This window comes from Schistocerca piceifrons, chromosome 8, assembly GCF_021461385.2.
Source record: "Schistocerca piceifrons isolate TAMUIC-IGC-003096 chromosome 8, iqSchPice1.1, whole genome shotgun sequence".
NCBI lineage: Eukaryota > Metazoa > Arthropoda > Insecta > Orthoptera > Acrididae > Schistocerca > Schistocerca piceifrons.
The window spans coordinates 83,259,578-83,547,935 of NC_060145.1; positions in this window are offsets into that span (position 1 = coordinate 83,259,578).

Consider the following 288,358-nt stretch of genomic DNA (forward strand, 5'->3'; position numbering starts at 1 on the left):
GGTCATCAGTCCCCTAGAACTTAGAACTACTTAAACCTAACTAACCTAAGGACATGACACACAGCCACGCCCGAGGCAGGATTCGAACCCGCATTTCCAGACTGAAGCGCCTAGAACTGCTCGGCCACGCAGACCAGCCAGTCATGGGCACATTTACGATGACGATGCAGGAGCCCTTAGGGTTGTTAGCCGTCAACAATTCCAGCATCAAAATGTACAGGCGGAAAGTTACGACGATAGACACTGGTTTTTGTACTCCGTACAATTGGAGTTTCGTGGTGGCGGACATTATGCAACCCATATTATGAGCTGATTTTATGTTGCACTGTCTGTAGTCTAGGCAAATGCCTGCGTTATAAGCAGGACGTACTGTCACCGGATAAGGATAATTCAGAGAGATTCTGAGTACAACGTTATAGGAGTAATTAATATTGCGGGTAAACAGTCCACCCCGCATACGTCCGTGCAGCCAAGCAGTATTAAAGAACAATGGAAATGAAGTCCCATGCTTCTTTACAGAGCCTAGGGGAACGATTCGAGAGACCCGCACCGCCTTACAGGGCAAGGTCCTAATGGAGGTGGTTTGTCGTTGCCTTCCTCCGACCGTAATGGGGATGAATGATGATGATGAAGACGACACAACAACACCCAGTCATCTCGAGGCATGGAAAATGCCAGACCCCGCCGGGATTCGAACACGGGACCCCGTGCTCGGGAAGCGAGAACGGTACCGCGAGGCTACGAAGGGCGGACATTAAAGAACAACACAGTGCAGTAAATACGCACGAGTCCGGGCCCAGAGGTTTCCCGACGCATCCGTAGAATAGCTGAAGAACGATTACCTGAAGCTAAGGCGATATTTGAGGATATGCTCCATTCTGGTATTGTACGAAGGTCAGACAGCCCATGGTCATCCCCGCTACACCTAGTGCGCAAAACGGACGTCACATGGCACGGCGCCCCTGTGTCGATTACCGTTGGCCGAAATCTAGAACAGTGCCAGGTAAGTACCCGATACCTAAAATCCAAGAATTTACCTAGTCTTTGGCGGATGCAAAACTTTTCTCGGTGTTGGAGTGCCGAAAAGCTTATAACCAGAACCCAGTGGCACGTACCGATGTTGGAAGCACAACAGTTACTATACCTTTCAGCCTGCTTAAGTTTTTGTTTATTCCATTTGGCCTTAAAAACACAGCACAAACCTGGCAGAGATTCATTGACGAAGTGTGACAAGGCTTGCCATTATGCATCGCGTGTTTAGACGTCATATTAATACATTCAGCTAATGCGCGAGTTAATTACAAACACACCCACGAAGTGCAGCAGAGGTAGTGCAGCTATGGAGTGGTACTGAATGAAGGCAAGTGGTAACTTTCCCACGTCACAAAGTCTCGACCGATGTGATACGACCTATGCCTCAAAAGATTGCCACATAGCGTAATGTACCAAAGCCTACAGACCATAAGCAACTTACACGATAGGCATTGCAATTTTTACCGTCGTAATTTTTCGGCAACAGCTACCACCTAACTACCTCTAACGGACGCGCTTGGGGGGGGGGGGGGGGGAAGAAAGCCAAGGGCAAGATAATATTACATTGGACGCCAGAAATAAGTAACGCTTTCAGCCAGTTACATGTCGGCCTTGAAGAGGCAGTGTTGCTTACCCACCCTGTCCCAGGTGCTCCATTGAATATTGTGGTAGATTGCAGCCAGGCGCGATTGGAGAAGCTGTGTACCAAGAAATGAATGGATATTGGCGGCCTTCGATTTTTTTGTTTTCAACGAAGTTACAGCACAGACAGACAATATGGAGTGCTTACGATGGGGACTTAATAGCGATGTGTTAGAGTATGAGACACTTTCGCCGCTACATTGAAGCCCAACCAGTGCCAATTTTCACGGATCATAAACATACTGCGTCAAATTTCCACAAAATGAGCAACGAATGTTCGCCACGGCAGTTCCGAGCCATACAGTTCGTCAACCAGTTCACTACCGACTTACGATATACCGGGTGATCAAAAAGTCAGTTTAAATTTGAAAACTGAATAAATCGCGGAAAAATGTAGATAGAGAGGTACAAATTGACACACATGCTTGGAATGACATGGGGATTTATTAGAACAAAAAAAAGAATACAAAAGTTCAAAAAATGTCCAACAGATGGCGCTTCATCTGCTCAGAATAGCAATAATTAGCATAACAAAGTAAGACGAAGCAAAGATTATGTTCTTTACAGGAAGTGCTCAATATGTCCGTCATCATTCCTCAACAATAGCTGTAGTCGAGGAGTAATTTTGTGAACAGCACTTTAAAGCATGTCCGGAGTTATGGTGAGGCGTTGGCGTCGGCTGTTGTCTTTCAGAATCCCTAGAGATGTCGGTCGATCACGATACACTTGCGACTTCAGGTAACCCCAAAGCCAATAACCGCACCGACTGAGGTCTGGGGACCTGGGAGGCGAAGCATGATGAAAGTGGAGGCTCAGCACACGATCATCACCAAAACGACGCGCGCAAGAGATCTTTCACGCGTCTAGCAATACGGGGTGGAGCGCCTGGTTCTAATAAAACCCCATATCATTCCAAGCATGTGTGTCAATTTTTACCTCTCTATCTACATTATTCCGTGGTTCATTAAGTTTTCAAATTTCTACTGACTTTTTGATCACCCGGTATTATAGGTGCAGAGAACATAGTCGCCGTCTATTTTTCGCGAGTATGCAGCGCAGTCAGCATCTTAAATTACGATGAGCTCGCTACAGCACAAGAGATGGATCAAGAGCTGCAAGACTTACTAACAGGGCGGCACATTACGCAGCGATTCCGCAAAGTGTCTTTTGACATTGTCCACAGCTTAGCACACCCAGAGACCAACACCACTATCAAGTCGCTAACCGAGCGGCTTGTTTGGCCATCGATTTAAATGGATGCCAGGAATTGCAGTCTTTCATGCCTTTAATGATTTGGGTGAGCATAGATCAAAAAAGATTCCAGTAAGTGGAGTAACTCGTGTCTTCAGTGCCAGTATTTTAAGGTAGGACGACATGTTCATGCAGAGGTCGGACAGTTTGCAGGTTCGCCACCAACATTCTAAGTTCTAGGCGACTGATGACCTCAGAAGTTAAGTCGCATAGTGCTCAGAGCCACAACACTTGCCTCTTCATGAAAATGGTGCACTGCCTACCAGGTGCAAATTTCCGGGATGCAAGGGACGTTCACAAATAAAATGTGAAAAATGTAACGTACATTTTTGTTTGTCAAAGGAATAAAACTGTTTCCGTTCATTTCATGTCAATTAGAACCACATAATGAACATAATTCATGACTCATTTCATTTTTAATTAAAACTATGGTGGATATTGCAAGTATTTTGTGTGTAAATGATTTCAAATTTATGTGTAATGTTTAAATAAATTTGTTTTGTCAGCTATGATATCAGTGTTGATTGAGACCCCGTGTACACAAATGTGTACAAATTTTTTTTTTGAAAATGGTAACATATCTTTTTATAAATGTTGCTTCTAAAATCATTAGAAAATCATCCATGTCCATTACAGTATTTAAAAAAATTTCCTTCCTCCAGAAAAAATTCGGGTCTGAAAGGGTTAAGATTCTTCCTATGAATCTGTCTGGCATTTGCTTTTCCTACTTTTTTTTATGTAGTCTCTCTACTTAAGGTCCTGTGCTTAGTTACCTCTAGGTATTCGACGCTAGTTACTGTTTCCAGGAATTTGTCAGTAATAGCGTAATTGTGCAGTAGTGGATTTCATTTTGTATGGATGCGCAGTATGTTTCATTAATTTACTCTGAAGGCCAACTGCCAGAGCCTATACCATTCATTAACCCTTTGTCAATCATTCCGTTAACCCAGACTGTCGGCCGGCGTTGCTGCTTTCTTTTAGATAACAGCATATTCTGCGAACAGTCCTAACGCTTGGTGCTAGATCATTGATATACAGAATGTAAAAAGTAACTGTCCTGACACTTCCTTGGGGTACCCTGGATATTACCTTTAAATCTGTCTATTTTTTCTATTACTTTTTTTCGTTAAGAGCGAATTATTGATTTCTGTCTGCAAGGAAGGCTTGAATCCAATAGGAAATCTGGTCCGATGCTCTTTAAACGCGTGTTTTTTTCACTAAACTGCAGTGTGGGACGGTGTCAAATGTCTTCGTGTATTTAAGCAATGTTGCATGAACTTGAGCTCTATCGTCTACAGCACTGTGGATCTAATTGAGGAAGACAAAGAGCTGAGTTTCGCAAAGTCTCTGGTTTGAGGAATCGGTGTTAATATTTACAGAGGAGATTTTCGTTCTCCTAAAACGTTATAATTATTGAGGACAGGACATGTTCCATAATTCTATAACACACTGACGTTAACGATACAGGACTACAATTATATGCAACTGTCGTAGTACCCATCTTGAAAACGAGAATTACTACACTTTTTACTATTTGTTAGGTACCCTTCGCTAGTCCAGCGATCTATGACAAACGGCTGAAAGGGGGGAGTTAGTGTTTGGCATAATCTTTGTAGTGTCTTATAGGTATCTCATCTTGTCCTGATGACGTTCCACTAACAAGCGTCTGTAATTGCTTTTCAGTTCCGCGATCAGCTATCTCAGTATGTGCCATTTCAACGTTCGTGCCGTGACTGGAAGGAGGAAGCGTATTACGATCTTCCCCCGATGAAACCATTTCGGAAGACCGAATTTATATTTTGGCCTTCCCTCTGTTATCTTCTGTTTTGGTGCCGGTATGGTCACTGAGTGATTCCGAATCGCTTACGATCGAAATCTCTTAGCATTTTTAGTCCGTTCGGTTGACAAATCCTTTTTTTTCCCCGAAGTCAATGAACGATTCTCTCATCGCTTCCCACTCTCTCGTTTTCACTTCCATCATTTTCTATTCGTCAGCCAGGTTTTGACTTCTCTTAAATCTGTAATGAAGCTCTCTTTCTTTATGCAGCTGTTTTCTATGAGGGCTGTCAAACTACGGTGGGTTTTTCCCATCCCCTAATACTTTCCTCGGAACACATTTGCCTGTTGTACTGAACAATACTTTTGAATTTTTTTCCATTTGCTCTCCACATCTTCGTCCTCAATACTGGGTAATTGATGCTGAATAGTCAGAAACTCTTTGAACTATACCCTGTGACTCTTGCTAAGCAAAAATATTTGTCTTCCTTAACACTCCTTGTTTTACCGGCAGTCATAGTTCCTTTTTCAGCCTTACTATCTCTGATAGCTTCCTCTACGTTACCTGATTCTGTAAGCTCTGATTAGTTTGTTGCTATGAGGCAGGATTCGAACCTGCGACCGTAGCGGTCGCGCGGTTCCAGACTGTAGCGCCGGCGCCGTTTTGCAAAATGCTGCGTAAACAAAGAAAGCTTCATCACATATTTAAGACCATCCAAAACCTACCTGACAAACAAAAGCCCAGTGAAGCGAAAATGATGGTAAGAGAGCAAAGAGAGAAGCGTTCAGTGATTTTTTAAAGTAAAATTTTGTCAATTAGTCTGACTAATAACACTTAGAATGTTTTAAATTAGGTAAAAATCAATGAGCGACTCGAAATGACGTATTCCATCACTGAGGGACCATACTGGAACCGAAAAGCAAGATGACAGAGGCAAAGCTGAAGTATTGATATGGGTTCCGAAACAGTTTGACTCTCCTTTCGATCATCGCACGAAAGTCGAAATGGCCGATAGCAAGGTAAATGATCGCGGAACCAACTACATTTGCTCAGGATGGATAAAAACTGTGTCGTCATCGCTCCAAAAATAATTAAATGATTGCTAGTATTTTTTTGTTTGTGATCTAAGTTGTTGAGAAATGTAAAATATTGAACTAAGTCATTTGCAATGGGACTGAATTGCCATATAAATACGGCGCGTTCGTAGTTTCTCCACGTTCCTCTTCCTCCTGCTCAGAAAGTGCGCTGTGATGTTGGGAAACAGCTGCATATGTAGGGCCGAGGGACCTCGGACGCACTACCGCACCTGGACTGGTCCGTTAAATCACGCTATCTTAACAGGACACCAAAAAATGTCTGGGACTGTTAGGAACAGTGTGTAAAACCTAGCAGTAAACACCCCTACAGTTTGGTGCTCAAATTATAGGTAACTTGATTCATATGCATGTAGTATACCAAAAGAAACTTGTGGACACTATTGCCAGGTGAACTGAATTATCAAGGATATAGGCTGTTTTATAAATGTAATGACATAGTTTCATAGACTTTGCTGGTCTCTGTTCGTGCGTGAGAGGGTATTTAAAGTAGGCTGGGGTGGGAGTGAAAATTTGCATCGAGCAGAGAGGCGTGCCAGTGTAATCTGTGGCAGAGTGGCTTAGTGGCTAACGTACCTGCCTAGTGAGCAGGAAACATAGGCCCGATTCCTGGCCTCAGTACAAATTTTCACTCTCGCCGCTTCAGTCTACGTTACATAAAACAATGGCTGTGTTACACGAAATCCGAATGATTTCTATAGGGTGTATTTTCACTTTTACCCAGGGGTGATCTTAACATCGTACCCTTTATAGATATTTGGTCACTAGATGCGTGTAGACTTACATACGGAGGCTACCGCGCGGTAAATAGTCATCTTCTTCAAGTCTTCCATGTCTTCTTTCATCCATTTTACGATGTATACGATCGGTGATGGTAGCTGTAGGAACTGGAAGACGATGTAATAGGGCAGCAGTACGCGCAGAAAATCCCAATCGCCCTGCGAAAGCACGAAATGGAAATACAAGTGTTTTAATGTTGCGTATCTCCGCTTGGCGTACGTACATACTCAGAATGCAAGAGATATTACTGTTTCTTATTGAAGGTACCATCTGATCAGCTTCATTTGTAGTAGTCTGAGTGTGCTGATTAGCCATAACGTTATGAGTACTCCCCACCCTGAGACTGATGAAGTGTGGTAGTGCTGTGGGTACATGATGCAGTAAGGAAAGTATATAAGTGGAGCAGTGAACGAAGGGGGAGTCATTCAGTCGACGGTAGGAGCCGCAGATGGGGGTATTCACCGAAGTAAGCGACGCTGGCGAAGAGGAGACCGGTAAAGTGCGATGCTTGGGAGCGAGAGTCAAGGACACGGCAAAACTCCTTGACTGTTGGTCTGTCGATGTCGTGAGCATCTATGGAAAGTTGTTGAAGAACGATGAAAGTACAAGTAGGCATCAAGACGTTTGACGTGTATCGCTAACGCAGTTCATGGAAGTTAGAAGCCCCCAGGATAGGTAGCACTCTATGGTGAATCTGAGACACATTGCTAAACATGGGTTTCTGCTGCATACAACCACTACATTTTCCGATGACATCTTAAGCTGTTGCTTACTTTGCCAGAGATCAGTGTCGTTCTTGCACAATATTTAGACAATGTGGCTCGTTGTCTCCACGGGCCGCCACCTGAGACAGCTCGTCGAGTGCGACAGGTGGAGTATTTATAGCTACGCTCTTCTCCCTCCATCGCCGGTTCCAGGAGTTACGTTAGCAGCCGCTCCCACTGACAGAGTCCTTAGACATCCCTACTGCTAATGGGAGTGGCCCCAGACGCAACACGTGCAACAAACGATGTAGGGGGAAGAACGTATCTCTAGATACTCGACCCATTCCACTCGACGAGCTAGTTGTTTGATGATACACTCTGAGGTGTTCAGTAGGTCTAGTGTCCTGCTGAGCCCTCAAGAGCTGGAAGAATTTAACAGTAACAAAATGGTTCAAATGGCTCTGAGCACTATGGGACTTAACTACTGAGGTCATCAGTCCCCTAGAACTTAGAACTACTTAAACCTAACTAACCTAAGGACATCACACACATCCATGCCCGAGGCAGGATTCGAACCTGCGACCGTAGCGGTCACGTGGTTCCAAACTGACGCGCTTAGAACCGCACGGCCACACCGGCCGGCCCATGTATTATCGCCAGAGCTACAACAGCAGTAGTCAGTTCTGGCATAACACTAAAGGTGTTCATAGCAGCAGCTCTGGCCAGATTTCGGTGGTTTTCTCGTAATTTGGAGTCGTGAAATGCTGTTCCTCCCCTTCCCCCACCCTCACCCCCACCATCCCAAAGTCCTATCGCACATCCCATAATAAACGGGGTCAAATCATAACAAACTAAGAACAATAGCCTCAAAGGGTCTAACTCTCGCATCGGCCATCGATCTTACCTTCCATTTCAGGGTTGGTAAAAAAAAAAAAAAAAAAAAAAAAAATAGAAAAAAATAAAAGAGGAAGAAAATCTTGAAGAGCAATCTGACGTAGCACGTGATTATAACGTGTCAGTTGTGGCAATATAGTGCAAGTACAATGCTGATATGCAGCAGAATATCCAACTTGTCAAAGTGTCAACATATCGCTAGAAAAGTCTCAAGAACTGCAACAAGTTTTCCAATGTTGACACAACTACATCATCAGTACGAAGGTAGGAGTATTAACGTTTAAAGTATCATGAAATTGAAATCATTAGAGACAGAGCTTAAGCTCAGAATGTTTCGAAGATGGGGAAGGAAATCGGACGTTCCCTTTCAAAGAAACCATGCAGCATTTGCCTAAAGCGATTCAGGGAAATGACAGGTAACATGAATCTGTTTGACTGTGATCCTGCTGATTGCATGTCCAGTGTCTTAAATCACTGTGCCATATCGCTCAGAACGTCAGTCATGTTTGCAGTGGACATGGGTTCTCTGTGACTATACTACTGATCAATGGAAATATGTACCTGGTCGGATTAATCACGTTTGTTGTTGACCAGGTGGACAGTGGTGTCCAGATACAGTGTCATTCAGGGGAACGGCTACTTGAAACGCACACTGTAACATTGCCATATTGTGATATGGTAGACATTTACATGAGGTCCCATAGAACCTATGGGGTAACAGACGACCCCATGACAGTCGTGGACTACCTTAAGATATTGCGGACCAACCGTATTCCTTCGTTCTTGATGTCTTCTATGACAGCGACAGCATCTTCCAGCAGGATAACACTCCATGTCGCAAGATCAGAATGATGATACATTGGTTTGAGGAGTGACAGTGAACTAACCTAATTCCTTGGCCAAAATATTTGCCTATTGTGAAATCCATGCAACACTTCTGCGATCTCACCTCCACCAGCACACTCGCAGCCCACCGGCCTGTAAACTACGGGAATTGCTCAGCCTGTGCATAGTAATCAGGAAACACATACCTCCAGAAATCTACCAAGGACATGTCGACTCCATGCCATGCAGAATCGGTGATGTATTCTATCAGAAACGTGACCCATCAATATGTCAAACTGGTGGTCACAATGTTCCAGCTCATCAATGTAGGTTATACAGGCATTAAACACAATACATCCATATACACACTCTGATAGCCACCATACAGCGCACAGCAGAAGGTACTTATTACCAATATTATCATTAACATGTCCTCTTCCATCCTGGTACAGAGCCGGATAAAAATTACTGTCCGTATACTATGTAAGCCCCCTAATGTTTGTGATGTTATTCACAGGATACCTTCGTGAGATACTCGCACAATGGAGGGTCATGCAATCTTCTGCACAGATACCCGAAATTTTCCCAACACGTTTATATGACAAGGGTACTAGTAAAATTTTATCTATCACCTTAAAAAAAATAAAAAATAAACGAAAATCTGATCATGAAGCTTGCAGACGATGTTAATCCTTCTGCCAGAGATGGATGACTTGGCAGAGACATTAATTTAGGAACTCTCCATCTACATCTAGATTATACTCCACAAGCGACCGTACAGTGGGACGCGGAGGCTGAATTGCAGCACTACCTACTAGCCATTTCCCTGTCTGTTCCACTCGCAAATGGAGCGAGAGACGGACGACTACCTATATCCCCTCGTACGGGCTCTCAATTCTCTTATCTTCGCGGTCCTTGCGTGAAATATGCGATGACGCCAGTGGGGTCATTGTACAGTCAGTTTCATATACCAATTCTCTATATTTTCTCGAAAGAATTGCTCGAAAAAGACGACCTCTTCCCTCAAGGCGTTCCTATTTGAGCGTATGTATCGTAGCTACCGATATAAATCTAGCAGCTCGCTTCCGGTTTCTTTTCAATGTCTTTCTTTGATTCGACCTGCTTGTTGTGTTGTATATCACTTTGCACCATTACGACCAGGTTTTTAATCGACTTGATTGTGCTTTACAGCTAGCTGCTATTCATCGTACCAACTAGAAACTTTATCTCCTACAGTCAGTCAACGATGACACCTTCCCCAACACTAAGACTCCACCAGCAAATATGTGCAGGCTGCAGTCTTCTGGTGTGTGGGATCATTTATGTCGTACATTTCGTGGGGCACGTCTTGTGTCTGATGACTCTATGAGGGGAACTTCCGGCAAGAGAGTCACGTCATCGCCATGGTGGAACCCCCTGCCACTCAATGATTCCTCATTTGGAGGAAGAGGAAAAAGTCACCCTATGCTGTGTCGTGAAAATACAGTATTAGGCAAATTTTGACAGCCTATAGAGGCAGCGTGTGGACAGGTCGGTTGTCGAATCCAAACACGTTATCAAAAGGGAGGGTGCTGTAAAATTCCCCTTACGAACATCTAGGACATTAAGAGGAAACTGAGTAAATAATATTTTGCGTTGGAACCTACGTCCAGAAAGGTACCATCTCGGTGCTACAACCGTTTTAAAACACGTTGCTAACACGACTACTTTTACAAGTAATTTATTAAGAGTGACCCAGTACGTAACTTGTTTTACAGTTCCACTCATTAAGAAACAAAGAAACAAAAAGGAAACTTCGTCAGTTTTTGCGTACATTGTTCTTTACCGTTAAAATCAAACCATTTGTTTATCCTTTTTTTTCTTGGAGGGTTAGCATTCTGATCCGCTAAAAGTCAAGTTCGATGTGGCGATCACCATGTTCCGTGGACACATTGTACCTACGAATGATGATGTGGTACACTTGCTCTGCCACACCTGGTGTCTCTGCAGTGTGTCCCGCAGCGACCACAACTCATGCCACCAGATCTTCATCGGTCTCTACAGGAGTTGCATAGAACAAACTCTTCATTCGACCCTACGAGTAGAGGAAACAGTCTAATGCGATAACGTCTTAGGTAGTGGATAGCGATCTTGAAGTAGGCGACCAGCAGCTCTTCCATTGCCGTGAGCTTCTCCGTGAGAGGCATCATGTCAGTGTGTTCTGCAAAAGTGTACTCAACCATGTTGCTCCAACACCCACAGACACGTGAATGTGGTTCGAACTACGCCAGAGAGTTAGGATAGACGTCGAATGACAGCAACCGATCCCACGTAAGCGCCCCAAACAATAACTACACTGATGTGTACCTATCTAGCAAACATGTTTTCAATATGATGTAGCAGGGAAAAGATACTTTTTCAGATATGGATTCAAATTCTGAACAGTGAATGTACCAAATAAATTATGTCATTGTACGACACATAATTCAGGAGATATGACGTCATAAACATTCAGTTGCATGACAAACTCTACCATTACACGAGCTGTTTAAATTTATTGCTTGTTTACTACTCTCTCTCTTCACAACAGTTTTCGCAGACAGTATACATATGTCCGCAGCTCGTGGTCGTGCGGTAGCGTTCTCGCTTCCACGCGCCCGGGTTCCCGGGTTCGATTCCCGGCGGGGTCAGGGATTTTCTCTGCCTCGTGATGACTGGGTGTTGTGTGATGTCCTTAGGTTAGTTAGGTTTAAGTAGTTCTAAGTTCTAGGGGACTGGTGGCCATAGATGTTAAGTCCCATAGTGCTCAGAGCCATTTGAACCATTTGAACCAAGTATCCATATCTGACGCTGAACGTACCTTCAATTATATATTATTGTGTGCCACATAGTTCAGGAGATATGACATCGAATATAGATATGCGTGAGAAACTGCCACATCATGGATGAAGAATAATTTGTTTTTTCTTTACTAATAATTCCATTCAGAACACATTTTGCAGAGAGTAGCCACATACATACGAGTATGTATGTCACTGGATGTACCTACAAAATTATACCATTGAACAGCACATAGTTGAGGAGATAGATAATAAATTTTGATCTGCGTGAAAATAAAACTAGAGGGTGAAATTCGCTAGAGAGACAGGTGAGATGTGAAATATGTTACATATAGACGGAATATATTTGATCAAAGCCAAGGGTAGAAAGTTCGTCCTAGACCCCTGGAACGATTTCACCCAGATTTGGAACACACATTAGTTACAGTCTCGAAAGAAATAATGTGATGGTCAGATCTCTCTCCTCCCTATTGCGTTGTTTGCCGGCCGGAGTGGCCGAGCGGTTAAAGGCGCTACAGTCTGGAACCGCACGACCGCGACGGTCGCAGGTTCGAATCCTGCCTCGGGCATGGATGTGTGTGATGTCCTTAGGTTATTTAGGTTTAAGTGGTTCTAAGTTCTAGGGGACTTATGACCAAAGCAGTTGAGTGCCATAGTGCTCAGAGCCATTTGAACCATTTTGAACCCTATTGCGTTGAAGGAAATAACATGGGTAACATGGAAAGAGGAGGAGGTCAGAGGAGATTTGGGGGGGGGGGGGGGTGCAAAAGATCAGCACGTAGGGTCAGGAAGAGATAGAGATGGGGCAGGATGATACGGAACCAAAGGGGCTGGGGGTTGGAGGACTGAACGCCCTTTATTCTGCTAGGATTGTGCGTAACATGGAAACATCAAGTCAGCTGAACAACTGGAATCTCATCACGCCTATAAAAACTCAGAAAACGAAGTGGCATGTGTGACTATGTTCTGTGTAGAATGAGACAGGCACTGTCGCAGAGAAAAAAAATCACTCGGCTGGTCGGCTTCAAGCGACTCTTCGTTTTGAGATTTCGTCAGGTGATGAATCCGTATGACTCCGCTGTGCGCTTGCCCCTTTCTGTTGTGGTCATAATTATACAGCCAGTACACGTCCGTCGTAGTGATTCGGGGGTAAGGAATTGCTCAGGATTGACCTGACAGAGATAAACATTTCTGCTGCTGACTCACCTTTCGAAGTTGTGCTATACCTTTCATTGCTGCTAGCTTCATAATTTGAAAGAGTGTATTTCAATCAACATTTTCACAATATTTCCCTACATTTGCAGGTGGACGATAAATCAATCGTAAAAAATGTGTTTGGTGCAATAGACCCTAATACAAAACAAATTAAAAATACGAAATTATTATCAACACAGAAATACGTGTTCAGTGAACCTACGAAAGATGCTCAAAGATGTTTCCATGCTGTTCTAAGCAGAGTTTGCATCTTTTAAACACTAATTTACAAATTTTGTAGCAAATCCTCCAACGGTGCAGTATTTCACATTCTGACTAGATTCATTCTTTCAAATGCTCAACATTACAAATGTTGATGGAATAAAAATCAAACCACTGAAAAATGCGTGGCTGTGATATGTAGGGATGGTGGAGGCCTTTCAATTGTATCTCATCAGTCAATCAATCCGTCCAAGTTTTCGTTTAGAAAGTCTATCACTGTAACTCCGTAAAGCAGAGGTGCCCCTTCTGGTTGTCATATAAAATTTTCCTTTGCGGCTGCATATGTGAAAATGTAGATATACAGAGTTTTCTCGACAGTTGCTTTCACGTATCATTCGTGACTGGAACAGGGAGGTGGGGTAAAAGATACGCAGCCAGAAGTACTTTCTGCCATAACCTATAAAGTGGGTTTGGGAATGGACAGATCCACGTTTTACGTCAGCGGTGGGGGTGGGGGCAGTTCATACATCTTATCTTGCCCCTAGCCCCCTCCTCCATACATCTCATAGTCTCTTGCACATTCAACATAAAACTACTGCTACCACCACCACCACTACTACTACTGTTAATCCGTCCGAACAGGCCTAGAAAGGCCGAACGCTGCCGACCGACCGCCCTATCCCCCTTAGCCAGTAGACGTCACTGGATGCGGATACGCAGGGACATGTGATCGGCACACCGCTCTCCCCGCCGTTGTCAGATCTCGTGATCGGACTCTTCAAACAAGTAGTTCCTGAATTGGCCACAAGAGGGTTGACTGCACCCTGTAACTGAACACAGATGCCTAGTATATAAATAATTGATAAACAAAAACTAAGTAAAATGTTTTAACACGGTTATAATAATCTGTCAGCGTGAGTGGTTTAAAATATGCATGGAAGCTCGCAAGTAATGCTACAAGACAGAAAGTGACTGTCAGCACTATGAATTTAATCGCGTTCTGAAAATCATAAAGAAAACATTTTAGTAGCTATAATCTCTAGTGAAGAGACAACTAGTCTTTTATCCTTTGTTTTTTCAGTTCGCTTACCTGAACAATTAAGAAGATGTTAGTGATGTTCATCACCAGGGAAAGTGAACTCAAGACCACGTACCCGAGATACATCACTGGAAGGAAAGAAAGTCATGCAAAAATGTTCAAATGTGTGTGAAATCTTATGGGACTTATCTGCTAAGGTCATCAGTCCCTAAGCTTACACACTACTTAACCTAAAGTATCCTAATGACAAACGCACACACACCCAAGCCCGAGGGGGGTCTCGAACCTCCGCCGGGACAAGCAGCTCAGCCCATGACTGCAGCGCCCTAGACCGCTCGGCTAATGCCCCGCGGCAAAGCGCATGAAGTCATTCACAATATTTAGGTGTGTTAAGTCTGTTCAAGGTACGTCATGTAGCTATTATGGACGCAATCAGTCGATTAATACTACTAGTTCACATATTCTTATCGGTCGTTTGGGTATTGGTCTATCTGCTTTGCACTTTCGTCCATCGTCGGCTACCCTTTTACTTTTAACACGAAACACACTTGGGACATTCCAGGATCTACAAGAATAAGTGCCAGAAACTGTGAACAACTTTCGTGGATAGAAGTGCCAGTAATTTTAGAGTGAGGTTTAATAAGCATGTGGCATCTTCTCATCTTCAACAGGCAGAGGAATTAGCAATAGCAACCCATCTTATTCAAAGTGGACACACAGCTGACTCTACAGAATACACCCTAAAGCTCGTACACGTTCGAATAAAAATCCAAAAACTGACCATCCGAGAACATTTAGCAACCTTAGGGCATAAAATCACGGAAACAAGCCTCATACTCAACGACAAGACAGACGAGGAATGCCTTCAGAAAACTTTGGCCTAAAATATGCCACCCACATTGTGCTCTAGTTTCAACATGGTTTTTCTGTACCTTCAAAAATCAACTCACCAGAAAAATGCTCTAGAGATAATCCGTATCAATTTTCATTATGACTTATATGTCTCGTAGTAATATTAAAAATATACTCGTTTAGTATCTTCAGTGTTTTCGTAAGTCAGTTTGTTGACGACATATATGCACTGTAAATCAAACATGGTAACCAAAGAATTTAGTGGAATTTTATCATGAATTACCACCAAAGGAATTGTATCAGCGACTTACTTAGTTTGAAAATGGAAAAAAATATATCTTCCACATAAATATATCGAACGAAATATTGTAGGACTTTTGCAACGTCTTTATGGAGACTAGGACCATACGCCCGAGGAAAGCAAAGCAAACATCCTGGACAACTCTATCCTTAAAACATTTGTCATTGAAATCGAACTATCTTTCAGGTCAATCACTTACATCTGCACATGCATAGGACGTTGTCAACTGAAACAGCGAACGCTCTCGAAAACAGCTCGAAAAGATATGTAAGACTCACAGTACCCTCAAAACCTTTAAAAATCTATTCTTTTAATTCTTGCAAGGCCACCATGAACTTTTCAGAACTCGTGCCTTGTTTAACGCCAGTCAGCTTAGCGAACTGGACTGTCTTTGTCAGAATGTGTCCCTTCTACAACTAGATTTTCTTTTTAAATGCATCCCCATTAAATCAGAAGATTGCAATCCATTCCAGATGTTCTATTTTCGTTGCTACACTCCTTTTTCTGTCAGTAACAGCAAGTTTAAAATTGAAATATAGTTTCAAACATGCCCCTTGGCTTAAAAAACTTACTTTGCAGTAATATATGAAGTCCCCATACTCTTCTGTCATTTACACTGAAAACGGTTTGAAGGTGTAATGGGTGCAACTTCTGGATTTTGATTTTTGTGCCACTTATTTGTTGAAGTACTCCGTGCCTGCAAATTTAGCGCAAACAACTTATTGATGTACAAAATACAGAATTCCGGCCACCGATCGCTGTAAATTTCTTCTCTTTCATTGTCATCTAAATGTTTAAATTCTCTCTGCATGGTACTCTAATGTCGTTTGATAACAAATAAGCAGTACCCGTCACTTCTGCGAATTGAGAATTCTCATCTCTCTCTTCTGTCATTCCCATTCATTTTAGAGGATTGTGGTCATAGATCGCTAGACTGCCTCTTTTAGTGCAATCGGCCACTTAACGTGTGAACATCCTACATACCACGAACAAAATGCGAAGGGTAAACAGGACTGACGACAGGATTATGCCACATCCTGAGAATTATGCCGCCCGAAAAATGCCGCACCAAATGTCGCGCTGTTCCTGAGTACTTTCGAGAAGGGCCGAGCAAACCCGAGTGACGGGCCATGCCATGGCACGTCGGCAGCCTGCACACGAAGCACGCGGGAGGTTTGGGCAAGCCGTGGGCGGCCCTGCACTGTGGGTGTTAACTGTGTCGTGTGCTGTCGAAAGCTTGCAGCAGAGATAGGAAGATAGTGGAACAGGAGGGGAAAATTGCTGCTCTTCAGGCTGAGCTAGATCAGGCTAGGGGAGATCTGGTCAGGTTAAGGAGGGAGAAGGGCAAAGAGAGGTGGGAAGTGGCAACAGGTAACAGAAGGAATAGGCCTAGAGCTAAGTCTGACAGTTTTGTGGTGAATGTCAAAAATAGGCTTGACCTGTTGCTTCAGTTAGAAACTGATGAGCCTCAAGCAGAGGTAGGTGTAGACAGGACACAACAAACTTTCAATAGGAAATTGAAAAAGAATGTAGGAAAGTCATCGAAAGGGAAGAAAGTTTTGTTGTTAGGCAATTCTCATGCCAGAGGTGTAGGCCAACTTCTGCAGGAGGAATTAGGACCAGAATACCAGGTCACAAATTTTTTCAAACCAAGTGCTAGTCGGGATCAGCTGACAGAGGATTTAGGTTCACTCTGTAAAGGATTTACGAGGGAAGACACCGTAGTTATTGTGGGAGGGCCAGGGAACAGTATCGGCAGAGATCCTGGGTACAGTATAGAGTGTGACCTGGTAAAGATTGCGTCTGCATCAAGACACACCAATGTTGAATTTGTATCAGTCCTGAGACGCCATGACCGGCTGCATTTGAACTCTTCTGTTGGGAGAGATAATTTGGAGTTGGAACGGCTGCTTGGGCCGGGTGCAGGGGCTCATATTGGTGTGGTTCCTGTTGATTCTCCAGTAGGTGGGACTATACCAGGCACGGCCTACATCTCAACAGGAAAGGGAAGGGTAAACTGGCTGGGGTAATAGCAGGAAATTTAAGGGGGGAGGCACTGCCATGAATGGTAAAATACCAGTGGTTACAGGTGTTGGAGCAGCACCTTTTTTAGAATAGGTAAGACAGAAAGATGTCATGTTCTACGAGAGGTCAGGATTGAAACAAATCTTCAGTTTAGGAAAGAAATTAAACAGCACAATTCTAGCACATTGGATCACCAGTCACAGCTGTCAATTATAAATTTTCACCAATCACCAGAAATTTTGTCTCCACCAAGTTGTATCTCAGTCCTAGGTAATTGCATTGATGAATTAAAGTCACCGAACCCAGTTGACATAATCTGCCTCTCTGAACACCATGTGACCACTGGTATAGGAACTAGGCCTAAGCACAATGAGAAACTCAGACAGGAGAGTACTGCAAATGTTAGAATAAGGAAAGGTTCTCATAAAAGTATAATTAAAGATAATGTAAGTATATTTCATCAAAATATTGGGAGTTTAAAGAATAAAATATATGAGCTTCTGGTTTGTTTAGGAGATTTAGAAGCTGAGGATGAAATAGATATACTATGCCTGTCTGAGCATCACATTGTTACTGATATGGATAAGGTAAATGTAAGTGGATATAAGCTCTCTGCACATGTAATTAGAGAAAATATGGAGAAAGGAGGAGTTGCCATATATGTCAAAAGTTATCATTGTGCAAAAAGTATAGAAACAAAAAAGTTTTGTGTAGAGAAACATATAGAAGCATGTGCCTGTGAGCTTATATTAAATAAAGGCACATTGATAATTGTAACTGTATATAGGTCCACATCTGGAAATTTTCATCTATTTCTGAAAAATTTGGACTCCTTGTTGTGCTATCTGTCAGACAGGGAGAAGCAAATTATTATTTGTGGGGACTTCAATGTAGATTCTCTGAAAGAGGGTAATAGGAAAAATGACCTTGAAATATTACTCGGTTTTTTTAATTTGACACCCGTTATTGATTTTCCTACTTGGGTGGTAAAGGATAGCAGCTCACTGATAGATAACTTCTTTATAGACCAAGATACGTTTAAGCAGATAAATGCTCAGCCTGTTGAGAATGGTCTTTCTGATCATGGTGCACAGCTAGTTACAATATATGACATAGATCCATTCAACAGTACTTAACAGTCCTCCAAAGTAGTACGTTCAGTCAACGAATTAACAATTGCAAATTTCAGGGAAAGCCTACAGCAGTTAGACTGGGATGAGGTGTACCGTGAACCTGATGCCAATTTAAAATATAATTTATTTCATGACACTTTTGTAAATGCATTTGAAAACTGCTTCCCCAAGAAAATAGTTAAATATACTCAAAAGAAACCATGTAACAAACCATGGCTTACTAAGGGTATAAAAATATCTTGTAGCCAGAAAAGGGAAATGTATCTGACAGCAAGAAAGAGTAGTGACTCAGAAACTATCAAACATTATAAAAACTACTGTGCTATATTAAGAAAATTTATTAAAAAATCCAGAAGTATGTGTATCATGTCTGAAATCAGCAACTCTGATAATAAAATTAAAACAATTTGGAACATTATTAAAAGAGAAACAGGTCAACCAAGAGCACAGGAAGACAGTATTACCATCAAATTGAATGAAAACTTTACGAACAAAAAGTCAGAAGTTGAAAATATTTTTAATAATCATTTTCTAAATGTTGTGGATATAGTAGGATCCAGGTGTTCATTAGAAGATGCTAGGCTGTTAATGGAAGAGGCCATACCTATGCAATTTAATACAATTGAAATCTCACCCACTTCTCCCTCTGAAATTAGGGAAATAATAAACTTGCTTAAAAGCAAAAACTCAGATGGAATTGATGGCATTTCCAGCAAAATACTAAAAGCTTGTTCTCAACAGATAAGTAAGATTCTCAGCCACCTGTGTAATAGCTCTCTGGAACAGGCCATTTTCCTGATAGACTGAAATATGCTATTGTTATACCTTTCCATAAAAAAGGGGATAGATCTGATGTCAACAATTACCGTCCAATCTCCCTTCTAACAGCTTTATCCCAAATTTTTGAGAAAGTGATGTATTCAAGAGTAGCTTCACATATCTGTAAAAATGAAGTACTAACAAAATGTCAGTTTCGTTTCCAGAAAGGTTTTTCAACAGAAAATGGTGTATATGCTTTCACCAATTTAATTTTGAATGATCTGAATAACCGAACACCACCCATTGGGATTTTTTGTGATCTCTCAAAGGCTTTTGATTGTGTAAATCATGAAATTCTGGTAGACAAGCTCTAGTATTGTGGCATGAGTGGGACAGTGCACAAATGGTTTAATTCATACCTAACTGGTAGAGTGCAGAAAGTTGAAATAAGCAGTTCTCATAATATGCAAAGATCAGCACGTTCCTCAAACTGGGGAACTATCAAGAATGGGGTTCCACAAGGGTCGGTCTTGGTTCCTGTGTTGTTCTTAATATATATTAATGACTTGCCATTCTATATTCATGAAGAGGCAAAGTTAGTTCTCTTTGCTGATGATACAAGTATAGTAATTGCACCTGACAAACAAGAATTAACTGATGAAATTGTCAATAATGTATTTCAGAAAATTACTAAGTGGTTCCTTGTAAATGGACTGTCACTGAATTTTGATAAGACACAGTACATGCAGTTCCGTACAGTAAATGGTATGACACCATTAATAAATATAGACCTTAATCAGAAGCATATAGCTAAGGTAGAATATTCAAAATTTTTAGGTGTGTCCATTGATGAGAGATTAAATTGGAAGAAACACATTGATGATCTGCTGAAACGTTTGAGTTTAGCTACTTATGCAATAAGGGTCATTACAAATTTTGGTGATAAACATCTTAGTAAATTAGCTTACTACGCCTATTTTCACTCATTGCTTGCAAATGGCATCATATTTTGGGGTAATTCATCACTGAGGAATAAAGTATTTATTGCACAAAAGCGCGTAACCAGAATAATAGCTGGAGTCCACCCAAGATCATCCTGCAGACATTTATTTAAGGATATAGGGATATTTACAGTAGCTTCTCAGTATATATACTCTCTTATGAAATTTGTTATTAACAACCAAACCCAATTCAAAAGTAATAGCAGTTTGCATAACTACAATACTAGGAGAAAGGATGATCTTCACTATTCAAGATTAAATCTATCTTTGGCACAGAAAGGGGTGAATTATACTGCCACTAAAATCTTTGGTCACTTACCAAATAGTATCAAAAGTCCGACAGATAACCAACAAGTATTTAAGAAGAAATTAAAAGAATTTCTAAATGACAATTCCTTCTGCTCCATAGAGGAATTTTTAGATATAAATTAAGAAAAAAAAGAAAAACCAAACAATAAAATTATAAAAAAATTTAAAAATAAAAAACCAAAAAATAAAAAAGTTGTTATATTAACTTAATTATGTTGTTAAATTAACATACTTATTTCATGTATTGGAAAATTTGACTCGTTCCACATCATTACAAAATATCGTATTCATGATCCAGGGAACCAGTATTAATCTTGGGTAACATCATTGAGAACGATAAGAGACATCGCAACAAACCTATTAAAAGTGGTTATTTCGGTGCAATTAGCTGCGGTGTATTCTTAAACAATGAGTCACTGTGTAGTGTAAGTGTTTTACTCTCTGTGGTGCAGTAGTAATATTGGATACCTGTGCATTCTTGAAAGAAAGTGCAACAAGCAATACACTGGCGTATTTCGAATGCTAATCGATTCAGTGAATTGTCGGTTATACTGAGATCGATTTCAAAATAAAAAGAAAAAAACTACTATTCACCGTAGAATTCCATAAATTTAAGCATAGGTAAGAATGGCCACGACCTATGTTCATAATACACTATTACACTGAGATAAAAAAAAGCCACCACGAAGGAATTATCCGAATGGCACGGAAATTGCTAGATGTACAGACAAAAAAAAGATCACCACACTTACAGAAATATTTAATGGTTTATTCAAGAGACAGCGCTTTATAAATTGAGGGAGTCAATAACGCTTCGATCCTCCTCTGGCCTGTACGCAAGCAGTTATCCTGCTTGGCACGGACTCATAAGATTGTTGGATGCCCTACTGAGGGACATCGTGCCACATTTTGTCCAATTGGAGCGTTAAATCGTGTAAATCCTGAGCTGGTGGCAGGGCCCTGCCCGTAACATTCCAATCCCAAATTGGGAAAAGAGCCGGAGACCTTCTTGATCGAGGTAGGGTTTGACGATTACGAAGACAAGCAGTAGAAACTATCGTCGTAAACCTGTGGGCATGATGGGTGACCCATGGCGTAGAATATCGTCGATATGCCGCTATGGATGACAACCAAGGTGTCCTGCTATGAAGAGAACTGCCACCTGAGACATCATTCCTGCTTGTTGGTCATATGGTGGGTCACAGTCAAGTTAGTTTCCCACCACTATCTGAGGCCCCTCCTGGTAGATCTTCGCCCTGGAATCTAATTGCAGGAGTGGAGCTGCCTTCAGTGAAGAGTCTCGCGTCGAACTGAGCTCCGATTACCAGAGAAGTCGTGTCTGGAGACCGTGGACAGCGGTAGGTGACCAACCTACCTGTCACCCACAATATGGCGCGGAACCAAGAGTGATGCTCTGGGGTTTTACTTCTTTTCGTGGCAGGCCCTTATGGTTGTCACCCACTACACCGTTACAGCACAGCACGGTACGTCGACGATATTCTGTCCCCCGTTTTCATGCCCTTCGTGGGAAGCCATCCATGGCTTATGTTTCAGCAAGATAATGCCCGTCCCTTGGCTAGCACGATCGCTGAGTCTCTCCCCAATTCAGAACCTTTTTTCAAAGAAGCGTAGCGTTCCATTACTCATAAGATCGGCAGTAAATTGGTGCTAGGTGAGGAGCCAGATACTTCATGTAATCAATACTGAATCTGCAACGTAAACTGTCCAGTTCACTGCCTCTCCCTCTATCGTTTTCGCTTCGAAATGACTTACCTCAGTGCGTCACATTTACGCTCATTTGATTGTGATAATGAGCAGCTAATGTGTGATTCTTGGTAAATTTTGTTTTACGGGAAACAAGCCCTCGATCAACAGAGAGAAGATCAAATTTCATTTTTTAATGTACAGGTAGTTAGAACAGCGGACTTGTCTATAGGCCTCGAAGTATACAAATAGCCCACTAACTGTTTCAAGATTCCTTACCAAAAATTTTAGTTACAAGCTCATGGACCAGGATGAAAGAATTTGTCAGCCAGTTTGCTTTGAGGACGAGTCCGATCATTCAAGAACTGCTTCCAGAAGAAACGGCTGCTATGATAATGAGATTTATAGGACACTCGATCGCAGAGGATCTGGGGCTTCTACTGAAACACAACCAACTTAAGGTTAATGGTGACTCACAGCAGCAGATTATGCGCTGGTATCAGTGAACTAGCAAACTTGTCTCTGTAATAGTATGTTTTCAACAACATGCAGTCAGTACTGTTTGAGGATACAAGATCTCGGGCAGTTGTATGTTGATGGGTTGGTACAGACGCCGCTGACCACCCAAAATCCAACAACCTGAAGGAAGAATCCAAATCAGGTGAAATTTACAGCATGTGTTTGCGACGTCGAGAGAGACACATGACTGGCATTTCAACGCAGGCGCACATCACGGGCGACTGTAATGCGGCTTGCAAGTGCCATGTAAAGGAGGAACACACTGCCGTGTGGACGTACTGGGACTGTTCTTATGCGCGGTTGTTTTGCCTAAGAAGCCTTGTAGAACACAGCGAACGTCTTTCGAGCAGGTTTTGGGATTTGGCGTAGAATGACTGGTTGCCATAGGGATTGCGCTTACCCTTCAGAGAAATCTGTGACGGAACCAAGCAACGGTGATGCGGATCTGTAATCGCTGGGTGCAGGATGGTACGACGGACCCACGTTGCACTCACCTCGTTGTTATACTGTGCGCACGCCAGCGATGGACCTCTCTGCCACGCCACGAACCATATCACAAACAAATTCTTCCCGTAGAGCAACAAGCAGTGTCCGCGCCTACCACTGGACGTCGTTTGTAGCACAGTGGAATGTCGCCAGGCGTCTATTGCTGCATTTACCACAGGCGTTCGCGGCGACAACGGAGCACTGAGCGACAGACATGGACAACCGAGTGCTACGACGTTGTTTTTTTACCGGCGAATCCCGATTCTGCCTGCACCGCCACGATGGTCGGATTACAGTGTGGAGACATCGGGTCGAGATACTGTAGAACTGTTGCCTTATGCACCGCCACACTGGTCCTGCATCCGGTACCAGCCAGTGCTACGTTTTGCGACTGTTGGAGCCTGTTGTCCCGCATAACTTAGGAGCCTGTCGACGGTCCCGTTGGAATAAAAAATGCGCGACCACATGTGCTACGCTATGTTCAAGACTTCGTCTTCGCCCATCAGCTTGTATTTGTGCCTTGGTCTCGTGTGTTCTCCTGATCTCTCCCCTATCTAAAAACGTTAAGTCTATGATTGCGGATCTACTGGCCCGATATACACCACGCGCTGTTACAGCAGACCAACTTAGCCAATATGTGGAAGAAGCATGGACAGCTATACCCCAACAACCCATCCAGATCCTCTTAGTTTCAATGCTGAGGCGTGTAGCAGCGGTTATAGCAAGCAATGGCGGCAACACTCAATACTGATTTCACCATATTCCTCACTTCACATTGAGCTGTATTTTCAATCATGTGATCTTTGCACAACGAGTTATGTTACTGTGTAATCTTTGATCCTTCGTGGTGTTGCTTTTTGGGTGGCCACCAGAGTGCAAACAGTTCGGTTTGCTGAGCTCGTTTAACTTTACCCCCTGATGACGTCTGGGCATTAGGAGACGACAAGTTAATCGCAGAAAAGTACCTTATGATATGTGACGGGGAATTCCGGCCACGAAAACCCGCATTGTGTGTGTGCGAACTTTTTCTGCGGAGAAATCTCTGATGACGGGATATGGTAGTTGTGGCTTAATCATCGATGTACGTTTTGGAAAAGGATCACATTATTATACGATAACAAGAAGGCCACAGCATATAATAGCGAATACTTACGCGTCACAATCATCGTGGGGTCGATAGAGTCTGGCACGGGCAGGAAGACTGTATAGAGATCGTCCCCCTGGAATCAGGAAAGAAGACACTGCCGAGTGTGTATGCGTTATCGATAATAGAACAAAACACATGATGAGGCTGTTATGTGAATGACTCTAAGGTTTTATGTTACAATGAAGCGTTGGTAAATGCTTCCCTAATTTTTGCGGCATCGGATTATATTTAATATCATGGTTTTCTCGACTTACTTTGTAGTCATTTTCTGTAGTTTTCTGTAGGCCGTGTGGTATTCTATTTAGTTAGCCAGCTTGAGCTTACATGTACGTGGTAAGTCCGTGTTGATGTTTCAAACTTTCATGGATGTTGGAGAAGGGTGAATGTCTAAATTTGAGGTAAAGGACCCTGATCCGAAAACGACCAGGTCAGAACTTGCAATCGGAGATCGTCCTAATACTTATGAAAGCGGGAAACATGTACGGATACTGTTGTTACTATGATTGTAGATTAGAAAAAAATTCTGGTAATCATGGGCTGTAAGATACATTAAGAGCTATGAGAACTCCTTTATCTTCGATACAGTAAAACACATCTTTTCTAAACTACAGGATCTTTGGTTTCCATACTTTTGGAGGAGATATTATCGACCAAAGGAAGGAAAATACGTCCAGTACACGTGTGTTCCAAAACGCATACCTTAAGATCTGTGACCTCTTGTTCATCAACTAGCTGTGAAACTCCTCTTTGGTTTCCATATTTTTTTAGGGGAGATACGATGGACCAAAACAAGGAAAACCATGTCCAATAAATAAAAAACGGTCGCCAAAATCCATACCGTAAGAGCTACCCCCCCTGCGGGTTGGGGGGTTAGAACAGGCCCGCGGTATTCCTACCTGTCGTCAGAAGCGACTAAAAGGATTCTCAAACGTTTCAGCCTATATGTGATGGTCCCCTCTCGGGTTTGACCTCCATATTTCCAAATTCTTCCGAAGAGCGAGCCTATTGGGGAAGGGCGCCTTATATGGTGCATTGTGTCAATCGTGCACTGAGACCTTTAGCCAGCTTTCTCGTCGCATTGCCGTCCCGCTCGTTCCCCATCTCTTGGGCGAGGACACATTCCTGGGTGCGATTTCCACCATGCACTGTGCAGTGTTGCTTTTTGTGGAGATGACGACCATGGACTTCCTTGCACCTAATATCCAACACGGTAGCCAGTCCGTTGTGGTGAGGCCGCCATGTACCCTGTTGGTTGTACCCCCGGATAACACAGTTATCGCTCTGCTGATGCCTGCGCCGTTAACTCGCTACGTATGCCAAGGAGTAGATGCCTATCTCCCTGGGGCATCAGGACTCCCGGCAATGGCCATCCTGTCAGGTGGCCCTTGCTGAGGCTGGGTGGCGCCCGTGGGGAGGGCCCTTGTTCGGTGTGGGTGCGTCAGGGCGGACGACCCGCAATGAAGCGTGGTACATTATCTCTTGCTGGTGGCCAGCTACCAGCAGTCTCTAAGCATTATCGGGCTCAATTCAACACTCAGAAATATGATCCCAAATCTTTCCCCTCCCTGGCCGCACTGTGGAAGGAGCGTAAGGCTCAGGATGGCATTGACATTCGCCCCAGTTCCTAGTTTGTACGAGAGCTGATGGGGAGTCTTTAATATCTACGAAGCATCAGTTCTTCATAGAGAATTTAGAGGACAAGTTTGGGGAGGTGGAGGGCTTGTCCAAAATGCGCTCTGGGTCAGTATTGATAAAAAAACGGCATCCCAGTCACGAAGGTTACTTGCTTGTTACAGGTTGGGGGATGTTTCAGTTACCATCACACCCCTAAGAGTTTAAATATGGTCCAGGGTATTATTTTCCATAAGGACCTTCTTTTGGAGTCTGATGACGAGCTGCGCGCCGATTTAGAGCGTCGAGACGTTCATTTCGTCCTGCGCATTCATTGGGGTCTGAAGGATAATCAGATTGCTACCGGTGCCTTCATCTTGGCCTTCGAGGGTGAATACATTACCGGAGAAGGTCAAGGTGATGGTCTACCGCTGTGATGTCAAGCCCTATATCCCTCACCCGATATGGTGCTTTAAGCGCTGGAAGTTCGGCCATATGTCTTCCCACTGTACTTCCACCCTCACATGTCGAGATTGCGGACGCCCATCACATCCCAATACTCCATGTGCCCCGCCTCCCATCTGTGTCAACTGCAGAGAGCATCATTCACCTTGTTCGCCAGACTGCAGGATCTTACAGAAAGAGCGGAAAATCATGGCACATAAGACCCTGGACCGACTGACCTATACTGAGGCTAAGAGGAAATGTGAATGACTCCATCTCGTGCGTATGGCTTTTTCATATGCCGCCACTACGACCACTATGATAGCCCCATCAGTTCAGCGAACTCCACTCGGCTCACCAAGCCCCCTTGCCCATGGGGGGCACTAATCACCCTGTTGCTCCTGTGCCACCTGCTTCGGGAGCAACAGCCCCCCGCCCATCGGGGATGTCCGTCCCCGCCTCTAAGTCGGAGAAGCGTCCAACATCTTTGGCTCCTCTCACTCGCAAGGGGTCCCTTGGGTCCCTCCCTTCCCAGATTTCCACAAGTGGGAAGGATGACGCCCGGCAGTGGCAAAAGTGCCCACAAGCAGCTGGTCGTAGGGCTTCACGATCCTCCTCCGTTCTGGAGACTGAATCAGTGAAGCCCTCTGAGCCAGTGAAACGCAAGGAGCAGCGAGACAAGTCCAAGAAGAAGACCTCTAAGATGAAGGAACTTGCGGTGGCACCCACCCCACCGCAACCTGCAAGCTCTGCGTCTGAGGGCGAGGTAGAGATTCTGGCGTCTGCTGAGGACCTAGATCTCGCCGGACTGTCAGACGCAATGGATGTCACTCGTTCAGGTACTCAATCGGTGGCAGCAGGTGACCCAGCGGCGTAATCTACCTCCTCGGTCCCTTCACGCCTTTCTTGGCCATGGATAATGTCATCCTCCAGCGGAACTGCAGCGCGGTTTTTTCCACCATCTTGCTGAACTCCGACAACTTCTCAGCCTTCACCCTTTCCTCTGCATTGCTCTTCAGGAAACTTGGTTTCTGGCGATGCGAACCCCCTCCCTCCGTGGCTATCAGGGTTATTATAAGAACTGGGCATCTTATGAGAGGGTATCTGGTGGCATCTGCATCTACATCCTTCACTCCCTTTACAGTGAGTCTGTCCCTCTACAAAAACCTTTAGAGGCTGTCGCTGTTTGGGTGCCTCAGGCTATTACTGTCTGCAGTCTCTGTCTTCCACCGGATGGTGATGTTCCACAGCATGTCCTGGCTGTGCTGATAGCCCAATTGCCGCCAGCATTTCTGGTACTGGGTGACCAACGCCCATAACCCTCTGTGGTGTGGATCAGTGGCAACAGGCCGAGGCAGCATCGTTTAGCAAGCATTGGCACAGCTCGACCTTTCTCCTTTAAGTAATGGTGCTTCACACATTTCAGTGTGGTGCATGGCACATTTCAGTGTGACGCATGGCATATACTCAGCCATCGACCTTTCGATCTGCAGCCCTAGCCTATTACCATGTGTCCAATGGAGTGTGCATGACAATTTGTGCGGTAGTGACCACTTTCCGATCTTTCTGTCACTGCCACAGAATCACTCTTCTGGGCGCCACTGCAGATGGCAGTGAGTAAGGCTGACCGGGACTTGTTCACCTCCATTGCCACTATTGAGCCTCTTTCCAATGACGCCATTGATGCGGTGGTTGACTCAGTCACCACCGGCATCATTACTGCCACAGAATCTGCCATTCCCTGTTCTTCTGGGTCCCCTCGGTGGAGGACTGTGCCTAGGTGGTCGCCCGAGATCGCTGAGGCGATTAAAGATCGGAGGCGGGCACTCCAGCGTCACAAGCGGCATCCCTCATTGGAACACATCATCGCCTTTAAACGGCTCCATGCGCGAGCCCACAGCCTCATTTGCCAATGCAAGCAGGAGTGCTGGGAAAGGTATGTCTCCACCATTTGCCTCCGTACCTGTCCATCGCAGTCTTAGGCCAAGATCAGGCGACTCTATGGCTATCGGACCCCCGTCATCATACCTGCGCTTTCACAGAATGGAGCAGTCTGTACTGAAACTGACACAATTGCCAACCGCTTGGCGGAGCATTTTGCTCAGAGTTCCACTTCTGAAAATTACCCACTGGCCTTCCGCGGTCTGAAAGAGTGGTTGGAACGTCGGAGCCTTTCATTTCACATGCGTTACCCTGAATCATACCATGCTCCATTCAGTGAGTGGGAATTCCAAAGTGCCCTAGCTGCTTGCCCTGATGCGATTCCCAGGCCAGATCGCATCCACTGTCAGATGCTCAAACACCTCTCGGTGGACTGCCAGTGACGCTTCCTAGACCTTTTCAACTGTATATGGGTTGAGGGTGAGTTCCTATCGCAATGGCGGGAAAGCGTCGTAATCCCTGTGTTGAAACCTGGCAAGAATCCACTGGAGGTGGACAGCTACCGTCCTATTAGCCTCACCAAAGTTCTTTGCAAGTTGCTCGAATCCATGGTGAGCCGGAGGATGATTTGGATACTTGAGTCTCGGGGCCTTCTGGCTCCATCTCAGGGTGGGTTCCATAAGGACCGCTCTGACGCCGATAATCTATTGTGCCTGGAGTCTGCCATCCACACGGCCTTTGCCCACCATCAGCATTTGGTCGCCGTTTTTTTTTGACATGCGGCAGGCATATGATACGACATGGCGACATCACATCCTCTCTACGCTTCATGGTTGGGGTCTTCGGGATCCGCTCCCAATTTTTATACAAAATTTTCTGTCGCTTTGTTCCTTCCGTGTGCATGTTGCGGCCTCCCATAGTTCCTCTCGATTTCAGGAGTGTGGGATACCACAAGGATCTGTCTTAAGTGTCTGCTTCTTTTTGATTGCAATTAATGGGCTCGCTGCGGCGGTGGGAACGTCTGTCTAAGCTTCCTTGTATGCTGACGACTTCTTCCTATAGTGTAGCTCCACTGGCATTGTTGCTACTGAACAGCAGCTGCAGGGCGCTATCCTCAAGGCACAGTCTTGGGCTGTAGCGCATGGCTTCCAGTTTTCGACTGCGTTATTTATTTCTGCCAGTGTCGCACTGTCCACCCAGAGCCACGGCTTTATCTTGACTGTGAACCTCTTGCTGTGGTGGAGACGCATCAGTTTTTGGGATTGGTTTTCGATAACCAGTTGACTGGCTGCCTCATATTCGGCAGCTTAAACAAATCTGCTGGCAGCATCTTAATGCTCTTTGTTGCTTGAGTCACACCAGCTGGGGGTGCCGATCGGTCTACCCTTCTACAGCTGTACGAGGCGTTAATTCAGTCCCATCTAGATTATGGGAGCCTGGCTTACAGTTCGGCATCCCCTTCCGCATTGCAGTTGCTGGACCCTATCCTTCACAGTGGGATCCGACTCGCCACTGGAGCGTTCTGGACATATCCGCTCCTGCTCAGGTGAGTCCTTCGTTATCTGTAGTGACTCCTCGAGCGGTTTTCCAGCTATCCACCACTGTGTCCCTCACTCTCGTCTGGTGATGGCTACCAAGGGGTCCCTCCATACTCTTGCCCATTGCGGCTGCTCTGTGGTCTTTGTGTGGACCCCAGGTCATGAAGGCATTCCAGGAAATGAACGTGTTGACACGCTGGCCAAACAGGCTGTCGGTGCACCGGCCCTGGAGATTTGTCTTTTGGAGAGTGACCTTAGGTCAGTTTTGCGGCAGAAGATACTTCGCACCTGCGGTGAAGAATGGCGCGCCCTTCCTTCACCCAACAGACTTCGAGCCATCAAGGAGACACCGGTGCGTGATTCTCCTCCTTGCGGGTCTCTCGAAACGACACTGTTGTCCTCTGCCGGCTGCGCATTGGCCACACCTGGATGACGCTCAGCTATTTATTGCGCCGCGAGGACCCAACTTTATGTCTCTGCGGGTCAGCTTTGAATATGGTCCACATCTTGTTGAACTGCCCGATTTTAACTCCGTTCAGGCAGACGTTTGCTCTGCCTGATGCGTTTCCTGCACTTACACGCTACGATGGCAGATTTAGTTTTGAGTTTTATTCATGTAGTGGATTTTTATCGAACGATCTCAGTGTTTGTCCTTTCTTTTGTGTTGTGTCTGGCCTTTGGCCTACGATTTTAGACTGGGGTTTTTAGTGCATATCGTGGTGGTTTTCTATGATCAGCCAACCACTGCCCCACTTGGTGTGATTTTAATTCCTTTTTTCTGGTCTCTGTCTGTGTCTTTCTTGTCATGTGTCGTCTCTTGTCATCTCTATTGTTTGTTTTTATTCCTAGTGGGTGTTTAAAGTTCATGGAAAAAGGGACCAATGGCCCTAGCAGTCTGGTCCCTTCAATCCCACAAAGTAATCAACCTTAAGAGCTATGAACACTTCAATTGAAAGGGTGTGTTCCACAGAAGCGAAGATGAACAAGTTTTCGTAGCTCTTGATAGATGCACGTTTGAACCATTCTTTACTGGACTTTTTCCTGGTTTTATGCCCATACACCACCCTGAAAAGCACGGAACCCAAAGGGAATGCAATAGAAGAGAAGTGTTTGACAATATCGAAAATGAATAAGTGCTCATACCTTTTAAGGTATGCAATGTGAGGCGCATGTTTGCTAGACAATATTTCCTTCTTTTGGTCGTAAAACGACACCTGAAAGTAGCCTAGCCTATGAATTTAGCAACAACAGTACTGGGACATGTATTAAACTGTTGGGCTATCAGAAGGATTTTCCTTTTAATTTTGCACTCGCTCGTTTTTTATCTCAAAGTGATACGTTCACCCCTCTCCTTCATGTCTGAAACCTTGCACCATCATCACGAAATCCTTCTTTAAATCAGACGTGGTAAGAAATCCGTGAATCATTTACCCAAGAACCTCGCCGCGTAAATGTGTTCAGATGGCTCTGAGCAGTATGGGATTAAACTTCTGAGGTCATTAGTCCCCTAGAACTTAGAACTACTTAAACCTAACTAACCTAAGGACATCACACACATCCATGCCCGAGGCAGGATTCGAACCTGCGACCGCAGCGGTCGCTCGGCTCCAGACTGTAGCGCCTAGAACCGCACGGCCACTCCGGCCGGCTTGCTTTTATATTTTAGAGCAATAATTATATTAAAAAATTTAGCAGTGATACACAGTCCGTCCCGCAAGTAGCGTGATTGATGTGAAATAAAACACAAACGTTTATTTTTAGTTTATGCGAATTTTTGTTCAAAATAAGCTGCTTTTGAGTCAATACATAATTGGAAGCGCTGAGAAAATTGTTATGAACAGAGCTGACAATCAATCTTTCAAATTGTCTGGAGAACCGTGCTACTAACCTTCTGGATATCTGATATCGCGTCGAAACACTTTCCTTTCATTTCCATATTCGGTGTCGGAATTGATCAGAAGTCACTCGGAGGCAAATTAGAAGATACATTTTTGAGGCAAGAAATTCCATATGATCTTTCTGCGCGTCCTTGCATTGCCGTAGAAGAAATACCCTAATGATCCTTGGTCCGGTATTCATGTCGAACTCAAACAAACATCGCCGTTAAACGACTTAAATCAACCAAGTAGTTGTCTGCATTCACCATTTGACCTTTTTGAGCAAGTTCCTTGTGAATAATTAGTTTTGAACCAAAAAATTCAGTGAGCTGTTTCTTGATGCGTATTTTCTGCATACGCACTGTTTTCGATCTCGGACATTCTGGGTCTTTCCATTCTGACCTTCGGCGATTTGTCAGTGCTCATACTGAAAACTCTAGGTTTCATCACCTAGATGCAAGCCATAAAGTTTGGCTCCATAGCGGACGACCCTTTTTCATATTTCTGCAGTTTTCCCCTCTGCAATCCTTTCGGTCGTCAGTGAGTGACTGTTGCACAAAGCGACAACAGACGTTCTTTTTGCTCAAATTTTCAGTTAGAATGCGATGCACGGTTGTTTTACGAAATCATGTGCGCTCCTCAACTAACCTGGTACATGCTCAGCGGTCGTTTCGAAGAAATTCAGCCACTTTCTGAAATTTCCTTGAAGCGAACTGGCAATTATATTCCTGGACGAGAATCGTCTTCAATGCTCTTTTTACCATCACCGTACCTTGCGAACCACTTGAAAACATTGTCTTATAATTTATTGCTAGTTAGTTCATATACCCGGTCACAGACGGCATTCATAATTACGCGAATATAAAATAAATCACATCCCTTATGGTACTGACTGCATATATTTATTCGAGTAATGAATACCAGCTTTTACACAATTGGTTTTGAACGTAAGACGCATTTGCTGTTTATTTTACAACTCGAATGAAAAGTACTCCTATCGTAGCACAAAATAGTCGAACATGTTCTGGGCAGAGTTAGCGATATAAAGGAAGTAAACTATCTTTTCGACTTATCGGGCAGCTCCAAACACATTTAAACGAAAACATCTTGACACATTCGCGCTTATTGTCTTCTTCGTATTAGCACCCATGTCATTCTATGTAATGAATCGTGTCAAGTAAAGTAACATGATTAATGCAAGATGTCATGTCCCATAAGACGAGATGCCATCATGTCATCCAAATTGCATTTGTTGCGTCGTGTAATGTGTCAGAACAAGCCATTAAAGTTTAGAATGAATGCGTCCCCACCCTGGGACACTTCCTATCGTAGGTTTGTTACCGGTAGTTTCTATTAGCACGCAAGTATTACGGCGATGCCTCGTGAGCTCAACTGAGAATCCGTGGAGGGAAAAAATTTTTTTCGCGAGGCATTATTGGGGAAATTTGGATAACCGGCATTAGAGGCCGACTGCAGAAAGATTCTACTGTCGTCAACATCCATTTCGCGTAGGAATCCCGAAGATAAGATGCCAGAAATTAGCTCTAGTAAGTAGACTTTTAGACAGTCGCTTTTCCCTCGCTTTGTTTACCATTGGAACAGGAAAGGAAATATCTAGTAGTGGTACAAGGGACCGTCCGCTAAGCACTGTACAGTGGCCTTTGGAGTAAGTATGTAGATGTAGATATATGAGAATGATGTATGGAATAAAAAGTCTGCACTGCAAATTCCTGAGGAGATTATGGAAACCGTTTTCAGTCACAAGTATCCATGATGGCAGTGAAGTTTTTGGTAAACGTTACTAATTAAGGACGTAAGTAACTTACAGTTTCCAGAACTCCCAGTGCGATCATCAGCCAAAGCAACTCAGCTCTGACAGGTATTAGATATTTGGCGGAAAACTCATGAACTGACAAAGCTGAGTGTGCGGGCTCAGTGTCGTGATGCAAGAATGGTGAGTTGTTTCGCTACAAATGTTCGCTCTCTTTGCCGATTTCTTCACATAATCGTTGCGTAATACCTTTATAGTAGACGTGGCTCACTGTTTCAACTTGAGGCAAGAAATATAAAAGCACTCTTCTATTAATGCCGGAAAAAAACAAAGAACTTCACTTTGGCATTGGTTTACAAGTAATGCGCTTTGTTGGCCCGTGGGGTTTATTTTCCAATCCACTGTGATGAGTGCACTTTTGTGTCAGTGTAGTGGTCGTTAGCCCAGCTTTCGTTTTCCATTATTTGAGCAATGCGTTATTGTCATTTGCGTGTTCTGTCATCAAACAAGGAACAATTGGGTTGTATCCAGAATGAGATTTTCACTCTGCAGCGGAGTGTGCGCTGATATGAAACTTCCTGGCAGATTAAAACTGTGTGCCCGACCGAGACTCGAACTCGGGACCTTTGCCTTGTGAGTACCGGGTGTGAGTCGTGCTTCGGTAGCTCAAATGGTAGTAATGTATAATGTTAAATAATTTTCTGGTGACATTTTGTATTTAAAAATTATTGTGTGTATGAAATGTTCATGTTGATGTAAATTCGATAGTTTTAAGAAATGGTCACGCGGTGGAACAATGTAAAAAATAGGTAGTAAAAATAGGTGTATTGAATTTACAACAGTGAAGGACCATCTAGTCTCCAATAATGTGTTTCCTGATGTTCGCAACATCATAGTATTACTCCGGGTCTGTTTCGATTGCCAGATGGAGCTGTTTTCCAAAAAGGTATGTTATGGCACCAATTGAACACAGTTACGTAACAGTACAGTTAGGTTGCTATAAAATCCACATGCAAGGTTTGGTACGTAAGCCGAATAGGAATTGGGCAGATCGCAATCCAGTTCCTTCGGATATTTTTGGGGCGTGACAGTACGTGTATCTGTTTCTCTTCAGTATCAAATATCAGGTGGAAAGTGCTGTGGACAAGTGACAGCGAAAACGTTTCCTCGCGTGAGGTACGTGATCTACACTCAGGAAAGCAGAGACGTGAGTGTAGACAAGTACGTGTTGTGCTACAACATTACATAACGCCAGAAACCGTGGCCCATACGTCACAGCACGTCACATCACAGGGTTTCGAGAGCCAGTGTGACACTATTTTTTCATGTTTCATTTATATTTGTATGTAATTTTCTGCTTTAAAATTTTCGCATATTGCTGCTATATTTTCTGTATATGTAAAGTAAACTGTGCTGTACTGCAGACTGGAGTTCTTTGCATTGTATGTGAGTAATGTACATAAAATATTGTGTAAATTCTCTATTACGTTAAATAATTTTCTGGTGACATTTTGTATTTAAAAATTATTGTGTGTATGAAATGTTCATGTTGATGTAAATTCGATAGTTGTAAGAAATGGTCACGCGTAGGAACAATGTAAAAAATAGGTGTCATGTAAAAGCCAATGTGCTTTTGTTTGAAACGGAAGTGAGCTGGGGAGTGGAAAACGTGGCTAGGGCAAACTGGCGTGCTACCTGGAGCAAGCGCGGGAAGTAAGTCACACAGTCTGTAGGCAGCAGTGACTGAGGCAACTCCCTTGTGGAGCAGGAGAAGCTTTGCCTGCAGATTTGCACAAAAATGCCTCGGATGAAGGCTGCAGTCGGCTTACGGCATAGCTGCGAGCTGTTTGGCTACTGTATGTAAAACTGAACTACGCCAAGAAGAGAAATTGAGGCCGTACAGCAAGATACTTGCAGGCCGTATTGTGGGTAGCGTAGCCGTCATAACTGTTCGCCACACCCAAGCTTACGGCCACCAGGTAAGATTTTTTTTTATGTTTTACTTCTGTACAGCGTGACCCACTAATTTAAACTGTGTTTTATTAGTAAATAACCATTCTTGAACTTTAAAGAAACTGGTTTACCCTGTTAATTCATCCTAATCATACATCCATATAGGGTTCCTTCCTGGTGATTGATTAATCCGAGTATCCTGTTTTACAGACTTACGCAGTGCCAAGTTAATTTAAAGAGGTACCATTTAGATTGTTTTTGCGTAAAACAATTGTCTTAGTCGTCGCACTGAAAGGCGTAATGAGAATTATAGAGTAATAACACGTCCATGCTGTACTACATTACAGAGAAATAAAGTGAAACTATTCTTTAGAATGAGGAGACGAGGTACTGGCGGAAATAAAGCTGTGAGGACGGGGTGTGTGTCGTGCTTCGGTAGCTCAGTTGATAGAGCACTTGCCCGCGAAAGGCAGAGGTCCCGAGTTCGAGTCTCGGTCGGGCACACAGTTTTAATCTGCCAAGTTTCAATTGGGTTGTATCCTCTGGTACACTAGACCCTGTTTGGGCCGGTGTGGGGGGAGGGGGAGGAGGTGTAATGGTCACCGTCTTCAGTCGCTCGTATCCATGATGGCAATGAAGTTCTTGACAAACGTTACTTATTAAGGACGTAAAGAACTTACACTTTCTAGAACTGCCAGTGCGAGCATCAGGTAACGAATCGCAGCGTTGAGCTCCGCCATGTTTCTAGCTGCCTCTGCCGTCAGTTACCACGGAAACTAACGCACCAGCAATAGTTAAATAGACCATTGTTAAAGGGCTAACGTGTCCGTCTCTACTTTCCCTGTCCGAGTAACTATAACGGTGTTCCCCCTTTTTCCCGTGGGACGCACGAGATCTCTTCAGAAAATAGCCAAACGCTATTTTGTTTGGTCTGCTCACACTGATCTTTAATTTCGGTAATAAGAAGAAGTCGCAAGGACCCAGGTCTGTCGAGTAACGACGCTGCGGGAGGACAGTTATTAGATTTTTGGCACAAAGCTGGCGAACTGACAAAGCTGAGTGTTCGGGCTCAGTGTCATGGTGCAAGTATGGTGAGTTGTTTCGCCACAAATCTGGTCTCTCTTTGCTGATTTCTTTACATAATCGTTGCAAAATACCTTTATAGCACACGCGGCTCACTGTTTCACGTTGAGGCAAGAAATTGAAAAGTACACTATCATGAATGTCAAGAAAAACAATGAACATAACTTTTACGTTGGTTAGTAAGTGATGTGCTTTCTTGGCTCGTGGGGTTCATTTGCCAATCCACTGTGATGACTGGACATTAGTCTCAGTGTCGTGGCCGTTAACCTAGCTTTCGTTTTCCATAATTTGATCAATTCGTCATCGTCATTGGCGTGTTCTGTCATCAAACAAGGAAAAAAAAAATTCCTGCAATTCGACGCATGTTCAGTTTTTCCGTCAGAATTCCATGGCATCACCCAGCTGGGACGCCAACCTCTTCTGCAACTCCTGTGACAGCCAGGCGTCGATTAGCAGGCACCAGATGGATGATTTTACAAACCTGCGAGTCATCAGTGCACTGGAAGGCCTTCCTGGTCGAGTATGATGAGGACTTTTAAATCGTGAGAACCATGTCTTAACATTGCCAGCGACCCAGTGCATCATCTCTGTAAGCATGTTTAAAAATTTGAAACGTGTCTGTGAATGTTTTACCTAGTTACATGCAAAATGTTACGTTGCATCAATGCACCAGAAAATCGTACGTTTCAAAAATCGTTGCTAACGGTCGAACATGTGGCACTCAAATCGGAACATCATGAAAACTAAACGTTATATCAACACTCCGAAAACGCGAGGTTATAAAGAAGATAATGCACAGGGCACTGCAGCCAACGATGTATCACAAATAACCTCCATTGTAGCGTAATTTAATATGTTCGTATGCGTTCTAAACAGTCATTTTACTCGCCGGGTATTTGGTACCTAGCGAACTAGACCTTGGCGCACGTATGAGATTCCAGCTTAAATGTTCCACTTGCTCACACTGTACACTTCAAATGCATCCTAAACGGTGACTGGTCAGAGGTCAAATCTGTGCCCAGGTTATAAAGAAGATAATGCACAGGGCACTGGAGCCAACGATGTATCACAAAAATCCTCCATTGTAGTGTAATGTAAAATGTTCAGTTACGTTCTATCCAGTCGTTGTACTCGCCGTGTAGTTGGCACCTAGCGAACTAGACCTTGGCGCACGTATGAGATTCCAACTTGAATGTTCCACTTGCCCACACTGTACACTTCAAATTCATCCTAAACGGTGACTGGGCAGAGCTCAGATCTGTGGCCAGCTTGTTCACCCAGTCCGCCACAACGTGACTTCTCACTCGACTTCTTAGTATAGCGCCAAGCGGAAAGTTTTGTGGCGAAGATACGAGTCGACACTGAACAGAATTTCATTGCAACAATTCTCAATCTCACTGACATTATTGTTGTAACATCTAGGTATTATGAAACCACATCAGATCGAGTGTGGGTCGGTGTTCCAGGAAAATATCTCGCCTTTCTGGGTTTCCCTGTCATGAATATAAATTATAAATAACATTCAAGCGCCGGGTGTGTATCCACGGGTAGTGGTTACTAGGGAACGACAGAATACCGGAGGGAGAATCCACTTCAGGAATTTTCAGCAAAGCTTCGTAGATGTCGTGGCTTCTAGCCAGCACACGCCGCAGCTTCGCCGAAAGAATTTGAAATTGTCTTTAGTGGTGGGGCACCCAATGAAACGTTAAGTTCTACTGGCTAAACCACAAAATATCTCGTTGTGATCTTCCACGCTATGCTGGAATTTCCTAAACATGTTATTAATCGGAATTATATACAGTCATTTCAAGAACAGTAGCGGAACTCAATAATGAAAAAAAATAAATCTGTACTCCAGAGTCCTACTGCGGTAGGAGGGGGGGGGGGGGGGAGGGAGATGGGCGGGTTACTTTCCCCTGCTTGTCTCCCTCTCTACTCTCATTATGTGGTCACTGAAGTTTCAGTCACAATTATCTTTATTGGCGACGCAATTTTAAATTCAGAAATTGGCCGTACCTTTTTGTAACACTCTGTATACCAAACTTTCAGGAAACATTCCTCACACACAAAGAAAGAAAATATGTTATGTGGACACGTGTCCGGAAACGCTTACTTTCCATGTTAGAGCTCATTTTATTACTTCTCTTCAAATCACATTAATCATGGAATGGAAACACACAGCAACAGAACGTACCAGCGTGACTTCAAACACTTTGTTACAGGAAATGTTCAAAATGTCCTCCGTTAGCGAGGATACATGGATCCACCCTCCGTCGCATGGAATCCCTGATGCGCTGATGCAGCCCTGGAGAATGGCGTATTGTATCACAGCCGTCCACAATAAGAACACAAAGAGTCTCTACATTTGGTACCGCGGTTGCGTAGACAAGAGCTTTCAAATGCCCCCATAAATGAATGTCAAGAGGCTTGAGGTCAGGAGAGCGTGGAGGCCATGGAATTTGTCCGCCTCTACCAATCCATCGGTCACCGAATCTGTTGTTGAGAAGCGTACGAACACTTCGACTGACATGTGCAGGAGCTCCATCTCGCATGAACCACATGTTGTGTCGTACTTGCAAAGGCACATGTTCTAGCAGCACAGGTAGAGTATCCCGTATGAAATCATGACAACGTGCTCCATTGAGCGTAGGTGGAAGAACATGGGGCCCAATCAAGACATCACCAAAAATGCCTGCCCAGACGTTCACAGAAAATCTGCGTTGATGACGTGATTGCACAATTGCGTGCGGATTCTCGTCAGCCCACACATGTTGATTGTGAAAATGTACAATTTGATCACGTTGGAATGCAGCGTCATCCGTAAAGAGAACATTTGCACTGAAATGAGCATTGACACATTGTTGGATGAACCATTCGCAGAAGTGTGTACCCATGGAGGCCAATAGTGCCTGCACACGCTGTACATGGTACGGGAACAACTGGTTCTCCCGTAGCACTCTCCATACAGTGACGTGGTCAACGTTACCTTGTACAGCAGCAACTTCTCTGACACTGACTTTAGGGTTATCGTCCACTGCACGAAGAATTGCCTCGTCCATTGCAGGTGTCCTCGTCGTTCAGCGCTTCTCCAGTCGCGAGTCATAGGCTGGAATGTTCCGTGCTCCCTAAGACGCCGATCAATTGCTTCGAACGACTTCCTGTCGGGACACCTTCGTTCTGGAAATCCGTCTCGATACAACCGTACCACGTCACGGCTATTGCCCCGTGCTAATCCATACATCAAATGGGCATCTGCCAACTCCGCTTTTGTAAACATTGCACTGACTGCAAAACCACGTTCGTGATGAACACTAACCTGTTGATGCTACGTACTGATGTGCTTGATGCTAGTACTGTAGAGCAATGAGTCGCATGTCAACACAAGCACCGAAGTCAACATTACCTTCCTTCAATTGGGCCAACTGACGGTGAATCGGGCATGTACAGAACTTACTGACTAAACTAAAATGAGCTCTAACATGGGAATGAAGCGTTTCCGGACACATGTCCACATAACATCTTTTCTTTATTTGTGTATGAGGAATATTTCCTGAAAGCTTGGCCATACCTTTTTGTAACACCCTGTATAACCGACTTAGCCGGCAGCTGACGTAAAAATGATACTGTTTGTGAAAAGTTGAGTGTCTTGTTACGAAGTATGAACATAGAAAAAAGAATCACAGCCACCATGCTAATTTACATCTACTAATTACTACTTAAGGTGCTGGTCTTGTACGTATCGTCATTACCTGTGGACTGGCTAAAAAGTGTGTCTTTTGTAAGTTGTAAATCTTGTGCACAAATATGTAATTGCAATTTCAAAACCTTTTTAGGTTTACTGGACTTTCTACTTTAGTTACACATATTTTTCCACCGCAAATGTAAAATCTCAATACACAGATAAGACTTCAATTTAATAGTAATTACCACAGAAAAAAATTGATTAGCAGCTCTGGTGGTCAAATAGCTCGAAAAGCGAACAACTGATCTTTGTCTTCAAAGTTCGTTAAATCCTATTTAAATCTAAATGAACACACAAGACACTGGAATGAAGCGAAATTAATCGTTCATAACTGAATACAGTGCGATATAAACAGAAACATGGAGAGATACATAGGCCACCATTACAATCAGCGGAGTCATATAAAGAGGTTGATTTCACGAATTACCGGTGGGAAAATCCTTTACAACAACACAGTCTGCGAAAATAGCACGATAAACGTGTAATCCGAATCTTCATGAAATATTTGCTTCCCATGATCAGACATGCCAAGGACTTTGTAAATTATTTCCTACAGACCTCTTTCCTCTTTACTGCAGTTTTGAGGGCGAAATCAGAATAAAAACACGCATAACGCGCGAAACCGGGAGAGCTCGAAGCTCAGCCAAAGCTATCGAATCAAGGGACTATAACAAAGGTTTCAAATACGACAAATTTTTTCAATGATACCGTTACTACCATCAATCGAAAACTATTCCGGTTGGTGTTATCTTCTGACATCTACGTTTTTGCTTTAATGTTTTAGAGCAATAGTTATATTTAGAAAGTTAAGAAACATACAGTCTGTCCCGCATGAAACTTGACTTGTGTGAAATAAAATACAATACATTGCTTATTTTTAGTTTACGTGAATTTTTATTCAAAATAGGCTGCTTTTCAGTCAGTATGTAACTGGAAGCGTTGGTAAAATTTGTAAGTAGGCTGTTTAGGTTCTTATATTGGTAATGCCACCGCCACGTAGCGCTCTGTATGAAAATCACTGGCTGTGCTGTGTGCTGCCTGTGGTTGGGTGGCATTTTTGGAATTTGCTATTGTAGTGTTGGGCAGCTGGCTGTTAACAACGCGTAGCGTTGCGCAGTTGGAGGTGAGCCGCCAGCAGTGGTGGACGTGGGGAGTGAGATGGGGGAGTTTTGAGAGCGGGTGATCTGGACAGAGACAGTAAATTTGTAAGACTGAATGTCATGAACTGATATATATATATTATGGCTTTTGAACACTGTTAAGGTAAATACATTGTTAGTTCTTTATCAAAATCTTTCATTTGCTAACTATGCCTATCAGTAGTTAGTGCCTTCAGTAGTTTGAATCATTTATTCAGCTGGCAGTAGTGGCGCTCACTGTATTAGTTCGAGTAATGAAGATTTTTGTGAGGTAAGTGATTTGTGAAACGTATAGATTAATGTTAGTCAGGGCCACTCTTTTGTAAGGATTATTGAAAGATTGCGTTGCGTTAAAAATATTCTGTGTCAGTTTAAGCACAGTCATGTATAATTTTTCTAAGGGGAGGTTTCAAATTGTTCGAAACAGACCTGATAATTAATCTTTCACATTGTCTGCAGAACCATGATACTAGCCATTTAGATATTTGAAATTCTGTCAAAACGTTTTCCTTTCATCGCACATTTACTCTTGGAAATCAGAATTTACTCGGAGGCATATCAGACGATACATTTTTGAGCCGTAAAATCGCGTATGATCTTTCTATACGCAGGTGCATTGTCATGAAACAAATACCAATATCATCCTTGGTTCCGGTATTCATGTCGAACCCAAATAAACCTCGCCCATAAACGACTTAAATCACCCAAGTAATAGTCAGCACTCCCATTTGACCTTATGGAGGAAGTTCCCTATTGATCATCTGTTCTGAACCAAAGAAACATTATGATAATCTGGGATCTGAATGCTCGGATCGGTACTGATGGAAGTAGGTATGAGGAGGTGATGGGCCCTTTTGGATACTGAAGATGAAATGTTAAGGGTGAAGAAATTCTAAGTCTGTGCATAACGAATAATCTTTTAGTTAAGAATACGTTCTTCAAGAAAGGAGATTACTGTATATGGCTGGGATGGCAAATCTAAGATAGTTGTAGACTATATATTAACAGACAAATTAATTGGAGGAAAGGTAAGGGACACTGAAGTCATCCAAGTGAGCACTTGGATGATGACCACAGGTTACTAGTAGATGATCTAAATTAGAAGATGTAAGGTTTGAATGCTGTACAAAGAATACAAAAACTTAAGGTGTGGAAGTTAAAAGAAGAGGAAAATAAGAAAAGTTTCCAAAATGTAGTAGCAAAAGAATTGCCAAAAACTGAAGGGTGTAGTGTACAGGAAGCAAGTTCCTTACGAAGAATTAGTTTTGTACCACAGAATTCAGTGAGTAGTTTCTTGAGACGTATTTTCTGCGTACGCAGTGTTTTTGTTCTCCGAGGTTCTGGACCTTTCCATTCCGATCTTCCGTGATGTGTATTTGCTCGTATTGAAAAAAAACTAGGTTTTGTCACCCGGATGCAAGGCATGAAGTTTGGCTCGATAGCGGACGACCTTCTTTCATATCTCAGCAGTGTTCTAGTCTGCAATACTTTTGGTCGTCACTGAGTGAGTGTTGCAGAAAGCGACAAAAACGTTCTTTTTGCTCAAATTTTCAGTTAGAATGTGATGCACTGTTGTTTCACGAAATCGAGAGTTCTCTGAATTACGTAAAAATTTTCAAATGAACTCAGTTGCTAACTGCATCTGAGAAAGTTCGTTTTGGGCCTACCGTTGATTCTTATCTGCATCGGATAACACAGCTCAGCTCTGTCTTATGAAGTGTTAGAATATGAAGTGCTGAAATGCATGATCTTGAAATAAATCATTGCAGGGCCAGTTGCCGTAGTACTTACTTTTTGTGCTTTGGTAAATGATAATTTTGATATCTTTCGAGAAATGCAGCTAACTGCCCTCGAAATAGTGCCAGACATGACAGCGCAGTAATATTACGATCTGCATTCAAACTCTAATGATAAACTTAGTGAAATATTTGAATATGAATGAAACGATTATTCTAAGTGTGAGTGGTATTTCGATCTCTTTAACAACACAGAAGTGGAACACATTAACATCAAACTATGATCTCTCCTTGACATAGTCATGCTCATTGAAAACTGATTAAGTAGTAAATTAACTCTTCACTTTTCTTATAGCTTACTTTTAACTGAAAATGGGTTGTGGCAGATAGTAATTAATGTTCTATTTCTGAGATCGTCATTTTTATGTACATTTACCGAGTGGCACAATGTTTTTAGTGTTTGTGTGGCACTATGCTCAATGTGGTTATACATAAATCGTATAATGTTATAGGAATTTCGCGTTACAAACTTCTAGCACTTGTCGACTGGAGTGACTACACAATATTTTGCATAGGAACCCATGTCCGGAAATGTCGCCCAGCTGCGCTACAGAATGCAAAGTTACAGGCGCCAGTGCCTGTAAATGTGTATATATTCAGCGTGATTCCATGATGATGTTACAAACTTTCAAGGATGATGGGGACGGATAAATTTATCTATATGAGATAGAGGTCTCTTGTTCGGAACCGAACGAGACGAAAGTTAAAATCGGAAACTATTTTGATACCTCTGACAGTGAACTACATTTACTAGGACTGTTGTTTGTACGAATGTAGGGCGTGGAACTTCCAGAGTTGCTACAAGGGTTCAAAACTAGAAAAAAATGTCTAGTAAACACAGGCTCTAAAATGCTTACCTGAGGATCTATGAGCTGTTTTTAATCTTTTCTACTTTATTAAACAATTGGGATTTTTATATATAAAATCGGGTAGCGCTTGCAGCAAGTAAGAAGTCCTTTCTCGCTACCTTTTTCTGAATGTGCAGTCTGTCTATAAAACCATCTCATAAATCATCCTATATTCCTATTCTCACTAGGGAGTATATCAAATAAAATTCATTGCCTATTCAAAACGTCCGCCATTAAAGGTGCTCAGTCACCGCCGAATAATACACTCTCTTTGCAACTGACTCTTAACTCTGTCATCTTCTCCTCTACTACAACCTCTGGCAACAAATGAGTAACGTATCATTCATGAGTTTAGGCGGGTAACACTCATTTCACAACATTTCCCGCATACATGACGTCATTTTGACGTTGCGCGCAATATCGACGACAGCAGGAACTGCTAATCGACTTCTGTTAGTGTTCAGTATGCGCTACTCTCAAGATTTTATGCACACATATCGGGTATTAATGAGAACAAGTTATTCTTGGAATGATTTTTTATAATTATAGCTATAAGTAAACGTCAGTATGGCTTTATATAAGAAAGCTCTCTGAGGATTGAGTTGGTATTGTCAGTAGATTAAAATTAAACATGGAACATGTCCGTATAATAGCCTGCAGTTTGCCTTTTCAAGACAACAGTGCACTGAAAATTTATCTCAAACCCGTCTCTGTTATAATTAAATGTCAGTTAATAATGCATCAAGCACAGAAGCCGTAAAGAGAAATTAAGATAACCAAGATACTCGACAAATTTCACATGTTGAAGTGCTGGCTGAATATAACTGAATTCCACAGGTATATGAAGTGCAAATTACATAAAGTTATCAAGTACTCAGATCATATCATGGGAACACGCTTGAAATTGATTTTGAAAGTAAGGACATATGATAACAACAACAACTACTACTACTACTACTACTACTTTCAAAATAACCAATGTTACGTTATAAGTTCTTTGACATTTTTAAAAATTCTGTTCCTTAATTCACATTTAAAATCTGTTAAAGCAACACATCAACAAACAACAGTGAATGTGTCCTACAAGAAGAAGTTGCAATCAGTTCACACTGCGGATATGAATACTGACCTTTTTCCCCTTATTTTATAGCTTGTTTATTTTATTTTTAAAATTAGTTGTTTCATTAATGTAACAGTTTGAAGAATAGCTTCAGTGATTGAGTTTATATCAACTTTCGTATAACACTGTATTTCATTGTGTTTTAGTACAATGAAACACCTTCGAAATAAAAAAAAGTGGATAACTTCATGGGTTCTGCATTCGAAAGTTGTACATTTGCATCTCGATATCTACAATTTTTTCCATGGTAGTATTATTAACACTTTCTTATGGAAGCAATACAAGTACATTCTGCAATATTTGATGTTGTTTACATTCCTGTCTCATTAGAGACAGAAGGATGAAATAAATATGTAGCGATTTCCGAGTGTGTGGTTAGGCAGAAACCTTAGAATTATATATTAATTATTTATCAATTAAAGTAAATTTCAGATCACTCTTTCATAGTTAAATTTGTGTAATATTCATAATAATTTTTGTATACATATTCACAAAAGGAATGGAAACCATCAGAGTCAATCAATTCTAAATTAAAATTCTCAAGTGATTCTGACAGTAAATAGTTTCTGTTGAACTTTACAGTTTAATATTGAATATACTCTAACTTCTTTAATGAAACAAACAGGAGAATGACTAGTATTATCAATACCAAGAAATTTTAAAGTTTCAGTGATGGCTTCCACTTCATATAAAAATGTTTATAAGATAATATTTTTTAATTAGCCTACTATTATGTGTATTATCAAATCGCAACCATTTAAAATACAGTTTATCTCCTTTCTTTTTCAAAACTTCTTCAACAAGATATACATAGGGAAATTTTGTTTTCTCTAGTTCATACTCATAAAAATTTCCTTTCATTTCTTCACCATTTCAGTTTCTTAATTTAAATGTTTTTGGATTAGAATGAATAACAGATTCAATTTCAAACATTTCTGTTGACCACATAGCAATGTATTCTTTTTAGAATATTCCGGTAAGTTTACTTACTCTAACTTTACCACCTCTTTGAAATTTCTTTTTTCCATTAAATTGAATTGTTGTAGGTTGATATTTCTTTTCATTAACATCTGTTTCTTTCATTTTTATAGCTGAATGTTTTGTGTTGTTATATTCATCAACCAATTTCAAGACAAGATCAGTCTATTGATAATTTCCTTGTAAGTCAAATTTTTTCCACATCTTTTCTCTAGGTGTTCTGTTACATATTTCAATAACACATGCTTTTAATTTTCTAAAAGTTCAATAATGGTTTATTTCTTTTTTCCATCAGATCTTAAAAATCTTTATTATAAAATTCTTTACCATTGCCTGTTTATAATTTTTTTGGAATTAAATATGAGGCTAAATCCTTTTTTGAGAAATACTCTGAAAAAGCTTTTTCACTTTCCTTTAAACTGCCACTTGTTTCCATAGTGTCCATTTAGTAGATTCAAAATATCATTAAATTTATAATAATCTGAACACAGTTTTAAAACATAGATGCAAATGATCACAAATTACATAATAGAAGTTTTGTATTATTTCAGTATTGTAGTATAGATCATTTCTTTTCCAAATAGTTAACTAATTATCCATGCATATTTCCCAAATGAATCGAAAACAAGTAACATTTTTTTATAATAACAAATCCAAAGAGTACCAACATGAGCAGATATATCTAAATTTACTATCCCACGTTCTAAACCTTTTGCCCAGTAGGTAATTAATCAGTCATGAACAGACCTCTCATATATTTAATTTTTAATTCTTTTGCAAGTTTTTCTATATCAAAATTAGATAAAGGTTTATCATATTTTTTGGTTATTTTTTCAAATTTTTTTCAGCATCTACTTTCTTTCTTTTCATTGCTAAATTAGGTCTGTTTTTGTTCTTGTAATTTTTCATCAGCTTTTTTTCTTGTTTATTACTGCATTTGTGGTTCATGCAGAACCAGGAGCAAGTGAACCAATAGTATCAAGATTTGCAAATGCAGCTAACAGTAATGGAAGAAGTCCACCTACATGTTTTGTTAATCTGGCTCCGTATGTCTTTTTTCAATAGGTATTTGATAATAATTTTCACAACAGGAATACCTAATGTAATAAGTAAATTTCCACCAGTTTTTTAATCACTCTTTCTTTTTGTGCATCAGTACAAATTGATCTATACTATCCATGTAAATGTTTATTATTTAATTTGAATTGATTTTGATTTAGTGTTGTCACTTGGTAGCAAAGTATAATCAATATGAAAGTTATTCATTTATATAAATAAAAAATTTATAAGGAATATTAGTCTTACAATCCCCAAACATTATCAACAACATCTAAACCAATTCCTAATTTTCACTTTCGACAAATTATTTCTCTAACTAGGGTTTGTGACATAGTTGGCATTCGTTACATCATATACAAAAAAATCACACACACACACACACACACACACACACACACACACACACACACACATATATATATATATATATATATATATATATATATATTTAATTTATCAGCAAGCTTCTTACTCTCAGGGATGTTGTCTTTTCTTATCACTTTTACTTACATGCATAAGTAAATATGAAACGTGTTCTTGAAAGGCCTCAGTTATTCATGTACTAACTTTAGATTTTAAATGTGATGACTAAAATATCGTTGCCGTTAACTGAATTGAATGTAATTTTGTTAGTTTCTTTTTATTGATTGCAAAGCAAGGCTTGAGAGAATTTCGATTGTTGCCGTGGAGTGGCCAAGATAAAACTTACCGAACTCATGGAATCTGTATAGTTCAAAAACATGAACTTTAACTTAATTAATTATCTGTTGCAATTTAAAAAGGTTCTTATAACGAAATCTCTCGCATTTACAGTTACTGTTAACACTGAAAAACAAATTAATACTTCGGCGCGTAATGGCCGACCAGAGGCAGCATCGTTAGATGAGCTTCTCGCAGCGCAAATTACTGAAAAAAATGCTTATTAAAAATAATTAGCCACTGCGAGCATTTGAGGTGACAACTATTACAAAGAAATTCATTTTGTAATAATAATAACAAGTTTATTTTAGCAATAACTACGAATAACTTACATAAAATATGTGTAGCTGCTCAATATCTGCCTTCCGTATAGCGAAACAAAACAGTGTGTCTACCACAAAATACATCCTTCCTCCTCGGCCATCTCTTTCGATCCTTTTTTATTTTCATAGACATTAAATAAAGATGCTACTCTTAAATTATCGCTGCATATCAGTTGTTTCAAGAACATTAACTATATCTTTTAAACTAATTATATTCATCAAACATTTAATTATGGTTTACAACCGATAAAAATGTCAATATTTATGTGATGTACCATCACAGGTTGCTGCTATTTTTTCCCCTAATGAAGCATCACTAGCATACAGTCTTCCTTTTGCAGCTAACTGAAGTTCGTTATCAGGTTGATGTCTATTCTACATCTTAATGATCACGATGGGCATTGTCATGCTTTGTCTTATTTATTCCCAGATCACCACATGCTAGTCTTTCATCTGCTTCAGTCCCAGACCACACCAACTGTAGCCTGCTATATGTACTACAAATGGCAATTTACTAATTAATGTATTTACTATTTTTTTCCACAGCTTTCACTGTTCCAAAATGTATGTTGTGTATTATTTAAAATTCTTATAAAATGTGTTATACTTTTTGGTTTATTGACAATGAAGTCCTTGAATTTATTTGCCACCATTTTTGTTATTCCTGCTTTTTCACTGAAATCATTTTTGTTCTTAGCAATTTCTGCTTCATGAATAACTGTTAATCTGTCAACTAAATTATGAGCATGTTTTACCAATTTCCAAGCTGTATGTTGTAAATTATTCAAAAATCTTATATCTGAGGTATACTTTTGGATCGTTGATAAAGTCACAAATTTTATGTGTGAACATTTGCGTTATTTGAAATTTTTCTTTATGACAATTTTTATTTGCAGCTAATGCTTCACCATGGATAACTTTTAATCTATCAATGAACATCATTCATCCAAACATATTCGATGGGATTTCATAATATTTCTTTCTTAAACCTTTCCCTTTCTTTCAGGTGAACTTATTTCTGAATAATCTGAAGACTCTATAGTTGATCTTCTCAAGTTTAGGAAATATTTATCTACATTTTCTTTATCAGATATTTATATTTACATAATATACAGTATGCCATATATATATAGGTTATCATTCTGATCCACTAAAAGTCAAGTCCGGTGTGGCAATCACCAAGTTCTGTGCGCACATTATACCTACGAATGATGTTGTGGTACACACGCTCTGTCACACCTGGTGTCTCTGCAGTCTGTCCCGCAGAGACCACAAGTTGTGTAACCAGATTTTCATCTGTCTCTGCACCCTAAAGGAAAAAGTCCAATGCGGTGGAGTCGGACTTTGTGGATAACAATCTCGATATAAACGACCAGCAGGACTTCCATTACCGTGATGAGGATCATGTCTAAGTATTCTGCAAACGTGTACTCACCCATGTTGCCCTAAAACCCATAGAAACGTGAATGAGGCTCGAACTATGTCAGAGTTAGGATGGACGTCGACCGACAGGAGCCTATCCGACGTAAGCAGCTCAAACCATGACTACCCTGATGCATACCTACCTAGCAGACTTGTTTTCAAAATTATGTAGCAAGCCGAGATTCAATTTCTAAACAGTGAATGTACCAAATAAATTATATCATTGTACGACACATAATTCAGGAGATATGACGTCATAAACATTCAGATGCGTGATAAACTGCAGCATTATGCAAGGTGTTTCAATTTATTACTTTGTTTTTACTAACTCTCTACAAGACAGTTTTTGCATACAGTATCCACATCTGACACTGAATGTATTTACAAAAATATATCATCGTGTGCCACGTAGTTGAGGAGATGTGACATTGAATGTAGATATGCGAGAAAAACTACCTCACATGCATGAAGTTTCTATAAGTCTAATCAGAACACATTTTGACGACGGTAGCCGCATATCTATGTGTCACTCTATGTCCCCACAAAATTACACTGAAGCGCCAAAGAAACTGGTATAAATAGATATGCGTGAAAAACTACCTCACATGCATATACAATATGCAATATATGGTAGCACTGTAATAAACACTAATTTTTGTGTGACAGTGGTGGTATGTGTTCACTTAACATCAGTAGAAAACGATGTATACAAGTAATGTAAGAAATACCAATCATCGAGTGATAATACTTTTTAAGTACTCAATATTTGTAGTCTATCATGTACGGAACCACGCAAGAACACATATTGGCACCTGGTTGCACTTCAAGCACTCAAAATATTTAGGTTGCCATCTGTTGAAACCATGTCAGAGACGCTGAACATCCTGTGATCCTACTATATAAGCAGTAAATACAGGTAATCTCCATGTATGGAAACTACATAAGAAACAGTAATCTTAATGTGAGGGTAAACACCTAGAGAGGATGTTGTAATGCAAGTAAACCTGAAGTCACCATTTCCCGCCGTGTTTGTCGACATAAAGGAATCTGCTTGTTTCTGTATAAAATGCTATATTGAAACCTCGTAAATTGCATTTTTCAGAATCTGTAATGACGATGTAGAGTTTAAACCGATTTCGATAACTGCTGCTGCGGGCCCAACAGATAGTAAAAGCAAGAAATATGATTCAAATGAAGACAGTCATATGCCTAAAATTGCGTGGTACCTTATGACAGTTACTCAAAGCCTGGTAATTTTTTGTTTCCAAATCAGTATTACAAACATCAGAATGAAGGTTACTTATAGCGTCGAACCTATTACATTAGTTGAAATTTATTTCATATCGGCTGAAACCCAGAAAGAAATGAAATGCTGAAATGATTCGCCGAATAGCTGTATAATTTTGATAAAAGTTTACATCAGAAATTGTGCACAGAGGAACTGTAAGAATTTACTGTGGGCAGCAGCTCAGGAGATGATGTGAGTAGCTGCTGCAGTTGGTTGCGGCACTCGGCGTTCCATCCGTATTACGATGCCAGCTGCCACCATGCTACAGATGCCAGGGTGATGGTCACCAGCCTAAGACCTGAAACAGACTATCGACAGTGAGAGAATGTCGAATCAGCATCGAACGGTAATTACCGAATACACTGACAACTCATGCGTTAGAAGCATATTTGAATATAAGTGTAGCAAGTTGAGGGAGAAGTCCACAGTATTCATTTGTACTCGTAGCTGCTAAATTAGACACTGCACTCCAATTTGCTGTTGTCTCTTGGCCGAGAGATTAAAATATCTCTCTCTCTCTCTCTCTCTCTCTCTCTCTCTCTCTCTCTCTCTCTCTCTCTCTCCCCCCACCTCCTTCTACCATCCATCCATCCATACATCCTTGCATCCATTTCCCTAATATGACCGTCTGGTATTCAAACAGCTCATCCTGTTCTTCTTTTCTTTTGTGTGAAGAAGAGAGCGCAGAGTTAAGTGCATTTTTTTTATTCCGTGGAAGAGTAACTGATTTTGGGACTTGGATGCTTAGTCCTTGTTTTTGCTTAGAACTGTAAGCGTACTAAATAAATGTCTCGATGTATATGTGGGTCTGATTTCTGACCTACATAACAGGTGACGCCGAAAATAAGAACGGTTGAGTCGCAGTAACATTTTCAGGATCACATCCGTTAAACATGGAAAGCTCACTTAATTTTTTACAACCCATGGTGACGAGATCCGGCAGCTGCAACAAAAGACTGAAGTTTTCGAGCCGTCGACGCTGAGAAACTACACGTGTCGGTTCGTTCGTGTCCATTGCGCCGCGCCTACAGAGTCGGGCACTCCGTTTGCGCACAGAGCACAGAGTCGGACAAATGGTTTGCCATGTTGGAAAACAATTTCTCACAACAACGGATCACAAAATACCGTGAACAGTATACACTCGGATTAGCAATTTGGACCACCCCACGAAGTAGTTTCCGATGTGATTTTACTCCCACCTGATCAACAAGCATACCTCGCGCTAAAGACTTCGTTAATCTCTCACTGCACGAAATTACCAGAGGAGAGGCTTGCACAAGTGCTTTGCCAGGAAAAACGTGGGGACAGGAAGCTGCAGGATATTTGGAGACATTTGCGAGTGATAATGTACTGTAGCGTAATATCTAGTGAGTTGCTGCTACACAGCTGGGAGCTACAACTCCCGTCTCAAGTACATTTGACATTTATAGCTTATGAAGGACAAGCGTTGGATAAATTACTGCAAGTAACTGATAGAGCATATGCCACATTGGAGCCAGCTACTGTGAAATGCGTAGCAGCGACAAATATCGTCACAACAGAAGGTGACAGACACGCATCGCAGTTATCGGAGGAGCCGATGCCAAATTGTAAAATTTTATCGCAGTCATTTGAAAGTAACAGATCCCACCCAGATATCACTAACGGACGCGCATGTGGGGAACAATGCCGAGGGCAAGTGAATATTGCATTGGAGAACAGAAATTAGTATCGCTCTGAGCCAATTACAAGCCAGACTTGAAGAGACAGTGTTGCTTGTCCATCCTGTCCCAGGTGCACCATTGAATATTGTGGTAGACGGCAGCGATGTCGCGATTGGAGCAGCACAACACCAAGAAGTGAATGGATAGTGACAGCCTTTCAGTTATTTCGTTTTTAAAGAAGCTACGGCACAGACAGACAATATTGAATTGTTACGATAGGGAGTTCCTGGTGATATATGAGAGTGTGAGACATTTTCGCCCTACAATGGACCCAGACCAGTGACAATTTTCGCGGAACATAAACCTGTATGTCAGCCTTCCACTACATCAGCAACGAATGTTTGCCACTGCAATTCTGACACACACAGTTCGTCAGCCAGTTCACTACCGACTGAGGGCATATTAGCGGTGCAGAGAACATAGTCAGCCATTATTTTTCGCGAGTATGCAGCGCAGTATCTTAAATTACGACGACCTCGCTACAGCACGAGAGATGGATCAAGAGTTTCAAGACTTACTAATAGATCGGCGTACAGCATTGCGACTGGAACAAATCGAGGTGCCAGGGAACAAGATTAAACTATGCTGCGATGTATCACTACAGAGGCCACGGCCCTACATTACGCAGCGGTTCCGCAAAGTGTCTTTTGACAGCGTCCACAACTTAGCACACCCACAGGGAAACACCACTATCAAGTTGCTAACCGAGCGGCTTCTTTGGCCATCGATTAAAAAGGTTTCCAGGAGTTGGAGTAGCTCGTGCCTTCAATGGCAGCGTTTTAAAGTAGGGCGACATGCTCATGCAGAGGTCGGAAATTTTTCAGGTTCACCTCGACATAGTGCGTCCACTTCCACCCTCAGGGGCTATAAATACTTGCTCCCGGCAGAGGATAGATGCACAAGACGGGCAGATGCTATACCAGTGACAGATGTAGCAGCCGAGGCAATAGCAAAGGCATTTGTTGCACATTGGTTAAGACGTTTCGGATGCCCCCTAGAAGTTTCTCGCTAACAGGGCGGACGTTCATAATCTGTAAGAGACCTTCTCTCGATCCGTCATAAAGTTGATGTAAGACGGAATAATAAAATTCCTCGGTCCGACGGAGATACCTAGCAAACTCAGCGCCGTAACGCATTAACGCTTACCGGAACAAAAGTTTGACATGCCTTGAAGATAACAATACGATAACGGTCGTGTGAATGCAAACTGTGGGCCCAAACCTCTCGAAGACTGATAGCTGACCCCGAATGTAAATAAATATAACACTGTGCATACACGGGAGAAGAAACCCACCACAGAACGATTATCTTGTTCCCAGAATGAAATTTGCACTCTGTGTGGTGTCACTGCCAGACCCCACACTTGCTAGGTGGTAGCTTTTAAATCGGCCGCGGTCCGGTAGTATATGACGGACCTGCATGTCGCCACTGTCAGTAATTGCAGACCGAGCGCCGCCACACGGCAGGTCTAGAGAGACGTACTAGCACTCGCCCCAGTTGTACAGCCGACGCTGCTAGCGATGGTTCACTGAGAATTACGCTCTCAATTGCCAAGACGATAGTTAGCATAACCTTCAGCTAAGTCAATTGCTACGACCTAGCAAGGCGCCATTTATCCTTTGCTATGTGTCTAACGAAGCATGTACAGTAACAAGACCAATGTTCACCAATTGTGGATTAAAGTTAAGTATTGCAGCATCTACGTACTTTTCTTTATAGCATTCATTACGTATCCTGTTTCAGACGTCACGCCAGCCTGCGTGAGTTTAAGCGCGTGCCTTTCGGTTACCCGTCACTGTGGATTGGCTGTCTTGCTAGTCCACAACACTCTGCAGCGGGGTGTGCGCTCATATGAAACTTCCTGGCAGATTAAAACTGTGTGTGGCACACAGCATTAATTTGCCAGGAAGTTTCAACTGTCTTGTTGCAAACAAATTGGTGCATACAGTAATTACCGTAAAATATATTGGAGTAACTATGCGGAGGAAGTTAACGACATAAATCCAGCAGCATTATAGTAAAAGCCGATGGCTGAGTTACATTCGTTGGAAGAATTTTAGGGAAATGTTATTCATTCTCGAAACATGTTGCTTAAGAAACACATTCGCCGAAATCTTGAGCATAACTGATCACTCTGGGATACTTACCATGTGGGATTAATAGACGAGACAGACATATGCAGCCGGCCGGAGTGGCCGTGCGGTTCTAGGCGCTTCAGTCTGGAACTGCGCGATCGCTACGGTCGCAGGTTCGAATCCTGCCTCGGGCATGGATATGTGTGATGTCCTTAGTTTAGTTAGGTATAAGTAGATCTAAGTTCTAGGGGACTGATGACCACAGCCGTTAAGTCACATAGTGCTCAGAGCCATTTGAACCATTTGAGCCAGACATATGCAACAAGAGGGAAAACTGTGAAATAGTCTGCATCTGTCAGCATGTTGACAGTTTGTACCAGATAAAAACTGTGTCTTAATCGCTCAAAAAATAATTGAATGATGCCGAATATATGTTTTGTTTGTGATCTATGTTGTTGAGAAATGTAACATATTGAACCAAGTCATATGCAATGGAACTGCATTGCCATATAAACATGGCGCGTTCGCAGTTTCTTCTTGTTCCTCTTCGTCCTGTCCCGAATCTGCGATGTGATCTTGGCAAACAGCTGCACATGTAGGGTTGAGGAATCTGGGACATGGAACCGCACCTAGTCTGGTCCGTTAAACCACCGTATGGTAATGTGACACCAAAAATTGTCTGGGACTGTTGGAGACAGCGTGTAAATCCTAGCTGTCAACAACCCTACAATTTGGTAGGTCTGTGTCATCAATTTATAGGTAACTTGGTTGATGTTGTTGTAGTATACCAAACCAAACATGTGGACGCTCTTCCGATGCGAATGGAGGTCGTTATCGTGGATATAGGGTATGTTAAAATTGTAATGACACAATTTCAGAGACTTTACTGGTCTGTGTTCGTGTGTAAAGGGGTATTGAAAGTAGACTGGGGAGGGAGTGAGAATTTCCATCGAGCAGGGAGGCATGTCAGTGTTATCCGTGAAGTTGGGTGAACCACTGTGCCAAGGTAGTGTACTGGCTAACGTACCTGCCTAGTAAGTAGGATACCTGGGATCGATTCCCGGCTTTGGTACAAATTTTCACTCGCCGTTTCAGTCTACATATATAAAGTAATGGCTGTGTTACATGAAATACGCATGATTTCTCTTGGATGTGATTTCACTTTTATTCTGGTGTGCTTATAATATTTTATTTATTTATTGTTCCATGGGACCAAATTAAGGAGAAGTCTCCATGGTCATGGAACGAGTCAATACATGAAATTATAACACGATAGTAGAAACAGTTAAAATGAAATACAAGAAACGTATTCAGGCGTCAATAATTCGTAAGTTTAAATAGAGAAAATCAAAAATGTAACACTGGAATTTGCTTAATTTTTCAGCTCTTCCAGGAGCTCCTCGACAGAATAGAAGGTGTGAGCCATGAGGAAACTTTTCAGTTTAGACTTAAAAGCGTTTGGACTACTGCTAAGATTTTTGAGTTCTTGTGGTAGCTTATTGAAAATGGATGCAGCAGAATAGTGCACTGCTTTCTGCACAAGAGTCAAGGAAGTCCATTCCACATGCAGATTTGATTTCTGCCTAGTATTAACTGAGTGAAAGCTGCTAACTCTTGGGAATAAGCTAATATTGCTAACAACAAACGACATAAAAGAAAATATGTACCGTGAGGGCAATATCAGAATTCCCAGACTATTGAAGAGGGGTCGATGAGAGGTTCTCGAACTTACACCACATATAGCTCGAACAGCCCGTTTTTGAGCCAAAAATACCCCTTTTGAATCAGAAGAATTACCCCAAAAAATAATACCATATGACATAAGCGTATGAAAATATGGGAAATAGACTACTTTTCGTGTAGAACTGTCACTTTTTTCAGATACTGTTCTAACGGTAAATAAAGCAGCATTTAGTTTCTGAACAAGATTCTGAACATGGGCTTTCCACAACAGCTTACTATCTATCCGAACGCCTAGGATTTTGAACTGTTCCGTCTCGCTTATAATATGCCCATTCTGTCTGATCAAAGTATCAGTTCTTGTTGAATTGTGAGTTAGAAACTGAAAAAACTGAGTCTTACTGTGATTAGCTACAAATTATTTTCCACAAGCCACAAACTTATTTCATGAACTACACTATTGAATAATGTTTTAATATTACACACAAGATCCTTCACCACCAAGCTGGTGTCATCAGCAAACAGAAATATTTTTGAATCACCTGTAATACTAGAAGGCATATCATTTATATAAATAAGAAACAGCATTGGCCCCAGCACCAACCCTTGGGGAACGCCCCACTTAACAGTGCCCCATTGGGTCTGAACATCACTACTACTCTCAATATTGCGGAGAATTACCTTCTGCTTTCTGTTCTTGAATTAAGAGGCGAACCAATTGTAAGCTACTCCCCTTACTCCATAATGGTCCAACTTCTGCAGTAATATTTTGTGGTCAGCACAGTCAAAAGCCTTTGTTAAATCAAAAGAAAACACCTAGCGTTCGCAACCTTTTATTTAATCCGCCCAAAACCTCACAGAGAAAAGAGAATATAGCATTTTCAGTTGTTAAACAACTTCTAAAACCAAACTGTACGTCTGACAGCAAATTATGTGAATTTAAATGCTCCAGTAACCTTGTATATACAACCTTCTCGATAACTTTTGCAAACACCGATGGCCTATAATTGTCAGCATTATCCCTGTCTCCCTTTTTAGAAAGTGGCTTCACTACCGAGCACTTTAATCGGTCAGGAAACCGACCACTCCTAAAGGAAAAGTTACAGATATGGCTAAGTACTGGGCTAACATATATAGAACAATACTATACTGCTAGATACCCCGTCATATCCATGAGAGTTCTTGGGCTTTTGTGATTAAATTATTAACTCAATCTCCCTCTTGTCAGTATCATAGAGGAGCATTTCAGGTAACAGTCTCGGAACACTTTTTTCTACGAGCGCTGTATGATTCCCTGTTGGAACTAGGTTGCTATTTAGTTCACCTGCTATATTCAGAAAGTGATTATTAAATACTGTACATATATGCGACTTATCAGTAACACGGACATTCCCACTACGCACTGATTCTATATCCTCGACCTGTGTCTGCAGACCAGCCACTTCCTTTACGACTGACGATATGGTTTTAATTTTATCCTGAGACTTAGCTATTCTATCTGCATACCACATACTTTTTGCCTTCCTAATAACTTTTTTAAGCACCTTACAATACTGTTTGTAATGGGCTGCTGCATTTAGATTTTGACTGTTTCTAACGTTTTGATATAATTGCCACTTTGTTCTACAGGATGTTCTTATCCCTCTAGTCAGCCACCCAGGCTGCCTGTTTGTGCTAGTACCGTGTTTTGAACGTTCTAACGGAAAGCAACTTTCAAGGAGCACGAGAAAAGTCTTGAGGAAAGCATTATATTTATCATCTACTGTATCAGCACTATAAACATCTCGCCACTCTTTTTCCTTGATAAGGTTTACAATGGTCTCTACAGCAACTGGATCAGCTTTCCTAAAAAGTTGATAACTATATTTAACATGAGTTGCAGCACAAAAATCTTTTAGAGCTAAAACTTGTGCATCATGATCTGAAAGGCCATTCACTTTTTTGCTAACAGAATGCCCTTGTAGTAATGAGGAATGAACATAAACGTTGTCTATGGTTGTTCTACTGTTCCCTTGCACTCTCGTTGGAAAGAATACGGTTTGCATAAGATTATATGAATTAAGGAGGTCTACCAGCATCCTTTTCCTTGCACACTCACTTATACAATTAATATTGAAGTCACCACATATAACAAACTTTTTGCATTTCCTATAAAGTGAACCAAGAACCTCCTCTAGCTTTAGCAAAAGTGTTGTAAAATCGGAGTCTGGGGATCTATAAATAACAACAGTTTAACTCCATTAAATTTAACCACAGCTGCACAGCGTTCAAACACCTTTTCAGTGTAGTACTTTGAAACATCAATTGACTCAAATGGGATACCGTTTTTCACATACATGGCTACTCCCCCACACCGCAAAGAGCTCCTAGAAAAGCTGCCAGCCAACCTGTATCCTGGTAAAGGAAGCCTCTGAATTATCTCCTCATTTAAGAAGTGTTCAGATATACCAATAATTTCAGAGTCAACATCTATAAGCAGTTCACTAACTTTATCTCTAACACCTTGTATATTTTGATGAAATATACTAATTCCCTCATTACTCGGATACGTAAGCTTTATCGAAAGTGGTTTCTTTGTTAGAGAGACTTCCCTTAAGCAGGAATACTTATCAGCTGACTTCAATCCAAAAAAGGTGCAGCTCTAACACCCACTAGTACAGGAATTTTCCCATGAGTGATCCCACCACCCCCACCTATGCTGTCACCTATAAGCTTTGCCAACCTCCCCTTTCCATACCTGTTGAGGTAGAGGCCATGTCTAGTGAAACCCGTCCTGCTGATAAACTCCACCGACACCACTGAAATGTGACTCATGCCTTCTGTCATCAGCACACACCCAAGTCTCATGTTATCGCACACTTTATAGATATTGAGACACTAGAAGCTGGTAGACTTACCTACGGAGGCTATCGCGTGGATACTTTTTGCCGTCTTGAGATTTGCGATGTCTTCTTTCGCTTTTACGACGATGATTCGGATTGGAGCCGCTAGCTGCATGACCTGCGAGGCCATGAAGTAGGGCATCAATACGCGCAGTGTTTCCCAGTTGCCCTGCGGAAGCACGAAATGTAAACACAATTGTTTTAATGTTGAATATCACCGCTTGGCGTGCGTAAATACTCAGAATGCAAGAGATATTATTGTTGCACATTAAAGTTTCCACGTGGCCCATTTTATTTGAAGTAGTCTTAGCACGCTGATCAGCCAAAACATTATGACCACTCCCCAATGTGAGACTAAATGCCGTTTGGTAGTGCCTTGGGTCAGTGAACGAAGGGGGGAGTCATTCTAACGAGGATATGAGCAGCAAATGGGGACATCCGCTGACGTAAGCGAGGATATCGAAGGGCAAATTGGTATGGCATGTTGATTGTTTGCCGACCATTGAGGACAAGGCGCGTCTGCTTGATTTTCTGCGTGTCACTGACTTGAGCATCAATGGAAAGTTGTTGAAGAACGGTGAAACTACGAGTAGGCGACAAGGCGTCGCATGTGCACAGCTATCACAGATCATGGAGGTTGGAGGCTCGCGGGATAGACGCCACTCTACGGCGATTCTGAGTGACACTGCTGAACTTGCGTTTCTGCAGCATAGGACCTTACATTTTCTGGTGACATCTTGAGCTGTCGCCTATTTTCCTGCTTATCAGTGTCGTTATTGCCCAATATTTAGATAATGTAGCTCGTTATCTTCATCAGACGCCACTGGAGAGAGCTTGTAGACTGGAATCGGTCGAGTATTTACATCTACGCTTTTCCCGCAGCGCCCTTAGACATCCCTGCTGCTAATGGTAGCAAACCACAGACGAAACACTTTTTAACGGTACACTGTGAGGTGTTCAGTAGGTTCCGTGTCCTTCTGAGCCTTCAAGAGCTGCAAGAATTTAACAGTAAGGGAGTGTATTATCGCCAGAGCTACAATACAGCCAGACCTGGCATAATACTTCAGATGTTAACACCAGCAGCTCTGGCCATTGTTTTCGGAGGTTTTCACTTAACTGTAATGTGAATGCCAGAGCTCTCCCCAAAATGTCGTCTTCAAAATCTCTAATTAGATGTCATGTCATACCCACCACTCGATGGCGCTAGTCAAGGAATCTGCAGCCTACGCGGTCACAGAACCACCTGAGCCTCTGATTCAGGCCTTCCACTCGGCTCTGCACCAAAGGACCACAGTGGGTTCTGTGGGCGATGCTGCAGATGGTGAGCTCCGCCTTAATCTCGGAAGCAAGACTGGCAGCCTTTACCATTTTCGCGCCGCCTAAAACGAGTGAGAATCCCCTCTGATCCAAAGCGACACACGTCATTGGTACCGGCATGGGCCACCTGCAGTTGGCTGCACCCTGTACCCTTCATGGCTTCGAAGCACCCTTTCCACATCTGGAATGACTCCCTCGGTATGCTCACAGAGTGCACACTAGCTTCCTTTCTCTCCTTGGCAGCCATGTTCCTTAGGGGCTTCATTACTGCTTAATGTTGGAGCTCCCAACTATTAGAGAACCCACCCTATGTGAATGCCCAGACCTTGCAGGACGAGAAGCATCCTCTGGAACAGGGTGGACGACTGCATCCGGCTTAGAGACTTGCTCAGCCACAGATAACGCCAGAAACCTGCTCGTCTAACGAGCCGGGGAGACCCTACAATCAGACCACGGAAAGTTTTTGCTGCCAGCCAGACTTTGGAACGATCTCTCACTCTACCACGGGTAAGGGGTTAACCTTAGTGCTCGCAGTACCTGGTGTGGTCACAGCAGTGTACCGACTGCGGGCACGTGGGACGTGCTAGACATCGCTCGCATTCCCGCGTCCGACCCCCCCCCCCCTCCCCCCCCCCCCCACACGCACACAGTGATACCCCTTGCCTCGGCAGCGAAAGGTCGCCAACTCAGCTCCCATCTGTACACAGCAATGACAGTTTCTATCCATTACTGCAGTCGCTCCTGTTCGAACCTAGAAAAAATATGCAACAAACGAATGGTGTACTTGGCTTATTAGCAGCAAGAATTCGAAGTGCTCTCTCTCTGACGGTCTAACCGACACTGAGCTACACTAATCAAAACAAACAAAAGTCTATACCATACGAGGGGTCGATAAAAGCTGCGGTACTGTACGCTACGCTGTTATTACGAGGGTCGGTCAAAAAGTAATGCCTCCCATTTTTTTTCTACTTAAAGAAATTAAGTTAAGTGAAAAATTTGAATTTGGCGCCATTCCTCAAACCTTCTTCTGCAATCCACTGCAGTAGTAACTTTCTGTGTCAACAGGTGGCAGCACAGCAGAAGTTTGTAAGATGGCCGACATCGATGTTCGTTTGAGACAGCGTTGTGTGATTGAATTCTTGAATGCAGAAGGTGAAACGCCCATACGCATTCATGAAAGACTGAAGAAGGTGTATGGTGTTGTGACAGTGGATGTCAGCACTGTTAGACGATGGGTTCGTCGTTGTAAGGAAGCTGAAGGGCAAACACCGTTGACTGACGAAAAGCGGAGCGGCAGGCCGGTGAGTGCAGTGACTCCACACAACATTCAGCAAGTTGATGACATCATTCGTGGTGACCGTCGGGTGACTGCAGATGAAGTGTGTCGCATTATTTCTCTTAGTAAAGGCAGTGTGATCACGATTATTAAACAATTGGGGTACTCAAAAGTTTGTGCACGGTGGGTTCCAAGAATGTTAACCGATCAGAATAAAGAGGCAAGGAAAACAATAGCCTCCCAACACTTGCAGCGCTTCCGTTTGGAGGGAGATGAGTTTCTGAAAAAAATTGTGACCGGGGACGAAACATGGGTGCATTTTTTTGAACCCGAATCAAAGAGGCAGTCAATGGAGTGGCGTCACACAAGCTAGCCGAGGAAGAAAAAATTCAAAACTGTGCGATCGGCAGGGAAAGTTATGGCAACAGTTTTCTGGGATACAGAGGGTGTGATTCTGGTTGATTTTTTGGAGCAGGGATGCACAATAAATTCTGTTCAATACGTCACAACCCTCAACAAACTTAAAGCACGTCTTCAGCGAGTTCGCCCAACAAAATCAATGGCAGATGTTCTTCTTTTGCATGACAATGCAAGACCACACACCAGTCGTCACACCTCTGACGAGATTGTCAAAATTGGATGGGAAGTTTTGCCTCATCCCCCATACAGCCCTGACCTGGCACCATCAGACTTCCATCTGTTCGGGCCACTAAAAGAAGCTCATCGTGGGATTCATTTTGAAGATGAGGAGGCCGTCAAAACATCCGTGCGTCAATGGCTTAGGAAGCAGAGCTGTGATTTTTACCGTGCTGGGATACATGCCCTTGTTCAAAGATGGACCAAAACTGTAGAGATGGGCGGAGATTACATTGAAAAATGACAAAATGATCCTCAATGTTGTGGTTTTCAACCTATGTAATTGCATTTAAATTTCCTGACAATTAAACGTAGAAAAAAAAATAGGAGGCATTACTTTTTGACTGACCCTCGTAAAATAAAAGTAGGTTATGCCTAGTAAATACTCGAACACGCAAGAAATTTCGAAAATAATCTAGTAAATGCACAAGTATCTATACATGACGAACACCTGTTGGAAGCTCGTGAAAATATATAACAAGCGAATGGTGTCCTCTCACCTTATTAGCAGCAGCATCACGAGGTGCTCGGTCTCTGACTAGATTCATTACTTCAAATGCTCAGCATCACGAATCGTGACGGAATAAAAATCACTAACACTGATAAGTGAATGGCTGTCATATGTAGAGATGGTGCAGGCCTTTCATTGGTATCTCGTCTGTCAATCCGTTCGTCCAAGTTTTACTTCAGAAAGTTTCTCACTGTAACTGCATAAAGTGGGGTGCCCCATCTGGTAGCCATATGTACTTTTCCTCTGCCAGCTGCAGGTGTTCAAATGTAGACTCACGAAGGTTTCTCGACAGTTGTTCTCACGTATCATTCGTGACTGGAACACGGAAGTGGGCTGAAAGGTACGCTGCCGGAAGTACCGTCTGTCATAAACCGTAAGGTGGATTTGGGAAATCGCAGATCCAGCAGGTTTTGCTTCTCAGGGGAGTGAAGGGGGGCGGGGGTCACACATCTTTATTATCTTGTCCCTTCCCCCTCCGCAATACAGTTCATTCTCTCTTGTACATTCAATATACACTCCTGGAAATTGAAATAAGAACACCGTCAATTCATTGTCCCAGGAAGGGGAAACTTTATTGACACATTCCTGGGGTCAGATACATCACATGATCATACTGACAGAACCACAGGCACACAGACACAGGCAACAGAGCATGCACAATGTCGGCACTAGTACAGTGTATATCCACCTTTCGCAGCAATGCAGGCTGCTATTCTCCCATGGAGACGATCGTAGAGATGCTGGATGTAGTCCTGTGCAACGGCTTGCCATGCCATTTCCACCTGGCGCCTCAGTTGGACCAGCGTTCGTGCTGGACGTGTAGACCGCGTGAGACGACGCTTCATCCAGTCCCAAACATGCTCAATGGGGGACAGATCCGGAGATCTTACTGGCCAGGGTAGTTGACTTACACCTTCTAGAGCACGTTGGGTGGCACGGGATACATGCGGACGTGCATTGTCCTGTTGGAACAGCAAGTTCCCTTGCCGGTCTAGGAATGGTAGAACGATGGGTTCGATGACGGTTTGGATGTACCGTGCACTATTCAGTGTCCCCTCGACGATCACCAGTGGTGTACGGCCAGTGTAGGAGATCGCTCCCCACACCATGATGCCGGGTGTTGGCCCTGTGTGCCTCGGTCGTATGCAGTCCTGATTGTGGCGCTCACCTGCACGGCGCCAAACACGCATACGACCATCATTGGCACCAAGGCAGAAGCGACTCTCATCGCTGAAGACGACACGTCTCCATTCGTCCCTCCATTCACGCCTGTCGCGACACCACTGGAGGCGGGCTGCACGATGTTGGGGCGTGAGCGGAAGACGGCCTAACGGTGTGCGGGACCGTAGCCCAGCTTCATGGAGACGGTTGCGAATGGTCCTCGCCGATACCCCAGGAGCAACAGTGTCCCTAATTTGCTGGGAAGTGGCGGTGCGGTCCCCTACGGCACTGCGTAGGATCCTACGGTCTTGGCGTGCATCCGTGCGTCGCTGCGGTCCGGTCCCAGGTCGACGGGCACGTGCACCTTCCGCCGATCACTGGCGACAACATCGATGTACTGTGGAGACCTCACGCCCCACGTGTTGAGTAATTCGGCGGTACGTCCACCCGGCCTCCCGCATGCCCACTATACGCCCTCGCTCAAAGTCCGTCAACTGCACATACGGTTCACGTCCACGCTGTCGCGGCATGCTACCAGTGTTAAAGACTGCGATGGAGCTCCGTATGCCACGGCAAACTGGCTGACACTGACGGCGGCGGTGCACAAATGCTGCGCAGCTAGCGCCATTCGACGGCCAACACCGCGGTTCCTGGTGTGTCCGCTGTGCCGTGCGTGTGATCATTGCTTGTACAGCCCTCTCGCTGTGTCCGGAGCAAGTATGGTGGGTCTGACACACCGGTGTCAATGTGTTCTTTTTTCCATTTCCAGGAGTGTAAAACCACTACCATTACTACTACTACTACTACTAGTCTGTCCGAACAAGCTTTGAAGGCCCAATGCTGCCGACCGACCGCCCTATCATCCTCAGCCAATAGGCGTCACTGGATGCAGATGTGGAGGATATGTAGTCAGCACACCGCTCTCACCGGCGTTGTCAATTTTGGTAATCGGACTCCCCAATGAAGTAGCTCCTCAATTGGCCACAAAAGGGCGGAGTGTTTCCAGTAACGTAATACAGTTGCCTAGGATTTGAGTAATTGATAAACAAAAAATATGTAAAGTATTTTAACGCAGTCATAATGATGTATCACCGTCAGTGGTTCAAAAGAAATGTGGAAACCCGCAAGTAATACTACAAGACAGCAAGTGACTGTGAGCAATATGAAATTAATCGCGTTCTGAAAATGGTAAAGATAACATTTTAGTAGCTACAATCTATAGTGAAGAGACAACTTATCTTTTAAACTTTTTTTTCAGTTCATTTACCTTAATACTTGCGTAGGCGGCATGGCCGTCCATCACAAGGGAAAGTGCACTCGAGGTCCCGATCGCGAGACGCGCCACTGGAAGGAAAGAAAGTGCATAAACTCGTTTCTTTAGTGATACGTCATGTAGCCATCTATTATGGCCGCAATCGGTCGCTTAATAGTACTAATTCACATATTCTCATTGCTCGTTTAACTATTGGACTCTCTGCTTTGCGCTTTCGTCCCTCGCCCGGTGCCCTTTTATTCTTACTTTTAACACGAAACACTTCGGGAATTCTCCAGGGTATATAAGAATAAGTACCAGAAACTGTGAACATCTTTCGTGGATCGAAGTGCCAGGATTTTAGAATGAGGTTTAATAAGTATCTGGTAGATTCTCATCTTCAACAGCCAAAGAAGTTAGCAGTAGCTACCCACCTTATTCAGATTGGACACACAACTGACTCTACTGAATACACCCTAAAGCTCGTACACGTTCGAATGCGTAGTAATATTAAAAAAAAAAATATTTTAGTTTCTCCATTGTTTTTGTTACTTCGATTTGCTGTCGAAACATGTGCACTGAAAACCAAACATGCCAACCAATCAATTTAGCGTAATTTCATCATGGAAAAGGAATCATATCAGCGTGTAGCTACTCAATAACATTGTAGCTTTTTCGTTTACATTGTTGTTGTTGTTGTGGTCTTCAGTCCTGAGACTGGTTTGATGCAGCTCTCCATGCTACTCTATCCTGTGCAAGCTTTTTCATCTCCCAGTACCTACTGCAACCTACATCCTTCTGAATCTGCTTAGTGTATTCATCTCTTGGTCTCCCTCTACGATTTTTACCCTCCACGCTGCCCTCCAATACTAAATTGGTGATCCCTTGATGCCTCAGAACATGTCCTACCAACCGATCCCTTCTTCTGGTCAAGTTGTGCCACAAACTTCTCTTCTCCCCAATCCTATTCAATACTTCCTCATTAGTTATGTGATCTACCCATCTAATTTTCAGCATTCTTCTGTAGCACCACATTTCGAAAGCTTCTATTCTCTTCTTGTCCAAACTATTTATCGTCCATGTTTCACTTCCATAGATGGCTACACTCCATACGAATACTTTCAGAAATGACTTCCTGACACTTAAATCAATACTGAATGTTAACAAATTTCTCTTCTTCAGAAACGCTTTCCTTGCCATTGCCAGCCTACATTTTATATCCTCTCTACTTCGACCATCATCAGTTATTTTGCTCCCCAAATAGCAAAACTCCTTTAATACTATAAGTGCCTCATTTCCTAATCTAATTCCCTCAGCATCACCCGACTTAGACTACATTCCATTATCCTTGTTTTGCTTTTGTTGATGTTCATCTTATATCCTCCTTTCAAGACACTGTCCATTCCATTCAACTGCTCTTCCAAGTCCTTTGCTGTCTCTGACAGAATTACAATGTCATCGGCGAACCTCAAACTTTTTATTTCTTCTCCATGGATTTTAATGCCTACTCCGAATTTTTCTTTTTTTTCCTTCACTGCTTGCTCAATATACAGACTGAATAACATCGGCGATAGGCTACAACCCTGTCTCACTCCCCTCCCAACCACTGCTTCCCTTTCATGCCCCTCGACTCTTATAACTGCCATCTGGTTTCTGTACAAATTGTAAATAGCCTTTCGCTCCCTGTATTTTACCGCTGCCACCTTTAGAATTTGAAAGAGAGTATTCCAGTCAACATTGTCAAAAGCTTTCTCTATGTCTACAAATGCTAGAAACGTAGGTTTGCCTTTCCTTAATCTTTCTTCTAAGATAAGTCGTAAGGTCAGTATTGCCTCACGTGTTCCAGTGTTTCTACGGAATCCAAACTGATCTTCCCCGAGGTTGGCTTCTACTAGTTTTTCCATTCGTCTGTAAAGAATTCGTGTTAGTATTTTGCAGCTGTGACTTATTAAGCTGATAGTTCGGTAATTTTCACAGCTGTCAACACCTGCTTTCTTTGGGATTGGAATGATTATATTCTTCTTGAAGTCTTAGGGTATTTCGCCTGTCTCATACGTCTTCCTCACCAGATGATAGAGTTTTGTCAGGACTGGCTCTCCCACGGCCGTCAGTAGTTCCAATGGAATATTGTCTACTCCGGGGGCTTTGTTTCGACTCAGGTCTTTCAGTGCTCTGTCAAACTCTTCACGCAGTTTCATATCTCCCATTTCATCTTCATCTACATCCTCTTCCATTTCCATAATATTGTCCTCAAATACATCGCCCTTGTGTACACCCTCTATATACTCCTTCCACCTTTCTGCTTTCCCTTCTTTGCTTAGAACTGGGTTTCCATCTGAGCTCTTGATATTCATACAAGTCGTTCTCTTATCTCCAAAGGTCTCTTTAATTTTCCTGTAGGCGATATCTATCTTACCCCTAGTGAGATAGGCCTCTACATCCTTACATTTGTCCTCTAGCCATCCCTGCTTAGCCATTTTGCACTTCCTGTCGATCTCATTTTTGAGACGTTTGTATTCCTTTTTGCCTGTTTCACTTACTGCATTTTTATATTTTCTCCTTTCATCATTTAAATTCAATATTTCTTCTGTTACCCAAGGGTTTCTATTAGCCCTCGTCTTTTTACCTACTTGATCCTCTGCTGCCTTCACTACTTCATCCCTCAAAGCTACCCATTCTTCTTCTACTGTATTTATTTCCCCCATTCCTGTCAATTGCTCCCTTGTGCTCTCCCTGAATCTCTGTACAACCTCTGGTTCTTTTAGTTTATCCAGGTCCCATCTCCTTAAATTCCCACCTTTTTGCAGTTTCTTCAGTTTTAATCTACAGGTCATAACCAATAAATTGTGGTCAGAGTCCACATCTGCCCCTGGAAATGTCTTACAATTTAAAACCTGGTTCCTAAATCTCTGTCTTACCATTATATAATCTATCTGATACCTTTTAGTATCTCCAGGGTTCTTCCATGTGTACAACCGTCTTTCATGATTCTTAAACCAAGTGTTAGTTATGATTATGTTGTGCTCTGTGCAAAATTCTACAAGGCGGCTTCCTCTTTCATTTCTGTCCCCCAATCCATATTCACCAACTATGTTTCCTTCTCCCCCTTTTCCTACACTCGAATTCCAGTCACCCATGACTATTAAATTGTCGTCTCCCTTCACAATCTGAATAATTTCTTTTATTTCATCATACATTTCTTCAATTTCTTCGTCATCTGCAGAGCTAGTTGGCATATAAACTTGTACTACTGTAGTAGGTGTGGGCTTGGTATCTATCTTGGCCACAATAATGCGTTCACTATGCTGTTTGTAGTAGCTTACCCGCATTCCTATTTTCCTATTCATTATTAAACCTACTCCTGCATTACCCCTATTTGATTTTGTGTTTATAACCCTGTAGTCACCTGACCAGAAGCCTTGTTCCTCCTGCCACCGAACTTCACTAATTCCCACTATATCTAACTTCAACCTATCCATTTCCCTTTTTAAATTTTCTAACCCACCTGCCCGATTAAGGGATCTGACATTCCACGCTCCGATCCGTAGAACGCCAGTTTTCTTTCTCCTGATAACGACATCCTCTTGAGTAGTCCCCGCCCGGAGATCCGAATGGGGGACTACTTTACCTCCGGAATATTTTACCCAAGAGGACGCCATCATCATGTAATCATACAGTAAAGCTGCATGCCCTCGGAAAAAATTACGGGTGTAGTTTCCCCTTTCTTTCAGCCGTCCGCAGTACCGGCACGGCAAGGCCGTTTTGGTTATTGTTACAAGGCCAGATCAGTCAATCATCCAGACTGTTGCCCTTGCAACTACTGAAAAGGCTGCTGCCCCTCTTCAGGAACCACATGTTTGTCTGGCCTCTCAACAGATACCCCTCCGTTGTGGTTGCACCTACGGTACGGCTATCTGTATCGCTGAGGCACGCAAGCCTCCCCACCAACGGCAAGGTCCATGGTTCATGGGGGGGTTCGTTTACATACGGTTGTTTTATTTATACAGTAACATAATCTCCCTCCAGTGAGGTGCAGCGTTGATAGTGCGACCGGAATCCGACAGGGAACGGCATCGAATACCGGTCGGACCACGGTTATTTCGGTCTGCATTTTGACCTAGCCTCCACCACTCATCGATATCGAAATCGATTGTGTCTTATTAAAAGACTTGCACCAAGTCACCGACCCGTATGGTATTATTACTATATTCCTCAAGTGCGCCCATTTCACGAGGTGATAAAGAGAAGGCTCTTGTGGATCTTGGAAATCCTAATGATGGAGCAGTCTCCTCAAAACAAAAAACTAGAAGAAAGGGAATTCCAGCACTTGATGAAATTTTATTCCATAAATATACGAAACACATCTGTACGCAATAAATTAAAACCTATTCTGTGTTAACCTGGTGTAGCAGGCTGTTTGCAGTTGCAGTTATCCGCCTTTTGTTTATCAGCATCTGAGTAGCTCTTCAACTGAGACGTCACTGCAGACAATGAAGGGCCCACGAGGAATGCTGTCCCTGCAACTTGTGACGTCACACTAATCGGCTTGCTCGCTATACTTCGCAAGCGATCAGCTTCGTGCAGGGCCCATGGGAAAACAGTATGTCAATGAGAAGGTACCCACCCGAGACTTCGACTCGTGGTCCTCTCCTGGGGACGATAGCCACGCTGAGCGCGAGGAGAGGGAAGAGACGAAAACTGTGAACGTGACGCATTTAAATGGCAATGCCGTCGCACTGCATATGGCTTGGTGTTTTATTTCATATTTATCAACTACATATAACACAAACAAAACAAGTTTTCAGTTATTAAGTAATTTTGGGATGCTGTAGACATAATGTAATTTTTATCTGGTACAAATTGTCGGCATGTGCGTAGACACAGAAATTTCAGATTTTTGCACTCAAGTTGCGACGCAATCGTGACTTATTTACTTTGAAAATGCGAAATAATTTCTTTTACACAAATATATCGGAGTATTGGTGCACATTTGCAACGTCATTATTGAGAGTTGGAAAATCTGCCTGAAGAAACCAAAGTAGACATCCTGGGCAGTTTCATCATTATAAGATTTGTCATTGAAAATGTAGTTACCTTGCAGGTCAGTCAGTGATGTCTGCACATGCACAAGACGTTTTCAACTGAGACAGCAAACGGTCTCGAATACAGCTCGAAAAAGTACGTAAAACTGACTGTGTCCTCCAAACCTTTATAAAGCTATCCTTTTCGTTCTTGCAAGGCCACAGACATCGTGCTTTGTTCAATGCCAGTCAGCTTAGCAAACAGGATTGTCTTTGCCAGACTGTGTCCGTTCTACGACCAGATTTTCTTTTTAAATGCATCTCCATCAAATCAGAAACTAATTACTAACTCCTTTTTCCGTCAGTAATAGCGAGTTTAAAATCGGAAAGTAGTTCCCTTGGTTAAAAAAAAACTTACTTTGCAGTAATGTATTAAGTTCCCATACTTTTCTTTCATTTCCACTGAAAACTGTTTGAAATGTCTATTGTGTATGGGTGAGACTTAAGTAATATTACAATTTGTACCCCCTATTTGTTGAAGTGGTCCATGCCTGCAAATTTTGCATAAAGTTCCTCTTCATGTACAAATTAAGAATCCCACCCGCCGATCGTTGTAAATTTTTGCTCTTTCATTGTCATCTGCATGTGTAAATTCTCTTTGCATGGGGCTGTAATGTCGTTTCATAGCAAATAAGAAGTATACGGCGCTTATGTGAACTGAGAATTCTTCTCTCTTCTGTCATTCCCATTCATTTTAAAGGATTGTGGCGAGACATCCCCAGACTATCTCTTTTCGCGCAAACGGCCACTGACCCTGTGAACATCCTTCATGCCACGGACAAATAGCGAAGTGTAAATTGGGGTGACACTACGATTATGCCACATTGAGAGAATTATGTCGACTGAAAGATTCCGCACCGCAATGCTAAATCAAATGTCGCGCTGTTCCTGGGTACTTTCATGAAGCACCGAGCAAACCCCAATGATGGGCCAGGCCTAGGAACGCTGCACACGTGAAGTTGGTCGACCGCTGGTACAATCCTACCACTACTATTGTAATTTAGTATGCTTTTACCTAAATAACAGAAAAACCCTTTCTCTATGTTGCTCTTACAAAATTCAGATTAGTTTCCAATTAAAATACGCTATGGGAGGATAGTCCTGTTAATATAATAATAGCGAATACTTACCGTAGTAATCCCCCTCAATAATCCAGGGACCGTCTGTGTCTGCCATCGCCATGAGAACTGGATATATATCGTCGCCCTGGAATCAGGAAAGAAGACACTGCCGAGTCTATACGCTTTGTCGATAACAGAACTAAACACTTTATTGGGCTACTATGTGACTGATTTTGAGGTTTTTTTCTTACAAAAATCTGTTGAATAAATACTGCCAGAATATTTGAGGTATCGGATTTCTATGTAACATCAAGGTTTTCTCGGCTTACTCTGACGTCATCGTCTGTAGTTTTCTGTAGGCCGTGTGGTACTCTATTTACTTAGCTAGCTTGAGTTTACATATACGTTGTGAGTCCGTGATGATGTTTCAAACTTTCGTGGATGATAGAGAAGGGTGACTGTATTAATTTGAGGTAACGGACTCTGGTCCGGAAACGACTAGGTCAAATTTTACAAGCGGATATCGTTCTAATACTTCTGAAAGCGGAAAATATGTACCGGTAATGTTGCTGCTAAGACCGTAAGTTAGGAAACTTTCAGAGGATGCAGTACGCGCCAAAACACCAAAACAAGAAAAAGGTCTGGCGACCATGGGCTCTAAGATGCCCAAATACGGGCTCCGAAATTCATACCTTAAGAACTGCGGGCAGTTCTTCAAATGAAATGAGATGTTCCACAGTAGCGAAGATGAACAAGTTTTCATAGCTATTAAGATATGCACCAGAGAGCCCTTCTTTAGGGGACTCTTTTCGTTGTTTTTTGGCCCATACGCCACCTCCAAAAGTATGGAACACAAAGAGGTTGCAATTTAAGAGATGTGTTTCACAGTATTTATGATGAATAAGTGCTCATACCTTTTAAGGTATGCAATTTGAGGCGAAAGTTTGCTAGACAATACTTCCTTCTTTTGGTCGTAAAACGACACCTGAAAGTTGCCTAGCCTATAATTTTAGGAACAACAGTACTGAGACCTGTATAAACTGTTGGGCTAACAGAAATATTTTCCTTTTTAATTTTGCACTCACTCGTTTTTTATCTCCTTCATGCCTGAAACGTTTCACCATCCTCACGAAATCCTCCTTTAAATCAGACGTGGTAAGAAATCGTTGAATCATTTACACAGTTACTATGCCGCGTAAATCTGCAATTGGGAAACTATTACAAAACTTCAATACACCCTTTCTCAAACGTCAAATCTGCGATAATCTCAGAGCTGTTGAACGTAAACAAAATCAAAATGTCACTCCGGTTGGGGTTACTTTCTGACATTTGCCGTTTTTGATTTTATATTTTAGAGCAATAATTATGTTAAAAAAGTTAGCAATGATACAAAGTCCGTCCCGCAGGAAGCATGATTGGTGTGAAACAAAATACTAGACGTTTATTTTTAGTTTAGGTGAATTTTTGTTCAAAATAAGCTGCTTTTGAGTCAATACATAGTTGGAAGCGCTGGAGAAATTGTTCGGAACAGACTTGATAGTCATTCCTTCAAATTGTCTGGAGAAGCGTGCTACTAGCCTTCTGGATATCTGATATCGTGTCGAAGCGCTTTCCTTTGATTTCCATATTCGGTGTCGGAATTGATCAGAAGTCACTCGGAGGCAAATTAGAAGATACATTTTTAAGCCTAGAATCTCTTTTCTCGAGGCATTATTGCGGAAAGGAACCCCGAGGATAAGATGCCAGAAATTAGTGCTTTTAAGTAGGCTTTCAGACTGTCTTTTCTCCATTGCTGTGTTTGCGAGTGGAGTAGCAAAGGAAATATTTAGCAGTGGTACAGGGTACCCTGCACCACGCACTGTACAGTGGCCTGTGGTGTAAGTATGTAGATGTATGAGAATGCTGTATGGAATAAGGAGCCAGCACTGCAGGTTCAGAGCAGGTTATGGAAGCCGTGGAAACGCCAAACGCCGGTGTGTCTGTTTTGGGGGGCGGGGAAGGAGCGGGGGTGGAAGGAACGGGAGCGACGGTCATCGTATTAAGTCACAAGTATCGATGAGGCCGATGAAGTTTTTGACAAACTTTACGTTATTACTGTTTTACATCTACTAATTAAGGGCGTAAAGAACTTACAGTTTCTAAAAACGCCAGTGCGACCATCACATAACGCACAAATGCGCCGAGCTCCGCCATGTTACTGCCTGGCTCTGCTATCAGTTTCCAGGGAAACTAACGTACCAGAAGCAGTTAAACAGACCATTGTTAACTGGTCAAAGAGTGTTTCTCTGCTTTCCCTGCCGGATAACTACAACAGTGTACCTTCTCTTCCTGTGGGAAATACGCGGTCTGTTCAGAAACTAACTGAACTCTATTTTGTTAAGATTCATTATTAAATTTACTGATTACTGGTTATTGTCAGATGGAAACCCAGTTCTAAGCAAAGAAGGGAAAGCAGAAAGGTGGAAGGAGTATATAGAGGGTCTATACAATGGTGATGTACTTGAGGACAATATTATGGAAATGGAAGAGGATGTAGATAAAGATAAAATGGGAGATACGATACTGCGTGAAGAGTTTGACAGAGAAATGAAAGACCCGAGTCGAAACAAGGCCCCGGGAGTAGACAACATTCCACTAGAACTACTGACGGCCTTGGGAGAGCCAGTCCTGACAAAACTCTACCATCTGGGGAGCAAGATGTGTGAGACAGGCGAAATACTCTCAGACTTCAAGAAGAAGATAATAATTCCATCCCCAAAGAAGGCAGGTGCTGACAGATGTGAAAATTACCGAACAATCAGTTTAATAAGTCACGGATGCAAAATACTAACGCGAATTATTTACAGACGAATGGAAAAACTGGTGGAAGCCGACCTCGGGGAAGATCAGTTCGGATTCCGTAATAATAGTGGAACACGTGAGGCAATACTGACCCTACGACTTATCTTAGAAGCTAGATTAAGGAAAGGCAAACCTACATTTCTAGCATTTGTAGACTTGGAGAAAGCTTTTGAAAATGATGACTGGAATACTCTCTTTCAAATTCTGAAGTTGGCAGGGGTAAAATACAGGGAGCGAAAGGCTATTTACAATTTGTACAGAAAGCAGATGGCAGTTATAAGAGTCGAGGGGCATGAAAGGGAAGCAGTGGTTGGGAGGGGAGTGAGACAGGGTTGTAGCCTATCGCCGATGTTATTCAGTCTGTATATTGAGCAAGCAGTGAAGGAAAAAAAAGAAAAATTCGGAGTAGGTATTAAAATCCATGGAGAAGAAATAAAAAGTTTGAGGTTCGCCGATGACATTGTAATTCTGTCAGAGACAGCAAAGGACTTGGAAGAGCAGTTGAACGGAATGGACAGTGTCTTGAAAGGAGGATATAAGATGATCATCAACAAAAGCAAAACGAGGATGATGGAAGGTAGTCGAATTAAGTCGGGTGATGCTGAGGGAATTAGATTAGGAAATGAGACACTTAAAGTAGTAAAGGAGGTTTGCTATTTGGGGAGCAAAATAACTGATGATGGTCGAAGTAGAGAGAATATCAAATGTAGACTGGCAATGGCAAGGAAAGCGTTTCTGAAGAAGAGAAATTTGTTAAAACCGAGTATAGATTTAAGTGTCAGGAACTCGTTTCTGAAAGTATTTGTATGGAGTGTAGCCATGTATGGAAGTGAAACACGGACGATAACTAGTTTAGAGAAGAAGAGAATAGAAGCTTTCGAAATGTGGTGCTACAGGAGAATGCTGAAGATTAGATGGGTAGATCATATAACTAATGAGGAAGTATTGAATAGGATTGGGGAGACGAGAAGTTTGTGGCCCAACTTGAGGCATCAAGGGATCACCAATTTAGTATTGGAGGGCAGCGTGGAGGGTAAAAATCGGATAGGGATACCAAAAGATGAATACACTAAACAGATTCAGAAGGATGTAGGTTGCCGTAGGTATTGGGAGATGAAGATGCTTGTACAGGATAGAGTAGCATGGAGAGCTGCATCAAACCAGTCTCAGGACTGAAGACCACAACAACAACACTGGCTATTGTTACCTTCAAAGTAATTTCATCCCCTATTGACACACTTTCGCGAGCTAGGTTTCTATTTCGCTATGCGGTCCTGGATTGCTTCATTTGAGATGGTTAGGACAGTTACTAGATTTTTGCCACAAAACTGACGAACTGAGAAAGCTGAGTGCGCGGGCGTATTGTTGTGGAGCAAGATTGGTGAGTTGCTTCGCCACAAATCTGGTCTCTTTTTTCGGATTTCTTCACATAATCGTTGCTAAATACCGTTATATTACACGCAATTCACTGTTTCACCTTGAGGCAGGAAACTGAAATGCACACTTCCATTAATGTCGGGAAAAAACAGCGAGCATCACTTTGACATTGAATAGCGACAGACGTACTTTGTTGGGCTTGGGGTTCATTTGCCTATCCACTGTGATGATTTGACATTTGTCTCAGCCTCGCAGCCGTTAGTGCAGCGGAAGTCCTTCAGTTGACTGACAAGCACCATATCTAACATTGCGTGTGATCCAGAGCATAATCTATGTAAGCTTGTTAAGAAATATATAACTTGTCTGTGAAAGTTTTTACCCAGTTACATGCAAAATTTTACGTTACATCGTTACACCAGAAAATTACACATTCAAAAATCGCTACTATCGCTCACACACGTAGATCTGAAATGAGAATATCGTAAAAACACTCCAAGAGCGCGAGGTTATAAAAAAGATAATGCGCAGGGCACTGCAGCCAATGATGGATCACAAAAAACCTCTATTGTAGCGTAATTTAAAATGTTCAGTTATGTTATAAACAGTCGTTGTACTCGCCGTGTTGTTGGCAGCTAGCGAACTAGATTTTAGCGCACGTGTGAGATTCTAGTTTGAATGTTCCACTCGCTCACACTGTACACTTCAAATGCACCCTAAATGGTGGCTGGGCAGAGGTCACCCAGTCCGCTATAACATAACTTCTCACTCAACTTCTTATGGTGCCATGCGGGAATTCTTATGTTGAAGACTCAAGCCGACACTGAATAGAATCTCACTGCAACAATTCTCGATCTCTCTGAGATTATTGTAGGAACATCTGGCTCGGAACTCACCAAATCGAATGTGGGCATGTGTTCCAGGAAAATACCTCGCCTTTCTTGGTTTCCCTGTCTTGATTACAAATTATAGAGCTCGTCCATTATTCTTGGACTGGACTTACACTACTGTTATTATCAAATGACCCACTGTGTAATAAAACAGAGATGATATTTGTTGAAAGTACTGTTGAAGGTCACTTACGTCCCTTGAAAGAAAGACTGACGATGATACAATACTTTCTTTAGTCAAGTCATGGGGCATGGTTGAACCTATCCCTAGACATATTATAGCTCTCTTCGGCATATACAGATAGCCACATAAAGCGAAAAAATATTGATTGCGGACTTGGAAATCGTGAGGAACATACAAGAAATGCGATTGTTGACAGCCAATATTAAATGTCAGATATTTCCGAACACTTGGAAAAACTGAATGGTGTGAATATTTTGTACTATGACCCGGATTAAAACTTTTGTGTTAATGCCAGAAAATATGTATTACCCTTTCAGAGGACAGATTAATTTGCACAGAGGCATGGTTACAGCTGAAGCAAGACAAACGTTTAATTCCGGTGCTAGTACCACGATCTACAGCGGGAACATTAATAATATCCAAGCGCCGTGTCTGTATCCAACGGTAGTGGTTACTAGGGAACGACAGAATAACGGGGGGAGCATGTACTTCAGGAATTTTCAGCAAAGGTTCGGCGATGTCTTGCCTTGTAGCCAGCACACACTGCAGCTGCGCCGAAATAATTTGAATTTCCCGTGAGCGATGGACAGCCAATGAAACCTTAAGTTCTACTGCGACTGCTAAACCACAAAATATCTCGTTGTGATCGTACGCGTTGTGCTGGAATTTCCAAACATGTTTCTGTGCTCCAGAGTCCTACTGTGGCGGGGGGGGGGGGGGGGGGGGGGGGTGATGGGCGGGGTACTTTCCCCTGCTTGTCTCCCTCTCTACTCTCATTATGTGGTCACTGAAGTTTCAGTCCCAATTATCTTTATTGGCGACGCAATTTGAAATTCAGAAAGTGGTATATAACCGAATTAGCCGGCAGCTGTCGTAAAAAAAAATACTGTTTGTGAAAAGTTGAGTGTCTTGTTACAAAGTGTGGACATAGAAAAAAGAATCACAGCCACCATGCTAATTTACATCTACCAATTACTACTTAAGGTGCTGGTCTTGTACTTATATGTCATCACCTGTGGCCGGCCGAAGTGGCCGTGCGGTTAAAGGCGCTGCAGTCTGGAACCGCAAGACCACTACGGTCGCAGGTTCGAATCCTGCCTCGGGCATGGATGTTTGTGACGTCGTTAGGTTATTTTGGTTTAACTAGTTCTAAGTTCTAGGGGACTAATGACCTCAGCAGTTGAGTCCCATAATGCTCAGAGCCATTTGAACCATTTTTTTCATTACCTGTGGACTGGCTAAAAAGTGTGTCTTTCTTTTGGAAGTTGTAACTCTTGTGCACAAATATATAGTTGGAATTTCAAAACCTTTTTATGTTTATGTGATATGAGGCTTTCCCGGCGAATGTGCTGTATCCATGGTTCTCGGGTGTCCAACCGGATCCGATCGTCGAAGTTCCACGATATTTCGGCGAATAGTGTATTGGACTCTCTACTTTAGTTACACATATTTGGCAACGCAAATGTAAAATCTCAATAGACAGATAAGACTTCAATTTAATAGTAATTACCACAGAAATAAATTGATTAGCAGCTCTGGTGGTCAAATAGCTCGAAAGGCGAACAACTGATCTTTGTCTTCAAAGTTCGTTGAATCCTATTTAAATCTAAATGAACATACAAGACACTGGAATGAAGCGAAATTAATCGTTCATAGTTGAATACAGTGCGATATAAACAGAAACACGGAGAGATACATAGGCCACCATTACAATCACTGGAGTCATATAAAGAGGTTGATTTCACGAATTATCGGTGGGAAAATCCTTTACAACAACACAGTCTGCGAAAAAAGCACGATAAACGTGTAATCCGAATCTTCATGACATATTTGCTTCCCAAGATCATCAGACATGTCAAGGACTTTGTAAATTATTTCCTACAGACGTGTTTCCTCTTTACTGCAGTTTTGAAGGCGAAATCAGAATAAAAACACGCATAACGCGCGAAACCGGGAGAGCTCGAAGCTCAGCCAAAGCCAGCGAATCAAGAGACGATCACAAAGGTTTCAAACACGACAGATTTTTTCAGTGATACCGTTACTACCATCGATCGAAAACTGTTCCGGTTGGGGTTATTTTCTGACATCTACGTTTATGCTTTAATGCTTTAGAGCAATAATTATATTTAGAAAGTTAAGAAACATACACAGTCCGTCCTGCAAGAAACTTGACTTGTGTGAAATAAAATACCAGGCAGTGTATATTTTTAGTTTACGTGAATTTTTATTCAGAATAGGCTGAAATTCAATCAGTATGTAACTGGAAGCGTTGGTAAAATTATTCTAAACAGACCTGATAATCAATCTTTACATTGTCTGCAGAACTATGATACTAGCCATTTAGATATCTGAAAGTCTGTCAAAACGCTTTCCTTTCATCGCATATTTGCTCTTGGAAATCAGAAATTGCTCGGAGGCATATCAGACGATACATTTTTGAGCCGTAAAATCGCGTATGATCTTTCTATGCGCAGGTGCATTGTCATGAAACAAATACCAGTATCATCCTTGATTCCGGTATTCATGTCGAACCCAAATAAACCTCGCCCATAAACGACTTAAATTAACCAAGTAATAGTCAGCACTCCCATTTGATCTTATGGGGCAAATTCCTTATTGATAATCTGTTTTGAACCAAAGAAACATTATGATAATCTGGGATCTGAATGCTCGGATCGGTACTGATGGAAGTAGGTATGAGGAGGTGATGGGCCCTTTTGGATACTGAAGATGAAATGATAAGAGTGAAGAAATTCTAAGTCTATGCATAACGAATAATCTTTTAGTTAAGAATGCGTTCTTCAAGAAAGAAGATTACTGTATATGGCTGGGATGGCAAATCTAAGGTAGTTGTAGACTATATATTAACAGACAAATTAATTGGAGGAAAGGTAAGGGACACTAAAGTCATCCAAGTGAGCACTTGGATAATGACCATAGGTTACTAGTAGATGATCTAAATTAGAAGATGTAAAGTTTGAATGCTGTAGAAAGAATACCAAAACTTAAGGTGTGGAAGTTAAAAGAAGAGGAAAATAAGAAAAGTTTCCAAAATCTAGTAGCAAAAGAACTGCCAAAAACTGAAAGAGGTAGTGTACAGGAAGCAAGTTCCTTACGAAGAATTAGTTTTGTACCACAGAATTCAGTGGGTAGTTTCTTGAGACGTATTTTCTGCGTGCGCAGTGTTTTTGTTCTTCGAGGTTCTGGACCTTTCCATTCCGAACTTCCGTGATGTGTATTTGCTCGTATTGAAAAAACTAGGTTTTGTCACCCGGATGCAAGGCATGAAGTTCCGGCTCGATAGCGGACGACCTTCTTTCATATCTCAGCAGTGTTCTAGTCTGCAATACTTTTGGTCGTCACAGAGTGAGTGTTGCACAAAGCGACAAAAACGGTCTTTTTGCTCAAATTTTCAGTTAGAATGCGATGCATTCTCTGAATTACGTAAAAATTTGCAAATGAACTCAGTTGCTAACTGCATCTGAGAAAGTTCGTTTTGGGCCTACCGTTGATTCTTATCTGCATCGGATAACGCAGCTCAGCTCTGTCTTATGAAGTGTTAGAATATGAAGTGCTGAAATGCATGATCTTGAAATAAATCATTGCAGGGCCAATTGCCGTAGTATTTATTTTTTGTACTTTGGCAAATGATAATTTTGATATCTTTCGAGAAATGCAGCTAACTGCCCTCGAAATAGTGCCAGACATGACAGCGCAGTAATATTACGATCTGCATTCAAACTCTAATGATAAACTTAGTGAAATGTTTGAATATGAATGAAACGATTATTCTAAGTTGGAGTGGTATTTCGATCTCTTTGACAACACAGAAGTGGAACACATTTACATCAAACTATGATCTCTCCTTGTGATAGTCATACTCATTGAAAACTGATTAAGTAGTAAATTAACTGTTTACTTTTCTTATAGCTTACTTTTAACTGAAAATGGATTGTGGCGGATAATAATTAATGTTCTATTTCTGAGATCGTCATTTTTATGTACATTTACCAGGTGGCACAATGTTTTTAGTGTTTGTGTGGCACTATGCTCAATGTTGTTATACATAAATCATGTAAGGTAATACGCATTTCGCGTTAAAAACTTCTAGCACTTGTCGACTGGAGTGACTACACAGTATTTTGCATAGGAACCCATGTCCGGAAATGTCGCCCAGCTGCGCTACAGAATGCAAAGTTACAGGCACCGGCGCCTGTAAATGTGTGTATATTCAGCGTGATTCCATGATGATGTTACAAGGATCTACATCTACATCTACATTTATACTCCGCAAGCCACCCAACGGTGTGTGGCGGAGGGCACTTTACGTGCCACTGTCATTACCTCCCTTTCCTGTTCCAGTCGCGTATGGTTCGCGGGAAGAACGACTGTCTGAAAGCCTCCGTGCGCGCTCTAATCTCTCTAATTTTACATTCGTGATCTCCTCGGGAGGTATAAGTAGGGGGAAGCAATATATTCGATACCTCATCCAGAAACGCACCCTCTCGAAACCTGGCGAGCAAGCTACACCGCGATGCAGAGCGCCTCTCTTGCAGAGTCTGCCACTTGAGTTTATTAAACATCTCCGTAACGCTATCACGGTTACCAAATAACCCTGTGACGAAACGCGCCGCTCTTCTTTGGATCTTCTCTATCTCCTCCGTCAGACCGATCTGGTACGGATCCCACACTGATGAGCAATACTCAAGTATAGGTCGAACAAGTGTTTTGTAAGCCACCTCCTTTGTTGATGGACTACATTTTCTATGCACTCTCCCAATGAATCTCAACCTGGTACCCGCCTTACCAACAATTAATTTTATATGATCATTCCACTTCAAATCGTTCCGCACGCATACTCCCAGATATTTTACAGACGTAACTGCTACCAGTGTTTGTTCCGCTATCATATAATCATACAATAAAGGATCCTTCTTTCTATGTATTCGCAATACATTACATTTGTCTATGTTAAGGGTCAGTTGCCACTCCCTGCACCAAGTGCCTATCCGCTGCAGATCTTCCTGCATTTCGCAACAATTTTCTAATGCTGCAACTTCTCTGTATACTACAGCATCATCCGCGAAAAGCCGCATGGAACTTCCGACACTATCTACTAGGTCATTTATATATATTGTGAAAAGCAATGGTCCCATAACACTCCCCTGTGGCACGCCAGAGGTTACTTTAACGTCTGTAGACGTCTCTCCATTGATAACAACATGCTGTGTTCTGTTTGCTAAAAACTCTTCAATCCAGCCACACAGCTGGTCTGATATTCCGTAGGCTCTTACTTTGTTTATCAGGCGACAGTGCGGAACTGTATCGAACGCCTTCCGGAAGTCAAGAAAAATAGCATCTACCTGGGAGCCTGTATCTAATATTTTCTGGGTCTCATGAACAAATAAAGCGAGTTGGGTTTCACACGATCGCTGTTTCCGGAGTCCATGTTGATTCCTACATAGTAGATTCTGGGTTTCGAAAAACGACATGATACTCGAGCAAAAAACATGTTCTAAAATTCTACAACAGATCGACGTCAGAGATATAGGTCTATAGTTTTGCGCATCTGCTCGACGACCCTTCTTGAAGACTGGGACTATCTGTGCTCTTTTCCAATCATTTGGAACCCTCCGTTCCTCTAGAGACTTGCGGTACGCGGCTGTTAGAAGGGGGGCAAGTTCTTTCGCGTACTCTGTGTAGAATCGAATTGGTATCCCGTCAGGTCCAGTGGACTTTCCTCTATTGAGTGATTCCAGTTGCTTTTCTATTCCTTGGACACTTATTTCGATGTCAGCCATTTTTTCGTTTGTGCGAGGATTTAGAGAAGGAACTGCAGTGCGGTCTTCCTCTGTGAAACAGTTTTGGAAAAAGGTGTTTAGTATTTCAGCTTTACGCGTGTCATCCTCTGTTTCAATGCCATCATCATCCCGTAGTGTCTGGATATGCTGTTTCGAGCCACTTACTGATTTAACGTAAGACCAGAACTTCCTAGGATTTTCTGTCAAGTCGGTACATAGAATTTTACTTTCGAATTCACTGAACGCTTCACGCATAGCCCTCCTTACGCTAACTTTGACATCGTTTAGCTTCTGTTTGTCGGAGAGGTTTTGGCTGCGTTTAAACTTGGAGTGGAGCTCTCTTTGCTTTCGCAGTAGTTTCCTAACTTTGTTGTTGTACCACGGTGGGTTTTTCCCGTCCCTCACAGTTTTACTCGGCACGTACCTGTCTAAAACGCATTTTACGATTGCCTTGAACTTTTTCCATAAACACTCAACATTGTCAGTGTCGGAACAGAAATTTTCGTTTTGATCTGTTAGGTAGTTTGAAATCTGCCTTCTATTACTCTTGCTAAACAGATAAACCTTCCTCCCTTTTTTTATATTCCTATTAACTTCCATATTCAGGGATGCTGCAACGGCCATATGATCACTGATTCCCTGTTCTGTACATACAGAGTCGAAAAGTTCGGGTCTGTTTGTTATCAGTAGGTCCAAGATGTTATCTCCACGAGTCGGTTCTCTGTTTAATTGCTCGAGGTAATTTTCGGATAGTGCACTCAGTATAATGTCACTCGATGCTCTGTTTCTACCACCCGTCCTAAACATCTGAGTGTCCCAGTCTATATCTGGTAAATTGAAATCTCCACCTAAGACTATAACATGCTGAGAAAATTTATGTGAAATGTATTCCAAATTTTCTCTCAGTTGTTCTGCCACTAATGCTGCTGAGTCGGGAGGTCGGTAAAAGGAGCCAATTATTAACCTAGTTCGGTTGTTGAGTGTAACCTCCACCCATAATACACTCATGGAAATGGAAAAAAGAACACATTGACACCGGTGTGTCAGACCCACCATACTTGCTCCGGACACTGCGAGAGGGCTGTACAAGCAATGATCACACGCACGGCACAGCGGACACACCAGGAACCGCGGTGTTGGCCGTCGAATGGCGCTAGCTGCGCAGCATTTGTGCACCGCCGCCGTCAGTGTCAGCCAGTTTGCCGTGGCATACGGAGCTCCATCGCAGTCTTTAACACTGGTAGCATGCCGCGACAGCGTGGACGTGAACCGTATGTGCAGTTGACGGACTTTGAGCGAGGGCGTATAGTGGGCATGCGGGAGGCCGGGTGGACGTACCGCCGAATTGCTCAACACGTGGGGCGTGAGGTCTCCACAGTACGTCGATGTTGTCGTCAGTGGTCGGCGGAAGGTGCACGTGCCCGTCGACCTGGGACCGGACCGCAGCGACGCACGGATGCACGCCAAGACCGTAGGATCCTACGCAGTGCCGTAGGGGACCGCACCGCCACTTCCCAGCAAATTAGGGACACTGTTGCTCCTGGGGTATCAGCGAGGACCATTCGCAACCGTCTCCATGAAGGTGGGCTACGGTCCCGCACACCGTTAGGCCGTCTTCCGCTCACGCCCCAACATCGTGCAGCCCGCCTCCAGTGGTGTCGCGACAGGCGTGAATGGAGGGACGAATGGAGACGTGTCGTCTTCAGCGATGAGAGTCGCTTCTGCCTTGGTGCCAATGATGGTCGTATGCGTGTTTGGCGCCGTGCAGGTGAGCGCCACAATCAGGACTGCATACGACCGAGGCACAAAGGGCCAACACCCGGCATCATGGTGTGGGGAGCGATCTCCTACACTGGCCGTACACCACTGGTGATCGTCGAGGGGACACTGAATAGTGCACGGTACATCCAAACCGTCATCGAACCCATCGTTCTACCATTCCTAGACCGGCAAGGGAACTTGTTGTTCCAACAGGACAATGCACGTCCGCATATATCCCGTGCCACCCAACGTGCTCTAGAAGGTGTAAGTCAACTACCCTGGCCAGCAAGATCTCCGGATCTGTCCCCCATTGAGCATGTTTGGGACTGGATGAAGCGTCGTCTCACACGGTCTGCACGTCCAGCACGAACGCTGGTCCAACTGAGGCGCCAGGTGGAAATGGCATGGCAAGCCGTTCCACAGGACTTCATCCAGCATCTCTACGATCGTCTCCATGGGAGAATAGCAGCCTGCATTGCTGCGAAAGGTGGATATACACTGTACTAGTGCCGACATTGTGCATGCTCTGTTGCCTGTGTCTATGTGCCTGTGGTTCTGCCAGTGTGATCATGTGATGTATCTGACCCCAGGAATGTGTCAATAAAGTTTCCCCTTCCTGGGACAATGAATTCACGGTGTTCTTATTTCAATTTCCAGGAGTGTAATTCACAGGAACTATACACTTCTACTTCACTACAGGATAAACTACTACTAACAGCGACGAACACTCCACCACCGGTTGCATGCAATCTATCCTTTCTAAACACCGTCTGTACCTTTGTAAAAATTTCGGCAGAATTTATCTCTGGCTTAAGCCAGCTTTCTGTACCTATAACGATTTCAGCTTCGGTGGTTTCTATCAGTGCTTGAAGTTCTGGTACTTTACCAACGCAGCTTCGACAGTTGACAATTACAATACCGATTGCTGCTTGGTCCCCGCATGTCCTGACTTTGCCCCGCACCCGTTGAGGCTGTTGCCCTTTCTGTACTTGCCCAAGGCCATCTAATCTAAAAAACCGCCCAGCCCACGCCACACAACCCCTGCTACCCGTGTAGCCGCTTGTTGCGTGTAGTGGACTCCTGACCTATCCAGCGGAACCCGAAACCCCACCACCCTATGGCGCAAGTCGAGGAATCTGCAGCCCACACGGTCGCAGAACCGTCTCAGCCTCTGATTCAGACCCTCCACTCGGCTCTGTACCAAAGGTCTGCAGTCAGTCCTGTCGACGATGCTGCAGATGGTGAGCTCTGCTTTCATCCCGCTAGCGATACTGGCAGTCTTCACCAAATCAGATAGCCGCCGGAAGCCAGAGAGTATTTCCTCCGATCCATAGCGACACACATCATTGGTGCCGACATGAGCGACCACCTGCAGTTGGGTGCACCCTGTACCCTTCATGGCATCCGGAAGGACCCTTTCCACATCTGGAATGACTCCCCCCGGTATGCACACGGAGTGCACATTGGTTTTCTTCCCCTCTCTTGCTGCCATTTCCCTAAGGGGCCCCATTACGCGCCTGACGTTGGAGCTCCCAACTACCAGTAAGCCCACCCTCTGCGACTGCCCGGATCTTGCAGACTGAGGGGCAACCTCTGGAACAGGACAAGCAGCCATGTCAGGCCGAAGATCAGTATCAGCCTGAGACAGAGCCTGAAACCGGTTCATCAGACAAACTGGAGAGGCTTTCCGTTCAGCCCTCCGGAATGTCTTTCGCCCCCTGCCACACCTTGAGACGACCTCCCACTTTACCACAGGTGAGGGATCAGCCTCAATGCGGGCAGTATCCCGGGCAACCACAGTCGTAGTCCGATCTGGGGATGCGTGGGACGAGCTGGCCGTCCCCGACAAACCCCCATCCGGACCCCCACAGTGATGCCCATTGGCAACAGCCTCAAGCTGTGTGACCGAAGCCAACACTGCCTGAAGCTGGGAGCGAAGGGATGCCAACTCAGCCTGCATCCGAACACAGCAGTTGCAGTCCCTATCCATGCTAAAAACTGTTTTGCAAAGAACGTCTGAACTAATCTACAGAGAGCGCAAACAAATCAACAAAATTTAAACGGTTATTAAAATACAAGATTGCCTAGTAAATGCAGTAATGCTGCTACTTGCGCACTGCTGACACACTGCTCGGCGGCGGAAGGAGACTACGCGAATTTACACTATTCAGGTACTAAAACGCGATGCTACAACTCTCAAATACTATAATACGCCCGAAATTTATGAATTAAACAATGCAAGTACCAAAAACACGCAAAGAAATTAAGAATTAAACTATGTAACAAATGAGTGAGCTAGGAGTATACGACTTGCTGCTTATCCAATGGCGGCAGGGAGCACACTGACTGTGACCAACCGACACTGGCCGTTCAAAACAAAAACAGAAGACAAACGACTACGCGAATTTACACTATTCAGGTACTAAAACGCGATGCTACAACTCTCAAATACTATAATACGCCCGAAATTTATGAATTAAACAATGCAAGTACCAAAAACACGCAAAGAAATTAAGAATTAAACTATGTAACAAATGAGTGAGCTAGGGGTATACGACTTGCTGCTCAGCTGCTTATCCAACTTCGGCAGGGAGCACACTGACTGTGACCAACCGACACTGGCCGTTCAAAACAAAAACAGAAGACAAACGACTACGCGAATTTACACTATTCAGGTACTAAAACGCGATGCTACAACTCTCAAATACTATAATACGCCCGAAATTTATGAATTAAACAATGCAAGTACCAAAAACACGCAAAGAAATTAAGAATTAAACTGTGTAACAAATGAGTGAGCTAGGAGTATACGACTTGCTGCTCAGCTGCTTATCCAACGGCGGCAGGATGATGGGGGCGGATAAATTTATCTATATGAGATAGAGGTCTCTTGTTCGGAACCGAACGAGACGAAAGTTAAAATCGGAAACTATTCTGATAACTTTGACAGTGGACTTCATTTACTAGGACTATTGTTTGTACGAATGTAGGGTGTGGAACTTCCAGAGTTGCTACAAGGGTTCAAAACTAGAAAAAAATGTCTAGTAAACATGGGCTCTAAAATGCTTACCTGAGGATCTATGAGCTGTTTTTAATCTTTGCTACTCTGAAACACATGCCTTCTATTGAACAAGTGCTCATAGCGCCTCAGGTATGCATTTTGAGGCCATGTTCGATATTTCTTCTTGTTTTGGTCCATACTATCACCTCAAGAAAGATTCATGCCCTACATTTGTACCAACAACAACACCGCCAGTTGTATTCCTCTGTCACAGGTACCAGAATGATTTTCGCTTCTAACTTTCGACTCGTTCGTTTCCGGTACAGGAACTCGTACATCAAACTAATACATTCATCCCTTTTCCAGTATCCGTAAAAGTTCGTAACGTCAGTAAGGAATGACCCTGTACATAAAGGGTGATTTTTTTTCCACTGTGTACAAACGCCAGGGATTGATCGATGAGAGGATATGGAATAAATTATTCAATCTACATTGTTACAGAAACTGTGGTCTAACACACGCTGTACCATGCAGTCATAGTTAAGGATGCACTGAAAATTGTTTCTGCATCCGAACAGTGGCAAAGGCAGCATGACTACGCTGCTACAGTGTATCCACATCTGGAATGGCCTCTGCGTAAACGATACTATCAAGATGGACCCATAACCAGAAATCGAACGGTTTGAGATCCGGTGAACGAGCGGGCCATGCAACTGTTCCCCCTTCTCCCATCCATCGATCAGGGAAGACATGATTGAGATGCGTCCGGAAGTTAACGGCGAAGCGGACAGGAGCACCATCATGTAGCAGGCACATGTTATGTATTCGAATCATCAACAGGACTTCTTCCAGCAAGGGAAACAAAGTCAGGCGCAAGAAACTCCTCGAGTTCCGGCTTATTAAGCGACGTGTAAGGAAGACTGGTCCCAAAATACGGTCGCCAGTTATCCCGGTCCACACATTCTGGCTCCGTTGATGCTAATGATTCGCTGTCACCATTTCATTGGGGTTCTGCATACTGTCTCACAGATGACTGTTATAAAAGCTGAAAATACCACTCTGCGTAATGGTGGCGTGATCTGTGAATGGGATGGATGACACAAATCTAGGAATCGTTGTTGCCTGGTGAAAAGGCCAGTGACAAAGCTGCTCGCGAACTGGATAGTGTTTTGCTAGTTAGCCCTGCACATTCTGTAAGTGATAAGGGTAGTAATAATTGTGATGGAGAATGTTTCACACGGTCGTCTGGGACCTTGTGCTTGTGATCCACCGGCCTGGTACTGACACGGCATTATCTTTCCACAGTGTTAATCACATTTTCAGTCTACTATCCGAACACTTGGGGTACGTCCTTCATGATTTCATGCTTCCTGAAACGAACCTATCCCAGACTAACGACGAAACACCGTTGTAAACACTGAATAGTGTGGTTGTTGTCGGCGGGGATAGGTCTCCTGATACAAACTTGCTGTCCACTGCCCAGTGCCATTTGCCTTTTCGTATGTAAACACTACTTCAGCAAGCTCTCGATTCGAATACGGAATCATTGTGTATAACGCTGTATCACATCCACTACAAATTGAGTCAGCAAAAGAAGTTATTCGGACACAACATTATCTTTAACTATGGCAGGAGAGGGCGCTAGGGAATGACATATGAGGAACAGTACCACACTCTAGGAGGAAACCATGCATACTGGAACTGTGGCTGCACAGTACAGCACGTATTAGACCGCAGTCTCTGTAGGAATGTATGATTAAGTAAACGGCCTCTAACGTGGAAACCAGGCATTTCCGGACAATTTGTGTATGTACTGCTTATGCTCTACAGTATTTCTTCCTTAGAAGCCAACAACATTCCAACAAAAGTATGTGGGATTTTTGACGGCACGACCATCCCAAGAGTCTTTCACCAGCAATGGGAACAAAGAATAAAAAGCTTTTGTAAACTTCATTATAGGTGCATCTTGAGAACAGCCGCCTGAAGATGAACCTTTCTGCTCGAAACTGGTTACGGCGCTATTTGTATAAGTAAATAGCGTTATTCGTAGTGGCTGCTTGCTGCGGTTTTCTTTGAAAGCGTTACCCCACTTTTTACACACATCCACGGCCTCAAAACGTCAGTTCTCGACAAAATGCAGTAATTAAGGCTCTGAACTCGCGACCGATAATTCACCATGGGCGAACGAAAGTGGAATTTTTATATATACACTCGGGTAGCGCTTGCAGCAAGTAAGAAGTCCTTTCTTGCTACCTTTTCTAAATGTGCAGTCTGTCTATGAAACCATCTCATAAATCATTCTATATTCCTACTCTCACTAGGGAGTATATCAAATAAAATCGATTGTCTATTCAAAACGTCCGCCATTAAAGGTGCTCAGTCACCGACGAATAATACACTCTCTTTGCAACTGACTCTTAACTCTGTCATCTTCTCCTCTACTTTCAAGACTAGATCAGTCTATTGATAATTTCCCTGTAAGTCAAATTTTTTCCACATCTTTTCTCTAGGTGTTCTGTTACATATTTCAATAACACATGCTTTTAATTTTCTAAAAGTTCAGTAATGGTTTATTTCTTTTTTTTCATCAAATCTTAAAAATCTTTATTGTAAAATTCTTTACCATTGCCTGTTTGTAATTTTTTTTTTGGAATTAAATATGGGGTTAAATCTTTATTTTGAGAAATACTGCCGGCCAAAGTGGCCGTGCGGTTAGAGGCGCTGCAGTCTGGAACCGCAAGACCGCTATGGTCCCAGGTTCGAATCCTGCCTCGGGCATGGATGTTTGTGATGTCCTTAGGTTAGTTAGGTTTAACTAGTTCTAAGTTCTAGGGGACTAATGACCTCAGCAGTTGAGTCCCATAGTGCTCAGAGCCATTTGAACCATTTTTTGAGAAATACTCTGAAAAAGCTTTTTCACTTTCCTTTAAGCTGCCACTTGTTTCCAAACTGTCCATTTAGTAGATCCAAAATATCATTAAATTTATAATAATCTGAACAAAGTTTTAAAACATAGATATAAATGATCAAAAATTACACAATGGAAGTTTTGTATTATTTCAGTATTGCAGTATAGATCATTTCTTTTCCAAATAGTTAACTAGTTGTCCAGACATATTTTTCCCAAATGAACCGAAAACAAAGTACAATTTTTTTATAAATACAAATCCAAGGAGTACCAACATGAGCAGATATATCTAAATTTACTATCTCACGTTCTAAACCTTTCGCCCATTAGGTACTTCATCAATCATGAACAGACCTCTAAAATATTTAATTTTTAATTCTTTTGAAAGTTTTTCTATATCAAAATTAGATAAAGGTTTATCATATTTTTTGGTTATTTTTTCAAATTTTTTTCAGCATCTACTTTCTTTCTTTTCATTGCTAAATTAGGTCTGTTTTTGTTCTTGTAATTTTTCATCAGCTTTTTTTCTTGGTTATTACTGCATTTGTGGTTCATGCAGAACCAGGAGCAAGTGAACCAATACTATCTAGATATGCAGATGCAGCTAACAGTAATGGAAGAAGTCCACCTACGTGTTTTGTTAATCTGGAATCGTATTTCTTTTTTCAATAGGTATTTGATAATAATTTTCACAACAGGAATACCTAGTGTAATAAGTAAATTTCCACCAGTTTTTTAATCAGTCTTTCTTTTTGTGCATCAGTTACAAATTGATCAATGCTATTTGTGTAAATGTTTATTAATTAATTTTAATTGATTTTGATTTAGTGTTGCCACTTGGTAGCAAAGTATAGTCAATATGAAAGTTATTCATTTATATAAATAAAAAATTTATATATATATATATATATATATATACATATATATATATAATTTATCAGCATGCTGCTTTCTCTCACGGATATTGTCTTTTCTTTTCACTTTTACTTACGTGCTAAGTAAATATGAAACGGGTTCTGAAGGGCCTCAGTTATTCATGTACCAACTTTAGATTTTGAACGTGATGACTAAAATATCGTTGCCGTTAACTGAACTGAATGTAATTTTGTTAATTTCTATTTATTAATGACAAAGCAAGGCATGAGAGAAATTCGATTGTTGCCGTGGAGCGGCCAAGATAAAACTTACCGAACTCATGGAATCTGTATAGTTAAAAACATGAACTTTAACGTAAATTAATTACCTGTTGCAATTTAAAAAGGTTCTTATAACGAAATCTCTCGCATTTACAGTTACTGTTAACACTGAAAAATAAATTAAAACTTCGGCGCGTAATGGCCGACCAGAGGCAACATCGTTAGATGAGCTTCTCGCAGCGCAATTTACTGAAAAAATGCTTATTAAAAATAATTAGCCACTGCGAGCATTTGAGGTGACAACTATTACAAAGAAATTCAATTTGTAGTAATAATAACAAGTGTATTTTAGCAATAACTACGAATAACTTACATAAAATATGTGTAGCTGCTCAGTGGCTGCCTTCCGTATAGCGAAACAAAACAGTGTGTCTACCACAAAATACGTCCTTCCTCCTCGGCCATCTCTTTCGTTCCTTTTTTATTTTCATAGACATTAAATAAAGATGCTACTCTTAAATTATCGCTGCATATCAGTTGTTTCAAGAACATTAACTATATCTTTTAAACTAATTATATTCATCAAACATTTAATTATGGTTTACAACCGATAAAAATGTCAATATTTATGTGATGTACCGTCACAGGTTGCAGCTATTTTTTCCCCTAATGAAGCATCACTAGCATACATTCTTCCTTTTGCAGCTAACTGAAGTTCTTTATCAGGTTGATGTCTATTCTACATCTTAATGATCACGATGGGCATTGTCATGCTTTGTCTTATTTATTCCCAGATCACCACATGCTAGTCTTTCATCTGCTTCAGTCCCAGACCACACCAACTGTAACCTGCTGTATGTACTACAAATGGCAATTTACTAATTAACGTATTTACTATTTTTTTCCACAGCTTTCACTTTTCCAAAATGTATGTGGTGTATTATTTAGAATTCTTATAAAATGTGTTATACTTTTTGGTTTATTTACAATGAAGTCCTTGAATTTATTTGCCACCATTTTTGTTATTCCTGCTTTTTCACTGAAATCATTTTTGTTCTTAGCAATTTCTGCTTCATGAGTAACTATTAATCTGTCAACTAAATTATGAGCATATTTTAACAATTTCCAAGCTGTATGTTGTAAATTATTCAAAAATCTTATATCTAAGGTATACTTTTGGATCGTTGATAAAGTAAAAAATTTTATATGTGAACATTTGCGTTATTTGAAATTTTTCTTTATGACAATTTTTATTTGCAGCTAATGCTTCACCATGGATAACTTATAACCTATCAATGAACATCATTCGTCCAAACATATTCGATGGGATTTCAGAATATTTCTTTCTTAAACCTTTCCCTTTATTTCAGGTGAACTTATTTCTGAATAATCTGAAGACTCTATAGTTGATCTTCTCAAGTTTAGGAAATATTTATCGACGTTTTCTTTATCAGATATTTATACGTATTTACATAATATACAATATGCCATATATATATAGGTTAGCATTCTGATCCACTAAAAGTCGAGACCGGTGTGGCGATCACCAAGTTCTGTGCACACATTATACCTACGAATGATGTTGTGGTACACACGCTCTGTCACACCTGGTGTCTCTGCAGTCTGTCCCGCAGAGACCACAAGTTGTGTAACCAGATTTTCATCTGTCTCTGCACCCTAAAGGAAAAAGTCCAATGCGGTGGAGTCGGACTTTGTGGATAACGATCTCGATATAAACGACCAGCAGGACTTCCATTACCATGATGAGGATCATGTCAGAGTATTCTGCAAACGTGTACTCACCCATGTTGCCCTTAAACCCATAGACACGTGAATGAGGCTCGAACTATGTCAGAGAGTTTGGATGGACGTCGACCGACAGGAGCCTATCCGACGTAAGCAGCCCAAGCCATGACTGCCCTGATGCATACCTACCTAGCAGACTTGTTTTCAAAATTATGTAGCAAGCCCAGATTCAATTTCTAAACAGTGAATGTACCAAATAAGTTATATCATTGTACGACACATAATTCAGGAGATATGACGTCATAAACTTTCAGATGCATGGTAAACTGCAGCATTATGCAAGGTGTTTCAATTTATTACTTTGTTTTTACTAACTCTCTACAAAACAGTTTTTGCATACAGTATCCACATCTGACGCTGAATGTATTTACAAAAATATATCATCGTGTGCCACGTAGTTGAGGAGATGTGACATTGAGTGTAGATATGCGAGAAAAACTACCTGACATGCATGAAGTTTCTATAAGTCTAATAAGAACACATTTTGCCGACGGTAGCCGCATAGGTATGTGTGTCACTTGAAAAGGAACTAAAAAAATGTTGTAATTTCATCTCAAAGATTCAAGAAGAAAATTTTTGCGACTGTCATACCAGAGGAATACTCTAAAAAACTTTTTTATCATTGAGGGACAAAGGACTAATTTTCGAGATTCTTTTATTACTTCTAGTGTTAACTACCTTTTTATTCTGATGTGCTGGCGTATGAGACATACTGTATAGTTTCATGTCTATGTGTGTGTTAAATGAAGGTGTTAAATGATGAAAAATATGTTTATAATTTCTGTCAAGCTCAAGCCTAAATCCCATACCAATGGAGTACAAATTATTCTGTTAATTCGAATAGGCGAATTTTAGATGGAGGCGACGATCTTTACGACAGCGCTGCTCAACAATAGAGGTACGTGATTGTGCTCACTACTTTCCTTTGGTGTCCGCTAAGATTAATTTCGATGTGCCTTTGCCGAGACATTCAGAACCTGCAATCTTCCTTTTCGTACAAAAATAGGAGTCTGATTGAAAAAGAAATATTCTTAAATTTAAACAATTGCAATTCTTTTACCGAGGCCGCGGGGAATGATAGAAAGCACGTGCCTCTACCCTGATTGTACGTTCGCAATCTCCGAGTGTGTTACGACGTAATTATTTTACACAAAAAATTAAGATAGATCTTTCTCATCAGATCGCAACCACTCGTACGCGAATGTACGTACCCTCTGAATGTGTCTAGTCAGTCGTGCGCATTGCTCTAAAGCTTTTCTGTTAATCTGTGCATTGCATGTCCGCAATTAATTTTAGTTTATGTCGCAAATCGCACTTCACGCGAAGTAGTTATTACGCAAGTTTCAGGCTCCATTTAATGTCAAAAAAATTCCGAAGTATGGCTGACTAAGCAAACCGCTACATTAATTTCATATCTCTACAACTACAATAACAAAAAACAATAACAAAGAGGGTACGTTGCACACTCTATGTCCCCACAAAATTACACTGAAGCACCAAAGAAACTGGTATAGACAGATATGCGTGAAAAACTACCTCACATGCATATTCAATATGCCATATTTAGGAACACTGTATTAAACATTAATGTTTGGGTGACTGTGGTGGTATGTGTTCACTTAACATCAGTAGAAAACCATATATACAAGTAATGTAAGAAATACCAATCATCGAGAGATCATACTTTTTAAGTACTCAATATTTGTAGTCTTATCATGTATGGAACCACGTAAGAACACATATTGGCACCTGGTTGTACTTCAAGCACTCAAAATATTTGGGTTGCCATCTGTTGAAACCATGTCAGAGACGCTGATCATCCGGTGATCCTACTATATAAGCAGTAAATACAGGTAATCTCCATGTATGGAAACTACATAAGAAACAATAATCTTAATGTGAGGGTAAACACCTAGAAAGGATGTTGTCCTGCAAGTAAACCTGAAGTCACCATTTCCCGCCGTGTTTGTCGACATAAAGGAATCTGCTTGTTTCTGTATAAAATGCTATATTGAAACCTCTTGTAAATTGCATTTTTCAAAATCTGTAATGACGATGTTGGGTTTAAACCGATTTCGATAACTGCTGCTGCGGTCCCAACAGATAGTAAAAGCAAGAAATATGATTTAAATGAAGGCAGTCATATGCCTAAAGTTGCGTGGTGCCTTATGACAGTTACTCAAAGCCTGGTAATTTTTTGTTTCCAAATCAGTATTACAAACATCAGAATGAAGGTTACTTATAGTGTCGAACGTATTACATTAGTTGAAATTTATTTCATATCGGCTGAAACCCAGAAAGAAATGAAATGCTGAAATGATTCGCCGAATAGCTGTGTAGTTTTGATAAAAGTTTACATCAGAAATTGTGCACAGAGGAACTTTAACAATTTACTGTGATGAGGAGCTCAGGAGATGATGTGAGTAGCTGCTGCAGTTGGTTGCGGTATACTCGGCGTTCCATCCGATTTACGATGCCAGCTGCCACCATACTACAGATGCCAGGGTGATGGTCACCAGCCTAAGAACTGAAACAGACTATCGACAGTGAGTGAATGTCGAATCAGCATCGAACGGTAATTACCGAGTACACTGACAACTTACGCGTTAGAAGCATATTTGAATATAAGTATAGCAAGTTCAGGGAGAAGTCCACAGTATTCATTTGTAGCTGCTAAATTAGACTCTGGCCTGCTATTTGCTGTTGTTTCTTGGCTAAGAGATAAATCTCTCTCTCTCTCTCTCTCTCTCTCTCTCTCTCTCTTTCCGCACCTTCTTCTACCATCCATCCTTCCATCCATTTCTCTAAGATGAACGTCTGGTATTCATACAGCTTGTAACGTCTCTTAGCAAAAGACATGTTATATGTGGTAAAAAAGAAAAGGATAAAAGAATGAACTGGATGAGTGTAATTGCGTGTACAACGATTGTGTGAACTTTATGTAATAAAGAGAAAGTATTATGTGTCATGTTTTTTTCTTGTATAGAATTATGTACTGATTTTTTTTTTTTTTAGGTAATATCTGTGTCGGCAGTACTGAAACCGCCACAGACGATACTTATTAAAAATCAAACAAAGATGAGAATATATGACTACTACAAATAGTAAAGACCGAACATTAATTTCTCGGTCGTCTTGTTGTAGTTAAGTGAGTAGGAAGAGCCTGTGATGTTGCGTAGCGTTCTTTTGTCAAGATTGAGTGAGGGACGCCATTAGACATTGATTTGTAAAGGTGTGTAATAATTTAATCTGTTCAAATGTTTTGAATAGAGTTACTTAGTGAAAACTTGCATTATGATTTGTAATAAGCTTGCCCGGTATTTTATCCCGTCCCTTTAAAACATTTTCAGTTATTTAAATGTTATCCGTTGTGCAGAGCTGCGCTACGAACGAACGAGCCGCTGCCGTATTAAATGAAACCAATCATACTGTAAAGAAGCGGACAGGTTATAGTAAACTAAAATTATTTCTTTCAGCTTTCGGAATTGCAGAGCAGAGCAGCAGATTTTATGATGTGTTTTACAAGTTGACGCGGGCTGCTAATAATATATTATTAACAGTGCAAAAAGATAATTTACCTTCATAACACAAAAGAAATCTTGCTGTGCGTAGTTCTGGTCTGGCAAACCTTATAGCAAAAACAGCTTTTTCTATGATAATAGTCTCATGTTATCGTGTTAGTCGTGGTACTTATTGGTGTTTTACTGTTAACAAAAATCCACTGCAAAATTTTGATGTTGAACAATCATTGCATACTGTAACATCAGTATTGATAACGAAATAATTTTCATTGACCTTTTCAATAACTGTAAAGTAAGGAAGATATGTTGAACTTTATGGTGAGTTACAGTAACGAAAAAATTTTCCTTTAATAGAAAGCCTGATCCAGAATAATAAGAACATAATATATTTTGTTTTGTTGAAAATTAATGATCCAAAGAAAGTCATAGCACAGCATCACTAAAAGGCATTTTGGGGCTCTTTTCGTAGCAACATATTGTATCTCATATGTTAGTTGTTACGCGAGTAATAATACAACAAAGCAAAACGAGAGCCAGTGAAAAACTCATCCTGTTCTTTGCTTTTGTGGGAAGAAGAGAGCGCAGAGTTAAGTGCATTTTTTTTATTCCATGGAAGAGTAACTGATTTTGGGACTTGGATGCTTAGTCCTTGTTTTTGCTTAGAACTGTAAGCGTACGCATCCGTTAAACATGGAAAGCTCACTTAATTTTTTACAACCCATGGTGACGAGATCCGGCAGCTGCAACAAAAGACTGAAGTTTTCAAGCTGTCGACGCTGAGAAACTAAACGTGTCGGTTCGTTCGTGTCCATTGCGTCGCGCCTACAGAGTAGGGCACTCCGTTTGCGCACAGAGCACAGAGTCGGACAAATGGTTTGCCATCTTGGAAAACAATTTCTCACAACAACGGATCACAAAATACCGTGAACAGTATACGCTCGCAATTAGCAATTTGGACCACCCCACGAAGTAGTTTCCGATGTGATTTTACTCCCACCTGATCAACAAGCATACCTCGCGCTAAAGACTTCGTTAATCTCTCACTGCACGAAATTACCAGAGGAGAGGCTTGCACAAGTGCTTTGCCAAGACAAACGTGGTGACTTGAAGCTGCAGGATATTTGGAGACATTTGCGAGTGATAATGTACTGTAGCGTAATATCTAGTGAGTTGCTGCTACACAGCTGGGAGCTACAACTCCCGTCTCAAGTGCATCTGACATTTATAGCGTATGAAGGACAAGCGTTGGATAAATTACTGCAAGTAACTGATAGAGCATATGCCACGTTGGAGCCAGCTACTGTGAAATGCGTAGCAGCGACAAATAGCGTCACAACAGAAGGTGACAGACACGCATCGCAGTTATCGGAGGAGCCGATGCCAAATTGTAAAATTTTATCGCAGTCATTTGAAACTAACAAATTCCACCCAGATACCACTAACGGACGCGCATGTGGGGAACAATGCCAAGGGCGAGTGAATATTACATTGGACAACAGAAATTAGTAACGCTCTGAGCCAATTAAAAGCCAGACTTGAAGAGGCAGCGTTCCTTGTCCATCCTGTCCCAGGTGCACCATTGAATATTGTGGTAGACGGAAGCGATGTCGCGATTGGAGCAGCACAACACCAAGAAGTGAATGGACAGTGACAGCCTTTCAGTTTTTTTGTTTTTAAAGAAGCTACGGCACAGACAGACAATATTGAATTGTTAGGATAGGGAGTTACTGGTGATATATGAGAGTGTGAGACATTTTCGCCCTACATTGGAGCCAGACCAGTGACAATTTTCGCGGATCATAAACCTGTATGTCAGCCTTCCACTACATCAGCAACGAATGTTTGCCACTGCAATTCTTACACACACAGTTCGTCAGCCAGTTCACTACCGACTGAGGACATATTAGCGGTGCAGAGAACATAGTCAGCCATTATTTTTCGCGAGTATGCAGCGCAGTCAGTATCTTAAATGACGACGACCTCGCTATAGCACGAGAGATGGATCAAGAGTTTCAAGAGTTACTAATAGATCGGCGTACAGCATTGCGACTGGAACAAATCGAGGTGCCAGGAAGCAAGATCAAACTATGGTGCGATGTATCACTCTAGAGGCCACGGCCCTACATTACGCAGCGATTCCGCAAAGTGTCTTTTGACAGCGTCCACAACTTAGCACACCCAGAGGCAAACACTACTATCAAGTTGCTAACCGAGCGGCTTCTTTGGCCATCGATTAAAAAGGTTTCCAGGAATTGGAGTAGCTCGTGCCTTCAATGCCAGCGTTTTAAAGTAGGGCGACATGCTCATGCAGAGGTCGGAAAGTTTGCAGGTTCACCTCGACATAGTGCGTCCACTTCTTCCCTCAGGGGCTATAAATACTTGCTCCCGGCAGAGGATAGATGCACAAGACGGGCAGATGCTATACCAGTGACAGATGTAGCAGCCGAGGCAATAGCAAAGGCATTTGTTGCACATTGGTTAAGACGTTTCGGATGCCCCCTAGAAGTTTCTCGCTAACAGGGCGGACGTTCATAATCTGTAAGAGACCTTCTCTCGAACCGTCATAAAGTTGATGCAAGACGGAATAATAAAATTCCTCGGTCCGACGGAGATACCTAACAAACTCAGCGCCGTAACGCATTAACGCTTGCCGGAACAAAAGTTTGACATGCCTTGAACATAACAATACGATAACGGTCGCGTGAATGCTAACTGTGGGCCCAAACCTTTCGAAGAATGATAGCTGACCCCGAATGTAAATAAATGTAACCCTGCGCATACACGGGAGAAGAAACCCACCACAGAACGATTATCTTGTACCCAGGATGAAATTTGCACTCTACAGCGGATTGTGCGCTCATATGAAACTTCCTGGCAGATTAAAACTGTGTGTCGGACCGAGACACGAACTCGGGCTGGCACACAGTTTTAATCTGCCAGGAAGTTTCAATTATCTTGTTGTAAACAAATTAGTGCATACAGTAACTACCGTAATATATATTGGAGTAACTATGCGGAGGAAGTTAACGACATAACTCCAGCGGCATTGTAGGAAATTCCGATGCCTGAGTAACTTTCGTAGGAAGAATTTTAGGGAAATGTAATTCATTCTCGAAACATGTTGCTTAAGAAACACATTCGCCGAAATCTTGAGCATAACTGATCACTGTGGGATACTTACCACGTGGGATTAGTAGACGAGACAGACATATGCAGCCGGCCGGAGTGGCCGTTCGGTTCTAGGCGCTTCAGTCTGGAACTGCGCGATCGCTACGGTCGCAGGTTCGAATCGTGCCTCGGGCATGGATATGTGTGATGTCCTTAGTTTAGTTAGGTTTAAGTAGTTCTAAGTTCTAGAGGAATGATGACCACAGCCGTTAAGTCCCATAGTGCTCAGAGCCATTTGAACCATTTGAGCCAGACATATGCAACAAGAGGGAAAACTGTGAAATAGTCTGCATCTGTCAGCATGTTGACAGTTTGTACCAGATAAAAACTGTGTCTTAATCGCTCAAAAAATAATTGAATGATGTGGAATATATGTTTTGTTTGTGATCTATGTTGTTGAGAAATGTAACATATTGAACCAAGTCATATGCAATGGAACTGCATTGCCATATAAACATGGCGCGTTCGCAGTTTCTTCTTGTTCCTCTTCCTCCTGTCCCGAATGTGCGATGTGATTTTGGGAAACAGCTGCACATGTAGGGTTGAGGAATGTGGGACATATAACCGCACCTAGTCTGGTCCGTTAAACCACCCTATGTTAATTTGACACCAAAAATTGTCTGGGACTGTTGGAAACAGTGTGTAAATCCTAGCCGTCAACAACCCTACAATTTGGTAGGTCTGTGTCATCAATTTATAGGTATCTTGGTTGATGTTATTGTAGTATACCAAACGAAACATGTGGACGCTCTTCCGATGCGAATGGTGGTCGTTATCGAGGATATAGGGTATGTTAAAAATGAAATGACACAATTTCAGAGACTTTACTGGTCTGTGTTCGTGTGTAAAGGGGTATTGAAAGTAGACTGGGGAGGGAGTGGGAATTTCCATCGAGCAGGGAGGCATGTCAGTGTTAATCGTGCGGCTGGGTGAACCACTATGCCAAGGTAGTGTACTGGCTAACGTACCTGCCTAGTAAGTAGGATACCTGTGATCGATTCCCGGCTTTGGTACAAATTTTCACTCGCCGCTTCAGTCTACGTATATAAAGTAATGGCTGTGTTACATGAAATACGCATGATTTCTCTTGGATGTGATTTCACTTTTATTCTCGTTTGCTTATAATATCGCACACTTTATAGGTATTGAGACACGAGAAGAGTGTAGACTTACCTATGGAGGCCATCGTGTCGATACATCTTCCCTTCTTGAGATTTGCGATGTCTTCTTTCGCTTTTACGACGATGATTCGGATAGGAGCCGGTAGCTGCAGGACCAGCGAGGCCATGAAGTAGGGCATCAGTAAGTGCAGTTTTTCCCAGTTGGCCTGCGAAAGCACGAAATGGAAATACAATTGTTTTAATGTTGAATATCACCGCTTGGCGTACTTAAATACTCAGAATGCAAGAGATATTATTGTTGCACATTAAAGTTTCCACGTGGCCCATTTTATTTGAAGTAGTCTTAGCACGCTGATCAGCCGAAACATTATGACCACTCCCCAGCGTGAGACTAAATGCCGTCTGGTAGTCCTTTGTGTACCTGACGCAGTAAAGAAAGTACTTTAGTGGGTCAGTGAACGAAGGGGGAGTCATTCTAAAGAGGATATGAGCAGCAAATGGGGACATCCGCTGACGTAAGCGTCCTTATTGAAGGGCAGATTGGTGCTTGGGGCCGACCATTGAGGACAAGGCGCGTCTGCTTGATTTTCTGCGTGTCACTGACTTGAGCATCAATGGAAAGTTGTTGAAGAACGGTGAAACTACGAGTAGGCGACAAGGCGTCCCATGTGCACAGCTACCACAGAACATGGAAGTTGGAGGCTCGCAGGATAGACGCCACTCTACGGCGATTCTGAGAGACACTGCTGAACATGCGTTTCTGCAGCATAAGACCTTACATTTTCTGGTGACATCTTGAGCTGTCGCCTATTTTCCTGCTTATCAGTGTCGTTATTGCCCAATATTTAGATAATGTAGCTCGTTATCTTCATCAGACGCCACTGGAGAGAGCTTGTAGACTGGAATCGGTCGAGTATTTACAGCTACGCTTTTCCCGCAGCGCCCTTAGACATCCCTGCTGCTAATGGTAGCAAACCACAGACGAAACACTTTTTAACGGTACACTGTGAGGTGTTCAGTAGGTTCCGTGTCCTTCTGAGCCTTCAAGAGCTGCAAGAATTTAACAGTAAGGGAGTGTATTATCGCCAGAGCTACAATACAGCCAGACCTGGCATAATACTTTAGATGTTAACACCAGCAGCTCTGGCCATTGTTTTCGGAAGTTTTCACTTAACTGTAATGTGAATGCCAGAGCTCTCTCCAAAATGTCGTCTTCAAAATCTCTAATTAGGTGTCATGTCACCCCCCCCCCCCAGTCCAATCTCCCATCTCATAACAAATGGTGCCAAATGAGAACAAACTATGAACAACAGTACCAAGGAGTCTAACTCTCGCTCGGCCTTCCCTGCGACGGTAAAAAAGTGAAAAAAAGAAAAAGCCTGGAAGAGGAGTCTCAGGCAGCAATTGACGGTAACGTGTCAGTTCTCGAAATACCGTGCAAGTACGGCACTAATATCCGGTAGAATATCCAACATGTCAAACTGTGAACAAACCGCTAAGAAAGTCACAAGAATTACATCAAGTTTACCTATGTTGACACAACTATATCATCAATTACGAATGAAGGAATATTAGGGTTTAACGTCCCATCAAATAGAGGTCATTAGAGTCAGAGCACAAGCTCAGAATTATTTCAAAGTTGGGGAAGGAAATTGGACGTTCCCTTCCAAAGAAGCCATCCCAGCATTTTCCTAATGCGGTACGGGGAAGTGACGGGAAACCTAAATCTGGATGAGGGGTTTGAACTGTGGTCCTGCTCAATGCCAGTCCGGTGTCTTAACCACTGTGCCACCTCGGTCAGTAGATCAATCATGATTTCAGTGGGCATGGGATCACTGAGACTGAATCACTGATCAATGTAAACGTGTTACCTGGTCGGATTAATCACGTTTTTTGTTGACCAGATCGATGGTGGTGTCCAGATATGGTGCCATTCAGGGGAACGGCTGTAACACTGTAACATGGCCCTATTATGCTACGGTAGACATTACCATGAGGTCCCATGGAATCTATGGTAATAACTCAAGACTCCATGACTGAAGTGGACTACGTGAAGATATTTCGGACCAACCGTATTCCTTCATTCTTGATGTCTTCTCTGACAGTGACAGCATCTTCCAGCACGATAACTGTCCATGTCACAAGACCAGAATCATGACACATTGGTCTGAGGACATGATAGGAACTCAGGTAATTCCTTGGCCAAAATATTCGCCAATTGTCAAATCCATTCAACAGTTCAGCAATCCCACCTCCACCAGCACACACGCAATCCATCAGCCTGTAATGTACGGGAATTGCTCAGCTTGTGCGTAGGAATCTGGTATGACATACCTCCAGAAACCTACCAAGTACTTGTCAACTCCATGCGATGCACAATCGCTGATGTATTGCGTCAGAAACGTTAACGAGCAATAATTTATTTGGTACATTCACTGTTTGGAATTTGCATCCATGTCCGAAGACGTACCATTTCCATGCTACATAATTTTGAAAACATGTCTGCTAGGTAGGTAAGCATCAGAGTAGTCATGGTTTGGGCTGCTTGCGTCTGATAGACTCCTGTCGTTCGACGTCTATCCTAACTCTCTGACCTAGTTCGAGCCTTACTCACGTGTCTATGGGTGTTATGGCAAATGATTGAGTACACGTTTGCAGAATACTCCGACATGATTCTCATCGCGGTAATGGAAGTGCTGCTGGTCGTTTATATCGAGATCGTTATCCGCCAAGTCCGACTCCACCGCATTGGACTTTTTCCTTTAGGGTGCAGAGACAGATGAAGATCTGGGGCACGACTTGTGGTCGCTGCCGGACAGACTGCAGAGACACCAAGTGTGACAGAGCGTGTGTACCACAACATCATTCGTAGGTACAATGTGTATGACCATTTCACGAGTGTACTGTGAATATCAGGAATCCGGAAAAACTTCAAATTTCCGACGTCGCTGCGGCCGAAAAAGATAGTGGAAGAACGGGACCAACGTCAACTGAAGAGAAGTGTTCAACGTCAAAGAAGTGCAACCCCTCTACAAATTGCTGCAGATTTCAATGCTGGGCCATCAACAAGTGTCAGCTTGCAAACCCTTCAACGAATCATCATTGTTATGGGCTTTCGGACCCGAAGACCCACTCGTGTACCGTTGATGACTGCACGACACTAAGATTTACACCTCGCCTGGGGCCGTCGGCTCCGACATTCGACTGCTGATGACTGGAAACGTGTTGCCTGGTCGGACGAGTCTCGTTTCAAGTTGCAAAAAAATGGCTCTGAGCACTATGGGACTCAACATCTGAGGTCATCAGTCCCCTAGACTTAGAACTACTTAAACCTAAGGACATCACAAACATCCATGCCGAGGCAGGATTCGAACCTGCGACCGTAGCAGCAGTGCGGTTCCGGACTGGAGCGTTATTGAACCCATGGACCCTGCATGTCATCAATGGACTGTTCAAGCTGGTGGAGGCTCTGTAATGGTGTGGGGCGTGTGCAGTTGGAGTGATATCGGACCCCTGGTACGTCTAGATAAGACTCTAACAGGTGATACGTATGTAAGCATCTTGTCTGATCACGTGGATCCATTCATGTCCATTGCGCATTCCGACGAATTTGGGAATTCCAACAGGACAATACGACATCCCATACGTCCAGAATTGCTATAGAATGTTTCCAGAAACACTCTCCTGAGTTTAAAGACTTCCGCTGGTCAACAAACTCCCCAGATATGGAACATTATTGAGCATATCTGGGATGCCTTGAAACGCGCTGCTCAGGAGTGACATCCACCCGGTCGTACTGATATGGATTTATGGACAGTCTTGCAGGATTCATTGTGTCACTTGCCTCCAACACTACGTCAGACATTAGCTGATTCCATGGTATGTCGTGTTGTTGTACTACTGCGTGCTCGTGGGGGCCCTACACGATATTAGGCTGGTGTACCAGATAGTTTGGCTCTTTATGGTATATCATTGTACAGCACATAGTTCATCAGATACATCATAAAGCTTGAGCTCCGTGAAAATAAATCTTGAGTTTGATATTCGCTAGAGAAAGAGGTGAAATATGTGTACAAAGTCATGAGAAATTGTAACCTCCCCACCGTAATTTTATAAGAAAGAAATGACAATATTTAATAGAAATGCTAATGGGAGCCGAGTGTAACCTCCCCACCAAAATGTACTGACAATGGCAACAAAATGTGAAATTCCCAATCTGACTCAAATATAAATTCTTCACAAAATTTAAAGTCCGTTCAGTGACAAGAAAATACAATTGAACCGAAATATCGTTCTTTGGCCCTGTGCAAAACAATCAGAATTAAAGTCTTACCTCAGAATAAATGGATGTCACATTTCTGCTCTTGTTGTTGCGCACCGCTTGGAGGAACTGCATTGCAAATAATAATATTCTCTTTTTTTGTGATTTTACTAAAAATTTTCTTTTAAAGAAGTGAAGTGAAATGGGAAGTGCAACGAAATCTTTAGTTCAATAAAAATTAAATTTTTGAAAAAAAAATGCTTTTGAAATAAAAATTATTATTGGGGACTTGTTGGAGAATAGTTACAATAAATAAAATTTTTCATTATCTAATGATTATATTAATTAACAGTATACCTTATTCACCATCTTGACCAGTGTTGCCGACCGCTCTCCATGACGACTATTGGCGTACTGCACTGCACGACTACTACTAGAGTACTGCTCTCAACTAGACAGAGCTACAGACTCGCAACGACTCACTGACCGACTCGCAACGACTGACCGACTCGCAACGACTACTGACAGCCTGAGAACCGCTCGCAACACTCGCGCGGTCAAGCGCAAACTCTCTGGTCACAGATGCTACAATGCCTCGCCATCGCTGCTATGTTACATACGTGTTTCATAACCCTCCACTGGGGGGGCAAAAATTTGGCAGCGATGGTGAGTCATTTGGACTTGCCAAGCGCGGCAAAATTTTTAATTAACTAATAAACTTCTACAATTTACAGAATATTTAAATGTTGTGCACACGCACTAAGTACAAAATATATCAGACAAAGACAAAATGTGAGTACAAAACATAGTAGCAAATGAGAAAAATGTATATACAAATTATTTGACAGATAACAAAGTGCACAGGCACTGAAAAAATTCTTTAGCATATTTAGAACAAATAAACAGACTGGCAAAAAATAGTATGTTGACAAGTGACATAAGTGCACCTGCACTGCAGTTGAGAACATATCAGTAATTGATGAAATGTATGTACAATTAGTAACAAATGGCATAAGTGCATTCGCATTGAAGTATTGAATATACAGAATGAGTACAAATCATATTGAAAAATGAGAAAAGTGTACAGGCACTGAAGTTCAGTAGAAAACATATTAACACCTAACAGAAGTGCACATGCACTGTAGTTCAGAACATATCATAAAAATAAAAATGTATATACAATATAAAAGACAAGAGTGTACATATACTGTACTCCAGAACAAATCGAAAAAAATGTCTTTAGCATTTTCGCAATAAATAAATATAATGACAAAAAATCATGTCCAAAGTGCACACGCACTGGAGAAATGTCTTTAGCATTTTCACAACAAATAAACATAATGGCAAAAAAATCATGTCGACCAGTGCCACAAGTGTACTCGCACTGGAATTCAACAAATCGAAAAATGTATAACCTATGAACAAAAATGATGTTACCAAAAAAAATTTTTTTTTTTTTTCTTAATGTGACAAGAATCAGGATAGGAAAGGGAAGGATTGCATCATGGTTGTAGCACATTAGATTGCACACAGCTGCTCTGAAAGTCCATATCTTTCCACAGAAGTACAACACCAAGTGACACAACTTGAAGTTCTTTTCCCATCAGAATTTATCAGTGTAGCCAAGACACTGAACTGTCGTAGTAATGTTCCATGTTTTCATTTTGGCAGTACATTAGGTACACCAAACAGTGGGACCATAATAACGTCTTCATTGCTCACGGTGGTGGACAGCATGTCGTGTCAACACCACGCTCTTACAAGGCACACCAACGTAGAATTAGTGCAAAACCAAAGATAGTGCTCCATGATCACTAGGATAAACAGGACAAAATGGACATTGCAGTAATTCAGGGTAGTTAGCTTATGAGGTGAAGGACATCAAGTCACATAATATTGACAATTACAGTCTTCATGAGTAGTTTGTGGCATTCATAGCCTAGTTATTGAACATTTCTGTACCATGTATGTAGTATTACAGAAAAATGTTCATTAATTGTTTTACATAGAATCAGTAGCCTTCTTTTCCTGGTTACAAAGCATTATGAAATAATCGCATTCTTTTCAGTTACAGAGTGTAATTAAGAATCCTTAACCTTCTCCTAATTACAGTTAATTAATCATTTGTCGTTAATTAATCATTTGTCATTTCAATTGTAAGAATTATTAGTCTTCTTCTAATTACAAAGCATTATTAAACAGTACCATAGTTAATTAATTATGTGTCATTCCAATCTATTAAGAATCATTAGCTGGCATCATGGGTAATCGTATTACAATAAACAGTGGTAGTCCTTGGCCAGTGACAAAGTATATTTAGTATGACAGAATAATGTTCATCAGAAGTCTTAGTTGAAAAGGAGAGTCAATTATTGGCCTAGCATTAGCATAATACATTGAGTGATACAAATTATTGGCACTCATTGGCCATTAACCAAAACATGAAAACTCAACATGGGAAAAAAAGGGCTAATTAATGGCATAATTAATAACAATTCTTCAAGTGACATTAATTATTGGCACTCAGTGGCCAGCAAGTATTGAATAGAATCATCATTCAGTATTATTCAGATTATTACGAAGTCATTATTAAAAATCAGTTAATTACAGTCATAGCATTAATAATCACAGGCATTATAAGTAGTGTCATTACAATAAACAGTGTTTCTCCTTCAGTAGTATTCAGATCATTACAAAGTCATTATTAAAATCAGTTAATTAGTCATAGCATTAGTAATCATAGGCATTATAAGTAGTCTCATTACAATAAACAGTGGCAGTTATTAACTAGTGACAAAGCATTATTTTAAATATATACTTTTTTTTTGTCTCATTAAGAAGTCATTACTCAAGTGACATACTATTCAGAGCTAATCAGTATTATTCAGAATTTTCTCAAACTGGTATCACTATTTGGGACTGGTAATACATTTTTTTTTGTTAGCAATGCATTGCGTTGGGATCGTTAATTAATTGCTGAGGCATAACACTACTTGCTTTTGACCTATTGCTGCAAATGACAATAGGCAACGTCATTCGTCATGAGTCAGCTGTAGCAAGGTTATGTAACAAGGCAGTATATGTGATCACATTTATAAATGATAGACACAAATGGGTAAAAAATAAAAATGCAAGTACTAGAACAGGTATAATAACTAACAGGTTTAGTAAGTATCATGAAAAGCTTCTCCTGGAAGAAATACAAAAACGGATTATTGACCTGAAAGAAGAAACGCACACTATGCTGAAAAGTAGTGAACTTCGAATTAACAGGTAGTGAAATGTGTATAAATTGTGTTCCATAGCTGTCCTTTCCAAAACTTTCTGTCATCCTACTATGCAATGTAACACCTGCTGTCAAAGCAAACTGCAACAAATACTTAAATAACTACATAGCATAAATACATAACTTCAACATTATCCTCATCTGTAAAGAAAAAACTTCATTATCAATACCATCATAACTTCATTATCATCATCACCTGTAAAGAAAAACTTCATTATTCATAATACCATTTCCTTCGTCATTATTCATCAGTATTCATTATCATCTGCAAAAAATCACTTCATTACTCATTATATAACTATTCCTTATCTCTAACATATTTCATCACTAAAACTAAGATGTGTAGTTCAGTCTGACAGCCTGCATCAATCACCTTGTATTCTGAAAGAAAAAATTAGTTAAGACTGCTATTCTGTGATGAGTATTGTATATTCTTGTTAATGCTTGTTAATCCTGATCCATTTACTTTTCCTCATAAAGTTATTGCATCTCCTTTCGTTTATTCCGTAGGTGAAATTCCCATTTCTGTTGAATTTATTTCTTAGAATCATCATTCCTTTCTTGTTCACCATCTTGACCAGTGTTGCCGACCGCTCTCCATGACGACTATTGGCGTACTGCACTGCACGACTACTACTAGAGTACTGCTCTCAACTAGACAGAGCTACAGACTCGCAACGACTCACTGACCGACTCGCAACGACTGACCGACTCGCAACGACTACTGACAGCCTGAGAACCGCTCGCAACACTCGCGCGGTCAAGCGCAAACTCTCTGGTCACAGATGCTACAACGCCTCGCCATCGCTGCTATGTTACATACGTGTTTCAAAATGTATTAAATAATTGCGGAATATTTTTGGCCTGTATACGTTGGCAAAGCCTACGGTAGAGAAGTCATCCTAAACCCCTGGAACGATTTCAACCAGATTTGGTACACACATGAGTTACAGTGCGAAAATAAATACTGTGAGGGTAAGAACCACCAGCCCGCTGTTGTGTTTAAGGTGATAACATGGAATGAGAAGCTGGTCGTAGGAGATAGACGGATAGCAAGTAAAAGATGAGCAGGTAGTGGCAGGACAGATAGACATAGAGAGGAGCACCCCAGTGTGTGTGCGGTGGGAGGGGTGGGGGAGTTGGAGATGTGAACAGCAAGTACGCTGCTAGCACTGTGGATAAAGCTGAAACGGGAACTCGGCAGAACAACCTGAACAACCGGAAGCACATCACGCCGATAAAACCTGAGAGAAGGTTCAAAATGGCTCTGAGCACTATGGGACTTAACATCTGCGGTCATCAGTCCCCTAGAACTTACAACTACTTAAACCTAACTAACCTAAGGACATCACACACATCCATGCCCGAGGCAGGATTCGAACCTGCGACCGTAGCAGTCGCGCGGTTCCGGACTGAGCGCCTAGAACCTGAGAGAAGGAAGTAGGATGTGTAACTATGTTCTGTGTAGAATGAGACAGGAACTATTGTAGAGCAAAGACACCTGGTTTTACAGCTTCACGCGAAGCTTCATCTTGAGATATCTTCAGGTGATGAATCCGTATGACTCCGCTATGCGCTTCCCCCTTTCTGTTGCGGTCGTAACTATACAGCCAGCACTCGTGTATCTACATATATACATGTATCTACATATAGACATATATCTACATATGTACTCCCCTAGCCACCAAGCGGTGTGTGGCGATGGTGATTGGCAGGGGGCGGGGGGTAAATAATTTCTCAGATTTGGCCTGACAGACCCCCAACATTTCCGCCGCTCACGCGTGTTTTGAAGTTGTACATAACCTTATGGTCCTGCTATCTTCATAATTTGAAAGAGTGTTGTTGTTGTTCTGGTCTTCAGTCCTGAGACTGGTTTGATGCAGCTCTCCATGCTGCTCTATCCTGTGCAAGCTTCTTCATCTCCCAGTACCTACTGCAGCCTATATCCTTCTGAATCTGCTTAGTGTATTCATCTCTTGGTCTCCCTCTACGATTTTTACCGTCCACGCTGCCCTCCAGTACTAAATTGGTGATCCCTTGATACCGCAGAACATGTCCTACCAACCGATCCCTTCTTCTAGTCAAGTTGTGCCAGAAACTCCTCTTCTCCCCAATTCTATTCAACACCTTCTCATTAGTGATGTGATCTACCCATCTAATTTTCAACATTCTTCTGTAGCACCACATTTCGAAAGCTTCTATTCTCTTCTTGTCTAAACTGTTTAGCGTCCATGTATCACTTCCATACATGGCTACACTCCATACAAATACTTTCAGGAACGACTTCCTGACACTTAAATCTATCCTCGATGTTAACAAATTTCTGTTCTATGCTCCTGATAGCGACGTCCTCTTGAGTTGTCCCCACCTGGAGATCCGAATGGGAGATTATTTTACCTCCGGAATATTTTACCCAAGAGAAAGAGAGTACCTCTCTATACTTTTCGATGTCATCCGTCAGTCCCACCTGATGTGGATCCCACACTGCAGATCAATACTCCAGAATAGGCTGGACAAGCGTAGTGCAAGCAGTCTCTTTGGTATACATGTTACATGTTCTGCCAATGTATCGCAGTCTTTGATTTGCTCTACCCACAACATTATCTATGTGTTCGTTCCAATTTAGGTTATTTGTATTTGTAATCCCTAAGTATATAGTTGAATTTACAGCTTTCAGATGTATGTGACTTATCTCGTAATCGAAATTTAGCGGATTTCTTTTAATATTTATATGAATAACTTCACAATTATGTTTATTCAGGGTCAATTGCCACTTTTCGCAGCATACAGATATCGTATCTAAATCAGTTTGCAATTCGTTTTGGTCATCTGATGACTTTACAAGACGGCAAATGACAGCACCATCTGCAACCAATCTAATAGGGCTACTCAGATTGTCTTCTATGTCGTTCATATAGATAAGGAACAATGGAGGACCTATAACACTTCCTTGGGGAACGCCGGATATTACTTGTGTTTTACTCGATGGCTTTCCGTCTATTACTACGAACTTTGACATTCCTGACAGGAAATCACGAATCCAGTTGCACATCTGAGACGATATTCCATAGGCACCAGTTTGATTAAAAGACTCTTGTGATTAACTGTGTTGAAAGCCTTCTGGAAATCTAAAGATATGGAATCAGTTTGCATCCCCAGTCGATAGCGCTCATTACTTCATGAGTATAAAGAGCTAGTTGTGTTTCGCAAGAACGATATTTTCTGAATCCGTGCTATGTGTCAATAAATCGTTTTCTTCGAGGTACTTCATAATGTTCGAATACAGTATTTGTTCCAAAACTCTACTGCAAATCGATGTTAGTGATATAGGCTTGTAATTCAGCGGATTACTCCTACTTCCCTTTTTGGGTATTGGTGTGACTTGAGCAACTTTCCAGTCTTTAGGTACGGATCTTTCTGTTAGCGAGCGGTTGTGTATAATTGCTAAATATGTATCTATTGTATCACCATACTCTGAGAGGAACCTGACTGGTATACCATCTGGACCAGAAGACTTGCACTTATTAAGCGATTTAAGCTGCTTTGTTACACAGAAGATAACTACGTCTATCTTTCTTATCTTGGCAATGTTCTTGACTGGAATTCAGGAATACTTAATTCGTCCTCTTTGGTGAAGGAGTTTCGGAAAACCGTGTTTAATAACTCTGCTTTAGTGTCACTGTCATCAGTGACTCCACTGTTGTTATCGCGCAGTGAAGGTATCGGTTGAGTCTTGCCACTGGTGTACTTCATGTATGCCCAGAATCTCTTTGAGTTTTCTGCCAGATTTCGAGACAGAATTTCGTTGTGGAAATTATTAAAAGTATTTCGCATTGAAGTAGGTGCTATATTTCGAATTTCCGCAAAACTTTGCCAGTCTTGGGGATTTTCGTTCTTTTAAAACTGGCATGCTTTTTTCGCTGTTTCTACAACTGCGATCTAACCAGTTTTGTGTACCATGGAGGAGCAATACCATCACTTATTAATTTATGTAGTATATATCTCTAAACTGCTGCCGATACTATCTCTTTGAAATCATTCCACAACTTTTCTACGCTTACATGATCAGATCGGAAGGACGGAAGACTGTCTCTTAAAAAGGCGATAAGAGGATTTTATCAGCTTTTTTTAAATAGATGTGTTTTGCGTTTCTTTTTGATGGTTGTAGGTGTTACGGTATTCAGCCTAGCAGCAACTGCCTTGTGGCTGCTGATCCCTGTATTCGTCATGATACTCACTATTTGTCCAGGATTATTCGTCGCTAAGAGGTCAAGCATGCTTTCGCAAGCATTTATGCTTCTAGTGGGCTCATGAACTAATTGTTCAAAACAGTTTTCTGAGCAAGCATTCGGTACAATTTTGGATGACGTTTTTTGTCTTCCGCCGGCTTTAAACTTATAATTTTTTTCAGCATATCAAGGGTAGATTGAAGTCACCACCGACTATAATTGTATGAGTTGGTTACGTATTTGAAATGATTGTGGAGAGACGGGGAGGGGTCGGTAAAACGATCCAATTGATAGTTTAGTCCGATGTCGAGTATATCGTCTATCCACCCTATTTCAGGAACTAATTACTTCAATTTCACTACAAGGCAAACTACTTCTGATATCAATAAATACTCCACCATCAATTGAATTTAATATGTCCTTTCTGAACACTGTTAGATCGTTTGCAAAAATTTCGGCTGAACTTATTTCCTGCTTTAGCCATCTTTCTGTACCTATAAATACTTGAGTTTTAGTGCTTTCTTTAGGGATTAGAGCTCTGGTTCTTTCCAAACACAGCTACGACAATTTACAACTACAATACAGATCGTTTCTACAACTACCTTACTGTGTTTTACCTGCTCCCTTTTAGCCGGACGCCATTTCTATGGTTTCCTGAGACCATCTAACTTAAAAAAAAACATCCATTCCCTTCCACACAGCCCCCGCTACCCGTGTAGCCGCTTCCTGTGTTTAGTGGACTCCCGAGCTATTACGCAGAACCCGGAAACCCACCACCCGATGGCGCTAGTCAAGGAATCTGCAGCCTACACGGTCACAGAACCACCTGAGCCTCTGATTCAGGCTCTCCACTCGGCTCTGCACCAAAGGACCACAGTGGGTTCTGTGGGCGATGCTGCAGATGTTGAGCTCCGCCTTAATCTCGGAAGCAAGTCTGGCAGTCTTTACCATTTTCGCGCCGCCTAAAACGAGTGAGAATTCCCTCTGATCCAAAGCGACACACGTCATTGGTACCGGCACGGGGCCACCTGCAGTTGGCTGCACCCTGTACCCTTCATGGCTTCGGAAGCACCCTTTCCACATCCGGAATGACTCCCCCTGGTATGCACACAGAGTGCACACTAGCTTCCTTCCTGTTCTTGGCAGCCATGTTCCTTAGGGGCTTCATTACTGCTCAATGTTGGAGCTCCCAACTATTAGAGAACCCACCCTATGTGAATGTCCAGACTTGCAGGCCGAGAAGCATCCTCTGGAACAGGGTGGACGACTGCATCCGGCTTAGAGACTTGCTCAGCCACAGATAACGCCAGAAACCTGCTCGTCTAACGAGCCGGGGAGGCCCTACAATCAGACCACGGAAAGTTTTTGCTGCCAGCCAGACTTTGGAACGATCTCTCACTCTACCACGGGTAAGGGGTTAACCATAGTGCTCGCAGTACCTGGTGTGGTCATAGCAGTGTACCGATTGGTGGCACATGGGACGTGCTCGACATCGCTCGCATTCCCGCGTCCGACCCCCCCCCCCCCCCCCCCCCCCACACACACACACACACGCAGTGATGCCCCTTGCCTCGGCAGCAGCTTAAAGCTGTGAGACGGAAGCCGACGCAGCCTGGAGCTGTGAGCGAAAGGTCGCCAACTCAGCTCCCATCTGTACACAGCAATGACAGTTTCTATCCATTACTGCAGTCGCTCCTGTTCGAACCTAGAAAAAATATGCAACAAACGAATGGTGTACTTGGCTTATTAGCAGCAAGAATTCGAAGTGCTCTCTCTCTGACGGTCTAACCGACACTGAGCTACACTAACCAAAACAAACAAAAGTCTATACCATACAAGGGGTCGATAAAAGCTGCGGTGCTGTACGCTACGCTGTTATTAAAATAAAAGTAGAAGGTTATGCCTAGTAAACACTCGAACACGCAAGAAATTACAAAAATCATCTAGTAACTGCACAGGTATTTGTAAATGACGAACACCTGTTGAGAGCTCGTGAAAATCACTAACACTGATAAGTGAATGGCTGTCATATGTAGAGATGGTGCAGGCCTTTCATTGGTATCTCGTCTGTCAATCCGTTCGTCCAAATTTTAGTTCAGAAAGTTTCTCACAGAAACTCCATAAAGTGGGGTGCCCCATCTGGTAGCTATATGAACTTTTCCTCTGCCAGCTGCAGGTGTTCAAATGTAGACTCACGAAGGTTTCTCGACAGTTGTTCTCACGTATCATTCGTGACTGGAACAGGGGAGTGGGGTGAAAGGTACGCAGCCAGAAGTACCCTCAGTCATAAACCGCAAGGTGGATTTGGGAAATCGCAGATCCAGCAGGTTTTGCTTCTGAGGGGAGTGCAGGAGGGGGCGGGGGTCACAAATCTTTATTATCTTGTCCCTTCCCACTTCTCAATACTGTTCATTCTCACTTGCACATTCAACATAAAACCACTACCATTACTACTACTACTAGTCTATCCGAACAAGCCTTGAAGGCCCAATGCTGCCGACCGACCGCCCTATCATCCTCAGCCAATAGGCGTCACTGGATGCAGATGTGGAGGGACATGTAGTCAGCACACCGCTCTCACCGACGTTGTCAAGTTTGGTAATCGGACTCCCCAATGAAATAGCTCCTCAATTGGCCACAAAAGGGCGGAGTGTTTCCAGTAACTTAATACAGATGCCTAGGATCTGAGTAATTGATAAACAAAAAATATGTAAAGTATTTTAAAGCACTCATAATAATGTATCACCGTCAGTGGTTCAAAATAAATGTGGAAACTCGCAAGTAATGCTACAAGACAGAAAGTGACTGTGAGCAATATGAAATTAATCACGTTCTGAAAATGGTAAAGAAAACATTTTAGTAGCTACAATCTATAGTGAAGAGACAACTTATCTTTTAAACTTTTTTTTCAGTTCACTTACCTTAATACATGCGTGGGCGACATGGCCGTCCATCACCAGGGAAAGTGCACCCAAGGTCCCGATCGCGAGACGTGTCACTGGAAGGAAAGAAAGTGCATAAAGTCGTCCACAATATTTAGGCGTGTTACGTTTGTTCAGCGATACGTCATGTAGCCATCGGTCGCTTAATAGTACCAATTCACATATTCTTATTGCTCGTTTGACTATGGACACTATGCTTTGCGCTTTCGTCCCTCGCCTGGTGCCTTTTTATTCTTACTTTTAACACAAAACACTTCGGGGACACAACAGTGTATATAAGAAAAAGCGCCAGAAACTGTGAACATCTTTCGTGGATCGAAGTGCCAGGATTTTAGAATGAGGTTTAATAAGCATCTGGTAGCTTCTCATGTTCAAGAGCCAAAGAAATTAGCAGTAGCTACCCATCTTATTCAAATTGGACACACAACTGACTCTACTGAATACACCCTAAAGCTCGTACACGTTCGAATGCGGAGCCAAAAAATGGCCGTCCTAGAACATCTAGCAGCCTTAAGCACAAAGTCACGGAAGCACGCCTCATACTCAACGACAAGACACGCGAGGCTTACTTTCAAGAAATTTTGGCTTAAAACATACCAACAAACTTGAGCTCTAGTTTCATCTGTTCCTTCAAAAACAAACTCATAAGAAAAATGTTCTAAAGGTAATCTGTATCACTTTTCATTATAACTTATAATCTCTCATAGTAATATTAAAAATATAATATTTTAGTTTCTCCATTGTTTTCTTACTTCGATTTGCTGTCGAAACATATGCACTGAAAACCAAACATGCCAACCAATCAATTTAGGGTAATTTCATCATGGAAAAGGAATCATATCAGCGTGTAGCTACTCAATAACATTGTAGCTTCTTCGTTTACATACGGTTGTTTTATTTATACAGTAACATAATCTCCCTCCAGTGAGGTGCGGCGCTGATAGTGCGACCGGAATCCGACAGGAACGGCATCGAATACCGGTCGGACCACGGTTATTTCGGTCTGCATTTTGACCTAGCCTCCACCACTCATCGACATCGAAATCGATTGTGTCCTCCATTGTGTCTTATTAAAAGACTTGCACCAAGTCACCGACCCGTATGGTATTATTACTATATTCCTCAAGTACGCCCATTTGACGAGGTGATAAAGAGAAGGCTCTTGTGGATCTTGGAAATCCTAATGATGGAGCAGGCTACTCAAACCAAAAATCTAAAAGAAAGGGAATTCCAACACTTGATGAAATTTTATTCGATAAATATACGAAACACATCTGTATGCAATAAATTAAAACCTATTCTCTGTTAACCTGGTGTAGCACGCTGTTTGCAGTTGCAGTTATTCGCCTTTTGTTTATCAGCATCTGGGTAGCTCTTGAACTGAGACGTCACTGCAGACAATGAAGGGCCCACGAGGAATGCTGTCCCTGCAACTTGTGACGTCACACTAATCGGCTTGCTCGCTATACTTCGCAAGCGACCAGCTTCGTGCAGGGCCCATGGGAAAACAGTATGTCAATGAGAAGGTACCCACCCGAGACTTCGACTCGTGGTCCTCTCCTGGGGACGATAGCCACACTGAGCGCGAGGAGAGGGAAGAGACGAAAACTGTGAACATGACGCATTTAAATGGCAATGCCGTCGCACTGCATATGGCTTGGTGTTTTATTTCATATTTATCAACAACATATAACACAAACAAAACAAGTTTTCAGTTATTAAGTAATTTTGGGATGCTGTAGACATAATGTAATTTTTATCTGGTACAAATTCTCGGCATGTGCGTAGACACAGAAATTTCAGATTTTTGCACTCAAGTTGCGACGCAATCGTGACTTATTTACTTTGAAAATGCGAAATAATTTCTTTTACACAAATATATCGGAGTATTGGTGCACATTTGGAACGTTATTATTGGTACTTGGAAAATCTGCCTGAAGAAACCAAAGTAGACATCCTGGGTAGTTTCATCGTTATAAGATTTGTCATTGGAAATGTAGTTACCTTGCAGGTCAGTCAGTGATGTCTGCACATGCACAAGACGTTTTCAACTGAGACAGCAAACGGTCTCGAAAACAGCTCGAAAAAGTACGTAAAACTGACAGTGTCCTCCAAACCTTTATAAAGCTATCCTTTTCGTACTTGCAAGGCCACAGACCTCGTGCTTAGCAAACAGGATTGTCTTTGTCAGACTGTGTCCGTTCTACGACCAGATTTTCTTTTTAAATGCATCTCCATCAAATCAGAAACAAATTACTAACTCCTTTTTCCGTCAGTAATAGCGAGTTTAAAATCGGAAAGTAGTTCCCTTGGTTAAAAAAAAAACTTACTTTGCAGTAATATATTAAGTTCCCATACTCTTCTTTCATTTCCACTGAAAACTGTTTGAAGTGTCTATTGTGTATGGGTGAGACTTAAGTAATATTACAATTTGTACCACCTATTTGTTGAAGTGGTCCATGCCTGCATATTTTGCACAAAGTTCTTCTTCATGTACAAAGTAAAGAATCCCACCCGTCGATCGTTGTAAATTTTTGCTCTGTCATTGTCATCTGCAAGTGTAAATTCTCTTTGCATAGTGCTGTAATGTCGTTTCATAGCAAATAAGAAGTATACGGCGCTTATGTGAACTGAGAATTCTTCTCTCTTCTGTCATTCCCATTCATTTTAAAGGATTGTGGCGAGACATCCCCAGACTGTCTCTTTTCGCCCAAACGGCCACTGACCCTGTGAACATCCTTCATGCCACGGACAAATAGCGAAGTGTAAACGAGGCTGACACTACGATTATGCCAAATTGAGAGAATTATGCCGACTGAAAGATTCTGCACCGTAATGCTAAATCAAATATTGCGCTGTTCCTGGGTACTTTCATGAAGCACCGAGCAAACCCGAAAGATGGGCCAGGCCTAGGAACGCTGCACACGTGAAGTTGGTCGACCGCTGGTACAATCCTACCACTACTATTGTAATTTAGTATGCTTTTACCTAAATAACAGAAAACCCTGTCTCTATGTTGCTCTTACAAAATTCAGATTAGTTTCCAATTAAAATACGCTATGGGAGGATAGTCCTGTTAATATAAAAACCTAATCAATAGAGTTACCCTTTTCAGAGGATTTGACCGTGTGTTGTGTCTAAAGGATAAGTAAAAGAGACAATTCAAGTGTTTCCCTAAGATCTTAAACAGCGGTTATAAAGAAACGCTGTATGAATAGTATTATATTGAAGCTAGGATAACTCAGCTCAAAATTCAACTAGCGGTTAAAAATGCGTACTAACGATCGCCAGGCTATCCAGGCAACGAAACAGTGAAGTATTGGAAAAGCTGAAGTATGAATTTTGCCTACTTTCTTGCTACTGTTTAAGTTGCTTCTTCAAATAAATATTTCTCCACGTAAACAATGTTGGTGCCGACACTGGAATTTTTGGCTTCTACACCTTTATATATTAGGTTTTTAAAAGAGAAAAAGCCCAGTACGCGACTTCAAGGAAGCTAAAACAATTTTGGCCAGGGGGACGTTTAGAAAAGCACTTTCCATAACCAAAAAACTTAAACACTAAAATACTTAGATTTTAAAACCCACACTTTTTATACTGAACATTTCACTTCAAGAAAACCTCTTCCTTGCTAGAATTTCCTTTCGAAAGCTATTGTTCTTTGAACTAACTCTGTAAAATCATTTAACAGGTTCTAATAGCTTGGCTTCACTCTGAATTTTTATGTAAGCAAACTTCTACTATAATACGTTGAAACAGTTAAGAAAACTTATAAAAGAAGAATAGTTTCACTTTATTTCTCTGTAATGTACTGCAGCATGGACGTAAGAAAACTTAAAAACAAGAATAGTTTCGAAACTTCCTGGAAAATTAAAACTGTGTGCCGGACCGAGACTGGAACCCGGGGCCTTTGCCTTTCGCGGGCAAGTGCTCTATCAACTGAGCTACGAAGCACGACACACACCCCCTCCTCACAGCTTTATTTCAGCCAGTACCTCGTCTCCTCGTTGGTGCCGACACTGGAATTTTTGGCTTCTACACCTTTATATATTAGGTTTTTAAAAGAGAAAAAGCCCAGTACGCGACTTCAAGGAAGCTAAAACAATTTTGGCCAGGGGGACGTTTAGAAAAGCACTTTCCATAACCAAAAAACTTAAACACTAAAATACTTAGATTTTAAAACCCACACTTTTTATACTGAACATTTCACTTCAAGAAAACCTCTTCCTTGCTAGAATTTCCTTTCGAAAGCTATTGTTCTTTGAACTAACTCTGTAAAATCATTTAACAGGTTCTAATAGCTTGGCTTCACTCTGAATTTTTATGTAAGCAAACTTCTACTATAATACGTTGAAACAGTTAAGAAAACTTATAAAAGAAGAATAGTTTCACTTTATTTCTCTGTAATGTACTGCAGCATGGACGTAAGAAAACTTAAAAACAAGAATAGTTTCGAAACTTCCTGGAAAATTAAAACTGTGTGCCGGACCGAGACTGGAACCCGGGGCCTTTGCCTTTCGCGGGCAAGTGCTCTATCAACTGAGCTACGAAGCACGACACACACTTCCTCCTCACAGCTTTATTTCAGCCAGTACCTCGTCTCCTCATTCTAAAGAATAGTTTCACTTTATTTCTCTGTAATGTAGTACAGCATGGACGTGTTATTACTCTATAATTCTCATTACGCCTTTCAGTGAGACGACTAAGACAATTGTTTTACGCAAAAACAACCTAAATGGTGCCTCTTTAAATTAACTTGGCACTGCATAAGTCTGTAAAACAGGATACTCGGATTAATCAGTCACCAGGAAGGAACCCTATATAGATGATTAGGATGAATTAACAGGGTGGACCAGTCTCTTTGAAGTTCAAGAATAGTTATTTACTAATAAAACACAGTTTAAATTAGTGGTTCACGCTGTACAGAAGTAAAACAGAAAAAAAATCTTATCTGGTGGCCGTAAGCTTGGGTGTGGCGAACAGTTATGACGGCTACGCTACCCACAATACGGCCTGTAAGTATCTTGCTGTACGGCCTCAATTTCTCTTCTTGGCGTAGTTCAGTTTTACATACAGTAGCCCAACAGCTCGCAGCTATGCCGTAAGCCGACTGCAGCCTTCATCCGAGGCATTTTTCTGCAAATCTGCAGGCAAAGCTTCTCCTGCTCCACAAGGGAGTTGCCTCAGTCACTGCTGCCTACAGACTGTGTGACTTACTTCCCGCGCTTGCTCCAGGTAGCACGCCAGTTTGCCCCAGCCACGTTTTCCACTCCCCAGCTCACTTCCGTTTCAAACAAAAGCACATTGGCTTTTACATGACACCTATTTTTTACATTGTTCCTACGCGTGACCATTTCTTACAACTATCGAATTTACATCAACATGAACATTTCATACACACAATAACCTTTAAATACAAAATGTCACCAGAAAATTATTTAACGCAATAGAGAATTTACATAATACTTTGTGTACATTACTCACATACAATGCAAAGAACTTCAGTCTGCAGTATAGCACAGTTTACTTTACATATACAGAAAATATAGCAGCAATATGCGAAAATTTTAAAGCAGAAAATTACATACAAATTTAAATTAATCATAAAAAAATAGTGTCACACTGGCTCTCGAAACCCTGTGATGTGACGTGCTGTGACGTATGGGCCACGGTTTCTGGCGTTATGTAATGTTGTAGCACAACACGTACTTGTCTGCACTCACGTCTGTGCTTTCCTGAGTGTAGATCACGTACCTCACGCGAGGAAACGTTTTCGCTGTCACTTGTCCACAGCACTTTCCACCTGATATTTGATACTGAAGAGAAATAGATACACGTACAGTCAGGCCCCAAAAATATCCGAAGGAACTGGATTGTGATCCGCCCAATTCCTATTCGGCTTACGTACCAAACCTTGCATGTGGATTTTCTAACAACCTAAGTGTGCTGTCATGTAACTGTGTTCAATTGCTGCCATAACATACCTTTTTGGTAAACAGCTCCATCTGGCAATCGAAACAGACCCGGATTAATACTATGATGTTGCAAACATCAGGAAACACATTATTGGAGACTAGATGGTCCTTCACTGTTGTAAATTCAAGTTTCTTACAATGAATGACATTTCGAATATACAGCGACTCTGATTAGGGTATGCTGAAGTACCTGTGACAGATAATGTATGTATTTCTATCACATAATACGTTAAGGACGCTTGGTCAAAACTAATATTTTGTGAATAACAAAGTTTGGAAGAATATCTGTATTCTCGAAGTTTTTCAATAATTGGTTGTATTCTTTCCTTTCAAAGCTGTTATGCCTTTCTGCGCCGCTTAGATTCCATCATTCTCACTCTGCGGTAAGAAAATGCTTCGAAATGCGCTGCAACTTTAATATCAGATACCTGCACATTCTAGAAAGAGAGTGCTACAAGCAATACCACGGCGTATTTCGAATGCTAAACGTTTCAGTGCATTGTGGGTTCTACTGAGATCTATTTGTAAATAAAAAGCAAAACAGTACGTATCACCGTATTCAGTGTGTAACAAAAAGGTACGGCCAAACTTTCAGGAAACATTCCTCACACACCAATAAAGAAATGATGTTATGTGGACATGTGTCCGGAAACGTTTACTTTCCATGTTAGAGCTCATTTTAGTTTCTCCCACCTACGCTCAATGGAGCACGTTATCATGATTTCATACTGGATACTCTACCTGTGCTGCTAGCACATGTGCCTTTACAAGTATGACACAACATGTGGTTCATGCACGATGGAGCTCCTGCACATTTCAGTCGAAGTGTTCGTACGCTTCTCAACAACAGATTCGGTGACCGATGGATTGGTAGAGGCGGACCAATTCCATGACCTCCACGCTCTCCTGACCTCAACCCTCTTGACTTTCATTTATGGGGGCATTTGAAACCTCTTGTCTACGCAACCCCGGTACCAAATGTAGAGACTCTTTGTGCTCTTATTGTGGACGGCTGTGTTACAATACGCCATTGTCCAGGGCTGCATCAGCGCATCAGGGATTCCATGCGACGGAGGGTGGATGCATGTATGCTGGCTAACGGAGGACATTTTGAACATTTCCTGTAACAAAGTGTTCGACGTCACGCTGGTACGTCCTGTTGCTGTGTGTTTCCATTCCATGATTAATATGCTTTGAAGAGAAGTAATAAAATGAGCTCTAACATGGAAAGTAAGCGCTTTCGGACACATGTCCACATAACATATTTTCTTTCTTTGTGTGTGAGGAATGTTTCCTGAAAGTTTGGCCGTACCTTTTTGTAACACCCTGTATTACCATAAATTTAAGCTTAGTTAAGAATGGTCTCGAGTGGTCATCATAATACACTAAAACACTGAGATAAAAAAAAGCCACTACGAAGGAATTATTCCGATGGCACGGAAATTGCTAGATGGACAAACAAATTATCACACTTTCAGAAAAATTCAATGATTTATTCAAGAGAGAGGGAGCTTCACATACTGAGGGAGTCAATAACGCGTTGGTCCACCTATGGCCTTTATGCAAGCAGTTATTCGGCCTGGGATGGTCTCATTAAATTGTTGGATATCTTACTGAGGGATATCGTACAAAATTCTGTCCAACTGGAGCGCTAGACCGTGAAAATCCCGAGCTAGTTGGAGGGCCCTGCACATAACGCTCCGAATTCCCAAACTGGTTAGAGACCGGGAGACATTGTCGGTCAAGGTAGGGTTTGACAAGTACGAAGGCAAGCTGTAGAAACTATCAACGTTAACGCGCGCAGGCATTGCCTTGCTGAAATTTAAGCCCAGGAGAGTGTGAAGGGCAGCCCAAGACGTAGAATATCGTCGACGGTCCGCTGTGTTGTAGGGGCACCACGGATGACGGCCAAGGTGTCCTGCTATGAAGAAAAATCCTATACCAGACCATCAATACTGGTTGTTTGACATATGGTGGATGTCAGTCAAGTTAGTATCGCATCGCTATTTGTGGCCCCTCCTGGTAGCACTTCGCCGTGGAATCCAATTGAATGGAGTAGAACTGTCTTCAGTGATGAGTCTCGCATTGAACCAAGCGCCCATTACCAGAGAAGTCGTGTCTGGAGACGCCCTGGACAGTTGTAGGTTAGCAACGTGACTGTAGCCCACCATACAACCCGTTATCATGAGTGATAGTCTGGGACACCGTTTCTTTTCATAGCAGGACCCTTTTGGTTGTCATCCGGCGCATCCTTACAGCACATCGGTACGTCGGCTATATTCGGAGGCCCCCTCCGCCTTTTCTTGCTCTCCAGGGGAAGCCATCCCGGGCTTATATTTCAGCAAGATAATGTCCGTCTGCGCATGGCGAGTGTTTCTACTGCTTGTCTCCGTGCGTGCTAACCCTTACCTTGGCCAAAACGATCGCCGGCTCTATTCTCATTTGAGAACCTTTTGCCAAAGAAACGTGGCGTTCCGCTGCTCATAAGGTGGGCAGTAAATTTGTGCTAGGTGAGGAGCCAGTCACTGCATGTAATCAATACTGAATCTGCAACATAAACTGTCCAATTCACTGCCTTTCCCACTATCGTTAGACTTAAATTGTTTTCGCTTCTAAATGACTTATCATAGGGCGTCATATTTACGCTCATGTGATTATCATAGTGAGCAACTTATGTGTCATGCTTGCTAAATTTTGTTTTATGGGCATTAAGCCTTGGATCAAGAGAGAGAAGATAAAATTTCATTTTTGAATGTACATGTAGCTAGAAAATAGGACTTGTCTTTAGGCCTCGAAGTATACAGATAGCCCACTAACACGAAAAGATTGCTTACCAAAAATGCTAGGTACAAGCAGAAAAGAGTACTGTTCAAGACGATGGACGAGGACGAAAGAATTTGTCAGCCAGTGTGCTTTGAGGACGAGTTCGATTATTCAAGAACTGCTTTCAGAAGAAACGGCTGCTATGATAATAAGATTCATAGGACACAGGATCGCAGAGAATCTGGGGCTTCTACTGAAACACAACCAGCTTAAGATGAATGGTTACTCGCAGTTCCTTGACACGGTCATGGATTGCGTCAGCAAGTTAAACGTGATATTGACACAATGCTTGAAGCAATTCGAAGGCTGCGTCAAGATTTGAGTACAGCAAATGGCGTACTCCTACTGCTGGCGACAGCAGGAGTATATAAAATCCGTTGCGAAAGCGTACATAGGAACTAAAAAAAAGAAGCATTACGTGGCTGTTTAAGGAACACAAGGCCAACTGTAATCTGTGCTAGATGGATATGCTGGCAGCAGCAGATTATGCGCGGGTATCAGTGAACTAGCAAACTTGTCTCTGTGATAGTATGTTTTCAACAACATGCAGTCAGTACTGTTTGAGGACGGCCAAAAAGAAAAACAATATAATTGAAAGAATCTAGTCCTTAGTGCTAAATAAATCAAAAGGCGTTGGCGCCAACTCGTCGCTTCTAAGAAGTGCATGACATACGACGGCACGACTCTGCGATATCGGGCAGTTGTATGACGGAGCAGGAAGAATACGTCGGTACTGCAGTGAGTAAAAATGGTTTGGTGGTGCAAGAAAGAATATATAACTTTGTACAGATGGGACCTCGACAGCACCGGCTAGAGGGCGCTGTCGTCTGTGTCTCTCGCAGTGCCAACTTGAGAAACTGTTCTGTGGCATCGTTGCTGTTGATACCGTTGCTGTTGGTGCAGACACTGGTGGCAACGCAAATTGCAACGACCTGAAGGAAGAATCCGAATAAGGTGAAATTTACAGCGTGTGTTTGGGACGACGAGAGATGCACGTGATTAGCATTTCAACGCAAGCGCACATCACGGGCGCCTGTAATGCGGCTTGCAAGTGCCATGTAAAGGAGGAACACACTGCCGTGTGGACGTACTGGAATTGTTTATATGCGTGGTTGTTTTGCGTAAGAAGCCTTGTAGAACACAGCGAACGTCTCTCGAGCACGTTTTGGGGTTCGGCGTAGGATGACTGGTTGCCATAGGGATTGCGATTACCCTTCAGAGAAATCGGTGACGGAACCAAGCAACGGTGATGCGGATCTGTAATCGCTGGGTGCAGGATGGTACGACGGACCGACGTTGCACTCACCTCGTTGTTATATTGTGCGCACGCCAGCGATGGACCTCTCTGCCACACCACGAACCATATCACAAACAAATTCTTCCCGTAGAGCAACAAGCAATGCCCGTGCCTACCATTGGACGTCGTTTGTAGCACAGTGGAATGTCGCAAGGCGTCTATTGCTGCATTTACCACAGGCGTTCGCGGCGACAACGGACCACTGACACGGACATGGACAACCGAGTGCTACAACGTTGTTTTTTACCGGCGAATCCCGATTCTGCCTGCACCGCCAAGATGGTCGGATTACAGTGTGGGGACATCGGGTCGAGATACTGTAGAACTGTTGCCTTATGCACCGCCACAGTGGTTGTGCATCCGGTACCAGCCAGTGCTACATCTCTCGACTGTTGGAGCCTGTTGTCCTCCATAAGTTCGGAGCCTACCGGCAGCCACATTGGAACAGCACTGGTACGCAGCGTTCAGGACTTCTTCTTCGCTCATCGGCTTACATCGGTGCCTTGGCCTCCTTGTTCTCCTGATCTCTCGATTTTAGGAAAACGTCCTGCCGATGATTGCGGAACTACTGGCCACTGCTACACTAGATCAACTTTGGCAGCCTGTGGATGGAGCACGGACAGCTATACCCCAGCAAGACATTCAGAGCCTAGCTAGCATCATTGCCAAGGTGTATAGCAGCGGTTACAGCAAGCGATGGCATGAACACTCAGTACTCATTTCACTATCTTTCACACTTCACATTGAGCTGTATTTTTCACACAGGTGATCTTTGTACAACGTGTTATCTCACAAATCAGTTTGGCTGTAGTATCTCCGATCCTTCTTGGTGTTGCATTTTGGACGGACAGCAGTGTAGAAACAGCTCGGCTTTGGTAAGCTCTGTTAACTTTATAATACCTGAAGATGTCTCCAGCAGTAGGAGACGAAACGTTAAGCTCAGAAAAATACGAGTTGGGAAGGGGAATTCTGGCGTGGAAGTCCGAATTGTGTGTGACCATCTGTGAACGGATTCCGCAAAGAAATATTTGACGACGGAATATGGTACTTGTGGCTTAATCATCGATGTAGGACTTGGAAAAGGATTGAGTCAAATGATAATAAGAAGGCCACAGCAGATAGTAGCGAATACTTACCGTAGTAATCCCCCTCAATAATCCAGGGACCGTCTGCGTCTGCCATCAACATGAGAAGTGGATATGCATCGTCACCCTGGAATCAGGAAAGAAGACACTGCCGAGTCTATACGCTTTGTCGATAACAGATCTAAACACTTTATTGGGCTACTATGTTACTGATTATGAGGTTTTTTACTTACAAAAAACTGTTGAATAAATACTTCCAGAGTATTTGCGGCATCGGATTTGTATGTAATATCAAGTTTTTCTCGGCTTACTCTGACGTCATCGTCTGTAGTTTTCTGTAGGCCGTGTGGTACTCTATTTAGTTAGCTGCTTGAGTTTACATATACGTGGGGAGTCCGTGAAAATGTTTCAAACTTTCATGGATGATGGAGAAGGGTGACCGCATTAATTTGAGGTAACGGACTCTGGTCTGGAAACGACTAGGTCAAATTTTGCAAGCGGAAATCGTTCTAATACTTCTGAAAGCGGAAAATATGTACCGGTACTGTTGCTGCTAAGACCGTAGGTTAGGAAACTTTCAGAGGATGCAGTACGCGCCAAAACACCAAAACAAGGAAAAAAAAAAACATGGGCTCCAAGATGCCCAAATACGGGCTCCGAAATTCTTACCTTAAGAACTGCGGGCAGTTCTTCAAATGAAATGAGATGTTCCACAGTAGCGAAGATGAACAAGTTTTCATAGCTTTTAAGATATGCACCAGAGAGCCCTTCTTTAGGGGACTCTTTTCGTTGTTTTTTGGCCCATACGCCACCTCCAAAAGTATGGAACACAAAGAGGTTGCAATTTAAGAGATGTGTTTCACAGCATTTATGGTGAATAAGTGCTCATATCTTTTAAGGTATGCAATTTGAGGCGCATGTTTGCTAGATAATACTTCCTTCTTTTGGTCGTAAAACGACACCTGAAAGTTGCCTAGCCTAGAATTTTAGCAACAACAGTACTGAGACCTGTATAAACTGTTGGGCTATCAGAAATATTTTCCTTTTTAATTTTACACTCGCTCGTTTTTTATTTCCTTCATGCCTGAAACCTTTCACTATCCTCACGAAATCCTTCTTTAAATCCGACGTGGTAAGAAATCCTTGAATCATTTACACAGTTACTATGCCGCGTAAATCTGCAATTGGGAATCTATTAGAAAACTTCAATACACCCTTTCTCAAACGTCAAATCTGCGATAATCTCAGAGCTGTTGAACGTAAACAAAATCAAAATGTTGTCACTCCGGTTGGGCTTACTTTCTGACATTTGCCGTTTTTGCTTTTATATTTTAGAGCAATAATTATGTTAAAGAAGCTAGCAATGACACACAGTCCGTCCCGCAGGAACCGTGATTGGTGTGAAATAAAATACAAGACGTTTATTTTTAGTTTAGGTGAATTTTTGTTCAAAATACGCTGCTTTTGAGTCAATACATAATTGGAAGCGCTGGAGAAATTGTTCGGAACAGACTTGATAGTCATTCCTTCAAATTGTCTGGAGAAGCGTGCTACTAGCCTTCTGGATATCTGATATAGTGTCGAAACGCTTTCCTTTCATTTCCATATTCGGTGTCGGAATTGATCAGAAGTCACTCGGAGGCAAATTAGAAGATACATTTTTAAGCCTAGAATCTCTTTTCTCGAGGCATTATTGCGGAAAGGAACCCCGAGGGTAAGATACCAGAAATTAGTGCTTATAAGTAGGCTTTCAGACAGTCGTTTCTCCCTCGCTGTGTTTGCGAGTGGAGTAGCAAAGGAAATATTTAGTAGTGGTACAGGGTACCCTCCACCACGCACTGTACAGTGGCCTGTGGTGTAAGTATGTAGATGTATGAGAATGCTGTGTGGAATAAGGAGCCAGCGCTGCAGGTTCAGAGCAGGTTATGGAAGCCGTGGAAACGCCAAACGCCGGTGTGTCTGCTTTGTGGGGTGGGGAGGGAACGCGGGTGGGAGGAACGGGAGGGACGGTTATCGTATTAAGTCACAAGTATCGATGAGGCCGATGAAGGTTTTGACAAACTTTAGGTTATTACTTTTTTTACATCTACTAATTAAGGGCGTAAAGAACTTACAGTTTCTAAAAACGCCAATGTGACCATCACATAACGCACAACTGAGCCGAGCTCCGCCATGTTACTGCCTGGCTCTGCTATCAGTTTCCAGGGAAACTAACGTACCAGAAGCAGTTAAATAGACCATTGTTAACTGGTCAGAGTGTCTTTCTCTGCGTTCCCTGCCGGATAACTACAACAGTGTACCTTCTCTTCCTGTGGGATATACGCGGTCTGTTCAGAAACTAACTGAACTCTATTTTGTTAAGATTCAAAGTAATTTCCTCCCCTATTGACACACTTTCGCGAGCTATGTTTCTATTTCGCTATGCGGTTCTGGATAGCTTCATTTGAGATGGTTAGGACAGTTACTAGATTTTTGCCACAAAACTGACGAACTGAGAAAGATGAGTGCGCGGGCTTATTGTCGTGGTGCAAGAATGGTGAGTTGTTTTGCCACAAATCTTGTCCCTGTTTTCGGATTTCTTCATATAATCGTTGCTAAATACCTTTATATTACACGCAAGTCACTGTTTCACCTTGAGGCAAGAAATTGAAATGCACACTTCCATTAATGTCGGGAAAAAGCAGCGAGCATCACTTTGACATTGAATAGTGACAGACGTACTTAGTTGGGACTTGGGGTTCATTTGCCTATCCACTGTGATGATTGGACATCTGTCTCAGCCTCGCAGCCGTTAGTGCAGCGGAAGTCCTTCAGTTGACTGACAAGCACCATATCTAACATTGCGTGTGATCCAGAGCATAATCTATGTAAGCTTGTTAAAAAATATGAAACTTGTCCGTGAAAGTTTTTACCCAGTTATATGCAAAATTTTACGTTACATCGTTACACCAGAAAATCACACATTCAAAAATCGCTACTATTGCTCACACACGTAGATCACGATGGATAAAAAAAAAACCTCCACTGCAGCGTAATTTAAAATGTTCAGTTATGTTCTAAGCAGTCGTTGTACTCGCCGTGTTGTTGGTAGCTAGCGAACTAGATTTTAGCGCACGTATGAGATTCCAGTTTGAATGTTCCACTTACTCACCCTGTACACTTCAAATGCACCCTAAATGGTGGCTGGGCAGAGGTCAAATCTGTGGCTAGCTTGTTCACCCAGTCCGTTACAACATAGCTTCTCACTCAACTTCTTATGGTGCCATGCGGGAATTCATATGTTGAAGACTCAAGCCGACACTGAATAGAATCTCATTGCAATAATTCTCGATCTCTCTGACATTATTATAGGAACGTCTGGCTCGGAACTCACACCAAATCGAATGTGGGCATGTGTTCCAGGAAAATACCTCGCCTTTCTTGGTTTCCCTCTCTTGATTACAAGTTATGGAGATCGTCCATTATTCTTGGACTGGACTTACACCACTGTTATTCTCGAATGACCCACTGTGTAATAAAACAGATGTTATTTGTTGAAAGTAGTGTTGAAGGTCACTTACGTCCCTTGAAAGAAAGACTGACGATGATACAATACTTTCTTTAGTCAAGTCATGGGGCATGGTTGAACCTATCCCTAGACATATTATAGCTCTCTTCGGCATATACAGATAGCCACATAAAGCGAAAAAATATTGAACGCGGACTTGGAAATCGTGAGGAACATACAAGAAATGCAGTTGTTGACAGCCAATATTAAATGTCAGATATTTCTGAACACTTGGAAAAACTGAATGTTGTGAATATTTTGTACTGTGACCTGGATAAAAGCTTTTGTGTTTATGCCAGAAAATATGTATTACCCTTTCAGAGGACAGATGAATTTGCACAGAGGCATGGTTACAGCTGAAGCAAGACAAACGTTTAATTCCGGTGCTAGTACAACGATCTACCGCGGGAACATTAATAATATGCAAGCGCCGTGTCTGTATCCAACGGTAGTGGTTACTAGGGAACGACAGAATAACGGAGGGAGAATGTACTTCAGAAACTTTCAGCAAAGGTTCGGCGATGTCTTCCCTTGTAGCCAGCGCACACTGCAGTTGCGCCGAAAGAATTTGAATTTCCCGTGAGTGGTGGACTCTAAATGATACCTTAAGTTGTATTGCGTCTGCTAAACCACAAAATATCTCTTTGTGATCCGCCACGTTATGCTGGAATAGGGGAACTCAATAATGAATACAAAAAATCTGTACTCCACAGTCCAACAATGCCATCAGTGTGAAGGGGGGGAGGAAGGTTGGCGGGTTACTTTTCCCTGCTTGTATCCCTCTCTGCTCTCACTATGTGCTCGCTCAAGTTTGAGTCACAATTATCTACGGTGGCGACGCAATTTTTTATTCAGAAATTAGTATATAACTGAATTAGCCTGCAGTTGACGTAAAAAAAATACTGTTTGCGAAATGTTGATTATCTTGGTACAAAATATGGACATAGAAAAAAGAATCTCCGAAATCACAAGCGTTTACATCTACTAATTACTACCTACGGCGCTGGTCTTGCAAGTATCTGTCATTACCTGTGGACTGGCTAAACCGTGTGTCTTTTTTGGAAGTTAGAAATCTTGTGCACAAATATGTAGTTTGCATTTCTAAACATTTTACGTTTATTGAACTTCCTACTTCAATGACAGATATGTTGGTGTTGCAAATGTAAAATTTCAATCCACAGATTAGACTTCAATTTAATAGTAATTACTACAGAAAAAAATTGAGTAGTACAAAACAGTAGAATAAATCGAAATTTAGCGTTCATAGTGGAGTACAGTGCGATACAAATAGGAACATGGACAGATACCACTAGGAAAAATCCTTCATAACAACACAATCTGCGAAACCGTGTAATCCGAATCTTCCTCAAATATCTGCTTCCCATAATTCTCAAAAAACTACTTCGGTTGGGGTTACTTTCTGACATCTGCGTATTTCTTTTATATTCTGAAGCAATAAATATATTTAAAAAGTTCGGAAAAATCCACAGTCAGTTCCGCAAGAAATATGACTGATGTGAAATAAAATACAAGACCTTGTTTATTTTTAGTTTATGTGAATTTTGATTCAAAATTGGCTGCTTTTGAGTCAGTACATAGCTGGAATCGTTGGAAAAATTGTACGAAACAGACCTGATAATCAGTCTCACAAATTGTCTGCTAAACCTTGATAGTAGCCTCCTAGATACCTGAAATCGTGTCGAAACGCTTTCCTTTCATTCTCATATTCGGTCTTGGAATTGAACGGAAATTGCTTGGGGGGCAAGTCAGACGATATATTTTTGAGCCAAGAAATCACCTATGATCTTCCTGTGCTCTGTTGCATTGTGATGCAACAAATACCATTATGCTCCTTGGTTCCGGTGTTCGTATTGGAGACAAAGAAACGTCCCCCATAAAGAATTTAAATCAACCACGTAGTCGTCTGCACTCCCATTTGACCTTATGGAGCAGGTTCCTTATTGATAATCTGTTTTGATCCAAAGAAACATTATGATACTCTGTGATCTGAATGCTCAGATCGGTACTGATTGAAATAGATATGAGGAGGTGATGGGCCCTTTTGGATACAGAAGATGAAATGCTGAGGGTGAAGAAATTCTAAATCTGTGCATAAGCAATCATCTTTTAGTGAAGAATACGTTCTTCAAGAAAGAAGATATCCATAAGATTACTAGATATGGCTGGGATGGCAAATCTAAGATAGTTATAGACTATATATTAACAGACAAATTAATTGGAGGAAATGTGAGGGACACTAAAGTCATACCAAGTGACCATTTGGATAGTGACCACAGGTTGCTTGTAGCTGATCTAAATCAGAAGATGAAAAGTTTGAATGCTGTTCCAAGAACGCCAAAAGTTAAGGAGTGGAAGTTAAAAGAAGATGAAAATAAGAAAAGTTTCCAAAATCTAGTAGCAAAAGAATTGCCAGAAACTGAAAGGGGTAGTGTAGAGGAAGAGTGGAACCTATTTAAAACATCAATGGTTACCTGTGCTGTGCAGATAGGCGACAAAAGAATGCGTAAAGTGAAAGCTAAAGAAACGAGTTGGTGGAAGGACAGAGTAAAAGAAGTAATTAAAAAACCTAATATGGCAAAGAAAAACATGGAGTTTGACAAAAGGAATCAGAACCAGGGGCTGGTGGCAAAAGATGAACACAAGGTGACAACACTGGAGAAGGAATACCGACAAAAGAAACTCCAAGCAAAGATAGTAGTGAGAGAAGAAAATGAGAAGAGTTGGGAAATATTCACTGGGAAACTAGAGCAGGATAAAAAGGGAACCAAATCTGCTGTATGGGTTATTGAAAAGTAAAAGATCTGACAGAGAAGATATAGGCGATTGAAACGGAGGATGGTGATATTATCAGGGACATAGAATGTTTTTTTTTTTGTTTCAGTAATGTCGATATAGGGTCTAAACCGATTTCGATAACTGCAACTGAGGGCCAAACAGATACTAAAAACAAGAAATAAGATTTAGATGAAGGCAGCATATGCCTAAAATTGCATGGTGCTTTCTGACAGTTATTCGATACCTGTCAATGTTTTCTATCCAGAATGAAGGTTACTTATAGTGACCTATTACATTAGTTGAAATTTCTTTCATATTGGCTGAACACAGAAGAAACGAAATACAGAAAATTATTTGCCGAATTGCTCCATAATTTTGATAAAAATTTATATCAGAATTTGTGCACAGAGGAACTGTAACAATTTACCGTTGGCAGGATGTCCGGGGATGACGTGAGTTGCTGCTATAGTTGGTTACTGTACTCGGCGTTCGATCCGTATTACGATGCCAGCGCCATCATGCCATAAATGCCAGGGTGATGGTCACCAATCTAAGGCCTGCAAACGGAGTATCGACAGTGAGTGATTCTCGAATTAGCATCGAACGGTAATTACCTACTACAGTGACAACTCATGCGTTACAAGCAAATTCGATTATAGGTGATTGTGTTGTGGGAGAAGTACACAGTATTCATTTGGAGCCGGCCGTAGTGACCGAGCGGTTCTAGGCGCTTCAGTCTGGAACCGCGCGACCGCTACGGTCACAGGTTCGAATCCTGCCTCGTGCATGGATGTGTGTGATGTCCTTAGGTTAATTAGGTTTAAGTAGTTCTAAGTTCTAGGTGACTGATGACGTCAGATGTTAAGTCCCATAGCGCTCAGAGCCATTTGAACCATTTTTTATAGTTGCGGGCACCTGCATTTACGCCGACACGACCGAACATATGGTTCGCGATCTTGGAAAAAACTTTCTCACAACAACGGATCAAAGACGACCGCGAACAGTTTACGCTCGCAATTAGTAATTTGGACCAGAGAGCGACGACAATAGTTTCCCAAGTGATTCTATTCCCACCTCATCAACAAGTATACCTCGTGCTAAGGGCTTCGTTGATCAGTCGCTGCACGAAATTACCTGATCACAGGCTTGCACAAGTGCTTTACCAGGACGAACGTGGGGACAGGAACCTGTAGGACATTTGGAGGCACTTGCGAGTGATAATGTACTGTAGCGTAATATCTAAGGAGCCGCTGCTACACAGCTGGCAAATACAACTCCCGTCTCAAGTACATTTGACGTTTTTAGCGTATAAATGACAACCGTTGCATGAATTACTGGAAGTAACTGATAGAGCATATACCACATTGGGGCCAGCTACTGTGAAATGCGTAGCAGCGACAAATATCGTTACAACAGAAGGTGACAGACACGCATCGCAGTTATCGGAGGAGCCGATGCCCAACTGTAAAATTTTACCGCCGTCATTTGAAAGTAACAGCTGCCACCCAACTACTACTACCGGACGCGCTTGTGGGGAACAATGCCAAGGGCAAGTGAATATTACATTGGACAACAGAAATTAGTAACGCTCTGAGCCAATTACAAGCCAGACTTGAAGAGGCAGTGTTGCTTGTCCATCCTGTCCCCGGTGCACCATTGAATACTGTGGTAGACGGCAGCGATGTCGCGATTGGAGCAGCACAACACCAAGAAGTGAATGGACAGTGACAGCCTTTCAGTTTTTTTTAAAGAAGCTACGGCACAGACAGACAATATTGAATTGTTAGGATAGGGAGTTACTGGTGATATATGAGAGTGTGAGACAATTTTCGCCCTACATTGGAGCCAGACCAGTGACAATTTTCGCGGGTCATAAACCTGTATGTCAGCCTTCCACTACATCAGCAACGAATGTTTGCACTGCAATTCTGACACACACAGTTCGTCAGCCAGTTCACTACCGACTGGGGACATATTAGCGGTGCAGAGAACATAGTCAGCCATTATTTTTCGCGAGTATGCTGCGCAGTCAGTATCTTAAATTACGACGACCTCGCTACAGCACGAGAGATGGATCAAGAGTTTCAAGACTTACTAATAGATCGGCGTACAGCATTGCGACTGGAACAAATCGAGGTGCCAGGAAACAAGATCAAACTATGGTGCGATGTATCACTACAGAGGCCACGGCCCTACATTACGCAGCGATTCCGCAAAGTGTCTTTTGACAGCGTCCACAACTTAGCACACTCAGAGGCAAACACCACTATCAAGTTGCTATCTGAGCGGCTTCTTTGGCCATCGATTAAAAAGGTTTCCAGGAATTGGAGTAGTTCGTGCCTTCAATTCCAGCGTTTTAAAGTAGGGCGACATGCTCATGCAGAGGTCGGAAATTTTGAGAGATGTAGCAGCTGAGAAATAGCAAAGGCGTTTGTTGCACACTGGATAGCACGATTCGGATGCCCCTTACAAAGTACAACAAATCAGGGGCGACAATTCGAATCTAATCTGTTCAGTGAACTGGCTAGATTGTGTGCATTCGAGTGTCAGAAAACAACCAGTTATCACCTGGCGAACAACGGAATGGTGCAAAGGTGGCACAGGACACTGAAGGCGGCCGTCATGTGTCCTCGAGAGAGTTGGACAGAGTGCCTACCAATAGTACCTCTAGGTTTACGGACTGTTTATGAGACAGATATTGGCGTATCAGTGGCGGAGGTGGTTTACGGAAAACCGTTGAGAATTCCAGCAGACTATCTCCCAACGGCACCACTATCACCACAAACGCATTCGTGACCATGTGGCAAGGATGAGAGGGCCACCAGCATCCCGCCATGGTGAACATCCGGTCTGCGTGCACCAACAGTTGGCCGAGTACTCGCACGTCGTGATGTGCACGGACGCCGTACGGTCTCCCCTACAACCTCCTTATACTGGGTCCCACCAACTACTGGGACTTGATGCCCATACAATAGACATCTCGCAAAATGGAAAAAAAACTGTCAGGGTGTCCACTGAAAGAGTGAAACCAGCTTGGATCTTACGATCGCCGATGCACGAAAGCACTGCACGCCTCCAGTCCAGGATGACAGACTGTCAGGCGAGCCTAATCTAGTCGAGCTGAAGAGACAGTGCCAAGATGCCAGAGGACTACAGAACAACCAGGCTCACCTGTGCTCACACCAACACAACAACTGGTCGTCCGTACAAGAGCTGGACGACATATCGAATTCAAGTATACAAAATCTCCCAAGATTGGCGATTTGTTACAGAAGCTCGAAATTTAGGGCGTACTTGAATGCGAGAGTTTCCACAACCAACCTTTGTCTCGGAACCTGGAAGAAATAAAAAGAGATTCGGGTTATATGTAAAGTATGCTAGCGGCAAGACACAATCAGTTCCTTCTCTGCGTGATAGCAATGGAGATACTATCGAAGACAGTGCTGCCAAAGCAGAGTTACTAAACACAGCCTTCCGAAATACCTTCACAAAAGAAGACGAAGTAAATATTCCAGAATTCGAATGGAGAACAGCTGCCAACACGAGTAACGTAGAAGTAGATATCCTCGGTCGACCGAGGTGGCCGAGCGGTTCTAGGCGCTACAGTCTGGAACCGCGTGACCGCTACGGTCGCTGGTTCGAATCCTGCCTCGGGCATGGATGTGTGTGATGTCCTTTGTTAGTTACGTTTAAGTAGTTCTAAGTTCCAGGGGACTGATGACTTCAGATGTTAAGTCCCATAGTGCTCAGAGCCATTTGAGATATCCTCGGAGTAGTGAAGCAACTTCAATCACTTAATAAAAGCAAGTCTTCTGGTCCAGACTGTATACCAATTAGGTTACTTTCAGAGTATACTGATGCATTAGCTCCATACTTAACAATCGTTTTCAACCGTTCGCTCGACAAAAGATCCGTACCCAAAGACTGGAAAGTTGCACAGGTCACACCAATATTCAAGAAAGGTGGTAGGAGTAATTCACTTAATTACAGACCCATATCATTAACGTCGATATGCAGCAGGATTCTGGAACATATATTGTGTTCGAACATTATGAATTACCTCGAAGAAAACGGTCTATTGACACACAGTCAACATGGGTTTGGAAAAAGTCATTCTTGTGAAACACAACTAGCTCCTTATTCGCATGAAGTGTTGAGTGCTATTGACAAGGGATTTCAGATCGACTCCGTATTTCTGGATTTACAGAAGGCTTTTGACACTGTACCACACAAGTGGCTTGAAGTGAATCTGCGTGCTTATGGAATATCGTCTCAGTTATGTGACTGGATTTATGATTTCCTGTCAGAGAAGTCACAGTTCTTAGTAACTAACGGAAAACCATCGAGTGAAATGGAAGTGATTTCTGGCGGTCCCCAAGGTAGTGTTATAGGCCCTTTGCTGTTCCTTATCTATAGAAACGGTTGAGACACAATCTGAACAGCCGTCTTAGATTGTTTGCAAATGACGCTGTCGTTTATAGACTAATAAAGTCATCAGAAGATCAAAGCAAATTGCGAAACGATTTAGAAGAGATATATGTATGGTGCAAAAATTGGCAATTGACCTTAAATAACAAAAAGTGTGAGGTCATCCAAATAAGCGCTAAAAGGAATTCGTTAAACATCGATTACATGATAAATAATTCAAATCTAAAGGCCGTAAATTCAATTAAACACCTAAGAATTACAATTACGAACAACTTGAATTGGAAAAACACATAGAAAATGTTGTGGGGAAGGCTAACGAAAGTCTGCGTTTTATTGGCAGGACACATAGAAAGTGTAACAGATCTAAGGAGACTGCCTACACTACGGCTTGTCCGTCCTCTTTTGGAAAACTGCTGCGCGATGTGGCATCCTTACCAGATAGAACTAACGGAGTACGTCGAAAAAGTTCAAAGAAGAGCAGCAGGTTTTGTATTATTGTGAAATAGGCGAGTGAGAGTCACTGAAATGATACAGGATTTGGGGTGGACATCATTAAAACAAAGGCGTTTTTCGTTGCGGAGCAATCTCGTCACGAAATTACAATCACCAACTTTCTCCTTCGAATGCGAAAACGCGAAAATATTTTGTTGACGGCGACCTACGTTGGGAAAAACGATCACCACGATAAAATAATGGAAATCAGAGCTCATACGGAACGATATAGGTGTTCGTTCCTTCCGCGCGCATATAGATGTAGATGTAGATCCCCAGTGCTACGCACTTTAGGGGGGGGAATCTGTGTGGGAACAAGAGACCGACCAGTGAAGTGCATTTTTTATTCCTTGGAAGAGTAACTGATTTTAAGAGTTGGATGTTTGTTCTTTGTTTTTCTTTAGAGCTGTTACGTCCGACTATAAGCCTACTAAATGAATGTCTCCAAGTACATGTACTTCCACTATTGGCTCAGCAGTTACATGGTGAAAGAAATTTGTAACTTTGTGGTTTTAACCTCTGCCCTTTGCAATATACAATGCATTTTTTTTCTATTTATCCAAATATTTTCAGTCACCTACGTCTCATCTTTTACGGTTATCGAATTATTTCTGTAAGAATATTCTCCGAAGTTCTTGGACGTTTTTCCTATTTTAGGTCTAAAATAGCAACAGTACAACATAGAACTGAACCCATCATGAAACTGCTACCATCATTATTTATGAAAGACACTCACATAGCAAGCATGACAGGCAAGTGTCTATGTCTATGTCTGATTAATTCTGTATTCGTCAGCTACTTACGTATCAGTGCCATATACGTTTTATTGCAGTGCGGTGTTGTGGAAATCGCCTTTTCAATTCAGGAGAGGGTAACTGAGGACTATTTTCGTTCTTAATCATTCGTGGAAAAACGTCAAGAGTAGTACAGCTATGCAGGATATAGCTCAAGCTGCATTGTTGCCAGATCTTCTACTCATGTATGATGCCAATGATAACGTCGTGCATTGTTGATGATTCCTACCTCTGACATAGTCAAATACTCATTGCATACAATGACGTGAAATTCAAAATGGCCCAGTTGAGCTACAGGTATTTCCCTCACCCCATCCATCGTTAAAGAGGTGGTAGAGCTATCTTCTTAAGTATAAACTGTCGGGAAATCCTAGGTGGTATGAAACTGATGGACAGCCTGTGTGATGTCAGAATTCAAGACAGCGATCCTAGGTGGGTAACATATGCAACTGGTCCAGCTGCATGGTGTCATAATTCAAGATGGTGAACCAAGATGGCTGAATATGGATAATGGCCCTGCCCTAGGACCTCAGAAATCAAGATCGTGATCAAAGGTGATAGATGTGGGGATACTGGCCACTCTGCATGGTTGTCTGCATCCTACATGAATAACCCACAACCTACCTGAGGGTTGCTTTTGGTATCGCTGATTCCCCACCTTCCCTGTTCCACTCACAAATGCCATATCTGAAGAATGATTACTGGTAAGCCTCTGTATTAAATCTAATTTATCAGATGTCTTCTTTGTTGTCATTTCTTGAGTTGTGTGTGTAAGGAACTAATATATTTCCCGAATCTTCCCGGAAAATACTCTCTCGAAATTTCAGTAGTAATCCTCTCCCTGATTCCAGAGACTCTCTTGTAGCACCTGTCAATGGAGATTGTTGAGTATCTCAGTAATGCCCTCGCGCCAACCAAACGAACCCATAACGAAAAGCTCTTCTCTTTGTTGATTATTCTCCCTCTCTTCTATCTGTCCGACTTGGTAATGGTCCTACGTTAACGAACAACACTCAAGAATCGGTTGAACGAATGGCTTGTATGTAACTTCTTTCACGGATGATTTACATTTCCCCAAGGTTCTTCCTAAGAATATCAGTCCGGTGTCTGCTTTTCGTACTATTTGTCAGGATTTTTCAGCCTGTATCACATCACAACCCAAGATGACGATCATAGCGCACTGGTCCAACCTGCATGGTAGTCACGTCACTTTAATCCATGATGATGGACCCTGGGATATTGTTCCAGGCTGCATGGCTGGCGCACACATCTTCTAAGTTCAAAATGGTTATAAATTCAAAAATCACTGGCTTTCCTCATACCTATCACGTTATAGTTAACTTTCACATTTGAAGTCCATTTGTGCTATGTTTAAACTTTCTCCTACACCCACTTATCCGAAATTGCAGTTCAATCAACTGTCACCCTAAGTGGGGAGATGACATATCCTAACTCTGAGACTACATCTCTCATGTGTGGCTGTCAAACGCTTGTCAGTATCATGTATAGGAGTGTATTGCTTGTGTCTTTACTATTGGCATCGCAACAGGAGCGTCCAAGACGATGCTGTGGCACTCAGAGCCCCACTCCCTGGAAGACTGCTGCACTGACACTGGCAGTTGAAGAGATCCGCTAGGGAACCACAACACACTCGTTGCCGATTCACTACCCTAATTCCAAGTGCAGAACATAGTTCCGATTTCCATCACCAGTATGTTGTTCGTGATGGCACTACAGCCACTGCCTTTGTGATATGAATTATAACAGTTGGGAAATTTGAAAATGCAAGCAGCACTCACATCTTTCAACCCATTTTGAAAAGTGAGGGGAAATTCAAAATATTCAATAGTGCTCACTGATTCTCTGCAGGAAAATTTAAAAATTCACAGAAGCAGCAATAGACGGCAAATCATCGAGTAAAATCGAAGTGATATCAGGTGTTTCCCAGGGAAGCGTCCTGGGACCTCTGCTGTTCCTCATCTATATAAATGACATGGGTGACAATCTGTGCAGTTCTCTTAGGTTGTTCGCAGATGATGCTGTAATTTACCGTCCAGTAAGGTCGTCCGAAGACCAGTATCAGTTGCCAAGCGATGTAGAAAAGATTGCTGTATGGTGTGGCAGGTGGCAGTTGACGCTAAATAACGAAAAGTGTGAAGTGATCCACATGAGTTCCAAAAGAAATCCGTTGGAATTCGATTACTCGATAAATAGTACAATTCTCAAGGATGTCAATTCAACTAAGTACCTGGGTGTAAAAATTACGAACAATTTCAGTTGGAAAGACCACATAGATAATATTGTGGGTAAGGCGAGCCAAAGGTTGCGTTTCATTGGCAGGACACTTAGAAGATGCAACAAGTCCACTAAAGAGACAGATTACACTACACTCGTTCGTCCTCTGTTAGAATGTTGCTGCGCGGTGTGGGATCCTTACCAGGTGGGATTGACGGAGGACATCGAAAGGGTGCAAAAAAGGGCAGCTCGTTTTGTATTATCGCGTAATAGGGGAGTGAGTGTGGCAGATATGATACGCGAGTTGGGATGGAAGTCATTAAAGCAAAGACGTTTTTCGTCGCGGCGAGATCTATTTACGAAATTTCAGTCACCAACTTTCTCTTCCGAATGCGAAAATATTTTGTTGAGTCCAACCTAGATAGGTAGGAATGATCATCAAAATAAAATAAGAGAAATCAGAGCTCGAACAGAAAGGTTTAGGTGTTCGTTTTTCCCGCGCGCTGTTCGGGAATGGAATGATAGAGAGAGAGTATGATTGTGGTTCGATGAAACCTCTGCCAAGCACTTAAATGTGGATTGCAGAGTAATCATGTAGATGTAGATGTAGAAGCACATTCTTCGTCGTGGAGGAAGTCTTGCGCAGTGGTTCAGAATCCAAGGGGAAACGTATTCTTTTCCAAAGACATTATTGGAACAGGTTAAAGAACATAACAATTACGACAGAGTGCAAAATGATTTACAGAGACGAACAGACCTATAGCCTCGTGCTACCATCACTAAATTACTGATAGCTAAGACCATCGGTCAGACTACTCTATCATTTGTACTGAAGTCCGAAAATATGTGACATTTAATGCCATTTCTTAAAAATGGAAATCACTGCTTCATAATGTGTCAGTATACATTATAGCTCTCATTCTGTGGTACAGAATTCAAGAATGTTGCTGATGACACAGATAACTGTTGAATGACGTAGTCCATAAACAGCCCTTTTCAATCTATCCTAGGCAAGTGCGATAGCGTTCATGTTTGTTGAAAATGCTGGCCACTGTAGTCGAGCGATGTGCACGATGGGGCTGCGAATTGTCGTCCATGAAGACGAATGCCTCATCAGTATGCTGCCGATATGGTTGCACTATCGGTCGGAGGATTGCATTCACGTATCGTACAGCCGTTACGGCGCCTTCCATAACCACCAGCGGCGTACGTCGGCCCCACATAATGCCACCCCAACACTGCAGGGAACCTCCATCTTGCTTCTCTCGCTGGACAGTGTTTCTATGGCGTCAGCCTGGCCAGGTTGACTCCAAAAACGTCTCCGACTATTGTTTCGTTGAAGGCAATATGCGACACTCATCGGTGAAGAGAATGTGGTGTCAATCCTATGCGGCCCATTCGGCATGTTGTTGGGACCATCTGTACCGCCCTACACGGAATCGTGGTTGCAAAGGTAGACCTCGCCATAGACGTCGCGAGTAAAGTTGAGCATTATGCAGCCTATTGCGAACAGTTTGAGTCGTAACACGACGTCCTGTGGCTGCACGAAAAGCATTATTCAACATGATGGCGTTGCTGTCAGGGTTCCTCCGAGCCATAATCCGTAGGTAGCGGTCATCCACCGCAGTAGTAGCCCTTGGGCGGCTTGAGCGAGGCATGTCATCGACAGTTTCTGTCTGCCTGTATCTCCTCCGTGTCCGAACAACATCGCTTTAGTTCACTCCGGGACGCCTGGACACTTCACTTGTTGAGAGCCCTTCAAATGGCTCTGAGCACTATGGGACTTAACATTGAGAGCCCTTCCTGGCGCAAAGTAACAATGAGGACGCGATCGAACCACGGTACTGACCGTCTAGGCATGGTTGAACTACAGATAATACTTCTTGGTGGAATGACTGGAACTGATCGGCTGTCGGACAACTCCGTCTAATGGGCGCTGCTCGTGCATGGTTATTTACATCTTTGGGCGGGTTTAGTCACATCTCTGAACAATCAAAGGGACTGTGTCTGTGACACAATATCCACAGTCAACGTCTGTCTTCAGGAGTACTGGGAACCTGCGTGATGAAAAACTTTTTTTGATGTGTCTAGATCTCAGCATGTCGCTCTTAACGGAACGATGTTGAGATATGTAGAGGTTATTTCGGGTGTACCCCAAAGAAGTGCAATAGGATCGATCATTTTAAGCTATATATATGATGCAGTGGATGATGTCGGAAACGCCATGTGGTTTTTTGCAGCTGATGTTGTGTAGAAGAGGGTAGCAACATCAAACGGCTGTTGCGAACTACAGTAAGACCTGCAGAAGACCGACGAATCGCTAAAAATACTGACAGCTGATTACGAATGTAAATAAATGAAACACACTGCGCATGCACGGGAGAAAAAAAACATTTCTGCAGAACTTTAGTGTTGCAAACAGATTGGTGGATACAGCTAACTACCGTGAAATAAATAGGCGTTACAATGCGGAGGAAGTGAACGACATAAACCCAACAGCATTGTAGGAAAATCCGATGCCTGAAAGATACTCGAGGAAATAATCTTAAGTAAATGTAATTCACTCTCGAAACATGCTACTTACGAAACACCGGAATCTTGAGCATCGCTGATCACTCTGGGATAATTACCAAGTGGGATTAATAGACGAGACAGACAGATGCAACAAGAGGCAACTCTGTGAAATAGTCTCCATCGGCCAGCATGTCGACAGTTTGCACTGGATAAAAACTGTGCCTTTATCGCTGCAAAAATAACTGAACGACAGTGAACATCTGTTTTCTTTGTGATCTGTGTTGTTGAGAAAAGTAAACTATTCAACCAAGTCATATCCAGTGAGCGTGGATTGGATAGTCATATTAATATTTTACGTTCGCAGTTTCTCCTTGTTCCTCTTCCTCCAGCTCAGAAAGTGCGCTGTGATGTTGGGAAACAGTTGCACTTGTAGTATTATGGAACCTGGGACGCACTACCGCACCTACAGTGGTCCGTTAAACCACCCTATCTTAATGTGACACCAAAAAATGTCTGGGACTGTTAGGAACAGCGTGTAAAACCTAGCAGTCAACATCCCTAGAGTTTGGTAGCTCTGTTTCATCTAATTGTAGGTAACTTGGCTCATATGCGGGTGGTGTACCAAACGAAACTTGTGGACACTATTCCTAGGTGAACTGGGGTCATTATCAAGGATATAGGCTGTGGTACGAATGTAACGACACAATTTCAGAGACTTTACTGGTCTCTGTTCGTGCATAAGGGGGTATTTAAAGTAGACTGGGGAGTGAGTGAGAATTTGCATCGAGCAGAGAGGCATGCCAGTGTAATCCGTGCAGTTTCGTGAACCGCTGTGCCAGGCTGGCTTAATGGCTAACGTACCTGCCTAGTGAGTAGGAGACCTGGGTTCGATTCCCAGCTTTGGTACAAATTTTCACTCGCCTCTTCCGTCTTCATTACATAAAACAGTGGCTGTGTTACACGGAATCCGCATGTTTTCTATTGGGTATAATTTCACTTGTGGTCTGGGGTACTTAAAATATCGTACATTTTGTAGATATACGGACAGTAGAGGAGTGTAGACTTACATATGGAGACTGTCGCGTGGAGGCGATATGCCGTCTTGAGGTTTTCGATGTCTTCTTTCCTATTTTGGACGATGTATCGGATCGGAGCCGCTAGCTGTAGGACCTGCGAGACCATGTAGTAGATCACCACTGCACGCAGGGAATCCCAACTGCCCTGCGAAAGCACCAAATGGAAATACAGGTGTTTTAATGTTGGGCATCGCCGCTTGGCGAACGTAAATACTCAGAATGCAAGAGAAGTTATTGTTGCACATTAAAGCTACCATCTGACCCGTTTCATTTGTAGCAGTCTGCGTAAATTAATCAGCCAAAACATTATGAGCACTCCTCACCGTGAGATTGAATGCTGTCTGGTAATGCTGTAGGTACATGATGTAGTAAGGAAAGTACATAAGTGGACCAGTGAACGAAGAGGGATTCATTCTAGCGACGATATGAGTCGAAAATGGGGACACCCACTGATGTAGGCAACGTTGGCGAAGAACAGTTTCGTATGGCACAATGCTTGGGAACAACAATCATGCACACAGCCAAACTGCTTGCCTGTTTGGTTGTCTCGGTCGTGAGCATCTATCGAAATTTTTGTTGAAGGACGATGAAACTACGAGTAGACAGCACGGCGTTGGATGTGCATCGCATATCATGGAGGCTGGAGGCTTGTAGGGTAAGTGGCGCTCCATGGTGATTGTGAGAGACTTACTGAACATGGGTTTCTACAGCATACGGTAACTACAGTTTCTGATGTCATATTGAGCTGTCGCCTATGTTGCCGGATATCAGTGTCGTTCTTGCACATTATTTAGACAATGTGGCTCCATCAGGTGCCACCTGAGACTGCTCGCCGAGTGGAATGGGTCGAGTATTTATAGCTATGCTCTTCCCCCTCCTTCGCTGGTTCCAGGCATTCTGTCAGCACTCCACTCCCAGTGGCAGCGCCCTTAGACATCCATGCTGCTAATGGGACCGATCCACAGACGGAACACGTGGAACAAAAGATGGAGGGGAAGAGTGTAGCAAGAAACACTCGACCCGTTCCACTCGACGAGCTAGTTTTTTTAATGGTCCACTGTGAGGTGTTCTGTAAGTCGAGTGTCCTGCTGAGCCTTCAAGAGCTGGAAGAATTTAACTGTAAGGAAGTGTATTACCGCTAGAACTACAATACAGTCAGACCCGGCCGGCATAATACTTCGGGTGTCAACACTAGCATCTCTGGCCATTGACCCCAAAATGTCCTCTTCAAATCTATAATTAGGTGTCATGTCATGTCATTACCCCCCCCCTCCCTCCCTCCCCAGTCCAATCGCCCATCTCATAATAAGCGCTGTCAAATGGGAACAAATTAAGAACAATGGCAGCAAGGAGTCTAACTCTCGTTCGGCCTGCCCTTCGACGCTAAAAAGCGAAAAAAAAAAGAAAAGATGAAACCTACCTGGAAGAGGAGCCTCAGGCAGCAGTTGACGACATGGTGTCAGTTCGCGACATACCGTGAAAGTACGTCGCTGATATTCGGGACAATACACAACAAGTCAATCTGTCAACATATCGCTAAGGAAATCTCAAGAATTACGCCAAGTTTTCCTATGTTGAGACAACTACATCATCAATTACGAAGAACGGGAAGCCTATATATGGTTGAGGGACTTGAACGGTGGTCTTGCTGAATGCAAGTCCATTGTCTTGAGCACAGTGTCATCTCGCTCAGTACGTCAATCATTATTGCAGTGGGCATGGGATCACTGAGACTGAACCATTGATCAATGGAAACGTGTTACCTGGTCAGCCCAGATCGGGGATGGTGGTGTCAAGATACGTTGTCATTCAGGGAAACGGCTGCTTGAAACACACACTGTAACATGGCTGTTATATGCTATGGTACACATTCCCATGAGGTTCCGTGGAATTAGTAACTGATACTCCATGACTGACACGGACTACGTGAAGATATTGTGGACCAACAGTATTCCTTCATTCTGCAAGCTCTGTGCACACATTGTACCTACGAATGATGTTGTGGTAGACACGCTCAGTCACACCTGATGTCTCTGCAGTGTGTCCAGCAGCGACCACAAGTCGTGCCACAGATCTTAATCTGTCTCTTCGCCCTACAGGAAAAAGTCCAACGCGGTGGAGTCGGACTTTGCGGATAACGATCTCGATATAAACGACCAGCAGCACTTCCATTACCGTGATGAGGATCATGTCAGAGTATTCTGTAAACGTATACTCTACCGTGTTGCCCTAACACCCACAGACACGTGAATGAGGCTCGAACTAGACCAGAGAGTTAGGATAGACGTCGAATGACAGCAACCGATACGACGTAAGCGCCCCAAACTATGACTACACTGATGTGTACCTATCTAGCAAACATGTTTTCAAGAAGATGTAGCACGGAAACAGTATGTTTGGAACATGGATTCAAATTCTGAAGCCGTCCGGAGTGGCCGTGCGGTCCTAGGCGCTACAGTCTGGAGCCGAGCGACCGCTCCGGTCGCAGGTTCGAATCCTGCCTCGGGCATGGATGTGGGTGATGTCCTTACGTTAGTTAGGTTTAATTAGTTCTAAGTTCTAGGCGACTGATGACCTCAGAAGTTAAGTCGCATAGTGCTCAGAGCCATTTGAACCAACCAAATTCTGAATATTGAATGTCCCAAATAAACTACGTCCTTGTTCGGCACATAGAGCAGGAGATGCTACGTCATAAACTTTCAGATGCATGAAAAACTGCCACATCATGCACTAATTTATAATTTGTTGCCTGTCTACAAATAATTCTACTCAGAACACATTTTGCGGACAGATACGTATATATGTCACCGGATGTACCTACAAAATTATATCATTTTATAGCACGTTGTTCAGGAGATTATAACTTTGAGTTGCGTGAAAATAAAAGCAGAGAGCGAAATTCCCTAGAGATACAGGTAATATAAGTGTATAAAGACGTGTGAAATATGTTGAATGTATGCGGAATATTTTTGACATATACGTACATAGGCAAAGCCGAGGATTGAAAGATCATTCTAAACTCCTGGAACGATTTCAACGAGATTTGACACTGGTATTAGTTACAGTCTGGAAAGAATAACTGTGAGGCTAAGAAACAACCCCCTGTTGGGTTACAAGTGACAACTTGGAGAGAGCAGGGGATGGAGTTGATGGACAGATGGCGAGAGGAGAGGCAAAAGATGAGCAAGTAGGGGCAGGATGATATGACAAGAGTGGGATGTGGGAATAGAGTGGGAGGGAGGGGGAGGGGATGGAGGATGTGAACACCCAATACTCCGGTAGCACTGAGCGTAACGTGGAAACAGCAACTCGGCTGAACAACCGGCAGCACATCACGCCGATAAAATCTGAGAGAACGAAATGGGATGTGTGACTATGTTCTGTGTAGAGTGAGCTAGGCACTGTCGAAGGGCAAAAACACACTTCAAGGCAGCTTAATGCGACGCTTCGTCTTGAGATTTCGTCAGGTGATGAGTCAGTATGTTCCTACTATGCGCTTACCCCTTTGTGTTGCGGTCATAACTATATACTCAGCACGCGTCCTTGGCGATTAGGGGGATAGAGACTGCACAGGATTGACCTGACAGTGCCGCAACGTTTCTGCTTCTGAATCGTCTTTTGAAGTTGTACATAACCTTTCGTTTCTGCTATCTTCACAATTTGAAATTCTCTCAATATTTTCAATATAGTAATTGAAATACAATTTAGGGTGGCCCATAAATTAGTCATCAGAAGATATTTGTAGCAATAAGCCCTAATACTAAACAAATGAAAAATACGAATTTACTGTCATCACGGAAATACATATAGATTTCAATGAATGTACAAAAGATTTTCAAAGATGTTTCCATGACGTTCCAAGCAAAGATTGCGTCTTTACAGCACTGATTTACAAATTTTCTAGCAAAACCTCCGTCGGTGTAGGATTTCACATTCTGGCTGGATTCGTTCGTTCTAATGCCACTGAATAATGCTTGGGAATGCTGTATGGGGATCGTGGAGCCCATTCAGTGGTATCTCGTCTGTCAATGCATTCGTCCATGATTTCACTTAGAAAGTCACTTACAGTAACTCCATAAAGCGGAGGTGTCCCATCTGGTCTTCATATAAACTTTTACTTTGCCGCCTGGAGGTGTTCAAATGTAGGCCGGCCGGAGTGGCCGTGCTGTTCTAGGCGCTACAGTTTGGAACCGCACGACCGCTACGGTCGCAGGTTCGAATCCTGCCTCGGGCATGGATGTGTGTGATGTCTTAGGTTAGTTAGGTTTAAGTAGTTCTAAGTTCTAGGGGACTGATGACCTCAGATGTTAAGTCCCTTAGTGTTCAGAGCCATTTTGGTCAAATGTAGACATATGAAGTTTTCTCGGCAATTGCTCTCACGTGCCATTCGTGACTGGAACAGGGAAGTGGGCAAAAGGTACGGTGCCAGAAGTACCCTCTGCCATAAACCGTAATGTGGGTTTGGGCAACTGCAGATCCAGATTTTGTTTCCGGGGAGCGGGTCTACAGCCCCTCCGAACAGGCCTCGGAAGCCCCAACGGTATCGACCGACCGCCCTATCGTCCTCAAATGGTTCAAGTGACTCTGAGCACTATGGGACTTAACATCTGAGGTCATCAGTGCCCTAGAGCTTAGAACTACTTAAACCTAACTAACCTGAGGACATCAGACACATCCATGCCCGAGGCAGGATTCGAACCTGCGACCGCAGCGGTCGCTCCGTTCCAGACTGAAGCGTCTAGAACCGCTCGGCCACAACGGCCGGCCTATCATCCTTAGCCAATAGGCGTCACTGGATGTGGATGTGTGGAGGGACATGTTGTCAGCACACCGCTCTACCAGCCGTTGTCAGTTTCCGTGATCGGACTCCTCAATCAAATTACTCCTCAATTGGCTACAAAAGGACTGAGGGCACTGTGTCTTAACACAGAGGCATTGGATTTGAGTAATTAGTAAACAAAAAAATATGTAAAATGTTTGCACACAGTCATAATAATCTGTCAGCGTCATTGGTTCAAAATAAATATGGAAAATAGCAAGTCATGCTACAAGACAGAAAGTGATTGTGAGCACTATCAAATTTATCTGATTCTGAAAATGGCAAAGAAAACATTTTAGAAGGCATAATCTTTACTGACGAGAAAATCTATATTTTAACCTTTCTTTAATTCAGTTCACTTACCATAGCAACTGCGTAGATGATATTGGCGTTCATCACCCGGGAAAGTTCGCTCGTGCACATGATCGCGATAGCCAAGACTGAAAGGAAGACAAGTGCACAAAATTGTCCACAATATTTAGATGTGTTAAGTCAGTTCAACGATACGTCATGTAGTAATCTATTATGGCCGCAATCAGCCGCTTGATACTACTAATTCGAATATTCTTACTGCTCGTCTGGGTATTGGACTATCTACTTTGTGCTTTCGCCCGTTGCCTGGTACCATTGTATTCGTACTTTTAACACGAAACACATCTGGGATACTCCAGGGTATATAAGAATAAGTGCCAGAAACTGTGAACATCTTCCGTGGATCAAAGTGGCAGGAATTTTAGAGTGAGGTTTAATAAGCACCTGGCAGCTTCTCATCTTCAACAGCCAAAGAAATTAGCAGTAGCTACCCATCATATTCAAATTGGACACACAGCTCACTCTACTGAATACACCCTAAAGCTCGTACACGTTCGAATGCGGAGCCAAGAGCTGACCATCCTAGAACATTTAGCAACCTTAGACACAAAATCGCGGAAGCACGCCTCATACTCAGCGACAAGACAGGCGAGGATTACATTGAAGAAATTTTCGCTTAAAACATACCACCCACCTTGAGCTCTAGTTTCATCTCGTTTTCCTCTGTTCCTTCAAAAACAAACGCACAAGAAAAATGTTCTAAAGGTAATCTGAATCACTTTTCATTATGACGTATATTTCTCGTAGTAATATTAAAAATATACTGGTTTAGTTTCTTCAGTGTTTTCATACTTCGATTTGTTGTCGACACATGTGCACTGAAAACCAAACATGCCAACCAATCAATTTAGAGGAATTTCATCATGGAAAAAGAATCATATCAACGTGTAGCTACTCAATAAAATTGTAGCTTTTTTCTTTATATACGGTTGTTTTATTTGTACAGTAACATAATCTCCCTCAATTCAGGGTGCAGCGTTGATAGTGCGGCCGGAATCCGACAGGTCACGGCATCGAATACCGGTCGGACCGCGGTTATTTCGGTCTGTATTTTGACCTAGCCTCCACCACTCATCGATGTGAGGAGTGGCCAGACACGAAATTTGGTTCAGATTCCACGTCAAACTGTGGAGAACTGGAGTAGATTACGATATCGAAGTCGCTGAAATGTGTCCAATTAAAAGACGTGCACCAAGTCATCGATCCGCATGGTATTATTATTATTATTATTATTATTATTATTATTATGTTCCGCAAGTGTTCCTATCTCATGAGGTGATGAAGAAAAGGCTCTTGCGAATCTTGGAAAACCTAGTGATGGAGCAGTCTCCTGAACCTAAGATTCTAAAAGGAAGGGAATTCCAACACTTGGTGAAATTATATTCGATAAATATACGAAACACATCTATATGCAGTAAATTAAAACCTATTCTGTCTTAATCTGGCGTAGCAGGCTGTGTGCAGTTGCAGTTATCCGCCTTTTGTTTATCAGCATCTGGGTAGCTCTTCAACTGAAACGTCTTTGCAGACAATGCGGGCCCTGCAACGAAGTTATGACGTCACTCTAGTCGGCTTGCTCGCTATACTTCGCGAACCCTCAACTTCGTGCAGGGCCCATGGGAAATCAGTATGTGAATGAGAAGGTACCCACTATAGCAGGGGTGGCCGAGATTTCAGATCGTGGTCCATGCCTGGACAAGATAGCCACAGTGTCTGAGCGCGAGGATGAGGAAGAGGCGAAAACAGTCAACGTGACGCATTTAAATGACAATGAAGTCGCGCTGCAAGCGACTTTGCTGTATATTTCATATTTCTCATCAAAATAGATCACAAAGAAACCAAGCTTTCAGTACTAATTAATTAATTTTGGCGCCCTGAAGGCATAATATAATTTTTATCTGGTAGAAACGGTCGGCATTCGGATAGACACAGAGATTTCAGAGAGTTTTGCACTCAAGTTGCGGCGTAATCGTGACCTCTTTAGTTTCGTAACAGGAAAAAGAATTCTTTCAACAAGTATATCGAACAAAATATTGTAGCACCTTTGGAACGTTTTTATGGCGATTTGGAACATCCATGTTACTAGCTGCCTCTGCCGTCAGTTTCCAGGAAAACTAACGTACCAGAAGTAGTTAAACAGACCATTGTTAACTGGCCAAAGTGTCCTTCTCTGCTTTCCCTGCCGGATACCTACAATAGTGTAGCTTATCTTCCTGTGGTACATACGAGGTCTGTTCAGAAACTAACCAAACTCTATTTTGTTAAGTTTTATTATTAATTTTACTGATTATTGGTCATTCTTCCCTTCAAAGTAATTCCCTCCCCTATTCACATACTTCTCCGAGCGGAGTTTCTAGTTCGCTATGTGCTCCTGTATAGCTTCATTTGAGGAGGCCCTTCCGGTAAGTTAGGCATAGGCTTTGATGTCATCAGTACTCTCAAAACGGCATCGTTTCACAATGATTTTTAATTTCGGAAATAATAAATAATGTCAAGGAGCCAGATCTATCGAGTAGCGATGCTGCGGTAGGACAATTAACAGATTTTTGACACAATTCTGACGAATTGACGAACTGACCAAATTGAGTGTGCGGTCTCAGTGTCGTGGTGCAAGAATAGTGAGTTGTTTCGCCACAAATCTGGAAACTTTTTGCGAGTTTCTTCAAATAATCATTGCAAAATACATTTATAGTACATGCGGTTCATTGTTCCAACTTGAGGCAAGAATCCTAAACGCGTACTTCCATTAAAGTCTGAAAAAAACACAGTGAGCATCACTTTGACATTGGACAGAGAGTGACGTGCTTTCTTGGGGCGTGGGTTACATTTGCCTATCCACTGTGATAAACGAACATTTGTCTCAATTTCGTTGCCGAAGGCCCAGCATTCGTTTTCCATAATTTACATCAATGTCTCGTAGTCGTGGCGTGTTCAAGAACTCCCCGACAAACATCCCCTCGATTTTCTTGCTCTTGTTCGGTCATCAAACGAGGAACAAATTTTGCTGCAACTCGGCGAATGTTAAGTTTTTCAGTCAAAATATCATAGCATCACCCAGTTGAGATGCCGGACTCTTCTCTGACAGCCAATCGTCGATTAGCAAGCACCAGATCGTTGATTTTCCAAACGTGCCAGTTATTCCTTCCTGATCGAGCATGGCCTTCAGTTGAGTGACGGGCACTTTCAAATCGTGAAAACATATCTAACTTTGCCTGCCACCCAGACCATCATCTGCATAAGTTCGTTGAAAATTTGAAACGTCTCTGTGAATGTTTTACCCAGCTCCATGCAAAATTTTACGTTGCATCGTTGTACCAGAATATCGCACAATTTAAAAATCGCTGCTAATGCTTAAAGACGTTGCACTCAAATAAGAATATCATAAAAACAAAACCGATATACAAACAGTCCAAAAACAGGTGGTTATGAAGGAGATAATGCACAGGGCACTGCTGTAAATCACGTATCAATAAAAATCTCCAATGGCGCGTAATTTAAAATGTTCAGTTATGTTCTAAACCAGTCGTCCTATTCGCCGTGTTGTTGGTACCTAGCGAACTAGACCTTAGCGCTCTATGAGATTCCAGCTTGAAGGCTCCACCTGCTCACACTGTACACTTCAAATGCACCCTAAATGGTGGCTGGGCGGAGGTCAAATCTGTTGTCAGCTTGTTCACACAGTCCGCCACAACTTAACTTCTCACTTGACTTCTTAGAGTATAGCACCAAGCTTAAAGTTTTATGGTGAAGATACAAGCCGGCACTGAATAGAATCTCATTGCAACAATTCTCGACCTCTCTGACATTATTGTAGTAACATGTGGGTCTCAACTCGCAGCAAATCGAATGTGAGCAAGTCTTCCAGGAAAATATGTCGTCTTCCTTTGTTTCCCAGTCGCAATTACAGGTTACTGAGCACGTTCAGGATTCTTTTAGTGGGCTTACACTACTGTTATTCTCATATGACCCACTGTGTAATTAAACAGAGAGCCTCTTTGTTAGAACTACTGTTACAGACTACTTACAGTCATTCAAAGAAAGACTGACGATGGTACAGAGTACTTTCCTTAGTCAAGTCATGGGACATGATTGAACCTATCCCTGGAAAAATCCTAGCTCTCATCGGCTTGTATAAATAGTCACATAAAGCGAAAGAAAACTCACTATGGACTTGGAAATAGAGAGGAACACACAGAAAATATGATTATTTACAAGGAATTTTAAATGTCATTTTTGTTTTAACACTTGGAAAAATTGGATGTTGTGAATATTTTGTACTATGAGTTGGATAAAAACTTCTGTGTTAATGTATATGTATCACCCTTTCTTTAGACAAAGACATGGTTACAGCTGAAGCAAGACAAACACTTAATTCCGGTGCTAGTCCAACAATCCACAGCGGGAAAATGAACAGTATCCAAGCACCGTGTTTGTTACTGGGGACTGACGTAATATCGGAGGGAGAATCTATTTCAGAAAATTTCAGCAAAAGTTTGGCGCTGTCTTGTCTTCTAGCCAGCACACACAGCAGCTGCTCCGAAAGAATTTGAATTTCCCGTGAGCGGTGTGACAACAACATTAGGTTATACAGCGACCGTTAAACCACAACATTTCTCGCTGTCATCAGCCTCGTTGTACTGTAATTTCCTAAACGTATGATTAATCAGGTGGGCGGGTTACTTTCCCCTGCTTGTCTCCCTCTCTCATCTCATTATGTGGCCACTCAAGTTTCAATCACAATTATCCACGTTGGAGACGCAGTTTCTAACAAAAATTAGTATATAACTGAATTACTCTGCAGTTAACTTAAAAAAGAACTCTTTGCGAAACCTTGATTGTCTTGGTACAAAATAAGGACACACAAAAAAGAATCACCGAAACCACGCGTCTTTACAGCGCGTCATTCACAACGGCGGCCGAGTTTAGGATCGTTCTGCGCATCTGATATCACAAAACACAGTCAGCCAATGAACAGAGAACGACGTTGCCAGAGGTCGACTGCAGTGCAGAGCACGGACGAGTGTCTTCAGTTTTAGGAACGTTCAGTCATAAATAAAGTAATTCAACAAAAGCAATGTCTTGATAGCAGAATTTTTTTTATAGAAAGTTTGGAAAAAGCATTCTTTGTACCAATTACTTCATATTCTATTAATTAATTAAACCAAACAAGCAATAACCCTCCTACTTCAGGTGATAGCAAGGAAAGGTGTTTGTATCATTCTCACTAACCGCTTTTTCGCAATAAAGAACAGCAGTAATTGTTTATTTCCTATTGTACTTCGACGAAACATGAGTAATTCACAGTCATACCAACAGTGTTTGTCGGTAGTTTGCGTGATCTTTTGAAGTCCTCCAGGAAGTCTACTGAGTGATGAGCTGCGATAGCGTAATGGTTAAAGGGTTTGGCTGCCAAGCGAAAGGTTCACAGTTCAAACCCTGTTCTTTATTTAAAAAACAATATCGAAGTGTCTTACTTCATGAATTTTATTCGTTTGAATGCAATTTTCTGAAATTTCTAGTGGCAACTGAAATCGACCATACGGAAAGTATACGCTATAGACTTTTACCTCTGCAAACTCTTCAAAATTTCATGCAATGGTTTACTACATTTCATGCTGCACAATAACTGCGTTGAACATCGAAACAAAATTAAGTCATTTACGGGGGGAAGGTATCAGTCAAGAAGATGTGTAAAAATCAAATTTTTGGGCCAAATAGTTTTTGTGAAATCGAATGATAAGTGTGTCAAAGCAGTCGGAACACCATGTGTCTGCACAGCCGAGCAGTGCAGTGATGACAAAATCGCGCACAGCGCGGAATGCGGGGAGCACGTCTCTGTAAGCAGCGAAAGGGTTAATGCGGCCGTGGTGGCTTTACTTCATAAACTGCACGCTCCCCCCTAAACGGAAGTTTGCGAACTATACTATACTATGGCGCTGCTTCTCTTGGCGCGTGCAACTGGCAACGCAGCAATCTCCCGCGTCTGGGCGGACGTGCGCGAACCGCCAAGATAAAAGAATTGAACTATAATTAACTATTTCGGTGCTGTTCTTGTACGTACGTGTCATTACCTGTGGACTGGCTAAAAATTGTGTCTTTTTTGGTAGTTCTAACTCTTGTTCACAAATATGTAGTTGGAATTTCAAAACATTTTAGGTTCATTGGACTTTCTACTTTAATTACAGATATTTTGGTGTTACTGATGCAAAATCTCAATCGACAGATGAGACTTGAGTTTAAATAGTAATTACTACAGAAAAGATTGAGTAGTAGCTCTGGTATTCATATAACCCGACAGGGGAACAAGTTATCTTTCTTTTTAAATTTGCCATTTAAATCTAAATGAACACACAGGAGCTCCGCCATTTTGGCAGCTGCCACCGCACGCGTCCTCCAAGGAAACTGAGCCACCAGCAGCAGCTGAGGCGACAATCATTGTTGCCTCGCCGTTCCATACTTCCTGACGTCAGTAGAAGATGTGCAACCACGACTGCAAGGTTGAACCGTGGCCGCCTGATACTGACACGAATTATTTACGGGAGAATGAGAAATCTAGTATAACCCATCGTCGAGGAATACGACTTGGCTCCGGAGAAGGGTAGGAACGCGCGAGGCAAGACTGTCTATTCTACCACGCGTCTTAGATGATGTACTGAAAAAAAAACTTATCTCGGCTTCCGAACGTACAGTTCCTTGTGCTACAGTGCGTTTCTTATCAATCGATCAATTTCGTTAGGTAAAATTATGCCATTAATTTCTTTTCCCCGCAATTTGGTTCAGTACCTCCTCATTAGTAATCCGATGTATCCACCGAATCCTCAGCAGTATTCAGTAGCTCCACATTTCAGAAATTTCCTTTCTTGTATCCGAACTGTTTGGTTCAAATGGCTCTAAGCACTATGGGACTTTACATCTGAGGTCATTAGTCGCCTAGACTTAGAACTACTTAAACCTGACTAACCTAAAGACATCACACACATCCATGCCCGAGGCAGGATTCGAACCTGCGAACGTAGCAGCAGCGCGGTTCCGGACTGCAGCGCCTAGAATCGAACTGTTTGTCTCCACATTTCAATTCTATACAAATCTACACTCCAGATAAATACCTTCGACTAAGACGTAACACTGAAATTTATGAGATGGTAATAAATTCCTCTTTTTAGAACATGATATCTCCCCTTTGCTTCGGCCATCATCACTTACTTTACTGCCCACACAGTAAAAATCATCTATTGCTATTAGTATCTAGTATACTAAAGCAATCCCCACTGCACTGTCTGATTTAATTCGACTGCACATCCACACCGTTCTCATCTTGGGTGGTGCTACGTGATATTGGTCCTTACCAGATAGGACTGACGGGGGAAATTGACAAGTTCAAAGAAGGGCAGCTCGTTTTGTATTATAACGCAGGGTAGTGAGTATTATGGATATGATAAAAGAGGTGTTTGGGCAATTATTAAAACATAGGAGTTTCTCGTTGCGGCTAGGTCTTTACACGCGGTTTATCACTAACTTTTGCATCCTAATGCAAAAATATTGTCAAGTCGTAACCAGAGTGAAGTCCAAATCCGAAGGTGAGTTGCCAACGGAGTGCAACTCTTAGCACTGAAAGCACTTTTATTGCTAACATCAACGTATAGTTAGAACAAAACTGAAGTCCCGGATAGCGAGTGCTGCTCGTTATACAGGAAAAGAATATTCCAGAACATACCAACATTACAAACACAAAACTTTTCTAGAAGCTTCCGGCAGTGACGAATGCTAAATAACAAATAATTACTGGTAGTACGGTCCGAACTGGTGACTCCCAACATACAAACCAGCGACACTTACCGCTACGTCACATTTCATGCACCACAACTCGTAACACCGCTCGCTTTCCTGGAGCAACAGTGACCCTCGGTTTCAGATGTTCTCACTGGACCTAGATCTGGTCAGTGGTCATCTGTATGACAGCCCTGGCGGAACCTAATGTTCTGGTCGCGTTTTCGCGTTCTCAGCACAATGATGAGCATCACACGTAGCCCCTCCGGTGGAAGCTTCGTGATCGTCGAGCGAGTCTTCAGTTTCCTTGAAGGAGAAGCCCACATCGTCGATCTGCACCCCAAGACCCTAGTGGGGCTTAACGTGGAGGACAGTAACGATGTCTCTGCGCTTTTGTCTCCTTGATTTAGGGTCATAAACGTCAACTATGTATATGATGCCCATCAAGTGACGAAGGAAACGATACGGCCCAAAGCAGCACTTTAGTTGTGTCTCCAATAGTTCCACTTCCCACACAAGCGTTTGAATCCATACCAAGACTTCTGGACTATACCTCATTAGCCAGTACTTGGCTTTACACTCCACGATAGCTGGCCACACATCAGCTGAGATGACAAACAACGATTTACGCCCTATGGATCATAGATCCTCGTGTACTATATTCTGTTTACTAATATAAATTCTCCTTTGGTCGGTTATAATTAAACTTGGCTTCACTGTTCCGTTGCAGGTCACCCATTCTATGAGGATTATTTGAGTACACTTGAGCCTCCAATCTCGCCAATTGGTACAAATCACAATGAGACAGATCATGCGATCGACGAGGCCAAGGAAATTTCACTGCGTCTGCTGATTGTCCTCTCCATTCCGAACACCTCATGCACTTCTGTCAAGGTTGTCATGGCGATGTCTGCTGTTGCTCCGTCTTCTGTGAGTTTATCCACATACGGATTGATTATTATTATCGACATCAACAATTAGGTGAAATTATAGTGTTACGATTTGGACATCAGGCATTAGGCACTGAATACCAATTTTGGGATTATCCAGCAGCTGTTCAAATTACTGATAGGAATTTTCCCAAGCATAATAGCGGATGTCCGGTGAGTTCACATTCCTTGACAGAAGAACCAGGCCTCATCTGAAGAAATGAAATACTGCGGACCCATACATCCTGATTCCTCTTCACTAAGAAAGTACTGACGGGACTCCACATGTGAACGTTCGTATGGACGCTTTAGTTCGTGCACAGCATTAAATATGTAAGGATGCCGATGCAGGTCCTTCTTGATACTCTTTCGACACGACGATCTCTCAGTTCCCCCTTGCACAGGAAACTCCACTGAGATTTCATCGCCGGCCGTGGTGGCCGAGCGGTTCTAGGCGCTTCAGTCCGGAACCGCCCGACTACTACGGTCGCAGGTTCGAATCCTGCCTCGGGCATGGATGTGTGTGATGTCCTTAGGTTAGTTAGGATTAAGTAATTCTAAGTTATAGGGGACTAATGACCGCAGTTGTTGAGTCCCATTGTGCTCAGAGCCATTTGAACCATTTGATTAACGTTAAATAGCGTGGTCAAGAGAGCACGAGAACTGCTTCGGATTGGACAGTCACTAAAATACTCGTATATTCTGAGGAGTGCTTACATTAGGGATAAACTAGGCGCGAGATCTGCAAGTCACCATGAACAACGTAAAATCAGATGGTTGCCGCTCCGTTCAATCTGTCTGCTCCATTGCCAACACAGGGATATCCTCCATGTGTCGTAGACTTGAGCTTAATAGATTTAGTACAATTACAAGGGTCAGGATGCGGATAGTTATATCCTGTCCCTAACACGTCATTGCTACTATTGCCCAGAACTTACTGTAAGCTTTTACCAATAATGCAATGACACTGGAGCGCTATCCCCTCTCTGACACACGTCTAAACGGTATCATTGAAGCCACAGGTCATGTTCGAAGTTTGCAACATCAATCTCAATTACCCTTAGAGCTATACACCTATTTTGTAGAACATGCTAGATCTTCGTTGCTCACATGCACCTCCATCTTATTAAAAGGTACGGTGATGCAGTGTCACAATTTTGATGACTTTCATAGCAACCAGTTTTCAAAATAATTGATTCGTTATTTCAATGAAGAAGAAATGAAAAGATTTACCATCTTGCACTGTTACCACTTATTACATTAATGGAAACGCTTTCTATAGCTCCTAGTCCGACCTGAAGATAATTGCAATTCATCATCATCATCAAAATCTTCATCATTATCATCATCATTCCTGACTGCCGTGATCCCAAGAACCAAGGGCCTCCTTCCTAGACAGTTACCAGCTTCTCGTAGAGCCTGATGAGTAGGCTCGAGCTCCTGAAGACAGACGTTGATTGTGGATATTGTATCACAGATACAGTCCATTTCGTTGTTCAGAGATGCCACTAAACCCGCCCAAAGACGTAAAAACCATGCATGAGCAGCGCCTATTAGACGGAGGGGGTCCGACAGCCGATCAGTTCCAGTCATTCCATCAGGAAGGAGGTACACAGCTCGTGTTGTCTGTAGTTCGACCGTGTCTAGACGGTCAGTACCGTGATTCTATCGCGTCTGCATTGTTACTTTGCGCCAGGAAGGGCTCTCAGTAAGAGATGTGTCCAGGCGCCATGGGGTGTGTCAAGCGATGATGTTCGGACATGGAGGAGACACAGAGAGACAGGAACTGTCGATGACATGCCTCGCTCAGGCCGCCCAAGAGCTACTAATGCAGTGGATGACAGCTACCTACGGATTATGACTCGGAGGAACCGTGACAGCAACGCCATCATGTTGAATAATGCTTTTCGTGCAGCCACAAGACGTCGTGTTACGACTCAAACTGTGCGCAATAGTCTGCATGATGCGCAACTTCACTCCAGACGTCCATGGCGAGGTCCATCTTTGCAACCCCAACACCATGCAGCACGGTACAGATGGACCCAACAACATGCCGAATGGTCCGCTGAGGACTGACAACAGGTTCTCTTCACCGATGAGTGTCGCATATGCCTTCAACCAGACAATCGTTGGAGACGTGTTTGGAGGCAACCCGGTCAGGCTGAACGCCTTAGACACACCGTCCAGGGAGAACAGCAAGGTGGAGGTTTCCTGATGTTTTGAGGTGTCATTATATGGGCCGGCGTACGCCGCTGGTGGTCATGGAAGGCGCCATGACGGCTGTACGATACATCAGTGCCATCCAACTTAGAACTACTTAGACCTAACTAACCTAAGGACATCACGCACATCCATGCCCGAGGCAGGATTCGAACCTGCGACCGTAGCGGTCGCACGGTTCCAGACTGAAGCGCCTAGAACCGCTCGGCCACACTGGCCGGCTAACGTCAATCATTTTGTCTACTTGTGAATATTGTGTCACTTAAATTTTAGTTTATACATTGAGGCTTTTGCGATAATTACATTGTTTCTTTGTTCCAGGTGAGTTCATGGCGTGAATATCTACGACGAAGGCGCAGTGGTATGGATCTGTGAGTACAGTTGCTGATCAATGAGTCACTTCTACAGGGACGGTACTCATCCCGAACACTGGAGAAGTACTAAGAGTTTTGTTTCAGTACCCGCATTTGATATTTGCTGAATAGCCCATGTTTTACTATACGTATAGCTTCTCCTGTACTAACTAATTTGGTATTCGCCCTATGTCCTCTGGCAGTCGAGGTTGATTCGGGTTCGTCGGTGGCGTATGCTATGCAGCGACTACATGGAAATGTTAAGAGACTTTAGAGACTGTACGGAAATGTACAGTCAGTTTTCTCCCACTCCATAGAAGAATGTAATGACTTGACACTAACAGTGGCACAAAATATGCACCACACTGGTATGGGTTCAGAAATAAATGCTTGGTACTACAGAAATGTGTGGCTAAGCTTTCAGAAAACGATTCTCAAATTTTTTACTTTTATTATAGATTTACACTGAAGCGGCTAAGAAACTGGCATAGGCACGCGTATTTCAAATACAGAGATATGTAAACAGGCAGAATACGGCGCTGCCTGTCGCAGTTGTTAGATCGATTACTGCTGCTACAACGGCAGGTTTTCAAGATTTAAGTGAGTTTGAACGTGATGCAATAGTCGGCGCACAAGCGATGGGACACAACCTCTCCGAGGTATCGATGAAGTGCTGATTTTTCCGTACTACTATTTCACGAATGTGTCGTGAATATCAGGAATCTGGTAAAACAAAAAATCTCAGACATAGCTGCTGCCGGAAAAAGATCCTTCAAAAATGGGACCAACGACGACTGAAGAGAGTAGTTCAAGGTGACAGAAGTGCAACCCTTCCGCAGACCGCTGTAGATTTCAATGCTGGGCCATCAACAAGTGTCAGCGTGCGAACCATTGAGTCAAACATCATCAGTATGAGCTTTCGGAGCCCAAGGCCCACTCGTGTACCATTGATATCTGCAGAACAGAAAGCTTTGCGCCTCGCCCGTGCCCGTCAACACCGACATTATATTGTTGAAGACGGGAACCATGTTGCTGGTCGGTCGAATCTTGTTTCAGATTATATTGAGCGGATGAACGTGTACGGTATAGAGACAACCTCATGAATACATGGACCCTGCATGTCAGCAGAGGACTGTTCAAGCTGGTGGGAGTTCTGTAATGATGTGGAGCGTGTGCAGCTGGAGTGATAAGGGACCCCTGATATGTCTAGATACGACTCTGACAGTTGACACGTACGTAAGCATCCTGTTGATCGCTTGCATCCATTCATGTCCATTCTGCATTCCGACAGACTTGGGAATTCCAACAGGACCATGCGACACCCCATACGTCCAGAATTACTACAGATTTACTCCAAGAATACTCTTCTGAGTTTGAACACTTCCGCTGGCCACCAGACTCCACAGACGTGAACATTATTGATCATATCTGGGATGTCTTGCAACACGCTGTTCAGAAGAGATCTCCACCCCGTCGTACTCTCACGGATTTTTGGAGGGCCATACAGGATTCATGGTGTCAACTCCCTCCTCCACTATTCAGACATTTGTCGAGTCCATGCCAATTTGTGTTGCTGCACTTCTACTTGTGATATTAGGCAGGTGTAACAGTTTCTTTCGGTCTTCACCCTATTTGTCCTCAGTATGTTGCTGAAGACGTTAACGCTGGTATATCATGCATGTACAGTCTTGGAAAGAAAAGTCTAGAAGACAGGTCTGCCTGATGTAGCCGGCTTCTGCCGCGGTCTTCGGGCGTGTTTGCCAGGATGTACCACGAGATGGCTACTGACCGTTCATCACCGGGGAGACCTTTTAGTGGCCATGGAACATATTCTTGGAGGCAGGAAACAGTCAACGAAATTATGGGCTAGATAAACCTCATGTTAAAATCAGCACCAGTATCTCTGTCTTGTGTGAAGTGTCCACATACAACCAACCGGCACATCGGCTGCCGTGGGCGGAGATGTTGCCGCGTGTCTGCGAGACTTCGCTCTGTATCAACGGCACCCCAACAGATGCAAACTCGTTACGCGTAGGGCCGCCTGTTTTGGCTAATACGTTGTCTGGCCGCTCTGTGTATGCCCAGGGACAGTGAATTAGTATCTTGTCCGAGGATGAGTCGCAGTAGCACCTCTTCAGTGATTCTCACCGTTTGTTCAATGTGGTACGTCAAAATTATGCCAGTGCTGTGGAGAGGGATCTGTTTGAGGTTCCCAATCACTTATTCTTCTCACCGTTTGTTCCGTTTGCCACTACAAAATCCTGCCATTGTTGTGGAAAGCGATGAATTAGAGGTCCCAGTGCCCTGTTGTGGAGGTGACACCCTGTTAGCGGGACATGCTTGCCGACCGTTGTGACCGAGCTGTTCTAGGCGCTTCAGTCTGGAACCACTCGGCTGCTGCGGTCGCAGGTTCGAATCCTGCCTCGGAAATGAGTGTGTGTGATGTCCTAAGATTGGTTAAGTTTAAGTAGTTCTAAGCTTTAGGGCACTGATGACCTCAGATGTTGAGTCCCATAGTGCTTAGAGCCATTTGAACCATTTTTTTGGGACATGCTTATAATTCCCCACTTTCTATCTGTAATTTTCTTGATCTAAGTATTTATAAACACGTTTATATAATTAAGACGTTCTCGAGTGGTGGAAGCATGAAGCGTTAAGTACACTACTGGCCATTAAAATTCCTGCATCACGAAGATGACGTGCTACCGACGCGAAATTTAACCAACAGGAAGAAGATGCTGCGATATGCAAATGATTAGCTTTCCAGAGCACTCAAACGAGGTTGGCGCCGGTGGCGACACCTACAACGTGCTGACATGAGGAAAGTTTCCAACCGATTTCTCATACACAAACAGCAGTTGACCGGTGTTGCCTGGTGAAACGTTGTTGTGATGCCTCGTGTAAGGGGGAGAAATGCGTACCATTACGTTTCCGACTTTAAGGTCGCATTGCAGCCTATCGCGATTGCGGTTTATCGTATCGCGACATTGCTGCTCGCGTTAGTCGAGATCCAATGACGATTAGCAGAATATGGAATCGGTGGGTTCAGGAGGGTAATACGGAACGCCGTGCTGGATCCCAACGGCCTCGTATCACTAGCGGTCGAGATGACAGGCATCTTATCCGCATGGCTGTAACGGATCGTGCAGCCACGTCTCGATCCATGACTAAACAGATGGAGACGTTTACAAGACAACAACCATCTGCACGAACAGTTCGACTACGTTTGCAGCAGCACGGACTATCAGCTCGGATACCATGGCTGCGGTTACCCTCGTCGCTGCATCAAAAGACAGGAGCGCCTGCGATGGTGTACTCAACGACGAACCTGGGTGCACGAAAGGCAAAACGTCATTTTTTCGGATGAATCCAGGTTCTGTTTACAGCACCATAATGGTCGCATCAGTGCTTGGCGACATCGCGGTGAACGCACATTGGAAGCTTGTATTCGTCATCGCCATACTGGCGTATCACCCGGCGTGATGGTATGGGGTGCCATTGGTTACACGTCTCGGTCACCTCTTGTTCGCATTGACGGCACTTTGAACAGTGGACGTTACATTTCAGATGTGTTACGACACCTGACTCTACCCTTCATTCGATCCCTGCGAAACCCTACATTTCAGCAGGATAATGCATGATCGCATGCTGCAGGTCCTGTACGGGCCTTTCTGGATACAGAAAATGTTCGACTGCTTCTCTGGCCAGCACATTCTCCAGATCTCTCACCAACTGAAAACGTCTAGTCAATGGTGGCCGAGCAACTGGCTCGTCACAATACGCCAGTCACTACTCTTGATGAACTGTGGTATCGTGTTGAAGCTGCATTGGCAGCTGTACCTGTACACGCCATCCAAGCTCTGTTTGACTCGATGCCCAGGCGTATCAAGGCCGTTATTGTAGCCAGAGGTGGTTGTACTGGGTACTGATTTCTCAGGATCTATGCACCCAAATTGCGTGAAAATGTAATCACATGTCAGTTCTAGTATAATATATTTGTCGAATGAATAACCGTTTATCATCTGCATTTCTTCTTGGTGTGGCAATTTTAATGGCCAGTAGTGTATTTACTTTTCGATCGTGCGTACACGAATCTCACGTGTCAGTAAAACTAGCTTTAGTATGCAGTCACTGGCTGTCAGCGATAATATGCATGTGGCTGCTGGGCTCGACGAAATTATGAAGTTTTGAAAAAGTGCCTTTCTGCGAATTTTCACTTTTTAGAAATTATGTTCTGACTAAGGCTGATAGCATATGATTTGCCCTTTATTTAAGACCGGTGGGTAATGGAAAACGCAACTTAAGTTGTTTACTGGCGATCGGAGTGTTTTTGGAGTTAAGTTGAAAAATGTTGCAGGTGCCATTTTTCATAAGTGGCCACACATACGCGTGCGATACGTTCTTATGTGGTGGAATTCTGAAATGCACAAACCAAATAGTTGTACCAGATATACGGCCTAACATAATAAATTTTACACAGCTGGAAACACTTAAAAGGAGTCAGTTATTTGGGAATACTGCTACATTGCAGCGTGCGATGCGCTGGGAATCTGGGTCGGTCAGGGACGGTGTCCTAATGACCGAGTCGGCTGAAGCCACCGCTCATGAGAAGCGGTAAATCCGAGCTCGAGTCCCGGACGGGCATAGACTGTCATCTTTCACCATTCCGCCATCACAATGCCCTGTGCGGCTGCAAGTCACGGATTTCGACACATTCCTCTCACTTCTTTCCCCATTCTCTGTTTCATACAAACGTTGAGGGTGGCTGCGGTAGCAGATAACATGCCCGAAGGATCAGATGTGCTCGTGAGTAGAGTGTCCTTACGTATCTTTTGCGCAGTGAGTGCTCCGCCGATTTTTTCCCCTAAAACGTCCATTAAATGTAGTAGGCCTCTTACGAATAGTTTCTCCCTCTTGAGGCGAATTATCCAACACCGGCAAATGTTTGTGGGAAAAGCGCGCAAAGCTCTTGGCGTGAGAAACTTGCCATAAGCATCCACATCTGCAGCCGAAGAGATCAGAGCGTGGATGCGTTTATTGAGTTCTCAAATGGCTCGCATTTCTTCTAAATAGAATTACGCGGTTGCGATCTCCATATCTTGCGTGAAGAATACACTTAGTGTCTTCGTATGTAGAATCAGTCACTGCTAAGCCATCGGCCAGCTGTTTAGGCTCATTCATTCATTCACGCGATCAGGCCCAATGGAACGCACGCCAACACAGTTAGAGCTCTCCATCTGTCTCTGTCTTCTGCTATCTGTCTCCAGTTTTCCGTGACTCCCAGCTGCAACAAGTCTTCTCTCACTCCATCGATCCACCTCTCTCTAGGTCTTCCCACTGGTCTGCTGGGATCCAGTCCATTGCATTGTTGCCTCCATTCTAACTCGATATCCAGCCCATTGCAGTCTTTTGCTTCTCATCACTCTCAAGACGTTAGGCTCCTTGTACAGGCGTTCTAAATCTGTGTTATGGCGTATTCTTCATTCTCCAGTGGTCTGGCCTCGGACTGGTCCAAATATTTTCCTGAGGACCTTTCTTTCAAACGTAAACAGTTCGTTAAGGTCTTGTTTTCGAGCGCTCCAAGTTTGAGAACCATAAAATACTACTGACACTATTAATGTCTTATACAAACGTAGCTTTAGTTGTTGAGAGGCACTTCTACTCCGCGCGGGATTAGCCGAGCGGTCTAGGACGCTGCAGTCATGGACTGTGCGGCTGGTCCCGGTGGAGGTTCGAGTCCTTCCTCGGGCATGGGTGTGTGTGACCATCCTTAGGATAATTTAGATTAAGTACTGTGTAAGCTTAAAGACTGATGACCTTAGCAGTTAAGTCTCATAAGATTTCACACACATTTGAACATTTTTGAACAGACACTTCTACATTTTAATATAGGGTCTAGTGAGTGATGGCATATGTTTCCCGCCTGCAGTCGTGCTTTTATCTCTGCTTCAGTTGATGTTACTTCTGATCCAAGTTATTTGAACTCTTTCACATGTTTATACTTGGTGTGGTTCACAATTAAATCGTGAGAGTTTTGGATCTTTCTTCCTATGGTCATATACTCAGTCTTTTCAGAACTACACTCCTGGAAATGGAAAAAAGAACACATTGACACTGGTGTGTCAGACCCACCATACTTGCTCCGGACACTGCGAGAGGGCTGTACAAGCAATGATCACACGCACGGCACAGCGGACACACCAGGAACCGCGGTGTTGGCCGTCGAATGGCGCTAGCTGCGCAGCATTTGTGCACCGCCGCCGTCAGTGTCAGCCAGTTTGCCGTGGCATACGGAGCTCCATCGCAGTCTTTAACACTGGTAGCATGCCGCGACAGCGTGGACGTGAACCGTATGTGCAGTTGACGGACTTTGAGCGAGGGCGTATAGTGGGCATGCGGGAGGCCGGGTGGACGTACCGCCGAATTGCTCAACACGTGGGGCGTGAGGTCTCCACAGTACATCGATGTTGTCGCCAGTGGTCGGCGGAAGGTGCACGTGCCCGTCGACCTGGGACCGGACCGCAGCGACGCACGGATGCACGCCAAGACCGTAGGATCCTACGCAGAGCCGTAGGGGACCGCACCGCCACTTCCCAGCAAATTAGGGACACTGTTGCTCCTGGGGTATCGGCGAGGACCATTCGCAACAGTCTCCATGAAGCTGGGCTACGGTCCCGCACACCGTTAGGCCGTCTTCCGCTCACGCCCCAACATCGTGCAGCCCGCCTCCAGTGGTGTCGCGACAGGCGTGAATGGAGGGACGAATGGAGACGTGTCGTCTTCAGCGATGAGAGTCGCTTCTGCCTTGGTGCCAATGATGGTCGTATGCGTGTTTGGCGCCGTGCAGGTGAGCGCCACAATCAGGACTGCATACGACCGAGGCACACAGGGCCAACACCCGGCATCATGGTGTGGGGAGCGATCTCCTACACTGGCCGTACACCACTGGTGATCGTCGAGGCGACACTGAATAGTGCACGGTACATCCAAACCGTCATCGAACCCATCGTTCTACCATTCCTACACCGGCAAGGGAACTTGCTGTTCCAACAGGACAATGCACGTCCGCATGTATCCCGTGCCACCCAACGTGCTCTAGAAGGTGTAAGTCAACTACCCTGGCCAGCAAGATCTCCGGATCTGTCCCCCATTGAGCATGTTTGGGACTGGATGAAGCGTCGTCTCACGCGGTCTGCACGTCCAGCACGAACGCTGGTCCAACTGAGGCGCCAGGTGGAAGTGGCATGGCAAGCCGTTCCACAGGACTACATCCAGCATCTCTACGATCGTCTCCATGGGAGAATAGCAGCCTGCATTGCTGCGAAAGGTTGATATACACTGTACTAGTGCCGACATTGTGCATGCTCTGTTGCCTGTGTCTATGTGCCTGTGGTTCTGTCAGTGTGATCATGTGATGTATCTGACCCCAGGAATGTGCCAATAAAGTTTCCCCTTCCTGGGACAATGAATTCACGGTGTTCTTATTTCAATTTCCAGGAGTGTAATTTGTAGACCGATCCTAGCTGCCAATAACGCCAAGGTCTGATTACTTCTTTTTAGATGTTCTTGTGTGAATGCTAATAGTGAAATGTCATCTGCATAGGCCAGATATGTAATGTTTTCATTGCCAATTTGAATGCCCTCGAAGTGCCATTCGTGCACCTAGGTTCGTCGTTGAGTACACCATCTCAGGCGTTTCTGTCTGTGATGCAGCGTCAAGGGTAACCGCAGCCGTGGTATCCGAGCTGATACTCCGTGCTGCTGCAAACGCCGTCGAACTGTTCGCGCAGATGGTTGTTGTCTTGCAAACCTCCCCACCTGTTAACTCAGGGATCGAGACGTGGCTGCACGATCCGTTACAGCCATGCGGATAAGATGCCTGTCATCTCGACTGCTAGTGATACGAGGTGGTTGGGATCCAGCACGGCGTTCCGTATTACCCTCCTGAACCCACCGATTCCATATTCTGCTAATCGTCATTGGATCTCGACTAACGCGAGCAGCAATGTCGCGATACGATAAACCGCAATCGCGATAGGCTGCAATCTGACCTTAAAGTCGGAAACGTAATGGTACGCATTTCTCCTCCTTACACGAGGCATCACAACAACGTTTCACCAGGCAACGCCGGTCAACTGCTGTTTGTGTATGAGAAATCGGCTGGAAATTTTCCTCATGTCAGCACGTTGTAGGTGTCGCCATCGGCGCCAACCTTGTATGAATTCTCTGAAAAGCTAATCATTTGCATATCACAGCATCTTCTTCCTTTCGGTTCAATTTCGCATCTGTAGCATGTCATCTTCGTGGTGTAGCAATTGTAATGGCCTGTAGGGTATTTGGCGGAGTGGACACAAGAAAAAATGATGATAAAATGGGGGACCGGAATCTATTCTTTCGTAAAATATTTCTCTGAGCTCTGATTATTTAACAATCTAGGATTGCGTGAGGGGCTTTTAGAATTTGTTGAACTGATGTCTACGTGGAGCGTTTATAGTGGTAAAAAAAATCGAAACGTATTCGCATGAATTATATTTCATGTTATCACATTAAAATATCACTGCGGGATACCTTTATCGTAGTGAAATTTAATTGAAAGAAAGCTTTGAACTAAAGAAAGTATTTCCTGTTTTAAACGGAATAATCTTTGTTTTGCCGAGAAGCGGCCAATGTCTGTACTGAACTGGATGTTCTAAGTTTTTTATTTAATACGAAATAAATTTATGTATTCACTTTCTTTTCTTTAATAATTATGATGAGAGTCTTTTGAAGCGTCCGTTGATGACGCAATATGTCTGCCAACAATGGTCGATTGTTCGGCCGTTCTTGTTGTTTATCCAGTGTAATGAAAATTTTGAAAATGAACCTTACTTTTACTTCCGCATGAAGGTCAATATAAACGTGAAAGAAAAATTCATGATTAGTATAAATTATCTACACCTACATTTATACCCCGCAAGCCATCCAACGGTGTTTGGCGGAGGGCACTTTACGTGCCACTGTCATTACCTCCCTTTTCTGTTCCAGTCGCGTATGGTTCGCGGGAAGAACGACTGTCTGAAAGCCTCCGTGCGCGCTCGAATCTCTCTAATTTTACATTCGTGATCTCCTCGGGAGGTATAAGTAGGGGGATGCAATATATTCGATACCTCATCCAGAACGCACCCTCTCGAAACCTGGACAGCAAGCTACACCGCAATGCAGAGCGCCTCTCTTTCAGAGTCTGCCACTTGAGTTTGCTAAACATCTCCGTAACACTATCACGAAACGTGCCGCTCTTCTTTGGATCTTCTCTATCTCCTCCGTCAACCCGATCTGGTACGGATCCCCCACTGATGAGCAATACTCAAGTATAGGTCGAACGAGTGTTTTGTAAGCCACCTCCTTTGTTGATGGACTACAGTTTCTAAGGACTCTCCCAATGAATCTCAATCTGGTACCCGACTTACCGACAATTAATTTTATATGATCATTCCACTTCAAATCGTTCCGCACGCATACTCCCAGATATTTTACAGAAGTAACTGCTACCAGTGTTTGTTACGCTATCATATAATCATACAATAATGGATGCTTCTTTCTATGTATTCGCAATACATTACATTTATCTATGTTAAGGGTCAGTTGCTACTCCCTGCACCAAGTGCCTATATGCTGCAGATCTTCCTGCATTTTGCTACAATTTTCTAATGCTGCAACTTCTCTGTATACTACAGCATCATCCGCGAAAAGCCGCATGGAACTTCCGACACTATCTACTAGGTCATTTATATATATTGTGAAAAGCAATGGTCCCATAACACTCTCCTGTGGCATGCCAGAGGTTACTTTAACGTCTGTAGACGTCTCTCCATTGATAACAACATGCTGTGTTCTGTTTGCTAAAAACTCTTCAATCCAGCCACACAGCTGGTCTGATATTCCGTTGGCTCTTACTTCGTTCATCAGGCGACAGTGCGGAACTGTATTGAACGCCTTCCGGAAGTCAAGGAAAATGGCATCTACCTGGGAGCCTGTATCTAATATTTTCTGGGTCTCATGAACAAATAAAGCGAGTTGGGTCTCACACGGTCGCTGTTTCCGGAATCCATGTTGATTCCTACAGAGTAGATTCTGGGTTTCCAAAAACGACATGATACTCGAGCAAAAAACATGTTCTAAAATTCTACAACAGATCGACGTCAGAGATATAGGTCTATAGCTTTGCGCATCTGCTCGACGACCCTTCTTGAAGACTGGGACTACCTGTGCTCTTTTCCAATCATTTGGAACCTTCCGTTCCTCTAGAGACTTGCGGTACACGGCTGTTAGAAGGAGGACAAGTTCTTTGCCTACTCTGTGTAGAATCGAATTGGTATCCCGTCAGGTCCAGTGGACTTTCCTCTGTTGAGTGATTCCAGTTGCCTTTCTATTCATTGGACACTTATTTATAGTATGTTATTTAAAATTTACAACTTACAATGCGACATGGCCGCCGTAGCGTGCGCCATCTTGATGGCTATAACAGAGAGTGAGAAGTGACGCTGGTCTTTTTGGTTTCTTGCACCAGCGAGTAAAAGAACAATTGCATTGTGTAAGGTATCCATGATCCCACGAACATAGATGCTAGTATCCGACGCCCAGGTCGATAGTAGACCGGAGTCGATTGTCGAGAGAAGCAGGAGGCAGTGAGACTAGTGTTGTGTGAGGAGTAGTACTAGAGAGCGTCGAGTGAGCTGTAGTGCGGGGGCGACGGGCAAGAATGGCGGTCGAGTAAATTCGCCGGAGTATGACGAGTGAGCGCGTCCCCCTGGTCGTCGTGGGGTGGACCCTCATCGATACCGATTCGCGAGTGGTATGAAACCAGAAAGTGACAAGTGCCGAATTACGTGTTTCGCGTCAACCGCGTCGGCCAGCAACAACCATGGATTGCAGTGAGGATTGTTATGAATATCAACCATCAGCATTGCGTGTGACGAAGTACTGAAAATCAGCAATCAATAAAAAGAGATAACCGCAATTAGACGTGTAAGGCGAAGGTAGCAACTGCCTCAGCATTTGTGTGTTAGTAGGAAATATATATATCGCAGTTTGTACATCGCAACCTTTGTGGTCCTTAATAATAGACAAACTTTCAATCATTCCATTATTCAGTGTCAGAACAGCCGCATTCGGTTGAAATACTCCCGAAACCATAGCAGAAAAACCGATAGCCTTTCATCCATTAAGCACACGGTCATATAATCATAATAATTAACTGTTTGGCGGCTTCGATAAATTACACGAAACCCAATAAGGAATTTTAATTGGGGGTGTTTCAATTGCTACATAGATTCTACACAGTTATCTTATAGATTATTTTGCTTCGTTATCATATAGTTTCATTACAAATTAGCGTTCTGACAGCTAATCACACGTGCATTTTCAGAGTTTTACAATTGTCATTTTAATTTCTTTTTTGTTCGACTTGTCGTCGCACGATTTAATATTTTGTACCGCGTATCGTGTTACAAGCTACAATTCGAAGCCCTCAAGCGGCAGAGAACTGGAACTATGTAGACATGAAGAATAACGAAGGAGTATTTTAATCACATTTTTTTATTTAACAAGCCTTAAGTGTTTTCACAAAATAAAATCGGAAGCATTACTTTTCAGCATTTCCTCGTAAATTTTCTGATAGTCTGGGAAAGCAAGAAAAGGACCAATGGTCGTTAAACCTTTAATCACACAAAGACTTCTTCGCATTCCAGAGACGACAATAGGTTCACTGTCTTCTTTAATAAATCTGTCAGGGTTCTTGCTACTTCTGCAAATTTTGGCGCAGATTTCCTGTAAAAAGTATCTATCCGATGACAGGACTGTAGCTCCTTTCCTGTCCCAGGAATCAGGGATTTCCAAAAGGCTCGTACAAGCTGAATGTCTGATTGCATTCCACCTTGACTGGTAATACAACACAAATTGCGGACATCTTTTAGTTCCGAATGATACTTCGCCAAACTCGCTATATGTCGTGCGAATCGTAACTGACTAAATATGTCACATAAATGAAACACATGTTTACTTGCATATTTGCGTTGAATGCCACTGCTGCAAAGCCACCCTTGTCGTCGTCGTCGTCCCATTCCGACCTCCAACAGATCTTGTGACGCCACTTGCAAAAGTGTGGAGGGTAATGCGGTCATTTGTGACACCACTTGCAAGGGGTGTGGATTGGATGTGGGCAAGTGATCCTCTGTTCGAAGTGGAGAATATCTGCATCCGATGCAGGCAGCCAGTGGTGCGAAATACACTGCGCAGCAGAATTAACGGGTCACTTCTTCGAAACCCAGTAACTATCTCCCATTCCAACATACAAGTTTGAGATTTGACTGGAAGGTGCCTACAGCCTTCCTCTGTAACAGTGCAAAGACGTGGCGTCCTGCGCTGTCGCTCTCGGGCACCATCACGCATCCCACATCTAGGTGTCGAAACTTAGGGGGGGAAAAAAGCCAGAGCTAAGAAGTTCACGTGATCTGCAAAGGGTGTTAATGTTGTCACATTGGAACTAAATTACACCACAATTGTACCCAACTCCACTGTGGACGTGTCACACAATAGGAAGGTCATCACAACCACCCTTACGCACATTTGACCTCTTCATTTGACGCCTCTATGATGGAGGACAGAACTGCAATCCCCGACATTCAAACTACGCGATTTCCTTGTGAGCGGACGAGGATGACGTGTAAAGTGTGTTAATGTTGTCACATTGGAACTAAATTACGCCACAATTGTACCCAATTCCACTGTGGACGTGTCATACAATAGGAAGATCATCACAACCACCCTTATGCACATTTGACCTCTTCATTTGACGCCTCTATGATGGAGGACAGAACTGCAATCCCCGGCATTGAAACTACGCGATTTCCTTGTGAGCGGACGATGAACACACTGGCAGACACGCAGCCTCACAGAATTGCCCTCATGGAGGGCGCATAAAGGGCGTCAATGGAACCGTGCGTTTTCTTAGGACGTTGATTTCCACACATTTCTCGGTCGAAAACGACAGTTCTGTGCTCTGTTTGTCTCTGGTGTTGTTCCATTGTGTCTAACTTTTGAAGATTTTGTTCCATTGTGTCTAACTTTTGAAGATTTTGCCCCATTTGTTTCTGATTTTATTCAAACGTTGTGTCTATCTTTTGTAGCCTTTGTCCCAGTTGTTGGATTAACTCTAATAGCAATGCACTGGTGTCTGAAGTATGTTCCTCAGTGCTATTCGGCAGTGCATTTGAACCGCCAATATTCGCATTTTGAAAAGCAGAAAATGTGTTTTGACTTATTTGAGAAAACGGTGAGGACGTAAAACTTGAATCTACAATATTTGCAAGATTGTGTCCCGTCATTTCGGATTCCTGAGGCGAGCTGTAGCCGACCAATCGATCGATAATGCTTCCCAGTTCACTAATTGTTCCACTGTCTACACCATTATTTGCAGCCCGCTCCATTTCCATATGCACAATTACAAAAAAAATGGCTCTGAGCACTATAGGACTCAACTGCTGTGGTCATCAGTCCGCTAGAACTTAGAACTACTTAAACCTAACTAACCTAAGGACATCACATACACCCATGCCCGAGGCAGGATTCGTACCTGCGACCGTAGCAACAGCGCAGCTCCGGACTGGAGCGCCTAGAACCGCACGGCCACCGCGGCCGGCCGCAATTACCAAATTACTACTGTGAACATTAGTTAATTCATTACACGGTGGCGCTAACTCACTGCTTTCGTCTTCACTGTCATTTCTCAGTTTACTTTGGAGCCTAGTGTTACTTTTTTCACAAGCCATAATTATCACGTATTTCACACGGTAACAAGAAAAGCACAATTTGAAGAGCGAAAATAAGAAAACACATTAACATAGCACTGAAAATAATATCTAGTTAATTGCAAGCGCAGCTGCGAAATACTTGGTGCAAATCTACATGCATGCTACAACTCTTTTACTGTACAACAATCAAAAACTACAACTACAAAGGAAATTCTCTCTATAATTACGCGCTAGCAATAAACAATAGCTACATTAATTACAGAAACTACAAGAAAAAATCAGAAGATTCCAGTGAGGTATCCTCGCCTAAGGGTCGACATATGAAACGTCCACTTAGAAAAATTTATGAATTACTGTGCTAATAAAACTCTTACGCTATTTGATTTTCAAACAGCTGAGCAAAACTGAACGTACTCTGACATTTCGCTCTTTATCTATCCTGATCAACACTAAACTGACACACAATATTTTTAGCGCAACGCAATCTGACTTTCAATAATCCCTACAAAAGAATGGCCCTGACTAACATTAACCTACACCTTTCACAAATCACTTACCTCACAAAAATCTTCGTTACTCGAACTACTGCAATACAGCGAGCGCCACTACTGCCAGCTAAATAAAAGATTCTAACTACTGAAGGCACTAACTACTGATAGGAATAGTTAGCAAATGAAAGATTTTGATAGAGAACAAACAATGTATTAATAGAGTTCAAAAGTCATAATACATATAGCAGTTCATGGCATACAGTCTTACAAATTTACTGTCTCTGATGGACACATGTCCAGATCATCCGCTCTCAAAACTCCGCCATTTCTCTCCCCACATCTACCACTGCTGGCGGCTCACCTCCAACTGCGCAACGCTACGCGCTGTTAACAGCCAACTGCCCAACACTACAATAGCAATATTCCAACAATGCAAACCAGCCACAGACTTCACACAGCACAGTCTGTGATTTTCATACAGAGCGCTACGTGGCGTTACCAACATAAAAACCTAAACAGGCCTACTTACACCGTGAAAATAAAACGGCAACAGGTGCCTCTGAGGCTTACCACCCCCAGTTTGGCAAAACCCTTGGTGGCAACCGACCACATTTATTGCGTAATTTTAAAATATACTTTTACAGAGGTAACCTGCGAAATACTGCTAGGTACCTCCATGTGGGCAACTGGCCTTTGAGGTATGTCACGAGTTTGGCTATTTGCCGGCGCCTTGGGTTACTTCCGAGGTTTGGAAGGTTTTCTGCTTAAAGGTAAATTTTTGGAATTCTCAGTAATGTGGGTGGGTGCTATCGAGGGCTATGCCAAACAGTGGAGGGGGCGAGGTAGTAGAGGGAGCGTATGCTGTTTCTCTCACACGTGTCTCAATGTTGCACCCTTCTCTGGTCACGCCAGAGGAGGGCTTGAAACAAGGACACTGTAAAAGCACAAGACCCTTTGCTGCTTTGGATCATGTTCAAATTTCTTGAATGATATTGAACGGTTCCTAGTGGTTGCGTCTTATACCTGGGAGCAAAAATTGTGCTCCCACTGCACTCAAAGAGGTACGATCACGTTCGAAGGGGAACAGGGACCCACAATGTCAATAGGGAAGTGTTGAAACGCCCGAGGCTGCCAGCAGTGTCAGACGTTGTCAAGATCGTCTTCGTGTTGGTCACCGTACTGCTACTGTCGTTTTCACTGCGAAACATGTGAGAATGAACCTTCCCAATGGAAGGGGTGCTTCGTTGCCTCAGAGTTTGTCCTCGGCCACCCATAAGAAAACTGTGCGATTCCAATGCTGGCTGTCGCGGTTCTGACCATCATAAAGGTGTCACAAGAAGAGGTGAAAAGTGGGTAACAGGGGGTGGGACGACATTCCAGGCGAGTGACATCCTCACGATTGTGTTGGGCACAATTGTGATGAAATTTTATGTCAATGTGAGATCGTTAACCCGTCTCACACGTCGAATGAACTTCTCAGCATCTTTTTTTTTCACGAGTGTCGACACCTTGCTGTCTGAAGCGTGTCCAGTCTGAGAGAGACGTCGCAGGGTGCCACGCATTTGCACCATTACAGAGGAAGGCTGTAGGCACTTTTGAGCCAGGTTTCAGACTTATGCGTTGGAATGGGGGACAGTTTGGGGTTTCGAGAAAGTGATCCTTTAATTCCGTTGCCCAGTGTAATTTATCTATCTCTTGGTTCGACAGGAGTAGACCCAACACCCACAAGAGGTCGGCACTGGCAGTCGGTCAGTGCGCCTACGCCAGGATGGGGAAGTAATTGTGTTCCAAAGCCAACACTTCCCTCAGTACAATACAGTGGCGACCTGGCTGTGTGTTGTTCGGCTTAGAACTGTGTCAAGAGGGAACCACCTGCCTCATAACTACAGTCCGACTGACCCAGTACTCAGTCCAGTGGTGGGTGACTGGATTATGAGGGTTGGTCCCACACTGGTAGCACAAGGGCAGTGGCTGTACTGTTGGGCCCCAGAGGCTCAGAGATAACAGAACATTATCTTGATAGCTGCCCATTCAGGCTACAGCTGGACCTCTTACTCGTAGCCACATAAAGGTAGCTAGCTGCACACACTGCAAGGCTGGTCTTCTCGTGGCACTGATCATGTATGTGGCCTACCAAGTGGCATCGTATTGTCTCTAGGGTGCGAGGGTTGCAATTTCAGAGCCTATGGTATGGCATATGTGCTGAGCTTCTGGTTAAATGTAGGGTGATTCAGCCGCCCCTACGGCCGCATTTTACGCAACTTGCAATGCCTTCAAATGCCACACTCACAATCTGCATATATACTTGGTCACTATGTGGAAACTATTGATCCCACATAAAAAAAGAACAGGTTCGTTTTTGTACGATATTTAATGTACTTCAATTTTCTACTGACATTGCCTGTCGCTAGAGGCTGTAGTTTTCGAATCATTCAAGAAAAACATACAACAGTGACCTTCAAACACGTCTCTCTTAAAACAACTCGGCAACTGTGGCCTCCAGCGAAGAAATATGTCAGTAAAAATTTAACTACATTAAATTTCCTACAAAAAGGTCCTGTCCATGTTTTCTGTAGGACTGTTGTTGTTCTGGTCTTCAGTCCTGAGACTGGTTTGATGCAGTTCCCCATGCTAATCTATCCTGTGCAAGCTTCTTCATCTCCCAGTACCTACTGCAGCCTACATCCTTCTGAATCTGCTTAGTGTATTCATCTCTTGGTCTCCCTCTACGATTTTTACCCTCCACGCTGCGCTCCAGTACCAAATTGGAGATCCCTTGATGCCTCAGAACATGTCCTACGAACCGATCCCTCCTTCTAGTCAAGTTGTGCCACAAAATCCTCTTCTCCCCAATTCTGTTCAATACCTCCTCATTAGTTATGTGATCTACCCATCTAATCTCCAGCATTCTTCTGTAGCACCACATTTCGAAAGCTTCTATTCTCTTCTTGTCTAAACTATTTATCGTCCATGTTTCACTTCCATACATGGCTACACTCCATACGAATACTTTCAGAGACGACTTCCTGGCACTTAACTCAATTCTCGATGTTAACAAATTTCTCTTCTTCAGAAACGCTTTCCTTGCCATTGCCAGTCTACTTTGTATATCCTCTCTACTTCGACCATCATCAGTTATTTTGCTCCCCAAGTAGCAAAACTCCTTGACTACTTTAAGTGTCTCATTTCCTAATCTAATGCCCCCAGCATCACCCGACTTAATTCGACTACATTCCATTATCCTTGTCTTGCTTTTGTTGATGTTCATCTTATACCCTCCTTTCAAGACACTGTGCATTCCGTTCAACTGCTCTTTCAAGTCCTTTGCTGTCTCTGACAGAGTTACTTTTCTTCTTCTTCTCTTTTCTTTTGTTTCCATTACTGCTTTCTCAATATACAGATTGAATAGCATCAGGGATAGGCTACAACCCTGTCTCACACCCTTCCCAACCACTGCTTTCCTTTCATGTCCCTCGACTCTTATAACTGCCATCTGGTTTCTGTACAAATTGTAAAGAGCCTTTCGCTCCCTGTGTTTTACCCCTGCCACCTTCAGAATTTGAAAGATAGTATTCCAGTCAACATTGTCAAAAGCTTTCTCTAATTCTACAAATGCTAGAAACGTAGGTTTGCCTTTCCTTAATCTTTCTTCTAAGATAGGTCGTAGGGTCAGTATTGCCTCATGTGTTCCAACATTTCTGCGGAATCCAAACTGATTTTCCCCGAGGTCAGCTTCTACCAGTTTTTCCATTCGTCTGTAAAGAATTCGCGTTAGTATTTTGCAGCTGTGATTTATTAAACTCATAGTTCGGTAATTTTCACATCTGTCAACACCTGCTTTCTTTGGGATTGGAATTACTGTATTGTTCTTGAAGTCTGAGGGAATTTCGCCTGTCTCATACATCTTGCTCACCAGATGGTAAAGTTTTGTCAGACTGGCTCTCCCAAGGCTGTCAGTAGTTCTAATGGAATGTTGTCTACTCCCGGGGCCTTGTTTCGATTTCGGTCTTTCAGTGCTCTGTCAAACTCTTCACACAGTATCATATCTCCCATTTCATCTTCATCATCCATAATATTGTCTTCAAGAACATCGCCCCTGAATAGACCCTCTATATACTCGTACCAGCTTTCTGCTTTATCTTCTTTGCTTAGAACTGGGTTTCCATCTGAGCTCTTGATATTCATGGAAGTGGTTCTCTTTTCTCCAAAGGTTGATAACGACGTCCTCTTGAGTAGTCCCCGCTCGGAGATCCGAATGGGGGACTATTTTACCTCCGGAATATTTTACCCAAGAGGACGCCATCATCATTTAAACATACAGTAAAGCTGCATGCCCTCGGGAAAAATTACGGCTGTAGTTTACCCTTGCTTTCAGCCGTTCGCAGTACCAGCACAGCAAGGCCGTTTTGGTTAGAATTCAACGCCAGAACAGACAACCATCCCGACTGTTGCCCCTGCATCTATTGAAAAGGCTGCTGCCCCTCTTCAGGAACCACACGTTTGTCTGGCCTCTCAACAGATACCCCTCCGTTGTGGTTGCACCTACGGTACGGCAATCTGTACCGTTGAGGCACGCAAGCCTCCCCACCAACGGCAAGGTCCATGGTTCTTGGGGGGAAGTAGGACTAATAGTTACCAAATAGTGAGGATATACGAAAACTTTGTGCATGGGACACGACGCGCTGCCGACTGGAGACAGCCACGCACTGGACATGACCCTCTGCCTGAGTCGGGGGATAGCAGGTGTCTACGGCAGATCAGTGTCGCTGAGACGCCAAGTCCAGTGGGGAGAGAGAGTTCACGGGGCTGCTGGCCCGACCGTTTCGCGAATCCGTGGCAGCAGCGGGCGGTCACCGATAGTCTTCTCATCTGGCACCGTGGTGATTTTGCTGACCTGTGAGTGAATCTGCATGGCGCTTCTCGCCTGCTTACGGTGGGAGGCACATTGGTTACACTGAAACCCTACAGGTAGCCACCATCAAGAGTCTTGCCCTGGTATGGTGACACCACCCTCCCCTCTCCAGCGAGTATCACTGTTCGTTGCGGTTTCACCACGCACCCAGCTGGCCCATCTCGCAATCCTCTTGGGGGTATGTGGTATTCGGATTCATATGTCACCACACCGCACTTACCAGTGTATGTTTGCTACTGCAACTCCTTGCGGCAGTTCCCTTACGAATTTCTTTAAATACTGTTCAGGGGCACTACATTAGCAATGAATATAAGCAATATGTAATGAACTGAGGTATCCGTAACTTCGAACACATCTACAAGAAATACACAAGTATGTAGTTCACCTCCATATTTAAGAACACAATTAATTCAAGACAAATGGTCTTTTTGACTGTCAAAGGAACAACTAACTAACTTTGTAACTCTTTTTTGACAGGGAAAACTAAACGCAAGTACTTGAAACAACAAAATGAAGGCTTTCACAGTCAGAATTCGTTCTCTGCTTTAAAAAAAAAAAAAAAAAAAATGGTTCAAATGGCTCTGAGCACTATGGGAATTTATAGATTTTAACATAGTTTTGTTTCTTTGCTCTTTGTTGCGACATCTGGGCTAATTTGGCCCCTTAAACCGCTTATGGTGATTGCTACTGTCTTTCATTTAGTCAATTAATTCCTTGTGATGGCTCTGGGAACTCTCGAGGTTCAACTGTTCCGGCATATCCTAGGTGTACAGTTGTATTTCTTAATCGGTCCAATTTTTCCAACAGTTTCAGAGTTTCATCCTGTATATCTTGTGTGACTGTTGGCATATTCAGTTCATTACATAAGTCGTTTATTCTAGTCTACCTTGGGACTTTGAACAAAATTCTGAAACATCGGTTTCGGACTCTTTGCAGCACTTGCTGTTTCGCGTTGCAAGTGGTCCTCCAAGTTGGACAACCATATAATACAGCTGGTAATGTTGTTGTTTTATACAGTATTAATTTTGTTCTGATTCCCATGTCCGTCCTGGCCAGAAGTTTGAATAGTGTGTGAACTACTCGTAGTTTTATCATTTTATCTTTCTTTTCACGACATGTGTTTTAAAGGTCAACTTATTGTCCAACAGTACTCCAAGATATTTGATCTGATTTGTCCAATTTGTGTGTGTTCCATTTATTAGTAATATTTAGTGTAGTTGTGGCCTCTTCTTAGTAAACATTATTGCTTGTGTTATTTCTGCATTTAATTTGACATGGTTTTCACGTGCCCCTTCTTCTACGGTGTGTAGCTGTCTTTGCGTCCTCCTTATCGCTGCGGTCATTTCACTACTATTTGCAAGTAAGGCATTGTTGTCTGCAAATTGAGCCAATACTATGTTGGGTAACAGAGGTACGTCGTTAACGTAAACTATGATCGTTGTCGCCGTGATCGTCGTGGGCGCTGTCCAAAATACCTCCACGGCGGATGTACACTTCTTCATGATTGACTGTCTGTGACATTAGTGATTGCTGCAAAAGGTTCAGGGTATGATTGGCTGCTATTGCTGATATAAGCGCCCCATGCAGGGCACTGCAAATGATGGAGTCGGAACGTCTTGTAGTAGCAGGGGCTGAACAGGCAACCAACCCGATGGCGGTGTGTTGCCCTGTGGCGTCGGCTCTTGAGAACTTCTACGACACGCCAGAATGCTAATCACGTTTGAAGCAATAATCATTAGGTATTCGTACTATGTAAGCACTCAATACAGATTGTCTACAATATATGGAAGTGTCTAAAAAAACTGTTGCGGGGTGTCGATGGTCGAATCCGGGACTCCATATGGCCGACCTGAAGCCAGGACCCACCTCGCCACATACCACCATGAGGCAGAGTAATTTCAATAGCGCCAAGGGGCAGTGCAGAGTGATACAGTGATATTTGGTATTGTTGTTGTTGTGGTCTTCAGTCCTGACACTGGTTTGATGCAGCTCTCCATGCTACTCTATCGTGTGCAAGCTTCTTCATCTCCCAGTACCTACTGCAGCCTACATCCTTCTGAATCTGCTTAGTGTATTCATCTCTTGGTCTCCCTCTACGATTTTTACCCTCCACGCTGCCCTCCAATACTAAATTGGTGATCCCTCGATGTCTGAGAACATGTCCTACCAACCGATCCCTTCTTCTAGTCAAGTTGTGCCACAAACTTCTCTTCTCCCCAATTCTATTCAATACCTCCTCATTAGTTATGTGGTCTACCCATCTAATCTTCAGCATTCTTCTGTAGCACCACATTTCGAAAGCTTCTATTCTCTTCTTGTCCAAACTAGTTATCGTCCACGTTTCACTTCGATACATGGCTACACTCCATACAAATACTTTCAGAAACGACTTCCTGACACTTAAATCTACACTCGATGTTAACAAATTTGGTAGCATTGCCTTATTCACAAAATTTACTGTACTATGATGGGTGCAGCTCAGGGTCAGCGTGCCGCCCACAGCGCTGTTCCACGAGTTTAGCCGGCTCAGCAACTTCCTGGTATGCCGATGCCACTGCTGCGTCATCAAGACCGTTCAGCTGGAAGTTGGCCGCACTCTGCCCTGTCGCCGCCTTCGATGCGTCACGTCTTGTGCCGCATAGCTGCCCGTGATCCCGGAGACTGTTACAGTCCGTGGTCCCTGCCATCCTCTGCCCCGTCTGGCCTGCTCTGTCCAACCATGGTCACCCATGGCTCTCGGGCCGCCACTGCTCTCAGTACAGGAGCCGGCCGTTGTGGCCGAGCGGTTCTAGGCGCTTCAGTCTGGAACCGCGCGACCGCAACGGTCGCATGTTCGAATCCTGCCTCGGGCATGGATGTGTGTGATGTCCTTAGGTTAGTTAGGTTGAAGTAGTTCTAGGTTCTAGGAGACTGATGACCTCAGATGTTGAGTCCCATAGTGCTCAGAGCCATTTTCAGTACAGGACTGGACTCAAACCCGCGCCATCCTGGATACTGTGTCACAACTTGCTGCTAGTGGTGCTTGCCGGATGGCAACATCTGCCGGCGTCTGTGGTGCCACTGCAGCGCTGTCGCACTCCCCACATCATATGCCTCGCCTGGACCCCGGTACGCTAGGTGGGAAGCGAACGTGGTCCATCGTGGACCCGCTGCAGACCACCGTCACTGCCCTCCTTCATGCAGACCGTGCAGTTTCCGAGTACCCAGCTGCCGTTCTGTCCTGCCACGTTGTTGAGTCACCAGAGGCGGAATACAGCCCGAACAAGTACATGGAAACAAAGTACAGGTTTACATAGAATATTTACAACATCACTGCCAGACTGACACCTATAAGCGTAGACCAGCACAGGTCTGTCCCAACTCTCAACTGACCTGGCACACACCTCAAGCTAAAAGTGCCTGACTATTTATACTGCTTTTCCCCTCGCTTCTGACGTAGCGTCAGAGGGAGAGACAGAAAATACGGCAGGGGTAAATCCCCGTACGTCAGCCACTTACACATCGTCCTCCTGGCTCTGACCAACTGCCTCGTCTCATACATCGCAATAACTTAAAGCAACGCTGCAGTTCACTGCCTCACTCTTGCTTCATTCCAAACAAATCGTACGTGCAATACGCCGCTACAGCTCCGCGCCATGTTTACCCTGTCTGACCTACTGGCTGCCGATTATTACAACACACTGCCAGCGGCCCCAGACTTCGTCGCCCAAGCGCGCCTTAATTGAATTTTTACAAAATTCCCCTTTTCTACGACTAAGACTAATACTAGCGCAGCAAAACATTAATCATTAGCGATTGTACTGTGCAGCCACTCTACAGCATTTTATATTTTCTTTGGTCCAATCTTTACTCTCATAATGCAAAATGGCTCTGAGCACTATGGGACTCAACTGCTGTGGTCATCAGTCCCCTAGAACTTAGAACTACTTAAACCTAACTAACCTAAGGACATCACACACACCCATGCCCGAGGCAGGATTCGAACCTGTGACCGTAGCAGCAGCGCGGCTCCGGACTGGAGCGCCTAGAACCGCACGGCCACCGCGGCCGGCCTCATAATGCATAAGGTTACCATACGTAATAAGAAAACAATGAATCGTTTGTAAAAAACCAGTTTTACAATAAACGTATTTGCTAAATAATCAGGGATAGCGTTTAATGAAACAAAACTTCCAGAACTTATAATGGTGGTGAATGCAATGCCGCTGAGAATGAAGGAAGGGCCCTGCTCTTTTATTTTCTTCCTGTAAAACCATCTCTCTCCTGTTCGGGACCTCTTAAGCCACATAGACCTATGGTGCGTAAGTAGTCACTGTTTGCTGGATATAAACGTTATTAATATCCATTTTTTGTCAGTTCTGCCATTAGTCTACGTCACTACAATGTCACCTTACCACTGATGCAATTTACGTTGTAATTTACGTATGTTCCCGGAAATAAGAGGCGAGGTTGGCGGCGGATTGTTCGGACACGAACGATAGGACACAACCGGTGTCCTGGCGCTAATTACTATCCAATTAGGTGCCCAAACCTCATTGAGATACTTTATCCGATCATTTCTCGGCTATATGCAATATTTTGGAATCAAAATTCCACGTGTCCGAACGATTTCCGTGTTCGAACAATGACGTCTGCCAGCGTACTCAGTGGCCTAATACCGTGCACATTGTGACGGGACATCCTCCTCTAGAATTACTTTTCCTCTACAGTAGTTGTCGATACCAGTATTATTTCTCGAATTTTGGACAGTTCAGTATTATCTCAACTGCCTTTGTGAAAACTTTCACATAATTTTATACAGAGTACGTTGTATATCAAGCTAAAGTTTATGAAAAGGAATTATTTTTTAAAATATTTTAGTTTCGATGTTACAATCGTTAAGTACTGGTTCTGAATCTACAGTTAAAATAAATCTTTCCAGAAACATTTGAAATTACGAAATACTTGCACACTTAACATTTCTATTTCTAATTACGCAATCCTGTACTGTTTACTATGTTTTTTTTTTCTGGATTCATTTATGAAATACTAATCGAAATTAATAATGAAACGGAAGCTAGTAGGGATTCATTTGTTAAGAAAAATTGTAAACCCTTTGGAATATTGTCTTATCTGGAGTGAGTGGGAGTCGTAAACTTGCCTCTGATGTGATTGGAAGTATTTTTGTATAATAGGTGCGAACAATGTAATTTCGGCCATGCTAATCTGAAAAATCGAAGGAATGTGTGATATACTAAAACGTGAGAAAATATATTTACGTAAAAAAATTCTGAAACAACCATCTTCAGTTTTATTTAGTTCAGACCAACCGTGAAGACCTGATGTGAGGTTTTGAGCTCAAGAATCAGACCCCTAGAGAAGAAGAACTGTTGCCATCTCAACATCGCAAGCAAGCTATGTATACTTGAAAGTTTACTGTAATTTCCTTTCCTCTCAAAATCTTCGTAAACGCTTTGCTTATTAATTACTTGGACTGGTCATTGTTCAGCGTGGACAATAGCTAGAAGAAAGGAGGAGGGGGTGAAAACATCATCTATACATAAAAAACAAGAGAGTGGTCTTCTATAACGTAAATTGTATGAAACCAGAGATCTTTCATGTGAGGCACCTTATTGTATGCATGAGTGCATCATAGTAAAATTATCCATCCTCGCTAAGGGTAGCTCCATGTCGCGGATGTTGCATGGTACTATCTTTCACCACTTGCAAACTGCCGTCTCACTTTTGTAAAACATTTAACGTCTTTAACTCTGATTGCGAGGAATGAGAGCAACGTGGCAATTCCATATAGGTTGTCTGACGTGTGTAGAAACAATTTAAGGAACACAAATCATCAGATGATCGGGCTATGTAAGAGCAAAATGTAAGTAGTCTGCCATGTGTGGGAACTATCTAAGCAATACTCATCAAATGTCCCGGCATAGATTTCTAAGACTTGTAGACGGAAGTGAATATATAATATTCTGAATAGGAACCCATATCTGGAAACGTCATACAGCGCCATTTCAGAGCGTCAGAGTTATAGTCGTCTGCGACTGTGAATGAATGAATGAATGTACATAGAGGATTATTCCATGACGATGTTACAAACTTTCTACGACAATGGCGAACGATAAATGTATCAATTTCAGGTAAAGATCGCTATACCGGAAACGAACGAGTCGAAAGTTCTATGTGAAAACTGTTCTAATACATCTGACAGTGGAATGCACGTACTGCTTTGATCGTAGGGTAGAAAACTTTCAGAGGTGGTAGTATGGACCAAAAACAAGAAAAAAATGGAACGTAAATATGGGCTCTGAAATGCTTACTTAAGAGCTATGAACTTATGTTCAGTAGAAGACATGTATTTGACACTAGCGAAGGTGAACAAGTGCTGATACCTCCTGAGGTATGCATTTTAAAGTCTTAGCAACAACAATACCAGCACATGTATCCAACTGCCAGAGGCGTGAGAATGATTTTCACTCGTATATTTCGGCTCGTTCGTTTCCGATCCAGGGACCTTTACTTCACGTTGATACATTTAATCATCTCCATGACCTCTGAAAGTCTGTAACATGGCCACGGAATCGCCCTGTATATACACTCATTACAGGCGCCGACGCCTACAATTTTAACGCTCCGTAACGTCACTGGATGACGTTTCCGGACATGGCTTGCTGTTCAAAATATGATGTATTTATTCTTCTCTACAGTTCATAGAAGTTTATAACGTGCATTTACGAACCCCCTCTATAAGCACTCAATATAGGTAGACCGCCCTGTGTGGAAACCATGCAGCCGGCCGGAGTGGCCGAGCGGTTCCAGGCGCTTCAGTCTGGAACTGCGCGACCGCTACGGTCGCAGGCTCGAATCCTGCCCCGGGCATGGATGTGTGTGATGTCCTTAGGTTAGTTAGGTTTAAGTAGTTCTAAGTTGTAGGGGACTGATGACCTCAGATGTTAAGCCCCATAGTGCTCAGAGCCATTTGAACCATATTTTGAAACCATGCAATAAACACTAGTGTTAATGCGAGAATAATAATCGACAAACGATGTTTTTTCTCGGGTAAGGCTGAAGCCGACATTTTCCGACGTATTGTTCAGTATAAAAGTAACTGCTAGGCACACTACAAAACTGTAGATTGAAAGAAACACTGTGTGCATTGAAATTTTCTGTAACATTGTTGACGATGGCAAATAGAAGGCATTTTCGAGAACTGCTACTGTGCACAGTTTGACTGTGAGCACATGGTAAAAAAATATTAATTCTAAGCTATGGTGACTTGAACGGGTTGTAATACAACAAACTCATGACTTTTCCAACTATTGAATTACTCATGTATCTATTCCAAAGTGGATCAGTTGCAGTGTTATATGTAAAGAACAGCAATCAGTTTTGTCACGACTAAGCACATATACAGACTGACAACCTTATCGTCAGTTACCTAACATAGTACAGTTTCCATAACATTGCTAGTCGTTGGTTATTTCTGGTGATTATTATAGTAACTAGCATCATTGCATTCCAAATTAACGTCTTTTGTGTTCGTATCACTCTTGTCTGTCACATTAAACTAGCGCTTGTGTATATTGTCATGTTGTTGCTTTGCCTTCATCACAACATATTCGCGTGTTTCCAAAGTCATTAAATCATTTGTTGAATTTAAATTTACACCCCTTTTGGAGTTGGCGGCTGTCTTATTCTGAAATCTAAATCAATTTCAACTATGGTCTGGCATTCAAAGTTACGTCTAACTACAGGGAGATTTTAATATATTCCTCTCTTTAAATTTCGATCGTTGTTGTACATGGTACCAAACACTGGTGCGATAGCGACCAGGTTGTAACTGTCTGTTTTCTATAGCTTAGCGTTACAATTCAGATGAGATGCATTGTTTCCACTAACATCGGAACGTTAGGTACATGCGTCACAATAAAACCTGAAGTCAGTCATATAGACTGAAACATTTGTTGGTGTGAAAACGTAATTCGGTATCTAATAATTTTTTTGCATTCAGTTCAGTTGTGCAAACGTGAGCATGAAGATTACGTTTAATGGCATGATACAATAGTAGAAATTTCTTTCGTATCAGTAGACTCACGAAATGAAATGCAGAAAATAGTTGTCGAATGACAGTGTAATTTTGATGAAGATGACCATCAGAGTTGGTACATCGAGAAAATGTAACAATTTGTTCTGGGCGGGAGCTCAGTAGATGCTGTACCGATATGCAGCGATTCGCTCTTTCCGTCGTTTCATCCTTCTCGCCATTCCAGCTGGTACCACGCGACGCCCAACACACAGATGGCTACCAGTCTTAAGCCTGCGAACAGATTACCGGCGGTGGAAAGTGCGTTTCGTTAACATCGACTGGTTATCGTAAAGTAGTTAGAGAATGCATACAAAACAGGTTGAGTTTGAGTATAGGTGTAGCATGTAGTGGAGGAAATACACGGTACTTATCGGCCACGTCTCTGGACCTCCGCTGTCTGGTGGAAATTTTTAGTGTTACCCTGAATAGATCAGGCAGGCAATTCACAAAAAATTACTCACTGTGGTTATAGATAACATATCTTGCGAAAACTTTTTTTGGGAAACCAAACCAAACCAAACCAAACCTCACCTAACCTAACCTAACTCCTAAAGGAGAACTTACGTCCTTGAGGATTAGAAAGAGAAAATATTAACATGATACACTACTGGCCATTAAAATTGCTACACCACGAAGATGACGTGCTACAGACGCGAAATTTAACTGCCAGGAAGAAGATGCTGTGATATGCAAATTATTAGCTTTTCAGAGCATTGACAACAAGTTGGCGCCGTTGGCGATACCTACAACGTGCTGACATGAGGAAAGTTTCCAACCGATTTCTCATACACAAACAGCAGTTGACCGGCGTTGCCTGGTGAAACGTTTTTGTTCTGATGCCTCGTGAAAGGAGGAGACATGCGTACCATCACGATTTTGATAAAGCTCGGATTGTAGCCTATCGCGATTGCGGTTTATCGTATCGCGACATTGCTGCTCGCATTGGTCGAGATCCAATGACTGTTAGCAGAATATGAAATCGGTGGGTTCAGGAGGGTAATACGGAACGCTGTGCTGGATCCCAACGGCCTCGTATCACTAGCAGTCGAGATGACAGGCATCTTATCCGCATGGCTGTAACGGATCGTGCAGCCACGTCTCGATCCCTGAGTCAACAGATGGGGACGTTTGCAAGACAGCAACCATCTGCACGAACAGTTCGACGGCTGTTTGCAGCAGCACGGACTATCAGCTCAGTGACCATGGCTGCGGTTACCCCTGACGCTGCATCACAGACAGGAGCGCCTGCGATGGTGTACTCAACGACGAACCTGGGTGCACGAATAGCAAAACGTCATTTTTTCGGATGAATCCAGGTTCTGTTTACAGCATTATGACGGTTGGATCCGTGTTCGGCGACTTCGCGGTGAACGCACATTGGAAGCGTGTATTCGTCATCGCCATACTGGCTTATCACCCGGCGTGATGGTATGGGATGCCATTGGTTACACGTCTCGGTCACCTCTTGTTCGCATTGACGGCACTTTGAAGAGTGGACGTTACATTTCAGATGTGTTACGACCCGTGGCCCTACCCTTGTTTCGTTCCCTGCGAGACCCTACATTTCAGCAGGATAATGCACGACCGCATGTTGCAAGTCCTCTGCGGGCCTTTCTGGATGCACAAAATGTTCGACTGCTTCCCTGGCCAACACATTCTCCAGATCTCTCACGAATTGAAAACGTCTGGTCAATGGTGGCCGAGCAGCTGGCTCGTCACAATACACCAGTCACTACTCTTGATGAACTGTGGTACCGTGTTGAAACTGCATGGGCAGCTGCACCTGTACACGCCATCCAAGCTCTGTTTGACTCCATGTCCAGGCGTATCAAGGCCGTTATTACTGCCAGAGGTGGTTGCTCTGGGTACTGAATTCTCAGGATCTATGCACCCAAATTGCGTGAAAATGTAATCACATGTCTGTTCTAGTATAATATAATTGTCCAATGAATACCCGTTTATCACTTGCATTTCTTCTTGGTGAAGCATTTTTAATGACCAGTAGTGTATTAGTAAACTTTAGGAGAGTCAGAATCCGAGAATTAGTTTCCCACATTAAAGGTAATAACGCCAACACAGTACTAGGACCAAAGAAGTGGTTGATATTAGAAATGAATGGTAGTGGAATACTTTATTGAAACTGGAACATACAGGATGCAACAGGTATAAGTGCGGACTGAGGATGGCGTACTGAACAACATTACGTCAGGATGCATGTCATCTGTAGACTAATAACTGTAGCCATTGGGAGTACCTTCAAGTACGTGTGGCAACAGCAAGCCATCAATGCTTTTGTTGCCATGGGCAGCATGTCAGATATTGAAGTGTGGAGGGATGGAAGCAAGATGGTCAATCTATAGTGACAAGTTTAGTCCACTTACTGGTGCAGTATGACCGTGCAGAAAACATCAGGTCATAAAGTTTGTGGCGTGTTTGTGTGAAGACTGTTCGAGGCGGAGAAAAGAGAATCAACATTCTGATGTGTGTACATATTAAAGTAACACATATAAAAATATCTGAATTTACACCTCTTAGAGCCTGTATATCGTCAAGCACGATAAAAGCCACCTGTGACAGCCTATCTGTTGCTCTAAAGAAATCGATAGCACTGTTCGTAACAGTTTCTGAAGAAACCAGTAAAAGCATTGGTGAACAGGGAAAATGCAGGTGATAGTAGATGAATGATTGTGGTGCAATGTATTGTTTAATTGTGTACATTTCCTGACAAGAGGTATTCAAAGAGTCCATCATCACTTGCAATGGATTTTGAGCTCTTATAGAGAGCTGCTGTGTTGTTGATCAGAGCCCATTCGTACAGTCCTTTACTTGAGCACACGTTTATACAATACTAGAGAGAAGATCCTCCTTTGTCTCCACTCTGCGCTTTTGCACCTTGCTTTTAAGTGAACCACACAATCAGTAATCCCACTGAAGCGCATTCTAGATGCCGCCGAATGTTTTCTTGGCCACCGGTGATACTCCATTAGATTAATGTTTGTGGGAGCGAAGTCTTGAAGTGCAAAGTGGGCACAAAGTAGGAGCTTGAATTTTACACAGATGTTAAGGACCGCAGAAATGTACTCGGATTAGCAGGTGTCTATAAGAGCTACAAAATGGATTGCATTTGATGGTGGAGTTTCTGAACATCCTTTAGCGAGGAAATATACACACTTCAACAAAACATTAGATTACAATGATTCATTTACTATCAGCTGAAACTGTCTTGTTCCCCATTGTACTCATTAGTTTCCTCAGGAACAGTTAAGAACAGGGCCCGCATCTCGTGGTCGTGCGGTAGCGTTCTCGATTCCCACGCCCGGGTTCCCGGGTTCAATTCCCGGCGGGGTCAGGGATTTTCTCTGCCTCGAGATGGCTGGGTGTTGTGTGCTGTCCTTAGGTTAGCTAGGTTTCAGTAGTTCTAAGTTCTAGGGGACTGATGACCATAGATGTTAAGTCCCATAGTGCTCAGAACCATTTGAACCATTTTGTTAAGAACAGGACATATATTAACACTGCCTTTTCGTTCAGAATCACTGATGCTGCTGCCATCCCTCAAACTATGCACCTTCCCTCCTTACTCACCCTGTGTCTCCCGAATTTATAAGAGAATCCAGATTTGAAATAATATACCTGAAGATAAGCATAATAGGTTGCTCAAACATGGTAATAGGACGCTTTTGTGCAGCACCTTCCCTGGGAACCATACCAGACCGTGCTTCCGAGCAAAGTCGGAGAATATCATATGTAAGTTTGGTAGGTTGACTTGAGCAAAGAGAGCAAACAGCGAGGTCATCGGTCCCATTGGATTAGTACAGGATGGGGAATGAAATCGACCCTGCCCATTCAAATGAACCGTCCCGGCATTTGCTTGAATCGATTTAGGGAATGCCTCACTCAGTACGTGTAAGTTTCCCAATCATGACAGTGTGAATAGGTTTCAGAGACTGGGATTCGTGTGAGGCTGTCTCGAATGTCTTATCTGATTGTTACTTCGAGCAGGTAGAGAACAGATTCGTGACGGCAATCTCTTAGACCTCCTAGTAACTAACAGACTCGACTTTTCAGGTCAGAGAATGTAGAGAACATTGGTGAACGTTAGGCTGTTGCAGCATCAGTGATTACAGGTATCAGAAGTGTAACAAAAGTAGAAAGATATCAGATCAGTCATCATCGTTCAGTTCTGAGGATGAAGATGATGAGTAAAAATGAGCAAACCTTACAAGCATTTTACGGATTGGGCCAATATGTGCCGAGAGAGCCTGTGAGGGATGGGAAAGACACACTGTGTTTAAGTAACCGTTAAAGGAAGTTACCACGAAATGCAAGAGAGCTTCGACTCCCAATTAAGCTAAGTCAAAAGTCTCGTCGACACACGAAGGCAGCGAGCGTGAGCATCAAGAAACAAACCTAAATTTTGCCAATCGAAATAACTGAAAACATGACTTTTTCGTATTTGAAATCAGTAAGAGCGTCGAAATCAAAATGTTTCTCCGTCTCACTTACGACCTCGTTCAGCAAGAGTAATCCAATTTTCAAACACAAAGTCATTGTTTTTCGAAGGTATTTATTTTAAAGTTGACATATTACCCGCTAGCGGCGCATCTTGAGAATTTCTGAACATAACAATAACATATGTATTATACAAATTTCTGATCACGAGCCAGTCCGACCCCTGATAAGTAATTGTTGACTTCAGTGATTCATAAAAATAACTTGCCTTAGCTTAAACCGCACTAGTAAAAAAGTAAATACTGAGCGTAGCGTAACCGCAATAGTCAAATGTAAAACCAAAAGCCTGAAAAGGATAATAAAATTTTGTAAAAAGTTCTCCTAAAGCACAGGTATCTACTAGAACAGATTTTCTGTATTTATGGGCACGAAGAACCAACCAGGAGTAATTAGTCACATTCGTGCCAAACCATTGGAAAAACCGTGCGTCGATAGGCCTGCACTCAACAGGCGTATGGCACAATAACAAATGACAACTGCGTCATGCAGCACGTTAGCTGCAACGGCGAGCCGAGCACTGATCTAACATGCGTGAACAGCTGACTGTAAGTCCAGAGCGACGGCGCTAGTCATGCATGGTATGTGGCCATCATCTGCACATTAAAGGACAAGTAAAAACATTGGCATGGGGCAGTGCCAGAAGTACATGGTTTAAAAACTTTAATGGTTATCAAATAAGGCCTTAGAAGTTATAAAAACAAACATGAAGCCGACAATCAACAGAGTGAACTTGAGTTCACCGTGGCCGGTGACAGAAGGTAATCCTGCTGGTGGTTACTTAGCCATGGAGGAAACGCCTAGAGAAATGTTTCTAAAAGTGTCATCATACTGTCCTAAAAAATTTTATTTGTAGCGATAAGTTGCTCATTCAGAGTCGCATCTTGCGAACGATTCAAAGTTTCTACTATTTACAATCCTGTAGTAGAGTTAACTTCTTACACTTAGCCGCAGCGTGAAGGTTTAACGAAGACTCTATTTTTGGTTTGCCATTCCTGATGACCTTCAGAGGCTCCACCATCGAAGAGTTGTTCTTCACAGCCCGCTTCTAGTAAGTAAGCGTTCACGAAAACGCTTCCTAGCCTTACGTCCCTCCTGTCGGATGGTACGCTCCATGGAATGGGCAAAGCGATCTCTACTGGGTATTTCGTTATGGATAAGCTGATACCGAATCCGATCCAGAATGGAATAAGAAATTGTAGCAGCACTCTGCTTAAGGAGACCTGCAAGCTTTTATGATATGTTACCCACAGATGAGAAAGTGACGCAAATACTCTCAGATATCTTATAAGAATTATGGAACAAATTATTCATATTGGCTGATTTCGAGCGGTGCATCCTATCTACAAGACTGGGTCTATAGCCAATAGGAAATGCGATATACCTCAATTTAGCTTAGCACCCGCTTCTTTGCTCGCCTTGACTATGGCTGTGGTCTGCAGGGATTTCTTTGCTTTCCTTTGTTGTTCACAAACTGCAACGTCTTCTAAACTTTGCTCACTACTTAACCCCATACAAGCTTACTTCAGATCAAAAAGAGATTCTGGCAGCTAGAGTCGGAGATCCTTGTTAATCCTGCCTTTTGAGCTGATTTTCCCATAGAAATTTTCATCTCCTAACATTTACTTACTTAGATGTAAAATACAGGTTCTCATAGATTTATTTTTAAAAATGTTTAACGAAAATAAATATTTTCTTAACAATTTTCATCCCCTATTTGATCGCTTTAGCTGCTGAATTTAAAAAAAAGAAACAACACTGAAACTAGTATTTTTTTATTACTAACCGAGGTCTCAATTATCAATTCCCATAGATGTAGGTGTAAAAATGCTTTATTAGGACAGTAGTAAAGATTTATGTTCAAAAAAGCTGTCTCCCTCTATTGTTCTCATTAGAGGCTGAATTTCCAAACATGCTGACCCACGTACTTCAGTTTCTGACAGGGAATTACAATACCAACTTTTGTAGTGTTCTAGCTTCAAAATTTCTTTATAGTGTCACATTCTGAAAAACCTTCAAGTCCCTACCCACCTCTTTAGGGATGGAATTTCGAAAAATCCCTTACCAAGTGACGGCTACAGTATAAGATCCACACCCTCTGCAAATTTCAAGTTTCTGTTCTTAGTGGTTTGGTCCGGGCTATGATGAGCCTATGAACCAGTCAGGTCCTATTTTGTCCCCTTAGGGGTTGAATTTCTAAAAACACTGAGACACATTATATTTAACCTCTAACCGAGAAGCCAAACACAAAATTTCATACATATAACTTCCAAAATGCTTCCATTATAAGGTACTCTGAAGGGCCAAAGGAACTGGTATGGATATGCTATTCAAATACAGAGATATGCAAACAGGCAGAATACGGCGCTGCGGTCGGCAACGCCTATATAAGACAAGTGTCTGCGAGCAGGTGTTAGATCGGTTACTGCTGCTATAATGGCAGGTGGTCAAGATTTGAGTGAGTTTGAAAGTGGTGTTTATAGTCGGCGCACGAGCCATGGGACACAACATCTCCGAGGTAGCGGTGAAGAGGGGATTTTCCCGTACGACCATTTCACGAATGTGCCGTAAATATAAGGGATCCAGTAAAACATTAAATCTCCGACATCGCTGCGGCCGGAAAAACATACTGCAAGAACGGGACAAACGACGATTGTAGAGAATCGTTCAACGTTACAGAAGTGCAACCGTTCAGCAAACTGCTGCAGATTTCAGTGCTGGGCCATCAACAAGTGTCAGTGTGCGAACCATTGAGTCAAACATCATTAACATGGGCTTTTGGGACGCAAGGCCCACTCGTGTGCCCGTGATGTCTGCACAACACAAACCTTTGCACCTCGCCCGGGCCCGTCAACATTGGATTGTTGAAGACTGGAGACATATTTCTGGTCGGACGAATCTTGTTTCAAATTATGTCGAGTGGATGGACGCTTATTGTTATGGAGACAACCTCATGAATCCATGGACCCTGAATGTCAGTAGAGGACTGTTCAAGCTGCTGGAGGCTCTGTAAGGGTAAGGGGCGTGTGGAGTTGGGAGTGATGTTGGACTCGTGATACGTCTAGATACGACTCTGACAGATGACACGGACGTAAGCACACTGTCTGATCACCTGCATCCGTTCATGTCCATGGGCAATTCCAGCAGGAGAATGCGACACAGCGCACGTGTAGAATCGCTACAGGAAAACTCTTCTGAGTTTGAACACTTCTGCTGGCCACCAAATTCCCCCGACATGAACATTATTGAGCATATCTGGGATGCCTTGCAACGCGCTGTTCGGAAGAGACCTCCACCCCCTCGTACACTTAAGGATTTATGGGCAGCCCTGCAGTATTTATGGTGTCAATTCCCTCCACCACTACTTTAGACATTAGTCGAGTCCATGCCATGTCGTGTTGCGATACTTCTGCGTCTCGCGGGACCCCTACACGATGTTAGGCAGCTGTTCCAGTTTTTTTGGCTCTTCAGCGTATTTCCACAAAAACGTTCTGCCCCTATTACCCAAAACACTAAAAGACGTATTTTTTATTTCTAACCGAGAAGTCAAGTACCAATTTTCATAGGATTAGCTCCAAAAAATACTTTAATAGGTGTTTAAAAATATGTTTTCAAAAAAGGTTTACTAACTATTACATCCACGTAGGGGTTAAATTTCCAGAAACGCTCTACACATATTTCTTCATTTTTGACCAAGAAACCAAATAGCAATTTTCGTAGCTCTAGCTTCAAAATTACATTTAGAGCGACATATTAAAAAAGAGTTCATCCCATGTTTTACTCCAGTAGGGGCAGAATATCAAAATATTCCTTCTTAAACGATTCGTACAGTATAAAATCAGCACCCTCTGTAAATTTCAAGTTTCTATCCTTAGTGGTTTGGGCTGGGCAATGATGAGTTGGTGACTGGATCTGTCAATCAGGACACAGCCTTTTGTACACAGAGATTATCCATCGCATGTTTTAAAGATTCGTGACTTCGTGGAATACTGATCGCTCGATCAATCATACACAAAAACAAACAGTATTTATGGGATACAGGGTGATATGAGGATGCATGAATGACAGCATCACTCTTTGCAGGTTTACGGAAAACATCATACATAATGAGTCCTTCTGCTGACAGCAGCTTTAAATCCAACTAGTTCAGTGATTTACTGAGCGTCATTATTTCTTGTGTAAAAGGCAGTTGAAGATGGAAGCCACAAAGTTCCTCCGTGAGTATACTTACGTCTTCATCGGGACCGTTAAAAATGATGAGGCGACCCCCGAATGTTCATGGCATGCAGTTGCATCAGACAGTGGTTGAAAAGGTGCTCCATTCTACTGCAGTAAGAATGTATGCCGGAGATGACGTATACAGAGGTGACAAAAGTCGTGGGATAGCGATTTTCACACATACAGGCGGCTGCAGTATCGGGTACACAAGGTACAAAAGGACAGTGCATTGGCGGGGCTGTCATTCGTGCTCAGATGATTCACGTGGAAACGAATACTACACGATTAGAGCCGCACCATGGGAATTAACACACTTTGAGAACGAGGAATGGTACTTGGAACTAGATGCATTGGACATTCCACTTCGGAAATCGTTAGGGAATTCACTATTCCACGATACACACTATCAAGAATGTGCCACGAATACCAAATTTCAGGCATATCTTTTTACCATGGACAACGCTGTGGCCAGCGTCTTCATTTAATGACCGGGGTCAGCGGCGTTTGGGTAGAGCTGTCAGTGCTAACAGACACGCAACACTGCATGAGATAACCGCAGAAATCAATCTGGGATATACGACGAACTTATCTGGTGGGAATGGACTGGGTTCTCTGGTCCAGTTGAATCGACCATTGACTGGGAACGGTTATCTTCTTCGTCTACTTTGAGACTAGTCTCAGCCACTTACAAACTTCATGTTCCCTAACCACGATGGAATTTTAATGAATGAGAGAGCTCCACATGACTGGGCATAATTGTTTGAGATTGGTTTTAAGAACATTCTGGACATTTCTGGTTAATGATTTGGCCAACCAGATCGTCCGGCATGAGTTCCCGTCGAACATTTATAGGATATAATTGAGAGGTGATTTCGTGCCCAAACCACTGCACCGGCAACACTTTCGCAGTTGTTGTCGGCTGTAGAAACAGCATGTGTCAGTATTTCTGGAGGGGCTTCCATCGACGTGTTGAGTCCATGCACGTCGAGGTGCTGCACTGCCCCTGTCAAAAGGAGTTCCGACAACGATATTAGCAGCAATCACACGACTTGTGCCACGATTGTCATAAAAACAACTTCACTCTGCCAAACGATACAGATACTTTGCAGCAGCGGACTGCAGTAGCATAGTGTGGTTTGACGGGTCGCGCTTTTGCCTCGTTTCATACGATTCAACGATTCGGGGGTTCCAAAAGATGAATAGTACGTTTACTTACCACCACGTAAAGAGTGGCGAGTAGTAGGTTAACAGGGTTATACGGACATTTTTCATATAAAGCTGATAGCAGATTAACTATGGAAAGTAATTAAATTGATCGGTTGATTATATGCAGCCCCCCTGATGTCCGTTCCCCCGTCCCTATAGGAAACCCCTTTTTCAGTGAACTTCTGATCTCCTACAACTGCTGGTCTGGAGATGCTCTAAGGCCACAATAGCGGGTGGGGGGAACAGGATCCCACCTGTCTGAACCACAGGAGACTGGTCTGCCTGGAGTTATCTATGAACACTCGAACAGAGAAGACATCACTTCATTCTCAGCTGTCACACAAATTTCCGAAGATACCTTATTCAGCCCGTGGCTTATTGGAACTAGTCTGTAGACACTCCTATGTCCCCCCGGAAAGATGTATTGTGACTCTCTGACGTCATCAAACTTCCTGTGAATGGAGCATTTACCTACCAAATTGCTGCTGCTGGTGTGAGAGCACTGTCTTCCACTTTTTACAGACGGACAAATTACTAGAATTATAACGGAAAACTACTTTTTATAGATCGAGAAACATACAGCAGTCATTCTGCTGTTGTTGTGGTCTTCAGTCCTGAGACTGGTTTGATGCAGCTCTCCATGCTACTCTATCCTGTGCAAGCGTCTTCGTCTCCCAGTACCTACCGCAGCCTACATCCTTCTGAATCTGCTTAGTGTATTCATCTCTTGGTCTCCCTCTACGATTTTTACCCTCCAGGCTGCACTCCAATACTAAATTGGTGATCCCTTGATGCCTCAGAATATGCCCTACCAACCGATCCCTTCTTCTAGTCAAGTTGTGCCACAAACTACTCTTCTCCCCAATTCTATTCAATACCTCCTCATTAGTTATGTGATCTACCCGTCTAATCTTCAGCATTCTTATGTAGCCCCATATTTCGAAAGATTCAATTCTCTTCTTGTCCAAACTATTTATCGTCCATGTTTCACTTCCATACATGGCCGCACTCCATACAAATACTTTCAGAAACGACTTCCTGACACTACGTCATTTGATTTGCTACTGTCGAGGAAAGTTCGAATGTTTGGTCGTGAAATTGTTGTCCAACCAGGCTATATCACCGCAAAATGGTTCAAATGCCTCTGAGCTCTATGGGATTTGACATCTGAGGTCATCAGTCCCCTAGAACTTAGAACTACTTAAACCTAACTAACCTAAGTACATCACACACACACCCATACCCGAGGCAGGATTCGAACCTGCGACCGTAGTGGTCGCGTGGTTCCAGACTGAAGCGCCTAGAGCCGCTAGGCCACTGTATATCACCGCAAACAGTTGTACTACCTTACGATATCGTAGTAAACGCCCAATTCCTATCCTACATTAGACAAAATCATAACTTTTTTCATGCCACATATGGCTATCGACCAACAGACACTCATAGACATACCGCAACAACACATACATCAAAAAAACATAAGCACATGCACTGTATATAGTCGCAGTACTATATATTTCCCACGAGTTCGGTCGGTCATCCCCCTCATACGCTGCCTTGATGTACGATCAGTGTCCTCGACGGACATTGGCCACCTTCCAAGCTGGTGTACAAAGACTTAGCAAGTTACTCCGGCACATAGGCATCTGTGAACACTATGGTTCCGAGTCTGGCCTCGTTGCTGTTGTGGAATCTGCAGCACGATGCAACCATCTCGAGACTATGGGATTACAAGAACAATCACCCTCAGAACTCTGTAATTGAGAAATGCTAGTGCAGTTGCGAATTAATATACTAATATCCTGTGATACACGCTGGAAAAAGAAAAAAACGATATATTTGTGACACATTTAGGTTGAAATCATCGAGTAGCAGCTGAAAATGTCAATAATTTCATGTATTTTGCCCTGGCTTGCCAGAATATCACTACATTTACGCCACTGTTCTCATTAGGTGGGATGTGCTGCAAACCGTTCATTATCTAGAAACTTATATCATCTGTGAATATTTTTACGTGAAAACTGGGAAATAGAGCAAACCTGTATTTCCACTCATATTTTTAAATGAGTGCCAGTGTCAATGATATAATACATTCCAGATCATTCTTGTACTTTACAAAGTCAACTAAGTTCTTATTAGTCACAATCATTTTTGTTTCTCATGTCCAGAGAACCAGCAAATGCCTCTTGGAGCGGTGTTTGACTATCTCGATGCAAACAACGCATCAAGATCTATACTCTCTCAAAGAAATAAAGACGTGAAATAAGTAGAATGACAAATTGATGTGAAATACGCAAAACTGAGAGAAATATGATGAGATATGTAAAATTGTGAAAGCTTAGCATAGTTCTAGAAATTGTCGGAGAATACACAAAAATGGAGAAAAATACCATGAAATGAGTGCTGACTGACATCAATAAAATTGGGTGTGCAGGAGCATGTACTGATGCTAATACTCAGTACGTGTTGGACAGTTTTCGTGATCGCGTGTGTTGCGGATATTCTCCGATTTTTATGTGGAAGTATGAGAAGATTCAATACGAAGAATGTTTCTGCTGGCCAGTTATTTCCCACCCATGTAAATTAACTGGTTAACTGTTAGTACTGACATTCTACATGTTTCCTGTTTTTATTTAGTTGAAAGAAGGTAGATTGTTATGTGTTAATTGCATCTAGATGGTGAAACACAGGTGGAAGAGACTTTAAAGTTTCTGCTTCGTAGAGATATAATTTCCTCTCTTTACCTTCCGAAGTATACTGCGATTGGTAGCATTCTGCTATGTGGTTGATAACTAAAACAGTCGCGTAAATTGTATGATATTTATTCAAGCCACGTGAAAATACATGACGTTATGTACATTTGCATATGCTACTCAATGATTTCAGCCATAAAAGTGTCACAAATACGTCCTCTTTTTTGGCATATAAGATGGGATAATGCAGCTGGTATTGGTTTCGAGATTGGTAAATTATTTAGCAACTAAACTAGCATGTCTCATTGACAGAGCTCATAAAGTAAATGTTCTTTTAATGCCATGGTCTGAAGATGGTTGCAACTCGTTGGCAGGAACCACGGCAGCAAGCAGGCCAGACCAGAAACATAACCATTAGCGGCTACATTTGTTCTGGGGGAACGAGCCCAGTCTTTGTACGCCAGTTCAGAGGGTGTCCGCTGTCCTTAGAGGGCGCTCTGATTGCGCATCCGCCCAGAGTGTATTGGGGACAGTTGCCTCGCGGCATCCACGGTGGATCACCGTCCGACCGCGTGGGGAATAACTAGTGCTGCGGCTACATACGGTGCATGTGCTTATGTTTTTTTGATCTGTGTGTCTTTACGGTAAACGTATGAATGTCTGGAGGTCGATAGCTATATGCAGGACGCAGAAGTGATGATTTTGTCTGATGCGGAATACGAATTGTGTGTTTTCTACAACGATATCGTATGGTGGTACAATTGTTTGCGGAGATATAGCCCGGTTTGACAACAGTTTCACGACCAAAAAATTCGAGCTTTCCTCGACAGTAGCAGAGCAGTGTAACTGACTAAGTGTCTTTGGCGATAGTTTTCGTATGTGATGTTCTTTGGACCCTTTTTTTTGCAGGGTTTAACTGTCACAGCCGAATGACTGCTGTATGTTTCTCGATCTGTAGGAAATAATTTTCCACTGATATTCTAGTAATTCGTCTGCGTGTAGAAAGTGGAGGACAGTGTTCCCACAACAGGAGCAGCAACTCGTTAGGCAAATGTAGTAAGAACCAATCAGGATGCTCCATTCACAGGGAGTTTCAGGGCCTCAGAAAGTCACAATACATCTGTTGTGGGGGACATAGTAGTGTCTACAGAGAAGTTCCAACAAGCCAGGGGCTAAAAGAAAAAAAAAAAGGTATCTTCGGGAAGTTGTGTGACATCTGAGAGTCTCGTCGTGATGTCTTCTCTGTTCGAGTGTTCATAGACAAGTTTAGTCAGACCTGCACCCTCTTGTTTAGACAGGTGGGATCCTGTCCCCCCCCCCCCCCCCCCCCAGCCGATCTTCTAGCCGTAGAGCATCTGCAGACCAGCAGTTGTAGGACATCAGAAATTGAAAGACAACCAGTTATAGGACATCGGAAATAATCCTAAATTCTTCTCGTCTGTATTAAACTGCTCTGTAAAGTGAGGAAAATAAAAAATACGAGCCGTAACATCCCTACCTCCAGCAGCAAATGTAAACTAAACCCAATCAACGTTTCAGAAAAGTAATGAACACCACAGCAGCGACAGGATTCAGAAACTTTACACTCTCTGAGAGTGCCCTCAGGCAAGGAGCCAAGACTAATAGTGATGAGCGTCCTATCTAGAGTTACGGAGATATTTATTTATTTATTTCGAGTTGTAGTCTGAAAAAAAAGACACAACGTCAATAATATAGAAAGCGATATACACATCCTGAAATGAAGCAACTGTCTATACCCAAAACTATCCATAGAAAAATATTATTACATGCAAAAGGCTGTAGTTGTAGGAAATGACGTAAAACTTTGCTACAACACACCCTTTACCGCTCTGAGAGAACTGACACAAGACGCAAAGAGGAAAAACCTTTAGCGCTGTAAGGGAACTAAGGCAGGACACGGATCAGGTAAACACACACACACACACACACACACACACACACACACACACCACTGACCCATCTCACACAGAGACGTAAGTAAGGAACAGAAGTCGTCAGAACTCAAGGTACAATTTTCGTAATCTTCTCGCACAGGGAAATAAATTTGCAGAGACACAAGCGAACAGCAAGATGGGGTTGTGCTTTGAAGTGCGAACCATGTGAGAAAGTTTCAACGAACATGAGTACATGAGAAACTACGCAACAACCTAGTACACACCATAACTGTATCCACAACACTATCGCAACTGCATAACGCGTGCATATATTTGTTCACGTTTTTATACTTGGTCACCAACAGCCACACATATAGCTGCAGATGACATGGTGTATACCAAGAAAAAAAGCAACTAAAAACTTAGAAAATATACCAGAAGCAGCGGCAACAATCGTTAAACCATGCTGTGACATACAATAAATAAGTTATTGTGAAATTATACGCAGAAAACAATATTTGGATCCACACACTACACAAGTAATAACGTTTGACAATGTTTTACAAGTGTGCTATATCTTCATGTTTTAGAATAAAAGAATCCATTGATGCTGGAAATATTAGTCGCTGAAACTACTTTGGGAATAAATAAATAAATAAAGGCACGTAGACTTACATGAGGAAATTACCACGTATATCTTTCGTCTCCTCTCCACCTCATCACCGTGAATTATGTGGTAGGCGTAAATAGGCACAAAGAGAGTCAGGAACACCTGATCGATTAGCAAGGTCAACGAAAGGTCGGTCAGCAGTTTCCAAACACCCTGTGAAAACACGAAATGGAAACTAAAGTTCTGCATCACTTACTTTTATGCTTCTAAATATGTGACGTTTAGGTGTAATGTTCTAATTATGAGGGTGATTTAGACTCCAACGACCGTGAAACTATCAAGACGTAACGTTTTAAAACACATTGGGACTGTATAACTTAATGAAGTGTGGTGGTACTGAACTCTGAAAATGCAATGTTCTAAATATAGTATGGGACGCGACCTAGCATCTGTGAGTGATGACTTGGCAGGTATTATTTGATCACAGGAAAACTTATCAGTGATTATTATTGCGGTGCTGTAACGCATGAAATTCGCATTTTGAAACTAATACTGCACCACTTGGCATCTTGTGGCCTGTTCTGTGAAACTTTGTTCACTAGACAGGGAACGCTGACTATCAATCTGTTCCGTGAGAAGTAACTAGATGTGAAAGAGGCTACCCAACGGCTTGCCCCCAGCAATCTGTAGGGAAGCAGCATACTCACGCCTTATAAAATTCACATCAGTCTTTCCATTGTGTGTCAGCCTAGTCCGCTGTAACTAGCTCTGTCGTCATAAATATTGCGCAATACTTTAAAATGAAGTAAATAACCTGAAACGTTTCTAGCATGTCAGAAGTAATACATAATCAATATGTGTTGGATATCAGTTCAACAACTTTAACCATTTTCGAAATTTGGATGTTTTTCTGTAAAAATCATTGGCGCAACAGAAAAGAGCTAGAAACTTAAAAATTTATATTTAGATTCCTTTTGCATAATAATTTAGTAGAAACAGTATTCTGGATCTCACAAATTAAAATTTTAGTGGAAATTCACGATTTTCTCGTTTTTGTCTTAGAAATTAAGGAATCAAGATAGATTAAGTAGGCGAAAAAATAAAGCTAGGATCTTTAAATTTAAGTAGAAGGGAGATCCGCTATAATCATAAAAATGTGAGAAGTTTCAACAGAACTACACTCCTGGAAATGGAAAAAAGAACACATTGACACCGGTGTGTCAGACCCACCATACTTGCTCCGGACACTGCGAGAGGGCTGTACAAGCAATGATCACACGCACGGCACAGCGGACACACCAGGAACCGCGGTGTTGGCCGTCGAATGGCGCTAGCTGCGCAGCATTTGTGCACCGCCGCCGTCAGTGTCAGCCAGTTTGCCGTGGCATACGGAGCTCCATCGCAGTCTTTAACACTGGTAGCATGCCGCGACAGCGTGGACGTGAACCGTATGTGCAGTTGACGGACTTTGAGCGAGGGCGTATAGTGGGCATGCGGGAGGCCGGGTGGACGTACCGCCGAATTGCTCAACACGTGGGGCGTGAGGTCTCCACAGTACATCGATGTTGTCGCCAGTGGTCGGCGGAAGGTGCACGTGCCCGTCGACCTGGGACCGGACCGCAGCGACGCACGGATGCACACCAAGACCGTAGGATCCTACGCAGTGCCGTAGGGGACCGCACCGCCACTTCCCAGCAAATTAGGGACACTGTTGCTCCTGGGGTATCTGCGAGGACCATTCGCAACCGTCTCCATGAAGCTGGGCTACGGTCCCGCACACCGTTAGGCCGTCTTCCGCTCACGCCCCAACATCGTGCAGCCCGCCTCCAGTGGTGTCGCGACAGGCGTGAATGGAGGGACGAATGGAGACGTGTCGTCTTCAGCGATGAGAGTCGCTTCTGCCATGGTGCCTATGATGGTCGTATGCGTGTTTGGCGCCGTGCAGGTGAGCGCCACAATCAGGACTGCATACGACCGAGGCACACAGGGCCAACACCCGGCATCATGGTGTGGGGAGCGATCTCCTACACTGGCCGTACACCACTGGTGATCGTCGAGGGGACACTGAATAGTGCACGGTACATCGAAACCGTCATCGAACCCATCGTTCTACCATTCCTAGACCGGCAAGGGAACTTGCTGTTCCAACAGGACAATGCACGTCCGCATGTATCCCGTGCCACCCAACGTGCTCTAGAAGGTGTACGTCAACTACCCTGGCCAGCAAGATCTCCGGATCTGTCCCCCATTGAGCATGTTTGGGACTGGATGAAGCGTCGTCTCACGCGGTCTGCACGTCCAGCACGAACGCTGGTCCAACTGAGGCGCCAGGTGGAAATGGCATGGCAAGCCGTTCCACAGGACTACATCCAGCATCTCTACGATCGTCTCCATGGGAGAATAGCAGCCTGCATTGCTGCGAAAGGTGGATATACACTGTACTAGTGCCGACATTGTGCATGCTCTGTTGCCTGTGTCTACGTGCCTGTGGTTCTGTCAGTGTGATCATGTGAAGTATCTGACCCCAGGAATGTGTCAATAAAGTTTCCCCTTCCTGGGACAATGAATTCACGGTGTTCTTATTTCAATTTCCAGGAGTGTACTATAAAACTATAGCTATAGCGTATCTCCAAAGAGCAAGTTAGAGCTCGTCTAGTGTGTGTAGTGTAATTAAATTAATTCTCTCCCCCAAAATATTTGACTGAACCACGTCAGACTTTTATTATGATTACTTACTTGTGTGCTGATTGCACAATTAAATTGAAAGCTTCATCGGCCATCAGCAAATGAAGCAATGATTTATTCGATAACTTAAAGAGGTGCATTACTAGCCCAGTGGCCAGTCATGGGAGCAGATTTGATCAGGCGTTCCCTTAGCAGTCAGCACCGCGGCTTTATATGTAAGAACGCTGCGCGAAAAAAGGAAGGCCCCAGTTCTCTCCAGACGCTGATTAGCGCACCACCTGTGCCAGGAGTCGCGTCGCGTCGGTATCGTTGATATAAACAGCCTCGGATGCCGTAATAAGTTACTCGGGATACGCGTAACCATGAAATCGTTTTCGAGTGAAGTGTTAATTCTGAGATGACTTTAGTGATCTATCTTCAGTTTGCGTATGTCGTATTTTCACGTGCCGCCGCAGGACAGACATTCTACAATTATTTAGCGTGGCGTTTCATGAACATTATCATCAAATTATGGCGAGCATTCACTTAAACATTTAATTTGAACAGTTATAGTGGCATCAGTGCATTAGACTCTGAACTGCTCTGGTAGTTGGATTGTGTGGATTCTTTTTGGTCTGTGACTTTCAGAATATAGTGAACATTTTAGAGAGAATGGTTTTTGATTATGAATCCCAGACAATCTCCTAATTCCTCAGAGCTATAAGCTGTAGCTATAAATGTATTTCTCAGATGAAGTGGGCACTAGGAATTCTAATTACAGGCTTCACGTTTTTGCTAATCACTTTCTGGTTGCCAATATTGTAGTTAGAGACCCAGTGTTGAGAAAGGCAAACAGCATAAATAAAAAAACATTTATTCTATTATTCCACCCGCCGCCCCACAAATCAAGACTATGTCATCCTCCTCTAGCATTACTTTTCATCAACAGTAATTGTCGATACCAATGTAATTTTTCGAATTTTCTACATGTCAACATTATCTCTGCTGCTTTCTGAAAATTTTCATATAATTTTATACACACTATGTTATATTTCAAGCTAAAATTGATGAAAAGTAATTAATTTGTTTTGGATGTTATAATAGATAAGCACTAGTTCTGAATGTGCAGTTGAAATAATTTTTTTAGAGACATTTGATATTACGAATTATTTTAATAATGTGTCCAAGCACTATGGGACTTAATATCTAAGATCATCAGTTCCCTAGACTTGGAAATACTTAAACCTAACTAACCTAAGGACATCACACACATCCATGCCCAAGGCAGGATTCGAACCTGTGACCGTAGCGGTAGCGTGGTTCCAGACTGAAGCGCCTAGAACCGCTCGGCCACACCGGCCGGCAGTGGGAATACGGCCATGCACACTTGCAGTCCCTTTTATCACTCAAGCCACAGCAGCGAAGTGCACGGTTCGCGCTACGATCGCAGGTTCGAATCCTGCCTCGGGCATGGATGTGTGTGATGTCCTTAGGTTAGTTAGGTTTAAGTAGTTCTAAGTTCTAGGGGACTGATGACCACAGATGTTAAGTCCCATAGTGCTCAGAGCCATTTTTGTTATCAAGAACCTGCGACCGTTGCAGCAGCGCGGTTACAGACTGAAGCGCGTAGAACCGCTAGGCCACAGCGGCCGGCTACGAATTATTTGCCACACTTAAAATTTCTACTATTAATTACTCAAACTGGTACGGACTACTATGCTTATGTCTGGTTTCATTTATGAAATAATAATCGAAACAAATATAAATTCATTTGTTAAGAAAAACTGCAAAACTATTGCAAACATTTTTACTTCTTCTGAGTGAGACGGTACTCAGCATGCTTCTGATGTGATGGGACGTATTTTTGTATTTTGTGCGAACTATGAAATTTCGACTTTGTTAATGTGAAAAATCAAAAGACTGTATGATATACTAAATTGTGACAAAATATAGTAACGCAACAACAAAAATAATGCAATAACAATCTTCAAATTTATTTAGTTCAAAATTTCAACCACAATGATCTAAAAATGTGAGAATTTCATCTTCAAGTATCGGACACCTAGATAAGAAGAACTGGACCCAAATCCACATGAAAAGTTAAGTAAACCATAAAGTTTATTGGAACCTTCGTTCCTCTGAAATCTTCATAGAAGACTAATGTGGACAGCAGCGGCAGATAGGAAGGAGGGAGCAGATTACAACGTCCAAGTGTTCAGTGAGCTGTATTATTGTGATTCGTCGATGAGCTCAAATCAGTGTGTCTGCAAGTTCCAACACCGCAAATGTCACAGTTGTGTGCGCGCTCGGCCAGGATGCGGGAGACGTGACTGGTTTGCGCGGTTTCCTTCCGATGATGACAGACGCCATGCCCAACCACTCGCCGTGCTTTTGTTCACTCCTAGGTTTCCGTAGACATTCTGTAAGCGCCTGTGAATATCTATGGTGCTTTGGTTTTCTGCCAAACTAAACCCAACGCCAGCTCTCTGCTTGGAATGTACCTCCATTGTTGTTGTTGTAGTCTTCAAATGGTTCAAATGGCTCTGAGCACTATGGGACTCAACTGCTGCGGTCATTAGTCCCCTAGAACTTAGAACTAGTTAAACCTAACTAACCTAAGGACATCACAAACATCGATGCCCGAGGCAGGATTCGAACCTGTTACCGTAGCGGTCTTGCGGTTCCAGACTGCAGCGCCTTTAACCGCAGTGTGTCCGAGCGGTTCTAGGCGCTACAGTCTGGAACCGCGCGACCACTGCGGTCGCAGGTTCGAATCCTGCCGCGGGCATGAATGTGTGTGTGATGTCCTTAGGTTAGTTAGGTTTAAGTAGTTCTAAGTTCTAGGGGACTGATGACCTCAGATGTTAATTCCCATAGTGCTCAGAGGCATTTGAACCATTTGTATTTCGCCTGTTTCATACATCTTGCTCACCAGATGGTAGAGTTTTGTCAGGGCTGGTTCTCCCAAGGGTATCAGTAGTTCTAATGGAATGTCTACTCCCGGGGTTTGTTTCGAGGTAGGTCTTTCAGTGCTCTGTCAAACTCTTTACACAGTATCGTATCTCCCATTTCATCTTCATCTACATCCTCTTCCATTATATTGTCCTCAAGAACATCAGCCTTGTATGGACCCTCTATATACGCCTTGCACCTTTCTGCTTTCCCTTCTTTGTTTAGAACTAGGTTTCCATCTGAGCTCTTGATATTCATTCAAGTTGTTCCCTTTTCTCCAAAGGTCTCTTTTAATTTTCCTTTAGGCAGATCTATCTTATCCCTAATGATATACGCCTCTATCTCCATTAAGACGCCATTTTTAACGATACGCATAGCGCCGCCACCTGTCGAAACTTCATGACATTACAGAGACTGAAGCGGGAATATTCCACGATATCTCACAACAAATGGAGCATTTTTTGAACCAAAATTCGACGAGAAATAAAATTTTAACTTACTTATTGAACGTCCTTAGTATTTGTTGTTTTCAGTTGAAGCCCATATTTTTTTATTATAGTTTACACCCTATAAATAAATGCTGTCTGCAAGCACCAGTTATGCTAGTCGCCAGTTGGTGTCTGGACGTTAACTGTGCCACCTGGCGTAGTTTGTGTGGTGGAGAGGACTTGTGGTGAAAGGGGTATGCAGCGCGCCGTCAACAACCACGCAAAAACCTTGTAATCAATACTTAACAAGGTGATAGGGCGGTAGTGGCGCCTAGCAAATCCAGGCATCGGTTTATGAGCGGGAACAACAATGCCCTCGACAAAGGCTGGCGGAATCTCCGTTCCACACGTGATCAGTTTATTGTATGTCTTTGTCCATCGTGTAGACATGAGACCAGAAAACGTACGATAAAATTCAGTAGAGAGTCCGTCGACGCCTGGCGACTTGCACAGCGCGCACCTGAAGATAGTGGTAGTGAGCTCCTCGAAGGTGAAAGATTCCATTCGCGTAACCCCCTCCTCAAGTATGAGGGTGCGCAGATGGTACACGGCGATAGGTTCGTAGAACAACACGGCTCCATCTTCGGCCGCGGTTGAGCTATCCCCGACGACCGGTCCTCACAGCTTCAATCCTGCCAGTACCTCATCTCAGTTTTTATCTGCCAGGAGAGTTCATATCGGCGCACTCCACGCTCAAAGTGAAAATTTCATACTGCAAAGTATAGTACAGGCAGCCCAGAGAGTTACTGATTTCACGTAGTCGACTGCATCTGGCGACGAGACATAGGGTTACAAAATTACCAACCTCTTACAATGCGGGAGGCTGCAGCGTGGTTGAGCTAACAGAAGGAGAAATCAAAGAACGTACTGGTATGTTTTCAGGAGGGTTGTCTGGAGACAGTGCTAACAGTTTTATTTCATTTCAGGGGAATCATTCCCAAGGCGTTTGACCCGAAGGGCAAATCCTTAATTCTTAATATGATCCCCGAGTTCTCCATCGAGTTCGACCGAAATAAAGAAACGGAGGTTATTGATCGCCCCAGCCGCCAAAGAGAAGACCGTGCGCGAGTGCTTGGCCAGCAAACGGATTACAGTTCTGGATAGCCCGCCGGATTTCGCCCCATCCGACTTTTGTTCGTGTCCCAAACTGAAGGTGGCATTCAAAAGGAACAGTTTCCACGCAATTAAGGATATTCAAGAGAACTGTACTCCAGTAATAAATACATCTACGCCTACATCTACGTGTTTACTCTGCTAATAATAATAATAATGGCGTGTGACGAGGGCCTCCCGTCGGGTAGACCGTTCACCGGGTGCAAGTCTTTCGATTTGACGCCACTTCGGCGACTTGCGCGTCGATGGGGATGAAATGATGATGATCAGGACAACACAACACCCAGTCCCCGAGCGGAGAAAATCTCCGACCCAGCCGGGAATCGAACCCAGGCCCTTAGAATTGACAGTATGTCGCGCTGACCACTCTGCTGTTCACAATAAAATGCCTGGCAGAGGGTTCAGTAAACCACCTTCAAGATGTCTCTCGCCGGTCCACTCTCGAACGGCGCGCGGGATAATCGAGCACTTAAAGTTATCTGTGCGAGCCCTGATTTCTGTTATTTTATCGTGATCATCATTTCTTCCTGAAATTTCATGAGAAGATCCCGTCGCAAAGAAAAACGCCTATGTTTTAATGATTGCCACTCCAATTCACGTATCATGTCTGTGGCACTATCGCCTCTACAGGGTGTTACAAAAAGGTGCGGCCAAACTTTCAGGAAACATTCCTCACACACAAAGAAAGAAAAGATATTATGTGGACATGTGTCCGGAAACGCTTACTTTCCATGTTAGACCTCATTTTATTACTTCTCTTCAAATCACATTAATCATGGAACGGAAACACACATCAACAAAACGTACCAGCGTGACTTCAAACACTTTGTTACAGGAAATGTTCACTATGTCCTCCGCTAGCGAGGACACATGCATCCACCCTCCGTCGCATGGAATCCCTGATGCGCTGATGCAGCCCTGGAGAATGGCGTATTGTACCACAGCTGTCCACAATACGAGCACAAAGAGTCCCTACAGTAGGTACCGGGGTTGCGTAGACAAGAGCTTTCAAATGCCCCCATAAATGAAAGTCAAGAGGCTTGAGGTCAGGAGAGCGTGGAGGCCATGGAATTGGTCCGCCTCTACCAATCCATCGGTCACCGAATCTGTTGTTGTGAAGCGTACGAACACTTCGACTGAAATGTGCAGGAGCTCCATCGTGTATGAACCACATGTTGTGTCGTACTTGTAAAGGCACATGTTCTAGCAGCACAGGTAGAGTATTTCGTATGAAATCATGATAACGTGCTCCATTGAGCGTAGGTGGAAGAACATGGGTCCCAATCAAGACTTCACCAACATTGCCTGCCCAAACGTTCACAGAAAATCTGTGTTGATGACACGATTGCACAATTGCGTGCGGATTCTCGTCAGCCCACACATGTTGATTGCGAAAATTTACAATTTGATCACTTTCGAATGGAGCCTCATCCGTAAAGAGAACATTTGTACTGAAATGAGGGTTGACACATTGTTGGATGAACCATTCGCAGAAGCGTACCGGTGAAGACCAGTCAGCTGCTGATAGTGCCTGCACATGCTGTGCATGGTACGGTACAACTGGTTCTCCTGTAGCACTCTCCATACAGTGACGTGGTCAACGTTACCTTGTACAGCAGCAATTTCTCTGACGCTGACATTAGGGTTATCGTCAACTGCACAAAGAATTGCGTCGTCCATTGCAGGTATCCTCGTCGTTCTAGGTCTTCCCCAGTCGCGAGTCATAGGCTGGAATGTTCCGTGCTCCCTAAGACACCGATCAATTGCTTCGAACGTCTTCCTGTCGGGACACCTACGTTCTGGAAATCTGTCTCGATACAAACGTACCACGCCACGGCTATTGCCCCGTGCTAATCCATACATCAAACGGGCATCTGCCAACTCCGCATTTGTAAACATTGCACTGACTGCAAAACCACGTTCGTGATGAAAACTAACCTGTTGATGCTACGTACTGATGTGCTTGATGCTAGTACTGTAGAGCAATGAGTCGCATGTCAACACAAACACTGAAGTCAACATTACCTTCCTTCAATTGGGCCAACTGGCGGTGAATCGAGGAAGTACAGTACATACTGACGAAACTAAAATGAGCTCTAACATGGAAATTAAGCGTTTCCGGACACATGTCCACATAACATCTTTTCTTTATTTGTGTGTGAGGAATGTTTCCTGAAAATTTGGCCGTACCTTTTTGTAACACCCTGTATTTCGCGATAATACGGAACGACCCGCCCTTCATTGTACTTTTTCGATGTCATCCGTCAGTCCCACATCATGCCGATCCCCGGCAATACTTCAGAATATGGCGGACAAGCGTGGTGTAAGCAGTCCCTTTAGTAGACCTGTTGAACCTTCTAAGTTTTCTGCCAGTGAATCGCCGTATTTTGTTAGCTCTACCCATAATACCATCTATTTGATCGTTCCAATGTGGGTTATTTGTAATTCTAATCCCTAAGTATGTACTTGAGTTTACAGCTTTGAGATTTGTGTGACTTATCACGTAATCGAAAGTCAGCGGATTTCTTTTAGTGCTTACGTAACTTCACACTTTTCTTATTCAGGGTCAATTGCCACTTTTCGCAGCACACAGATATCGTATGTAAATCATTTTGCCATTCGTTTTAGTCATCTGATGACGTTACAAGATCTCAAATGACAGCACCATGTACAAACAATCTAATAGGGCTACTCAGATTGTCTCATATGTCGTTAATATAAACCAGGAACAATGGAGAGCCTGTAACACGTCTTTGGGGAACGACGGATATTATTTCTGTTTTACCTGATGACTTTCCTTGTATTACTACGAATGTGACCTTTCTGACGGGAAATCATGAATCCAGTCGCACAACTGAGGCGATATTCCGGAGGCACGCAGTTCGGTTAGAATACGCTTGTGAGGAGCGGTGTCGAAAGCCTTCTGAAATCGAAATATATGGAATCAATTTGACAACCCCTGTCGATAGCACTTACTACTTCATGAGTATAAGGAGCTAGTTGTGTTTCAGAAGAACGATATTTTCTGAATCCGTGCTGACGATGTGCCAATAAATCGTTTTCTTCGAGATAATTCATAATTTCCGAAGACACCATAAGTTCCAAAACCCTACTGCAAATCGATTAGTGATATGGGCCTTTAATTCAGCGGATTACTCCTATTTCCCTTTTTAGGTGTTGGTGTGACTTGAACAATTTTCTAGTCTTTAGGTACGGATCTTTCTGTGAGCGAGCGGTTGCATATAATTGCTAAATATAGAGCTATTATAGAAGAATACTCTGAAAGGAACATGACTGAAATAGAATCTGAACCGGATGCCTTGCCGTTATTAAGTGATTGAAGCTGCTTTGCTACACCGAGGATATCTATTTCTATGTTTCTCATCTTGGCAGTTGTTCTTGACTGGAATTCAGGAATACTTACTTTTTCTTCTTCGGTGAAGGAGTTTCGGAAAACCGTGTTCAATAACTCTGTTTAGTAGCATTGTCATCAGTGACTTCACCGTTGTTATAGTGCAGTGAAGCTATCGATTGCGTCTTGTGACTGGCGTGCTTTATGTGTGACCAGAATCTGTTTGGATTATCTGCCAGATTCCGTGCCAGAGGTTCGTTGTGGAAATTATTAAAAGCATCTCGCATTGAAGTAGGCGCTACATTTTGAACGTCTGCAAAACTTCGACAATCTTGGGGATTTTGCGTTATTTTAAATTTGGCATGCATTTTTCGTTGCTTCTGCACCAGCGATCTGACCCGTTTTGTGTACAATGTGGGATCAGTACCATCACTTATTAATTTATATGATATATATCTCACAATTGCCGTCGATACTACCTCTTTTAAATCATTCCATATCTTTTCTACGCTTACGTCTCCAGATCGGAAGAAGTGGAGACTGTCTCTTAACAAAGCGTTAATAGCATTTTTATCAGCTTTTTTAAATAAATGTACTTTGGGTTTCTTTTTGATGGTTGTGGGTTTTACGGTATTCAACCTAGCAGCTATTGCCTTGTAGTCGCCAATCCCAGTATTCATCATGATAATCCATATTTGCCCAGGAGTATTTGTTGCTAAGAGGTCAAGTATGCTTTCGCAACTATTTACGCTTCGAGTGGGCTCATGAACTAACTGTTCAAAATAATTTTCTGAGAAAGCATTCAGTACAATTTCGTATGAGATTTTTTGCCTGCCGCTGGCTTTAAAGTATAATTCTATGGTTTGCTTAGACCCTCTAACCTAAAAAAATCACCCAGTTCCTTCCACACAGCCCATGCTCCCCTTTTGGCTGCTTCCTGTGTGTAGTGGACTCCTGACCTATTAAGCGGAACCCGGAAACCCAACACCCGATGGAGCAAATAAAGGAATCTGCAGCCTAAACGGTCACAGAACCATCTGAGCCTCTGATTCAGACTTTCCACTCGGCTCTGCACCAAAGGACCACAATAGGTTCTGTGGACGATGTTGCAGATGGTGAACTCCACCTCAATCTCGGAAGCAAGTCTGGCAGTCTTTACCATTTTCACTAGCCGCTTGAAATGAGAGAGAATCTCCTCTGATCCAAAGCGACACTCGTCATTGGTACCGACATGGGCCACCTGAAGTTGGCTGCACCCTGTACTCTTCATGGCATCCGGTATGCACACAGAGTGTACAATGGTTTCCTTCCTCTCCTTGGTAGCCATGTTCCTAAGGGGCCGCATTACGCGCATAACGTTGGAGCTCCCAACCACCAGCAAACCCACCCTCTGTGTATACCCAGACCTTGCGGGCCGAGAAGCTTCCTCTGGAACAGAGTGGACGAGAGCATCCGGCTGAGAGACTTGCTCAGCCACAGATAACGCCCCAAACCTGTTCCGTCAAACGAACTGGGAAGGCTCTACGATCGGCCCCTGGGAAAGTTTTTCGCTGCCTGCCAAACTTTGGAATGATCTCCCACTTGACCATGGGCGAGGGGTCAACCTCAGTGAAGGCAGTACCCGGAGCGGCCACAGCAGTGGACCGATCGTGGGACATGTGGGACGTGCTCGAAGTCCCTCGCATCCTCGCGTCCGACCCCATACAGTGATGCTCCCTGCCTGTGTGATGGAAGCCAAGACTGTCTGGAGTTATGAACTAAGGGTCAACTACTGAGCTCGCATCTGTACACAGAATTGACATCTCCTATCCATTACTGAAGTTACTCCTGTTTGAAGCTCGTAAAAATATGTAATAAACGAGTGGTATACTCGCCTTATTAGCAGGTCTAATCGACACTATAGATCTATAAAACGACTGCAGTGCCAGTTTCAAAATACTTTTATAACGATTTCAGCTATATACTGTTTCAGGGTGAGATTATTTTGAATAACTACAGTGATATTTTGAAGAATCAGCCTTAGTTGAGCAAATTTTCTGGTCGTTACCAGGTTTCGCTAAATTAATCTAGCCTTCTACAGAAGCATATAATTATTATAACATGCCAGAGTAAGGCAACGTAGTTGCCACTGCCAACTGACCGCGTGGTGAAGAGATACCGGGGCTGGACTTCAGTTAAGTAGTTTTAATTCGACTTGGCACCACGGTACTATAGGTTTTAATTTTAATGTTGATTGTGCCTTACTCTACATGTTATCGTAATTTTATGCTTCTGAAGAAGGCTAGATTAATTTAGCCAAAACCTGGTAAAGACCAGAAAGTTTGCGCAACTGAGGCTGATTCTCAAAGTATTAGTCTATCACAGTTGCTGATGGGGTTGCAATATGCTATAGTGACTTTGTGAACATAATCGATGACGTTTATTTTTCATAGCCATAGTCTGGCCGTGCGGTTATAGGCGCTACAGTCTGGAACCGCGTGACCGCTACGGTCACAGGTTCGAATCCTGCCTCGGGCATGGATGTGTGTGATGTCCTTAGGTTAGTTAGGTTTAAGTAGTTCTAAGGTCTAGGGGACTGATGACCACAGTAGTTAAGTCCCACAGTGCTCAGAACCATTTGAACCATAGCCATAGTCCAAAAGGAACAGGGACAGTGTGTTTAAGTATCTGAAAGACAAGAACTATTTTGTCTTCACATAAGAGTATTTGACCCATGACTATCATTTCAGAGATAAGAAAACTTACATGAATTGGGTTAAATTTCTTATTATTCTTTGATATGACATTTAATGTATATGGTGACAAACATAACGAGTCATCATATTACAAAACATTAATACCCTACCTGGATGAGAACTGGACTAAGTACATATGAAAGATATTAATAAAAGGTGAAGCCTTGTAACATCCTCCATCTATTGCACAATTAAAAATATCTTTATTTACCTGGCAACTCTGCAATTCACAGTTAAGTACCTGTAGAGGATTCATCGAACCACCTTCATGAAATGTATCAATATAATCTGCCTAATTAGCATGGTTTTTGCCCCCCCCCCCCCCTTCTGAGTAAGTGGCTTGCTTTTGACGTATGGGTGTCAACATCATGAACATCTTTCTTCCAAAGGTTAGGCTGTTACCTGTTCCGAAATTACAATCAAAATTGTTTCCATCTTTTTCGAGATCTTTCAAAATGCCTTTCCCTGTTCGACTTGTAGTTTAGGATCTTTTGGGAAATTCTGTGACCTGGCATTCTGATGAGATGTTGTCTCCAATCTTCATGACAGGTTTGAATTTTTTCTTTGATGTTAATTCCGTACTAGCATCTCCATATCTAATCACATCTCTTCTTGTGCACCCGTTTGGATTCCTTGGGAACCTCATGTCTACTGTTTTTTTTTTTTTGTGTGTGTGTGTGTGTGTGTGTGTGTGTGTGTGTGTTAACACAGCTTTCGCTTCCATAGAGTAATACAGGAATGCCCATTACCTTATTGCATTTCATAATGGTCTCTTTTTAAATTTCATGACCCAGTGTTCTACTAACGCTACCACAGACTGCTTGGAATTTGTGTATTTTTTTCTGCTTTGTTTTTCAATATCAGAGTCAAAATCAAAACATAGCGTAGCCTAAATAACAGTCTTGAGACTTTTGTTCTAAAACTGAACTGTCCAAAATAGTTTTCGATATCACTCATTATTTTCGTCGGTATGCCATTATTTTCTTTTATTACTAGAAATTTTAAAGGTGTACTTCTTGCCAGTTTCGTTCAACTGGTATACTGATCTTTGGAGGTCATCTTCATTCTTTTGAATAATAACGACGTCATCAGCAAACAATAGAAACTTCAGATATTCCTCATTCGTATGTTCAGATATATACTACAACTCTTTTTGTGTGTAAATTTTCAAAGCGATGTATTGTTCTTTTGTGCTTCTTAAAACTTGTATGTTATCTTTTTAGTACTGTATGGCTTTGGGTCACGAAATGAAAGAAAAATTAAAATTTATTAATGTGAAAAAGTAAAAATAAATATGAGATGTGTCAAATACTGCAAGAAGATAGGAAGTGATTGTAGGCACTATCAAATTAGTCTAAGACATCAATGAAAACCACTTCAGGCTATAATCTCTACTGTAAGATATCTTGCATTTTAGGCTTTTTTTTTCAGTTCACTTACCGCAGTAGCTGCAAAGATGCAACAGACGTTCACCGTCTGGTACAATGAGTAGGCTATTAACGCGAAGATATCATCAGCTGGAGGGAAGGAAAGAGAATAAAATCATCCACATTGCTTAAACGTGTAGTCTATTCACTGGTGAATTGTATAACATGGTGTCTACAGAACATTACCCAACTAATTCACATGTTTGTATACGTAATTTGGGTGTTGCACTATTTGCTTTGGGTTCCCGTCCACTGTCTGGTGCTTTATTATTCTTAAGTGTTAACACATGCGCCTAAACTGGCACTAAATATTTCCTAAATTGCTGACGAGATTAACGTTTGTGATCTTAGAGGTTTGTGCTATTGCCTTGCATCACCATAATTACATAGAGCACCAAACAAGTTGCAGCGTACAAGAACAATGACACATACACACACACACACACACACATACACACAGCTGGGCAATGGACAGCTCTGTTTAAAATACAGGCTCGATACCATCATAGAATCGAGCTGCGTACAGTCTTCTTTCATGTTAACGTGATCCTTTAGTCTAAATTGTCTAAGCATCGGCAAGTTATGCGAATTTAAATACAAATACAAGTTGAAATAACAGAAAATATTATTAAAAACGAATTTATTTTTTGGTTATCGTATGGCAATGCATATTATACAAAGGTTACAAAACTAGTACGTGTCACAATTTAAGAAGAGCTCTCCAGATCAAAATAATACGAATGATAACATCTATATATGTATATCAAGGCTTCTAAGTATTTTATAAAGTCACTCGTCGCTGGCAGGAAATCTTCGAAAGGATCGTTGGAGGCACATGCGGTACATGTCGATACAAAATGAGCAACTGTCTGTCAGTCCGTACCACAGTCACACGATAGTGATGATGATTTGCCCCACTTGTGGAGACTGTCTGCAGATCATCCATGGCCCGTTCGGATGCGGTCAACGGAGTCCAAACTGACCGAGGCTGGTGGAATCCAGGGGGTTTCTTCTGTATGCAAGGCAGCTTCAGACATTGTGGAGGACAGTTTTGCTGCCAGCAGAGTTTCCATTAGGGTCCTGGCTGTGACAAGAGTGGAATGTCTTCATCTTAGTCGTTTAGGGAAAACGTCATCCATTACTGGAAGGTCGGTGTTATTAGCAAACTTCTGGTACTCACGCAATAGCGCGCTCTTCTATCTGATGTCAGGAGGTAGAACGTGGCTCAACGTAGGTAGCCAGCACGTGTAGTAGATCGCATTGGTCCACTAACAATGCGCATGGCCTCGTTAAGTCGTACGTCTATATTTTGTGCGTGTGGACTACTAAGCCAGACAGGCGCGGAGTACTCTGCTCATGAGTATACCAAGAAATCCGGGACCTGATAGCCGGAGAATGTCTGCTGATGATCCCTAACAAGAGCCACACAGTTTACGGGGAATTTTGTTTCTAGTTTTCAGCTTAGCAGATGTTCGTGTCAAGTGCTCCTTAAAAGAAAGTGATCAATGTAACGAGATACCAAGGTATTTTGGATGTATATTACGATGAAGTTTGTCTTTTTCAAAATAGTTATCGAGGGTTCTGTGCCAGTCTGTTGGACAGAAGAAAACATGGAATTTCTTTTTTATTTGAGTTTGGCTGTAAACTCCATTTGCGGAAATTGTAGCTTAAGATCTTTACATCAAAAGTTATGCTTTTTTTAAGTTTGTATGTTGGTAAACGTTTCACTTTGGGTAGCTATTCCCCAGCCGTCTGCCTAGCCAAACTTCCTGGACGGTGTTGGGGATATATATATTAAACGAGAGAGGCATAACGACGGATCTTCGAGATAAGCTGTTATTCAGTTTTTTTCCTACAGATAGTGTATTTTTCTGTAGTTTCTGTAGTCCTTCCAGATAAGATGTTGTCGATTAGTTTTGTTTTACGTTTGTCTGGGACAATTTGTAATAATATATAAAGCAGCCCATGCATCCAAACCATGTCATCTGCTGCACTTAGATCAACGAAAGCAAGTGAATAAAGGTTCGTATTCTTTAGAGTAATTGATGTAGGCAACTCCAAAGGATTTATATCGAATGAAATTTGATTTATTAAATAAGTTAAAACACAAAAATAACATTAACATTGTAGTTCTGCAAATATGCATTTAATCATGGAATAAATTAATAATAATAAACAATGGAGTAAAGATTCGTTGACTGCGTATTTAAAGTGGTAGCATATTCCTTAGATACAAATTAAACATAACTGGTTTGCAAGAAACAGACTCCCATTTCGTTAAACTATTCACAAATTATTCGCCAGCGCACCAATAAATAAAGTTCACTATGGCGATCAACGTATCAAAACTCACATAATGAGCAGTAGTTTTCTGCGGGCTAATCAGTAACAATTTAAAAATTCAGGCGAAATAAATCAAAGTTCAAAGCTTCCCGATGCCTAACATACGCGGCATTTTGAAATTTCGACTGGCTCACAGATTGTAAACCGCATTTAGATCGGAAGTACGGAGAAAAATGAAATTGTTCGTGTAGTCACTTGCCACCCAAAATATATCACATTACAAGTTGTAACCTCACTCTGGCAGCTTTTCAACATAGATGTTATTTCCAACACTTATCCATACAGAATCACTGTCCGACGCAGAATGAAGACTTGTGAGCATTTCTTCGTCTTCTACTGCAACCTCACTTGCTTTCAATATTTTGAGAGATGAGATTGTATACCAAAACAAGACAAAAACGTCTGGTGAACATGAGCCTTAAAGGGCATGTGTTTCACAGTAGCGAAGATGAACAAATGCTCATAGCTCCAAAGGTACGCAGTGCAGACGCCGTGTTTAGTAGCCTTTTTGTTTCTGATAGATCGTTTCTGTCCTACGATACACTGTATAGCAGTGGCTGAAATCAATTCTGAGGCAATTCACCTGTGTTAAATCAGACATGACGTAACACCCTTCTCCTAATCAACATTAGAGTCTAACTGACCTTTACAATAAGAACAACTTTGAATGAAAAAGAATTTTCTGCGAAGGCTTTTGTTTTTAAAATTATGAAAGATAAATGATATCTAGTTTTTGTAAGTGTTTTATTAAATCACAAATTAGTGAGTCAACGAGACAATTAGCACTGCTTTCTTCTAACAACCTTTCTTTTCAAATATAAGATCATGAACCAATTCCCAATTCGCAGTCGATCATGGCTGTTACCTACAGGTCCTCCTGAGAAAACAAAGCATACGGTCTAAATTATGGGTGACTTTTTCTTATAAAACTTTAACTTGATTGCTGGACTCTTCACTTCTGAAATGGGAGGGATTAGAAAAATTCAGGCTTACATTTCTTTGTGTCTGAAAATGGCACCAATAATAATAATAATAATAATAATAATAATAGAAGGAAACAAAACCTAACATTCAACACAAATCAAAAGAAATTTTACCAGACAATAGATAACACACACATTTAAATAGACAATCCACCAAACATAACGGACATGGAACACTTCTGGAGCAACATATGGTCAAATCCGGTACAACATAACAGACATGCACGGTGGATACAAGCAGAAACAGACACAAACAAGATGATACCACAAATTCCTGAAGTGATAATTTTGCAACATGAAGTCACCCGAGCAATTAATACTACGCACAATTGGAAAGCCCCTGGAAAAGATAAAATAGCGAATTTTTGGCTAAAGAAGTACACCTCAACACATTCACATCCAACTAAATTATTTAATCGTTACATTACAGACCCATACACAGTCCGTGATACACTTACACATGGAATAACTTATCTGAAACCTAAAGATCAAGCAGACACAGCAAACCCATCAAAATAACGCCCCATAACATGCCTACCAACAATATACAAAATATTAACTTCAGTCATTACACAGAAATTAATGACACATACGACACAGAACAAAATTATATGTGAAGAACAAAAAGGCTGCTGCAAAGGAGCACGAGGATGTAAAGAGCAACTGATAATAGATGCAGAGGTGACATATCAAGCTAAAACTAAACTAAGATCGTTACACTACGCATACATTGATTACCAAAAAGCTTTTGATAGTGTACCCCACTCATGGTTACTACAAATATTGGAAATATACAAAGTAGATCCTAAATTGATACAGTTCCTAAACATAGTAATGAAAACTTGGAAAACTACACTTAATATCCAAACAAATTCAAATAATATCACATCACAGCCAATACAGATTAAGTGTGGAATATACCAAGGAGACTCATTACGTCCTTTCTGGTTCTGCCTTGCTCTGAACCCACTATCCAACATGCTAAATAATACAAATTATGGATACAATATTACTGGAATATACCAACACAAAATCACACATTTGCTATACATGGATGATCTAAAACTGCTGGCAGCAACAAATCAATAACTCAACCAATTACTAAAGATAACAGAAGTATTCAGCAAAGATATAAATATGGCTTTTGGAACAGACAAATGTAAGAAAAATAGCATAGTCACGGGAAAACACACTAAACAAGAAGATTACATATTGGATAACCACAGCGACTGCATAGAAGCGATGGAAAAAACAGATGCCTATAAATATCTAGGATACAGACAAAAAATAGGAATAGATAATACAAATATTAAAGAAGAACTAAAAGAAAAATATAGGCAAAGACTAACAAAAATACTGAAAACAGAATTGACACCAAGAAACAAGACAAAAGCTATAAATACTTATGCTATACCAATATTGACCTACTCATTTGGAGTAGTGAAATGGAGTAACACAGACCTAGAAGCGCTCAATACACTTACACGATCACAATGCCACAAATATAGAATACATCACATACATTCAGCAACAGAAAGATTCACATTAAGCAGAAAGGAGGGAGGAAGGGGATTTATCGACATAAAAAACATACATTATGACAGGTAGACGTATCATCTAACACAGCCACACATCGATCAAGACGCATCCAACACATGGCTAAGAAAAGGCAATATATACAGTGAAACGGAAGGATTCATGATTGCAATACAGGATCAAACAATAAACACCAGATATTACAGCAAGCATATTATTAAAGATCCCAATACCACAACAGATAAATGCAGACTTTGCAATCAACAAATAGAAACAGTAGATCACATCACATGCGGATGCACAATACTAGCAAATACAGAATACACCAGAAGACATGACAATGTAGCAAAAATAATACATCAACAACTTGCCATACAGCATAAACTATTAAAACAACATGTTCTCACATACAAGTATGCACCACAAAATTTACTGGAGAATGATGAATACAAATTATACTGGAACAGAACCATTATAACAGATAAAACAACACCACATAACAAACCTGACATCATACTCACCAATAAAAAGAAGAAATTAACACAACTAATCGAAATATCCATACCCAATACAACAAATATACAGAAGAAAACAGGAAAAAAAATTGAAAAATACATCCAACTGGCTGAGGAAGTCAAGGACATGTGGCATCAGGATAAAGTTGACATTATACCAATTGTACTATCAACTACAGGAGTCATACCACACAATATCCACCAGTACATCAACGAAATACGGCTACATCCAAACGTATATATACAACTACAGAAATCTGTAATTATTGATACATGTTCAATTACCCAAAAGTTCCTAAATACAATGTAACATATACCGTACAGTTAAAAGGAAGTCACGCTTGTTCAAGGTCGGCGTCACTTTCCATTTTTAACCAGATATAACGTCTGAGAAAGGAAATAAATAATAATAATAATACTGTGTTTGCAGTACACTTGTGTAGTAGCCGTTACATAGTTATGTGGTATTATGCTATCACGCAGTTCGTATACTGTGGGGCAGTGAATAATAAAAGAATTACATAGTTATGTGGTATTATGCTATCACGTAGTTCGTATACTGTCGGGCAGTGAATAATAAAAGGATATGTGGTCTCTTGTCGGAGCTACCTACAGCTCGTGGAAGGTTTTTTCATAAGATATAAGCATATGATTCATAAACACTGAGGTAAGGCAAGTCATTGGATAGCGACATGCACGTATGCAGATTTCGGTAGTATCGATGGGGGACGTACGATGACAATGCGCGTTAACACAGTGTGGGGAAATTTGGCATTAGTGGGCTATGGCAGCAGACGACCGACTGGAGTGTCTTTATTGGCAGCACGAAATCGCCTGCAGCGTCTCTCCTAAGCTTGTGGCCATTGGTCCACCCTAGAGAATTCAAAAACCGTGGTCTGGTCAGATCAGTCCAGATTTCAGTAGATAAGTGTCGATGGTAGGTGAAGAGTACGGCGTATGGCAAGGACTGTTTCCTCTGGTCCAAGTGATCTGATCTTTAACTGGGAATGGTTATATTCGGCTACTTGAAGACCATTTTCAGCTATTCGTGGAATTTTTTCTGGATGGTTATACCCCATCTCACCGTTCCATAATTGACCGAGGCGTGTTTAGAAAACATTCTGGACAATACGAGTGACATGCATCCCATGGATCATTCACGAGACATAATCGAGAGTCAGTTCGTACACAAAATCTTGCACCGTCCACACTTTCGCATTTGTCGACAGCTATAGAGCCAGCATGGTTCAATATTTTTGCAGCGAACTTCCAACGACTTGTTGAGTCCACGCCACGTCGAGATGCTGCTACACTACGCCTGGGTTGGGTTAGGTTAGCAAGAGGGGGTCCGCCAGGATATTAGAAGGTATCTCATGACCTCAGTCGGTGTATCAGGTTTACCGGCATAGGTACACCGCACAAACTATCTGTGTAGTGGGTGGACTGTGTGAGGAGGATGTTCATACGTCACTTTCACAAGCTGTAACCTCAACCATATTGTCTCATGCGTTAATATTAGTGTTAAAAACAGAAATTGCAATTATTTGTAACTTAATTACCTGATGTTACAGACTTAAGAAGAAATGATTCTTCAAAAACAGTTTATTTGCGTGACCGAAACACAGTTGTGCCCTTCTGTTTCTATCCCTCATTTCACCACTCATGGGGTAATAAGATCAATGTCGGGAATCATTGGTGTAAAGTCTATGACGTAAATGACGTCATCATCGGAGCTTGTCTTTATCATAAGACTTAAATTGTTCTTCTCTTTCCAATTCACATATCTCAATATACATGTTAAATTTACGTTGATGAGACGATGGTAATGGGCAAGCCAAGTGCCATTAGTTTCTGTGAAGCTACTTTGAAACAGAGAGCATGGTATTTTTTGCTTACCCACTGACTTCGGCTTCGGAAAACGATCGTTTCACTCGGCTACCAAAGACCCACAACAGACAGTGGCGAATACTTACTGGTGGATAGGCTTCCAATACCGGGCGGCGGCGGTGTGCCTGAAAGGAAGGACGCCAGCGTCATGAAGACAAACATTCCTGCGTCTACCTGCAGTCAAGAAAAGACACAATGTTAATACTATACGCCTTATAGATGACAGAAGTTACAACATTACAAGGCTCTTATGCGCCATACTTAGTGGTTTGTAAGCAAATAGTTGGATAAAAACTTCACTGATATTTTGTAACGCGGCTGATGTGTAGGGAATCTAAAGCTTTCGAAAAATTCCTGTGCCATAATTATAAGTAGTTTTATGTGGAACGTGTGGTATTTTACGTAGTTGGTCCACTCAAGGGCGAAAAATTACCTTCTCGTACGTTAAGATATTGGATAGCCCCTTCCTCTGTACAGTGATGTTGGCACATCGCCAAATCTTTAGTCACCTTGGTGAAATTAAAGACAACGGAAGTAGCAATGTTACAGCCCTGAGTGGATCTACTTCTACTGGTTCGCTTTTGCTTTCAAATCCCCGCGGGAATGTTATATTAACGAAGTGAAAAAGCAGATGTTTATTAGAGCAATGGAAACATGTGAAGTCTTTTCAGGTTATCAATCGAGTCAAGTCGTGGTTCTACCGCGCCTTTCGAGAAGATTCCTATTTGTCATCATCCGGCAACGTGTCGGGTCCAGTTCAGTCCGTATTTTTATAGACGCTGGACCACAGGTTCTTTAAAGGCCGGTTCCCACTAGAGCGCGGCAGCGGCAAGTGTTTTCCGCTTTGGCGCGGCGGCTCGCGGAATTGGCGTTCCCATCTGATCTGGAAGTGCAGACGCTAGCGGTAGCCAATGACGGACAGCCACTGAGGTACGAGGCGGGACCCACTGAAAACCCGGTGCGTTTGATTAACTATATCGTGCACCTCCATGAAGGAAAGACAAAGCTGAGTGAAGACATACCAATTTTTCATTTTCTTTACAATCTGCTCTTTCACATATTTCATATTCATTTTCTCTCATTTCGCCAAAAACAGATTTCATGCCTGCCGTTCATGAATGTTCACTGTCTCATAACACATTGGAACAATGTACGATAAAATAGATTATTCAGACAGTTAAGAGAGACAAGAATTTAAAATGTGATACGGTAGCAAGTACAGGAAGAGAAAACAGTAAGATGACAAAGGCTTGGGGAAAGGGATGAAAGGGGAAGCCACCTGATAGAATTTAGTAGAGATCATAATGTAATCATCGCCAACACCTTGCTTAAGAATCATGAAAGAATAATATATATTTGGAACAGAGTTTTCGAAACCAGATTTTAAATTGTAAGACAATTCTCGGTACATACGCAAACCGACAATAATTTATTGGTTACGAGCTGCAGTTTACAACTAAAGAGGCAGTAAACGGTAGCAAATTAAGGAGATGGAACTCGAATAAGTCAAGACCCACAGTTTTTCGATAATCTTAAAAGTACCGTAAGGCAACGTCTGACTGAAACAGAGTAAGGAATCCACTACAATACGGATGGATATCTTTGAGAGAAGAAGTAGTGAATGCTGCAGAGGATGTGAATGGGAAAGAGGTACAGTGGAAATCGTTCGATGAAACGTGATATATTAAATTTAATTGACAAGAGGGAAAAATATAAAAAATCAACAAATAAAGTAGCCCATGGGAAATAGAAATACCTAAAAATGACGTCGACAGAGAGTCCAAAATCGCGTTTGAAAACATAGGAGAATGAAAATGAGAAAGAAGAAAGAAAACCTTACTCAGAGGAGAAGCAACTGTCAGGAAATCATTTGGCAAGCCACAACTAAGCAAATGAGACAAGGCTATAAAGTGGAAGGAATATGTAGAGAGAAGAGGGGGAGGGGTTATACAAACTAACACGAGCACAATGTTAGATCCCTGTGAAATGTCTGAACACACGAGGCAATACTGATCCTACCGCTTAACTAAGTAGACAGACTGAAGAACTGCAAAACGCTGTTTATAGCATTTGCCTGTTTAGAGAAAGGTTTTGACAATGTTAATTGAAAAACATTCTTTGAAGCTCTGGAGGTATCATCGATAAGACACAGGGACACAAGATTATCTACAACTTGTACAGAAACCAAACTGCATTTCTAAGAATTCCGCGACTTGAAAGGGAAGCAGTAGTTAAGAAGGCAGAAGTAGAGAGGATATAAAATGAAAACTGCCAATAGCAAGAAAAGCGTTTCAGAAAAAGAAAATTTGTTCACATGGAAAATAAATTGTAATGGTTGGGTACTATTTTACAAAGGTATTTGTGTTGAGTGTAGCCTTGAGTGTAAGTGAAACGTGGACGATGAACAGTTTCGCCAAGAAGACAATAGACGCTTTCAAAACGTGGTGATAAATAAGAATGCTGAAGATTAGATACGAAGATCGTGTAAATAAAGTAGAGGCACAACTTGACTACGAGAGGGGTTACTTGATAGGACATAATATGCGGCATCAAAGTATCGTCAGTTTGATAATGGAAGCTAAATGGTAGAGTGAGACCAAGACTTGCCAACGGTAAGCAGATTAGAATGGATGTAGGATGCAGTAGTTATGGAGAGATAAAGATGAATGCAGAGGACTGACTACTGTGGAACACTGTACCAACACAGAGACGAATTGTATTTCTTGTTTATTCAGCCCAACAGCAGCAATAGGTCAGTTGCGTATTTATTGCCAGAATACTTCTTTAATGCAGCCTCTAGCACATATATTTGTGATGTATTTGTGTATACATCTCTATTAGTCTCTGCAAACAACCTTATGTTAGAGAAACTTGAATGCAGTTTTCTTATGGCGTCTGTCAGCAAATGATAAAGTTTAATTATTGTTATGGCAATTCTGCCATTTGCAGCATTTTTCATAAACCGTGTTTTCCTTTACAAAACAACAACCAGTGACTGGTTATGTATTATCCATGACTTTCGTATGCACAGGCAGTACTCAAACTGTGCGGCAAATGTACCGTAATGCACGTTTACATATACTGCCATACGTTTTTAGTGCAGTGGATGCTTTTACGCTGACTTCAGATATCGTGTGACCATTCTGAGGCATATTAAAGGGTGCACGAACGTCGTATGAAACTATTTTTAATTACCGTTTTTGTCGGAGAAAGCAGGTTAATCAAAAAATAAATACTGTATTTTGGTAGCCAAATATGGATTATAACGCCTAAAGTGGTAGGTGTGAAAGCAAGACTGTGATCAGTGAGGCTTTATGGATATTGAAAACGATTCACATATTATTATATTTGGTACTTTATGCTAAGGTGTTTGAGACAAAGATTCGATCAGGGATGTAAAATCTTTCGGCAAAAGAAATCGACTTATCAAAGACTATACATCTTGACTGTAAAGACTGTTTTAGCGATGCTGGAAACAGTAATTGACAATCAGGTGTTAACTTGTAATTATAAAGTATTCTAAACGTTGCAAATAAACTAAATTTCTTAAGGAGAAACGAAATAATAAATAATAAATTTGTTTACGTGGCCATCACCTGCAGCAAGCACAGAAATATTCATTTTGTAAATAACAAACGCCATTTTCTTCCTGTAACGTATTTTATTTGTTCTATACGCTCTTCACCTTCTACTTTAAGGCACTTCTAGTGGAATGTTTGTGATATTTGTAGATTATCAAACCGTTCAGGTCTTTTTTTTTCGTGAATTAGTGATTACTCAAAGTTGATAGAATTTTTGGCTAGCATCTGCGTTTCCTCTCATTTGGTTGCAGGCTGTAGATCGAACTATAAAATCACTTACGGGACGTTACAAACTGTTTTCCTTAATAATTTTTGTGTTCTATGCGCTACTTGGTGTGGAGCACAATTATTCTTCTGTCAATAGCTGCGAATATTTTATCAAAAACTGATTTAGAGTCGTAGCTTCTGTATGTTCAATTTATGTCTCTTCTTATTTGGTTTGTTTATGTACACATTGCCAACCTAAAGAAGCATATGCTGAAAACTAAAGTCTGTTCATTCTGTTTTCTTTATATCTGCTTATGTGTGCGTGAGGTTAGTCAGGCTGAGTTGAAGAAATTGAATGTGGATGTAATATATGCCAGAGCGTAGTTGAAAGTTTCGTGTTCAGCTGATTCGAGTTTTGATTTAAATATCTTGTGGAGGAGTTCTTGTAATAGTGAGAACAAAGGGGTTGGGTGCTAGTATTCTAATAATAATCATCTGTTGAAATGTCATTCTACTATTTTACCTATTAATGTAAGCTGTGAGTTTACTCTCACATGAACTCTTCCACAAAACATTTAAACCAAAACTGAAATCAGCTGAACACCATACCTTTCAACCACTGTCTGACAACTTCTGCATTCACTTTAACTTCCTATAACTATCACCGGCTAGCCACACACACATACCTATATAAGGAGAACAGAAATAAATAAACGTTAGTTTTCAGTATATAATTCTTTAGATTGGCAAAAGGTACATAACCAAACCAAACAGCAAGAGACATGAGGTGAACACACTGTAGTTAAGACTTTAAATCGGAGTTTTCGGTAAAATGTCTACAGCTAGTGACGGAGGAAAAAAAAAGCGAACATAAAAATGTGCTTATGTTCCATAATCTAAGTTTTACTGCAACCTGCAGCATGTGACCAGGTGAGAGGAAACGCCAAAAGCTCGATTAACTGTTAGAAAACACTTATTTACGTAAAAAACGATGTGAACTGTTTTATAATCTACAAATATCACATATCAAAACAAAATTGAATCATTCTAGATTCCACCGAAGATGCCTTAAAGTGAAAGATGAAACGCGTCTTGACGAAATAGAGTACACTGCAGCAAGAAAAAAGCGTTTGTTGCTTACAAAACGAAATAACCAAGAGCTGTAGATAATTAGCAAATTACATCTTGTGACATACCAGTAAATTACACTACTGGTCATTAAAATTGCTACACCACGAAGATGACGTGCTACAGATGCGAAATTTGATCGACAGGAAGAAGATGCTGTGATGTGAAAATGATTAGCTCTTCAGAGCATTCACACAAGGTTGGCGCCGGTGGCGACACCTACAACGTGCTGAGATGAGGAAAGTTTCCAACCGATTTCTCATACACAAACAGCAATCGATCGGCGTTGCCTGGTGAAACGTTGTTGTGATGCCTCGTGTAAGGAGGAGAAATGCGTACCATCACGTTTCCGCCTTTGATAAACGTCTGATTGGAGCCTATAGTGATTGCGGTTTATCGTATCGCGACATTGCTGCTCGCGTTGGTCGAGATCCAATAACTGTTAGCAGAATACGGAATCGGTGGGTTCAGGAGGGTAATACGGAACGCCGTGCTAGATGCCAACGGCCTCGTATCACTAGCAGTCGAGATTACAGGCATCTTATCCGCATGGCTGTAACGGATCGTGCAGCCACTTCTCGATCCCTGAGGCAACGGATGGGGCAGTTTGCAAGGCAACAACCATCTGCACGGACAGTTCGACGACGTTTGCGTCAGCATGGACTATCAGCTCGGAGACCATGGCTACGGTTACCCTTGACGCTGCATCACAGACAGGAGCGCCTGCGATGGTGTACTCAACGACGAACCTGGGTGCACGAATGGCAAAACGTCATTTTTTCGGATGAATCCAGGTTCTGTTTACAGCATCATGATGGTCGCATCCCTGTTTGGCTACATCGCGGTGAACGCACATTGGAAGCTTGTATTCGTCGTGGCGGCCTGAGTGGCCAAGCGGTTCTAGGCGCTTCTGTCTGGAACCGATCGCCTGCTACGGCGGAGGTTCGAATCCATCCTCGGGCATGGATGTGTGTGATGTCCATAGGTTAGCTAGGTTTAAGTAGTTCTAAGTTCTAGGGGACTGATGACCTCAGATATTAAGTCTCATAGTGCTCAGAGCCATTTGAACCATTTGTATTCGTCGTCGCCATTCTGGCGTATCACCCGGCGTGATGGTATGGGGTGCCATTGGTCACACGTCTCAGTCACCTCTTTTTCGCAATGACGGCACTTTGAACAGTGGATGTTACATTTCAGATGTGTTACGACACGTGGCTCTACCCTTAATTCTACTCCTGCGAAACCCTACATTTCAGCAGGATAATGCACGATCGCATGCTGCAGGTTCTGTACGGGCCTTTCTGGATACAGAAAATGTTCGACTGTTGCCCTGGCCAGCAAATTCTACAGATCTCTCACCAATTGAAAACGTATTGTCAGTGGTGGCCGAGCAACTGGCTCATCACAATACGCCAGTCATTACTCTTGATGAACTATGGTATCGTGTTGAAGCTGCATGGGCAGGTGTACCTGTACACGCCATCCAAGCTCTGTTTGACTGAATGCCCAGGCGTATCAAGGCCGTTATTACGGCCAGATGTGGTTGTTCTTAGTACTGATATATCAGGATCTATGCACCGAAATTGCCTGAAAATGTAGTCACATGTCAGTTCTAGTATAATATATTTGTACAATGAATACCCGTTTATCATCTGCATTTCTTCTTGGTGTAGCAATTTTAATGGCCAGTAGTGTAGTTTCGGTTTAACTTCTGTCGGTCTATACAGAATGGTGTAAATGATAATGTGTTCCACGTCACTGTAATTCTCATTTCACATGCTATTAAATGCCGTTCAAAAATATTCATTGATCCATTCCAAAAAACTGCAGTTACTTTCACATGTCAGTAGATAAATAGGTTTTATATACTTACTATGCAACTAAATACATGACTCCTTAAGAACTACCATTTGCAGAAATACCACGTTTCGATTTCTTGAACCGTTTACGAAATTTGGAGCTGATACGACCACATGGTTTGCGACGAGCAGAGCCAAGTGTTGGTTGCATCGAGAGCGACCGCGCGCGGCCCGTCCGCCGACATATCATTAAATATCTCGAGAACGGTGATAGCTATCGTGGAGCGCGGCAAGCGCAGCGGAAGCGGTTCGACATGGGCGAACTGCGACGCAGAGGGCGCTCTGCCGCGCCACTGCCTTTCTATGGCAACCACGCCGGTGCCGTGCGGCTTTGACGCGCGGCAGCCCCAGTGGGAACCGGCCTTCACCTCGTCTGCAGCGGCTCGGCAACGCGCGCCTGTTGTCGCGGACTGGTGATGTCTGTCTGTGCCATCCGGACGCTACGCCAGGACCTTCCAACACGCTGGGTGTCCCCCCCCCCCTCACTGCCGTTGGCGATTCCCCCTCTCCCCCCCCCCCCCCCCGCCACACGCCCTTCCAATGTCCACAACACCCCTTCCGGAAACGCGTTGTGTCCCAGCCGCTGCAGACGAGGCGGAGGAGCCAGAGGCCCAGCGTCTCTTGAAATACGAACTACACTGCTGGAAATGGAAAAAAGAACACATTGACACCGGTGTGTCAGACCCACCATACTGGCTCTGGACACTGCGAGAGGGCTGTACAAGCAATGATCACACGCACGGCACAGCGGACACACCAGGAACCGCGGTGTTGGCCGTCGAATGGCGCTAGCTGCGCAGCATTTGTGCACCGCCGCCGTCAGTGTCAGCCAGTTTGCCGTGGCATACGGAGCTCCATCGCAGTCTTTAACACTGGTAGCATGCCGCGACAGCGTGGAAGTGAACCGTATGTGCAGTTGACGGACTTTGAGCGAGGGCGTATAGTGGGCATGCGGGAGGCCGGGTGGACGTACCGCCGAATTGCTCAACACATGGGGCGTGAGGTCTCCACAGTACATCGATGTTGTCGCCAGTGGTCGGCGGAAGGTGCACGTGCCCGTCGACCTGGGACCGGACCGCAGCGACGCACGGATGCACGCCAAGACCGTAGGATCCTACGCAGTGCCGTAGGGGACCGCACCGCCACTTCCCAGCAAATTAGGGACACTGTTGCTCCTGGGGTATCGGCGAGGACCATTCGCAACCGTCTCCATGAAGCTGGGCTACGGTCCCGCACACCGTTAGGCCGTCTTCCGCTCACGCCCCAACATCGTGCAGCCCGCCTCCAGTGGTGTCACGACAGGCGTGAATGGAGGGACGAATGGAGACGTGTCGTCTTCAGCGATGAGAGTCGCTTCTGCCTTGGTGCCAATGATGGTCGTATGCGTGTTTGGCGCCGTGCAGGTGAGCGCCACAATCAGGACTGCATACGACCGAGGCACACAGGGCCAACACCCGGCATCATGGTGTGGGGAGCGATCTCCTACACTGGCCGTACACCACTGGTGATCGTCGAGGGGACACTGAATAGTGCACGGTACATCCAAACCGTCATCGAACCCATCGTTCTACCATTCGTAGACCGGCAAGGGAACTTGCTGTTCCAACAGGACAATGCACGTCCGCATGTATCCCGTGCCACCCAACGTGCTCTAGAAGGTGTAAGTCAACTACCCTGGCCAGCAAGATCTCCGGATCTGTCCCCCATTGAGCATGTTTGGGACTGGATGAAGCGTCGTCTCACGCGGTCTGCACGTCCAGCACGAACGCTGGTCCAACTGAGGCGCCAGGTGGAAATGGCATGGCAAGCCGTTCCACAGGACTACATCCAGCATCTCTACGATCGTCTCCATGGGAGAATAGCAGCCTGCATTGCTGCGAAAGGTGGATATACACTGTACTAGTGCCGACATTGTGCATGCTCTGTTGCCTGTGTCTATGTGCCTGTGGTTCTGTCAGTGTGATCATGTGATGTATCCGACCCCAGGAATGTGTCAATAAAGTTTTCCCTTCCTGGGACAATGAATTCACGGTGTTCTTATTTCAATTTCCAGGAGTGTAGATATGAACCCTATAATTCGCCTGAAGATGATGAGTAGGAAACGTTGATGCAGAACGACATCATCGAAATTCGCAATGGAAGCCTTCATTCCAAAAGAGTTACATGATTTTACACGAGTTGCGTTTAATCGAGAACCATTTTCTGTTCATATTGAATCTCATTTTTGGCTCGTAAAAATACATGACATGGAGCAGCACTCATTTACCTGTTGAATTTGATGGTTACACGACATAAAGAAATTCATACTTTGAGTGCAATATTTCATCTGGTTGTAAATTACGCTTTCACGGTGAGTCAAAGAAACCTGTGAGCAATCGTGCTGACCTTTCTTTGTACGAGTATACGTTCGATATCCTCTATTAGTCCTGTTTGTTGTGGGTTCCACTCAGCTGAGTTCTTATTTTTCAGTCCTTCACATTACGCTCGCTATGTAGCCCGCGGTTTTGGCATCACTCACCTTTCCGGAGAATAAGTAGCCACCAACGTCAACCATCATCACCTGTACCATTCTGAAAAGACAGTGGACTATTTAACCTGAAGGCGTTGATGATGTAACTGCCGAAATGACTAGGTCGTCATGGAAGTATTCCACGAGGATATACCGTCGCATTTGTTTTGCCTGCCTGTTAAGTTGATTCTCTGCCATATAAAAGGTGTGTACTCCAGATTCCAAGAGAGGAGGGAAAGAGGGCAGACGTTCCCTCTTGCCTTCCTCCCTCCCCAACCCTGCTGTTACTCAAACTTGAGTCACAAGTATCCTTGATGGCGGAGCAGTTTCCACAGACCCTGGTATGTAACTGAATTATTCTCCAGTAAAAATTGAGATGTGCTGTTGGCCTAAATTTAGCATTCTACAAAATGTACACACAGGAAAAACCATCACCGAAACCACAAGTGCTTGCCTCTACTAATTAAGAGCATGAAGTACTCACGATCTGCAAACAAGCCGTTGCGACAACCAGAATACGCATCAAGATACTGAGCTCCGCCATGTTGCCAGATGCTACTGTAAACAGTTTCCAGGGAAACTCACGCGCCACCAGCAGCTGAAGAGGCCTTTGTTGCCACGCCGTCCCAAATTCAGACATCAGCAGACGAAGTGCAACTGCGATTACTAGTTCAGTTCATGCTTGCGTAGTACTGACGCGAATTATTTATAGAAGAATCAAAAATATGAGAGAACACAACATCGAGGAAGACCGATTTGGGGTCTGGAGATTCTTAGGGACACACGAGGCATTGCTGCAGGGTGCAGAAGGGCTTATCTCCGCCACCATACATAAAACTCCTTGATACGCTAGTGTGTTTCTGATTAACTGATCCCCTCCTTTCATAAAGTAGTGCCACTAATTACTTTTGTCTCCAGTTTGGTTCAGAAGATCCCCGCAGGCTATCATCTCGGAGAACCTATGCTAATAACCGTCCCAACTACTTAGAGTGTGATCAAGCAAATCAGCTTGTTATCGCTCGTATAACAACAAAGATTTATTGACAGATATATGTTTTTCATAAGTAAGACATTCAACCATTTCCATTGGAACAAATTAACGTTAGGCGCCTCTATTAGCAAACAAGTTGCCACCGTCTGATCCCATGCTACGTCGACAAACAAACCAACTACTCATGTCGCACGAGGAGCGCATACTCGGGTGGTTTGCGAAATCTTTGACAGCTACGAAACAAAGTGGACAACTGTTTTCTTCGCTACATCATCCCTCTATGGAGAAACGGAGAGTCATCCAGATGTTTTGCCACAAATCCGGAGAGTGTTTCAGTCAGCTTGTCCGCCTATTTTCGATGTTAGTACTGGTATTTGCATTTGAGGCTTAGGCTGGTTTTGAGGCACAAATGTAGCGGGCATTCCTGGAAATAATTACGCCAGTTTCGCCCTGTCGATTGAAGCAGTAGTAATTTTACCGTTTAGTAAAATATCCAGTTTTCGATCTCCTTGTTTGGTCACTCGATGCGAGCCTCTGTGTGGAGCTGGTCTGACGCCGTCAGTAAGCAACACAACGTGTGTGTGTGTGTGTGTGTGTGTGTGTGTGTGTGTGTGTGTGTGTGTGTGTGTGTGTTTGCGGACTGCGATGCATGAAGGTGGGAGCTGCCTCGTGTCTGGCGGCTTTCTGTGGCTGAATGCACGCGATACGGTTCCTCACGTGACATAAGAAATCTGATTGGTCACGGTCTGGTAGCTCTGCACTTATTCGATTGGTAAATTCGTCGAGCAGTCGAAGTCTTACGTCATGCACAAACTCCACTGACGCTGAGTCTTAACAAGCAATTGCTTGAGTACGAGGTCGCAAGTTCAATCTTCAGTAAGACTTGTTTGAAAGTGTTGTGTTGACAACTATGACAGGAAAAATAGTAGCTGCTAATGACCACGTCCATCAGCAGGGCGAAGGCAGATTACTATCAGGGAGATGCAGAGCTCGTCCTTGGAATCAGCGTATACAGAGTGTTACAGAAAGGTACTGCCAAACTTTCAGGAAACATTCCTCGCACACAAAGAAAGAAAATATGTTACGTGGACATGTGTCCGGAAACGCTTACTTTCCATGTTAGACCTCATTTTATTACTTCTCTTCAAATCACATTAATCATGGAATGGAAAAACACAGCAACAGAACGTACCAGCGTGACTTCAAACATTTTGTTACAGGAAATGTTCAAAATGTTCTCCGTTAGCGAGGAAACATGTATCCACCCTCCGTCGCATGGAATCCCTGATGCGCTGATGCAGCCCTGGAGAATGGCGTATTGTATCACAGCCGTCCACAATACGAGCACAAAGAGTCTCTACATTTGGTACCGGGGTTGCGTAGACAAGAGCTTTCAAATGCCCCCATAAATGAAAGTCAAGAGGGTTGAGGTCACGAGAGCGTGGAGGCCATGGAATTGGTCCGCCTCTACCAATCCATCGGTCACCGAATCTGTTGTTCAGAAGCGTACGAACACTTCAACTAAAATGTGCAGGAGCTCCATCGTGCATGAACCACATGTTGTGTCGTACTTGTAAAGGCACATGTTCTACCAGCACGGGTAGAGTATCCCGTATGAAATCTTGAAAACGTGCTCCAGTGAGCGTAGGTGGAAGAACATGGGGCCCAATCAAGACATCATCAACAATGCCTGCCCAAACGTTTACAGAAAATCTGTGTTGATGACGTGATTGCACAATTGCATGCGGATTCTCGTCAGCCCACACATGTTGATTGTGAAAATTTACAATTTGATCACGTTGGAATGAAACCTCATCCGTAAAGAGAACATTTGCACTGAAATGAGGGTTGACGCATTGTTGGATGAACCATTCGCAGAAGTGTACCCGTTGAGGCCAATCAGCTGCTGATAGTGCCTGCACACGCTGTACATGGTACGGAAACAACTGGTTCTCCCGTAGCACTCTCCATACAGTGACGTGGCAAACGTTACCTTGTACAGCAGCAACTTCTCTGACGCTGAAATTAGAGTTATCGTCAACTGCACGAAGAATTGCGTCGTCCATTGCAGGTGTCCTCTTCGTTCTAGGTCTTCCCTAGTCGCGAGTCATAGGCTGGAATGTTCCGTGCTGCCTAAGACGCCGATTAATTGCTTCGAACGTCTTCCTGTCGGGACACCTACGGTCTGGTAATCTGTCTCGATACAAACGTACCGCGCTACGGCTATTGCCCCGTGCTAATCCATACATCAAATAAGCAACTGCCAACTCCGCATTTGTAAACATTGCACTGACTGCAAAACCACGTTCGTGATGAACACTAACCTGTTGATGCTACGTACTGATGTGCTTTATGCTAGTACTGTACAGCAATGAGTCGCATGTCAACACAAGCACCGAAGTCAACATTACCTTCCTTCAATTGGGCCAACTGACGGTGAATCGGGGATGTACAGTACTTACTGACGAAACTAAAATGAGCTCTAACATGGAAATTAAGCGTTTCCGGACACATGTCCACATAACATCTTTTCTTTATTTGTTTGTGAGGAATGTTTCCTGTAAGTTTGGTCGTACCTTTTTATAACACCCTGTATAATACACTTCACACAATGGACATCGTTGACATTCCGGAAATGTTCAAAGTAAACAATTGAGCTGCAACATGAAAAAGCCGAGTGAACAGTGACGTACGACACTGATTACAAAGGTTCGCACGATCAAGAGCGAAGGCGAATTCCTTGGGAGCTTCGAACTGTGCAGGACGATCAGATAGGCATCCACACTTAAAGAATACGTATGGAGTCATATTGGTGTAACAAGGTGAGGAGAAGTGAAGGAATCCGATGGCATGCAACCGAATGCGAAACACGTTTTGATGGAACGTATCGTGAAACTGGCTACCCTTTTTCGCGTAGCTGCAGATAGCGTGATGATATGTTTTGTAGGCACGTAAAAAACAACATCCAGAGGAGAAATTTGTCCAGTGGTCACGGCTGGTGTTAACTTCAGTGTGACACTTCTTAAGAGGGGTGGTTTCCTATAGAGGAGTATGATTTCTATACGCAGACCAGGAACCAAGCAAAAGAAGGTTTTTAGACCAACTATTGACCATAGTCGCAATTGTCTTTCACCCACGTTCCTGCTCTTGCTTGCTGTGACGTAAATATTCCCTACTGCCATTACAAGATCACGCACACGAGGAAGAATCGTAGGGAGGAGAGCACCTTCAGCTTCTCGCATCACGATAAATAGCTTCCCAGCCACTTTACCATCCAGATTAGCATTCGGAATAATTGAATATAAATGAATTAAGGCATTGATGTTGGATGATTTTGATGCAACTCTCTTGGTAACTCCAATTCCCAGGGCTCCTTTCGTATGCATTTCTTCTTCAAATCCTGATTAGTTGGAGCTGATATTAAATTCCGTACAGAACGATGGAATAAGTTCCTTTATCTCGTCTATAAATTTTCGGTCCGATTCCTCAGTTTTCTGTGCATCGTTAAATTCTTGCTTTGTTTGAAATTTCGTTATCTTATGTCTTGCAATTCTGCAGCGCTATTTGAAGTTGTGCAACCACCCACTGCATCCCTTGAAATCACTGTAAATTTTACAGAGCATCCTTGAAACACGGCATCACAACTTTTTGTTGCAAGTGCGCTTGGTCCGCCTTTCAATGTCTGAAGTATTCCTTATGCGTTACACGATCATATTGCTACGACTTAACCGAAATGTGTTCACAATAGTTTTTTTCTATGCTGTGGATGATTGTACTTGCACGTAATTATGTTTCTGAACCTGCTGCTTGTACAACCACTGTCCTCTACTACGTTTCACTTCAGACGGGATTTGTGGCTCCATGTCCGACAAGGATAATGATCTACATCGCTTGACACCTGTTTCAGAATTATGTTCTCTTTTTCAGCACACATCGTCACCGGTGTACTCCTCGTTTTCGTTGTTCGCACAGTCGAGAGTACGCGGCACTACACGTTCGACAGACCCGTCTTGCAGAAACGCTAATATTTCATCTGCCACTCCTTTGTCAGTCTGCGAAATTCCTTGTGTTCCTTTCTGACGAAATGTTAACTTCGGCAACTGTTGTTGCAGATGTTGTTGTTGTTCTCTTCAGTCCTCAGACTGGTTTGATGCAGCTCTCCATGCTACTCTATCCTGTGCAAGCTTCTTCATCTCCCAGTACCTACTGCAGCCTACATCCTTCTGAATCTGCTTAGTGTATTCATTTCTTGGTCTCCCTCTACGATTTTTACCCTCCATTGCTAAATTGGTGATCCCCTGATGCCTCAGAACATGTCCTACCAACCGATCCCTTCTTCTAATCAAGTTGTGCCACAAACTCCTCTTCTCCCCAATTCTATTCAATACCTCCTCATTAGTTATGTGATCTACCCATCTAATCTTCAGCATTCTTCTGTAGCACCGCATTTCGAAAGCATCTATTCTCTTCTTGTCTAAACTATTTATCGTCCATGTTTCACTTCCATACATGGCTACACTCCACACAAATACTTTCACAAACGTAAATCAATACTCGATGTTAACAAATTTTTCTTCTTCAGAAACGCTTTCCTTGCCATTGCCAGTCTACATTTTATATCCTCTGCACTTCGACCATCATCAGTTTTTTTTCTCCCCAAATAGCAAAACTCCTTTACTACTTTAAGTCTCTCATTTCCTAATCTAATTCCCTCAGCATCACGCGACTTAATTCGATTAAATTCCATTATCCTCGTTTTGCTTTTGTTGATGTTCATCTTATACCCTCCTTTCAAGACTGTCCAATCCGTTCAACTGCTCTTCCAAGTCCTTTGCTGTCTCTGACAGAATTACAATATCATCGGCGAATCGCAAAGTTTTAATTTTTTCTCCATGGATTTTAATACCTACTCCGAATTTTTCTTTTGTTTCCTTTACTGCTTGCTGTATATACAGATTGAATAATATCGGGGAGAGGCTACAACCCTGTCTCGTTCGCTTCCCAACCACTGCTTCCCTTTCGTGCTCCTCGACTCTTATAACTGCCATCTGGTTTCTGTGCAAATTGTAAATAGCCTTTCGCTACCTGTATTTTACTCCTGCGACCTTCAGAATTTGAAAGAGAGTATTTCCAGTTGTTCTGCATTGTGTTAACATCACTAGCACTGTAGCACTGCTTTGAGTTACTCGTCTACTAAGCAGTCCAACTGCGCTCCGTAACCTCAGGCTGTTTTCACCATTGGATACCTCCATTCCCACCCCCTGTTCCATTAGCAACTAATTTGTGGTTGCATGGTAGACAACATGTGGGGCGTCCGAATACCGTAAGGATCATTGGTCTCGTATGCAAGGGTTTCCTTGTAAGTACGTTTTGTAAACAGTGCGGTGGCCAAGTAGGACCATAGATGATGCAGTTGTCCAACTGACGGCATGACACGTTAATGGAGCCAGAAAAGAACGGTGACATTTTTTAATCATGCGACTGCTCACCAGTTGATGACTGGCTGTCTGGAGATGAAGAGAGCCACAGAAATTGCTAAGCTGGTTAAGTAAATTCTAATCGTATTGTGTCCGTGATCTATAGTAATGGGCAGCAAACAAGCGATGCGAGAAACTCAATTTGATATGAAAGCAAAGGCTACCGTTTCTAGTGATATCTTGCCAACTGGTACGCCTTACGGCCAGCGAGTAAAACGCTCAGAAGGATTGACCAGATAACATTACACTGGAAGAATCAAGAGGTGCCATAACATCAATATGGACAGGTGCAGAGCGCACGGCCGTGTCCGGAAATTGTCCAGTGGGCACAGGTACATGACGGACCAATTTACTGTGCAGACACTGAAAGCTCATACGAGCCCACTCACGCCAGTTCTTCTGGAAACCAGGCCCGACAAATCGTTCTGAGACGAGGAAGGTTGTGGCTCTAACACCAAGGTTGAGGAAGCTGTCGAAAGAACGTCTTAGGAAAGCGGGTGGCAGAAACGGGCGACACAGAAATGTCACAATATTGTTCGACAAGCTGTAATTAAAGACTGGACGACACATCGTGCTATAGCTTCTGGAACGCCTCAATAGCATGATCACCTTTACGAGATGAACAAAATCAATAAAACCTGTGACACTGTTAATCCGCAGCAGAGAGGCGGTGGCCACATCGTTTACATCAGAAGTATTGGTTTTTCATGTTGGAGGCTCCGTGACTGAGTCTTCATTTTAAGCCGCGTAGTGGTGATCAAGCTGAGTTACCACATTTAATGTGACGTCATCGTTGACACACGCACGCACACACACACACACACACACACACACACACACACACACACACACACACACGCAAACGCGCGCGCGCGCACGCGTGTTCTCGCTCACATATACCTACTGAAGTAAACTTCTGGTTAGAATTTTATATAAGCCTATGTAGACAACATCAGCGTTAGATTTCTCCTATTACTCCTTCATTTTAATTGTTTATATATTGATTACTTGTTTTTTTATGTCGCTGTTATCGATACTTTCCCTACCACGCCCCCTCCCCACCCCCACTCTATTTCCGTCTCCTACACCCCCTTTCTGTCCACCTCACCCACCCTCTGTTTATGTGCATATCCTTCAGCTGCTCTCCCTGTCCATCTCTTACTACCACTCTCCGTGCCCATCTACTCCATCCTACACTATGGCCACCTGCTCCTTTCTCCTCTGTCCATGTGCTCTTCCCCCTTCTAATTCCATCACTTTCTCACGTCCTCTCTTTGTCCATCTCTACCTCCTCTCCCTCCCCCCTCTCCCCGACTGTTCATCTCCTCCGCGCCCTCTCTTTGTCCATCTCTTCCTCTCCTCTCATGCCGTTCATATCCTCCTCCCCCTCTCTGGGTGCATCTCCTCCTTCTCACTCACTCTGCCATCTTTACCTCCCCCCCCCCCCCCCGTCGCCTCCAATCCCACTCTCTATCCATCTAATCCTCTCATCTCTTGTCATTCAAATCCTCCTCCCCCTCTCTGTGTCCATCTCCTGCTCCCCATTCACACTGCCCATCCCTTACTCCCACCTGTCTTTGTATGTTATGTCTTCCTGTTTCCTTCCACCGGCATCTCCTCCTCGCCGTTTTTTCCGTCCATCTCCTCTTCCCTATATTTGTCCATCTCCTCCTTTCCCCTTCTCTCTCCCAGTTACCACACCTTCCTACCAGGAGGTTGGTAGATCTTGGCACCACAGTAATTCTTTCCAGGTCGTAACTAACATGTGTACCAAATTTGAGTGACATCGCTCCAGAAGTTAGGAAGAGATTTTTACCCTTCGATTTGCCCACGTACATACATGTCACGTATTTCACCTGTATTTCTAGCTAATTTCTCTCTGCAGTTTTTTCACGTAGCGCAATGTTAATTACGTCACACACCCAGAACTATGTGTCGCACATTGATACAATTTTCTGGTTCATCGAGTAATATATGTGATCAAGACCAGCAAAATCGGTTGCGAGTAGCGTTAGCGGAAGAGGAGCAATACGGCAGTTTTACTGCTTCTTCTTCTTCTGTAGTGGTCAATCCAGGGATTGGTTTGCAACGGCTGCAATGGCAGCTTGTCTCCATTCTGTGCGTCTTTCAGCTTTTCTCTTCATTTCTTTATAGGTGTTACATCCCACATCTTTCACGATTTGATCCATGTGCCTCAGTCGTGGTCTTCCACTTGTTCTTTTTCCCTCGACATATCCCTCTATGATCGTGTTCAGGAGTCTTTTATGTCTAAATAGATGGCCTGTAAATTGCACTCTTCTTTTAACAATGAAACTCCAGAAGCTTCTCTTCTCACCTGCTCTTTCCAGAACCACTTCGTTTGTGACCTTGTCGACCCATTTTTTTTGAGCATGCGTCTATAGCACCACATTTCAAAAGAATTTAGCTTCTGGTCTTCCTCTGTCCCGAGAGTCCATGTTTCACACCCATAGCATGCCACACTCCACACATATGATTTCAAAAATCTTTTCCTGATGTCAAAGCTGATGCTCTTAGATGTTAATATGTTTTTCTTCTTGTTAAAAGCAGCCTTTGCTTGAGCTATTCTACTTCTCACTTCTGCCTTGCTCCTTCCATCCCTGATAATATTACTGCCCAGATAAGTAAATTTATCAACTTGTTCAAGCAGTTCATTGCCTACATGAACTTGGACTTTCACTTGATCTTCTTTGTCGCATGCCATTACTTTTGTTTTTGCTTTATTAATTCTCATATTATATTCTTCCCCATAACTTTATCCATTCTATTCAGTAGGACCACAAGGTGTTCTTCACTTTCAGCCAGGACAGCTATATCATCGGCATATCTTATCATATCTAGTTTTACTGCATGAATGACGAAAGTACAGTAAGCAAATTATCTTTCTTCCTTTTATCGATTTGTGGGGACCGTCAGTAAAAAAAAAAAAAAAAAAAAAGAGGTTTCGAAGAGGTTTGAAGTTATGTGTAAATTTAATCGCAAGTAACTAAGTGCTCTCGTTCTCGAATACCGCCTGAATAAAGTAGGGGTACTGCCATGTTGTGGGCTACAACGTTATTTCAACCCCGCCACCGCCTCTTTGAGAGATAGCAAGCTCTACCTGCAGAGCGATTCCTTCCAGACAGTAAGTGATATATGTACCAAGTCTGGTTGAAATTTAGGAGCAGATGTGAAACATACGTATATTCATACATACACTGAAGCGCCAAAGAAACTGTTACAGACATGCGTAACCAAATGCAGAGATATGTAAACAGGCAGAATACGGCGCTGGGGTCGGCGGCGCTTATATAACACAAGTGCCTGTCGCAGTTGTTAGATCGGTTACTGCTGCTACAAGATTGAAGTGAGTTTGAACGTGCTGCTATAGTCGGCGCGATGCAACACAGCATCTCCGAGGTATAAGTGAAGTGGTGATTTTTCGGTACGATCATTTCACGAGTGTACCGTGAATATCAGGAAACCGGTAAAACATCAAATCTCTGACATCGCTGCGGCCGAAAAAGATCCATACAGATCGGGTCCAATGACGACTGAAGACAATCCTTCAACGTGAGAGAAATGCAACCCTTCCGCAAATTGCTACAATGGTGGGCCAAGAACAAGTGTTAGCATGCGAATCGTTCAAAGAAAAATCATCGTATGGGGTTTCCGGAGCCGAAGGCCCACTCGTGTACCCTTGGCAACTGCACGACACAAAGCTCTACGCCTCGCCTGGGCCCGTCAACACCGACATTGGACTGTTGATGACTGGAGACATGTTGCCTCGTCTGATGAGCCTCGTTTCAAATTTTATCGAACGGATGGACGTGTACGGGCATAGAGACAACCTGACGATTCCATGGACCCTGCATGCCATCAGGGGACTCTTCAAGCTGGTGGAGACTCTATAATGGTATACGGCGTGTGCAGTTAGGGTGGCATGGGACGCCTGGTACGTCTACATACGACTCTTGACAGGTGACACGTTCGTAAGCATCCTGTTGATCGCCTGCATCCATTCATATCCATTGCGTATTTCGACGGCCTTGAGCAATTCCAGCAGGACAATCTGACACCCCACACGTCCATAATTGCTACGGAGTCGCTCCAGGAACACTCTTCTGAGTTTAAAACACTTCCGCTGTCTACCAGACTCCCCAGAAATTTACATGATTAAGCTTATCTGGGATACCTTGCAACGTGCCGTTCAGAAGAGACCTCCACCTCCTCGCTCTCTTACGGCTTTATGGACAGCTCTGCAGGATTCATGGTGTCAGTTCCCTCTCCAGTACTACATCAGACATTAGTCGAGTCTATGTCACGACGTGTTGTGGCACTTCTGCGTGTTCGCGGGGGGCCCTACACGATGCTAGCTAGGTATAACAGTTTCTTTGGCTCTCCAGTGTACATACATACATTCATATGTACATCGATTTTTATGATATGCTTGGATCCTACATCCGAGCATTTTTTGTATCCAGTTCTATATTGCAAACATGAACTTGGAAGATTACATAATACAGACGAAACGACTTTTGCATCAGCGGAATGGCGGACAGAAACGAAATGACGAAAATGATTCTTGATTAGCAGCGTAATTTTGACGAGGATTAGTATTAGAGCTGGTGCACTGAGAATCTGCGACAATGCGAGGGCGGGAGCTGTGGAGATGACGTAAGCAGCTGTAGCTGGCTCGGGTCCTCGCCGCTGGAGCCACGTCACACTGGCAGCTGCTTCCAGGCGAGGAACGTGGCGGCGATGGTCGCCACCCTGGAGCCTGCGAACAGGGAGAGTGCACCGACTGGAAGCTGCCAAGTTGTTTGAGAACGCATGCGGTACAAGCGCGTTTTGAGTACAGCTTAGGGATGGAGAAAAAGGACCGGTTCAAACCGATAATGGTATTTTAATTCTGGATAACCGCTATTTTTCGGTATTTATTAGGTGTCAGTTATAATAGGTGTTTTTTTATTTTTATTTTTTTTTCTAATAACCGTTAAGACAGATACTGCCTGCAGGAAAATTAAAGAGACCTTCGGAGAAAAGAGAACCACTTGCATGAATATCAAGAGCTCAGATGGAAAACGCGTTCTATGCAAAGAAGGGAAGGCAGAAAGGGTGAAGGAATATGTAGAGGGTCTATACATGGGCGATGTACCTGATGGCAATATTATGAAAATGGAAGAGGATATAGATGAAGATGAAATGGGAGACATGATACTGCGTCAAGAGTTTGACAAAGCACTGAAAGACCTAATTCGAAACAAGGCCCCGGGAATAGACACATTCCATTAGAACTACTGACAGCGTTGGGAGATCCAGTCCTGATAAAACTCTACCATCTGGTGAGCAAGATGTATGAGACAGGCGAAATACCCTCAGATTTCAAGAAGAATATAATAATTCCAATCCCAAAGAAAGCAGGTGTTGACAGGGGTGAAAATTACCGGACTATCAGTTTAATAACTCACGGCTATACAAACTAACAAGAATTCTTTACAGACGAATGGAAAAAGTGGTAGAAGCCGACCTCGGGGAAGAGCAGTGTGGATTCCGTAGAAATGTTGGAACACGTGAGGCAATACTGAACCTACCGACTTATCTTAGAAGATAGATTAAGGAAAGACAAACCTACGTTTCTAGCATTTGTAGACTTAGAGAAAGCTTTTGACAATGTTAACTGGAATACTCTCTTTCAAATTCTGAAGGTGGCAGGTATAAAATACAGGGAGCGAAAGGCTATTTACAATTTGTACAGAAACCAGATGGCAGTTATAAGAGGCGAAGGACATGAAAGGGAATCAGTGCTTTGGAAGCGAGTGAGACGGGGTTGTGGCTTCTCCCCGATGTTATTCAATCTGTATATTGAGCAAGCAGTAAAGGAAACAAAAGAAAAATACGGAGTAGGTAATGAAATCCATGGAGAAGAAATAAAAACTTTGAGGTTCGCCGATGACATTGTAATTCTGTCAGATACTGCAAAGGACTTGGAACAGCAGTTGAACGGAATGGATAGTGTCTTGAAAGGAGGATATAAGATGAACGTCAAGAAAAGCAAAACGAGGATAATGGAATGTAGTCGAATTAAGACGGGTGATGCTGAGGGAATTAGATTAGGAAATGAGACGCTTAAAGTAGTAAATGAATTTGGCTATTTGCGAGCAAAATAACTGATGATGGTCGAAGTAGAGAGGATATAAAATGTAGACTGGCAATGGCAAGGAAAGCGTTTCTGAAGAAGAGAAATTTGTTAACATCAAGTATAGATTTAAATGTCAGGAAGTCGTTTCTGGAAGTATTTGTATGGAGTGTAGCCAAGTACGGAAGTGAAATATGGACGATCAATAGTTTGGACAAGAAGAGAATAGAAGCTTTCGAAATGTGGTGCTAGAGAAGAACGCTGAAGATTAGATGGGTAGATCACATAACTAATGAGGAGGTATTGAATAGAATTGGGGAGAAGAGGAGGAGATTGTGGTACAACTTGACTAGAAGAAGGGATCGGTTGGTAGGACACATTCTGAGGCATCAGGGGATCACCGATTTAGTACGTTGAGAAGCATGTCGGGTAAAAATAGTAGAGGGACATCAAGAGATAAATACAGTAAACAGATTCAGAAGGATGTAGGTTGCAGTAGTTACTTGGAGATGAAGAAGCTTGCACAGGATCGAGTAGCATTGAGAGTTGAATCAAACCAGTCTCTGGAATGAAGACCAAAACTACAACAACAACAACCTGGTAAAAAAAGGAAATATCAGGCAGCCATAGTAGCGATTTTAAATAAATCTTTTTAACAAACAAGCAAATTTTATTCAAAAAATTAGCATTGCTTTTAAACACTGCGTTTTTACAGAAATTGGGAAAAGCCATCACTCCTTTTTTAAGGACAATGCTGACGGAACTAGCAACAAACATACGGCCTAAGAATTGGTACAGCATTGCTGAGACGATAGTGGTCCCTCTTACCGTGCGTTGTGGCCTATTAGTGGTTCGCGCGTACGTTCACTGTTCAAGACGTGCCCCTTCTGGTCTGTACCGCAGTTTCGTACTTTCGTCGCCGGACATCCGTTGTGTATTAGAATGGCGCCAACCCTAGTATGTGAATATTTTACAAAGTGACGTAGGAATGAAGCGCAAAGCTTAATTTGCTTTAAAAGACTAAAAGTTCGTCTGTCATTTCTATAAAAGAGGAAGGAGCTTACGGTAACAGCAGTAAATTAAAAATTTAACAATAATTCATTCATAGTTTATGGTATAAATGGCAACTAGATGATCTGCTGCCTGTGTCTACATAATAACTCTTAATCTGCTTGAAAGCGGATAAATTAACAAGAAACGTAAAGTTTTTCAACCTCAGTTTTCATCCTTTAGCAGTGACTGTTCATAATGGCCAAATGTTGGAACGATCCCTGATTCCATGATTTTGAGGAGAGTTTAGAAAATATACGAATCAATAGGAAAATACTGCAGTTTTTTGCAGCATTCAACCACTTATCACGTATCGAGAAGAGCACGGAATGGTGGACGTACTAAGTTCCCCTTTTATTCGGTTGTTTAATTTAATATTTTGTTCCTGTATATCTTGAAGTGAGTGAGTCAATATTTTTCAATCATTGCTCGGTTTGTACGTTTAGTATAGTAAATAATGGGAATAGAAAACCGAAAATCGGTTATTTCGGAAACAGGTTATTTTGAACGGTTTTAACAGTCAGGCTAAACAGGCATTGAAAAAAACTAATGACTGGTTGTTTCACCTATAACCGCCCTCCCTAGCACAGGTTCAGCATGTTTTGCGGGGAACGCCACACTAATTACTAGCAGCTACGATGCTGTCCTCCGCCCCCAACACACCTCCCCTCCTTCCGTGTCAGCTGTAGATTTCTAAGGTGTGCAAGAAGCCGTCGTGCGGTGACTCTTGACAGAGAGCTTAATCTCTCTATCTCTGTCTGTCTCGGGCAAGGTAAGCCGCCTGCTGAAAATACACAAGCTCAAACCGATATTCAGGCTCTCAACAAAAATCCATTACTTAACGAGACCACTTAAAGCCGCAACAGGTCTCGGAACACTTGGGGTGTACAACATTAGGTTGGGAGTGTGGCCATTCTTACGTCGAACAAACAGTACGCCCAGTGTTCTTGTGTGTAGCTACCTGTATCCATTGGGAATCTGTTCGCTTTCAGTCGGTGCAGCAGGTATCTGAGTCTTGCTTGGTTTTGCACTGTGCGGTGGTTTGCTGTGTTATGTGTTGCTGTAGAGGTAGATGTAGCTTTTCTGCATGATCATAACCGGTGTTTGTGGTTCTTGTTCTCAATTGTGATGTCATGGAATGTTATTTTATTTTTTATTGTGGTCTTCAGTTTCAAGGGTGAAATGGATGTTTGGGTAGGTTGCATTGATGATGATGATTGGTTTGTGGGGCGATGAACTGCGTGGTCTACAGCCCCCGTACAAAGTCCCAATTTTTGCACAGTTCAGTCTACCTACTGTCGCAACTGATGATGATGGTATGGTGAGGACAACACAGACACCCAGTTCTGGCAGAGAAAATCCCCAACCCGGCCGAGAATCGAACCCGGGACCCCGTGATCCAGAGGCAGCAACGCTAGTCGCTAGACCACGAGCTACGGACGGCTAGTATTGATGTCTCTGTGTAACTGTATTACCCAGTCATGTGGTTCATATATCAAGCGTATTACGTCATCAACTTAGCTGTAGCAGTATACTATTTTCTACTGTTTAGGCGTTAGTATTTCTTCAAAGATTTTGTTTTGTAGGTCACTGAGGAAGATATAGGCCAATAGCCACTTTTCGCTGATCCTAATAGTAGTAATTCCTGTTGGAAGTAGAGATCATGTTTAAACTTCAAGTAATTCTGCCGTGTGATTACAGAATGGTTGAGACTTCTTGCGACTGTTTACCTGGTATAATATTAGTCTATATTAGTTGTTGCTAATTATTCTGATTGCTGCTTCAGTTCGTATGTGGTTCTACACTTATGTGATGTCAAACGATAGTAGCGTAGCTGTGTCAAATGGGTCTATTCATGTCTTTGATTTGCCGATTATTGTCCTTTGTGTTTTATACACAAAGACGTTTCACAGGCAAATAAAATTCAGTGCAACTCAGGAAAAGTCCAGTACAATAATGACAAGAGCAAAAAAATGGGCACACTTAACAATTTTTGTGAAATACATATTTCGTATTTCCACCTGCCTGTGGCCTTACTTTGACTGAAGTAACCAAATTTGTTGGAATATGAACGCCGACTGTCCATCGTGTGTACAGGAAATGCCTTGTCGTCGACAGTCCGCGTCCAACCCCGAAACGAATTTTTCTCGCCACTGTATGCGGGTAGTTCTCAACCAATTTCTGATCGAACATTGCGAAGGGAACTGCATTTAATGGACACTCGGTGGAGGGTACGTCGCAAACTGACGTTGTACACAGCGGCAGATGAAGCTGCACGTCTTCAGTGTGGCAAAAAACTGGACAGTAGCGGGCTAGAAGAGTGTAGTGCAGTCCCACGAGCCGCGCCTTTGCCTCTTTTACCCATGATACAATGCACAGAGTGCTCCGATGGACGAACGAAACATTCAACCTGCCGTGTGTGGGGAATGTAGTTGAGGCCACATGTGGCACTGCGATCTTTTTGGGGGTGTTTTCCGTATTGCGACTTGGGCCCACTCATTTGCATTGCCGTGAACATGAACCAGGCTATTTATTTCAGTATTTTCGATGGACACCTGTTGCCCTTTCGTCTACGTAATCATCACGACGCGTATGTTACGGGCCAACCAGTCTTCGAACATGAGAGGAGCATGAGCTGCACATACAGGGCTTGTTGAGCACTGGGACACTGTACCGCGCCTTGACTGGTCCGCTAAATCAGCTGATTTTAATCACACGTCCAAAAGGAAAAAAAAAGAAAAAAAAGGGACTGATGAGAAAGCTGGTGAACTCTAGCAATCGACATCTCCGCACTTTGGCAGCTCTACGTAATCTGAATCTGATCATCAATGAGTGGCTTCAGACGGATATGGCAGGCCGAAACAAACTTGTGAACGCTCTCTACGGAGAACTGAAACCATTATTAAGGTTTCATTTACATCTAAATCTGTATCAATACTCCGCAAGCCACCCAACGGAGGGTGCTGGAGGGTTCTTCCCGTGCCACTAACTGATTGCCCTCTCCCCTGTTCCATTCGTGAATGGCGTTTGGGAAGAATGATTGTTGGTAAACCTTTCTCGTCGCGGTCGTTTCGCGAGATGTGTGAGGGCGGAAGAAATACGTTGTCCGATTCTTCGCGGAAATTTCTCTCCCGAAATTTCAGTAGTAAACCTCTCTGTGATGGACAACGCCTGTCGTGTAGCGTGTCTGACGCTTGAGTTTGTTGAGATCTCTGTAATGCTCTCGCGCTGACCAAACCATCCCGTGACGAAACGCACTGCTCTTCGTTGAATCTTCTGTATCTCTTACATTAGCTCTACCTCGTAAGAATGCCATAGTGATGATCAGTACCCAGGAACCGTTCGAACAATCGCCTTATAATCCAGTTGCTCCGTGGCTGAGTTACATTTCCTTAAGATCCATCCTATGAATCTCTGACTGCGTTCACTTCTCCTACTATTTGCTTTAGTTGATCGTTTCATTGAAGGTTGGTTTGCATAGTTGCTCCTAGATATTTGAGGGTAAATACTGTGTCCAGCAATTTGTCATCAATAATGTGGTTGTGAAGTAGTGAATTTCTTTTCCTATGTATGTGCAATAATGTTACATTTATTTATGTTCAGGGTCAACTGAGAGAGACTGTACCATTCATCAATACTCTGCAGGTCATTCAGCAAATTGATGCTGTCTTCTAGCGTTAATACTTCCTTATAGAGAACGTCATCATCTACGAATAGTCTAAAAGAGCATCCGCCGCTCTCTACTACGTCCTGTATATACACTCATGCCCATAAATTAAGGATAATTGCAGAATGTGGTGACACACAACGTGGCACTACACAAAACTGGCGCTCATAGTATAGGCACATAGGGAACACACACACACGACACAGATCTGTAAGTTCACGGTATTTGTAATAAGTTGAGAAAACCGTCCCGAAACAAATGTGCTAGAAAAACGCCACGGTTTCCTGCGCAGGAACCCTACATCAATATGCGATATGATCACCATGCACACGTACACAGGCCGCACAACAGGATGGCATGCTCTGGATTAGGTTGTCGAGCAGCTGCTGCGGGTATAGCCTCCCATTCTTGTACCAGTGCCTGTCGGAGCTCCTGAAGTGTCCTAGGGGTTTGAAGACGTGCAGCGATACGTCGAACGATAGCATCCAGCACATGCTCGATGAGATTTAGGTCTGGAGAACAGGCAGGCCACTCCATTCGCCTGATATCTTCTGTTTGAAGGTACTCCTCCACGATGGCAGCTCGGTGGGGCCGTGCGTTATCATTCACCAGGAGGAAGGTGGGACCCACTGCACCCCTGAAAAGGAGGACATAATGGTGCAAAATGACGTCACGATACACCTAACCTGTTACATTACAGTTCCTCTGTCAAAGACATGCAGGGGTTTGCGTGCACCAGTCATAATCCCACCCAACATCATCAAACCACGACCTTCATACAGGCCCCTTTCAAGTATATTAAGGGGTTGATATCTGGTTTCTGGTCCACGTCAGATGAAAATCCGGCGAGAATCAAAGTTCAGACTATACCTGGACTCGTCCGTGAACATAACGTGTGACCGCTGTTCCAATAACCATGTACTGTGTTCTTGACATCAGGCCTTACGGGCTCTCCTGTGACCAGGGTACAGTGGAATGCACCTTGCAAGTCTCAGGGCGAAAAACCCATGTCTGTTCAGTCATCTGCACACTGTGTGTCTGGAGACAACTGTTCCAGTGGCTGCGGTAAGGTCCCGAGCAAGGCTATCTGCAATACTCTGTGGCCGTCTGCGGGCAGTGATGGTGAGATATCGGTCTCCTTGTGGTGTTGTACAGTGTGGACGTCCCGTACTGTAGCACCTGGACACGTTACCTGTCTGCTGGAATCGTTGCCATAACCTTGAGATAACACATTGTAGCTGATCTTATATTAGCTCTGAATATAATTGCTCAGTTTGTAATCATTCTTTCTCATAAAATTACAATGAATATAATAATTCCTACAATAGAAATTGGAGGGCCCGTGCTACGACCTGCTGTGTTTGACCAGCCTCCAGTCGCCCTAGTATTCTTCCCCTCATGACGTCATCAATATGTGTTGTTTGAGCCATTTTAAACACACAGTCACCATTAGCACGTCAGAAAACGTCTGCACACTTACTCGCTGCACCGTACTCTGACATGCACCAACACACCTCTGTGTATGTGGGCTGCTTCTTGCGCCACCGCGCGACGACCGCTGGTCAGATGCACCACACGGTCATACCCCGATGTGATTTAAACCCGCAAACCGCACACCAGAGCGTTGTTTCACCATGTGTCAGAATTATCCTTAATTTATGAGCATGAGTGTACATCGTTAACATTAGCCATCCCATCACACTTCCTTCGGGTACTCCGTAAACGACATTTACATCTGTCGATTTTGATCCGTTAAGAGCGACGTGTTGAGCTTTACCTGCAAGGAAGTCCTGAATCCAGGATCAAATCTGGTCTTGTTTTTTTCACTAAATGACAGTGCGACACGGGGTCAAATGCCTTCCTAATGTCAAAGAAATCTGATTACTGTCAACTACAGCACTGTGGATGTGATGGAGGAACAGTGCGAACTGAGTTTCGCAGTATCTCCGTCTGCGAAATCCATGTTCATTTTAATGGAGGAGATTTTTGTTCTCCGAAAACGTGATAATCCTTGAGCTAAAGCATGTTGTATAATTACAGAACAGACTGACGTCAACGGTATAGGCCCGTAATTACGTACATCTGTCCTGAGATCCTTGAGATCCTTGAAATCGGGAATGAGCAGTGCTTTTTCTGGTCGCTTGGGGTAGAGACAGTGTTACATGGTATCTGCGTGATGTCTTTTGGGGGTGATTTAATTTTTATTGTGGGTACCGTACAGCTGATGCATTGGTGGTGAAAAATCGCAACACCAAAAAATAATTATTTCACAGTAACTAAATTTCGGAAATACATTTGTTTAGGTGATATAATTGAGTGATTATCACTGCAGTATCACAAGTTACTGAAAAAGTGAATTGCTGGTAAGTTAATAACATATGTGACCACCAGAATGTTGACTTCAAACATACAAACGTGCATTCACTGTGTTCTGTAAGTGCCGGATATCTGTTTGTGGGATGGCGTTCCATGTCTGTCACAACTGACCGGGCAGTACATGGATGAATAATGCTGTTTGTGGATGACGCTGCAGTTATCATCAAATGATTTCCCATATGTCGATATCTTACTGCAGACAGATCTGGTGATACAGCAGGCCAAGACGACATCTCGACACTCGTTGGAGCACGTTGGGTTACAACAGCGGTATATGGGCGAGCGTTATCCAGTTGGTATGAATGGCAGCACAACAGGTCGAACCAACAGACTGACGAACAGATTTGCAGTCAGGGTGTGTGGTACAAATACAGAGTGTTCCTGGTGTCATACGAAATCGCACTGCAGACGATCACTCGAGGTGTCGGCCCAGTGTGTGTAGCACCCACACCAGGTTGGCTGCAGGTCTTCTTCTAACTAACACTCAACCATCACCGGCACCAAGGCCGAACCACGTTTCGCCAAGAAAATGCAACAGACATCCACCGTGCCCTTGAACCACCCCTCGCTTGATACCATTGCAGTCGCAAGCGGTCGTGGTTCGGGGTCAATGAAATGCACGCTACAGAGCGTCTGGCTCGGAACTGTCCTTGATGTAACCGATCTGTAACAGTTCGTTGTGTCACTGTGGTGCCAACTGCTGCTCAGATTGCTGCTGCAGATGCAGTATGATGCGCTAGAGCAATACGCAAAACACCGTCATTCAGATATGCAGGGTGTTACAAAAAGGTACGGCCAAACTTTCAGGAAACATTCCTCACACACAAAGAAAGAAAATATGTTATGTGGACATGTGTCCGGAAACGCGTACTTTCAATGTTAGAGCTCATTTTATTACTTCTTTTCAAATCACATTAATCATGGAATGGAAACACACAGCAACAGAACGTACCAGCGTGACTTCAAACACTTTGTTACAGGAAATGTTCAAAATGTCCTCCGTTAGCGAGGATACATGCATCCACCCTCCGTCGCATGGAATCCCTGATGCGCTGATGCAGCCCTGGAGAATGGCGTATTGTATCACAGCCGTCCACAATACGAGCACGAAGAGTCTCTACATTTGGTACCGGGGTTGCGTAGACAAGAGCTTTCAAATGCCGCCATAAATGAAAGTCAAGAGGGTTGAGGTCACGAGAGCGTGGAGGCCATGGAATTGGTCCGCCTCTACCAATCCATCGGTCACCGAATCTGTTGTTCAGAAGCGTACGAACACTTCGACTGAAATGTGCAGGAGCTCCACCGTGCATGAACCACATGTTGTGTCGTACTTGTAAAGGCACATGTTCTAGCAGCACAGGTAGAGTATCCCGTATGAAATCATGATAACGTGCTCCATTGAGCGTAGGTGGAAGAACATGGGGCCCAATCAAGACATCATCAACAATGCCTGCCCAAACGTTCACAGAAAATCTGTGTTGATGACGTGAGAGCGCAATTGCGTGCGGATTCTCGTCAGCCCACACATGTTGATTGTGAAAATTTACAATTTGATCACGTTGGAATGAAGCCTCATCCGTAAAGAGAACATTTGCACTGAAATGAGGATTGACACATTGTTGGATGAACCATTCGCAGAAGTGTACCCGTTAAGGCCAATCAGCTGCTAATAGTGCCTGCACACGCTGTACATGGTACGGAAACAACTGGTTCTCCCGTAGCACTCTCCATACAGTGACGTGGTCAACGTTACCTTGTACAGCAGCAACTTCTCTGACACTGACATTAGGGTTATCGTCAGCTGCACGAAGAATTGCGTCGTCCATTGCAGGTGTCCTCGTCGTTCTAGGTCCTCCCCAATCGCGAGTCATAGGCTGGAATGTTCCGTGCAGCCTAAGACGCCGTTTAATTGCTTCGAACGTCTTCCTGTCGGGACACCTACGGTGTGGTAATCTGTCTCGATACAAACGTACCGCGCCACGGCTATTGCCCCGTGCCAATCCATACATCAAATGGGCATCTGCCAACTCCACATTTGTAAACATTGCACTGACTGCAAAACCACGTTCGTGATGAACACTTACCTGTTGATGCTACGTACTGATGTGCTTGATGCTAGTACTGTACATCAATGAGTCACATGTTAACACAAGCACCGAAGTCAACATTACCTTCCTTCAATTGGGCCAACTGGCGGTGAATCGAGGTAGTACAGTACATACTGACGAAACTAAACGAGCTCTAACATCGAAATTAAGCGTTTTCGAATACATGTCCACATAACATCTTTTCTCTATTTGTGTGTGAGGAATGTTTCCTGAAAGTTTGGCCGTGCCTTTTTGTAACACCCTGTAGAAACATGCCTACCAATTTTCGTTTACGTCGAAAACTCATTGTTGGTATTGGGATTATTTTTTGCGTCAGTGTAGACAGTCGTACACTAGAGGCGCGCAGACTTACATAAGGAGAATATCGCGTGGAAGACATCTAAACAGCTGACGTCTTGTTGCCCTTTTACGACCATATCTCGGATCGGTTCCAGTAGCTGTATGCCCTGCGAGGCGAGGTACCAGCGCGCCACCATGTGCAGCACATCCCAATAGGCCTGTGAAAACACGAAATGAAACCTCAAAATCTGTATTGTCTAATATCCCCACTTGGCGTACAGCATGTCAGGACTGTTATTGTTGCTCACCGAAGCTACCACTGGGCCGGTTTCGTTTGGAGTGCTCTGAATAGACTGCTGAGCCGAAACGTTACGATCAACTTACCTCGACGAGAGTGAATGCAGTCTGGTTACGGGACGCGCTAAGGAATGTATACATCGGGATTCTGTGATGATGTTGCACACTTTCAGGTGTGGTGGAGTAGGGTAAATGTATTAATTTCAAGTAACGGACCCAGGTCCAGAAAGGACTGAGTCGAAAGTGATAAGTGAAAACCGGTCCTACACCTCTGGCTGTGGAATACATGTATGTTTACTGTTTTTGCTAAGACTATAGGACACCCAACTTCCAGTGACCAAAAGAAGAAAAAAAAAAGTCTAGTGATCATGGGATGTGCCCTCGCGCCGGAGGTTCGATCCCTGGGGTATGGGTGTGTGTGTGTGTGTGTGTGTTTGTGTGTGTGTGTGTGTGTTTGTGTGTGTGTTGTCTAACATTCTGCGTGGTGTCTGTTTGTTCTATATCGTGTCTCCCTACCACTTTCGCGCAACGACGCTCTGAGCGTGTTTTGTTAGGGAATTGACTAGTTTGAACCTGGGACCTGTTGCTGGTAAGGAGACGTCAGACCACACATGACATGTAGAGTTCAGAAGAGTTCAGTGAGACTAGCGGTGATATAACCAAATACTTAATGATTTCAGCGTCAGCTCCACTGCACTCCCTGTAAAAGAATCTTAATACTAACTAAATTTAGTGGAAGGGATTCGAGGCTTTCCTATTTTTAGTTAGCTGGTAAAATAACGTCGAAAAAGCAGTTAAGTTTACCGTTGGAAATTTTATTCTACTCACAAAACATTGATTAAAAATTGCACTATTGATAAAAGGAAATGTTTTAATACAGGCTGATAAAAACCAACTGCGTTCAACAAAAATGTGTACGAATATTCCTGAATGGGTTTCCAAGTTCTACAATGGATCGAAGGATGACCTATGCTATATCACATCTATAATCTAGGTATAAATTAAGTTTCACAAAAGAGAAAACTATCAAAATGGTCTACAGTGACCCTCCATTGTCTTTAATTACTTATCTAACTTGTCGTAAATTACAGTGGCTGATGTGGCTTCTCAATAATTATATAACAGAAAAATCATCGCGTTTCAGTTTTTTACTTCAAGTAGCAAATGTGAACACCATGAGATTTAATTGACGATCGACACTAGTATTATGTAAGAAGGGGGTGTAACAGATGAGACTTCTGCAGTTCTGAGTGAAGCTTTATGCGCTGTTATGCGGCATCGCGTGCGTTCATTACCTTGTCGTTTGTTAGGCAGCGTCAGGGGGCGCCGTCTCGGAAGCAACTCTCTCCTAACTTCCCCTTAGTACAATTTACCGAAGTTGGTTTAAAAAAACTATCTGGCTGTGTTTTCATCTGACCAATCAGGGTCTCAATGTTAACCTTAAGCTCCGCCTACAAAAATTCTGCCTATCCAATGAGAAACGTTATAGTTTTCGTGGTGGGGCAATGTTTTTAACGTTTGCAGCGTAACAGAGACGCGAAAAAGTCTCACGCTAAAACTTGCAGCTGGTGTGGCCCTTTTAGTATTATCGTAAGATCTATACTGTTCTTCTGGAGGGCTCTATCTTTTAACATGGGCTGGGGGGTGGTCCTGGCGGTTGGCTGGAGACATGGGTGTCCGTCCCTTATCGTAGGGCCTTCCAGCTTAACACGGTTCTGCTCTCGGCTTCTGTTCTCGTTTCTCCCCTCGGAACTGTGTCTGTTTCACGGTGGGAATGTATGACATGCATTTAGGCATTCTTGTGTTAATCTGTGGTATTCCATTTGCTCACTCGTTAATCGTATTACTTTGGTTAATTTAATGTCACGATTTATTCGGAGCTATTTGACATACTGCTGGATTTGCTTATCATGTCAGGGTTTTCATGGAAGATGTTAGATTTGCCTGACACCTTACAGTTGTTTTTAGCATAAGTCAGTTTAAGTTAGTTTAAGTAGTGTATAAGCCTATGGACCGATGACCTCAGTAGTTTGGTCCCTTAGTAATTCACACACATTTGAACATGGGCTGGTAAATGCACATTTTAAGAGCTATGGGCATTCATTCAAATAAGATGCGTTTCACAGTATCGAAGGTGAAACAGTGCTCATAGCTCTTAAGGTATGCATTTTAGAGCCTATGTTCGCTAGGAATCTTTCTCTTGTTTTGATCCACACTATCACCTGCTGATGTTGAATATCCTTCACTGTTACCAACAACAATAACAGTACATGTGCTCCACTCCCAAAACGTGTAAGAATAATTGTCGCTTATAATTAGCGACTCGGTCGTTTAAGGACGAGGGTTTCTTACCTCCAGTTGATGCATTAAACCTTCTCCACCATCCCTCAAAGTTTGTAACATTATCATGGCATCACCCTGTATAAACAAAGCAGAGACGGAAGACCGTAGTGCTGTGTCTACTGACACTCACTGAGGTGACAGAAGGCCTCCTTACATCGTATTGGACCTCCTTTTGCCAGGCGTATCTCAACAACGCGATTTGGCATGGACTGAACACGTCATTGGAGGCCCCTGCAGAAATATTTAGTCATGCTGCCTCTACAGCTGTCCATAAATAGCGAAAGAGTTGCCGATGTAGCATTTTGTACATGAACTGAACTGTCGATTATGTCCCGTAAATGTTCGATGGGATTCACGTCGGCAGTCTGGGTGGCCAAATCATGCGCTAGAATCGTCAGAATGTTCTCCACACCAATAGTGATTCATTGTGAACCAGTAGCATGGTGCATTGTCATCTGTAGGAATTACATCATTGTTTGGGGACGCGAAGTCCATGAATGGCTGCAAATGGTCTCCCAGTAGATAAAACCGGTCCATCTCCACTCAATGATCGGTTCAGATGGACCAGAGAACCAACCCATTCCATGTAAACGCGGCCCACAGCATTATGGAGCTACCCGCAGCTTGCACAGTGCCGTGTTGACAACCTAGGTCCATAGCTTCGTGGGGGTCTGCGCCGCACCCGAACCCTACCATCAGATCTTACCAACTGAAATCGGGACTCATCTGACAGGAGAGAATTTTCGAGTCGTTTATGGTTCAGCCGATACGGTCACGAGTCCAAGAGAGGCGCGGCAGGCGATGTCGTGCTGTTATGAAAAGCTATCCCGTCGGTCGTCTGCTGTTATAGTCAGTCTATTAACACAAGATTACGCCGCATTGTCATAACGAATACGTTCGTCGTCCATCACACATTGATTTCTGAGGTTATTTCATCGGCTGTACTGACCTATTAGCATTGAAAACTCTACGCAAACGCCGCTCAAACGTCTGGTCAATGGTGGCCGAGCAACTGGCTCGTCACAATACGCCAGTCACTACTCTCGATGAACTGTGGTATCGTGTTGAAGCTGCATGGGCAGCTGTACCTGTACACGCCATCCCAGCTCTGTTTGACTCAATGCCCAGGCGTATCAAGGCCGTTATTACGGCCTGAGGTGGTTGTTCTGGGTACCGATTTCTTAGGATCTATGCACCCAAATTGCGTGAAAATGTAATCACATAGCAGTTCTAGTATAATATATTTGTCCGATGAATACCGTTTATCATCTGCATTTTTTGTTGATGTAGCAATTTAATGGCCAGTAGTGTACAATAGGCTCACAATCTATGGAAACGGCGCGACCTATGCGCAGAATTTGGTGACATATACCTCCAGAAACCTATGAAGGACCTGTTGGCTCCATGCTGCGTAGGACTAACACGCTACAAAGAAGGCAGTCATGTAATGTTATGGCTCATCAGTTGGGTTATACAGGGTTTTAGGGATGTAAGTGGATATACTGTGATCATTGATAGCTTAAAATGTTCCCATTTCAGTGTGTTGGTTGTTCTTTTTTTGTGCATGTAACAGTGATTCCACAAAAACGTCAGATAATTTACTACCTGATATTTTCTGAATGGTCGTTACTACCTGATATTTTCTGAATGGTCGTAACTGCACCTCTAAGTGGACTATCCCTATTAGTATGGAGTATCCGTTTTGCGTCCACACATCCGCACTTCAACACCTGACCTGCTGCCCAAGGAAAAATAAGCATTAATGGCTGGATCCTCACACGTGAGCTTGGAGCTACTAACCAACCTGAAAACATACCATTGCTAATAGCTATAATTGTTAGTCTGCAGCTGAAGTAAATATTGATATAACGTCGTTCAGTTCACTCACTGTCGTCAGTCAGCAATTAAAAAATCTGCACTTACACCCCTAGTACCCTTTATAGGCATCGGTACTAGCTCACGATGCCAACTAAACACTTCTACACATGGGGCGTACTGTGCACAAGTGGATGCACTGGCAATAAGAGAAACTTGAGAAAAATAGACACTGTATTTTTCGTGAATAATTAATTACAGGGAAAGGGTTACATAATTATACAAATTTTGAATGACAGAGGATATTTCGTATAACGTATTTACATAGTGAAAAATGGTTCAAATGTCTCTGAACACTATGAGACTTAACATCTGAGGTCATCAGTCCCCTAGAACTTAGAACTACTTAAACATAACTAACCTAAGGACATCACACATATCCATGCCCGAGGCAGGATTCGAACCTGCGATCGTACCAGTCGTGCAGTTCCCGACTCAAGCGCCTAGAACCGGTCGGGCACCGCGGCCAGCTACATAGTGAATAAGGGTAAACGTAAGTGCTATTGGAACTGCTTCTTTTGCACACTCAGTGTGTTCTACCAGGTAGTTATCTGCACTGCGACCTGTATACATCACAGGTTGCTGAAACATCATAAGTATATTCAATAATACGTGTGCTCGGGGAGTACGCAAAAAGAAAATAATAGTTCCACTTTCTGGGACCAGATGAAAATATGGCACTGTAAGCAGTCGGAGTATGAAACGTCTCTTGCATTGACGTCAAGATGCAGCTTGTTGCTTGGAAACTCATGTTGAATTCTTTTCAGAAGTGAGTGCCACAAACCAAAAGATGGCTTCTGCCAGCTGCATAGTATCCAAGAGTTTGTTCTGGGGTGGTGAGGAGGGGAAGGGCAGGCAAAGTACATTACTATCTCTCCCACCCACCAACATTTAACGTACCTCAGATGCATGGGAGTTAAATAAGAAAATGCATAAAGTATTTAAAATGTTTTAATATAATCATAAGAAGCTGTCTGCATCAGTGGTCAGCGAAGTGATGTATCTTTTATATCGGGGGCTGGGGATGGGGGGGTGGGTGGGATGATGATGCCCTTCTGGGTCATGACACTGTTCTCGCTCACCCCACCCCCTCTGGTTCCATCACCGTCTTTCAGAGTGTAGAAGTAGATGGATCAGCAGATATTATACGTCTTTATGTGTATGCTTTCAAACTGACATTATATAATCTTCTTTCGAGATTCTGAAAATATTTGTTTTATCGTTTCGTGAATTATGTCGCTTTGGACTATGAACTGGCTGAAAAATTAAAATATATTACATATAAAAAATTGAAAGACATGGTTTGTTGCAAATATTACTACAAGATAGGATGTAATTGTTGGTACTAGTTAGTTGCTGTTTGAAACAAAAATACTGGTAGCTGTGATATAATCACTAAGGCAACATACAAGGGGACTGGGCCTACTTGTCATTACCGATTTGGTGTTCTGAGAATGTGAAGGGGTTATTTTGTTCAGTGTCCTACCTCATGGTGTAACGATTAACTCTGAAGTGTTCTGTGCTACCCTCAGGAAATTAGGAAATACAAACTAACTTCACCTTCTCAATGACAACGCAACGCCGTTCACAAGTCTACGCACCAAAGAGGTGACTGCAAAACTTCATTGGACTGTTCTCTCTCGGCCACCCTGCAGCCCGGATCTCGAACCTTCCGACTTCCATCTTTTTGGCCCACCGATGGATGCACTCCGCGGGAAGCAGTACGTGGATTAAGCAGGAGGTTACTGATGCAGCAAGATGTTGGCTCAGGCGTCGCCCAGAAGAAGGATACCATGCGCACATTCAGGGCCTCCCAGTAAGACTGCGAGAGGACGTCGCATTCAACGGATATTATTTTGAAGAATAACGTTTGCTGCCAAAAGAGTGGGGAATAATATGGTGGACTGGGATCCTGCATAAATGCAGTCTACTTTCAGAAATAAACGGCGTTGTATTACTTATTGAACGGCCCTCGTAAAATAGCTCTTTCGATGCTGGTCGGGCATCGCGTGCTATCCTAGTTACCACATAGCAACTGGTACAGTGTAGACAAGTAATTTTACATTTTTACGTTACGTACACCGTAAATGGACCGAATTAACGACCGTTATATTTTATTTTTTAATATTTTCGTAAAAGGCGTAGAAAAAGGCAAACGATAATCAGGCACTGCAAATAAATTTCCAGGGAGGTATTGTAAGGCTTACACAAGAACTTCGTATATACATATAGATACTTTTATTATTTTACGTTTGGTGATTTGCAAGCGCTGTGGTGATACTCATCGTAAAAAAAAATGGAGAAATTGCAGGTATTCCGGCGTTTTGCACACCTTACAGACAACGCACTTTTACAATTTCATAGTTTTTATTAGCCTCTGTATTAAAACATACTCTGTTTACGTTCATAAACGATTCTCTCATATCGCACTGCATAACACCAAACCATAACGTCTCATTTCGTCGAAATTTGGGAGGTTAGCTGGTTATGTACAATGGAAAGTATTTTGATGCAGTGTCCTCGGGAGGCGATTTCCTTTTCTCTCTCGATGGGTAGATTTTACCTGCATGATGAACCAATTTTTACCTTACAGCTGATGAGAGCTAACGGAATATACGAAATCCTGTAGGTTTTAATTACAGTCTCTTTTGGGAAAGTTAATTTGCAGTGCGGTACGTTCTTGGAAATTTATTTTCGATCCAAAACTGGCCTTTACCTTTCCCTTTTATGCCTTTTTAAAAACATTAATGAATAAAATACATTCACCATTGTTTCAGTTTATTTGCAGTGTAACAAAAAAGATTAGATGGGAAAATAACGTAACTAACGAGGAGGTACTGAATTAAATTGGGGAAAAGAGGAATTTGTGACACAACTTGACTAGAAGAAGGGATCGGTTGGTAGGACACGTTCTGAGGCATCAAGGGATCTTCAATTTAGTATTGGAGGGAAGCGTGGTGAGTAAAAATCGTAAAGGGAGACCAAAGTATGAATACACTAAACAGATTCAGAAGGATGTAGGTCGCAGTAGTTACTCGGAGATGTAGAAGCCTGCAGAGGATGGGGTAGCATGGAGAGCTGAATCATCAAACCAGTCTCTGGACTGAAGACCACAACAACAACAACTACCAGAAAACTGAAACTTGCCGCTTCTTCGCAATTATGATAACGAGCATCGAACGTAGTATTTTCTCTAAACACTTGGCCTTCTGTAACTCCCCCTTTTGTCACTTCATTTCTGCCGAGGACCGGAACACACCATAAATTTGGACGGAATGTGTGGTGACTAGTAAGCGCGGTCCCCTTGCCAGTGCTTCATCCTTTGGTTTGTTCAGCTTACTCACCCAGTGATAGGCGTAGGCGACGTAAGCACTCATCACCAAGGAAACTACGCTCGCGAGGAGGAACCCGGTACCTATCGCTGGAAAGAATGAAAGTGCGTTAAATCATCCACAGTCTTTAGCTGTATTAAGGCTGCTCACTAACACTTCATGTAACTATATGCTACGGCCACAACCGGTCACGAGATACTCCTACGATCAGTTCACATGTTGGGTGTTGCACTATCCGCTTTTGGCTTTCATCCATCGTGTTATTATTGTTATTTATAACACAAAACATATGTCTACATAGTTCAAAGCCACAGGAATTTTATAGTGACGTTTAACGAGCATCTTGAAACCTTTCGCCTTCGATAATGAAATGGTGTAGCCGTCGCTTCGATCTACTTCAAATTGTACACACATTTGACAATATTGAATATATTCTAACCATTTTGCATGCTCAAAAAAGAAAAAAAAGATTAATAAATTCGAAAACGTGGTGTCCTGCCACATTCAGAAATTTTCGAGCACAAAATTACACAATTACGCCACATACTTACCGGAAAGAGAGACAATGAATACTTCCAAGAGACTTTGGCTTAGAGTATCGCATCCATCGTAAGCTGATATTTCATCTCATATTTTTCTGTTCCTTCATGAACCAGCGCATCGCAAATTTTCAAAAAACAATTTTATCTGATGTAAATAAATGTGAATGTCGTATGACTAGGGTCTCCCGTCGGGTAGACCGTCCGCCGCGTGCAAGTCTTCCGATTTGACGCCGCTTCGGCGACTTGCGCGTGGATGGGGATGAAACGACGATGACGAGGAAAACACAACACCCAGTCCCTGAGCGGAGAAAATCTCCGACTCAGTCGGGAATCGAACACGGGCCCTTACGATTAACATTCTATCGCTCAGACCACTCAGCTACCGGGAGCGGACATTATATATGATTCCATTACCGTATATATCATTTCTCGTGTCAGGAGCAAAATTGTAGTCTTATATAGCAATCTTGTTTCTAGAACGTTTGTATAATTCAATTTGTTGACGATGGAAAAGGAACAACTTACAGGAATTGCACCACGTACCACAAGTGCGTCATCTTTCGGATGCTGCAACTGCTCCTATTTTCCGTGCTTGCTAAGAAAAGCAGGAGAAAAATTCCGTGTTACGAAAGACACCATTTTATTATATCATGAAGGAGAAGACCGCCTCAGCTGTATGTTAAATATTTATTTGTGGTCGAACGAGTTTAGGGTGACATCTTCAGGAAATAATTTCGTTGAAGGTATAACCAGTACATGACCTAACATTTCCCGTCAATTGTAATAAAAACGTTCAACCGACAAGAATGTGGTTGTTCTAGTTAAAATACGGTAGAATTCAGGGAAACATCATCCCTATATAGGGAATCTAGAATAAGAATATAGCTGTAAACCAGATGGATGAAAGACTATAAAACAATGATATGCGCAGGTGATGAAACCTATTCAACTGGTAAAGTAACAAAAAATCTGAGAAAGTAGAGCCTGTATAATTATACGTTAGGTAACAAAGGTCAGGTCTAGATAAAGAGCTGCTTACAAAATAGACCGTCATCTAAATAAAATGAGGGCTGCGGAAACGAGAAAGTTAAGACATTATACGGACTTATCAAAGGCGTAGCATCGTCCTGACGACATGAGGCACGTTATGAACGCCAAGACTAGAAGCGAGCTGAACCGAGGCCAGTGCCGAAGACCAAAATGTGTGCATGCGCGTAAAAGTTTATGCAACGAGAGGCTATATAGGAACTGAATCGTAAGTAGTTGTACACGTGAAAGTTAGAAGGACCTAAATACAATAGTTATTTTATTCTTAAAGCACTTCCAAAGCATAGAAATAGCAAAAGAAGGACGACTAGCATTTTCTGTGATCTGTCAAAAGAGTTTGCCTGTGTGAATCACAGCATTCTCTTAAATTTGAATATCATGGTGACACTGGTGGTACTGTGAAATGGTTTGAGTCTTATCGAACTAACATGAAACAAAGAGTGTCGTTGCGAAATATCTGTGCAGTATGCAGTCAGTCTTCATCTGACTGGGAATTCAGTACATGTGGTGTTCCTCAAGGTTGCATCTTGGGTCCGTTGCTTTTTCTTGTGTACATTAATGACATCTCGTCTGTTACATTGCCAGATGATAAGTTTGTTTTGTTTGCAGATGATACACACATTGCAATAATTGGAAAGTCACATACAGATTTAGAAATAGCAGCTAATCAGACACTGACATTACTAAATGGTTTAAACCTAACTCACTGCCAATAAACTTTGAAAACACCCACTATACGCAGTTCAGAACATGTAAGAGATTTCCTTTCAGATTGTCAATAGCATATGGAGACACTCAGATCGTAAAGGTTAACAGTGTTGAATTTCTGGGATTGCAAGTAGACAATAAATTCAGCTGGGACGGGCATTCCATAGAGTTGTCGAGGAGTGTAAACAAGTCTGTATTTGCAGCGAGAATAATGTCAGAGGACGTATAAATATAAAAAGGCTTACCTACTTTGCTTACTTTCATTCTATTATGTCATACGGGATCATATTCTGGGGTAACTCATCAAATCGAACAAAAGTTTTTACCGTGCAAAAGCGTGTAATAAGAATCAGTTGTGGTGTAAATTCAAGAACCTCATTTAGAATCCTGTTAAAGGAACTTCGTATTCTAACCACTGCTTCTCAGTGTATTTACTCCTTAATGAAATTTGTTCATGTAATACATCTCTGTTTCCAACAAATAGCTCAATATATAGTATCAATTCTAGGAATAAGAACAACCTACATGAAGACCTACAATAACCTACCTTGGTCCAAAAAGGGATCCAGTATTCTGGAACACACATTTTCAATAAATTGTCAGCAACCATTAAAAACTTGGTTTCAGATAAAGCACGGTTTAATCGGAGTCTGAAAGTCTTTTTGATGGACAACTCTTTCTACTGTATAGTTGAATGTCTTAACAGGGACTGATAGATCAACTTAAGTAAAAATGTCTGTTAGATTTCAGTTTTGACAGCTCTTGGTCACAGCGGTCACATCAGATATTTTGTGTATGAGAAATCTGTTGAAAGTGCATAACTATATTTCATTGTGACAGCGTATTACCCCTGTAAATATTAAAAGCTCCAGTTTATTGTAATGTAGTGAAATATTTTGACAGTTACCTGACAAATAATCATGGTAGTAAGTATTATATTCAGATGTTCTATGTTTTTTTGATGTTACACTTTCTGACATGTTCTACGCCCACGAAAATCATCTCATTTTTGGTTTTGTGGAATGAAAATTGAGCCTAATTTAATCTAGTCTAATCCTTAGGAGACATTCTGAGGCATCAAGGAATAGTCAGTTTGGTACTGAAAGGGAGTGTGGAAGGTAAAAACAACATATGGCGAGCAACGACGCAGGCTGCAGTCGTTCGTTGGAGACGAAGAGGCTTGCACATAACAGTCTAGCGTGGGAAGCTGCATCAACGCATTCTTAACAACAACAGCTTCTGAACGAGTTGCCGCCGCGTGCTCCTGGGAAACGCCATAAGGCGATTTACTTTTCAGGCAGAGTCGCAGGGCAGATTACAAAGACTTCTGACCTGTACCACTGACGTCGTGTTTTTTCATAAAGTTAATGGAACAAGTCTTGACCATTCTATTACGACACACTGCACCAACTCTGTAGCAAATTGCACTCATTTCGCCGGCATCAAACATCTCGAACTCTGATCGCGTTTCTTTCCAAAAACTGAAACTGCAGAAGTCCAACACTTTTGATACTCTACCGACGGAAAGAACACGAAAAGTCCGCGCGAGGTGCAGAATGTAGTTCAATTCCGTGAGAGTGACTCAGATTAAAAACATCACGTCCATACAGTGATATACGTATGTCGTACAGCATGGTTCGCCTGTCATACGAAAACACTATTCTGTTAATGTTTCAGCGCCTCTGAGCCACCATCAATATGTACCTTCGTTCAGTTCTACAGTACGCAACAAAACTGCTCTTACAGATAAAGTGGTCTGTGACTTCGCCAACCAAACTCACAATAAGTGGGTGGGCAGCTGTACAACAATATAACGACGATCCTACAGAACCTGTCTTTCTTGAGAATAATCACAATTGACAAAATGTTGTAAACAGAATTTACGATCTGGTAATCAGTTATACAGCTGCGTATCGCAGAAAAAGATAGTTATTACACTCCACATGTATGCCTACATCTACATTGATATTCCGCAATCCACCGTACGCTGCGTGGCGGAGGGTACCCTCTACCACTACCTGTCATTTTATTTTCTGTTCCACTTCCAAATAGATCGAGGGGAAAACGATTGTCTATACTACTGGCCATTAAAATTGCTACACCAAGAAGAAATGTAGGTGATAAACAGGTATTAATCGGACAAATATATTATACTAGAACTGACATGTGATTGCATTTTCACGCAATTTGGGTGCATGGATCCTGAGAAATCAGTACCCCGAACAACCACCTCTGGCCGTAATAACGGCCTTGATACGCCTGGGCATTGAGTCAAACTGAGCTTGGTTGGCGTGTACAGGTACAGCTGCCCATGCAGCTTCAACACAATACCACAATTCATCGAGAGTAGTGACTGGCGTATTGTGACGAGCAAGTTGCTCGGCCACGATTGACCAGACGTTTTCAGTTGGTGGGAGATCTGGAGAATGTGCTGGCCAGGGCAGCAGTCGAACATTTTCTGTATCCAGAAAGGCCCGCACAGGACCTGCAACATGCGGTCGTGCATTATCCTGCTGAAATGTAGGGTTTCGCAGGGATCGAATGAAGGGTAGAGACACGGGTCGTAACACATCTGAAATGTAACGTCCACTGTTCAAAGTGCCGTCAGTGCGAAAAAGAGGTGACCGAGACGTGTAACGAATGGCACCCCATACCATCACGCCGACGCCAGTATGACGATGACGAATACACGCTTCCAATGTGCGTTCACTGCGAAGTAGCCAAACACGCATACGACCATCATGATGCTGTAAACAGAACCTGGATTCATCCGAGAAAATGACGTTTCGCCATTCGTGCACTCAGGTTCGTCGTTGAGTACACCATCGCAGGCGCTCCTGTCTGTGATGCAGCGTCAAGGGTAACCGCAGCCATGGTCTCCGACCTGATAGTCCATGCTGCTGCAAACGTCGTCGAACTGTTCGTGCAGATGGTTGTTGTCTTGCAAACGTCCCCATCTGTTGACTCAGGGATCGAGACGTGGCTGCACGATCCGTTACAACCATGCCGATAGGATGACTGTCATCTCGACTGCTAGTGATACGAGGCCGTTGGGATCCAGCACGGCGTTCCGTATTACCCTCCTGAATCCACCGATTCTATATTCTGGTAACAGTCATTGGATCTCGACCAACGTGAGCAGCAATGTGGCGATACGATAAACCGCAATCGCGATAGGCTACAATCCGACCTTTATCAAAGACGGAAGCGTGTAGTACGCATTTCTCCTGCTTACACGAAGCATCACAGCAACGTTTCACCAGGCAACGCCGATCGATTGCTGTTTGTGTATGAGAAATCGGTTGGATATTTTCCTCACGTCAGCACGTTGTGGGTGTCGCCACCGGCGCCAAGCTTGTGTGAATGCTCTGAAAAACTAATCATTTGCATATCACAGCATCTACTTCCTGTCGGTTAAATTTCGCGTGTAGCACGTCGTCTTCGTGGTGTAGCAATTTTAACGGCCATTAATGTATATGCCTCCGTATGAATCCTAATTTCTCGCACGTGATCTCCGTGGTCCTTATGCGTAATGTATGTTGGCGGCAGTAGAATCGTTCGGCAGTGAACTTCAGATGCCGGTTCTCTCAATTTTATCAATAGTGTTTCTCGAAAGGAACGTTGCCTTCGCTCCAGGGATTCCCACTTCAGTTCCCGTGGTGTACCCGTAACAGTCACGCATTGTTCGAAATTACCGGTAGCAAAACTAACAGCACGGTTCTGAATTGCTTCGATGTCATCCTTCAGTCTGATCTGGTACGGATCACAAACTCTCGAACAGTACTCAAGAGTGAGTCGCACCAGCGTCCTATATGCGGTCTCCCAAAATTTTCCCAGTAAACCGAAGTCTACCATTCGCTTTCCCTACAGCGGTTCCCGTATGATCGTTGCGTTTCATATCGCTTTGCAACGTTACGCCCAGATATTTAAACGACTGGACTTTGTCGCGCAGGACACTACGAATACTGTATTTGAACATTACAGGTTTCTTCTTTCTACTCATCCGCATTAACTTACACTTTTATACATTTATTGATCACACAAACTCGAAATTTTGACTATGTAGTCTTGTATCACCTACGACACCACGCCATCATCAGCAAACTACCGCAGATTGCTGTCCACACCGTCCGCACAGTCATTTGTGTATACAGGGTGTTGCAAAAAGGTAGGGCCAAACTTTCAGGAAACATTCCTCACACACAAATAAAGAAAAGATGTTATGTGGATATGTGTCCGGAAACGCTTAATTTCCATGTTAGAGCTCATTTTAGTTTCGTCAGTATGTACTGTACTTCCTCGATTCACCGCCATGATTTCATACGGGATACACTAACTGTGCTGCTAGAACATGTGCCTTTACAGGTACGACACAACATGTGGTTCATGCACGATGGAGCTCCTGCACATTTCAGTCGAAGTGTTGGTACGCTTCTCAACAACAGATTCGGTGACCGATGGATTGGTAGAGGCGGACCAATTCCATGGCCTCCACGTTCTCCTGACCTCAACCCTCTTGACTTTCATTTATGGCGGCATTTGAAAGCTCTTGTCTACGCAACCCCGGTGCCAAATGTAGAGACTCTTCGTGATCATATTATGGACGGCTGTGATACAATACGCCATTCTCCAGGGCTGCATCAGCGCATCAGGGATTTCATACGACGGAGGGTGGATGCATGTATCCTCGCTGACGGAGGACATTTTGAACATTTAATGTAACAAAGTGTTTGAAGTCACGCTGGTACGTTCTGCTGCTGTGTGTTTCCATTCCATGATTAATGTGATTTGAAGATAAGTAATAAGATGAGCTCTAACATGGAAAGTAAGCGTTTCCGGACACATGTCCACATAACATATTTTCTTTCTTTGTGTGTGAGGAATGTTTCCTGAAAGTTTGGCCGTACCTTTTTGTGACACCCTGTATAGAGAGCAACAGCAGTCCTATCACACTTCCCTGGGGCACACCTGACGATACCCTTGTCTCTGATGATCGCCCGCCGTCGAGGAGAACATACTGGGTTCTATTACTTAAGAAGTGTTCGAGCCACTCATTTATATGTGAATTTGTTCCATATGCTCGTACCTTCGTTAACAGCGTGAAATGAGATACCGTATCAAATGCTTTCCGGAAACCTATAAGAACGCTATCTGCCTGTTGCCCTTCATCCACAGTTCCCAGAGTATCCCGTGAGAAAAGGGCAAGTTCAATTTCTCACGAGCGGTGCTTTCTAGAACCGTGCTGATTCGTGGAGAAAAGCTACTCAGTCTCGAGAAAGCCTGTTATATTCGAACTGAAAATATGCTGAAGGATTCTGCAGCAAACCATAGTTAGGGAAAGTGGTCTGTAATTTTTAATTTCTTGCGTCCGTTCTTTAACCCTTCTTACATACCAGGGTCACCTGCGCTTTTTTGCAGTCGCATGGGTCTTTGCGCTGTGTGAGAGATTCACGATAAATGAAAGCTAGATAAGGGTCTAATGCCGTAGAGTAGTCTTTGTAAAACCGAATTACGATTCCATCCGGACCTGGTGATTTATTTGCGTTCATATCTTTCAGTCGTTTCTCTACGCCAGGGATGCTTCTTGCTATGTCGTCCGTGCGGGAGCCTGTTAGATGGTCAAAAGAAGGGTAGGTCTGTACGATTCTCTTGCGTAAACAATTTCCTAGGTGTGTGAAAAATTTTAAAGAACAGTGGAAACCTAGCCACGGATGAATGCTGTAAAACTGGAATTCACCAGGGACAACAAGCGCCCAACAGCTCTCGAAATCCAAAAGTGGGTAACAAGATCAAATAGTGTAACGCAATAAAGCCAATGATACATTAGGAATCCAGGTATCAATATCTTCGTTTAGAAGAAGAGAAGGTGGTGTAAAAAACATAGTGATAAAAACTGATTATTTTGCGCCTAAAAATTTATATTCCATATTGTAAAGGAATGCAGGAATGTATCATACAATTTTGTAAACTGAGTTTTATTGAAGGTTGCTAAATATGTACCAGCGATTGTCACTGACAAAGATGTAAGTTCTTTGTTTAGTACAGAAGGTGTGTTCTTCATTGTATACCGACTTGGCGGGAAGTTGTGGTGAATGTCACGTCGTTGTTTAACGGTGGTATATAAATTTCTTCTGCCCACCTCACCTTCAGCATTCTTCTGTAGCACCAAATTCTCTTCTTGTCTCAGCTGCACGTTGTCCATTATACACGGCTATACTCCAGACGTACAGCAAATACCTCTTCTTCAGAAATGCTTTTCTAGCTATAGCCAGTTTCGGTTTTATATATCTCTACCTCGGCCTTCAGTCGTTATTTTTCTACGCAAATAGCAAAAAGTATATACTACTTTTAGGCTACAGAGAATGTGTTCCAAATTGTGAATATGAACCATCATCGGGTGTGTATTAGAATTATGACAATGAAAATTAGTGCCGCGAACGGAACTCGAACCCAGATTTCCCATTTTAACCGAGCGGTCGCCGTAACAGCTTCGGCTGTCTGTGCGCGAATCACGGCCGGACCTCAGCTTCCGTATGTCGTCACTGATCTCTCACGAACTGGGTTCCCGGTACTGGGGAAAAAATATGAAATAGCATTGGCTGTTTGTTAAGAAGTACGAAGCGATAATGTTTCGGGCCGGCCTGAGTGGCCGTGCTGTTCTAGGCGCTACAGTCTGGAGCCGAGCGACCGCTACGGTCGCAGGTTCGAATCCTGCCTCGGGCATGGATGTGTGTGTTGTCATTAGGTTAGTTAGGTTTAAGTAGTTCTAAGTTATAGGGGACTGATGACCTCAGAAGTTAAGTCGCATAGTGCTCAGAGCCATTGATAATGTTTCGGACATGCATATATGGCTAAATAAACGTTGCATGTACTTCTTAATGAGACTGGCACTGCTATTTCGTACTTCTATTGTGTCATTTCGTAATTTAATTCCCTCAGCATCGCCTGATTTAATTTGACTACGTCCCGTTACACTTGTGTTACAGTCAGTTCCACAATAAAGTGTACACCGTTATCTGTTTGAAATAAAAGACGCTATTATAAACATATGTTTACATAAAAATACATGTTATTACAAATTGCACCATTACGTAATAGTCACTTCAATCGCCACTATTATCGATCGTTGCTTGGCACCTTTTTGGCATGCTTTTTACGAGATTTTCTGTATATTCTCTCGGTGACGATCTCCACATCGTCCTGATCTGATACGACAGCTGCTTCAAAGTATATATTGGCTTTCTTCTAAGCTTCATCTTAACGTATTACCAAACATTTGCTATCGGGTTTGCATCCGGAGACATTTTAGGCCAAACAGTCGTGGACAGTCCATTATCTTGTTTCCACGCCGCACGGAGACGGCTGCGATCTTTCGGATCATTTTCTTCTTGAAGCACCAAGACCTCAGAAGGTGTTGACATTTTCAATTTTTTGGTCCTGTCCTCCTCAGTTGCGCGTAATACTACGGTATGTTGATGATTTTCACTTATGGACCGTCTGACAGCAACTGAATAAAACACAATTTTAGTGCCATACGCGTTTCGCCTTTATTTTCTGCAAGGCATCATCAGTGGCCTGTAATATGTACATATGTTAGCTATTTTATTTACATTTTTGTCACTGTGCCTATAGGTTATAAACAGTTCTGGTGGTTGGTATTTCCTATTAAGTAGTAATGTTTTGAACTGTACTTACAGGTTGCGTAGACAGTTTCTTACATATTACGCTCCTGTTGCATTTTTGGTCTTGTTCTTCTTCTATGAGCGCCAATTTGCTGTTTTTTCTGCATTCCACAGCACTATGCACTGAACGCTTGTTTTAATGCAATGTTTTGGTTTCTGTTGCCGACTGTCAAATGTTTTTGCCAAAGAACGAATATTACTGCCAAACTTATGAGTGTAACTATCGAAGTATCTGTGGTCTGTTCGTGTATGCATTTGTGTGTGCGCTTGTGCATGTGTGTGCGCTTGTGTATGTGTGTGTGTGTGTGTGTGTGTGTGTGTGTGTGTGTGAGTGTTTTTTGGTGTCATATTAATTTAATTTAATTTTATTGTATTTAATTATTTATTTTTGTTTATGTCCTGTGTATGTGTGTGTGTATGTGTTTTGGTGTGATATATATATATATATATATATATATATATATATATATATATATATATATATATTTGGAGGGGGGGCTGTGTGTGTGTGTGTGTGTGTGTGTGTGGGTGTGTATTTTGGTGTTGTATACTTTTTTTATGTTATCATTTCCTTTATTAAGTGTAGTTAGGAGCCTGTGCTGATGTGTGTTTGTTCATTTATCACATGTTTGTTTTCTGCTATGGCTTTCTGGATGTGAAAGTTTTCTTGCATTTGTATAAGATGTTTGTCATGGTTGCTTATTCTCATTATTTTCATTTCTTGTTCCATGTTTGTAGGATGATGGTTGTAGTGTTTTAAATGCTCTGCAAATGTGGAATGGTTTGTTTCATACTTCCAACATCTGATATGTTCTTTGTATATTGTTTCAAAATTCCTGCATGTCATGCCTATGTATACTGCATCACAACTTTGACATTCAAGTTTATATATTCCCGATTGTTGGAATTTGTCCCTCTTGGTAGCTGGCTGGCTTAGGTGTGATTGAAGGGTTTGCCCAGGCTTATATGCTATTTTGAAGCCCTGTCTCTTTAGGATGTTTGCAACTCTGTGTGTTAGTTTATGTGTGTAGGTCATGGTGTACCATCTGGTTCTTTTCTGTGTGGTGTTGTCATTGTGTGTGTTTGTTGAGTGTGTTTGTAAGTTTTCAGCTTGTGTGTTCTTTTGTATTGTGGAAATGTTGTGTTTGTTTTTTATTTGTGTTTTTATTTTTTGATTGAGCCTGTGTACCACATGTGTGTCATACCCGTTGTTCCTAGCTATTTGTATGATCGTGTTCATTTCTTGTTCATAGTTTCTCTTACTGAGTGGGATTCTGTTTAATCTATGTAACATGTGTCTTAGTGCTGCAAATTTCTGGCTTTGGGGGTGGTTGGGTGTGGAATGTATTATTGTGTCCGTGGCTGTTGGTTTTCTAAAGATGTTAAATGTATGTTTTCCATTTTCTTTTTTAATTGTAATGTCAAGAAAATGTATTTGATTTTCTTTTTCTTTTTCAAGTGTGAATTTTATGTTCTTATGAGCTTTGTTTATTTCTGAATGGAGTTCATCTATTTTTTCACTTGGCTCGTCTACCAAACAAATAATGTCATCCACGTATCTGTACCAATATATGATTTTGAAACTTTCATTTGTGGTTATCTTATCAAATATCTGATTTTCAAGGTGACTGATGAAAATGTTTGCTAGTGTTCCTGATATTGGGGATCCCATGGGCAGTCCATCGGTTTGTAGATAATATTCTTCCTCAAACTGAAAGTAGTTTTGTTCAGTTGTCAGTCTGAGCATATCTGTTATTTCTTTTATTGCGTCTGTGGTGAGGTTGCTGTGGGATGAGAGATTTTGTTCTATGATTTCTATTGTTTCTGTGATAGGGATGGAGGTATACATATTTTCTATATCGAATGAAATCAGTGATGCTTTGTGTGGTACCTGTATGTTCTGTATATTTTCTATTAGGTTTCCTGTGTTTATCACTGTTCTGTTGTTTTCTACTTTATAGTGTTTTGTAACTAACTTTTGGAGGTGTTTAGCTATGCAGTATGTTGGGGCTTTCTTGAAGTTGATAACAGGTCTCATTGGCATTCCGTCTTTATGTACTTTCGGTTGACTGCGGAGTGTTGGTGCTTGTGGGTTTTTCTGTGTTAAGTAGTATTTTTGTTTGTCTGTGAGTGTGTGTTCAATGTTTTTCAGTGTTCGTTTCACATTTGCCTGGAATCGTGTAGTTGGATCTGACTTCAGTTTTTGTATTGCGTTGGTGTTTATTGTATTCCTTGGTTTTTGTGAGGTATTGCTCTTTATCCATGAGTACTGTTACATTTCCCTTGTCTGCTCTTGTTATTAATACGTTGTTGTTTGTTAACTTTTGTTTTAACCTTGCAGAACGATATTGGTTACTACATGAAATTAAGATGCTCTATTCGAAAAAACAGCACCTAAACATGATGCTCTATGAGACTCATCTAAAATTGGCAAAAAACGTAGGAAACGCCGCAGTTTTCATGGCACTAGTAGAAAAAACTGAGCACAACACATACATAGCAATGAAACATTTACAAAACAAACATAAACACAAGATAATGAAACTAACAGTAAAAAAGACGCAAAAATACATTTACATTTTAAATGTGAAACCACATGAACACCAACACTCATTCCATCCACGCTTAGTTAACCTAACAGAGACAGAACTACACGAAAACGAAAAAATGCTCTTGGAAAAAGGTTTGAAACACTGCACCAATAGCAAGGTGAACAATCAATACATAGAAAATCTCATAGTAGAAACCGAACACATCCTCACACGTGAAGAACAACAAAATAATTGTGAAATAAACATAGGACTGACAAGAGAACTAGTAAAAGAAGAATTAAAAGGCATAATAAAACAAACACAGCAGACGCACAATAAGAACAACCAAACAGAAGCAGATACTATGAAAAGGTTAAAACAAAAGTTAACAAACAACAACGTATTAATAACAAGAACAGACAAGGGAAATGTAACAGTACTCATGGATAAAGAGCAATACATCACAAAAACCAAGGAATACATAAACACCAACGCAATACAAAACTGAAGTCAGATCCAACTACACGATTCCAGGCAAATGTGAAACGAACACTGAAAAAAATTGAACACACGCTCACAGACAAACAAAAATACTACTTAACACAGAAAAACCCACAAGCACCAACACTCCGCAGTCAACCGAAAGTACATAAAGACGGAATGCCAATGAGACCTGTTATCAACTTCAAGAAAGCCCCAACGTACCGCATAGCTAAACACCTCCAAAAGTTAGTTACAAAACACTATAAAGTAGAAAACAACAGAACAGTGATAAACACAGGAAACCTAATAGAAAATATACAGAACATACAGGTACCACACACAGCATCACTGATTTCATTCGATATAGAAAATATGTATACCTCCATCCCTGTCACAGAAACAATAGAAATCATAGAACAAAATCTCTCATCCCACAGCAACCTCACCACAGACGCAATAAAAGAAATAACAGATATGCTCAGACTGACAACTGAACAAAACTACTTTCAGTTTGAGGAAGAATATTATCTACAAACTGATGGACTGCCCATGGGATCCCCAATATCAGGAACACTAGCAAACATTTTCATCAGTCACCTTGAAAATCAGATATTTGATAAGATAACCACAAATGAAAGTTTCAAAATCATATATTGGTACAGATACGTGGATGACATTATTTGTTTGGTAGACGAGCCAAGTGAAAAAAATAGATGAACTCCATTCAGAAATAAACAAAGCTCATAAGAACATAAAATTCACACTTGAAAAAGAAAAAGAAAATCAAATACATTTTCTTGACATTACAATTAAAAAAGAAAATGGAAAACATACATTTAACATCTTTAGAAAACCAACAGCCACGGACACAATAATACATTCCACATCCAACCACCCCCAAAGCCAGAAATTTGCAGCACTAAGACACATGTTACATAGATTAAACAGAATCCCACTCAGTAAGAGAAACTATGAACAAGAAATGAACACGATCATACAAATAGCTAGGAACAACGGGTATGACACACATGTAGTACACAGGCTCAATCAAAAAATAAAAACACAAATAAAAAACAAACACAACATTTCCACAATACAAAAGAACTCACAAGCTGAATACTTACAAACACACTCAACAAACACACACAATGACAACACCACACAGAAAAGAACCAGATGGTACACCATGACCTACACACATAAACTAACACACAGAGTTGCAAACATCCTAAAGAGACAGGGCTTCAAAATAGCATATAAGCCTGGGCAAACCCTTCAATCACACCTAAGCCAGCCAGCTACCAAGAGGGACAAATTCCAACAATCAGGAATATATAAACTTGAATGTCAAAGTTGTGATGCAGTATACATAGGCATGACATGCAGGAATTTTGAAACAAGATACAAAGAACATATCAGATGTTGGAAGTATGAAACAAACCATTCCACATTTGCAGAGCATTTAAAACACTACAACCATCATCTTACAAACATGGAACAAGAAATGAAAATAATGAGAATAAGCAACCATGACAAACATCTTATACAAATGCAAGAAAACTTCCACATCCAGAAAGCCATAGCAGAAAACAAACATGTGATAAATGAACAAACACACATCAGCACAGGCTCCTTACTACACTTAATAAAGGAAATGATAACATAAAAAAAGTATACAACACCAAAATACACACACACACACACACACACACACACACACACACACACACAGCCCCCCCTCCAAATATATATATATATATATATATATATATATATATATATATATATATATCAAAACACACACATACACAGGACATAAACAAAAATAAATAATTAAATACAATAAAATTAAATTAAATTAATATGACACCAAGAAACACTCACACACACACACACACACACACACACACACACACACACACACACACATACACAAGCGCACACACATACACAAGCGCACACACAAATGCATACACGAACAGACCACAGATACTTCGACAGTTACACTCATAAGTTTGGCAGTAATATTCGATCTTTGGCAAAAACATTTGACAGTCGGCAACAGAAACCAAAACATTGCATTAAAACAAGCGTTCAGTGCATAGTGCTGTGGAATGCAGAAAAAACAGCAAATTGGCGCTCATAGGAAGAAGAACAAGACCAAAAATGCAACAGGAGCGTAATATGTAAGAAACTGTCTACGCAACCTGTAAGTACAGTTCAAAACATTACTACTTAATAGGAAATACCAACCACCAGAACTGTTTATAACCTATAGCCACAGTGACAAAAATGTAAATAAAATAGCTAACATATGTACATATTACAGGCCACTGATGATGCCTTGCAGAAAATAAAGGCGAAACGCGTATGGCACTAAAATTGTGTTTTATTCAGTTGCTGTCAGACGGTCCATAAGTGAAAATCATCAACATACCTCAGAAGGTGTTTTTGATAAAAATATAAATATAAGTAAGTGAAGCTTCAGATATTTTGCACTGATTTTAAACTGCAACTGACAAAACGAAGCATTCAACTATCACTCTGTTTATCAATACACGGCTCAAAAGAGCATTGGTTACATATTCGAGACCACCAACAGATTTAAATTACTACGTTACATTTAAAATTATGGCGTACACTTTCTTGTAGAACTGACTGTACTTCTGTTGGTTTTCATTTTACAACCCGTTTTCAAGACAATGTCCAGTCCGTTCAACTGCCATTGCCTGTCATTAGACAACTGAGGGGGAGAATTGAAATGTAATCGGCAAACCTCACACTTCTTACTTCTTCACCCTCGTCTTTCACCCCGTTTCCAAATTCCTTCTTGGTTTCCTTTACTGTTTACAAATAAAACAGTTTTCTGCGTCAGTCATTTATTTTGCCACTACGCGTTTTGCTGGTTAGCATCATCATTGAAGATGATATGCAAAGCATTGCAAAGCGTAGTGTCAACATAAGAAAGTGACTGAAGCAGAAAATTGTTTTAAATGTATTAATTAACAGTCGCAGTTCCCATGATGACGTCCTTTATGGACGAAATATTCCTTTACTGCTTGCTCACTATATAGATTTGTTAACATCTGTAGAACCCGTCTTACTCGCTTCTCAACTACTGCGGTTTGGATTCCGTAGTTACGTTACTGCTAAGAAGAGCAACAAGTTAATCTACATACGTAGCCAACACAGAGTCTGACAGGTAAAAACTCCATCGGCTGACATCCAGTCTGTAGTAAGAGTTGTTTTTCAGTGTCGAAATCACTTATCCCAGTATCTGTCATATCTACGTTCGTGCGCCGATGGTAATGAACAACTCAGGTGCAATCTGTTCCTGTTGAGACGTTTCGGAATATGGAATTCGGTGATTTGTGCTGTAAGACTGAGTTCAGCTTCGGAAAAGGATTGCCTTGCACGATAAGCCGAGGTCGACAGCGCACAGTGGAGAATACGATACTTACCGAAGTCATCCGGAGACAGCGACGTGAGTCGCTGCGTGTCGACCAGCCTCCGCCCGATTCTGTAGGCGTCTTCCGCCTGCAATCGAGAAATGAGACGCTGATGAATCTATAGGCTTTATCGATAACAGAGCTCGCCGCGTAACAGGGCTACTGTGTGACATGTACTTAGGGTTCTTCTCGTAATGGACTGTCAGTTTTTAAGCGGACTGTTGGATAAAAACTTCATTGACTTCTTGTCGCGGCAGTTTTGTATGTATTCTCAAACTATCGACGGCTCCCTCTGCCGTCATTGTCAGTACTATTCTGTACGATGTGTGGTGCTTTATGCAGGTGGCCATTTTGAGACTACACACAAATTCGATGCGCCGGGGAATCCGCTATGCGTTTATCCAAAATTGTCGACGCGAGAGACTGCGTTCTCACAAGGGGACTGTTGCTGGACACTGATATTGCCTTCTTCTACGCCGTGACGTGTGGCACAACGCCACATTTTTAATAACCTCAGAAAAACTGAGGGAAAAGGAAGTCCCATTGTTGTGGCCCTGAGTGGAGCTACTTTGCTGCAGCTATTCCTTTGCTTTCAAACCCTCCTGGAAACAATATATTCACGAAGTTAACAAGCAGGAGTTTATTAGAACAATGGATGCATTGTTTTATGCAAGTCATTGTAAATTAAGAATTATTTTTCTGTTTACATCACAGTTACATTGGCATCTAAATAGTATATCTCTTTTACTCGGAACGCCGGCCGGTGTGACCGAGCGGTTCTAGGCGCTTAAGTCTGGAACCGCGCGACCGCTACGGTCGCCGGTTCGAATCCTGCCTCGAGCATGAATGTGTGTAATGTCCTTGGGTTAGTTAGGTTTAAGTAGTTTTAAGTAGTTTTAAGTTCTAGGGGACTGATGACCTCAGATGCTAAGTCTCATAATGCTCAGAGCCATTTGAGCCATTTTTGACTTGGAACGACCCTCATCCTCCCACTGAATTCGCGATAAATCAAAAGGCAGCTGACAGCTGGTAAAACTTGGTTTTAATCGACTGTACTACCGTTTTTACGACTTACAGCAGCATCTTCAGGTGCAACAAAACTTGTTACACTAATCCATCATAGGTGAACCCCCGTTCTTACTCAAGGTAATGCCATTCAGAGAATACAGTAAATCTTTTTTTACGAACGAAGGGGAAGGTGCTTCATGTAATATCCTCTACTAATCATTAATTAATGAAGACGCCGGCCGTGAAAGCTTACATGCTATGATCCTCTACTAATGTTGCTGAGTAGATTAAATCGACATTCTATCCGTTCACTGTATGTTCAAGTAACATCCCAAACCAAGCCAGACGCGGAAGGCGCAGCTTGAAAGAGTAGGCCCTGCTTTCACCGGCCACCAAGAAACATTTAATGCTCAGATAAACTATTAGTTTGCGATTATACTTCTACCTACAACGAACGGGCAAAATATCAGTTTGACCTACCCTGCAACATTACTAGGGAGTACTACATGTACCACCTTCTGAAGCTGCCTTCGTTCGTCTAGCTTTTTTTAAAATGTTGACAATATTCTCTGAATGGAAATGCCTTGATTAAAAACTTAAAGTTCACCTATGATGGATTACTGTAATAATTTTTGTTGCAGTTGAAGATGAGGCTGTAAGCCGTGAATCCGGTAGCGTGTTCAATTATAGCCAAGTTTTACCAGCTACTTTTTCATTCATCATGACCTTTAGCAGCTGCAAATGCCCTGCATATACAATTGTTCTCCATTGAATTTAGTGGTTGATGACATTATAAAACATCATACAGTAAGCATAACATTTCATTTAGCTCTGTAAGTAGGCTGTTTAGGTTTTCTTATTAGTAACGCCACGTAGCGCTCTGTATGAAAAATCACTGGCTGTGCTGTGTGCAGTCTGTGGCTAGTTTGCATTGTTGTCTGCCATTGTAGTGTTGGGCAGATGGATGTGAACAGCGCGTAGCGTTGCGCAGTTGGAGGTGAGCCGCCAGCAGTGGTGGATGTGGGGAGAGAGATGGCGGAGTTTTGAAATTTGTAAGACTGGATGTCATGAACTGCTATATACATTATGACTTTTGAACACTATTGAGGTAAATACATTGTTTGTTCTCTATCAAAATCTTTCATTTGCTAACTATGCCTATCAGTAGTTAGTACCTTCAGTAGTTTGAATCTTTTATTTAGCTGGCAGTAGTGGCGCTCGCTGTATTGCAGTAGTTCGAGTAACGAAGATTTTTGTGAGGTAAGTGATTTGTGAAAGGTATAGGTTAATGTTAGTCAGGGCCATTCTTTTGTTGGGGGTTATTGAAAGTCAGATTGCGTAACGCTAAAAAATATTGTGTGTCAGTTTAAGCACAGTCATGTATAATTTTTCTAAGGGGACGTTTCAGCTGTACCGAACATTTCCAATAGCTCTGGAGCGGGAAGAAATAATAAATGCGGTGCAGTGAGAAGTGCCTTCCGCTATACACTGCACAGCGACTTGGAAAGTATGTTTTTAGTTTCAGAGCTACTGGAAATGTTCGGTACAACTAAATGAAATATTAGAATGGTTGTTAAATGCCTCCGTGCGCACTGTCATTTGTTTATGCCTGTCTATGGGAACGATACGTAGATGGCTGTGGTATAATCGTAAGTTCTTCCACCAATTTTGTTTCTTTGAAATTTGGATACCTTATGTTCTAAAGGAAGTTTTCAGAACTGTTGTGATATTTGGCGACTATCGATCGAAATGTAATTGATCATATTATATTTTTTCCAATATATTTTGAAAACATGTTTGCACATATTTCTGTTTTACCTCTGAAAACGCTAATTATTCTATGAAATAAGATTTGTTGCTTTTGTGAGTTATCGGCAACCAGACTTATTTTTGGTTTTACAAAAATTACTAAAAAACCGTTATAGAAATTGCATTTATTACTATGAAATCATACCATTCCTCACAAAACATTTTTGTGTTTCGAATAATGTTGTCTACATCAAAGTTGCAGGCAAAGGCCTTGCCGCAGTGGATACACCGGTTCCCGTGAGATCACCGAAGTTAAGCGCTGTCAGGCGTAGTCGGCACTTGGATGGGTGACCATCCAGGCCGCCATGCGCTGTTGCCATTTTTCGGGGTGCACTCAGCCTCGTGATGCCTATTGAGGAGCTACTCGACCAAATAGTAGCGGCTTCGGTCAAGAATACCGTCCTAACGACCGGCAGAGCGGTGTGCTGACCCCACGCCCCTCCTATCCGTATCCTCCACCGAGGATGACACGGCGGTTGGATGATCCCGGTAGGCCATTCGTGGCCTGAAGACGAGTACATCAAAGTTATCGCAGTCTGACTGCATTGACATGCATGAAACTCTTTGTACTATCGAAATGCAACATCTTTGTTATCTTCGTTTGTTCTGGAAAATGTTGGAGTGAGGGAGTCTTTGAGAATGTTTCGTACAGAACTGACATGGGGGAGGCTAGTCAGGGACTTGCCTGCATTGTAACAATGTGGTTTCGACGATACATTGGGAAAGTTAACAAAAAGCGTTTAATTTAAAAGTCCATTATTACGAAAGTGAGCTGAACCTGATTATTGTGCGAGATTATTCTTTTATCGCTACAGTGAACATAGGCGCTGTCAATCTACAATCACGTTTCTCACCATTAGTTTCTACGCCTGTGACTGCAGACAGAAGTGTTATAAAAACTTCAATTGAGATTCTTCTATAATCGTGATTGTTAGTCTGCGGGGACAGGGTTGTTAGAAGTCTTCACCGAAATATTCCGTACTATCTTCAGATTCGCGAAGAGACAGCGACACACTTCTGTTCCTAGTCTATTAATCTGACGTCTCCATGATGAAAGACTTACACAGCAACGACGCTGAGGCTTTCCTGAGAGATTGTTTTTTCCTTCCTTCTTTTGTGTTTTTTAATCTTCCGTCGTTTTATGTCTCTCAGATAGAAGACACGATATCTTGGTTAATTTCTAATGTCTCTCATAAATATCATGTGACTTACGTTACACGAAAGGGTCGTAAGTTTTTACAAAAACTAACAGAGAAACGCATTATCATTTTATTATTTCTCATAGTATTCTTAAAATTTTTACACTTGCGTAAGGATTCAAATTAATTCTTGAAATATTTTTTCCTCTGTTAATGTTGGTACCTCGTAAACGTGGTTTTGAAAGGTTTTAGGCACCTTGGAGTAATGGAATCACTACCCGCACAATTTTTATTCACTTAAAGAAACAAAAATTAGAAGTCAGACGACAGAACAATTTGTGTGTGTCCAGTTCAGGCGGACGCCGTAAATATTTCGTGACAACGTCGGCATAAAATCGTAACGAGTATTTCGTGTTAATATGTAACTTAATTATCAATCTGTGTAGTGCTATTATGACACAGAGCAGTATAATGGTTACAAAAAAGATAATTCTCAAGTTTGTACTGTCGCTGGCCGCTGAATCCCGTATGGGCCAGCTACTTAATCGCTTTGCTCCTTTCCGATGCCACGGTACAACACGCATTCGCTCGGCACCGTACTTTTTAGACTCTTTGGATTACTTTCTACCCGACCTTTCCGCTGACTACCTTTTCTGTAATGCAGAACACAATTAAGAGCCACATGAGACGACATCTTTCATTATATTGCAGTTTTGAATTTAATACCGGTTTTCAATTTTATTCGGCGAATATTTTCATTGTCTCATTTGGGATGCTAGTAGTGCTAAGCAAGCTCTTCACAATGACACCCGATGTCCTAGATTAACATCTTTCCACGTTACAGCAATTTATGAATTAGCACAAATTATAGTAAGTTAAAGGCAAAACAAATACTGCATGAAAATCACGTAAAAACATAATCTATCCGTTGTGAGCTTATCCACTGCTAGCGTATTGCTAGTCTCCCAGTTATTAGCGACTCAGACCTAATGGTATACTGCGACTCAAGAAAGTTCGACCGACGAACGAAGAAACGTTATCCTTTCAATAGGTTAAAACGACCGCCGGAACATTATTTCGATGTTTTTCTCTGTAAAATTATAGCCTTTTCTACGTGCTGTGAGCGGACATTGTCGTGATGAAAAATGATGAGGCGTTCTCCGTTGTTTTTAAGATGAAGATGTCGGTGACTTGTAACAAAATCATTGTTGCATACCGTTTATCAGTAATGGTTCTTCGATTCTCTAAGACAACAGTATAACAAAAGAAACAGCCATAATTGTTTTTGAACAGCTTCGCGGACGAACGTCTTTTGTTAATTTTCAATCTGGCACACCCGTGCAGTTTATTGTCGCTGATTTTTCTTCTCTACATCTACGTGGCTAGTCTGCAATTCACACTACAGTGTTTCAGAAACTTTTCTCTACCGTTCCACTCTCGGACAGCAAATAGGAGAAAGGAATACCTGACTTTTATTAAGACCTTCACGTGTCCTTATTATGTATGTGAAAATAAAATATTTTCGATTTTGAAGGAGAAAGTAGGCGACTGAAATTCCGTGGAAAGATCTCACCTCAAATAAAAACTCCGTTGTTTTAATGACTGTCGCCCTAATTCTCATCATGTCAGTGTCTTTCGCCCTCCAGTTGCGCGGTAATACACAACGAGCTGCCCTTACTTGAACTTTATCGATGTCTTCCGTCAGTTCTGTGTGGTAAGGATCGTATAGCTCGCAGCAATACTCCAAAAAGAGGACGGATAAACATAGTGTATGCACTCTCTTTAGTACATTTGGTGCCTTTTCTAAACGTTTCAAGAATAAAACACAGTCTTTGGTTCCCCTTTCCCAAAATATGTTTTATGTGATGGTTCCAGTTTAAGTTGTTAGTTTCTGTAATCCCTAGACATTTATCTGAAACCACAAACGTAAAATTTGTGTGATTTAGCGTGTAATCGAAATGTAATAGATTTGGTCTTTGGCCTTTAAGTGGAGAATTAACACTTTTTAACTTTTAGTATCAATCATAAACCCTCCGTTCTTTAAAGGATCCAACTCCCAAGTATATAACAGGTTCAAACTTTTCATTATTTTCTAAGTGAGTTATGTTTTAAGTACTTAACGTTAAGTTTGTAAGTGAGGAAAGGTTTAAAAATGTTTAGAGATTATGTTTAAATTTTCCCGGAAGTCCTAATCACTACATGAGTGTAGCCAGTATTATCAGTCACTAGATAACTATAGTCTGGGTACTTTGTACTTTGTTTTAAGCAAAAGATGGTTTTTCACGCATCTCAATGTTTACGACGTCACATCTACTGATCCATGTGACGTAGAGAGATTTAATTTTGCAGATACATCCACTAGTATACATGGATACAGTCTTTGAAATAAACGATCTTTTGTAAAGTTGGTTGATTGCTAAAAGTTGAACGAAGTGGTTCGAGGAGTTATCACCAAGACGCGCATTTACAGAAATGAAAATAGAGACAGAACTAATCGAATATAAACCTTGAAATGAGATTTTCATTTCCTTGCATAATATTTTCTCTTTAAACGCGCTCTGTAAACAAGATACTTGGCCAATTTCTGAGCTGCCATTGATTTAAGAACACGAAATTACAATCTTGAAATAATGATAGTATCAGATCTTAGTAATGCCACCCATTGGACGTTTGTAAAAATGTTAAGGGGGACATTCTTAGATATTTCACTGGATCTCACTGCACATATGTGTTTGCACAATGTTCTTCATCAGACGTTCCTCGAAAGTTTATCGGAGGAGTGTGCCCTGTTTCGTGGTCATACTATTCACCTGCTATTTCCTCTGCGACTTCGGCCTTTATGAACAAACTGATGTACGCTGTCGATCATACCTAGTGAATCAACTAT